The 202345-nt window shown below is 34.9% G+C and overlaps 9 protein-coding genes and 1 pseudogene across 21 annotated transcripts in view; 6 read left to right on the top strand and 4 right to left on the bottom strand.

Moving 5' to 3' along the window:
• The window catches only part of LOC125674359 (ralBP1-associated Eps domain-containing protein 1-like), a 36955-nt gene extending 12803 nt beyond the window's left edge, over window positions 1–24152 (bottom strand). Inside the window, exons 1-13 of one of the 3 annotated variants that reach the window (XM_048911491.2) lie at window positions 23835–24152; window positions 21380–21503; window positions 14604–14648; window positions 13301–13343; window positions 9903–10074; window positions 7354–7717; window positions 6143–6322; window positions 5984–6047; window positions 5568–5713; window positions 4580–4779; window positions 4240–4315; window positions 2729–2929; window positions 1593–1733 (exon numbers count right to left, since the gene is read on the bottom strand). In XM_048911491.2, coding sequence (XP_048767448.2) covers window positions 1593–1733; window positions 2729–2929; window positions 4240–4315; window positions 4580–4779; window positions 5568–5713; window positions 5984–6047; window positions 6143–6322; window positions 7354–7717; window positions 9903–10074; window positions 13301–13343; window positions 14604–14648; window positions 21380–21503; window positions 23835–23984 — 1906 coding nt within the window. In that variant the 5' untranslated portion in view covers window positions 23985–24152. The remainder of the gene's footprint in view (window positions 1–1592; window positions 1734–2728; window positions 2930–4239; window positions 4316–4579; window positions 4780–5567; window positions 5714–5983; window positions 6048–6142; window positions 6323–7353; window positions 7718–9902; window positions 10075–13300; window positions 13344–14603; window positions 14649–21379; window positions 21504–23834) is intronic. The other 2 variants (XM_048911490.2, XM_048911492.2) reach the window with 2 other exon arrangements.
• Window positions 24153–27143: 2991 nt separating this feature from the next.
• Window positions 27144–45898, top strand: LOC125674384 (chromatin assembly factor 1 p55 subunit). 2 transcript variants are annotated; one of them, XM_056157787.1, is made up of 15 exons: window positions 27144–27256; window positions 29402–29549; window positions 31088–32958; window positions 35460–35633; window positions 36191–36245; window positions 36331–36391; window positions 36483–36575; window positions 36756–36823; window positions 37032–37158; window positions 37945–38022; window positions 39794–39870; window positions 40785–40842; window positions 42260–42370; window positions 43807–43833; window positions 45606–45898. In XM_056157787.1, the coding sequence occupies exons 4-15, from the start codon at window positions 35546–35548 to the stop codon at window positions 45672–45674; spliced, it is 912 nt and encodes a 303-aa protein (XP_056013762.1). In that variant the 5' UTR covers window positions 27144–27256; window positions 29402–29549; window positions 31088–32958; window positions 35460–35545; the 3' UTR covers window positions 45675–45898. The 2 variants fall into 2 exon arrangements, with proteins under 2 accessions (XP_056013762.1, XP_056013763.1); XM_056157788.1 differs by lacking the exon at window positions 43807–43833.
• Window positions 27241–34049, top strand: LOC130053562 (histone-binding protein RBBP4-like). Its single transcript, XM_056160903.1, has 5 exons — window positions 27241–27256; window positions 29402–29549; window positions 32864–32958; window positions 33654–33776; window positions 33982–34049. Exons 1-5 carry the CDS (start codon window positions 27241–27243, stop codon window positions 34047–34049), a joined length of 450 nt encoding a protein of 149 aa, XP_056016878.1.
• Window positions 45899–53209: 7311 nt separating the features above from the next.
• Window positions 53210–78166, top strand: LOC125676484 (uncharacterized). 2 transcript variants are annotated; one of them, XM_056157789.1, is made up of 8 exons: window positions 53210–53733; window positions 54062–54315; window positions 54559–54705; window positions 55748–55971; window positions 56245–56454; window positions 56638–56812; window positions 59604–59749; window positions 62067–63881. In XM_056157789.1, the coding sequence occupies exons 1-8, from the start codon at window positions 53406–53408 to the stop codon at window positions 62377–62379; spliced, it is 1797 nt and encodes a 598-aa protein (XP_056013764.1). In that variant the 5' UTR covers window positions 53210–53405; the 3' UTR covers window positions 62380–63881. The 2 variants fall into 2 exon arrangements, with proteins under 2 accessions (XP_056013764.1, XP_056013765.1); XM_056157790.1 differs by lacking the exon at window positions 62067–63881 and adding an exon at window positions 77212–78166 and having other exon boundaries at window positions 53232–53733.
• A 610-nt stretch (window positions 78167–78776) lies between these two features.
• Window positions 78777–87538, top strand: LOC125675774 (uncharacterized). Of its 2 annotated transcripts, XR_008800907.1 has the most exons (9): window positions 78777–79041; window positions 81676–81929; window positions 82216–82362; window positions 82473–82696; window positions 82978–83259; window positions 83450–83624; window positions 84653–84798; window positions 85149–85239; window positions 85570–85614. XR_008800907.1 is itself a non-coding variant. In XM_048913572.2 (8 exons), the coding sequence occupies exons 1-8, from the start codon at window positions 78804–78806 to the stop codon at window positions 85856–85858; spliced, it is 1755 nt and encodes a 584-aa protein (XP_048769529.2). In that variant the 5' UTR covers window positions 78777–78803; the 3' UTR covers window positions 85859–87538. The 2 variants fall into 2 exon arrangements, 1 of the variants encoding a protein (XP_048769529.2); XM_048913572.2 differs by lacking the exon at window positions 85149–85239 and having other exon boundaries at window positions 85570–87538.
• A 12524-nt stretch (window positions 87539–100062) lies between these two features.
• On the top strand, window positions 100063–106960 carry LOC125675775 (uncharacterized). Its single transcript, XM_048913575.2, has 8 exons — window positions 100063–101222; window positions 101546–101799; window positions 102060–102206; window positions 102322–102545; window positions 102798–103007; window positions 103198–103372; window positions 104427–104572; window positions 105528–106960. The coding sequence occupies exons 1-8, from the start codon at window positions 100955–100957 to the stop codon at window positions 105829–105831; spliced, it is 1728 nt and encodes a 575-aa protein (XP_048769532.1). The 5' UTR covers window positions 100063–100954; the 3' UTR covers window positions 105832–106960.
• A 3157-nt stretch (window positions 106961–110117) lies between these two features.
• Window positions 110118–118845, bottom strand: LOC125675777 (uncharacterized). Of its 4 annotated transcripts, XM_048913577.2 has the most exons (8): window positions 118337–118845; window positions 117782–117829; window positions 116377–116453; window positions 115107–115161; window positions 113617–113797; window positions 113217–113323; window positions 112848–112955; window positions 110118–110603 (listed from the first exon to the last, which is right to left on the bottom strand). In XM_048913577.2, the coding sequence occupies exons 1-8, from the start codon at window positions 118505–118507 to the stop codon at window positions 110565–110567; spliced, it is 786 nt and encodes a 261-aa protein (XP_048769534.1). In that variant the 5' UTR covers window positions 118508–118845; the 3' UTR covers window positions 110118–110564. The 4 variants fall into 4 exon arrangements, with proteins under 4 accessions (XP_048769534.1, XP_056013766.1, XP_048769535.1 ...); XM_056157791.1 differs by having other exon boundaries at window positions 110118–112955; window positions 118337–118821; XM_048913578.2 differs by lacking the exon at window positions 117782–117829 and having other exon boundaries at window positions 118337–118667.
• Window positions 118818–151767, top strand: LOC125675776 (acetyl-CoA acetyltransferase, mitochondrial-like). Its single transcript, XM_048913576.2, has 13 exons — window positions 118818–118970; window positions 122874–122930; window positions 124237–124354; window positions 124639–124734; window positions 125313–125413; window positions 125540–125632; window positions 125741–125791; window positions 125954–126107; window positions 127090–127179; window positions 129589–129702; window positions 129877–129941; window positions 139934–140091; window positions 150626–151767. The coding sequence occupies exons 1-13, from the start codon at window positions 118938–118940 to the stop codon at window positions 150744–150746; spliced, it is 1251 nt and encodes a 416-aa protein (XP_048769533.1). The 5' UTR covers window positions 118818–118937; the 3' UTR covers window positions 150747–151767.
• LOC125675773 (uncharacterized) lies at window positions 142613–145245 on the bottom strand (annotated as a pseudogene).
• Window positions 151768–152185: 418 nt separating the features above from the next.
• LOC125675771 (uncharacterized) lies at window positions 152186–201474 on the bottom strand. 5 transcript variants are annotated; one of them, XM_048913566.2, is made up of 13 exons: window positions 200950–201287; window positions 182651–182814; window positions 180264–180409; window positions 173316–173414; window positions 165127–165225; window positions 164179–164277; window positions 163711–163809; window positions 163442–163540; window positions 161934–162032; window positions 161549–161626; window positions 157068–157208; window positions 156730–156870; window positions 152186–156346 (listed from the first exon to the last, which is right to left on the bottom strand). In XM_048913566.2, the coding sequence occupies exons 3-13, from the start codon at window positions 180405–180407 to the stop codon at window positions 153272–153274; spliced, it is 4173 nt and encodes a 1390-aa protein (XP_048769523.2). In that variant the 5' UTR covers window positions 180408–180409; window positions 182651–182814; window positions 200950–201287; the 3' UTR covers window positions 152186–153271. The 5 variants fall into 5 exon arrangements, with proteins under 5 accessions (XP_048769523.2, XP_048769526.2, XP_048769522.2 ...); XM_048913569.2 differs by lacking the exon at window positions 200950–201287 and adding an exon at window positions 189535–189830; XM_048913565.2 differs by lacking the exon at window positions 182651–182814 and having other exon boundaries at window positions 200950–201474.
• Window positions 201475–202345: the final 871 nt, after the last annotated feature.

The following is a 202345-nucleotide window of genomic DNA, read 5'->3' on the forward strand; positions in this document are numbered from 1 at the left end:
AGCACTTACTGTTCAAAAGTTATTAGCAAGGTAAAAGTTTCCGACAGAATTACAGACAGAACAAAAACAATATGCCCCCTGATCTTCAATTTCGGGGGCATAAAAATCTGAAGACAAAGAGAAAGAAAAGAAAGACAAAATACTAGCATGTTTCCTTAAACATTTATGAAAAAGCTTTTGATGGAACTAGAGCTGTATCCCAAAGTAAAACTATAATACTAAAATACTAGAATCCTGTGATATGAAATTATTGTTAATAGCCTTGAGAAATTTCTAAAGCAAGGTTTTATACGAAATATTTACACCGTACCAGGTGTATACAAGATGCTTTATAGTTGGTGAATTAAAAGGTCAAGGTCATCACTATGTAACAACTAAAGGTCAAGGTAATTACTATGTAAACGCTTAAGGTTAAGGTCATTCATCATGGTCAAATTCACCACAGTTAATTATGGCAATGCTTAGGGGTGTTGTTTCATGAACTCTCCATCTATTGTATGTTACTATTTTTTTTCTTTTTTTTTTTAATTCCTAACCTTAAAAAAAAAAGATTCATAACCTGACAAACTTTCTAGGCATTACCAGGTGTTTTTCATTGTAATTTAGAACTAACAATGCAATAAATAAGTCATTGCATTGTCAGCATCTCTGTATTCGGAGATGACACATCATATAGACTTATAGACCGATCTCTAATTACTAGAAATAAGTCTGTTTGTTTTATGTACATATACATAAACGCACTCTTATGTATGAAATAATCACGGACTGCCCACTTACCCCAGGGTAATATTACACTGCCTGTGATCTGAAAGACTCATACAGTAAGTGTAATTATATTTCAGAGAGGCTGTTGTAAATAATCCATATAAAATACAGGCTAAACACAGGAAATCATCATTAAAGACCTCAGGAAATGAATTATCTATATCCTCTGATATAAGCACATTCACAATCTGTGTTGTTGGGGTTTTTAACGATGAATCCTCTAGGCCAGGGATACCAGTCAATCTTTATCGATATATATACAAACACCCTAAAATCACAATTTTCCTTATTCAGAAAAAAAATATTTTCCTTGTTTGCTGAGGATGAAATATTTTCATGTGAATTTCATGTCACATTCTGTCATATCTGGAAACCTGGCACGTCTATACATCTTTATATGGGAGCAAAATCTATAAATATTTTATTTTCTAGCTAGATAGGAAAATGTCCTTTTTAGGAAAAAATTCATTCTTAAAAGTATCATTTCTCTGGATCAAGCAGGAATAAATTTTTTGCACAAATGACTTTCTGCTGTAATCCTACTTGTAAACAAAATTTAAAGTTTCTCCCAATTAGCTTATTTGTACCAGAAAAGCTGAGAATAAGGCGAATTTGTGATTATCAGATATATAGATTTAATTCTTTGTTTGTGAAAACCAATCAATGCATTTTATAAAATCTACCCTACATACTGAATAGGGAAAACATTTTTATGACTTTTTTTCCCCTCCCATTTCTACTTCTATGTGTTCCAAATATTGTAGCAAACAAAGCAAAAATTGTATTGTCCTGAAAAATAAATGCAGTTAATCTGTCTTAAATACCTTTGCTGGCATCCATGGACATGCTCCTACCCTGGGGCCGTGGCGGGGGTACCGGTGGCTCCTGTTCAGCGCCTCCTTCTGTGTTCTCACCGTGACTAGAGGTGGGGGCGGGGAGCAACAGACCGGTAATATTACCTGGAACTAACAGACAGAAACCAAAAGTGTAAATTGAACACAAATTCCCATAAATGAAATACATACAACACACTAAAACGATACTTACAGGACCTCGTAACTGTTGAAATGACCAACAAATTATTGTAAGGTCAACGAGTAGTGTAAGTTCACCGTGATTCAAGGGCCTCAGGCACCATGGATTGTATATGAACATTTGAAAACTTTTTCATATTTTACTAACAAAATTGAATCTATACTATATGAAGTTGCTTGCATTCTTATCTTATGAAATGAATCCCAACCAGAATTTGAAAAATCTATTCTACATGTATCCATTCAGAAATTTGGACCACTATTCTGGCCCCACTTTGACCAGCAGGGCCATTGTATGTAAAATTCTGAATGTACAATATGAATGGTTGTTTAACTTTGCAAATAAATTTCACAGAGTGTAACCGATCTAATTTTTAAAATATTCCTTAACTTTGTAGAAAAAAATCCTGATTCTTCCAATGAGATCACAATTTGAACAAACTAAAATCTCCTTATCCACTTGAAAGGGGGGGAGCATGATCTGACATTTGAGGAAAAAAACCTGTCTTTTCATTACCCAAAGATGCTACGTGACTGGTATGGTTAAAAATGTTTTTTTTAGACAGGCAGACTTTGATTTGAAAAGCTTAAAAGCTTACTTTTGTCTTTCAACACAGATGGGTTAAAACCCTTATCAATTACACAATCTGTTTTTAAGATGTAAACATATTCTTGTTTTCAATTCTAGTTCAGAAGAAGAGGTACATGAACAGCATATATATAATTTTAATTTCATACTATTGTCAAAAATATCATTCACTATAGTATTCAGAACATTTTAATCATATGAATATATAAAATTGATTTCATAGCTAATTATAGGATGCCAAAAGGAAATGCATGCATCAGTAGCATGCATGAATGCAGTATAACATTGGTGTTGTGATCTCCTTGAACCCAATGGTCATCATTTTGACCTCCTATACCTGGACCCAAACTTTTGGGTGGAACTGGTCGAGGTCGGCTGGATACAGGGGGAGGAACCGCCTGCGTACTCCCTGTAATAATCTCATCATCCCCAGTTAGGAGATCAATTTCATTCTGAGAGGAACTCAGATGGGATTCGGTATTTGCTCGGGTTTTTTTCATGCTGGATTCTGATTGGTCTATATGTGGCGGAGCAGGTTCTGTAAACATACAATGTTTTACATACAACAACCAAGGAGTCATGCAACAAACTGAGAATAAACCAGGAAAACAAAATCACCATGGAAACTACTAAGGATGCAGATCTCAACAGGATATGAAGTTTTTTATGAATAAACCTGGAATGGTTCATCATAGCAGGCAATTTTATCTACAGTACTTTAAGGAGAAATAACACCATGTCACAATAGTTCGAAAGAAAGTTTGTAACAAATGTATAAATATAAAATATCAATTCATATTCCTTCAGAAAATTGTTATCCATGTGGATTAAAGTTTCAGACTGCCAATCAGTGGAACAGGGGTTATAGATAAAATTTGAAAGTTTTTAATGAAGGAGGTAAATTTTAAGAAATTTCACCCCCATAAGAATTTTATGCATTTCTGATACTTTACATTCATTACAATTTTTCTCAAAGTGATATTTCTCCTTAAAAGCATTCCCCGATACCATTCTGTCCATGAATCTTCTACAGTAAGGATAATAGGTAAAAGCCTAGGGGTATGCAACTAGCATCCATCCACTAATGCATGCTTAATGATAAAGAAAGGAATGAAGACATGCAGCATTTTCATACTTAATCATGCTAAACATGCTGCTTGCAGAAGTATCGAGTATTAAAAAAAAATACTTAATTTTCAGATTTTTACAAAAGCTCATTTTAAAATGCAGTTAGTGGCAATTTATGGATATTTTTATCTACAAAGAGATGACAATAACAATTACAGAAGAATATAATTTTTAATCTACATCACATATTGAAATATTGTAAATGAATTTTACATGGATATTCATAATTAATTCTATTGGTCAAACATGAGGGTTATGACTACCAGGAACAGCTCAATTTTCCTCTTTTGGAGGGGATGGGCAACGATTCTCTGTGACATAACTCAGCATGGTGTCTACTTCTCAATGCTATCTCTACCCTATGATCTACGTATCACACATACATAACAGCAGATGTATTGATACATGTTCACCTCTACAAAGGAAACCTCCACTTCTACAGAACTTTATCCTTAAAAGATTTTCTAAAAGCATTCTAGCTTGCAGTACCCACTAAAAACCTTTTCTATACCAATAGATAGCGTACCAAAAGCCAACTTCAAATCTGGCATGCGTTTATTTCTACTATACCTTCTTTGCCTAAAAAAATTGAAAATCAAGAAACTAAATTAAAAGAAAACAAATCAAAGTTTTGAACTGTACTGTACATGCTTTAGTTATTGTTCATAAGTCGCCTAACATAGACTGATTTGAGTGGCTGATGCAGAGAAAGTCACCTACCTGAGTATGCTCGACTTCTCTCATGATGCTGTATTTCTGGTGAGACTCTCATGGGAATGGGATGTGCGATTTTATCCTGACAGAAAAAGTTAAAAACATTAATACCTTACTGTTCAACTTTAACTATGCATCCAACTAAAAAAATCTTTTAAAAATACTCTTGTTTTCTAAAATGATGACCCATTTTACAAACAGCATAATAATAAAGAAAATCCTTTAAAAATTATGTTAACAATCTTTAAATTTAATTCCAACTATACAGATTGCCTACAATTTTTTTTTTTATCATTATTCGAATAAAATACATGTATGAACTTAGAACTAAAGCAAAAATACTTACAGACTCGGACACTGGTACCGAGGCAAAGTTCAATGGTTTAACACTTGGGGATGCAACATCACTAGCAGCATCTGATGAAGCATCTTGTACGATGGGCTCCCATGTCTCCGCCAGAGATTGAGGGTGAGAGGGGGGTGTGTCAGGGGGTGTGGCTCTCTTCAAAGTACCCCCTGTAGGGTGATCAACAGCAAAGGGTTCTTCTGCAAGACATAATATTATCATAAGCTGCTATAACGTATTAGTATGTACAATGATGCATCATTACAATGCATACAACTCATATGCAATCAACAAAATAAAAAGACATTCATTTAATAGCTACTGCAATTCCTTATCAGCAGGTTAATCATTCACTAGCCATTTATGGCTAAAAAGCCAGAAAGTGTATCACCAATGGGATGGTACCCTCACTAATGTATTCTGATTTTTTGCATTGCACCTCATCTAATTAAATAAAGTAATATAAAGATGAACTACCCCCAATACAAAATGTAACTTAAAAGATTTGTGTCTTTCATCATTTGTACAAAAGTCACGATGATATAAAGATATAAGCACAAAAAATCAAACACATTTCTGAGATACTTTGCACAATTTTGTTTTGATTGAAATGTTGGCAAAAATGATTGCAAAAAAAGCAGTATTAGTAGTCAAGGTTTTGGCTTGATGACCAAAAATTTTAAATTATCACAAAACAAATCTGGACTCGTATATTTCTGAGTACAATCCAGGGCTCCATTTTACAAGAGGTCTTGTGACTAAGATCAGTATTTTCCATTAGGTCAATGATGTGTCCATTCACGATCAAACTTTGTGAAAAATACAGATGTATGTACTGATTTTCATAAATTTTTTAAAATGCTGTGCATTTGATTTTGCAAAAAGTGCAGCATTCAATAAATTACAAAAATTCTACAGTATTTTGTAAAATTGTTCAAATCAAATCACTCTTTCTGATCAAAGACAGTGCGTTGGCAGATGTACTCACCATTAGTAAATGAAGTATATGGCATCAGAGAAAATGGCAGTCTGTCGGGTATTTCTATTTCGTGTCTCCGAAGGACCACTAAATGCATAGCAATACAGAACTCCTCCAGAGACAACTCACCATCCCTATTCAGGTCAGACAACTGCCTAAAAAAAAAATCACCTAAAATTCATATCATCTAGTGACATCCTGTTAGCTCTGTTTCAAGTGAAACAACACCAACACATAACCTACACACAATATAACTACAATTAAACTCTAAAATTCTAATTAGCAAAATTCAGATTTCTATACATAAAATGTATCCGGAGAACGTTCCTGTCAATAGTTGAATAAAAATATCCATGAATCTTCAATCTGGCCTGTATTGTCTCAGCAGCAAGAATGCCACGCTTCATGTGTATATCTGTACTTACCATATTTTGGATAGCTCATGAACCTGTAACTTAGACTTCTCAAAAAATTCCTTCGCTACCGCTCCTGTCAGGGAAATATAATGTTCAGCGTAAGTTGTATTGTATCGAATCAACTTGATCGTGATATAACAATTCTGGCACTTTTTTTTTTTTTTTTACCTGTAATAGTTTTGCTCAGATCTGGTTGCATGGTCTTAAATTGTGTGATGTAATACTCTTTCTGGTCATCATTGATGCTCCATATGTCATCCACACTCTCTGGATCAGAACTTATGGATGATGAATCAAATCCAGGTGGTTCCAGATTATAGGGCTTTCTGGATTCTGGTGCTAACAGACCTACAAGCAGACAGCAAAGTTTACTGTACATGCTTCATTATAGCTGCAATAATGTTGCCCTCTTAGATTTGGAGGGGGGGGAGGGGGGGGGACGGGGGACATCACAATAAGGTAAATATCAGAGAGTGCTACATTATTGCAGCTAGCTTCATGATGGCGAAGTCTTAAACTATAAACGTGTTTGCCTAATAGTGGAATTATTGGAAAATCAGCATTGCATGTTGTAATTTTTTGTGTTGATATTCGTCTAGACTCAACATGGATTTGCAGACTGGTGTCTTGCATATAAGTATAAACTTGTAGTTTTTGTTGTGTAACCTCATGCATAAAAAGAGGGTAAACAGTAATGTTTCTTAATCTTAAAATGTTTGTGTTCAAATCCACATATTATGCTACCCAACAGAAAATTTGAATTCAAAATTAAGGAAAGTAAGAATGTTGATACTCTCATGTAGTTACAAGTTAGACACTCACATACAAATCAAGGCTTCTTTAATATCTGTATTACTACACAAGAATCCAAGATAGTGCTTCATTCAAGACAAAGAGCACCTAATGATCCAACTCTGAGCATGGCCTTAGTCTTTGAACTGGCATGAAGGAACATCCCCCCCCCCCTCCTCCTCTAAATAAGACCTTAGTCCTTGACCTGAAAGGAGTTCATCACAACTGTCACTCCCTGGATTTGATTGAGTAATGGTTTCAACCTTCACCCTGACCAAATATCATGTTTGTTATTTTGTTTTCTAGTAGTCAAAAAGTGAAGTCCAGCGTTCAAAGCTGTGGACAGAATAAGTTGGACAAAAACTAATATGCACTTTGATCTTCAACCTCCAAGGAAGAAAAGGACAGTTGAAAAACAAGTGAAAGAAAAGTTTTCAATCATTGATCAGCAGTATCATCAGGTAAGAAAGGAAGATGAGGAGATGAGAACAGATTTTGTAATAGATCCTTTTCTCCATGAAGAGAGAAAAAACTACTGGTAAGTCATGAAAAAAAAATTTGCACACAGGACCAGACAGTTAATATACCTGCATGTTCATCATCCTCAAATAAAGCCCAACCCTCCACAGGATCGTGTGTGGAGTTGGCATTAATTCTGTGGTGGTGATGCCCCGTGTGGATATTGGTGGGGGCAGTCCCTGTTATCACGGTGGGTACACCAGTCTGAAAGGAGTTCATTGCAGCTGGTGCTCCCTGGATTTGATTGGGTAATGGCTTTGCCACTGGGGATACCACATGTCCATGCACACTATTCTGATTGGTTGAGGGAATGCTGTTAGCTGATTGGATGTTGTTCGTGATTGGTGGAGATGATGGTGGGGATTGGGGTGGAGATGTGAATTGTCTGGGGGATGTGGTGTTATTTGGAGATTCCTCTCTGTTCAATACAGCCTGAAAAAGAAGAAATGAAAACTGTACTAACATCAGTAGCTAAAGTTGTTGAATAAAGTAAGACAATTTACCACACAATTGCTAATGACAGGCATGGAGAGGCTTTGTTTTTCTTCATTCCATAGATCAAAAACAACAATGGTAATGTTCTATTAAGGTATTCAATGTACATGTATAATGAAAGGAGACCAAACAACTTTGAATGATTTGTTTATTGTTAAATAATGATGAAAATGAAAAAGTTCAAATTCAAATGACTGGTGAATGATTAGAAGTCAATCTTTTCGCATTTGAAACTTTTAGGAAGAGTTATCTGCCCTTAAAAAAAAAAATTAAAACAAAATAATTTTCTAAAAATATCTGTAGTAAATGACAAATCTTATTTCATACTTTTATAAAATAATTTATAAAAAAAGTTGTGTGCAACTTTTTACCAGGAGATTTGTCTGAAAATACAGCAACTTTTTAAAAGATTTTGATAAAACTGTCTCCTCCTATAGAATTCAACGTAAAATCTGATGTGAAATCAATCAAGCGGTAAATAATGTTTTTTAATTCCTATGGTGGGTTATCTTTATTTAATAAACCCTTCAAATAATACTATGATTATAATAAGAGGCCTATGGTCCACATTGCTCACTTCAGTCACCTTGGCCCATATTAAAAGATTTTCCTATTTATTCACATGTAAAATATGCCAGAAAGCTTTCATGTAAATGTAAACTTTTCTGACCCAGTGGTTCTTGAGAAGATTTTTAAAGATTTTTCACTATATATTTGTATGTAAAACTTTCATCCCCTATTGTGGTCCCACCCTACCCTTTGGGGGACGTGATGTTTACAAACATGAATCGTGCCGGCACTATGTCAGGAAGCTTTTATGTAAATGTAAACTTCTCTGGCCCAATGATTCTTGAGATGAAGATTTTCAAAGATTTTTCCTATATATTTCTATGTAAAACTTTGATCCCCTATTGTGGCCCCACCCTACCCCTGGGGGCAATGATTTTTTAAAAACTTGAATTTGTACTATGTCAGGAAGCTGTCATATACATAATATGTAAATATAAACTTTCCTGGCCCAGTGGTTCTTGAGAAGAAGATTTTTAAATATTTCCACTATATATTTGTATGTAAAAATTTGATCCCCTAGAGTGCCACCCTACCCCCGGGGCCATGGTTTGAACAAACTTGAATATGCACTATGTCAAAAAGCTTTCATGTAAATATAAACTGTTCTAGTCTAGTAGTTCTTGAGAAGATTTTTAAAGATTTTCCCTATATATTTGTATGTAAAACTTTGATTCCCATTGTGGCCCCATCCTACCCCCGGGGGCCATGATTTTAACAAACTTGAATCTGCACTATATCAAGAAGCTTTCGTCTAAATCTGTACTTTCCTGGCCCAGTGGTTCTTGAGAAGAAGATTTTAAAGATTTTCCCCTACATATTTGCATATAAATCTTTTATCCCCTATGGTATCCCCATCCTACCCTCGGGGACCATGGTTTTAACAAACTTGATTCTGACTATGTCAGGAAGTTTTCATATGAATTTCAGCACTTCTAGCCCAGTGGTTCTTGGGAACAAGATTTTTAAATGACTTCACCCTATTTTGGCATTTTTGTGATTATCTCCCCTTTGAAGGGGCAAGGCCCCTCATTTGAACAATCTTGAATTCCCTTCAACCAAGGATGCTCTGTGCCAAGTTTGGTTGAAATTGGCCAAGTGGTTCTGGGGAAGATGAAAATGTGAAAAGTTTATGCTGCTGCCGACGACAACAATGACATCAACTATGGACAATGGACAAATTTCGATCAGAAAAGTTCACTTGAACTTTCAGCTCAGATGAGCTAAAAATTACACCATCCATTTACTAGATATGAATTATGATTTTTATACATTGAATACATTACTACACTGATAATTGTTACACACACACACTACACTTACATACAGGTAGCATATTTGGACAAGTTGAAGATAAATATAGTAAAACTTGTCCAGTACAAACATAGATACAAAAACAGAGGCTATGGCAGTTATGAGGGAAAATAGTGTACATGTATTTCATAATAATTAAAAATATAATACTTCAAAATTCATAAATTCGCTGACATTTTACTTCAACACCTTTATCAGGATAGCATTACAGGATTTCGTCTGGGTCAATGTTTTGGAATACCTGTTGAGTGGTTACTGCCTGGGGTACTGCGTTAGGATTGGGCGCCCCTGAGTCCCGGTCCACCACACCTCTGAACTGCCCTGACTGGGATCGAGTGTGGGATTTTTTGGAAGCAGGAGGAGGTGGTAATTGTCCCACTGTTGGTTGGTTTGAAGCTGACTGCTGTGTGGCCCTGGGGAAAAAAAATCAAAATTCATATTGATTATAAAGAACGAAGTTCACTAACCATATAATTTGGCCCTATTTTTTACCATAAAGTAATGAAATACTACAGAAATTATTGATGCTTATCTAAGAAATAAAGTATGCATTAGGGTAACCTCCATGATTCAGATATAACACTGAAGCATTAGCCGAGGCTTTCATATTGCAATCGTCATTTCAAGACTTAGGAGGTTAACCTAAAACATCCATGAAAACAGGAACTTAATTTCTATTCTACTACGGTTCAGAAATATACAGTTGAACGTTTCCCTATACAGGAACAAAGTAGGCTACATCACAGCGTGAAGCTTCCAAAATGGAATACATACGTTTTGTTGATAAAAAATGATGAGATTGTGGGGTCTACTATGAAAGATATTTCAAGTACATGTATTTGGTTTGATGTTGACAGTGTATATCAATGCAATGTAATTATCTGACCTGATCTGAATACACATTCCAATGAAACTACACATAAGTGGAACAGGATCAAATTGTCTGTGCATTGCCATGTTTGCATACATGTGTATCAATCTTGGAATGCATACAATTGATTTTTTGTTGACGGATAAATATACATTAGTCGTTTTCAAATTTGTTTGTAACATATCAATTTTGATGATAATGAAATAAAATTATCAGTTACAGATTTTATCGTTGCATTAGCAAAAAGCGAAGTGTAAAAATAATAAGTAGGGTTGCGGAAAAGCTATAAGATAGATCTACATTTAAAAGCTGTTTTAAGACAATACCAATGTCTAATCAGGGTGAAGACATGAAACCAATATAGCCTCAATAAGTATTACATTCTAAATAAAAAATGGCCATTTATTGCACCTAGTCCTTGATTACTTCACATATGAACTGTACAAAGGAAAATTTTGTCCCATGCTATATGTGCATTGAAAAATACTTTCACACAGGTTGAAATTCACTTAAAGCCACTTTTCACTACTTTATAGTAAAACATGAATACTAACACATAATTCAAGTTTGACCATTTTAGAATGAAGGCAAACTGAACAAATATGAAACTGGGACAAAAAGTTCCCCTTATGCAGTTAGCAATTCACAGAATCAATTAATTTGGTTCTTCTTTGGGTTTAGAATGAACTCAGAATTACTTAAGGAAACAAAATTCCAGCATATTTTATGTTAATAATTAATCTCCAGCATTCATCCACCTTACAGTCTCAGTAATGATAAGTTAAACATCAAATCATTCATCACATTTAAAACCTGATATCCTAAAACAATTTACTTTGTGGATTCTTAAATTGCTACTTGCCTTAAAACTTAATGAAAGCCTTAATTTGTGATACAAAATGTGACAAAACTTGCTATTAATAGTGTTCCCAGCCCTGTTTTCTCATTACACCACACCACTGATAAATGGTTATTACACTAAAAATAATGATTTCCTATTTCAGCAACATCATTACATGGAAATTCTTATCAACATCTATCACTAAACACAACACCCATAATTAAATGTCTTCATTTCAGAAAAAATAAGGATGTCCTTGGGTTCACAAATTTCCTCGTGTGTTCGCAAATGAATTTCTTACACCTTCATACTACACTTAATGATAATTACTTGTTTTAAATTGAATTCTGTTGATTTCTAACTTAATTGCAGAATCTGATATACTTTAAGACAAAGAGGCCCACAAGCCTTATTGGTCACCCGAGTATAAGTTAACAGTATCATTAGTCTCATGAAATCTATAATAATTTTGCTGTTTTGCATATCTAAGCTAAATTCTAATGTTCAGCATCAGTATAAAACAACTTGTGTTCTTAAAACACAAATGCTCCCAAAAATGCCTATACTGATAAAGACTTTACATAATAAATTATTTTAACACTATATGACTATTTTGGATTCAACCTGGAGCAGAAAGAACCTTGGGGTTGCAAAATTCGCAATTTTGGCACATATCTATCTGCTTTCCTTTGTTTCAATTTAATATCAATAGCATTATAGCTTCAATTTAGTATCAATAGCATTAAAGAAAATGTTATTGAAATGTTTTACACATAAACACTATGTACCAAGTTTGGTCCTGCCCTGGATTCAGAACCTCTACCTGATGATCATGAAAACTACAATTTCTGTAGAGACCTCCCTGCTTTATATGACTAAGCATTTATTTTATTTTTTAACAGATGTATAGTTGTAAGGAAGATTTTTTAAAAATTTGTCAATTTTTGCCCTGCCCCTAAGGCACCTGGGGTGCAGTAGTCTTGAAATTTACAATATCTCCCTTGCCCTAAAGATGCTTCTTACTAAATTTGTAAAGAATGCATTGGAATGGTATTCATCAAGAAGCTAAAAATGTTCAATTGTTAACACAACGACCGATGCAGACCAATAGCAATAGGGCACCTGAGTGACTCGTGTGACCTAAATATTCACTTGGGGTCCCAGACACCGAGTGTTTATAGGGGTAGACAGCAAAAACATACACCAAACTGGATGATTTGTAAATCATCCGGTTTGATCTAGCAATACATGCATCACCACGATCAAGCTCTACAAACAAAGATAAAATATTGTCTCATTCTTCATTAATATATCCCGAGAAGCATTTACCTTCTATTTCTTATTCAACCATTTCTACAATTCATTTTTTTTTCCTACAAAAAATTCATCTTGTAATACCCCTGGAAAGAGTGATGTGATTAAGATTTTCAGACTGTCTGTGTCCAGGCTAGGTACAGATTTCACTACACTGACTTACCCGTCTGTATTGAGACAGGGTACAGATTTCACTACGCTGACTTACCCGTCTGTATTAAGACTGGGTACAGATTTCACTACGCTGTCTTACCTGTCTGTATTGAGACAGGGTACAGATTTCACTACGCTGACTTACCTGTCTGTATTGAGACAGGGTACAGATTTCACTACGCTGACTTACCTGTCTGTATTGAGACAGGGTACAGATTTCACTACGCTGACTTACCTGTCTGTATTGAGACAGAGTACAGATTTCACTACGCTGACTTACCTGTCTGCATTAAGACAGGGTACAGATTTCACTATGCTGACTTACCTGTCTGCATTAAGACTGGGTACAGATTTCACTACGCTGACTTACCTGTCTGTATTGAGACAGGGTACAGATTTCACTACGCTGACTTACCTGTCTGTATTGAGACAGGGTACAGATTTCACTATGCTGACTTACCTGTCTGCGTCTTGAGTGGGTAATGTAGTGTGTAATCTCTTCTCTGAAAACAAAAATACATACAGTCATCTACTCCTGTGTTACTATCTCTACAGGTGAATCAACTGCATCTGTGAATGAACATTACAAAAAAAGAAAGAAAAGAGTTCCCTACTGTAACAGAAAAAGAAGAGAATTCCGGTGATTACATAATAGTGAATATCTTTCATACAACCTGCATATGTTAATTGAAAAGGTGCATTGCATAATCACTCATATGACCAAAACCAGGAAGAATGTTTGGATATATATGGCTTGGAAGTTTAATGTTTACCCTCTGTTTATGGATTGAGCCATTCATTACAATGAAATTGTGTAATCCTGATTAATGCATGTTAGATTTACAATTCAGTATCTGGAGTCCTCTGGTACTTGGTGTGCTTGTAAATAGATTATGGCCTGCCATTGACTCCCGACTTTTAACCACGTAAATAAGATAGTATCAAGTGAGGGAAGTTATTTTTATGCAGTATCTAGTACAAGTGTTCCATGGCCGTCCTAAGTACATTTTACATCTTCCGAAGTACAGTAACATCTTCCGCAGTACATGTACATCTATAACACTTTCATTCCTCTCAATTTCATTGTTTTTCCGCAATGAACATTCTTAAAAAGGAAATAACTGATCCGTTCTGACGATCAAGAGAGGCATTTATGACAGGTACAGACAACAGTAAACATTGAATAATCAAGCCTCATCTCATTATTGATTATTGACATTATTGATTAGCTCCACAGGAAATATTTTTTTTTTTTTTTTTTGCCATTCAGAAGGATTAAATCAAATGCAATTGAATTAAATAGCAAATGTTTCTTTCACTGTTCTACAAATTTTCATCATTATTATAAATCATCATATGAAGATAAATTGTAGTTTTGCTTACTATAGCAATTTTCAAATAGATTTACCCTGATACACTACATTGGCTTCAAGTATCATTTAAACTGGATACTAAAAACTTAAGTACATATTTAATGAGTCAAAACTTATCAATCTGTTGTCATAAGACACACCAAGTCAAGTTTTTCTTCACGTTCATTTGAGCTTAACTTAAATTGTTTTAGACTTTATTTCTGCTTATATGTATTGAACAGGGCAGTTCATCTGCTCTAAATTGGTCATGAAACACATATAAATTCATACACTGTCAATTAAACTTCTTGGCTGTAGGAATCAATAATGGCTACATCAATACAGTTCAAAGATCAAGTACTGCGTGCTCTTGCTCTGAGCAATCTGCAGCTTCTCTGATGAAAAATTTACCTTGGTCAGCAGTTCTTGTAAATTTTGGCAATGGCATGTCTGTTCCTGAAAGAACGAAATAAACATGTGAAAGAGATAAATCAAAAATATGATTGTAAAATATTGTACACAGACGGTAGAGTCATCAAAATTTATTTAATTTCATTTTCAGAGATCATTACCATCAAGCAAGCAAGAAACTTTTATGCTGGAACATGTGGAAGAATTTATTTTGTAAAGAGTTTTGCAACACTGGTACACAGTTCATACTTGTATAAATTTACAAAACTTCACAGGATTCAGCCATACGACTATATGTGTAAAAACTATTTTGCAGTCACATTTGGGTAATTAAATCTACATGGTAATTTCACTATCCCTCTTTTCTCTCTCATGGAACATTTAATGATGGAGGGAGAGTGACGTAAATCACGATCCAGTAATCTTTAACATGGAAGAGCCAGCTAGACAATCATGTTAAATTTCCAAAAAAAATTAAGGAGAGCTTCTGTAAAACAGAAGTTCTGAGAAGAAGAAAAATAACATCCCTGCTTTCAAAATTGTTATAACTACCTTTTATCACGGATATTAAAATTCAGTCTCCATTGACACAGACTGAGTGAGAATGTAGAGTTGGTTAGTTACAGTTCTGTCACAATAAACTTCACACTAGTAGAAATACTGTACACTAATGATAACGGTTGGCTACAGGTAGTTTACAGTCTTCATCAGAAAAAAACCCATCATTATTTCAAATTACCAAAGCAAATGTCAGTTGTATGCTAAATATGGGTTTGCAGTTCTGATAAAACATTAATCTCGTTCAACCAGTCGTCATTCAACCCGATGCTTGGCTGTTTCCGTAAACCCCAACAAGCATGAGTCTGGTCAAGTTTCAGTTGCAATGTCAGAAAAAGGCTTATCAAAATTCTGGTATTGAATCTGATTGGCAAAGAACACATTCCAAAATGACTAAAGTTTGAAGCAAAAAAATTAATCAGATATACCTTTCAAACTCAAATATTTGCAAGTCAAATGGTAGACAGGAAATATATTTTGCGGTGCTGCCAACAGGATGGAAAGACTATTCTGTACATGATTTTCCAAATTCATTATGGGAGTATGACCATTTGCTTTTGAAGACCTTCATATTTAAACCAAATGAAACTAAACTACGCCCTCTAGTGGTATCGTGAGTCTTAACCAGATTGTCTCTAATTGGAGTTTTCGGAAACCATTGAGTGTCTGGTTAAACGAGACTAATAGAACTGTTTATCAGCACAATGAACAAGGGTAATGAGACCCCATGAAATATACCATGAGGCTTCAACTCTGCATCAGCTCTTGGAAACATTTGAGATAAGTTGATTTATCTATATATTGACAGATATTTTATTGTACCAGAAATATAACAGAAAATCAATCGCTTTATGTGCCAAGACTGGGTTACACAAATCATCAACATGAACAGGACCATAACATCACAATGCTAAGACTGCTTTACGTCTATATCTAAGGAAGATAAAAAAGCCATCTCACACTGCCTCGTAGTCAAATAGATGTTTGTTACAAACTTTACAAAAAAAGTCAAAAGAAACATGTCCCTCCACACAATAGGCGCTGTTACAGTCAGCATGATAAACTTACAATAATCACAGAATTCTGTTTAACTCTGCAGAGAGGAACTACATGAAGAAACCATCCATTGTTTTCTATACACAGCTTCTAATCTGCAACTGATTACTCTTTCACAATTTCACCTTGAGAATCAATCTTATTCGGTCATGAATTTACATACATGTGATTACACTTTCAAAATAAGATTAAAGCTTTACTAAATAAAACACAATTACAGACATATATAGTATTATTATGCAATGTTTATTGGGCATCATCACATGACAAAAGACAAATGATAAAGCTTAACACACTACCTGTCTGATTCTGAAATCCCCCTCTACAAATGATCAGTATAATGTATAGGGACAGAGCCCTACCTTCAAGCAGTAAATTAATAATCGCCTGTGCAGTACATGTATCACAATGACAAACTTCTGTTCCTTTCTGCAGTGTTCTCACTTTGTGTTTGCCTGTTCTTTATATAGAGGTGTACACTTTTAATTATGCAGAGCCAGAGTTTTTCTTCATCATGGCATGCTTCTGACATCATTTATTGTCAGTACTGAGATCAATAGACAGTCTTAAAGTAATCTGTGACATTCTCTCTATAAAGGCAGCTAAGTATGAAAGCAGCATACAAAATTTCACACTCCATGCAAACTACAAATAGACTATGTGTATTTCAGAATAAAGAGAGTGGACCATCAAAAGGATCAGTGATGAAGTCCAAACCATCACAAAATGTTGAAAGTTACCCATTAGTATACAGAACTGATGAAGGATCCATACAATTTGATCTGACATCCCATCCTTTGTACAACAAGGTCCACTATAAGATGTTACTTTTAATTAGAAATGTACTAAGAAAAATCTGCTCTCTCTCTCTTTCTTCGGTAACATCACAAAGAGTTAAAACTATGATAGTTCACAACCCCTTTTGCAGCCCACTTAGATAAAATGACACTTTAAAAATTCAATGTACCCAAGAACCCTCACCTGCAGAACCCAAAGATGTGGACCAGTTGCCCTAGTTAGTAACCACTGTTACCAGCCTAATGCCTCCTTGGCATGAAAGAAATCTGAGAAATTGTTTTTGTTGTTTTAAAAAAAAACCTACCAAGATAACATTTAATTACATCTACCCACGAAACATTCCACATACCACACAAACTTTCACAAGAAAAGATTGCTGTCCAGCTTTTAATTGAACCAACACCATGTTATTGGGATCTGATTATTGATCAAGCAAATGGACAGAACTCCACTGAAAGCAAAGGGATGAGAGATCAAAGGCACCTTTATGTGTGGGGAGCTTTGCCTGGTGTCCCTGTTACACTTTACATCTGATTGATGAAGACAAATTAAAAAAAAAAATGTTTTTCATGTCATCACCCAAACTGTATCTCTAGTTTTTTTCTTCAGATTTCTTCCATATAGACCCTAGTAATGTCAGGGGCAATAACTGTACATGTTGAATTAAAATGAATAATTGTGTACTTGATTTAATTACTATATCATAATTAATACATTATAAAAAGTAAGCTGATCCCAATTGGGAAAGAGGGACGTATCTGAAATTACATCAATGTACAGCAAAATCATTAATTTTCGTTTGGGGATCATTTTCACTGTTTTCTTGGTTTAGCCATACCCACAAATTTAAATCTCAAAACAACAGAAAATTGAAGTACAACTAAAAATAACCTACTATCCAACATTCAAACCACAAAATCAAGCCCTCAAAACTTTACAACAGCAAAATCTAGTCCCCAAAACTCTCCAATCACAAAATCTACTCCTCAAAACTCTACAACAACAAAATCTAGTCCCCAAAACTCTCCAACAACAAAATCTAGTCCCCAAAACTCTCCAATCACAAAATCTACTCCTCAAAACTCTACAACAACAAAATCTAGTCCCCAAAACTCTCCAACAACAAAATCTAGTCCCCAAAACTCTCCAATCACAAAATTAAGTCCCCAAAATTCTCCAATCACAAAATCTACTCCTCAAAACTCTACAACAACAAAATCTAGTCCCCAAAACTCTCCAACAACAAAATCTAGTCCCCGAACTCTCCAACAATAAAATTAAGTCCTCATAAACAAGATATTTTTTAAACCACAAAAAATTTACCCCACAAAAGTTAAAGATTCTAATCATCTGTATAACCTGCTGGACCAGGCGGGGTTTACATTACACCTGGATAAATTCTGTATAACCTGCTGGACCAGGCGGGGTTTATAGTACTCCTGGATAAATTTGCGGCATCTTCTAATCTTAAATGTAAATATACCTCCACCCTGCAATTCCACTGGAACCAACCCTACACCCCATAGAAAAAATGATCCACTCCTAGCCAAACCAATGTATCTCAAATATACATATTTACATATCAAAGAGATAGTTGTTGTGCTGGCTGAGTCAATATTTACTATGATTGCCAACACATACACATTAAGGACCCTCTTAACAGATGTTTCAACAAACCCTTACATATTGAAAATAAAGAGCATATGCTTGTACAAGTTTGTACACAAAAAACTTCTTATAAGCAACATATGCTTGTAAACATTAAAACTATGTTGGTACATAAAAACCCTCTCTAGCTGGTTGAAATAAGCCAATGTTCCACTTGCTTTGTTATTGTATATCCCTGTTCACGGGACACCTTGGCTTTGTTTAGATGTAACACAGTACCATCGGAGGCATAAAGAATCATCTTACACCAGCGTCAGCTTAACCTTGTCCAAATATTATTGCTGTAGTTCTAATTTTTGTGGTACATAGTGCTCCTCTACATGGAGCATGGTGAACTTGGTATCTAACGACAACATTTACTTACTGATGAGTAAAGGGATCTATCAAGGCTTTGTAATTATTTATTTTTTTCGGTCATAATTCAAGTCAAGCCTTTGTGCATTACATACAAATGTAATGAATCTTCATCCTCACAAATTTTGTACATTTGTAATGCAGGACAGCTAAACCAATGTAATAGTATACCTTGTGTATTTATACTGTGATCTCAACAGAAACCAACTTCCCCTGTCAAAGTCATAAGGACTGAACTGTCGTACCTATATCCCTGTATTTAGACTGCCCTGTTTAAATGAGTAATCCAAAAACACAATCATTCCTAAGATAACCTTACGTTCAATGTGTAATTTCCACAACACTTTGCTATAAAACTTACTTTAAAAAGTCATTTCTCATAATTCAGTGTTGATAGGGCCAAAAATGATTTTTTTTATGGTTACCTGAAAACTCACAGACCCATTCATTTTGCTGCCAACCCAAACTCTTTCTGAAAAAATGCTTTTCTATCTAATTAGGAAAAAACTTTCACTTTAAATCAAATTTACCCAGTTGGTTATGCCAAAATTAAACAAGATTCAAATTTAATTCTTCATGTTGTAAGAAACTTTGTTAAAAGTAATGAAGCTAAATGAATATACTTCACGTCACCTCAGTCAGACTATTCGCCTTCATACAGTTTATTTGATGGCTATTTTATGTGAGGAATAGATATATGTGGGAATTCATTAAATTCCCCCATCTGGTAGCCCAGTATAACAGTTTATAGCCAATAAATTGCCACGTCAATTGAAACAAACCTTAAAAAAAAACGTTTGATTTGCAATTCATCATATCAATACATTAAAAAATTAGGTCAACATCTGCTTGCTTGAAATTCTTAAAGTTAATGGGCTATAACCTTACATAACATCAACTGAATGAAACTTAACCTTGATTTGTTATTGTTAAATACAATGTACTACAAACCAAATATATAAAATGCATGTACCTACCAGCATTATAGTAAAAACGAGTTAGAAACATAAAGTCTAGAAAATTTTCAAAGTTGATAAATCTGCTGGAAATAAGTGAACTGGAAAATGGACCATAAATCTGTTGTCAGTAAATCAATCAAAGTGAATTTTAAAATCATCTGTATCTTGTGACAAGCAGTCTATGCGAAAGACATCGGACCGTCGGACCTGACCGATGTGCAGTGCCTCAGGTCCGATGTGGCATTTGGAATGTCCGATGTCTCAGTATTCGGTTTTAAGCTTTATTATTTTGACGCCGAGTCAATTAAATGTTTGTTATAAGTAAAAAATATCACACAAATCTAAATACGTAAATGAATGTGATTAAACCGCATGGACCGTCTAAAGTATTATGCGGGAGGGATCCCTGGTATAGTATTACTAGTATGATAAATAAGATTTCCTTGGTTTTGCATTTTCACGTGTTTCTCTTTTTTACATTAGGTTTTTCGGTCTGACAAAATTTGGTTCGGTCCGGTGTGTTCATTGATTACACAGGACCGAATGTCCTGTGTGGTCCAAAAAACTTTCGCATAGACTGGACAAGTGGATGGAAGAACAACACAATATGCCCTCACTATTTCAAAAGAGAAACAAGATGTGTTTGTGAAACACTGATGCCCCTTATGACAGCAAAATAATTCTGACATCCAAAAAAGGTCTTGTCACATGGAATACACATGTGAAATATGAAAGCCCTTTCACTAACCATTCAAAAGTTATGGCCAATGTTAAAGTTTTTCAAAAGTAGGTCAATTTCCAAAGTTAGGGTTATGAGGTCTAAAAGTTTGATACCGAAAGAACGGTACTGTCACAAGGAATACACACGTTGTGAAATATGAAAGCCCTAGCACTAATCATTCGAAAGTAAACTCCAAGGTCAAGATCAAAAGTTTTCCTACCTAAAGAAAGGTCATGTAACAAGGAACACACATGTGAAACATGAAAGCCCTATCCCTATCCATGCAGAAGTTATGGCCAAGGTTAAAGTTTTTGCAGACAAGCTGACTAACAGACAGACATGGACAGACCGAAAACTATATGCCCCTAAATGTCTGATTACAGGACCATAAAAAGAATGCCTACGGGAACAACCCCCAAAACCATGTTTTTGCAGCATGTTACAGGAAACATTTTTTGTCCCACCTTTAAACTAAGAGTATTTTCTAAGTTTCGAGTTTTCAGATTGTTTGAGTGGTGTAGAAGTTGTTTTATGTCTATATGTAGACTGTCTAGTTTTAGTGGGTAGTAATTTGTACCCACCTACATTTAGACTGTCCAGTTTGAGAGGGTAACTACATTAGACTGTCCAGTATGGGTTGGTATTAATTGATTTGTGCTTACCTGTATTTAGACTGTCCAGTTTGGCCGGATATCCATTCTGGACAGCAGCTATAAGTTTCAGGGCGATATAAAACTGACTACGGCCAAAATGTCCAAGTCTCTTGGCACCACAAAGCTCTGATATCTGTCAAAATTAGATGACATGCGTAATGAATTCGAAACTTAAAAAATAGAAATAATGAAAAGTTTCTACTTTCTATAAGTAATATCAAACCAAATCAATGACAACTAAAATACAATACTATATGCAAATTAATTTACCTACAAGGACAGAAAAAGATACTTCTGAAAATTTTGCAATGCTCCTCATCAATATAATGCAGGCCAGACTTTGACTGTGCCATGACAAACAATTCACAATTTATTACAGTTTATCTTATTTACTGACGAGATTTCAGGGAACATCATGGATTTTGTGTCTTTCTGGTCTGCTGCATCAACATACTGCGTGTGCACCAAGAACACTTTTCATATTTTATTTTCAAGTATTTCTCACTTTCCCAAAATTTGCATTACAAATGTTACTTAAAAACTTAATATAACACCTTGACCCTTATCTTTAAATTCACATCCATGACTGAAAATAGGACAATGTGACATTGAAATAAACATTAATGGCTTGTTGTTCACAGCTTCATTTAACATGTAAACATTTCTATACGCAGATGATCTTTTAGCCTGAAATATGACACCAGGTCATTTCCTCTAATACAGCAGTGGATACCATGCCAAATACAGCATGCATTATAAATACATGAGTTAATCAATGTAACTGAGTAGGTGTAAATGCTACAGTACAACATTTCTATATTTTCAGATTTAGTTTTAACAGAAATAGATTCTGAACCTGTTGGAGAGTAATAGCCTGCATTTTTAAAAACCAAATCCACAAATGTGGCAACATTCACATTAGTCAACTGACCTTGACCTTAAACTGTCACACAGCTTGACCTTGATCTTTCAAATCACTACCTTCAATCTTAGGGGCACAAAAATGAAACCTAAAAGACACAAGTTTCATGTTTCCACAAAAACTTCAGACAGAAGGAGCTATTTTCCAACAATTTTGACATTAACCATTATGATGAGGGTTTTAAAAATAGATATTACTTTGATAGTTTCCCTTAATATAGATATATATGTACAATGACAGGGTAGAATAATCATCAATTGAAACTATGATCATGTGAACACAAGAATTGTTCAGAAAATCATAAATTGTGATGATCAGCACAAAACCTAATAAGCGAATCTTCTACTTTCAAGCATTATTTCAAACCCCATCAATAATTAAATACATGTACTGAAATTTTCTGGATAACACATCACTTGAAATAAAATTGGAAGTGCAGAACTCCATGAACACAATGCACACAAAGCATTTCATGATAAGTTTTATGCTTTGTTGGAGATATTTGACAAAAAAGTCTTTATTTCAGAAATCACTGCATGTTAATCAAATGCCCAGTTTTCTGCACTTGTGACTCTTTTTTGTTACATCCAATACAATAAGCTTCACCCAGTACAGTTTCCATGGGCCAGAAATCATTAATATCACATGAAAATTTGGCATAAATTCTTGATATGGAGTATAGTTCAGATTTACATCAATCAGTCAGTTTTATTCTTTGATAGCACATTTTGGCATGTGCCATAAATGCCCATCATGCACCAATACATTGTTGTTGTGAACTATACCACTGACACAATGAGATAGCCTGCATGTATATTTCCAAACTGACAATTCCTACTTAACAATTTACAAGTCATTAGAATCCAGCGACAGTTATTGTACTGTAACAGACTAACAGTATTAAAGTATTCAGTGAAGGACAATAGCTGCATAGTCTGTAAATATTAATTATGTGAACCTACAAGAACCAAATCTGACAGGTACTACTTGAATGAATCAACTTCTTATGAAAAATTCAACATAAAAAATAAGCTCCTAAGATTTCGCAAGTTTCCAAATTTTCAACTTGCAAATCAGAAACATGAACCCTCATACTAACAGCTCTACATGTTCTAGTTCAGAGATTCTCCACAGATCCCTGGGGTCCTGTCCCCGTTCTCCATTGCAATTAATGGTAAAATATAATATAGAAAATTGATAGGTTGGTGTTAGAATTTCACTGATCAATTAAAACATTTTCATAAGCAAGAAACACCATGAGTCATTTAAACACTTTTGTTTACATAAATATCATAAGTCAGCATTATTTATAATAATAAACATGCATAATGCTCAGCCTAACATGGCATACCTAGTCACATTGGTCTTCTTTACATTTTTAAAAATGTATTCAAGTTACATGTAGTTAAATAACATGGCTGAGCGCTCTTGCAAGTTGTTTATAAATAAATTTCGAAAAGCATGTTTACAATCACAATTTCTTTTAAGGACCCCACTGCTGTTTAAGGATGCAGAATTTACTGCAGACCCTGTAAGTCGTACCTGCAGGAGCACTTCCGGACCGAGTCCTGAGTACATAAACAAGTCAGAGGCTCTGCTGCTGCTTATTCTTCCATTTCCATCCGCATCACACGATTGGAAACACTCTCCGTAAAATGCTTGTTCTTGATGCGTTAGTTTCAGTTGTTCCATGCCAAATTGAGAATTTTAGTGAATTATCTCTTTAGAAAAATGCCCCCTGTCCTAAACTGTCTCCGCTTTATGAAAGTTTACTGCAGTATGAAATGTTCATTATAAATTGCACGATTGTAAACTTCCCATAATCCGCCATCTTGAAAAAAAAATACATTAATTTTTCCGTGATGCACCAATATATGTAATATTAAATCCGATTATTATTTTTATTAATTTCTAACTAACCATTCCATTCGATATATTATAAATATATGCTAAAATTAGTAAACAGCATCTTTCTACAGGTGAAATTTATTTCATGCTGAGCATCACGATGATTATGAACATCCGAATTACGAACCCGATCAGAAAAAGTGGGCGGGGCTCGCGAATAAATTGGACCTTTCACTGTGCCCTGATATTCGATTTGTTGCCAAATAAAGAAGCAAAGTGGGGGGCTTGATTTTAACAAAACTGATATACATGTCACTTGTTAGTTTTTGCTACTGTCTTATTTTAGTCTTATTCTCTCTCTCTCTCTCTCTCTCTCTCTCTCTCTCTCTCTCTCTCTCTCTCTCTCTCTCTGTATATATATTTTATCTTTGCAGCGATATTACCACTTTCCATCCAGCTATATCATAAATCATATGATGAATATAGAAACTTTGAAGTTTTAAATTCAGGTGTATTTTGATCATATCTTATTTTGCGTTTTAGGTGGTTGTTGAGACACACATGTCCTTGCAATTTCAAGTTTTATATGTCATGTTAATTATTGTATTCTGATATAGAAAATTTATTCTGAAGCGTTTATACCTCCATAACTACCCAGAATGAGATATAAGATAAGTTTTATCCCCAATCATGGGCCGTCATGGAGGCCCGACAGAATTGATATGACAGTGCAAACAAAAAATGACAATGGTTTATAACAAAAATAATAACAATATAGATTAAAATGAATTGTGCTAAAGCATACCCACCGAACATAAAGCATTTTTATCAATGTTACATTTCTGGATTATCAGATTAGGATTAGAAGAAGCCCCGGGTAGGTAGAGCACCTCGCCATTATCACTTGACATAATGCACAGTTTTCATGATTATTTAAATTGCAAAACTGTTTATTGGTTCCTTTAGTAAAGGATTTTTATTTATTTATTTGTTCATTTATTAATCCATTTATGTGTTAAAATGTGGATAGTCTGTCAAAAAATGAATTTCATTTTTAGCAACATTTGAATCACACTTGACATACAGTCGTTTGTTTTTTCAAAACCAAGGGATCTAACAGTAGCAATTTTCAGTCTAGGTGCATTATATTGGTAATGCTTCTTCAACGAAAGTTTCTGACAAGCATGCGCGGATCTAGAGGGGGGGGGGGGGTCCGGACACCCCCCCCCCCCACCCCCCACCCCCCACCCCCCATGGAATTTGCAAAGATAAAAAAAAAATTACAATAGATCTATAACGATTTATAAGAAAAATGAGTTATATCACGGGTTCGATTTTGTGAAAAGGTTCGACCCCCCCTGGAAAAAAAATTCTGGATCCGCGCTTGAACAAGTATCAAAACTACGTATACTGTTCAGAAACAAAAGTAATCAACTTTACAAAGGTATCCAACCTTCCGAATGGAGCTCTAGTGAGTTCTTTCATCTGAAGAAGTTCTAGTAAGTTCTCTCGTCTATAGCTATTTCTTCCAGATGAGGCTATGGTGAGTTCTTTCACCTGTAGCTAATTCGTCAAAAGAACAACTTTACCCAGACAATAATTTTATTAATCAGACATATTCATCAGAGCCTATAAATATCAAATATAAGAAAGTAGGTCTAATGTAATTGTAATGGAGACCGTTACGGACGTTCCCCAAACGTCCCTATATTCAAAAAGTGGTGGCATTGTGCTTCAGCACAACCAATCATCTTATATTCTAAGACTTTGTAGTATGTCGATATCATTCTATTCTTCATAAGAGATTTACCGGTTATTTTAATATTAGCTAATCAAAATCGAACGCACACGTTTGCGCGTGTATGCAAGTAATTTTGACTATGGCGAAGTAGAGAGTCCAAAAATATATATGCCACATAAATTTCAAAACATTTCAATGAAATATCAAAATGTGCCTGATGAAAGAAGTTAAAAATTATAATGATTACCTTTATCATACATTGAGGTAACAAAAAAAAAAATATTGCAGACTTCCTTATGAAGTGCAATTAACTTTGCGTTTCGAAATTATTCCTTTTGTATCCAGATATACGAGGCCTAGGTGTTCGGGGCATTACCAGATTAAAGCTATCGTTCTGCTCCAGGTCTCTAACCTACATACCTAAATGAGAATCCAGTGGCGGATGAAGAGGGGAGTTTCGGGGGTTGGACTCTCCCCCCCCCCTTTCGTGAGAAAATTTTCAAGGTAATGCATTTTGACGGTGGACCCCCCCCCCCCTCTTCTGAAAACCAAAATTAATGCTAGAACACCCCCCCCCCCCTTCAAAATTTCCTGGACTCGCTCTTTAATCGTGGATTTGCACCTGCTCACTGCACACTATAATTAGTGAAGGCTCAGGGTCGGGAAAACATCATCGTGAGATACCCACGACTGATCTTGTCTTCTACTCATGAATGATTGCCATATATGCATCGGTCCCCGACGAGGGAAACACCTTTGGTATATAATGTAAATGACCTCAATATGAAAAAGGAGCTTCGAATAAACTCATATGTGTGAACTGGATTGGATTACTGTCATGGCGGACGGATTTAGACATTGTATTACAAATTATATTGAGAAAATTTCTAACCTTTACAAACGCATTGTGATCGGCACATTCTATGTACACACATATATATTAGTACAATCCACATAAATGCATTGTAAATCGTATGTTTCAGGCAAATACGTGTACTTGTAGAACGTGCTGGATGGGTATGATGATTAGAAATGTAACTTCTTCATGATTGAAATTATTAGGTATTGTCTGGAAAGAAAATTAAACTTTCTTAGAAAGAATACCAATTGCTGCAATATGTGGACGACACAGTCATTCTGAATTTCTTCTACAATACACTTGCATTTTCATTACATACAATTTATTTGATCATTACCTTTTCAAATTGTTCTTTTATTTCCCGAATAAGTGAATCAATAAAATCAATTTCAATCGAGGTCGGAATTCATGAAATGAGAATCAAACTGGTTCGCAGTAAATGATTTGGCGCGAGTTGTGCGCATGTAAATTGGGAGAACAAAAAGAAAGAAGCCACAAAGATGACAGATAAAGACGGTAAATGCTTATTTTGATGTGTAATATATATATTTATAACAGAAAATGTCGTTAATTGACCAACATATTCCGAATCAACGATATACATGTGACTTTAGTACTGAACCGGCGTACATTTTAGTGGCGTTTCCTTGATTGTTGTGATATTAACCCGGGGTATGCAGTATTGTCATGGATGGCGTTCTTCTGAATGATGTATTGCTAAAGTATACTCAGTCTCACACCATCAGTTAATTTAATGTGGAGCAATGAGAAGTCATTACTGATGTAAACGTAGGATAGAGTAATTTCGGAATGGAACAAAGACTGCTGGAATTTATGATTGAGCTCCTTTTATTTCTTGCGCCTGTTATTAATTAGGAGATGGCGTAACTGTTTGGTTACATGTTGTTTTATGTCATCCTAATGAGTTTATTCATTCTCATAGGGATTGATTGATTGATTAAATATTGATTAACGTCCCTCTCAAGAATATTTCACTCGTATAAAGAAGTCACCATTGCCGATAAAGGGCTGCAAAATTTAGGCCGCAGTGATGTTGGTGGGATAGCTTTTTTCAAACCAGCATACACCAAATTCGCTGGTTGGCCCTTGATAACCTGGCGTGACACTTCATTTATTTGTATTTGGCCCATTGGCGTACACTTAATCAGGTTGGGAACACTTCCCCAATAGCGAGATATTCTCAAATCCTTTATAGGCCTGTTCAATGAAAAGGAAGTGAAAACCCTGATCATGTTGAGTGCGTGTCGCACTTATTCAGCGTTGCACAGGATTTGCCATTATTTTCAATAAAGACGCCAAAACACCTGTTTATGGTAATGTTTATTTCTCGCTAAAGAAGGATAATCGCGTTTTAGCGAGAATATCTCACTATAGGGGAAGTGTTCCCAACCTGTTAATATGGACAATTGGTATCGGGAGAATTCTTACCCAGAAATTTGGCATACACCTAGTAAGCCGGTTTCAGAAGACTAGAGTTTCTCACTGCTTTTTTGAAAAATAGGGGTTTACACAAGTAAATGTGATTTTTGGTAGGTAAAAATGTCAAAAGATAATGATGCTTAAAAAATGAGAATGATTGGATTATAGCTTTCTTTATTGTGTTAAAGCAGAGTCTACATTTATTTGTATATGTCTATCATATAAGTAAGCAAAGGTCGCAAAGTGACAAACTCGCTCCAATGATTACACTCTTGAGTCACGTGATTTGCTCTTCATCAGCTTAAAAATTATGAATATTACCTGTAATGCTTCTTGAAAAATGTTGCCGTCACTGCGGTATGCTTCATGGACCTCATAAATAAAATAGATGAATAGTTTGGAAAGTACCAAACATTTTTTAATTCCAGAGAAGCTTTCTCATACTTACGTACGTTTTGTTGTTGATAATTGTTTGGTTTGAAAGAAGTAAAATTGCAGTTGATATAACATCACAATGCACAATCAACTGCGACATATTTCCCGCGTTAAATGAATAGGTGGATTAAATACCTAATGACGTGTTGCAAGTTCTGGATCTTCGCTCGCCTCAGGTTCGATGTAATGTTGAAATCAGAAATCAAATCCAGGACTTCCCAGTTGTGAAGCGGACACTCTGACCACTAGACTCCCACCTAGATGTAGTTGTTTTTGGACTGTTGACTACTTAAAAAAAAGTTTTGTACTGTAAACTTTGTAGGAATTTTCCACAGCAGTTTGAGAAGGGTCTTGGGGCCCTTTGGATTGGGAATTTGATGACATTTGACCAAAAATTGGGATATGGATAATGTTGGCTGAGTAATGATTTTCAAGCAATACAACATACATAATAATCAAATGAGCCATTCTAAGAAAATTTCATTACTTTCAAAATTCAACCGTTTAAAAATTTTTATCAATATTTTGTAGATTTCCTTTATGCTAGTCAAACTTTTATTGATAGTATTTTGAGTTGTGACTTGTGGCAGATTCCATACTTTCATTTCATAAATTTCTTTATACCAGGGGTAAAATAGAGGTAATTTTTCTACTTGAGAATGAAATGTTGGCCTTACATTGGGCAGTGGAAAATTCCAGTCATGCGATAAGAATCATGATGCTTTTATTTTGTTGTGAGTGTGGACAGTATTATGATAGTAAAATTGCTTCTGTTTGAACATTTAGAAGGATTTGATGATGCCGTTGAAGAAAGAGTTATCAACGAGGAATACAAAATATGGAAGAAAAACACACCATTTCTGTACGATTTGGTTATGACCCATGCCCTGGAATGGCCAAGCTTGACAGCACAGTGGCTCCCTGATGTCACAAGGTAGGCAGAGGACAACAGTCACGCCCTGTCTCAAATGAAAGCTTTCGCTGAAGTTTGGACACATTGGGGATGTTCAATTTCAAAGTGATAGCCACCTGGGGTTATAGATTCTGAAATCTATTAGTCCATGTTAAACAGCAAGGATCCAGTTTTAATAAAAATATGAAATGAATGCCAAGAAGCAAGGTCCAAGTCATTCAATACTTATAGATGAAATTTCAAATTATTATTTGGTTTTCTTATTCATAAATGCAATCAAAATTGGCATTATTGGTTTTGATATATTAGTGTACAATTTCAGCATTGAGCTATCCAGAGCACTGTTCTGCTTCATGCTGTAGCCCCATTCTTAATAGGGTAACTTTTACCAATTTTCTTTAACACGGGTTTAAAATTCTTCAAGCCCGAAGTCTGGGACTAGCAAATTCTCTATTCAGACTGGGCAATTAGAAACGTCGGAAGTCCAAGGGACTTGTCTATTGTATGAATAATTGATGAATAAAAATGACTGCGTTTCAGAATAAAATATCTTAACAAGTTAAAGTTCATAACTATATTTTGTGTTTTCTTGCATGCGACCTGTCAAGATAGATTGCCAAATATGCCAATTAGAATAAAAAGATTGAAAATTCGAATACTGGTGTTTTTTTAGCCATTTGATGATATGATATAAACACAATAACCAACCTGGACTTGGGTTTTCTCTGTGGGACTTGGCAAAAATTGGTCCCTAAAGTCCCGGACTTGGGCTTGTGAAAAAAAGATTCATCTCCTGTAACAGCGAAAGTGCTAGAGGCATATGACTATTAATATTACATGTAGTTCATAAGCCCCCACCCCCCAAAAAAAACCCAAACAAAATTGTGGTTCCTAGTACATGCATTTCAGAAATAGGGTACTGGTAGGTTGGTCAGAATTTTGTAATGGACAAATTATTAAAAAGGTATATAACTCCAATGGATATTTAAAGATAAATGGAAAGCAATCACGAATAAGGATATATTGTGTAAATGTTATTCAACACTGATATACTATTACTGTCCATACTTTTTGATGTCTTAGATATATCCTAGTGTCATTAATGGCTTTGGGGGTAACCAAGGGCAGATAATTCAATTATAAGTAGATCCGGATCTTAAAAAGTTATGATTAGTATATTTCGATCCTTAACTTTAATTAATTACGATAAGTAGATCCCAATCCTGAAATAAAAAATTAAAAAATAGGGTAGATCAAAAAACCAGAATAACAAAAGTATTGTTTTGCCGAATGTTTGGAGGTAAATTGTAGTGGAACCAATTTATAGACTGAAGCAACATCCCTATTGGGCATACACAAAAAGTTTAATGGTTATTTTTAATCTTCTTTATATTGTATCGTAATTTAAGGATATTGTTTTGCTTAGCATCTGGATGTTTGTAGAGAAAACTTGTGATATCATTGAATGAATAATTAGATTCAGATTCGTTTGTTTTCCTTATTTGCATGGCATGTAGGATACTGTATAAATCCTTTTCTTTGTTTCTGATATTATATAGACCTGAAGGCAAGGATTACTCCCTACACAGACTGATCCTGGGAACACACACGTGAGTGTCCGCTCTTTAATGTTGGGGTGAAACAATATACAGCGAAACCTGTCTAATCCAACCTGCACTGGGATATTTTTGTTGTGGTTGTAACACACTGTGTCGGAATAAACAGTATAAAAACACTGAAAATATGGGATTGAGACTGTAAGTAAGGGTTGGAATGCACGATGAAAAGTGTTGCAGTGTCGGATTAGGCAGTTTTCACTGTATTACCCTTATTGTTTGATGAAAAGTGTTGCAGTGTTGGATTAGGCAGTTTTCACCGTATTACCCTTATTGTATGATGAAAATTGTCATACAAGGGCTACAATGTTATTTTTGATTTGAAGTACATGATATATTGACATTTAGTAACACTGGAAAAGTAGACATTTTCACCAAATTCTATGATGTTTTATTGCTAATATATTTGCTAAGTAAGCAACTTATGATTTGTTAATCATGTCGACAAACTGGCTCAGCACTTGCTTGTATTTATCAGGAATCTGACTGATTAATTCCCATTTTACACTAAACCAGGACTATGGGCAATTATTATTAATTATACGACACTCCTTATGAAGCAACACTTAGAGAGAAAAAATGTTTACTCAAAAAGCATTTTTTAAAAACCTTGTGAATTTTATCATAATATGTGTCAGGATTTAATGCATTAATTTTTATTGAATCCCCGACTGTTTAGTAATGACTTGATATGTAAAGACATTTAAACATTGCACACTACTTAATTTGCTTTTCCGTTATATAATGCATGATGATTTTTCATAGCTTATGAAGATATTTCTTTTAAAACTTGTTTTAGAAGAAGTGCAATCTAATTAAAAGTAGATCCTTTGATCCGCTCACATACTGTAGTTTGCTATACAAGGACCTAACAACATCCCGTTCAGGTTAAGTCCGAGCGATCTTCATGTTTACCAGAAAGTGACCCTTAATGTGATATTGTTAGATGTCGGTGTAGTGAATATGTGAGCTGATCTAACATTAAATTGGATTGGATTTCATCTAATTCAAACATTTTTAGAAGTACATTTGTATTCAGCATTTTTTTTCCTTATATAACTGGTACCGATAAACGGTACCATTCCCAATGCCAAAAACCATTAATTTTCCCCAATTTTGAGACTAAAAATTCCCAATTTACTACTTCTTGTTTTGTAGAACTCTTTTTTCTTTTCTTTTAGTTGAAATCATTTGCCGATACATTGGTAGAAAATTCCCAATTTGTTCGATTTAGACGCCATACCCCCCCAATTGAATGGGTACCGGTACCAGTACCAATGGGTAGAAAAAAATCGCTGGTATTAATGAGAGAAATGAGTAGTCAAGATGTATTATGAGTACTTATAATTCCAGTATATTTATAAATGGTTTGTTTAAGATTTACCAATGTATTTGCAGGTTTTTATGTCTGTGTCTATAAAGAATTTTCTGTTTATCCCCATAAAGGACAAGGTATACTTTTAATGTCATTAATTTGATTTTAATGGAACAGTGAAAATGCATATTTAAGAAAATTTAAAAAGTTTCTTTACATTAGAGGGTGGAATTAATTGATTATATTTAAGACTTTTAGCTATCTGTATGCAATTACATATTTTGATACAATTTTAAACTTGTAAAGTCGCATGAAAAGAAAACTTTTGGATCAGTGAATTGACAAATGGAGAAGTATTTGTGGGAGGGTGAGTTAGGGAAGTACCTTGGCCTTTAACTTTTCAGGTCAGAAGAGCAGAACCACCTGCTGATTGCCAGTGTACAACTTCCCAATGATAACGCACAATTTGATGCTTCACATTATGACAGTGAGAAAGGAGGTAGGCTGTCACACAGCATGTATTGATTCAAAATGCAAAGACATCAACATTTAGTTCTCTATATATAGAGAGAGATAAAGATGTACTTGTTATCATAGATGATGAAATGTTTGTTGTTTCTTGAGGCAGCTGGGTCGGCAATCGGCGACATTATTCCTATTTTTATGAAATAACAGAAATGCCATATGTAATCATGAGCGAGTAGACTTAGTTTGATACCTTTGCTGAATGCAAAGAAATTACTCGTCCCATTCATCCTGGACAAGTTAAAATTGGTTTGAGACGAGTGAATTCCATAATGCACTTGTCCCTGGTGATGAGAACATCTAAAATAATTAAAAGCACATGTCCTTGTGCTTGTACAATCTTTTTTATTTTAATAAAGTAAGAAAATATGGGATGAATAAAACTATTTTAGGGATGAATTGTCTCTCATGGGATGAGTAGATGTGAAAAAAGTTCTCATCCTGTCAATCTCGGACAAGTGCATTAAAAATAATTGTTAATTTCCATTTCAACTAGGGGGAAAATATTGATACCCAGCCTCCTTAAGCTCTAAAAAGGGTTTGTTTTTTCTGGAAAACAAGAACTAAATGTTGAAGTCTTGCAAACTGAATTAACAACCACAAGCATGGACACTGGTACAGAGCATGTCTATGTAGAGGGTGTAGGCTAGATCTTAATGTCTTCCGCAGTTTACATTTTCCTAAATAATGACTCTAGGGCGGACGAAGTGAACAATATGCTAATAGCCAGCATTCAGCTTCCCAAAGATAATTCCACTTTTGACACATCAGCCTACAATAGTGAAACAGGAGGTAAGCACTGTCTGGGGTGATTAATGTACCGTGGACATTGGAAGTAGTTCAGTAATGGACATTGGAAGTAGGTCGATTATCATCAAAACATTCTCTTGCAGACTGGATACTATATACTTTGCTTCAGTCATATTCCGATGACAATGCTAAGACTAGTTCTTAGATTTTTGTATTTGGTATTCAGTGTTTGTCTCCCCATTTTTAGCACAGAGATGTTTGGCACACGATATCAGAGATTTCGTCGATGGCAGAGAATCTGAAGGTCTTCTGTAGTCCTGTAGATTTCTGATAGTATACCCTCACATCCTAAAAATCATCTGCAGAAATTAATAAGTGGAGTTATAGTGTCTTAATGACTACAATGTTTCATGCTAAAATGGGATTTCTTATGTTACAAACAATCACCTCCGACGACTTGTTGCTGTTCCATTTACTAGTGTTCCACCTCAGACGACTTGTTGCTGTTCCATTTACTAGTGTTTCAATTTGGAGGTTACTGCTCATATACTTTGTTTATTTGAGCTGTACCAAACAGAGTTCTTGAAAAGTATTGGTTTTATCGGTTTTGCTGACCAAAAAAAGTCCGATATGAATTGTTTGCTTATCAATCCAATTGCCCGACAAAAATTTGTAGCAGTTAAATTAATTCCAGAACCAAAAAATCGGGTTTTCACTCTGCAATGGTTTTGACACTAAAAGTAAAACATGTTGACATTGTGGTCGACAAAGTAAAATATGCCGATGAAACACAAAAATGTTTTCACTAGTTCGTGAAAAAAGTGGATTCAACCTTAAAACTGAAGATGTATTTGATTTCTGATTTTCTCTCAGTACATAAATTATTCCAAAAACATTCACCATTCATTAATTCATTTGGGCAGAATAAACCTTGAAGTTACTAGTATGATCCATTTTCTGTGTTATAGATGCGAACAAACACATTAGTTCTGAAATCTGTATTTTATATATGTGACAAATTAATTGTAATTCATGATAATAGTAAATGGAGTTAACCCATAGATTCAACAAATCAACAGGCATAAGTATTTTACTTGAAAAGGTAAAACAAAGTGAATTTCAAAGGAAAATTCAATGGAATTGAATTTAACTAAATTTCTGTTCATTGTTTAATTTTATGTAATAAGTTATTAATAATTCCACAAAATTGTTAGGGCCAATGAAACATTGTACGGGCCCATGAAACATTGTACGGGCTGACAAGATTACCATTGTTATCAGTCCATATGTCTGATAGAGAAAAAAAGTTTTCAAGAACTCTGACCAAAAATTATTTTGGTTTTTTGTATTCGTTTGTATTTAGGTAATGTACAAAAAAATTACAAAAGTATTTGCTTACTATTTTGCATCTTGTTCATTTCGTTATATTGCAAGTTTGTAGTCAGTTCTGATAATTATGGTTGCAAAAGTCAAGTTGCACTCTGAGATGTAAATCGTTTACTTTGGAAAATGCAAATAGAATTCTGATCAGCTAAAAAATTTGCATGTCTATTATGTATACCTGTGAGTCTAATAGATTGATAACATTATACCCACCCCTACCACCCCAAAAAAATTATTTAGAAATGTAGTATTCTGTATTCTCAAATCAATAATCATTCAACCAACATGCAGTTTTAGAAGAATGCATTTTCAAAAAAATAACACTTCATTGTACAATTTCAGAGTTTGGAGGATTCGGATCTGTCAGTGGTAAAATAGAGATTGAAATAAAGATTAACCATGAAGGGGAGGTAAACAGGGCACGATACATGCCTCAGAATCCCTGCATCATAGCCACCAAAACCCCGTCAAGTGATGTCCTGGTGTTTGACTACACAAAACATCCCTCCAAACCAGGTAAGCCTTATCCCCTCACCATTGCGAGAGGGGATATAGTAACAGGTCCATTCGTGTGTGGGTGTGGTAAAGCTGAGATTTTAGACACTTTATTGGCCACGTTTTTTTGCTCGAATGATTTAATACTTCACATGTGGCTTTGTTATCAAGAGAGGAAGAACCATATAGATTTGGAGGTCCAAAGGTCAAACATTTTTTCAAATCATGAAAATGTGCTTCTATTACTGAAGATCACATTTATTTTATGAGGCCTTATTTTCGTGTGGATACAATAATGCGTTTATTCACAAGATATAACTTGCAAATCAGTATTTATATCTTAATTCTTCTATATATATGCAAGAGTTTATTGATGAGAACTATTCATGAATGGCTAGTCTCACAAAATTACATGTAAAATAAAATGGGCTTACAGAATACACTCTATAAATGTCATCAAAAAATTTTCCTGTGAGATTGTTTTGGATCATATGAGGATAATAGACAAAAGAATGATGTTTAAATTTTCATATGTTGAGATAGATGTAAAAGAAATCTAAGTATTAATTCATTTTCAGACCCAAATGGGGAGTGTAATCCTGAATTACGACTCAAAGGTCATCAGAAAGAAGGGTAAGAAAGAGATGAGAGAAAATAAAATTGTACAAAATTTCTCCACGAAAAGACAAGTTTGATAAGTTTGTTCCATGTTTAACAGATATGGGTTATCCTGGAATCCCAACCTGAATGGACACCTCCTCAGTGCTTCAGATGATCATGTGAGTTGCTGACTTTTAAATTTTGATCAATTTTCATGCAGTACATGTAAGTGTTGGTAAATGAATAAATTGATTTCTTTGTTTTTACCAGACGATATGTTTGTGGGACATTAATCAGAATCCTAAAGAAAACCGAGTGGTGGAGGCCCACACCATCTTCACTGGTCACACGTCAGTAGTGGAAGTAAGAATTTCAATTGCTACTCTGTCAATGCAGTTAATTACAATATCAAGTATAGATAGGCTCAGATAATCAAATGTAAAATGCCTATTTGTTTGTTATATCATTTGTTTTAATGTGTAGTACAAAAGTGTGCTCATCACTGACTTCTCTCCTGTTTATGAATTTGTTATGCCTTCGTAGGACGTGGCCTGGCATTTACTCCACGAGAGCCTGTTTGGATCAGTGGCTGATGATCAAAAGTTGATGATGTGAGTAAAAGGAGAGACTTGTCTTAAACACAATACACTATTCTTTTTAATCCAAAGACTGCCATTGGATTGTATATGTAAAATATTGTTAGAGAATATGGCATTAAAATCTGTGGTATTTTGAATATTCCCTAGTTAAGATTGAAACCTTGAATTTTGTTACATGACCATCACTGAGAGAAATGAATTCTATCTGATCTTTTTACAGCTGGGACACAAGGTCAAACAACACAACTAAGGCCAGTCATATAGTAGATGCCCACACAGCAGAGGTCAACTGTCTATCATTCAACCCCTACAGTGAATTTATCCTGGCAACAGGCTCAGCTGACAAGGTAAAATATCCCCAACAGTGAATTTATCATGGCAACAGGCTCAGCTGACAAGGTAATATATCCCCTACAGTATTCTTGGAACAGGTTCAGCTCACAAGATATGATCAGTGAATTTTTCTTTGCAACAGACTCAGTTGACAAAGTTATCATTTACATTCTATTCAACTAGTCATTAGATTAGCTAACAAAGGCAAGCATGGATCTAGAGGGGTACCAGGAGTCTATAAACCAATAGCAACACCCATCTATTGATCAGAAATTTTTATACAGTTACAGTTGTTAAAGATGAAATGTTAAACCCCTAGTATAGGTTAAAAAAAAAATCCCTTCCCTTTGAAAAAAGTTGATGAGTGGATTTTTGGATCAGCACCTGAAAAACTGACCTCTAAAGTGAATACATTTTGGCAATAGCCTCAGCTGACAAAGTAAGTCCATCATTGAACTCCTACAATAAAATCCATCCTGGCATCAGGCTTAAAATAGAAGGAAAGTCGACAAATCATGATAAAGGGATCGAAGCAGGTAAGATTGTCAAATCCTTCAAATGTTTCATTCAATGTATGTCTAGGTCCAACACATTACAGAGAGTGTAAGATATGCTGGTGTCATAGCAATTATTAAAGGGAAACGACTGTTCTGCCATTTGAAGTGTACACAGTACGTGTATCACTATCCTGTTTGAAAATTAAAAGCAGTGTTTGTAGGGTTACTTATTGATAGAATTTAACCATTGTGTAGTAACTGATTTGTTATGAAATGAACTTTGATTATATTGTTATGTTGCAGACTGTTGCATTGTGGGATCTGAGGAATCTTAAACTCAAACTTCACTCATTTGAATCACACAAAGATGAAATTTTCCAGGTAATTATTTATATTTACAGTGATATGCCTGGTTTGATCAGAAAGTATTTGCACATGTAGAGGTTTCATTTATTGGGAATATGGTCTTGCAGAACATGTACAACTGTATTTCTCCAAAATTATTAAATTCACCCAAACATTTTGAGAATTTTTTTTCTTCAAATTTGCTTTAAGGATAATGGTAATGAGTACATTTACCAAGTTAAATTTGCTCATTAAGGATTAAGGCAAAATTGGGAGAGATAAAATGGGCAAAATTTTCCCAGTGTAAAGTACATTCACATACGGGGGGCTACACAACATGGCCTGTTGTAAAATAGCATTTCTGCCATTGCTTACCTGTCATTCCTATCTGTCTCGTATCTAATCTCACTTGATGCGAGATTTCACATCGCATGATCAAAATTAGATTGATGAATGTTTTCTTTTTGAATACTGGAGCAAATTAATTAGTTTCTTGGACTTCTTGGCATCAAATCTAATTTTTGGCCGGGTTGCACGAAGTGCAAATCCGGTCTATAGTATGGTGAAGTGCGGGCGGGCGGGCGGTTGGGGAAATTTTGTGAAATCAACTCCTCCTACAGTTTTTTATGTACAACCTTGAAACTTTGCAGAAAGTAAGTATATATATTGAAGTTATGCACTAGCTTTTTTGAAGTCTGACCTTTGTCGAATATGGGCGCTACAGCAAAAAGTTGTTACTAAAAATAGAGTTCAACTTGAAAAAGGTAAATGAGATTATCTTTTGTGGTTAAATTTAGTTGCACTACCTCTGAGGAAAAATTCAATTATATATGAATGTCAAATTTTCTGGGCATGAGTTGTAAATTTGCAATATAAATAGAGAAATTCTGTTTCTTTATCATATAATCATACACACTGTACAATTCAAGCACCTGAAGTTATTGTTCATTTTAGTTATTATTACTTAATATTACATATATCAGCAGTGCTCCAAGTTGCAAGTAAAACGGTCGCATTTGCGACCAGAAAATAAATTTTGCGACTAGAGATGATAATTATGTCGCATTTTCGCGAGTGAAGAAAATTTGGGCAACCAGTAAAATTTTAGAATCGGGATCGGAAGTCTGAATAAATATTTTTAGTCTCGGTCAAAACAATCAAGATGGCGGGAAAACAAGGTTTAGAGCACTTTGGATTTATCAATAGTAAAAAACAGAAGCCTCAGCCTTGTACATGTAACAAAAGAAATTCAAGAATCACACGGGGAAAGTTCTGCATCAAAAGATGGCGTAGCAATGTCTAAAGAGAAATGCAAAAGTAAAGGAAGAACCCCAGTCCTGAAATGGCGGAGGAAATTTTCGTGATGGCAAAATGTTTTGCAGAATTTGTGAGGCCAATAAGCCAGCAACGTCCACAATTTCTAGACATCCATTGTCCTATTTCACCACGACCAAGTGTACATCTTTCAAACGTGGAAATGTGACTTCACGGTAACAGTAAGAGACGTGTCGTTGTCCGTGACTGCATTATTAGCAGTAAGTCGAGCGGGGCAACTGATAACTACCACCAAATAAATCCCTACCCAAATTATTTACTCTAAATATTGCAACCCGGCCAATTGAGTCTTTGACCCATTTTTTTTTTTTTCTTTTTTTCTTTTTTTCTTTTTCAAAGTACCCAATACAATAATCAAATATGCAAAGATGTGAAATACTTTATAAAAACAAAAAGATGTTTGTCTTCTACACACGTATCATTCATGTTTTTGAGGACATTTAAAGCTGATTTTTATTAATTTGTAATTTAGGTTCAATGGTCTCCTCACAATGAGACAATTCTGGCCTCGAGTGGAACTGACAGAAGACTGCACGTGTGGGATCTCAGGTATGTTATTGGATAGACAGGTATGTTGTTGTGTCGCCTGCGTTACGCAGTGGCGACATATATTGTGTCGCCTGCGTTACGCAGTGGCGACATATAGGGATCACTATCCGTCGTCCGGCGGCGGCGTCGTCACAAAAAATTTCTGTCACAGTTTTCTCAAGAACCACATGGGGCAACTTCCTGATATTTGGCACAGAGCATCACTGTGGCCAACTGTATTGTGTAAGACATTTTCGAATCTGTCGCTTATCAACTTCCTGTTTGCCGGGACTTAGAATTTTTTACAGCAAAAAAATTTCTGTCACAGTTTTCTCAAGAACCACATGGGGTAACTCCCTGATATTTGGCACAGAGCATCAGTGTGGCCAACTGTATTGTGTAAGACATTTTCGAATCTGTCGCTTATCAACTTCCTGTTTAGTGACAAAAACCATTTCAATAATTTACTTTTTCAACATTATACGTGATATATTACATATAGAATGAACTAGCAGGCGACACATGTCTTCCGGGGAAGACTTAATACTGCGTTTAAATAAAGTGATTTAAGTGTAAACAAAAAAATGAAAACAAATTTTGACTGCTGAAAGGGAAAAAACCCGTTAAATCCAAGTCAGTATTTGGGTATGTGACCACTGATGGGTTGAAGTAAATGTAGATATAGGTAAGGGAGATATATGTAACACTCAGGTGAGTAGTTGATGGGTCTCTTGTGACAGAACTGCATGTATTTGGTCTATGTCTTTGATGTCTATGTATTCTATGTCCATGGAATTTTACACCCATCAAAGTTCAATAACAAAGTATCTAAGCAACACAGCATTGATACAGTGCAATTTTCATTAAAATGTACATCATTTTTTGCCGTAAAATTGGAGAAGAACAATCATAAAAATGTACATCATCTTTTGCAGTAAAATTGGAGAAGAACAATCAGCGGAAGATGCAGAGGATGGACCCCCAGAACTTTTGGTAATAGTTACAGTTTTGTGTACAAATTATGCTCAAGAGTTGGTCAGTATTTTTAACCTGAATGGTTTAAGACCTTAAGAACTCTTATGATGGTTCATCATCTGTCTGGTGTCAGAAAATTTCTTCTACTGCAACAATTGTCAGATTTCAGAGAAGCTGAGCACACGTGAAGACTACTTAGAGATATGCAAATCTCATTATCATTTTTTAATGTCGCCACTGTTACTAAAAATCATTAATCCTGCAAATTGTATTGGTACACTACTTATGTTTTGTCCAATTTCAATGAAAGTTTGCAAACATGAAGACTACATAGTGAAACCTTATTCTCTATGTAGAATTTTAATTTCACCTCATAATATGGCCTTTGTTAATGAAGTCATTTCACAGTGCAGCAATGTTTTTATGATCAGATTTTTTTTTCCTGTATGACCCGATGTTCATGTATTATTTTTGTACATAATTACTTTAAAACAGATTAATTACTTTATAACGTTATTAACTTTCCCTTAATTACATGCTTGAAAACATCTGCATGTAAAAGAAAACAGTGTGAATATTAATTAGAAAGTAAATATAGTGGCTACATATATAAATCATCCCATAATAGACGTCTATAAATAGACCCACGCGCGTCAGGGGAATCCCAACATGATGTATTAATTCATACGCAACTGTCTAGTTTTAAGGCTGAAAGAGCGTAAAACAACGAATTACTAAGAGATATGTGATATTTTTATATCTATTAAACTTATGGTACGGCACTGTTATAACAAAATACACAGCTTTACACAGATAAAACCAGCGATGATCTGAAAGTTTGAACTGGTCACGTGACTGTCACTTGAAATGGCAGAGTGACGCGGTTATTTGTAAACATCGATTTAAAATCAAATTATTTGGATTAAAACAGGTGAAATAATTTATGATATGTTGTACAGTCTCATAACTACATATGTGTGATGATTTAATAGCGTTTTTACGAGATGGAAAAAAATATTGTAATTCGGACCATACAGCTTTAAGTAGCACCACTCAGGGCTCCTTATATAACAAGGCTTTTATTGTAGTGTAGCTTTCTGAGGTATTCTGGTTGTGCTTTTTACAATCCAGACCCTGCTTATTTAAAAGAAATACTATGTATAAGAAAACATAATGATATTAATCATTTCTAATCTTGACTTTTTAAGCCTGAAATTTTAAGGACACTTGATTGGGCAAAAGATCTGAATATTAGGGGAAAATTGGTAAATTTTTAGATTGGAGATGGGTTAGGTAACTGAACCCCAAAACAAACCAGGAAAACTTTATTCAGACTTTATAGACACTTTATAGACTTAAAGCAGACACAGAAATGCTAAAATAGAATCATAGGAAGTTTATTTACTTGCGTCAGTTAATGATTTGTCTTTGTCAGTTCATTCATGGAGGACACACAGCCAAGATTTCGGACTTCTCTTGGAACCCTAATGAACCATGGGTAATTTGCTCCGTGTCTGAGGACAACATAATGCAAGTTTGGCAGATGGTAAGTACTAGTTATGAATGTGTAGAAATTCATATGTATGTTTTACAATCTATGTCTATTCTAAGGTGCTGTGACTCATAAGTCACTGTCAAGCTTGTAATATATTCTCTGCAGAGTTCTTGAAAAGTTTTTGATTTGTCAGACAATTGGGCCCATAGCACCTAGAATTGTATGTGACCTACATTTTTAGTCATCTGAGTCACAATGACCCCTCACCTGAGTTGCTCCATACCCTTCACCTGAGTCAATTTGTAGTCTTCACCCGAGTCACTCTGTAGCCTTCACCCGAGTCACTCCATAGCGTTCACCCAAGTCACAGAACCTCCAGAAATGATTCAATCTATAAAAATGTTTGGTTGTTTTTTTTTTACTCCGCAAAATCTTGCAAACAATGGTGTATGTGACTATGATGTGGAAGGAGGCATTAACCAAATTTGTAAAATTCATGGCCCTTAGATCAGAAGTTCTTTTGTTAAGGTAGTACTCTTCATTGTCATAATGGCTGACTTCCTAAAAAACATGAATGAAAAAATCGATATCAGCAATATTTGTCTTTTCCTTTTCCATTTAAATACCTAGCCGAGTAGCTCAGTAGGTTTGAATACCGACTGCTGAAATGTACATGTAGGTCGCAGGTTCGAGTCCAGCAGGGGTTTTAAATTTTTTTCAAATTACCTTCTACAAAAACTCTCTTTTTTGAAAAATAAAGTAAATTTGAAAATTTTCAACTTCAAAATATTGTTGTACATATCCTCCACTTTTCATCTACATCAGATTTCTCTGGTGTAGCATACCTCCTTAAGAGGAGAGGGGGAGGGGCTTATTTACAAAAGTGTGATGTGCATTATTTCTTCAAAGATCTTCTTGACTCCTGAACATTAAACAACTGTTTAATGTAGAGAAAAGCTTCTAACAATTTGTAAATTTTATGGCACCTGGGCCAGGGGTTCTGGTAAAAGGCAGAGTTTTATGTTGTATTTAATGAAAATGAATTTTTTTATTATAAGTCCTAACTCCTTGACATCAAACATAGTAGATTGTAATTATGAAAAGAGAAGTGTCTTCTAAATTTGTGAAATTAATTGTCCCTGGGTGAGTGATTCTGGTGTTAGGACAAGACTCTATAGTAGTGTTGTGAAGATCCATTATTTCTTTAAGAATCTACTTCTTTACTTCTGGACACGGAATAACCATACCTAGTTTATAGTACTGCTGGAAAGAAAAGCTGCTCATGAAGTTAGCTCCTCTGTTAAGCTTCCCTAGGAAAATCTCAGCGTTGTATATAAATGTCCGTATTTGCACCATATGACGTCGCAATGAAAAAGTATGCCACGTACAAGTTCTTACAGTTGTATCGCAGGGGAAATGTAATATTTTATTATTTACACAGACGCTTTTTTCATAGATTTTGCAAGCTATGCTATATAATAATACAGGGTCTCCATATTTTGCGGGAAAGAGAAGTAGGTCACCACTTCAGTTCCTCTATGTTCATGTTATTTTAGCCTCTAACAAACACAATGTTTACAGGAAAACCCCTTCTTGTGCTTCCTACACACTACCTTACCTCACCCCCTCTATAACATTGACAGTGACCCTCGAATTAAATTGTTAATTGCCAATAACTCATTTTCCAGGCTCTAAACAACTCAAAACTTTCAGTGTTACATGCTTTCTCATTATTGGCTGTTAGCAGTGATTTTTTAAAGACCCATTTTAGGTCCGAATATCGGTCCTTTCCCCTCCCATAAATTACCAATTTTTTCCCAATTTAACTTACTTTTCCCAATAATAAAAACTGGCGAAAAAACATGTTTGTTAAAAGATAAGTTCAATGTATGACATGACAAAGATGCATCAATTCTAGATGATTTAGAAAGAATAGTCGAAAATTTTAAGAGCTTAAAGAAAAGAAAGTTAAAGATGTAAATTAATAGAAGAATGACATCAATGAGTGTTTGATTTCTTGTTTGATTTGATATATTTAGCATGTTTATGATAATGACTAGGTTTTCCCAATCTGACCAAAATCTTTCCCAAATCAAAAGCCACAGGATCCTTTTGAAAAATTACTGATTACTATTCTTGGGCTTTTGTCTTAAAAGTTGAGGTACATACTATTTCATTTTAATATAATCATGTCATTAATATTGGAATTACTCTAAAATTATCAAAATGTGGACATATTATTATATTGTATAGCAAAATCCATGTAAAAAAAGGTCGGCAAATAAAAGTTTTCAAAAAAAGACCGCCAGTGTTTTTTCGAATTTTATCTGGAGTTTTCATGTAATGCTACCAAGATTCCAGAGAATACCAAAGGCAACGAGAGTATGTGTAACACATTGCGGTCACCAAACCGAGAGTATGGAGTCGTTTAGACCCCGGATTTTGAATATGGGCAATGAAGCATTTGATTCAAGGGTCAATGTCAATCTGTCTTTTCATGCATCAGCACTTTGTGGGAAACATAGAAAAAGAATACTAATAAGAAAAAGATAATCAAACCTGGTTCACAAATTTCCTATTATCTACTACTGTCGGAGCATTAATTTTTTCTCTCATTTTGTTCCCTTTCTTAATAATTGTTAATTAAGATTTTAATATTTGTTTATTAAGATTTGTTTACTATTGTGTTACTAAATATAACATTGGATGGGTGTATTTTGCAGTTGCTGTTGTTAATCATGTGATATTTAATAGACCATCAAATCCCTGGGCCTCCTCAATCTACCAATGATGTTTCATTTCATTTCATTTTTATAAAACTACTTTTAACTTCAACATGTACTTTAACTTTTGTGCTATTTATAGTAATGCTTGATACAAATGTTTTGTGCTATCTATAGTCACGCTTGGTATAAATGAGGTGAAATAGTAATTGGTTAATTGAATCATATGATTTTATTGTGCATACTTTAATAGTGCTGCTCAAATTACCATATGACAGTCTTAAATTTGAATTGGTGACAATGAAATCAGAAACATCACATTAAAATTTCATATATGTTTATTTTGAAACTGTTTCAGTTAGTTAACCATGTGGACAAAGCACGTTTAACAACTGAAAGATCAGCACATTTACTAATACTAAAAGATCTTTTTGAAAAAAAAATTCAAGAACTAAAAGATCTCGGGTCAACAATAGTTACTGCATCGGTTTAGTTTAATCTTACAGTGAATGATGATAATCAGCAATGTGATGAAACAGTGACAAGTTTATGATGTTTTGCAGGCTGAGAATATTTATAATGATGAAGAACCAGACACACCTGCAGCCGAACTTGAATCCGGAACTTCATAGAGCCTTAACCAAAGGGCAGTGAGAAAAAGACAGAAATCAAAGCATTAATATTGCTGTTTTTATCTTCATGATGCCTTGAGATATTGAGACTGAATATTTTTTTTATCAGTGACTCTTTAATATAATTTAAGTGAACTTTATATGTCATAGGATATTATTACTAATTGGCCTTTGTGGAAGTTCATGTAGAAATTTGTATATAGTAAACCATGTCATCGTGTGAAGTGAATGCGTTGGTTTTTTTGTTTTTTTTTCATGTACAGAAAATAACCATTCTTTGTATAGCGAAGGAATCAGTGTCCTTCTGTTTATCTGACAATCTGTTCTTCAACACATGTAAATCAGTATCTCTAATAGTTTCTAACACTTACTATGTAAGTGGACAAAGATCAAAAAGTGTTACCATCTGAATTTGAGGTCAAGGTCAATATTCAATACTTAAAGCTAACATGATATCATTAAAGTACACCATATTTCATCTTATTCATTTTTATGCCCCACCATGAATATGGCCAGGGCATATAGTGCTTGTCATGTCCGTCTTCTGTCCTTCCACCACACTTTGCATTTACCTCAGTTTCAAAGAAACTATTCAAGATATTTCCATCAAACCTTACATGATGGTACATATGGGTATCTTCTATTCAACTTCATCATTTTTTTTTTTTTTTTTACTTTTCCTGTGACCTTGACCTCACTTTTCCATATTTGATATTTAGCTGTTTCAAAGCAACTATTGACAATATTTTTATGAAAACTCTTACACTGATACACATTAATGGTAGCAATTCAACTGTGGCATTATCTTATGACCTTGACCTTTCTTGTGACCTAGACCTCACTATTTCGTATGTTGGTGTTTAGCTCAATTTCAAAGCAACTATGGACAATATTTATATGAAAACTCTTGCACTGATACATTAGTGGTAGCTATTCAACTCTGGTGTTATTTTATGACCTTGACCTCACTATTACCTATTTTGGTGGTTAGCTCAGTTTCAAAGCAATTAATGAAGAATTTTTTGTCCCATTTTGAATATGGCCAGGTCATATAGTAGAGGAGCAGATGTACAAGTCTAATTTTAATTAGATTGGTGTTTGTCATGATGGTTTATGATATCCATGTATATAAATGAGGATCAACATTTCATGGGAATATAATATATTTTTTTGTCTTGTTAGAAGTAATTTTGAATGATAACCTTTCTATTGATAGCTAGGCAACATATAACCAATGCTAAATTGCTATTTATCTTTATAGCTAATTTATTAAAAATTTTGGTAAATATGAAAATTTTCAGAGTGAAATGAATGGGTGATACTTGAGTAAGATAGTTTAAAGACATTTTGAAAAAAGGTGACTTTTTGTTAGAACACTTCACTTTTCCATAGAAACACTGCATTAGATTGATAAGGGAGAGTGTTGGATAGGTTTTCATTTTCATGTGCAAATCCTTGATTTGCTCAATTTTCGAAAAAATGAAACATTTTGGATTTGATCTAAAGTGGCAGAAAATGATATTTTTCTAGGTAGGGTGGGGTGTTTTCCTCCCCTTTTGACCAGTTTTCCTCTGATTTCTGAGGAATTCAGTCACATCCCTGCATGTGGGATATGACTTGAAAACAACTGAGATTTAACTGTATTAAAGCTTTTAGAGTTAATAACAATAGACAAGAGTACTTCAAAGGTTCTCTTTATATTGTATACATTTGTGGTATGACTAATTCATTTAAAATAATTGAGATGGTGAAATCATACTTCATGAGAGGTGTTTTAACAAGCCATTAGATAAAAATTTAATGTAATGAGCTACTTTAAACCCTGATACTAACACAACAAAGTGTATTCCCTATTGTGAAAGCACTACATTTTTCTTCTAATTCATGATAAGGTGAATGGAAAAGTGTGCAGCAATTTTCCTTGTCCATTAAAAAGCTATAAAGTTTTTTACATGAAGATATTTCCCCTTCAATCCCACTTTATGGTCATCCTTAATCTGCATAATTTTCTTTAAAGAAAAAAGTATTCCGTATTTTGAATTTTTCCACAAAATGAAAAAATTCAACCTATTTCCCATTGTGAATGGGGCAAGAATATCTACCCATTAGAAGGTACTGATAATTCCTGAGTTTTATAGCTCACTTATGTGAGCTTTTCTGATCGCCTTTTGTTCGTCGTCTGTCCCTCTGTAAACTTTTCATAATTTGAACTTCTCCAGAACCACTGGGCCAGAAAAGTTCAAATTTACATGGAAGCTTTCTGACATTGTGCAGATTCAAGTTTGTTAAATTCTTCTTCTCATGAACCACTAGTCCAGACAAGTTCAAATTTACATGGCAGCTTTCTGAAATAGTGCAGATTTATTTATGTAAAAATCATGGCCTACTGGGGTCACAATAGGGGATAAAAATTTTACATGCAAATATAATGTGGGGAAATTTTTAAATATGGGCCGAGGTGACTCATGGGTCTCTGATTTTCATATTTCATTATAAATGTCACATCAGGCGAGGCATTCATGTCCTATGGACATATTTCTAGTTCAGATAGCCTGTATGCTTCTCAGATGCTATTGTATTTTTCTTCTTATTCTTCTTCAACCAAATTTTGTCCAGGCCCTAACTAGAGAACCCTTTGACTTTAAGACTTCAAACTTGGAACATAAGGAGATAGTATGAAGGAGGGGGTGCCCCCCCCCCCCCCCCCCAAACTTTTGACCTTGACCCACTTATAAAGTCAAGGTCAATCTTTTACGTCAACATTTAGTCCAGGCCAATAGCTGAGAACCCTTTGACATTACGATTTAAAACTTGGAACGTGGCAATAGGACATAAATACAAGGTGCACTGCACCAAAATTTTTGACCTTGACTCCTTTTTTCATTCAAGGTCAAATTAAGAAAAACATGAATAGACCATAACTTTAGAACCCTTTGACATTAAGACTTCAAACTTAGAATATGAGGAAAGGGGGAATTCCACCAAAATTTTTGACCTTGACCCATTTATAAAGTCAAGGTCAATTTTTTATGTCAAAATATAGTCCAGGCCAAAAGCTGATTTGACAACCGTTTGACATTAAAACTTTAAACTTGGAATATGGAGAGGTTATATGGAAGAGGGGTGCACACCACAAACATTTTTGACCTTCATCCAGTAGGGTGGGTTTATTTAAAAACCGAGAGAACCACTGGGTCAGAAAAGGTGAAATTTACATAAAAGCTTCCTGACAGTGGAGATTCAAGTTTATAAAAATCATGATTCCTGGGGTTAGAGTGTGTCCACAATAGGAGAATGAAGTTTTACATGCAAATGTATAGGGAGCCAAACTTGGCACAAAGCATCCTTAGATGAAATCTTTAATAGGAAAGGTTATACCCATCTACAAGGGCATATGATAATTAATGAATTTGTAGTCAAGTTTAATAATTTAGTGTGATTCTTAATGAATTTTATATCATTACGTTTGAAAAAAGAATTCTGAACCAAGCTGCTTGTATAATGATAGTTTTGCTCAGTCCTGCTAAGGTGAGTGATGTGGCACATGGGCCTTTTGTTTGAAGAAAAAACGTGGGTTTTTTTATGTTGGTTTTTTTTTTTTTTTTTTTTTTTTACAATGAAGACACTTGGTGATCGTCTTAAACATATTTAGTAAGATATTTAAAGAAAAACTAACATATAATGAAAAATCGGCCAATATCGGACATCGTGGGACATGTGTCCCGCACTACACTTTTGGTTTGAACATTTTATTGCATATATATGTATTAATATACAACAGGTTTGAACACAAGTTCTTACAACTTACGAGGTTCTCACTTTAGATTAATTGATAACAATTGTCATAAAACATATGTATAGACAAAATAAATGCATGTATATATTGCATGAAATGAATTACTTGCTATCATGAGAATCTGCTTGAATTCAGTATAAATTTGTGAACTATGGAGCGCCAAATTAACATAAACTCAAATAATTGAAGATATCTTCAATTATTTGAAGATATCATCAATTCAATTATTGCTCTCTTTAATTGAATTAATGCGCGCATTACAATTATTGCTCTCATCAAATGAATTAATGCGCGCTTCAATTCAATTATTGCTCTCATCAATTGAATTAATGAGAGCAATAATTGATTTAATTCGCGCATTAATTCAATTATTGCTCTCTTCAATTCAATTGATGCGCGCATTAATTGAATTAATGAGAGCAATAATAGATTTGATGCGCGCATTCATTCTATTGCTCACTTCAATACGGAAGTTCCGAGTTCCCCAAGAGTTTTTTCCCTTTGTCGAACTCTTCCGTAAATTATGACGTAAAGTATGATGAGAGTGGGTACAGTTGCTAATTACTATCGTTGTATTATTTCTTAAAAGATGATATCCAGAGTTTCTGAGACCATCCTATCTCAGGGAAAAGGCAACTTTAGTGAGTTTATGAGTATTGGATAACAAAATGGCTCAAACAAATATTGTTAATTGCCATCTTTCTTTGATAAAAGCGTCACGGAGGAAACGAATAATGATTCAATAGCCAATTTGATGATCTTATTCAAACAAATTATGCTTGATATGGCCAGAATATGCATACCAGTGATTGATATAAACAAAAGTTACGCTTTTATTACATTAATCGTACGTAATCGTTATGTACAATGCCAGTCTACGATAGTATACATTGTGTACCCACCATACGTCATAAAATGCGAAAGAGTTCGACAAAGGGAAATAACTTTTGGGTAACTCGGAACTTGCGTATTCAATTGATGAGAGCATCAATTTTGTAGAAATATTTCTCGCAATAATTAATTTAGAGCTCGGTATAAATAATTTGATGATCTCTTTAATTCAATTGAAGATATCTTTAAATCATTTACAATGCTTTTGTATAAGGAATTAATGCGCGCATCAATTCTTTTAAAGAGAGCAACAATTCAATTAAAGATATCATTAATTCAATTGTGGTTATGTTGAATTGAAGATATCTTTAATTATATAGTTGCTCTCTCTAAAAGAGTTATTGCTCTCTTCAAATATATTAAAGATATCATTAATTCAATTGAAGAGAACAATAATTGAATTAATGCGCGCATTAAACCAATTATTGCTCTCATCAAATGAATCAATGCCCGCATCAATTCAATTATTGCTCTCATTAATTGATTTAATGTGCGCATTATATCAATTATTGCTCTCTTCAATTGAATTGTTGATATCATTAATTCATTTGAAGAGATCATTAATTCAATTAAAGCGCGCATAAATTCAGCTGAAGAATTAATGCTATCATCAATTCAATCAATGCGCGCAATAATTCAAAATTGAAGATATCATTGATTATTTGAAGAGATCTTTAATTCAATTGTTGCGCGCATCAAATGAATTGATGATATCTTCAAATAATTGAAGATATCTTCAATTATTTGAGTTTATGTTAATTTGGCGCTCCATAGTGAACAGCACTAAAAATCTTGCTGTTAATTTCATACCCCAATTTGTTACTGCCCAAAAGTAAAATCCGTGTATCAATAATAGATAATTCTTGTATTTGAAAAAGTTCGTTAAACATAACATTTCTTACTACTGAAAATCTTTTACAAACAAAGAAAAAATTGATGTGCATCTTCTCTCATGTAGTTAGGAGAATCGACAATGTTTTTTCTGTGTAAATCATAGTTTAGCAAACGGTTATGTCTTAATTCAGTATGAATTATATTTACTATTCTTTTGCCAAAAAGAAAATGTCTAGGCGCCATTGAAATATTTATATTAGAAATGTTTCGACGGAACTGACAGATAGAGGTTGTTTTCTTTGCTTCGTTTGCTAATAATTAAAGAGCTAGTTGCATTTGCGAATGGCATCTAGAAAAAAAAGATTTATTATATATTTTTTACATCGCTTTCGAGTGTTAACCTTACGTAAGAGATATAGCTGTGGAGATAATCAGTGTGGTTTTTTTTTTTACAAGGAAAGGGGGAAAATATCGTTATGTAGTCGTTATATGGATAACGACCATGTCTTATTTTTTACGTAAATAAACGTGTTGCGATGGCCATACAGCTAGCACCTAACTAGAGATTCGGGGGCTAAAATATTTGTTTCGAATCCCGGTTGGATTCATTGCATTTCCCTCTTCCTATTCCAAAGTCTAACGCATTGGCGGATTTATAGCCCCCCCCCCCCCCCCCCCCTTGTCAAAAACTGTATCAAATTGAAGATTTTACATTTCATAAATGTTTGTATGTTTATTCTTAAAGATAAATCAAATATTTCTTGTTATCTATTGATTTGATCATGTATAAATATAGCAAGAATAATCCATATTTGTAATCTAAAAAGCGTCAATTTAGTTATTTACGTAGGCCCCATCTTCGCAAGCCATGCAAATGTCCGATTCGCTTACTCTCATCTCCGGGAGATAAGAATAAGCGAATCGGACACTTGGCTTGCGAAGATTATACAGTATAGCCCCCATATTATCATAACAAATCCAGGGTTAGCTCAGACATTTTGTTATATGCAAATGTCTTGTCAAATATTTTAATTAATTAAGTGCTTAAAACACACATCAAAAAAAAAAAAAAAAAAAAAAATTAACGAATTTTTATTGTGTAAATCTGGCGGGGTGTCTATAGGTAGCAAAGTGCTTATCGTATAGATCTCGTGTTCATGAGTATTTTTAATTTTAGCCTAGTTGAAATGCCTTGCTGAAATCGTGGTGTAACCAAATTGCGGAGGAATAGGGATCTCTAAAAAATATTCATTTTCATCACAAAAGTTTTCAGATTGTTTTGATATCAAATTAATGATCATGAGTGTTGAAATAGGAAAAATGTAATATTGAAACTGAACTCGACCTCAAAATAATAAATCAATCATTTGCACACATAGGCGGCAAGCGGTAAATGTAGTTCGGCCGAAAGTCCCGGATAACGATTTTTGCATGATTGATAGAATGACATCAAACTTATTGTGATAACTGTTTGTGACCTATTAAACAAGAATCATATAACTTTTTCTGGGAATTCTGTAAAGAAGATACTGAACCAGAGTTTTCCGATACCAAAAAGCGGTAAATTTAGTACGTTTTATAAATGCCGAAGCTGATCTTGTGATCTACCGAAAGTCCGCGTTTTTGCATTATAGACAATATTGAATCAGACTCAGTTCTGTTATATTCTGTGTTGTGGAAATAATGATAGAAACATAAAATGTAGTCTTAATCAATATTTTTTGCATGAATAGTATTACTTAAAACCCAGTATTCACAAAGAGGCTGTGGAAATCGGCCAGTGTCGTCGACCGTGTTTGGGTTCCGACATTTATAAAACGCACTAGATTTACCGCTTTGGCAGGTGAAAACTCTGGTTTGCTACTTTTGTAGAAGAATTCTCAGAAAAAGTTTGTTTTTATGTACCTAGGTTACAGACAGTAACCTCTGCAAATTATGTGTTATTACATGCAGCATTAAGAGAGCCATCTCGAAAAAAAATCGCTATCCGGGACTTTCGGGTTTCAGCCGTACTACATTTACCGACCTCACCGGAAGTTTACGAATGTTGCTAACATGTTGTGACATACTATGTAAATAAAAGGTGCACGAACATTAGACGCTCATGAAGAAGGAAACACGACGCTGAACGAAGGACACCTAGCGAAATAATTTAGGGCCACCGTTGTGTTCCATTGTAGTTATAAAAAAAAAAAAACGAAGGGAAAAAAATGCTGCCACGAGGAAGGGGGCCCCGGGTGCGTCGTCGTGGTCGTGGAGGCCAACGCAGGGGTGGAGGACAACGCCGGGGTGTAGGACAACGCAGGGGTGGAGGATATCGCAGGGGTTTAGGACGATTTCGGAGGAGAGGAAATTGGATCCCGAAACCCGTTACAAAGAAGGAGGGACCAGTAGAAGTGAGTTTGGAGACAAACCCCCAGGGTTACTTCACGGGGAATGTTACTGTTGAGCAGCATCACAACGGACAAAATGAAAATCGAGAGAGATATGCAGCGACGATGGCAGTGTTGCAGGAAAATGGGGTGGAAATTGCACAAAGTAAGTGTAGATCTGTGTCATCAGAAGTTTAACGTTCTAGTTCATGAAATTATAACTTTAGGTGTTTTACAAGGCATAACAAATAAATTAATCTTACATGTATATGATGTATATATGCACAGGTTAAAAAGAAAAACAGATGAACTCTTTTATTTATCTATACTTGTTGATTTCACCAAACAATCATACACTTGACCTTAATACGATGTTGAATTAATTACACCAATGGAAAAAATACAAAGAAATATTAATCTCCCATCCGAGAAACAGAAAATATTTCTATTTATAACAGTTTTAAAAAGGTAATTAATGTTGATTTTATTTTCAGATGCTCGCATTCGAGCGCTGACAGCAGCCTGGGCGAGAAAAGATTTCCAATTGGCAGAATCCTTCCTGGAAAACCGAAACAACTTTGGTCTGAACGAGGTTCTGAAAGCACAGCAGCTTCTAGATGCTGGGCGTCAGGCAAGGGTGCTGGAAAAGAAGATGAAAATGCTGCAGGTGTCCAAAAACAAAGTCAAAGCCAAAACCATAGGAAAACTCAAGTCTGACATAGATAACTTGAACAAGATGAAATCAGCTGTAAGTACCATTATGATAGGTTTTATTTACACTTCCAATTCATGTGAATCTCCTTGAGCTTAATTTCCTCCTGGTTTAGAACGTATAATATAGAAAACCATGCAGTTTGGGCAAAACATTGTCACACTAAGGATGATCATGGTTAACCTACACATTTTAATCTACCATAAGAAAGGTGTTATCTAGAGATAAATATACAAGTTGGATTATGTAAGTATAATGTGTATGTGTCTTCTCTTACAGTATGGCTCTGCTAGTGGTGCTATTTGCAAGCACATCCGAAGATGGCTGCAACGTTTCACCTCAAAAGAATTGGAGTTTTATGCCATCCATTTTCCTAAAGACCCATGGAAGAAACTAGCAGATATCTGCCACTTTCACCCAAAGAAGGCAAGACAACTTTTTTATCTCCACGCAACTAGGTTAAGGGCTTCCATAGTGAAATGCATAATAATCATGGGGTGAAATTGCACCTCAAATTCACAGGTATCATTACACTTGTTACGGTTAAACACCGAAACAATCCTACCCATATAGTAACTGTGACTGAGTTACCGTAAATTCCCCTCATGGTAATTTCCCATGACGTCAGTTGAATATCATGTAACACTTTATTTTTGGAAAACAGCAAGAGGCCCTGCTTGTGAACAAAAGTTCAGGTTCATGCGTGTAACCAGCTGAATTTTTATTGATATACTCAGAAAAAAATAAAAATTCTTAACATGAAAAGTGTTGGGAGCAAATGCATACTCAAACTAAACATGCTATGATTTAACAATATATCAACAGTCCTCAGCGAATTACCGGGGTTGTCCACATTCTTATATATATCATACCGTTAATAAACAAGACAGAAATTGCTCTCCGCACTTTTCAAACGCATAAATATACATGTATCTTGATTATATATCAGAAAATTCATATTGCTTTTTATAGCAGATGAACCTGAACTTTGCCACTGTTTCTGTAGTATGAGATTATTTATGTACATCAGGGAATTTTTAAACGCATCAGTCATTCAGATTAGGGGCGATTTCAAGGTCACAATATACTATGAATATCACCTTCGTGCATACTATATATTAAAAAGGGAGAATGATTTGATATCATAAAGGAATAATATATATAATCATTTGACAAGATATGTTTTCATGTATAGCTTATCACTTGGTAACAGTATTAAATAACAACAAAATATTATGACACTTTCCCCGCGATACAACTATCAGAACATGTACGCTGTGACGTACTTTTTCATTGTGACGTCATATGGTGCAAAGTGCACAGAGGTACATTTATAACAGCACTGTGATTTTTCTCGGATAGCCTTAACTGAGCTGCGCATGTAACAGGTTTTGTTAAAGTTACTGTAAAAATAATTGTATCAACAATTCTGCCGACTTTTTCATTGCTTTGATTTGCTTCTCATTAGGACTTCCCGTCCTTGGAGTGGTTTTTGCCTTACTGCTATGGACAAGGCCCGCCTCCTGACACCACCGTGGGCCGCATGGTGACATTAACCGCTGATAATGTTAACGAAATGTTGGCGGATTTGTCCATTCCATACCTGTCTGTGAAGGCACACAATGACAAACTGACCAATGCTTCCAAGGGCCTCATTGCAGAGCGGGAGGATAAACTAGACACAATCCTCTGGTAAGTCCCTGGGAACAGAATTGTACAGTGTTTTGTCATTATTTGTCTTGCAATGACAACAAAGATGTAGCGTCTAGTTTTAGCACAGTATTGCTCCCCAATGATCTCTTTACTGTACAAATTTTCTAAATAAGATGCAATTTGTATATAATTGTAGTTAAATTACCACATGCAAATTATTGCATAACCAACACCTAATACTAAATTTTAGAAATATTTTTCCAACATAAGTGCTTATTTAACTTCTGATGATATGATTACATTGCACTTTAGGTGGTATGAGGAACTGACATGCTTGGAAGTTGATGATGCAATACAAAGGCGGCTGGAGAACGGTGACCCTGTGACCTTGCCAATCGGGAAACTCTTGGAGAGGCTGCTAGTCTTCAAGCAGCTGTTTGACCAGAGTTCTGAGAGAAAACGAAAGGCAAAGTTTTATGGTGACCTTCTGAAGATAGCTGAAGATCGTCTGAAACAGATCAAGTAAGCCATCAATAACTTTACAGTGTGTAGAATCTCTTGCAGCAAGGAAAATGTAGTAATATACAGTTTTGTAATCTTTACATAAAACCGATTGTTATTTGTTATAAAAACTTGCTTTACATGTAATGTGTAATAACATTAGAGTTTCTTTTATCTGATTGATGTATGTCGATTTGTTTCCAGACTTCCTCTGGAGTCCCCAGTCCTAGTGATGGGCGATGCTTCCTCATCCATGTCCGTGGCGGTAAAGACTAGTACCATCATCGCGGGAATTCTGACCGCTGTAACCTCCGCCAAACTCTCCTTCTTTAACATCAAATACAAGGAGCCAGAAAAAGTCCCTACCAATGTAGAAGAGGTGAGTTGTTGTAAGGTAGCTCACTACACTAAAGCTTATAGGCTTTATGACACTATGTTACAAGATGGCGATTCAAATGTTTTGTGAAATTATTTGTATCGATCGATTTGTTTGTTTATCATCGTAGCTCAGTGGTTAAAGCTTTGGGTTGGTGAACCGTAGATCTCGAGTTCAAATCTGCCAGAGGTTTTTCTTCATATGTGTTGAAATAATTTTTTTAAAAATCATGTTTTTATCCAAATTTGCATATTTTCTGCCTTTTTGGCAGATATACTTATTTATTATATACCTAATAATTAGTCTATTATAAAATATGCGTAAAATCTAGAGAATGTTAGTGTTCAATATCCTGAGAATTTATTGAACGCTAATTTTGCATTGCGTAAATTGTATGCGCCCGAAACATTCCGAGTATGAGCGTTCAATATTGACGTTACCGTAACGACGTAAACAAGCCAAAATGGCAGACGATGGTCCTCTGAATCTGACAGAACCGGTATTTGATATTTACTTAAGCAAAATGTTTTACTGTACATGAATTATGATGTCCCCATTCACAAAATCAGTTTGCTTCATGCATTAATGACGGGTTAAATATTGAACAGTTAAGAAATGCATGCTGATATTGCACACCTTCACCTTAGATGCCAATATTGACGAATTCTCATCTATTTTGGAGTATTTTGAGTGAAAAGGGATATAATTTAACAACTAAATACTTTAGCTATATAATAAAAGGGTTATTGAACTTATATAGGTGAATATTGGCACTCGTTGGCTGTCAAAATGCACTCGCAAGCTCGTGCATTTTTACAGCCAACTCGTGCCAATATAAGTTCAATAACCCTATATTATTATACCTCAGTATGAGAATTCTATGCAACGTGCAATCTGATTGGTCTAGACAGTCACGTGCCAGGGATGATAAAACTTCATATCTCCCTCTCAAACATCATATCTCCCTATCATATTTACCTCTTGGGAAGCCTCGTGCATTTCCCGTAAATTTAACGTCAAGGTAGACGAAGTGTATTGTGACGTCACAATAAGGCCGAGTCAATCTACTTTCATAGTTTGTAAGGCATAAAATATATTCGGGTCTCTAATACCCAGTTAAATTGCCTGGTTTTGGTTGATACAAAAACAAGCAAGTAAATCAGCATTCAAGGAGAATGGAAATTAAAAAAAACCAACTGGTTATCATACCACTGTATTTCGTTGTTTGTACCTTCTACCGGAATACGTTGACAGCGCAGTGTTACCGTTAGGGCGATCTCAGCTACATACATGTACAATATATAGATGAGCGGACTCCAATTTCAAATGCACTTTTGTAATCTTGCTTTGTTTCGGTATAGTAAACGATTTATTGCATGAATGTTCGGGAGATATGATGATTGCCCTCGGGGAATATGATTTTTCTTGGGTGAATAAATCTTCATATCCCCCTCATTATCATGCAATAAATGTATATCATCATATCTTTTATGATTAAATCAATTCATACTGATTTGAGAAACTATTTCAGGGTGTAGTGAGCCACCTTTAAGGTTACAAACTGACCCACTTTTTATTGTATCAAACATTCACAAATAGCAAGTCTTTTTTTTTTTTTTTTTTTTACCTGTGTTTGATTTGCCTTTAAATTTCTTTTGAATTTAAAAATAGAGATAAAAATTAAAATATCACATCTTTGAATTTCCTTCGGGTTATTTTTAACTTTTTGAAGTACATGTAATTGGCACCTTCATGTGATGTCATAAGATTTTGCAAAATCAATGATTTATTTAGATTTATACATGACAAGAACATAAATTTTGTTGGAGTCTTTTCTGTTAGTTATTGTAAAAAGGTCTTATTAAACATAGAATATTTCAAATGTCTAAGTTATATATGTAAAACTTATATGGTACCAATTTTGATGCACCAGATGCACATTTCGACAAATAATGTCTCTTCAGTGATGCTCAACCCAAATTTTTGAAATCCGAAATAACAATAAACTTGTAAGAGCTATTTTAGGGGAAAACAGTGCCAAAAAGTGGAATAAAATTCGTCTAAGGATAAGAGCTATGCATGAAGGAGATAATCCTTAATTTTGAAATGAATTTCTAAAATTTATGAATAATCAGTGTTTCAAAATATTGAATCCAAGGGCATTAACTCTGTTTTCATTGATTTCTTTATTAAGTTCATTATGCGATAGATTTTCTTTATTTTTCACAGACATTTTGTATATTTTTGTAAAGAAATAATTTCATGAAATTGTTATGAATACTATTATATTGTTATAACCAGTTTTTATGAAAGTTTGATGATGCTATGTAATGGAAAATGCAATTTTCTGATGATGATATATTGATTCTGTTTAGGTATGTCTCACATCTTAAAAAGTGTGATGACCTCTATATTTTATTTGATAATATATTAGTTTAAACTCTAATAAATGGAAATAAATACACTTTCTATATTTTTATTAGATGATAATGTGAGTATGGAGTTACCTTAAGCAATATCTTTTCATCACTTATTCCATTTCAAATTCCCAATTTTCATTTCTACATTAGATAAAGATGAGTCCTAGTAGAATAGTACACTGTTGTTACAAATGTAAAACTATGAAGTAGCAAAAATAAAATGCTAGAAATAATAATGTTTTATACAGAAATTTAATTCAGATATCAGGTCAGATGTGTTAGCCTTGTAAAATTGATTCTCTATAATCATTAATTTAACAATAGAAATCATTATTATATGTATAAGAGATTCTTAACATCATTTTACACTACAGGTACTGGAGCTAGCTTTGACTACTCCAGCTGACGGGTCTACAGCAAATGCTGCCAGCTTGTATCCATACTACAAGAGGAAAGAAGTCATGAAGACACTCTTCATGGTTACTGATGAAGAAGAGAATTGGGACTACAAAGGCTACAGGTGATTAAATAAATCATTTATTACTGTCAGAGCAAGTGGCAATGAAAATAAATCATTTATTACTGTCAGAGCAAGTGACAATGAAAATACATCATTTATTACTGTCAGAGCAAGTGGCAATGAAAATACATCATTTATTACTGTCAGAGCAAGTGACAATGAAAATACATCATTTATTACTGTCAGAGCAAGTGACAATGAAAATACATCATTTATTACTGTCAGAGCAAGTGACAATGAAAATACATCATTTATTACTGTCAGAGCAAGTGGCAATGAAAATACATCATTTATTACTGTCAGAGCAAGTGACAATGAAAATAAATCATTTATTACTGTCAGAGCAAGTGGCAATGAAAATACATCATTTATTACTGTCAGAGCAAGTGACAATGAAAATACATCATTTATTACTGTCAGAGCAAGTGACAATGAAAATACATCATTTATTACTGTCAGAGCAAGTGACAATGAAAATACATCATTTATTACTGTCAGAGCAAGTGGCAATGAAAATACATCATTTATTACTGTCAGAGCAAGTGACAATGAAAATAAATCATTTATTACTGTCAGAGCAAGTGGCAATGAAAATACATCATTTATTACTGTCAGAGCAAGTGGCAATGAAAATACATCATTTATTACTGTCAGAGCAAGTGGCAATGAAAATACATCATTTATTACTGTCAGAGCAAGTGGCAATGAAAATACATCATTTATTACTGTCAGAGCAAGTGGCAATGAAAATACATCATTTATTACTGTCAGAGCAAGTGGCAATGAAAATACATCATTTATTACTGTCAGAGCAAGTGACAATGAAAATACATCATTTATTACTGTCAGAGCAAGTGGCAATGAAAATAAATCATTTATTACTGTCAGAGCAAGTGGCAATGAAAATAAATCATTTATTACTGTCAGAGCAAGTGGCAATGAAAATAAATCATTTATTACTGTCAGAGCAAGTGGCAATGAAAATACATCATTTATTACTGTCAGAGCAAGTGGCAATGAAAATACATCATTTATTACTGTCAGAGCAAGTGGCAATGAAAATACATCATTTATTACTGTCAGAGCAAGTGGCAATGAAAATACATCATTTATTACTGTCAGAGCAAGTGGCAATGAAAATACATCATTTATTACTGTCAGAGCAAGTGGCAATGAAAATAAATCATTTATTACTGTCAGAGCAAGTGGCAATGAAAATAAATCATTTATTACTGTCAGAGCAAGTGACAATGAAAATACATCATTTATTACTGTCAGAGCAAGTGACAATGAAAATAAATCATTTATTACTGTCAGAGCAAGTGGCAATGAAAATAAATCATTTATTACTGTCAGAGCAAGTGGCAATGAAAATAAATCATTTATTACTGTCAGAGCAAGTGGCAATGAAAATAAATCATTTATTACTGTCAGAGCAAGTGGCAATGAAAATAAATCATTTATTACTGTCAGAGCAAGTGGCAATGAAAATAAATCATTTATTACTGTCAGAGCAAGTGGCAATGAAAATAAATCATTTATTACTGTCAGAGCAAGTGGCATTTTAAAAACCACCTATCTAGCTCAAAACTTCAATTGTTGATATATATGTTAATATTTAAATTTCCATTCAATTATTTTTGCCTTTGAAATCTTGAAAATTGCAATGATAACCATTTCCTCATGAATGCAATGCAGTTGTGAACAATTCCACTTGACATATAAATCTTGATAAAATAGTGTGTCTACTTTAACTGCTTGTAATTCAGACAGAAATTAAAGCAAAATGTATTAAATATCAGAAATAAATTTAAGTTTTTTGAAAATGCATTAGGGTATAAACTGCAACACATCATACCAACATACTTTTTATGACAAACGCGCTTCATGAAGTTTACCAGCGTGAAAGTGTCACAGTTCATACCTTTATGTATTTTCAAAAATTGGTAGTATTGTCAGTGGCGTAGCTACCCAGTAGCACTGTATGCACGTGCTTACAAATATTTTCGTTAAATTTTTATTACATATTACGAAAAATTTCCTCAGCTTCTGACCCCTTGCTTAGAAATATTTGAAACCTAGCTACGCCACTGTATGTTCACTTAATGTGATATAAATAGATATTAATATGTTGATATCAACAACATTGTAGTAATCAATGCCTAACAATGATGAAATATATCCTTTGATATTTACATTTCCAATGTTATTACCTTTGATACATGTATCTACCCCCCACCCCCCACCCCCCACCCACTCAGGTACACAGCTTCAATAGATGACCATACTTTCATGTTCCTCAATATTGTATCATCAGATTCAAGGAGTTGTACAAGAGATACTGTAAGAAGGTGTACCCAGCCAAACTGGTGTTTGTGTCGTTTTTGGACAACCAGCATTCTAAAGGTCAGATGGTCACAGAGTTTCAAGAGGATGGAATTGATGTCATGCAGTTTGTGTTCCATCAATCCCAACCAGATCTGACAAAACTGGACAAGCTGTTTGGTTTGCTGTCAGCAGAGACACAGTCATTTGAGGATCAGATTAAGACAACACAGGAGGCGGTTAAGACAGAGGGCGTGAGCAAGGTGTTCAAAGAGCTGAAGGTCAACCAAGGAGAGCAGGGCTAAATGGACTGTCTCACTCAAGTGCAATAACTGTAAATGTGGTTTCTGTGATATGTTTAACTGTTGTGTTATGATTGGGGTGAGGTTTTTACATTAGTATACATGAGATATCTCCCGGATCAGCCGGGAAGTTCCCTGAATCAAGCATCCTAAACATTTCTCCCGTGGCACGGAAGTTGATAAAATCCCGGGTTCTCATCAAGACAAAAATCAAAAATTCCATTTCCTAGAGAATCCAGTCCTCAGATGACTCTGATTGGCAGGATTTATGACACACAATAATGATAGCTGATCAGTGGCATGTGTTTGTGCTGTTCATCAATCTAAATCATTGTTAAGATTGTAAGCGACTTGGTATTTTTGCTTTCTCTTTCTCAGGGCCGTTCATGTTAACTTAAAGTCAGATATACAAAACCCTCTAGTTACTACTTATGATAACTGACCACATATTTTATTAATTAATTATTTAAGGTCCTGAATAATGGACAGATACTTGATGAATCTTTCAAATGAATCTGTAGATTTAGAACAATGAATCACAAATGTATATTGAAATCAGATGATGGCAAAGTATATTGTGGGATAATAGAATTTGTTCTTTTGTGCAATTATGAACTAATTCATTGTTTATTTAAATGTTAAGATACTACAATGGTAGAAAAATGTTTTGTAGTATATACAAATTCATTGAAGTAATAATTTTCATTAACCTGTGTATGTATTATTAATTTGAACATACATGTATCTTTATAACATGCTTGCATTTCTATATCATTTTTATATGTAAAGTTTGTGAGAGGAAATTGGTTGGGAGATTACTTGCAGTTATAATTAATTTGATTTCTTAACCATCATAAGTGTGATAAATTGACTGTATACTCTTCTGATATACATATGAATACATATTTCAAATCAAAAATAAAAGATACATAGATTATCCTACAATCTTATCAAAATTGGGTGTTGGATTCACTCTCATATATATATGGATCTAACATCTGAGTATAATTAAGTTCATTATCATAATGTGCAGAAACGACTGTCTTGTAGGTCCATCTTTCATATAAAAAGTAAATACTGGGGTTGAAGTTGCTTGTTTTATTGCTGTGTACGTCAAAAGAAAAAATAATGGGGATAAAATGACCCCCAGTCTGCAGCATTTTGGAGGTCTGTTTTTGGATCCTTTTTTATCACATAACTATGCCTTTCATGTTTAACTGTGCATAATACTTTATATTTGAAATATTTTTTTGATATTTTATTTTATCCGACATGTTGTTATTTATTTATAATGTATTATAGATATCTTTGTATTGCATCAGTTAAATATTGTGATAACTGTGTGATTTTTTTTTTCTATTGTGCAGTATGAATATGTGTAGTTGTAAGTTGACTGTGTTAAATGGTTTTTATTTTTTTTATTTTTAGATTTTTGTCACATATAAAAATATGACTTTAATTAGGAATATTTTGCTGGATTAAAATGAAAGCAAATTTGATAAACATCATGTGTTTGAAATTTTGTACAACAGAATATATTTATGTCTCCCCTCTTTCAGGGGGAGACATATATTGTTTTTGTACTTTCTGTCCGTCTGTCTGTCTGTCACAAAATCTTGTGAACGCTTCTCCTCCTATATGGCTTATCTGATAAGACTTGAAACTTTGTACAATGCTTCACTGCCATTTGTAGATGTGCATATTATCAGGACAGGAGGATCCAATTATTTTCCTAAAAGTTATAGTGGATCTATGAGGGGTGGAGGATGTAAAATAGCTTGTGAACACTTCTCCTTTTATTTGGCTTATCTGATAGATTTGAAACTTTGTACAATGCTTCATTGCCATTTGTAGATATGCATATTGGTGGGACAGGAGGATCCAATTATTTTCCTAAAAGTTATAGTGAATCTCATAGGGGTGGAGGATGTAAAATAGTTTGTGAACACTTCCATGTGGCTTATGGGAGTTCTTAATATCTATGTTCCTGCTCATGCTTTCTTTTCCATACCATGCAGTACATTGAGGGGAGGGGGTTTCATATGGAGCACCCCCAATTTGGGGAGCTGTGGAGACATTTGTTTTTCATAAAAACAATATCTTGTATATGTAAGCCGTATGATATATGATTGTGGGCTGCAGTGTTTTTATGTGAAACACACTTTGAATCATGGGAAATGTTCATGAATGTTGGGATTCTTTTTAGTTCACCTAAGCCTTGAGCTTTTCTAATCAAAATTTGTCAGTTCTCTGTCGTCATCGGCGTCAGTGTTGTAAACTTTTCATATTTTCATCTTCTTCTGCAGAACCACTGGGCCAATTTCAACTAAACTTGGCACAAAGCATCCTTGGATGAAGGGGATTCAAGTTTGTTCAATTGAAGGGCCATATCCCCTTCAAAAGGGAGATTATCGTAAAAATAGGGTGGGGTCATTTTAAAAATCTTTTTCTCAAGAACCACTGGGCCAGAAGAGCTGGAATTTACAAGAAAGTTTCCTGACATAGTGCAAATTCAAGTTTGTTAAAACCATGACTCCCAGGGGTAGGTTGGGGCCACAATCGGGGATCAAATTTTGCATGCGAATATATAGGTAAAATCTTCTCATGAACCACTGGGTCAGGAAAGTACAAATTTACATGAAAGCTTCCTGATATAGTGCAGATTCAAGTTTGTTAAAATCATGACCCCTGGATGTAGGATGGAGCCACAATGGAGATCAAATTTTTACATGCGAATATATAGGGAAAATCTTTAAATATGGGCCAAGGTGACTCAGGTGAGCAATGTGGTGCATGGGCCTCATGTTTAAGTCTCACTGATATAAATACACATTGATGTAAAATCATAAAGGAAAGTTAAGACTGGAAAGTGAAAGTTAAAGTTATGTACCTCGAGATTTCCCCTGAATATTTACACTGGTAGACGGTAATTCTCCGTACAGTAAAACACGCGGATAGCGAAATGCTGGGGATGGACAATTTTGATTTGTTATAAACCTAATCAGTTATATCCAACACGATTACAATGTTTTACGACTATACAGGGAATGAAAATCACCTCATATAGCCTATCTTTTAGAGATTCAATTTAAATTCCAACAAAATTTTGTTAAGTGCAGTAGTGTCACTTGTGTTTCTTAAATGAGGAATTGTTTCGCCTTCCTGCAATCTAAATATGAGGACGTAGGTGGGTTTAAGCACAGGGGCTAAGCCCGTTTTGGACCCGAACTCTGTGCTATAGTAGTAGTTTATTTATTTATAGTGACATGTGTATATTCACAAACATTATGTTAACAGACAATGTAAAAATAAATCAAACACCCGGCCCATCGAGCCTATATGCCACTTTAAACACAAAACTTAAATTCAGTACATAAAGAAAAGGGGAAAAAAGAAGCACAGCGTTAAGAAATAAAGGAAAAACAAACATGAAAACATACATAGTAATAATACCATATTTATATAGCACCCTTTTCATACACTATGTACGCTCAAAGGTGCTTACATACATGTTGTAAGTAAATACCTACAGTACATCAATGTATTGTATGAGATAATGGGAAAAGTATAAAACCATATGTATGTAGACGTTGATACATATACACATAATTTACATTCTTAATTTTTGAAAATAACTGACCGTCTACGAATTAATGAAGAATACAAATACTTTGCAACCTGGCGAGGATAACTTGAAATTAGCATGCGTAATACATCCATATCTGACCTAAATAACATTTGGTTAAATCCAGTATTTTCAAAGTTTTGATCGATAATCGTAGTACAGAGGACAATGCAATAGAAAATAAATTTCGTCTTCTACACTATTTTCGGAACAAAGGGTACAAATTCGTTCTTCAACAGATTCTCCATGATATCTACCAGTCTCTATTCGTAATGGTAAAATTCTATATCTAAATTGCGCCAAAACTGAACGTAAATCTTTAAGCATATCCAGAACTACATAATTTTCCCTACCAAAAGTCGTTTTGAAAGATACATAAGTATACGCAATTTGGGAATATTGAAAATTTCATTGCCCCAAAGGTTTGAATAATAAAAGTGTATTTTTGATTGAACCATATTTATATCTATCATTAGCTTTGACTCAAAATAATAGTCTAACTCTAAATTATGAAATATTTCTTTCAAATCACTACACCAATTGTTTCTCCAGGTTTTCTACATCTATTGTCATCAAATTCAAATATATTTCTTGTAATACGCTCATTGTCAAAGGACAATACTCTATTCTATTATCGGATAACATTTATCCAACGTCTATATTGACTTGGTATCCATCCAGTGTCCCCGTAAACAGCCAATGTAGGTGCAAAACGATGTACCCCAATAAAATACCGAATAGCTCTGTTTTGAATATTATCTATTGATTGCAATTTTTTGAAACCCTAGACACTAGATGCATAGTCCAAGATAGGTATTACACAGGAGTAAAATAGTTTCTCATAAGCCCTAAACCCAAAGTCTTTATTAGTATGAATTGTGGATATAATTTTCCCAAGAGCACGCCCCCCTGCTTTAGCAAGATTCTCTGCTTTTTGCACGAAATTACCTGTATAAGTAAACATTATTCCCAGATATTTATTATCATCAACTGTTTCTAACTTATTCAATCCTATAGTGAATTCAAAATCGGTTGCTCTGGATCGACTATTATTGCGAAAATGTATACATTTAGATTTGTTGGTATTTATAAGTACTCTCCAACGTCTACACCAGCTATGTAGTTTGTTTAACAAACTTTGCTAATCTTCTGGAGACTTGGCTATTGAAGCAGTGCCATCTGCATATAATAAGATAGACAGCTTACGATTAACAATGTCTAGTCCCAAATCAAGATCGTTAATATCCTGTACCAAATCGTTAATAAAAATTGAAAATAGGGTAGGGGATAAGTTATCTCCCTGTTTGACACCAGTTTTACAGCTAAACCACTTTGTAAGTTTTCCATTAACTCGTACACACGATTCTGAGCTTTGATAAATATTTTTTATCGAGTTATACAGTTTACCATCAATGTTATGTAACAAAAGTTTATATAGCATCATTTCTCTATCGACAAAATCGAAACACTTTTTAAGATTAATAAATGCAACATAAAGATTTTGATTGTTTTGAACTAAACTACTCAAAGTGAATAAATGATCTTCATATGATCTTTCCTTTCTAAAACTGTTTTGTTCATCTGCTAAAGTATCGTTATTCTCTAAATAACTCGCAATTCTTTTATTCAAAAGGGAACTGTAAATTTTGCTGATACGTGACAGCAGACCCACACCACGGTAATTCATTGGAAGACGTTTGTCTGATGAAAAATCCTTAAGAATAGGACAAATTATTGCTTTACGCCAAACCGAGGGAATAGGGTTTGTGTCAAAAATGTGTCGGAAAAGATGACGTAACGTGTCGATGACTATTGGATATTTCAAAACACTGTAAGGAATTTCGTCGAACCCACATGCAGACTTAGATTTTGCACGCATCACTGTATCAGATATTTCCTGAAGAGATATGTCAAGATTTATTTCTTTGTTACACTGGTAAAACTGTTCTGTCCTGGAAAGATGGAGAGCTGATTTTGAAAATTTATACAATGAAATTGGAAGTAGCGAATTTGATAACAACCACTATAGTCATTCGAAATCTGATAAATATATTAGAGAAAGCTATATGGAAGAACTTTAAGGTATTTGTCTATAGGTACACATATATAATCTACTACAGATTTACCCTTCCTTGAGATACATGTAAAGTTATATTTATGGTATCACAGAGTTTGGGCCCAAAACGGGCTTAGCCCCTGTGGGTTTAAGGTATGTTTTGAAATCCAGGATTTGATCATTTAATTATGTCAAATCTTTTTCCTTTGTATACCGCCGTGTCCAAGAAATGAACACTTTGCTTGGAAATTACGTATAAGATAAGTTTATTCCAATTTTGGGCCCAGAGGGCATAACAGCAAGACAGCTTATAAAGAAGGAAATTTCAAAAATGAAAGTTTACAACATTAACTACAGGTTACATATGGACTGCAAACTACATGTGGATGTAGCATGTTGGGGAAAAGAGTACATACATATATGAATTGCGAATCAGGTGTATACACTTAAGAAATGAACATCACTTTTGAGCTGTTCATGGTCAGTATTAATCAAATAAACTAGTTCATAATCCGTTCATAGTCAATGTGAACGGATTGTGTCGCGCGCTGAAATTGGTTGGTTCATAGAGGAAAATTCGATTTGTAATATAAATATAAGTAAATGGACAATATCAGTATTATATCAACATATGAATAATAAACTATAATTGATTTTTGCAGTTTTAAAGCATCACTTCTTTTTCTGAAAGTTTTAACTAACTATTCACTCAATTCGACAATTACTGGTTTGTCTTCATTAATCATCAACCAAGTAAATTTGTCCTTATTTGTTTAAAAATAGATTTAAAAAATTGATGAGCTTATATATACCATTAAAAAACATATATCTCTCTTCAACATAGAATGGACAATCAGTGAGGAAATGAAATTCATCTTCTACACAATTAAGGTTACATAATTCACATATTCTTTGTTTCTTTCTAAAGAAATCTTCTGGCCAGAATTGGTTTTTATAAATTCATATCTTCCTCTTTTTATTCGAAGGTCATGTGAACTAATTGAAATCTACATAGTTTTTCTTTCCTTATACGAAAAATATGTTGTGAGTTTTCCTGATTTCTGACCCTCTTCATGTCTTTGTGACCAGTAAAGCAAAAATTGTTTCCGTACCTGATTCTTCATTTGTTTTTTGAAAAATGAGAACCAAAATGCCCATTCCCCCCCCCCCCCCCCCCCTAAAATAACTAATGTTTTTGTACCAACAATTTATATTATATGAATTCAGATGGATATTCTCTGTATAAGCACTGTATATAACTGGGATGATTCTGGGCAATTCTCAAGTTAGTCCTGGGCCCATATTTACTAAAGTTCGTAGACGTAAACGTAGCGTAAATCTAGACGTAGCGTACGTTTACGTGTGGGACAGTATTCACTAACAGTCGTAGACGTAGATTTACTAAAATTCTCTACTAGTACACGTAAGCTGATCGTAACTATAAGAATAAACAAAGCAAATGGCGACTTGTCATTTTTATCGATAATTTCTCGCGTAAAGACCTTACAAACCCTCTAGATGCATATAAGCTGGTTAGTAATACACAAATTAATTGTATTTATTCAGATTATCGTTTTCTTTGAGATCATCTGCAATTTGTGGTTATAAGCAAATATTGGTAGTCCAAATAACTATTTGTTACATTGTAACTTACACAACAGGGAAATGAGCCTCTAAATAAATATTTCTTTAAAAAAAAAAGATATGCATTTCATTCCAAGAATACAATTTTGTGTAATTTGTTTCAGAGAGCAATTGTGATGCCTACTAGTGTAGTCATGTGTAGACTTTCAATCTTTCAGAGTGTCATTTCCTTTAACTATAATCCTACAGGAGTCAAACCTTCATTGATAATGCATATATATGAATCTTTCTACCATTCATGATTTGTATGTAATTGACCTTTATATGTGATCAGCTAGGTAAAAGTCTTTGCAGTGTATATTACCAAACTCCAAGGATGATGCCTTCAACATACATATTATTTTGTTGAAGTCCACCCCCCCCCCTCCAATTTACAAAAATCTCACTGATAAAAGTTCATTCTGAAGGCTTCTCACATTAAACCGACATATGTACTAATGCTCCTCTTTACAAATTTTAACCCACCAGACAACTTTGTTGACAAATATTTAAGATTTATTTATTATGTCATCTTTTTAATATCAAGATGTTAAAATCATTCTAGAAATGGAAGTAATACATGTACATGTCAATATCAATAACAACATGAAAATTCATCTAAAAAGTTATCTATTAACAAATATAATTACATGTACATAATTGTATGCATAACAATGCATATACATGTACTTAATTTCTTAAACATGTATTGTAACAAATTCTATTTTGCTGAATATCAAACTTTTTTTATTTTACTGTCAATTTTTAAATGTCCATATGATATAAATGAATAAATAAATATATAAGATGACATAAATGTAGCAGATGGACCATCAGCATGGATTGATCAGTGGGTAGAGTACCAGACTACGGGTCATGGGTTAGATTCTCAATCCTGCCATATATTTTTGAATCATTCCTCTGCTCGTCCTTTTACACAATCAAGGCAATGGAAGATGAACATTTCTCGGTTTCGCAAAAGATTTTTCAGGCCATTACAGCAATGTACCCATAGACCTAGAACAATAATAGTATTACATTGATTTAAATAAACAACTGTCATTACACTGTAATCAAATTTCATAAGGCTTGAAAAATACATGCAACATAATTGTTAGTTAAATAAATTGTAAAATTGTGATAATACTGATTTTATTTACATTATATTTATCTACCGTACACCATATCTGGGAAGATATCATTAAGTATCACCTACAATTTCTAATTTTAATGATTTATAACCCAAGAGCCCATATTAAGAAAAAGATTTCAAATGACCCCAAGGTCAACTTTAGTATTTTTTCATTAACCATTCTCCTTGTAATGAAATTGGCTTCTTTCCAAACCAGAAAAAAAAACAACTTTTTAACCAAGAATGGTAAGTTTCAGTTAAGGTCATTCACGTTTATAAATAAAAGATAATTTTTTGTGATATTTCAGGTACAATTCACTTGCATTCTATTTTCTTTCTACAAAATTCTCAGGTTTAATTAGTCTAGAGTTAACATATTTTGACAGTTCCTGGTTGTGGCAAGTAAAAATGTAAAATCAGCTGATATGTACTGCAGTAAGGTATATGAATGGGATTTTACTGTAGCAAAGAAGGTGAGAAAAATCTTTAGCAAAATTGAGTATTGAACCTGGTACCTTTGCACTAAGCTACTCAGGCTGACATATAATACATGGTAGTACAACATTATAAATTTAAAGGGGCATATTTGCTGTGAAAGTGATGGCAACCATTTTTATCTCTCAAAATCTCACAATGGCAAAGGAATATGTATTACTGACTAATAAAAATATTTCTTTAGTAAAATAAAAAAAACAAACAACAGGAACCTAACAAGAGGCCCACAGGCCTTATCGGTCACCTGAATACTAGTGGAAAAGTATCATTACTTCCATGGACTATGAAATCTAGAAAAAATTTCCTGTTCTAAATATCTAAGCTAATTATATTCTAATGTTCAGCAACAGTATAAAACAAGATGTGTTCTTAAAACTTCACATCCCTCAAAGTGAATACACTGATGAAAGGCTTTAAATAGGTGTATTCACATGAAAACATCAAAAGATATGACTAATTTGGACTCATCATAAAGTCATAACCCTGGGTTGTGAAATTCACCATTTTTTGTACATCCTTTTCTGCATTTATATTTTATACAGTATCAGCAAACTTACACATAAATACTATATACTAAGTTTGGCCCCACCCTGGGGTCAAAACCCTTACTCTGGGGGAAATCAAATTTACAATTTTGGTAAAAGACTACCTGCTCTATCCATTTAGTTTCAATTTAGTATCAATAGCATTTTGGTGAAAGTCAGATTATGACAGACTAATGAAAAATCATATTTCCCTTTTATGTCCATACTTGTATTTCATATTAGTGGAGTTAATAAATTATGACCCTAAATTACATGTAATCTATAAATACTGGTGCTGGTGCACAAAACATGCTCTGAGCAGGTTCCCCTTTTTTGCTTTGATTTTCCCTCATTTGGGCTAATCCGCACCACCCCCACACCATCACAGTACCAAACATGGGGATTTAGACACTGTGCACAATCAAGAACCCTATCTGCCCTTCTCAAAAATCTACCTCTCATATGGGGCCATCCACCTTCCCTCACAGCTACAGACCTTTTGCTAGACCCTGCATGTTTTCACCGGAATTTCTTCAGCAACTGACCACGTGTCTTAGTATCGTATTTGCACCCATCTATATGCTAGGAATCATGGTGACACCTACATGTTGTATATCAACATTTTAACTAAGCACTCAGCTACATTTGACATGCATCCTAAAATTATTGTATACATTTTTACACATGTAATATCACTTCAAATACGGGGTAATTCCATTTTTTGAAAAAGTTGACCGGGCCTATAGTGCGAAACTGTCCCCTGCTACCTTAGTCATGGTCACACATATTAGATACCTTTTGATCAGTCGTCCCTTGCGAGATTTTTTCACTCGTATGAGTCGTCAACAAATACCAGTAAAGGACTTTAAACGACACTAGTGCCGGGCACTTGACAAAGGAACAGTCACTACATATCATAGGTTTGACGCCAGATGCGGAGCTAGGAACGAGAACCGAACCATTACCTCATGATTACCTTTTGGATGATGCCCTAAGAAATGTTAAGGCATTAAGTGCTTTTCATAATAAATTTTTTTAATTTAAGCTAAAGGACAGTCACACTGACTGACTCCGAGTCTCATTGAATTAAATGAACTTTCTGCTTAAAAATAATTATACATTACACTATATGTGAATTTTACTATATGAATTTTTTTTTTTGGAAAATAAATAGTTATATTAGTTTGCAGAGGTAAATTGACATCACCGCATAATAACAATTTTGTATCAATATTAACCAAGTCAAGCATGAAAAGGCGATTAAAAAGATCATTTCTAGCCCTGGAGTATTTTTTACAAGCAAAAAAGAGATGGTATACATCTTCATTAATATGTCCACATGTACAAAACGGAGAATTTGTAATATTTAATTTATAAAGATCATAATTAAGTATACAGTTGTATCTTAGCTTTGTATGAATAATGTTGATATATCGTTTTCCAAAAGAGTAATATGATGGTGGTCTTGTAATGTCTGTTATATTTTTGCGGAATGAATTGATTGAGATGGCTTCTCTTGCTTCTACATTTAATAAATTCCACTGTTTTACAGAGTCAGGTACAAATGATTTTTTTAATAACTCTAATCTACATTTTGGAATGTAAAACTTATCATTGTTTCTAGTATTATAAAGGGATATATTTTCATGTTTATGTGGAATAATTTCATTTAAATAATCAGGGGCGCTACCATTGCAAATTTTAAACATGGTAGTCATTTTTGCAATATAACGTCTACTTTCTAAAGTTTGCCAGCCTGTTTCTAAATAAAGGGATTCTCTAGATGCAAAAATTGGAAGACCAGTAACAATTCTAGCTGCACGTAATTGTACTTTTTCAAGCTTATCAGTATCGATCGTGAACAGAACAGCCATCCCAAACAATTGAAGCATATTCAAGAGTAGGTCTAATAAAAGCTATATACAATTTTGACAGATGTTTTCTGCCAATTTTGAACTTAAGCCTTTTTAAAAGCCCTAATTTTTAAAAAGATTTATCAACTATGGAATCAATGTATAAAGACCAACTGAGGTTATGTGACAATAATAAGCCCAGATGACGATGGACTGGAACACACTCCAATCTATCACCTTGGGGAAAAAAATTCGGTAAAATAGAGTTATCTTTTTTCTAAAAATAAACAGCTTTAGTCTTGGATGGATTGAATTTGAGTAGCCACTTATTTGACCATTGTTCTAGTATATGTAAATCATAATTAAGCTTGTATTCAATTTCTAGCATATTATATGAGGACTGCTGGAGTGAGTTGTCATCAGCAAATAATCTACACATTGATAGCATATTTACAGCAACATCATTAACATAAATCAAAAATAGTAAAGGTCCTAAAACAGAACCTTGGGGTACACCAGCAAATATATCAAGTTGTGATGATAAAAGGTCCTTATACATTACATTTTGTGATCTGTGACATAAGTAGCTTCTGAACCAATGTAAAAGACTACCAGATATACCATAAGTTTGTAATTTGAAAATATGACCATTATGCCATACTCTATCAAATGCTTTTGATAGGTCACAAAATATCATACAACATGATTTCCCTTCATCACTACTTTGAACAATACTACGATAAGTTTCTAACAATTGATAAACTGTAGAATGACCTGGTAAAAATCCAGCTTGATATCGATAAAATAGATCATTACTATGAAAATAATTATATACATGTTTGAAAATAATTCTCTCCAAAATTTTACTAACGAATGATAATAGCGAGACAGGTTTATAATTAGATACTATTGACGGGTCTTCCTTCTTAAAAAGAGGAATGACGTGAGCAATTTTCCAAAAAGATGGGGAAATATTTTCTGACAATGATCTGTTGAATAGCATAGTAAGTGGTTTGATAATGGTAGTTTTTGTTGATTTCAACATTTTATGGCTAATGCTATCTGGGCCAACGGCTTTATTAACTGGGAGTATTGTAATAATATCCGATACTTCTTGTTCTTCAATAATAATGCTATTTAAGGAACCATTACATAAGCTATACATGTTTGGTAGTGTTTCATTGGTGTCATCAATATTGGTAGTTGATGAAAAATATGCATTCAATGCTTCTATTTTATCAGAATCAGAATATACTAACTTGTTATCGCCGTTGTTATCATTAATTTGTATTGGAGGTATTTCATTCGATGATTTAATATTAAACGAGTCTTTCATCAGCTTCCAATATAACTTATTATTGTCTTTACTAGAATCGTCTAAGTAGGTTTCTATATTGTCATAATAATTTGTTATCGCGTGTTTTTTCATATTGTTAACCGAATTCCAAACTTTTCTATAAGCGGACCAGTCGGAGTCATTTTTTGATTTTAATGCTTTATTGCGAAGTCGATCTCTAATTCTGATTGTCTTCCGTATCATAGAATCAAACCATGGTTTATCTCGCGGACGAACTGTTATAATTTGTTCAGGTATACATTGATGAACACAAGAAAGAAATTCGGATGTAAAATTTTTGGTTGCCAAATCTAAAGTATCTGCTCCGTTGATAATATTTGCCAAGTTACAATTTTCAATTAAATAATTGAGTTTTATAAAGTCAGCATTTTTATTAATGCATACTTTACGCGTGTATAATGCACGATTGTACTTTATATTCGAAAAGAGGGAGATGTATGTGGCACTATGATCACTGATCGTTGGTTCGATTTTTAATATACCCGATTCACACGATTGAATCTCTGTAGAGGTCAATATTGGGTCAAGCAGTGCCAGGTTCCGTGTAGCGACAGTTATATTATTTACTAGACCATGAGTTGAAATAATTTCACGAATATTGTGTGATAATGGAGCATTAAGAAAATCTACATTTAAATCGCCTACTAGGATTATTTTGTCAGAATATTCGCTAACTGTGTCTAAACTCCACGAAAGTTTGGACCAAAAACTCTTTTCGGAACGGGGAGGCCTATAAATACAGCAAAGATGATAAACACAGGTATTGTTATCTACCTCAATCCATATACACTCAAGATCGGCAGGCTCAAAGTCTGGGCGTCTTGTAGCGCGTATTTGATTTGACAAATATATCATAACACCGCCTCCAAAACAATTTCTATCTTTACGAATTATTTTATTAAAGCCGTCAAGAAGTAATTTATCTAAGAAGTAAAATATCTAGATGGGTTTCAGAAAAACATAAAATATCAAAGTCATGAACAAAAGAATTTAAATGACCTAGTTTGTGTCTAATACTTCGGATATTCAGATGTAATATGTCAAGGACATTTTCAGCAGTAGGACCCGGGTTTAACTCTATATCGCCGCAAGCTAACAAAACAAATATGAAAAACTGAAGATAAAAATTGATAAACACAGATCTAAGCTTAATGAATGTCAAACAACTAGTGAGTAGTTTTAAAATGTGTTTGAGGAAATGCATAAAACATGAAAACGGTAACACAATAAAACGTTGTCTTTTGTAAGTACCTCTACCTGATAAATAGAAAAGACCGATTGCAGCTCGGAATTGTTCAATGGAGTTACCCATTATCTAAGTTGTGGTATATGTAATTTGAAAATATGTAGCTGCAATCATAGAAAATGTTTCCTGTTGAGGGTTTAAATATTAGGACATGTATTTCTGAAGACCTAGAATATACAAATATGGTTGCATGACAAACTGCACATAAGGTTTGATTGTAAGTAAACAAAATGGTATGGAAGAAAAAAGAGAAAAAACACAAATACATACAAGGCAACAATTCACATGAGTACAATACTACCTTGGTAGTAATACAAGACATTTCAAAATAAATGAGTTCATGCAAATAACAGCAAAACAATGGCAAATAAAGCATACAAAACATGTAGGGTAGGAAAATAGGAGGGGTGAATTGCAGGGGAAAAAAAGGACAAAATAATTGAAATTTGAGTCCATATGAATTTTAAGGTAAAGTTTTAACTGGAAAACTTGTGAGTATGAAAGTATTTGTTTTCGGTATAGTAATATTATCAGTGTAGTAATATTATAAACATAAAATAGCTAAATAATTGGTATTACATTTCAAAATACTGTACGTAGTCGTATTTACTTCTTGGACATAATATATACATCATATATAGGTACACTCAGAGTCAGCTCTCAGTTGGCGCCGGGGTATGACCAAACGGACATAGGTCACTCTCTTGTCTGATGATGTGAGTTTTCTGTCTGTGATCTCTAATACGAATTTTACCGTTGGAAGACCACGCCTGCAGAATCACTTGTTCACGACAGAGCTGACGGAACAGGAATAATATTTTGTCTCTACGTTTCGTCAGGTCTTCATTGATTGACACATGTTTTAATTTTTGTCTCCGGATTTCGTTTTAGACTCTTATGGCTTTTCACTAATCTAAATTTCAGGTCTGCTGAACGTAGCCTTGCGATGATCTGTCTAGGTGTGTGTGTCCTATGGCGGTTGGTGGGTGCCCCTACCCGATGCGAATTAACAATATCATCACGGTTGATTGAAATCCCGGCTTTAGTGGTCACATCCAAGATCAAATCAGTTGTATTCTCTCCAGCTGTCTCAGGCATCCCAGAGAATCTTACTAGTGGTCTTCTACCATATTGTTCAAGTTCATCAAGTTGAAGATGAAGATCATTGTTCATGGATTCCAGTTTGTTGGTTTTGGCATTCAGAGGTTCTACTGCTTTTGTCACTTTTTGTTTCACTAGTGCAGATAACTCATCTTGAATGGATAATTTTACGGCAGCAGCAATTCTAACAATATCATCTTCACCAATGACGAGTTGATGAGTGATTTGTGGGTTGTTAACCGTTGGTAATGGGGGGAAATCAGACGGGTCACGTTGAGACACTGGGGTAGAAGTAGTCATTCTGGGGAATTCAGGCTCAGACTCGTCCCTCTGTTTTTTAGGAGTTCTCGCGACATCCGAGAATGACTTGGATAAGTCACTAAGATTCCTTTTGTTTTCTGCTTTTTCGGTCATTTTGATCACACAAATCAAGGTCACAATGTCACAAATATACAGTATGTCTATATAAGTACCCAGTTACATTCAGCACATATAGGCCTAACACAAACTATTTGAGTATTTCAATCAGAGTTTAAATCAATGCTTGATTCGACAACGACAACGACATCAGCAGGGTGAGCAGAAATCATATCAACAATGGTTCGTCAAAGTTTTTTGAAATTACTCACATTTAAATTAAGTGGCGGCCGACACTTAATCTAACTGGAGGTTGCCACTTAATTTAACTGGCGGCCGCCACTTGATTTATATGACGGCCGCCATTTAATTTATATGACGTCCGCCACTTATTAAACTCCTCTCTCTTTCTCGCTCTCTCAAAATGAAAGGGGTGCAATCCCTGTAATCTTTCTCTCCAATGCTTAGTAATTTATATGTGATTTACAATTAAGAGCAAGTGTTGTGGTAATGATCGAATGGTAAAAATATAATAATGAATGAACTGATGTACGAAGTTTGGGCAAAAGAGACATCGTAGGTTCCTTTTCTGCTTGCCAATTTTTTCCCACGACTGTCCCTACACTTTGAAACACGATGCTACGTGTTTGCGTACTATTCTAAATCTTTCCAAAATGATCACTCAGCAATATGGATTAAATTGTTTTTGAAATTGGCAGCCGATATGTGTAAATTAAGTGGCGGCCGAATCCTGTTAATTTTGCATCTGTTTGTATGTTTCATGTAATGCTTCATTTAATAAATATAGTTTAAACCAAGGGGCGGTCGCCAGTTAAATGAATTTTAATTCTATACCCTAGCACCTATCGGCTTCCGTAAAGATCTTACCGGAAGTTTACGAATGTTGCTAACATGTTGCGACATACTATGTAAATAAAAGGTGCACGAACATTAGACGCTCAGGAAGAAGGAAACATGGTGCTGAACGAAGGACACCTGGCGAAGTAATCTAGGCCACCGTTGTGTTCCAAGATAGATTAAAAAAAAACGAAGAAAAAATGCCGCAAGGGAGGGGGCGTGGTCGTGGAGGCCATCCCCGGGGGAGAGGAAATCGGACCCCGAAACGCGTCACGGAGAAGGAGGAACCAGTAGAAGTGAGTTTGGAGACCAACCCCCAGGGTTACTTCACGGGGAGTGTTACTGTTGAGCAGCATCACAACGGACAAAATGAAAATCGAGAGAGATACGCAGCAACGATGGCAGTGTTGCAGGAAAATGGGGTGGAAATTGCACAAAGTAAGTGTAGATCTGTGTCATCAGAAGTTTAACGTTGTAGTTCATCAAATCATAAACGTTTTTTTTTTACATGGTATGACGAATTAATTAATCTTAATATATGTATATATATGAATAGGTTAATGTAACAGGGTTTCTGTCGAATTAAACAACAAAGTCCTGTATGGGTTCTTAGATGTCGATCACCTCCATTTTATTGCCAGAATCTAAGCTTTAGATATATATGTATGTATGACACTCTGAAACATATCAAACAAATAATTATATTTACAATCATATACATCAAAGTATTACTTATTTACACAAATTACTTCTTTGAAATATATGTTACCATGATATTATAAAAGCTTAAAAACACTGATACCATATATTTATGATATTTCTATAATGACTATACAGACATTATTCATTATAATCATAGAATATAGCATGAACACCATCATACCATTCTATGGGAATAAGTGATGTGGCAATAATCCCTCATTTAACAAAAATGTCCATGGAGATTGACTGTAAATTATGAAGTTTACATAAATAAATTTGCATCATAAAAATATCAAGCATGTAGCCTATTTAAAAATATACCAAATCTGTGAAACACATAAATTTAACTTATTTCAAGCTAACTGATTTATGCCTCACAAAATATCATTCTCACTGTGCAAGTGCTATGGAATTAAATCTACCAAATTATTAAGTTTACTGCAAATTAGAAATAATATTAAAGTTAGAAAATAAGCTTACCTTGTTAAAGAAATGATCAGTCAACAGTCAACAGTCAAATATCTGTCATATATTTTCACCAACTTCTCTATAAACCAACTAGACAAAGAATGACTGAACACCACCAAGAACTTTTGGAGGGAAAAAGAACTGACCAATAAAACACCAGCTAACAACACTAAAACCAATAGGAACTTCGAACACTTTCAACCCTATTTACAAAAGTTTAATTATAATGACCTAAGGCAAAATTCAATAAATCAGAACAGGTTCTGTCTGTTCTATTTGGATGAGCATAAAACACATCTCAATGTAGTGGTTATTCAGATAATGTTTAATTTGAAATCTATATACAAATTTGTGTAGATTTATTAATTTAAATCAATTAATAAACACTATTACAGTTAAGGTAGTACTCTACATCGTCATAATGGCTGACTTCCTTTAAAAACATGGATGAAAAAATCGATATCAGCAATATTTGACTTTTCCTTTTCCAGTTAGATACCTAGCCGAGTAGCTCAGTAGGTTGGAATACCGACTGCTGACCTGTAGGTCGCAGGTTCGAGTCCAGCAGGGGTTTTAAATTTTTTTTCAGATTACCTTCTACTAAAACTGTATTTTTTGACAAAATAAAGTAAATTTGAAATTTTTCAACTTCAAAATATTTTTGTACATATCCTCCACTTTTCATCTACATCAAATTTCTCTGGTGTAGCACACCTCCTTAACAAGAAAAAAAGAAACGAAATGTTTATACCAGTTTATATTTATTTGTTGATTTCACCAAACAATCATACACTGTTAGGCCAATTCAACTTAATTGATAGATTATCATCCTCGCCCGCCCCTCAAAAATCAGCTCGCCAGGATTTGTAAAAAACTTGCGATTGCCGGAAAATTTTCATGTCCGACTCCGTTATTTACACTTCTTGTTTACATTTCCGATATAGCAACGTTTAAAACCGCGTAAAGAAAATGGATATATGGTTTTCTTAATTTCTCATGTTCTTACGGGCGTAAATGAAAGGGAGGGATTAATGTTCTTTTTATCTTGAAGAAGTTTGGTATCTTTCTGTGTTCGAAATTAAAGCTTAACCTGGAATTTGTCTGAAATAAGCATAGATCAAAACAAGTTTGTCATTAATATTTTTCTCAGAAAACAAAAATTAAAAAATAAAATCCTCCCACCCGCCCCATACCTTTTAGTGACCCTGGATGATAATCTACTAATTAAGATGAATTGGCCTTAGATTGACTTATATATCATTGCATTAATCAAACCAATGAAAAAAAGAGAGAATTATTAATCTGCCATCTGAGAAACCAAATATTTTTAGGCTATTAAAGTAAATATAATATTTATTACAGTGTATGTACATATAACATGGGTCCCACGGACTTAACTGCTCTGCCTGTTGTCAGTCTCAGTCGGGTAGGTCCTGCTGTACCATTCTCTTCCACAGAGTTATATATATATATATATATATAAGGGAGAGAAAGGACCGATGACTCTGTGGAAGAGAATGCTGCTGTACGTTAAGTATATACCATAACCGCGGGAAATCTCGTGCTGCTGGAAGTCGCTCCACTGCATTCGGGGAATAAACAAGTCGTACTGGGGAAGACTCCCCCTCCCCCCCTATGTATCAAAAATGCAATCAAGGAATGTCTAAATTGATTCAGTAACATGGGTCCCACGGACTTAATTGGTCTGCCTGCTGTCGGTCTCGGCTTCGGGTAGGTCCTGCTAAACATCTGGCATATACCATAACTGCGGGAAATCTCCTCGTGCTGCCGGAAGTCGCTCCTCTGAATAAACAACTGGTACTGGGGAAGACTCCCCAGATACTACACTATTTATAAAAGTTTTACGAAGGTAATTAATGTAGATTCAAATTTTGTTTTCAGATGCTCGCATTCGAGCGCTGGCGGCAGCCTGGGCAAGGAAAGATTTCCAGTTGGCAGAATCCTTCCTGGAAAACCAAGACAACTTTGGTCTGAATGAGGTTCTGAAAGCACTACAGCTTCTAGATGCCGGGCGTCAGGCCAGGGTGCTGGAAAAGAAGATGAAAATGCTGCAGGTGTCCAAAAACAAAGTCAAAGCCAAAACCATAGGGAAACTCAAGTCTGACATAGATAACTTGAACAAGATGAAATCAGCTGTAAGTACCATTATGATGAGGTTTTATTTACATTTCCAATTCATGTGAATCTCCTAGATCCAGTTAAAGTTAAATTTGATCCTCCTGATTTAGAACGTAAAATAAAGAACACCAGTTTGGGCAATTGATGATTTTAATTCAATTGCTATATAAATTTCACATTGTCACACTAAGGATGATCATGGTTAACATACACATTTTAATCTACCATAAGAAAGGTGTTATCTAGAGATAAATATACAAGTTGGATTATGTAAGTATAATGTGTATGTGTCTTCTCTTACAGTATGGCTCTGCTAGTGGTGCTATTTGCAAGCACATCCGAAGATGGGTGCAGCGTTTCACCTCAAAGGAACTGGAGTTTTATGCCATCCATTTTCCTAAAGACCCATGGAAGAAACTAGCCGATATCTGCCACTTTCACCCACAGAAGGCAAGGCAACTTTTTTACTTACACGTAACAGGTTTTGTTAAAGTTACTGTAAAAATAATTGTATCAACAATTCTGCCGACTTTTTCATTGCTTTGTTTGCTTCTCATTAGGACTTCCCATCCTTGGAGTGGTTTTTGCCTTACTGCTATGGACAAGGCCCGCCTCCTGACACCACCGTGGGCCGCATGGTGACATTAACCGCTGATAATGTCAACGAAATGTTGGTGGATTTGTCCATTCCATACCTGTCTGTGAAGGCACACAAGGACAAACTGACCAATGCTTCCAAGGGCCTCATTGCAGAGCGGGAGGATAAACTAGACACAATCCTCTGGTAAGTCCCTGGGAACAGAATTATACAGTGTTTTGTCATTATTTGTCATGCAATCACAACAAAGATGTAGCATCTAGTTTTAGAAGAATGTTGCTCTCGTATGATCTCTTTACCGTACAAATTTTCTAAATAAGATGCAATTTGTATGTAATTGTAACTAGTTAAATTACCACATGCAAGCAAGTGATTGCATAACCAACACGTAATACCAAATTTTAGAAATATTTTTCCAACATAAGTGTTTATTTAACTTCTAATGATATGATTACACTGCACTTCAGGTGGTATGAGGAATTGGCATGCTTGGAGGTTGATGATGTAATACAAAGGCGGCTGGAGAATGGTGACCCTGTGACCTTGCCAATCGGGAAACTCTTGGAGAGACTGCTAGTCTTCAAACAACTGTTTGACCGGAGTTCTGACGGAGAATTGCCAATCTGGAAGCTCTTGAAGAGGCTGCTAGTCTTCAAGCAGCTGTTTGACTGGAGTTCTGACGGAGAACGAAAGGCCAAGTTTTATGGTGACCTTCTGAAGATAGCTGAAGATCGTCTGAAACAGATCAAGTAAGCCATCAATAACTTTACAGTGTGTAGAATCTCTTGCAGCAAGGAAAATGTAGTAATGTACATTTTACATTTTTGTATACTTTACATAAAACTGATTGTTATTTGTTATAAAAACTTGCTTTACATGTAATGTGTAATAACATTAGAGTTCCTTTTATCTGATTGAGGTATGTCGATTTGTTTCCAGACTTCCTTTGGAGTCCCCAGTCCTAGTGATGGGCGATGCTTCCTCATCCATGTCCGTGGCGGTAAAGACTAGTACCATCATCGCGGGAATTCTGACCGCTGTAACCTCCGCCAAACTCTCCTTCTTTAACACCACATACAAGGAGCCAAAAAAAGTCCCTACAAATGTTGAAGAGGTGAGTTGTTTTAAGGTTACAAACTGACCCACTTTTTATGGTATCATATTCTTTTGGTTTTTTATCTGTGTTTGATTTGCTTTCAAATTTCATTTTTAAATTTAACACTAGAGATTAAAATTCAAATATCACAGCTTTGAATTTCCTTCATGTTATTTTCAACTTTTTGAGCAATATCTTTTCATCTTATAGACCTATTCCATTCCAATTCACAATTTTCATTATTTGACTTTCTCTGTAATACCATTTGTTACTACATATACTACTATATTTATATTACAAATCGCATTTTCCTCTATGAACCAACCAATTTCAGCTGGCGACACAGTCCGTTCGTATTGACTATGACGGATTATGAACTAGTTTAAAGCACGCGACTGAGAGAGCGTAATGATTAGGAAAAATACAACATGTGTTACAAAGATCTCACAAAGTCACACCCTGGATTAAGATTGTGAATTTACGTGGATTATCATCCCAATCTTGTGGTCTCCTAGCTCCAAAATACAGTGCATGGTGCAATGTTGATAAAAGGCAGGGTAAAGTGTGACGTCATGTCTATGTTTTGACGTACGTCACAATATAACTGTGACATAGGTGGATCTTAGGAGTTCGTTTTATGCAACAATATAGTCTACAAGCAATGTAAACAAATGGTGATTTAGTTAATGAATATGAATATAAGAAATGAACAGCACTTTTGAGCTGTTCATGGTCAATATGAACGGATTTGGATTTGAGGCAAATTCTCTCTCATTCACAGAATTTGCCTCAAATCCAAATCCGTTCATATTGACCATGAACAGCTCAAAAATGCTGTTCATTTCTTAAATGAATTATTATTTCTACAAAAGGTCAAATGCTAGAAATAATAATGCATACAGAAATTTGATTCAAATGTAATATGTCTGCTGTGACTACACTATAGATGTTAACCTTTGTAAAATTGATTCTCTATAATCATTAATTTAACAATAGAAATCATTATTATATGTGTAAGAGATTCTTAACATCATTTTACACTACAGGTACTGGAGCTAGCTTTGACTACTCGAGCTAACGGGTCTACAGCAAATGCTGCCAGCTTGTATCCATACTACGAGAGAAAAGAAGTCATGAAGACACTCTTCATGGTCACTGATGAAGAAGAGAATACAAACTTCCAAAACTTCAGGTGATTAAATGAATCATTTATTACTGTCAGATTAAGTGGCATTAAAACCACCTATCTAGCCTAATTTTTATTTAAACTTCTAAATTAAATTCCCAAATTGTTGATATATTTTTTTTTTATACAGTTTTTGCCTTTGATGTTTAAAATTGTAATGATAACCATTTCCTCATGAATGCAATGCATTTGTGAACAATTTCACATATAAATCTTGATAAATATAGTGTGTCTACTTTAACTGCTTGGAATTCAGACAGAAATTAAAGTAAAATGTTAATTTCATGTTTTGAAAATACGCAAAACTGCAGTGCTTCACATTGACATACTTCTCATGACAAACATGTTTCATGAAGGATGCAGGTGTGAAGTGTCGCAGTTCATACCTTGATGTACTTTCAAAAATTGATAGCCATTTCCTCATAATGTGCTGCAGTTGTTAACAGTGTATGTATGAATCTTGATCAATATATAGTATGTCTATTTTAATGACTTGAATTCTGACAGAAATGAAAGTAGAATGTTATTACATGTATATAAGAAATGAATTTCATTTTTGAAAATACATAAAGTCTGTTCCAAAGAAAAATGTCTATAAACAATTTAATAGCTACTGGCAAATTGTGGGTCAAAGTAACCATGTGTTGTAAGTGATAATATTTACATGTATTATATGGACAGTAATACTTATATTACCTTGGTCAACCCCTCCCCCCGATAGGTACACAGCTTCAATAGATGACCATACTTTCATGTTCCTCAATATTGTATTTTCAGATTCAAGGAGTTGTATAAGAAGTACTGTGAGGAGGTGTACCCAGCCAAACTGGTATTTGTGTCGTTTTTGTACAACCAGCACTCGAAAGGTCAAATGGTCACCAAGTTTCAAGAGGATGGAATTGATGTCATACAGTTTGTGTTCCATCGATCCCAACCAGATCTGACAAAACTGGACAAGCTGTTTGGTTTGCTGTCAGCAGAGACACAGTCATTTGAGGATCAGATTAAGACAACAGAGGAGGCAATTAAGGCAGAGGGCGTGGGCAAGGTGTTCAAAGAGCTATGATGAATCGTTCAAATGAATCTGTAGATTCAGAGCAATGAATCACAAATGCATATATTGAAATCAGATGATGGCAAAATATACTGTGGGATAATAGAGTTTGTTCTTTTGCGCAATTATGAAGTAATTCATTATTTATTTAAATGTAAAGATAACTGAAATGGTAGAAAAATTGCTAGCTGCTATTTAAAACCCCAAACCCAAAACTCTCAAATTTGATAAATTTAAAAAATGTAGAAATATTTTGTAGTATATACAAATTCATTGAAGTAATAATTTTCATTAACCTGTATATTTATTATTGATTTGAACATACATGTAAGTTTATAACATGCTTGCATTTCTGGGTACCTGTAAGGTGCGAAACGAAACGAAATCTACCGAAACGAAACGAAATCTAACGAAACGAAACCTACCGAAACGAAACAGATTGTATAACCGAACTCTTTTAATTATACAAAGTTTTAAAAGTTGGAAGGGGGTGAGTAAGCACAAAGTACATATCCGAAGTTGATTAAATACCATGTGCAATTAGTTTCGGATCCATAAATTTCAGAACGGAGGGTTGTAATTTCAGAGGTATGGGGAAACACACTAAACGAGGGGTGGGGTCGCCGGCGTTGGATCCGCATTTGGGTATAGATACATTATTTGAAGAACCTGGTGTCTGAGAAAGTTGAAAGCAGGAAGAACTCTTAACCCCTTATTTTATCTCTAACTGCTGAGGTACGAGTGCTTTCAATAATGGAAAAATATTCAATAGTATACCATATTATATGAATGCAATTCGGTAAGATATATATACATATATTATTAAAAATTATTATTGATACACTGTATGTAGTTTTTTTTTATCACATGACTATGCCTTTCATGTTTAACTGTGCATAATACTTTATATTTGAATTATTTTTTTGATATTTTATTTTATCCGACATTATGTTATTTATGTATATTGTATTATAGATATTTTTGTATTGCATCAGTTAAATTGTGTGATTTTTATGCCCCCGAGATCGAAGATCGGGGGGCATATTGTTTTTGTCCTGTCTGTCATTCTGTCTGAAACTTTAACCTTGCTAATAACTTTTGAATAATAAATGATAGAGCTTTGATATTTCACATGAGTATTCCTTGTGACAAGACCTTTTCGTGGGTACCAACATTTTTGACCCCGTGACCTTGACCTTGGAGTTTGACCTACTTTTTGAAAACTTTAACCTTGCTAATAACTTTTGAACAGTAAGAGATAGAGCTTTGATATTTCACATGAGTATTCCTTGTTGCAAGACCTTTCTGTTGGTATTGAACCTTTTGACCTTGACATTTGGCCTACTTTTAATTTTTTTTTTTTACATTGATCATAACTTCTAAATGGTAAATATTAGAGTTTTCATATTGTACATGAGCATTTCTTTTGACAAGATCTTTCTACTGGTACCAAGATATTTGCCCTTGTGACCTTGGCTATCTTCGGAATTGGCCATTATCGGGGGCATTCGTGTTTCACAAACACACCTTGTTTTTTCTATTGTGCAATATGAATATGTGTAGTTGTAAGTTGACTGTGTTAAATGGGTTTTTTGTTTGTTTTTGTTTTTTTTAGATTTTTGTCACATATAAAAATATGACTTTAATTAGGAATATTTTGCTGGATTAAAATGAAAGCAAATTTGATAAACATCATGTGTTTGAAATTTTGTACAACAGAATATATTTATGTCGCCCCTCTTTCAGGGTAAGACATTGTTTTTGTACTTTCTGTCCATCCGTCTGTCTGTCTGTCACAAAATCTTGTGAACACTTCTCCTCCTATATGGCTTATCTGATAAGACTTGAAACTTTGTACAATGCTTCATTGCCATTTGTAGATGTGCATATTGTCAGGACAGGAGGATCCAATTATTTTCCTAAAAGTTATAGTGGATCTAAGAGGGGTGGAGGATGTAAAATAGCTTGTGAACACTTCTATTTGGCTTATCTGATAGATTTGAAACTTTGTACAATGCTTCATTGCCATTTGTAGATATGCATATTGGTGGGACAGGAGGATCCAATTATTTTCCTAAAAGTTATAGTGGATCTTATAGGGGTGGAGGATGTAAAATAGCTTGTGAACACTTCCATGTGGCTTATGGGAGTTCATAATGTCTATGTTCCTGCTCATGCTTTCTTTTCCATACCATGCAGTACATTGAGGGGAGGGGGTTTCATATGGAGCATCCCCAATTTGGGGAGACATTTGTTTTTCATAAAAACAATCTCTAGTATATGTAAGCCCTATGATATATGATTGTGGGCTGCAGTGTTTTCGTTTGAAATTTCACACTTTGAATCATGGGGTTTCATGTTGGGGTTCTTTTTCACTCGCCTAAGCCTTGAGCTTTTCTGATTGAAATTTGTCTGTTTTCTGTCGTCACCGGCGTCAGTGTTGTAAACTTTTCATATTTTCATCTTCTTCTGCAGAACCACTGGGCCAATTTCAACTAAACTTGGCACAAAGCATTCTTGGATGAAGGGGATTCAAGTTTGTTCAATTGAAGGGCCATGCCCCATTCAAAAGGGAGATTATCGCAAAAATAGGGTGGGGTCATTTAATAATCTTTTTCTTAAGAACCACTGGGCCAGAAGAGCTGGAATTTACATGAAAGTTTCCTGACATAGTGCAGAATCAAGTTTGTTAAAACCATGACTCCCAGGGGTAGGTTGGGGCCACAATCGGGGATCAAATTTTGCATGCAAATATATAGGTAAAATCTTTTCAAAAACCACTGGGTCAGGAAAGTACAAATTTACATGAAAGCTTCCTGATATAGTGCAGATTCAAGTTTGTTAAAATCATGACCCCTGAATGTAGGATGGGGCCACAATGGAGATCAAATTTTTACATGCGAATATATAGGGAAAATCTTTAAATATGGGCCAAGGTTACTCAGGTGAGCAATGTGGTGCATGGGCCTCAGGTTTAAGTTTCACTGATAAAAATGCACATTGGTGTAAATTTATAAAGGAAACTTAGGAGACTGGAAAGTGAGAGTTAAAGTTATGTACCTGGGGATTTCCCCTGAATATTTACACTGGATTTGACAACACTGGTAGACGGTAATCCCCCGTACAGTAAAACACGCGGATAGCGAAATGCTGGGGATAGACGATTTTGATTTGTTATAAACCTTATTTATGGCAAGCTCTTTTACTGTTTATTCGAAAAATAAGATATATCTCTTTAAATTAAAGAGATATCTCTTATTTTAAAGAGATATCTTTTTAAAATGAGAGATATCTCTTAATCTTAAGAGATATCTCTCTACATAAGAGATATCTCTTTCACTTAGAGAGATATCTCTTTCACTTAGAGAGATATCTCTTTCACTTTAAGATATATCTCTTTCACTTACAGAGATATCTCTTTCACTTACAGAGATATCTCTATTACTCTTGAGAGATATCTCTTTTACTCTGAGAGATATCTCCTTTACTTAAAGATATATCTCTCTAAGAATTCCTAGAGATATATCTCTCAAAGTATAAGAGATATCTCTTTAATCGTTGAAAAAGAGATATCTCTTTCCAATATTTTTATTAGTTTGAATACTTAAGTAATTCTCCCTAAAACGGAAGCCCGCCAAAGCAAATCTTACCATGATGACTGGGGTGTTGCTAAAACGCGGAACGGAAAATGGAACGGAAAACTGAAAATATATTATGCAATAATGTTATGAGGAGGTCAACATTTTACAAAATCAAAAGGCTTATTTTGAACAAGGAATGCAGAAATTATAGAGAGAACAGGAAGTCATCCTCAGAATCCACCATTTCATATTGATGAAAACAACATTGTAAAAGATAAAATATTTTTTTGAACAATTTCCCCCAAACATAGCCTTTTTAAATCGAACGTGCTTTTAATCGAACTACATATGTTTAAGATAACTGAATTTGAATTTGAATTTAGTTCTACACCTGGTACAATATATATTTATGTATCACATCAAATTTTAAAGCGAACGAGTCCGGTGAAGAAAAACGTTTTGCCTCATTTGGGATGAATCTATGTGAAAGTTCGTACATTTACTGATATCCTGCGGATTAGTGTTGAAACTGAAGAGATACAGCAGGAAAGAAAGATTGAAACGAAACCAATGTTAACTAGGGTGAAGTTTACGACCAATAGTAAGAGGGGTTAACAGATTTATTTCATAATATATGAAATAACTAAAAAGCTAACACAAAATTTATGCTTGAATAGAATTAAAAGTCATCTCATTATTAATCCAAATGTTAAGCTATACAAGTATTTAGTTTAAAACTTAACTGCCAGAAGTCCTCCCTATTTAGGATTGGAGTGCTACGGTTACTAAGTCTCCTGTTAGTTAAAAAATGATAAATCAAACAAAAGATGTTTAACTTGTTGACTAAATAAGATCATGAATTATTATTGTTTTATACATATCACACTCCTTGTTGTAAGTACACACATACACGGTATTATGTGTAAATACGTGTACATGTGCGTTAATGACGTTTTGCTACCGGGGGGGGGGGGGGGGGTATAAAGCACGTGTGTTCTTTTCATTCTCTACCCATAGGTGTCACTGCTCGCTAACACATCTGTCATTGCCGAAATTTCGAAATTCTTGTAAAATGCCTTGTAAATTCTTATACTAACGTTTAATTAAATTCGATTAATCAATTTATGATGCAAAATTTGAAGATAAAGTTGTTTTATCGCTTGTAAACAATTCCCAAATTGTTGATTTTAATCAAAATGAATCAAACCACCCCCCCCCCTCGATTTTTACCGTTATCTTATCTACATTAATCATTCTAATTCTTAAATTCCGTTCTGTTTCGTTTTTAGCAACACCCTGATGGCTGGAATCCCGTGGGAAGATTTTGCCTTTTACCGCATGTGAAATGTATACATGTACAGGTAACAAAAAACAAAGACAATAAATTGATGAAATATGCGAGCTAGACTAGATTTCGCCTCTCAGCAACTTGACAATGTTACCCCAACCACCTCTTCAACCTTTCCCGCCATTTGTACACTAGAAGTATTTTGCTTGGTTAAAAAATAGGGTTACATCATTTCACTGACAATGCAACAGGGAGAAGTCATTATGATCACCGGGGGGAAACTCTAAAGAGATATCTCTTTAGATTAAAGAGATATCTCTGAAAATTTAAAGAGATATCTCTCTAACTTAAAGAAATATCTCTTTTTACATCGATAGAGGGATATCTCTTTACGCTAGAGAGATATCTCTTTCTCTCTGAGAGATATCTCTCTAGCTTTGAGAGATATCTCTCAGAGAGAAAGAGATATCTCCCAAGCGTAAAGAGATATCTCATTTGTGTAAAGAGATATCTCTTTAAACAAAAGAGATAGCTCTTTTGGTTAAAGAGATATCTCCCTAGCTTAAAAAGATATATCTCTAACTTACAGAGATATCTCTTTAACCAATAAAGATATCTCTCTTATTTAAAGAGATATCTTATTTTACGAATAAATAGTAAAAGGGCTTGCCATACTAATTAGTTATATCCAACACGATTACAATGTTTTAAGACTATAGGGAGTGAAAATCACCTCGCTGTACATAAGCGTGAATTCATTATAGGCATGTTTGTTCTATCGCGCTTTAAATAGCGTAATTGAGTTGATTAGATAATTAAGGCTCTATGCCCCCCCCCCCCCCCCAGACGCTGAGGACATTTTTCGTAATATGTAATAAAAATTTAACGAAAATATTTGTAAGAACGTGCATACAGTGCTACAGTGTAGCTACACCACTGTATAACCTATCTTTTAGAGATTCAATTTAAATTCAAACTAAATTTTGTTAAGTGCAGTAGTACCACTTGTGTTTCTTAAATGAGGAATTGTTTCGCCTTCCTGCAATCCAAATATGAGGACGTATTGGTGGTTTAAGCACAGGGGCTAAGCCCGTTTTGGACACCAACTCTGCTATATGTATGGTATCACAGAGTTTGGACCCAAAAGGGGCTTAGCCCCTATGGGTTTAAGGTATGTTTTAAAATCCAGGATTTGATCATTTATGTCGAATCTTTTTCCTTTATACATTGCCGTATCCACAAATGAACACTTTGCTTGGAAATTACGTATACGTCTATATGCATATGGATTTTAGTAATGGATGGTGAGCATTGGCTTTAGAAAAAAGATCATGGATCTCATTCTCATTTCCATGAAAAATAATAAATCCATCGTCGCGATAGCGACCATGGTAGGTAATTTTTGTTTTTCCTGGACATTTGTTGAAATTTCGTTGGTGATTTGGTGTAAGCGATTATCGTGTACAGAGGGAGAACACCTGGAGCCCGATATCACGTCCGATGATTAGTTTGAATTCTAATATATTATTTTCTAGATTTAATGATCCGAGTAAATAGCTCAGGTCTACAATGGACGGGGGTTATAAAGCGTAAACTGCACCAAGTTACATTGTATCATATAACATAGGTCAAAATTAGCTTACTTCCTTAATTAAATGTGCAGTTTTAATACGTTACATGTACATGAAATACCTGAAATTCCATTTTCCTACATATATTTGTTGTAAAGATTTCATATCCATTCTAGCGGTAATTCGAGTCTTAAATAATTTGATACTTATTGATTTTTAAATAATTTGATACTTATTGATTTTTAAATAATTTGATACTTATTGATTTGATATAATTGTCACTCTCCCCCTCCCCCAGTTTTCTGCGATTTTTCAATAAAAAAAAAAAATATTTGCGTCCAAAATTTAATTTTCCTTTGACTATAATTTTGCAGTATAATACGTTATGTGTACAAATGAATACCTTCATTTTAAGTGGTATTTAGCTTTGTAGGAACTAGTTTAAGGGTTGCTTTAAATTTTGATAGATCGATTATGCTCAATATGGTAGGCTCGGTTTCGAGTGGTCCGTTACATTTTATAAGTACCTGTAAAATATGATAATGTTGGTTTCTCACCTTCATCAATGTGCTTTTGCCCATATGCGGATCCAACGCCGACTCCCCCCCCCCCCCCCCCCCCATCTCATTTAGTGTGTCCCCAGACCTCCGACCTGTGAGACTGTAACCCTCCGTTCTGAAATTTCTGAATCCGAAACTAATAACACATGGTATAATTTCATTAACTTTGGATATGTACCCTGTGCTTACCCCCCCCCCCCTCCCCCGTTCGGACGTTTAAAATTTTGTATCAGTCGACCCGAAAGCCTACATCAAAGGGGAGACGAATTTCATTTAGATGTGGTAACTTTCACATAGGTCTGAGATTACCAATTTTAATTACTATAATTATAAGTGTTCGGTTATACGATCTGTTTCGTTTCATTTCGGTAAGTTTCGTGTCGTTTCGTTAGATCTCGTTTCGATTTCGTTTTACATTTTACAGGTACCCTACATTTTATCCCTGTTATATTTGATGCCGAAGAAAAATACCTGTCAGTGAAAAAATATCCCCCATGGCCGGGTTGATGTCTTCACGGTGCAAACATTTAAGGAAGGGAGAATGTGGCTGTCAGACGCGATCTCGGGTACCAGATATCTCAGCACCTAGCTCTCTAGAGATTTATGGGGTCCGCGTTCGAATCCCATTCTGGTACGTTTCATATTTCTCCCACCTAACCCATTGGCGATCTTAGAGCCATGGCCCTTGTTCACCACCCCCAAAGGGTAGAATTGTTCTGCAAAAGTAATACATACATGTGCATTTCAAAAAGATAAACAACTCAATTATTTGTTGTTATTTAATTATTTTATGACGTATAAAGTATAGAATAGATTAGATTTATTGAAACCAATTTAGGGTCCTTGAGGGCATACAAGTAAACAGCAACATAAAAAAGAAAAGAGTCAAAGTTGATAGTGCTCAGTAATATGTGGACATAAATAAAGGAAAGAAAAAAGAAACTATTGACTACAGAAGATTGTAGCCACAGGGTTTTGACACAATCTAAGTAAACTGGTATACATGTATATACTATATATATATATATATATATATATATATATATATATATATATATATATATCTTTATATATATATATATATATATATATATATATATATATATATATATATATATAATCCAAATAGAAAGAGTTGATATCACACAGTCAAAATAATTCAATAAAAAAGCAGGAAAATATACAGTTCCAAAATATATTTAAATCACTACCGCTTTCTGGATTTTAACATCCATCCTCAGGTGAATACAAATTAATAATTATTATATATTTTGGAACTGTATATTTTCCTGCTTATATATATATATATATATATATATATATATATATATATATATATATATCAGTTTGCTTAGATTGTGTCAAAACCCTGTGATTATAGTAGTCGGGGATTATCTGTTATACAATAAATGCTTATGTGACATGCAGTTGATAAACGTACAAAAATAAATAAAAAGAACCTGTAACATTTACACTTACAAGTACTTGAGTATTAATAATAATAATAATGATAACTAGACACGATCTCGTTGCGAGCAACGAGTAGGTCTTCCGTCCGATTTGTTGATGCACTCGGAGTTAAAAAAAAAAAAAAAAGACAAATGAGTCCCAATTTAGTTTCCGACACTTTAGATATAATCAATTTTTCATATCATAAGCTTCTGAAGCAAAGTTGCGGTGAAATTCGTTTGAAATTCGACTCTCCAGGCGAGCCATAAGGCCCGCGGGCCTATTTCTTGATGTCATTTGTTAGCCCTCTATAGACTCAACAACTTTAGTTCTATATGTCTTTACAAAATATTTACCTGTAAAAAGTTATTGAGATCGACCGATATCGAGAAAAAATCGACTCTACAGGCGAGCCATTAGGACCATAGGCCTATTTCTTGATATCAATCGATAGATCTCGATAAACTGAACAACTTTTGTTCAATATGTCCTTACAAAATATTTACCAGTTACAAGTTTTTGAAATCGACTGATATCGACAAAAATCGACTCTACAGGCGAGCCATGAGGCCCACAGACCCATTTTTTGATATTGATCGATAGGTTATGACACATTGAACAACTTTTGTTCAATAATGCTTTTCAAAAAATATGTCGTTTTAAAGATATGAGGCGTCAAATATTTACGATTTTGGCCCTTCAAATCTCTAATTACGTAACATATGACCTACTTTTTGATTTGATAAGATCAAGCTCGTTGAGATGAACATTTCCGCTTCTACAACTTATTATAAAATATTAATAGTTTCTGAGATATTCTCAAAAACATTTGGACCCTTCTGAACCCCTAATTTAAAGGGCCAGCCCGTTTTGCTTGATATCGTAAGAAAGGCCTTGTCATTTTAAACATTTTTTGCTCAACAAGTATTTAGAAATTCTTTACCGTTCTCGAGTTATCTCAACAAGAAATATTTAGGGGCCAAACTGTAGCTCCCTAACGGGGCCACATAGGGAAAAAACGAAATGTACATATTGTTTAGATTATCATTCTGAACAACTTTTGTTCAATAATGCTTTTCAAAATATTTGTCGTTTTCAAGATATGAGGCGTCAATTATTTATGATTTTGGCCCTTAAAATCCCTTATTACGTAACATATGACCTACTTTTTGATTTGATGAGAACAAGCTCGTTTAGATGAACATTTCCACTTCAATGACTTATTACAAAATATTAATAGTTTCTGAGATATTCTCATAAACCTTTGGACCCTTCTGGACCCCTAATTTAAAGGGTCAGCCCCTTTTGCTTGATATCGTAAGAAAGGTCATGACATTTCAAACATTTTTTGTTCAACAAGTATTTAGAAATTCTTTACCGTTCTCGAGTTATTTCTAGAAGTAATTTTTAGGGGCCAAACTGTAGCTCCCTAACGGGGCCACATAGGGTAAAAACGAAATATGCATATTGTTCAGATCATCATTCTGAACAACTTTTGTTCTTTATTGCTTTTCAAAATATTTGTCGTTTTCGAGATACAAGGGGTAAAAATTTTATGGTTTTGGCCCTTAAAATCCCTTATTACGTAACATATGACCTAAATTTTTATATGAATAGATTTGGATTGTTGAGATGAACATTTTTTGTTCTTTGACTTATACCAAAATATTAACGATTTTTGAGATATTTGATCTAGACTTTGAGCCCTTCTAGATCCCTAATTTAAGGGTCTAGCCCCTAAATCTTGATATTTTCGAAAAGATCTCGTAAATGTGCACAACTTTTGTTCTACATGTCTTAACAAAATATTTGCAAGAAAAAAGATGTTGGAGATCAAAGGTCAAAAATCGCCGAAATCGGCGAAAAATTTTGGCATCCATTTTTTCAGGTCCAGGCGAGCTTTTAGGCAAATCGCCTCCGGTAAAATCGAATCCCCCACAAATCTTCTAAAATGTTTACTCTATCTTGTGTAGAAATTTCAAGACTCTAGCTTCAAAACTAACGGAGGAGATGTGTGGACAACAATGCCCTTCAAAAAGTCACTAAAAGAGAGATAACTCCTGACCGGAAGTGACGTCAAGCACGAAATTTTGCAAGCAAAGTCTCGTCACCAAAAGACATCCTTCCTGAAAATTTCGTGAAAATCGATCGAGAAATGGCTGAGAAAAACGCGTGTACTACCAAGGAAAATAATAATAATAATGAAGAAGAAGAACGCGAACAATAATAGTAAGGTCTTCCGCAGGAGACGGAATAGCTGCAGAACTGTAGCTCTCTGAAAAAATATTTTGACATAACAGAGAGCTACAGAGCCACCCCTTATAAAAACCTTCGATTTACGGCGCACAAAAAGCTGCGCACGGTTGAGGCCTTATATCGTTGTATTCTTGAGTTGCTGTCTCATAAATAATATCAAAAAATTCATAACACATTTCCCTACTATACTTGTGTCTAAACATACCTTCAAATATTCATCAAAGCCCCATACGACCTGAAACAGTCCTAGCTTCAAATGATTTCGTTTGTTGACGTAGCCATGTTAGGTAGCCGGTCAATTCGTACCCTGTTGTTGTTGGTATATATTCATAAAATTCTTTATATATTATGTATTCACTCTTCATTTATTATAAATACGAATAATTTATAGAAATTAAAAAAAATGAAGTTTTTCTAAAGGTAAAATAAGCTCTTGATTCATGAAAATGCTACTAAAGTCCTTAACACTCGTGTGGCACGGATGGAGACCGGACCAGACTAATGAAAGCCGCATTGCCGTGAGTTTAGATATTTGAATAATTATTATTTAAGGGCACTGGGATGATATATTATTTAAAATATTTAGCTAAAATGTTTGTGGGGATATTAGTTCACATCTAGACCTTATTGTGCTAGTATGGAAATTAACCAGGATTCGAATTGACTGGCTACCTAACATGGCTACGTCAACAAACGAAATCATTTGAAGCTGGGACTGTTTCAGGTCGTATGGGGCTTTAATGAATATTTGAAGGTATGTTTAGACACAAGTATAGTAGGGAAATATGTTAAGAATTTTTTGATATTAAATTTATGAGACAGCAACTCAAGAATACAACGATATAAGGCCTCAACCGTGCGCAGCTTTTTGTGCGCCGTAAATCGAAGGTTTTTATAAGGGGTGGCTCTGTAGCTTTCTGTTATGTCAAAATATTTTTTCAGAGAGCTACAGTTCTGCAGCTAGAGACGGAAGACCTTAATAATGAAGAAGAAGAACGCGAACAATAATAGTAAGGTCTTCCTCAGGAGACGGAAGACCTTAATAATAGCCTTTATTTATCCAGGATAACACAAATTAGCATATAGCTATTTTCCATTATGGTCCTGCATTAAAACATATACACAAACATAAAATTAACATCTAAAATTAGTATCTAAACATGAATACGATATAAAAGGAAAAGGGGAAAAATATAGCATAAGACACCTAATTAGTGATAAAATTATTACCTAAATATGAATACATGACATAAAAGGAAAGAAGAAAAATAGCACAAGACACACGCACACACAGTGCCATATCACAACTACATTTGGCACACCTGAACAAACAGAGGAAAGCACGATGTTTAAGTGCTACTTCTATGAAAATATTCCATCAAATACATAGCTTGAAGAGTATTAACATTATTACTCTTTTACATTTGTTTGGATCTATTTCTTGTTTTAAAAATATTGATTAAAAATTTGCCTAGAGCTTGATAAGCAACATATTATTCTCACGAGACATAATCCATAGACATTTTTCTTTATAAGTTAAACTATAGAAATTTTTGTAATTTTTAGTAATATCCTCAAAAATTCCTATAAGGGAATTCAATCAGTGAATGAAATTCATCTTTCACGCAATTCATGTCGCACGTTCTACAAATTCTTTCATTCCTTTCAAGGGGTGTTTACTGTCCTTTCGTGTTTGTATTATTTTTTTTATATCTGCCACTTTCAATTCTACGATTATGTTAGCTTATTCTAAATTTACATATAATTTTTCTTTGTTCAAGACTGATAAATATTTTTGATCTTCAAAACTGCTTTTTATGTAGAACTATTTTGTAAGTTTACCCGACATACAATCCTCTTCTCCTTTCATAAACCAGTATTGTAGAAAATCCTCTCTCGAAAACCAACTATTTATATTACAACAGTACAAGATCATGCTTTCTTTAAATAGTCCCGTGGGGATCCGGTTTAGAATAGGTGCTTGTCGTAAGAGGGACTAAATGGGGCGGTCCTTCGGATGAGACCGCAAAAACAGAGATCCCGTGTCTATGGAGCGCCAAATTAACATAAACTCAAATAATTGAAGATATCTTCAATTGTTTGAAGATATCATCAATTCAATTATTGCTCTCTTTAATTGAATTAATGCGCGCATTAAATCAATTATTGCTCTCATCAAATGAATTAATGAGAGCAATAATTGATTTAATGCGCGCATTAATTCAATTATTGCTCTCTTCAATTCAATTGATGCGCGCATTAATTCAATTAATGAGAGCAATGATAGATTTGATGCGCGCATTAATTCAATTATTGCTCTCTTCAATTCATTTGATGAGAGCATTAATTTAGTAGAAATATTGCTCGCAATAATTAATTTAGAGCTCGGTATAAATAATTTGATGACCTCTTTAATTCAATTGAAGATATCTTCAAATCATTTACAATGCCTTTGTATAAGGAATCAATTCTTTTAAAGAGAGCAACAATTCAATTAAAGATATCATTAATTCAATTGTGGATATGTTGAATTGAAGATATCTTTAATTATATAGTTGCTCTCTCTAAAAGAATTATTGCTCTCTTCAAATGAATTAAAGATATCATTAATTCAATTGAAGAGAGCAATAATTGAATTAATGCGTGCATTAAATCAATTATTGCTCTCATCAAATGAATTAATGCGCGCATCAATTCAATTATTGCTCTCGTCAATTGATTTAATGCGCGCATTATATCAATTATTGATCTCTTCAATTGAATTGTAGCGCGCATCAATTCAATTGTTGATATCATTAATTCATTTGAAGAGATCATTAATTCAATTAAAGCGCGCATCAAATCAGCTGAAGAATTAATGCTCTCATCAATTCAATTAATGCGCGCAATAATTCAGAATTGAATATATCATTAATTATTTGAAGAGATCTTTAATTCAATTGTTGCGCGCATCAAATGAATTGATGATATCTTCAAATAATTGAAGATATCTTCAATTATTTGAGTTTATGTTAATTTGGCGCTCCATACGTGTCACAGTAGGTGTGGCACGATAAAGATCCCCCCTGCTCAAAGGCCGTAAGCACCAGACATAGGCCTAAATTTTGCAGCCCTACTCCGGTAATGGTGACGTCTCCATATGAGTGAGATATTCTCGAGAAGGACGTTAAACAATATACAATCAATCAAAATATCTTTATATATATGCATTGTATAATACAGAGTTCTTAGGCATGGTCTCAAGTATATGCCAGTAAGAAAAAGTTGCTATAATAAAATATTGGATGTCTATACCCATCTCTCACAAAACTGCCATATTGGCACTGTGCTTTTCTTCCCTGATCCAGTGATAAATTTTAAAAATTTCAAACGAAGATTTTCGATCTCCCAATCTTTAAATGCAAATTCATATATATAGGCATTATCTTTGCCTTGCATTGATGCTGACAGTAAACCCCATATTTCTGACCCATAAGTAACTATTGGTTTGATGGTATGATCAAGTTTTAATGCATGGGTGGATCTATTAAATATTTTTCATTGTATCAGTATTTTAAATGATGACTTAAAGCGTTGAACACAAATGAGACTTTGTCTTTTAGAGAAAACAAGATTTGGAAAGCATTATAGCTTATTATACCCAACTATAGCTAGAACAACCCATGAAGATAACCCAAAAAGCCCCAAAACCCCGGAGCTCCCAGCTCCCTTTTAATAATCAATAATTGGTAAATTTGATTTGAAAAATCAAGGCGAAAAAATCATGTGAGCGATTTAGGTCAAATATACGTTTTGTTTTGTTTAGCCTAGTTAAAAAAGAAAAGAAAAAAACCGCGGTATATCCCCCCCTCCCCAAAAAAACACCCTAGCCCCAACAGCCACCGATTAATGAATCTCGAGTGTGTAATCAGGTGGGGTTGTATTCATGAGTTATTTTGGTAGAAACGCAATATCTATATATTTCTATCAATGCCTTGCTGAAATCGTGGTGCAACACCATGATGTAACGTCTATGAAACGAAAATCGCGGAGGGATATCTCTATTAATCTTAATAAAAAAGAGTTTTCAGATTGTTTTAGTGTATTTAAAATTAATAAGTGTATTTTGTTTAAATTTGAAAATATGATATTTAAACTGGACTCGACCTCAATACAATAAATCAATCATTTGCATGCATAATTATTTTATCGCGCAAAGATACAGTTGTTCGACCTCACCGGAAGTTTACGAATGTTGCTAACATGTTGTGACATACTTATGTAAATAAAAGTTGCACGAACATTAGACGCTCATGAAGAAGGAAACACGACGCTGAACGAAGGACACCTAGCGAAGTAATCTAGGCCACCGTTGTGTTCCAAGATAGATTAATACTTTAAAAAAAAAAAAAAACGAAGAAAAAATGCCGCGAGGGAGGGGGCGTGGTCGTGGTCGTGGCCGTGGAGGCCATCGCAGGGGTGGAGGACGATCCCAGGGGAGAGGAAATCGGACCCCGAAACCCGTCACGGAGAAGGAGGGACCAGTAGAAGTGAGTTTGGAGACAAACCCCCAAGGTTATTTCACGGGGAATGTTACTGTTGAGCAGCATCACAACGGACAAAATGAAAATCGAGAGAGATACGCAGCGACGATGGCAGTGTTGCAGGAAAATGGGGTGGAAATTGCACAAAGTAAGTGTAGATCTGTGTCATCAGAAGTTTAACGTTGTAGTTCATCAATTCATAAACGTTTTTACATGGTATAGCGAATAAATTGATCTTAATATATGTGTATAATATGCATAGGTGAAAAAGAAACGAAATGTTTATATTTATTTGTTGAATTCCCAAACAATTATACACTATACACTGTTAGCACTGTTAGATTGACCTAAATATTGCATTAAACCAACGATAAAAGAAATATTTTAAAATCTCCCATCTGAGAAACCAAATATCTTTACTTGTAAAGGTTTTAAGAAGGTAATCAATATAGAATTAAATTTTATTTTCAGATGCTCGCATTCGAGCACTGGCGGCAGCCTGGGCGAGGAAAGATTTCCAATTGGCAGAATCCTTCCTGGAAAACCGAGACAACTTTGGTCTGAACGAGGTTCTGAAAGCACTACAGCTTCTAGATGCTGGGCGTCAGGCAAGGGTGCTGGAAAAGAAGATGAAAATGCTGCAGGTGTCCAAAAACAAAGTCAAAGCCAAAACCATAGGGAAACTCAAGTCTGACATAGATAACTTGAACAAGATGAAATCAGCTGTAAGTACCATTATGATGAGGTTTTATTCACACTTCCAATTCATGTGAATCTCCTAGATCCATTTAAAGTTAAATTCGATCCTCCTGATTTAGAACGTAAAATACAGGGCAGCAGTTTAATAATTTGGCAAAACATTGTCACACTAAGGATGATCATGGTTAACCTACAAATTTTAATCTACTATAAGAAAGGTGTTATCTAGAGATAAATATACAAGTTGGATTATGTAAGTATAATGTGTATGTGTCTTCTCTTACAGTATGGCTCTGCTAGTGGTGCTGTTTGCAAGCACATCCGAAGATGGGTGCAACGTTTCACCGCAAAGGAGCTGGAGTTTTATGCCATCCATTTTCCTAAAGACCCATGGAAGAAACTAGCAGATATCTGCCACTTTCACCCCCAGAAGGCAAGGCAACTTTTTTATCTCCATGTAACACGTTTTGTTAATTAAAGTTAAGTGTAAAACTAATTGTATCAACAATTCTGCTGACCTTTTCATTGCTTTGTTTTCTTCTCATTAGGACTTCCCATCCTTGGAGTGGTTTTTGCCTTACTGCTATGGACAAGGCCCGCCTCCTGACACCACCGTGGGCCGCATGATGACATTAACCGCTGATAATGTCAACGAAATGTTGGTGGATTTGTCCATTCCATACCTGTCTGTGAAGGCACACAAGGACAAACTGACCAATGCTTCCAAGGGCCTCATTGCAGAGCGGGAAGATAAACTAGACACAATCCTCTGGTAAGTCCCTGGGAACAGAATTATACAGTGTTTTGTCATTATTTGTCATGCAATCACAACAAAGATGCAGCATCTAGTTTTAGCAGAATGTTGCTCTAAATTTTCTAAATAAGATGCAATTTGTATGTAATTGTAGTTAAATTACTACATGCAAATTATTGTATAACCAACACAAAATACTAAATTTTAGAAATATTTTTCCAACATAAGTGTTTATTTAACTCCTAATGATATGATTACATTGCACTTCAGGTGGTATGAGGAACTGACATGCTTGGAGGTTGATGATGTAATACAAAGGCGGCTGGAGAACGGTGACCCTGTGACCTTGCCAATCGGGAAACTCTTGGAGAGGCTGCTAGTCTTTAAGCAGCTGTTCGACCAGAGTTCTGACGGAGAACGAAAGGCCAAGTTTTATGGTGACCTTCTGAAGATAGCTGAAGATCGTCTGAAACAGATCAAGTAAGCCATCAATAACTTTACAGGGTGTAGAATCTCTTGCAGCAAGGAAAATGTAGTAATGTACATTTTACATTTTTGTATACTTTACATAAAACTGATTGTTATTGGTTATAAAAACTTGCTTTACATGTAATGTGTAATAACATTAGAGTTCCTTTTATCTGATCGAGTTATGTCGATTTGTTTCCAGACTTCCTCTGGAGTCCCCAGTCCTAGTGATGGGCGATGCTTCCTCATCCATGTCCGTGGCGGTAAAGACTAGCACCATCATCGCGGGAATTCTGACCGCTATAACCTCCGCCAAACTCTCCTTCTTTAACAACACATACAAGGAGCCAGAAAAAGTCCCTACCAATGTAGAAGAGGTGAGTTGTTGTAAGGTAGCTCACTACACTAAAGCTTATAGGCTTTATGATACTATGAATTTCCTTCAGGTTATTTCTAACAAGAGCATAAATTTTGTTGGAGTCTTTTCTGTTAGTTATTGTAAAAAGGTCTTGTTAAACATAGAATATTTCAAATGTCTAAGTTATATATGTAAAACTTATACGGTACCAATTTTGATGCACCAGATGCACATTTCAACAAATAATGTCTCTTCATTGATGCTCAACCCAAATTTTTGAAATTCCGAAATAACAATAAACTTGTAAGAGCTATTTTATGGAAAAACAGAGAGCCAAAAAGTGGAAAAAAATTCGTCTAAGGATAAGAGCTATGCAAGAGGGAGATAATCCTTAATTTTGAAATGAATTTCTAAAATTTATGAATAATCAGTGTTTCAAAATATTGAATCCAAGGGCATTAACTCTGTTTTCATTGATTTCTTTATTAAGTTCATTATGCAATAGATTTTCTTTATTTTTCACAGACATTTTGTATATTTTTGTAAAGAAATAATTTCATGAAATTGTTATGAATACTATCATATTGTTATAACCAGTTTTTATGAAATTTTGATGATGCTATATAAATGTAATGGAAAATGCATTTTCTGATGGTGATATATGATTCTGTTTAGGTATGTCTCACATCTTAAAAAGTGTGATGACCTCTATATTTTATTTGATAATATATTAGTTTAAACTCTAATAAATGGAAATAAATACACTTTCTATATTTTTATTAGATGATAATGTGAGTATGGAATTACCTTAAGCAATATTTTTTCATCACATATTCCATTTCAAATTCCCAATTTTCATTTCTACATTAGATAAAGATGAGTCCTAGTAGAATAGTACACTGTTGTTACACATGTAACACTATGAAGTAGCAAAAATAAAATGCTAGAAATAATAATGTTTTATACAGAAATTTAATTCAAATATCAGGTCAGATGTGTTAGCCTTGTAAAATTGATTCTCTATAATCATTATTGTATGTGTAAGAGATTCTTAACATTATTTTACACTACAGGTACTGGAGCTAGCTTTGACTACTCCAGCTAATGGGTGTACAGCAAATGCTGCCAGCTTGTATCCATACTACGAGAGAAAAGAAGTCATGAAGACACTCTTCATGGTCACTGATGAAGAAGAGAATACAAACTTCCAAAACTTCAGGTGATTAAATGAATCATTTATTACTGTCAGAGCAAGTGGCATTAAAACCACCTATCTAGCTCAATTTTTATTTAAACTTCTAAATTAAAATTTTTTTTTTTTTTTTTTTTTTTTTTTTTTTTTTTTTTTTTTTTTTTACATTTTTGTCTTTGATATGTTTAAAATTGCAATGATAACCATATCCTCATGAATGCAGTGCAGTTGTGAACAATTCCACTTGACATATAAATCTTGATAAATATAGTGTGTCTACTTTAACCGCTTGGAATTCAGACAGAAATGAAAGTAAAATGTTAATTTCATGTTTTGAAAATACGCAAAACTGCAGTGCTTCACATTGACATCCTTCTCATGACAAACGTGTTTCATGAAGGATGCAGGTGTGAAGTGTCGCAGTTCATACCTTGATGTACTTTCAAAAATTGATAGTATGCTCACTGTGATATGAATGGATAGATATGTTGATATCAACAACATGAATTAGGAAATACGTTCTATGATTTTTACATTTCCTATGTTTTTATCTTTGATATCTCTACAAATTAAAATGATAGCCATTTCCTCATAATGTGCTGCAGTTGTTAACAATGTATGTATGAATCTTGATAAATATATACATTGTAGTACATGTATGTCTATTTTAATGACTTGAATTCTGACAGAAATGAAAGTAGAATGTAAATACATGTCTATAAGAAATGAATTTCATTTTTGAAAATACATAAAGTCTGTTCCAAAGAAAAATATCTATGAAAAATTTAATAGCTACTGGCAAAATGTGGGTCAAAGTAACCATGTATTGTAAGTGATGATATTTACATGTATTACCGTATATAGACAGTAATACTTATATTACCTTGGTCACCCCCCCCCCCCCCCCCCCCCCCCCCCCGGATCAGGTACACAGCTTCAATAGATGACCATACTTTCATGTTCCTCAATATTGTATTATCAGATTCAAGGAGTTGTACAAGAAGTACTGTGAGGAGGTGTACCCAGCTAAACTGGTGTTTGTGTCGTTTTTGTACAACCAGCATTCTAAAGGTCAGATGGTCTCAGAGTTTCAAGAGGATGGAATTGATGTCATGCAGTTTGTGTTCCATCGATCCCAACCAGATCTGACAAAACTGGACAAGCTGTTTGGTTTGCTGTCAGCAGAGACACAGTCATTTGAGGATCAGATTAAGACAACAGAGGAGGCGGTTAAGACAGAGGGCGTGAGCAAGGTGTTCAAAGAGCTGAAGGTCAACCAAGGCTAAATGGACTGTCTCACTCAAGTGCAATAACTGTAAATGTGGTTTCTGTGATATGTTTAACTGTTGTGTTATGATTGGGGTGAGGTTTTTACATTAGTATACATGAGATATCTCCCGGATCAGCCGGGAAGTTCCCTGAATCAAGCATCCTAAACATTTCTCCTGTGGAAGTCGATAAAATCCCGGGTTCTCATCAAGACCAAAATCAAAAAATTCCATTTCTTAGAGAATCCAGTCCTTGGATGACTCCGATTGGCAGGATTTATGACACACAATAATGATCAGTGGCATGTGTTTGTACTGTGCATTAATCTAAATTGTTAAGATTGTCAAAGATCAGTATGTTTACCTTCTGTTTCTCAGGGCCTTTCATGTTAACTTGAATTATAGATGTATACAACGTCCCCTAGATACTACTTTTTAGACCCTGATTACGGACACCATATTTATTTTGATTAATTATTTAAGGTCCTGACTAATGGACTTATACATTGTACTTAACGAATCTTTCAAATGAATCTGTAGATTTAGAACAATGAATCACAAATACATATTGAAATCAGTTGATAGCAAAATATATTGCAGGATAATAGAATTTATTCTTTTGTGCAATTATGAACTAATTCATTATTTAAATGTAAATTAAGATACGACAATAGTAGAAAAATTGCTAAAATATTATGTCTATATGCAAATTCATTAAAATGATAATCAAGAGAGTCAGTTCTCCAGAGTTATTGCTAAATACCTCAACAACAGAAATACTGTTGATAAAATCTGTTCAGGAAATGACCCCTACCCCAGTCTGCAGCATTTTGGAGGTCTGTCGTTGGATCCTTCTTTTTTCACATGACTATGCCTTGGATGTTTAACTGTGCATAATACTTTAATTTTGAAGATTTCTGTGATATTTTATTTCTCTGTTAAAGATGACATTATATATGTTATTTATGTTTACTAGTGTAAATAGTTAAATTGTGCTAACTGTTCGATTTTTATCAATTGTGCAATATGAGTCTGTGTAGTTGTAAGTTGACTGTTAAATGCTTTTAGATTTTTGTTTTTATCACAGATGTATGAATATGGTAATTGATAGACTTTTTTTTATTAAAATGAATGCAAATTTGATAAACATCTTGTGTTTGAAATTTTGTACAACAGAATATATCATATGTAAGCCCTATGATATGTGATCTTAATTGGCTGCAGTGATTTCATTTAAAATTTCACACTTTTAATCATGGGAAATGTTTATGAATGTTGGGATTCTTTTTTGAGTTTCACCGAGATAAAGTACAAATTTACATGAAAGGTTTCCGACATAATGCAGAATCAAGTTTGTTAAAATCATGACCCCTGGGTGTAGGATGGGGCGACAATAGGGGATCAAAATTTTACATCCAAATATATAGCGAAAAACTTCTTTTCAAGAACCATTGGGCCAGGAAAGTACAAATTTACATGAAAGCTTCCTGCCTGACATGTGTATATTCAAGTTTGTTAAAATCATGGCCCCAGGGGTAGGGTGGAGATCAATTTTTTTTTTACATGCGAACATATAGGGACAATCTTTAAATATGGGCCAAGGTGACTCAGGTGAGCAATGTGGTGCATGGGCCTCTTGTTTGAGTTTCACAGAGATAAATACACATTGATGTAAAACCATAAAGGAAACTTGATGTACAACCATAAAGTTATGTACCTGGAGATTTCCCCTGAATATTTACACTGGATATGATAACACTGGTAGACGGTAATCCCCCGTACAGTAAAACGCGCGGATAGCGAAATGCTGGGGATAGACAATTTAGATTTGTTATAAACCTAATTAGTTATATCCAACACGATTACATTGTTTTAAATCTACAGGGAATGAAAATCACCTCAGTGTAAGCGTGAATTCATTCTAAGCATGTCTGCTCTATCCATGTTTTACTGTAACTCTGAACTAAAAAGCAGATTAAAAAACATCCCTCTTCAATGTTTGACAAGGGTATGTAATATTGAAATTGTTTATTATACATTTAGACTTGAGGGTGCAAGTTAGGTAACTCACATAAAAGCTAGGAGATTCTAGAGAAAGCGAGTGGTATGTTACATGAAAACTAAATGAATGAGGCAAAATAAAGGAATACAGCGTTATTTTCACCATTCTACAAGTGCAGACAATTTCGCCACAATCTAAACTCGCCTAGTCACAAGTCTGTTGAAAGAGAGATAAGAGAAAGCAGTTTTGCCCAGTTTTAATTTTGCCCACCGATGAGGGCGAAAATAAAACGGAGCGAATATTTCCCTGTGTAGTGTACTATTACTGTGGTGAAACCTAAAAGACTCAGATGGGAACTATATGTAAAACCTTGATGACTCCGGTGACAGTTGTGATTAAGATAAAAGCTATATGAATTTGTTGTAAGCTATGTGACTTAAGTATGAGATGGGAAATTTTGGTGAGATCTACATGCCCCAGGGGAGACCTTTGTGGTTTATTTCTGAGCTTACAGAACTCGATCGAGAGAGAGCTCTGTCACTCAAGTCACAACTGGGTAACTTGGGTGTGATTTAAGTGACGTAGGGCTGAGCTAGTTGACTTAAGTCAAAGCTAGGTATCTTAAGGCATTCAGAATAGTAGTAAAAGGGTCTCTTTGTTATTCCTCCTGTAGACGGGACATATCATGGTACAGCGATACTTGTATGTCCGTCCGTTTTGGGGTTTTTCTTTTTTTCTTTTCATTTCTCCGTCACATATCAAGCTGAAACTTGCTATGTAGCTTCTTTGTGGGTCACTCTTGGACTAGATCATGTAGCAATTTAGAACCATTCCAACTTCTAGAGCTCCCCTTTAATTCAAAATTATTATTATATGAAGGGTTCGGAGCACATAATATGTCTGTCGAACTCCTCCCACAATTTTCAAGTGAGGACATTCTTATTTTACAGAGCCTATAGGTAGAACGAACAATTTTTATTGGACTTGTAATAGGATGTTCACATGCTTGTATGATGAGGATCCATTCGCTTGTTATCAGTGTTGTTACACAGGCTGTTGATGGCACCACTTGGGATTTCGTAGATGTAATACATATTACAGATTTCTCATAATGCCTCAATCAGGTACGATATCCCTAGTAATACAGGTGTGCTTAATACAGGGAGACATAACTAGTACAAGGATTATGCAGGTCACCTCAGTGAAAACACATCAAAGGTCACCTATAATAGCAATCTCAGTGAGATTCGTCGAGGCTAGATATTTGGATTGATGCTTCTTTTGAAGAGACGTCAGTACAAATATCCAACCTCGACGAATCTTGCTGAGATGACTATAATAGTTGTTCATGGTCGGGTTATAGCCAGGATTTTTACATATGCAAATAAGCTTCAATTCTATAATCATGTAGTAGTTAGGGCAATATGGACCGTGGATATGGGCTTGGGTATCTCAGTGGTTAGAGCACCTGACTAGTAATGCAGGGGTCACAGGTTCGATTCCAGGTCCAGCTCAAAACTTTCTCCTTTGAAATCCTATATACATGTACTACAATAATATTGAATTAATGAAATGAATGTTGTGCATATTTACACGAAACCTACACTGAGTAAACTACAGTGTATTCCAAAAATCACACCATCATTCCACACATTTTTTCACACAGAAAGAACCAACACCAACACCAACACCTAGAAGGGTACCACCACACATAAGAGCTGTTATAAGACTGCACAGGTCACTTTATATGACCACACAGACATAAACTCAGTGCTCACTGTATGAAGGACACACCTTCTCAATGGTTCATGTTGAGCTGGTCCACCACTATAGAACATTTTTAAACATAGTGACCTTGCCTATATATAGTTACTTTTGTATACAGGTTATGGTGCACAATTAGGAACAAAGTAAATGACACAAATTTAGACACGCTTGTTTGTTCCTCCTCATTTTTTTTTAACAAAGTTGACACAACCAGAGAAAACCCTGTGGATCTTTGAGGATTGCAATCGTTTGTACAGACAAAGTAGTCATTTGGTATGGAAATCAAGTATATTGAATTCAGAGAAAGTAGTAATTTCCTTGCCCTCAATTTATTGCTTTTGGTTTCCTCTTTGTCTCTCTGTCTGTCTACAATGTTAACTTTTACACTGTACAAGGTAAAACTAAAAGGTCAAGGACAAAGGACAATGGTGTGCAGCTTTGTAATGATCAAACTAATTCATCAAGGTGAAGGTCAAATTTGCTATAACTGAATGTGGTCATGCTTGTGGGCATTGAGTTTCACAAACACATTATGTTTATTTCGTAGAAAAATGTATTGCACAATTTTAATAACATTTTCTCCTGTCAAAATTTGAGAGTTAGGTAAACATACTGACCTCTCTTTTCTCATTAATAAGAACCTTTCTGAAATTGGTCCATGACAATAAATGATTGCATTTACATGTACTACTAAAAAAATCAAAATACACAATAGTCCTTATATAAACAGAGTTTCAGTAATGAGGTGAAAAAAAAAATGTAATGATGAATAGAAAAGAATGTTATTGCTTTGCAATCTAAATTATAAATGTACAAATATATGGACACTGATAACAATTTAAGTGTTTCCTCATGTTATGAACTAGAACATCAAACTCTAGATCACAGTGTAACTGAAACATTCGATGTTCACCGTCTGTTAACCCGGAGAGAACTGGAATGTGGTGATAGTCTGCCAACTCCACTTCTGATGTTTCTTAGCTCAATCAAAAAGTGTTGCACCATCATCAATATCTGCTCCCTGTTGAAATAGAATTCCAGTCAATCATCAACCTGACTTGAAGTAGAATCTTGATTGCTTCAGAACCCCACTCTCCATAAATAGTTATTGTTTAGTGCACAGATTACAACTAACATTATCTCTCTCTCTCTTTCTTATAACTTTGATAGCACTTAATATTTACATTCTGAGGGGATCTTGTCTTCACATTTCTCAGTTAATCTTGATTGTCTACAACAGTCTCTCTGATTGTCTACAACATTCTCTTCTCTGATTGTCTACAACATTCTCTCTGATTGTCTACAACAGTCTCTCTGATTGTCTACAACAGTCTCTCTGATTGTCTACAACATTCTCTCTGATTGTCTACAACAGTCTCTCTGATTGTCTACAACATTCTCTCTGATTGTCTACAACATTCTCTCTGATTGTCTACAACAGTCTCTCTGATTGTCTACAACAGTCTCTCTGATTGTCTACAACAGTCCTCTGATTGTCTACAACAGTCTCTCTGATTGTCTACAACATTCTCTCTGATTGTCTACAACATTCTCTCTGATTGTCTACAACATTCTCTCTGATTGTCTACAACAGTCTCTCTGATTGTCTACAACAGTCTCTCTTGGGTGACCTTGATTGTTTACAACATTCTGTTTTGGGTGACCTTGATTGTTTACAACATTCTGTCTTGGGTGATTTTGATTGTCTACAACATTCTCTCTGATTGTCTACAACATTCTCTGATTGTCTACAACATTCTCTCTGATTGTCTACAACATTCTCTCTGATTGTCTACAACAGTCTCTCTTGGGTGACCTTGATTGTCTACAACACTCTCTCTGATTGTCTACAACATTCTCTCTGATTGTCTACAACAGTCTCACTTGGGTGACCTTGATTGTCTACAACAGTCTCTCTTGGGTGATTTTGATTGTCTACAACACTCGGTCTTGAGTGATTTTGTCTACAACATTCTGTCTTGAGTGATTTTGTCTATAACATTCTCTCTTGGGTGATCATGATTGTCTACAACATTCATTCAGTCAAGAGATTTTGATCATTTAAGGCATTCATTTTCATCTTCATTGTCTCATTTCACAGGCGATCTTTATTTTCTAAGGCATTCATTTTCACAGGAGATCTTGATTGTCTAAGGAATTCATTATCACAGGGGATCTTGATTTTCTAAGGCATTTATTTTCACTGGATCTTGATTGTCTAAGGCATTCATTTTCACAGGAGATCTTGATTTTCTATTAGGCATTCATTAGCATAGGTGATCCTGATTTTCTAAGGCATTCATTTTCAATGGATTTTGATTTTCTAAGGCATTCATTTTCACTGAATCTTGATCGTCTAAGGCATTCATTTTCACAGGGGCGTGTTACTTTTCCGCAAATTTTGAAAAATGTTTTTTTTACTTCTCCGCAAAAAATGTTGTTACATTTCCGCAAATGAAATATACAGCTATTATCGTACCCCACCATTACGTTTCCGCAATTTACCTGTGGTGATAAGTTCAACTATGTGATTATAAGATCTTGTGTGTCTTCAGAACCTAAAACAAGTTTTCCACAATTTTGGGGAACAACTCCAGATATTGGGGAAAAGTGCACCACAAATGGGACAGTCTTCTCATACCCATTTCAATTCTCAATTCTATTCCCCATACCCAAATATATTTGTTTTCACGAACAAAGAAAAACTAAGTCACTTGACTTTTTGTGTACAGAATATATGAAAAATATATGAAACACGAGGTTTACCCGAATTGATTTTTTAAGGACTGTCGGGTACAAATGTGGTCCCCGAACAGACATGCAATATGTTCTGGCATCAAATGTATACATATACAGTTAAGAACATCGTAGTGCTACTGCTTAGAATTAAGAACGAATGCAAGTATTTTATGCAGTGCTGTGTGTTTGTATTGTCAGAATTTTAAAATAGATATGCCATAGAACTGCTATGTTTCTACATGTAATCCAGGTAAGAATGCTTTGTATTTACCTGTAATCCAGGTAAGATGTTTGAGGAATCATAATGCCATATTTTTTGTGGAATAGTAAAAAAAAATTTGCGGAATCGTAACTTTTTTTTCGAGTAAACGTAATATCAATTTGTGGAAACTTGGTGAACCGTTTCACAGGTACTCTTGATTGCCTAAGGCCTTCATTTTCTCAGGTGACATCGATTGCACCTGACAATCATACCTGAGTGATACAATGCATTCAAGTTAGCATGTAATTCAATATGAACTTTTACCTTTATCATTTTTTCTTGATCTGCTTCCATGATCCACAAATTATCTGGACAGACCCTAAATCGGTGTTCTGGTAGTTTTAATTCATGAGTCTCATATGCCAAACACATCTGTAAAGGAGATATACATACATCTCTAAATAAAAGATCTAGTAATGAATTATTTTACTAAACACTAGCTAAGTTTAATGGGTACAGCCCCCATCCCTTCAAAATAAGAATATTTTCTCTGTGGCACCAGACCAGTTTATCTCCTGTTTTGTCAGATGGATCATGTTCTAGGTTACAAGGGGCCCAGGTTCAAATCTGGGTCAGTACCATCACATTTCCTCTCTCATACCACTACACCCCCTTATATCATCAAACACAAACCTGTTGAGCACATTGCTTGAAATCCATCATTCCAACAGCAGTTCCCAGGCCTGGACATAGCACACTGCGTATCTGGCTGTCAGGGTTTCTGGCATTGTGTTTCTGTACTGGTATTTCATACAAAAGTCAGTTAAATATTAGGACACATATAAACTTATAATAAAATGATACCTACTGTTGAACATTAAATAAAATCATTTTAACAACCAAACAATATATACCTTTCTCTTGTTTTACTCTAAAATTTTTACATCTATTGTTTTGTGGAACATGTATCAGGCTCGCTGTACAGTAATTGTATCATCAATATCTCATCGATAATTCCTTCTCATCTTTATACGTGTAAGTATAGATTGAATGACTATGCATAAATTCTCCAATTATCTCAGAGTATATTTACCTGCTAATACGACAGCCCTGAATGCCAGGTAAGCATTGACAGTGTTTTCCACACTCTGGGGTACCCTCATGGTAGGGGCAGATACCAGGTACTTAATGGGGGCCCCCTCATTGCACCCCTTCAGGTCCTCTTCCTTGGGAGGATTTTCCTCCTCGTAAGCTGGGATAATTACAGCTTGTCCCTGCAAATGATGACAAGAAGAAATCAAAAGAGAATATTTATTACAATATTGTGTATGTGGAAAATTACCTGTTGTTAATTACACAAAGTGATGGGATAGTCCTTACCTTTTGTGGTGTCCATATATTTCAGTACAAAAGTGCAATAAAAATAAATTTGTATGTAACTAGTGTAAGTGAATTATCAATAATTACTAAATTAATGTGTTTCATTGTTACATATAATTGTGTATGTTTCTGTGGTTAAGGTTACCTCCATACTCACATTATTATCTGAGAAAAGTATAGAAAGTGTAATAATTTCCATTTATTAGAGTTAAAACTAGTAAATTATCAAATGAAATATATAAGTAATCACACTCTTTAAGATGCGAGACGTACATAAACAGAATCTTATATCAATGTCAGAAAATGGCAATTTTCCTTAAACAACATCATAAAAATTTCACTAACAATCATCATAATGATATGATAGTATTCATAACAATTTCATGAAACTGTTTCTTTACAAAAATATGCAAAATATCTGTGAAAAATAAAGGATATCTATCGCATAATAGACCAAAGAAAACAGAGTTATTGCCCTTGGATGCAATATTTTGAAACATATCATTCATATATAACTTACACATTTGAAATATTCTATGTTTAACAAGATTTCTACAATAACTATCAGAAAAGACTCCAACAAAATTAATGTTCATATCATGCATAAATTTAGATAAATCATTGATTTTGCAAAATCTTATGACGGCACATGAGGGTGGAATTACTAAAAGTGTGACAGACTATGTGTGTATGTTTACAATTAACCACTGGACTTCATTCAAATACTTGTTTAACCATTTCATGTTACTAACTTTCCCAGGATACACACTCTTGGTGCTGCCCTTGAAGGCATAAGATGTATATTTCAGTATAGTGGATTATCTATATTCCCAATACTGGGAGATATATGTATTGGTATTTGGTATTTATTAAATTCTATGTAATTGTTATATTCATTATCATATTTAATTGCATTTCTAATGATTCATTTTATTTCAGGTTTTCATGTAATACAGTAAATAAATAATCTGTAACTCTATGACTGATGTTCATAAACTGGTTACATGCATAATATTATATGCATATTCGGGGAAATAATTATGTAAAAGGTGTTTTCTCATCTATTTAATGCAAATATCATATATTATGACCATAAATACATTTGATGGTCAATTTTGTATATACATGCAAGATAAATGAATGGATAATTAAGTTTTAAAATTTGAACTAAAGCCTTCCTTAGAGCTCACTTTTTAAACTCACCACCAAAATTTCTCCATCAAGTTCTTCACGAATTACTTTTTGTAAGCGATTCTGCCTGAAAAGTATAATTGTAAAATCACCATGTCTGTTATCTATTACATTTTTGTTAGTGATACAGTACAGGGGTCATTATTTAGAATGCCAATTTTCATCAATTTCATAGTAACGGGTGCAAGCACGAAGAATATGTTCAACAAAGTAAGTACAGTTTTACAATATTGCTCAGGATGAAAAACATACAATAGCTTACTATGAAATTAAGTATTATTAATGAGTTTTTGAAAATTTAAATCCATGAAACTTATTGCTCATGAATATTACTTGTGCACATTTGGAAACAACTTTATGAACCACTGATGCAGTGTACATGTTTTCTGTGCAAATAAATTAATGATAAATCATTTATATTTAACAATTGATATATATATATATATATATATATATATATATATATATATATATATATATATAAAGCACAGAAATAATAGCTATGAAGTCTTAAATGAACATAACTGCCCTAAGTGAAGAAATAATTAATATAAAGCACAGAAAATTTCACTTTATGTGGATACCCACTTCCGCCCCTACCCGGGGTTGAACTCACGACCTGCGGAACCAAATCTCCTAGCAGCATGTAACCAGCGCGCTAGACCGCTCGACCATCTAGGCAAGTCAAAAAACTTGCTTTCGATGACGATGGAATTCTCGCCACGCTGTCACACGCTACACGGTCATTGAGAATGGAAATGGGATACAGTTATTTAACGTACATTTAAGAGGATCATACATGATACACTCTGCATTCGAATTTAAATTTATATATATATATATATATATATATATATATATATATATATATATATATATATATATATATATATTATTACTACAGTAACTTGATCTGAAGAGTAGGAACATGTTGTGTTGACAGGCGCGGATCATCAGATCACACGAGATGCGAAGCGTCGAGTTTGATCTGATGGTCCGTGCCTGTCAACGAGACGTGATCCAACTCTTTGGATCAAGTTACTGTAGTAATGATACATTTATTATATACCCTCTTACACATTTTAAATCCACATTTTAAAGATACTAAATGTAATCCAAACCATCAAAAATACAGACATTCAGTGAAATTATATTTAAATTTGTGTAAAACCAGATCACACTCTGAAATCCACAGTATCAAAAAATGAAACATTGATGGGTATATAATAAAGTCTACATATATGTATGTTTCTACAAAAATAAAGATCTGTGAAAGGCTTACATTTGCCAACCAAAGTGTCTGGAGTACACCATATCAATTCCTCCATCCATACAACCGAAGCTGTTGGCAGGGGACACCTGGAAATGGACAAATGAGCATTACATGAATCAATGAAATACAGTCAACCCTCGTTATCTCAAACTCGATGGGACCGAGAAATATCTATGGTATGCGAGATACAGAAGTTCAACTGTAAAATAAGGTGCAATACAACAGACACTGTGGCGACTAAATGATTGAATGTCCAAAGTGAACTTTAGTAGAAATGAATTGAGGTGGTCTAAAGTCTGGTGAAATAGTGTAGAACTGGATGGCTCAGTGGAAGAAACCTGTATAGAGGTCTTGGGTTCAATACTGGTCATTCCTCTTCCTGCTTCAATAGCTTACATCCAACAAAATAATCCACAAGGTGAGTAGACAACTCAGTCTTTGCATGTGATATTTTGACACGTTTAAGGTAGCTCTCTACATCAAGGCTTATACTCTTTATGACACCATGTCACAAGATGGCGATTTAAATGTTTTGTGAAATTATCTGTATTGAACAGATTGTTTGCCTACCATCATAGCTCAGTGGTGATCTGATAAACCACAGATCCCGAGTTCAAATTGGTCTGAATGGCTTTGTGGGGAAGACCACAATTTTTGAGTTCATGTCCAAAAGACACATGACTTCCACCTCTAATGCCAGACATTTGTGAAGGAACAATCACAACCTATGTTAAACATCTTACTAGGTTTCACCGTTTGATGTCACACTCAATCTGATTAAAATCAGATCTCCTAGTGTAGTGATCTAAGTGAGAGGATCATAGGATCTGATTTTAATCAGATTGATGTCACACTGGGATTGAGAATTGAACCAAGAACCTCTCAAACTGTGAAGTGAACACCCTGCCCACTAGGCTACCATGACTGGTATTGTAAAGATACCCATTCCCTGTAATCTCAGTCTGATTAAAATCAGACCCCATACTCATTATCATACCAACAATATGAGTATAGGGTCTGATTTTAATCAGACTGCCTGTAATCTGTGTCAGTTTTAGATGGAAATGACTCTCAAGTAAACTGGACAGTTAAATGGACCATTTTGTAATGTTAGAGAGTCTTCACTCTGATTTTTAGAGAAGGTAACTTGTCCATGTCCATAACTCCCTCCTTCATGTACGACGAGAAACCCCACATGATTGGGACATTTTTTCTTTTATCGAGCGTCCCCTAATTACTAAGATTTCACCAAGTTTGAGAAAAATTCATTGACAAATAATTTTCCCATGCCACTGATCAATCTGCCTATCATGAATAAATCTGAGGTAATTTTTTCCACTCACATTTTTTCCACAGTACAACAGGCTGGAAACATATTCATCATATAACATTAGTCTTAAAAGTATAGACTTACTATAGCGTCAGCAGCTGGAGCATAATTAAATATGTCACCATGGGATATCTGTAACCAACAGAAATATTTAATATTGTAATTAAAGAAATGTCTGTGATGCAAACCCTTGAATAAAGCTTTAAAAAATAATATGTAATTCTGTTTAGTTTGTCATAGGAAAAAATATCAACAAGGTACGTAGAGTCTACCTAATCTCAGCGAGATTCGTTGAGGCTGGATATTTGGACTGACACCTCTCCCAAAAGAGGTGTCAGTTCAAATATCCTGTCTTGACGAATCTCGCTGAGATTAGATTCTACCTTTAATTATATAACATATATGCAAAAAATCAATTTGAATTTGATTGCCCATGCTTTGACTAGACATTGATCTTTGTAGTTTGCACCAGTATTCAATTCTTACACCAAATTGATCTACACATCGGCGGATACCCACGGCTGATCCCGCCTTCTACTCAAAGGAGATCAGCCATGCCATGGGTATCCGACGATGAAATCTACATAGTGTTGCATGAAATTGTGTCCTTGTCAATTTCACATCCCGAAATCAACTCACTTGGACATTTTTATATGAGCTTGGAAATCTTGATTTCCATGCACTGACCATTCCTCGCCCTATGTCTCTCAGTTTGTAGACAACCTGACTTGTTTGAGGAACAGCTTCTACTTGAACCACTTCGTCTTCTTGGGACTGTAATTCCGAAGGAGCTTGTGCCTGTTTACTCATTTTAAGACTCCAATTGAGAGTTCATATAAAAGATCAGCAGAGAACTTTGTACAACTTGGATATCTTTTAAAAATAGTTATGATATCACGATTAACTCTAATAATGATGACATTTCTTCGCACCTGACCGGTTTTGTTTACAGAGTGTAAAAAGGGGCAAGTCAATTCGAGTGCAAACTGATTCGATGTTGTAATGATGCAAAAACCTGAAAAGTTAGAGTGTCTAGGGTAACTTCCCAACAGACAATTTCTTTCGCCTTCAAAAGTTTCCCGATTCCTTAGTGCATGATGTTCATTGACAAATATAGTTTCTTTATATTAGGCTATTTTTCAAAAGTGAAAGTAGCCTTTTCCGAAGCGTGTGGCCGTGACACCGGAAAAGCCCGAGAAAAACGAAAACAGAGGTGAAAAGAACGACGAGTAGAACGACGATGAGTTTCAGAGGACTTTGGAAGAACCCACAAGTGATTATTTAAATTATTTTCATTCTTAAAGTTTGGTAATCATATTCCAGATGTATATAACGATATATACTGAATTATGCGCTCTTGCTACTAAAGTTGCATCTCTTGCCCCCTATTATTGGAGGTGTGTTGAGTTTATCCAATCAGAGACAGCTATCAATATTCACGATATTATTTTCATGTCTCTTAAAATGCAGTAGCCCATTAGCATTCAAATAGTCATAGAAGTTTATTTGTAGACCGTACTGCTATTGTATATTTCAAGGTCATACAGTTGCAAATAAAAATTTTAATAATGAAATGTTTATTCGGTGAGAAGCGAAAGCACTACATCTGTTCTACCTGGACACCCATTTTAGTTTTTAGCATTTTTTTTGGTGGTAAAATTATATTTATGCAGTGTGTATACAATAATATTCTCTCACAGTCTAGACTTAAGCTTTCAAATGCTTGTAATTTATTAGTCTTAGAAGTTATTTGAGTTTAAAAATAACTGTGCCCATTATTCACCTAGGAAAAAATGTTACACTGTAACCTCCCCAGGCCACTCTATACATTACAGGCAGACTGAGTAGTAGCTCTGGAATGACTAGTTATAGTGATTCCATCATATCAGTTCTAGAATACTGGTCTGACAGATGATTCTAGAATACTGGTCTGACAGATGATTCTAGAATACTGGTCTGCTGATTCTAGAATACTGGTCTGACAGATGATTCTAGAATACTGGTCTGACAGATGATTCTAGAATACTGGTCTGATGATTCTAGAATATTGGTCTGACAGATGATTCTAGAATATTGGTCTGACAGATGATTCTAGAATACTGGTCTGATGATTCTAGAATACTGGTCTGATGATTCTAGAATACTGGTCTGACAGATGATTCTAGAATGCTGATCTGACAGATGATTCTAGAATACTGGTCTGATGATTCTAGAATACTGGTCTGACAGATGATTCTAGAATACTGGTCTGACAGTTGATTCTAGAATACTGGTCTGACTTATGATTCTAGAATACTGGTCTGACAGATGGTTCTAGTATGCTGGTTTAACAGATGATTCTAGAATACTGGTTTGACAGATGATTCTAGAATACTGGTCTGACTGATTATTCTAGAATACTGGTCTGACAGATGATTCTAGAATACTGGTCTGACAGATGATTCTAGAATACTGGTCTGACAGATGATTCTAGAATACTGGTCTGACAGATGATTCTAGAATATTGGTCTGACAGATGATTCTAGAATACTGATCTGACAGATGATTCTAGAATACTAGTCTGACAGATGATTCTAGAACACTGGTCTGACAGATGATTCTAAAATACTAGTCTGACAGATGATTCTAGAATACTGGTCTGACTTATGGTTCTAGAATACTGGTCTGACAGATGGTTCTAGAATACTGGGCTAACTGATGATTCTAGAGTGTTGGGCTGACAGATGATTCTAGCATACTGGTTTCACTGATAATTTTAGAGTGCTGGGCTGGGTTGTAATCCTTTCAGTTCTTGAGTGCTGGGCTCAGGCTAGTGATCTTAGTGATCCCTTGATTTTAATGTTCTTGGCTGACTTGGTGATCCCTTGATTTTAATGTTCTTGGCTGACTTAGTGATCCCTTTAATTTCAATGTTCTTTGCTGACTTAGTGATCCCCTTGATTTTAATGTTCTTGGATGACTTAGTGATCCCTTGATTTTAATGTTCTTGGCTGACTTAGTGATCCCTTTTGATTCTACAGTACTGGGCTAACTAGAGTTCCCGTCAATTCTAGAGTGCGAGAATGGCTTGTGATCCCATCCATTCCACTATACTTGGCTGACTAAACTGTTTGCATAGATTCTAAGGTACTGGGCTGAGTAGTAGTCCCATAGATTTTAGAGTGCTATTTTGTCAATTTTAAAGTACTGGGCAAACATTGATCCCCCTCAATTGATGATTTTACAGTAATGCAGTAGTGGAATTCTGCTGGAACACCGTTTTATCCAGAATTTGCACACTGTAGTTTTGTGATTTCGAAGTTTTGATAGCCCAAGTGGGAGTTGATATTTCCATTGCAGACAATATATAAGTATCTGTAGTACGAGTTCTTAAACACGATGTAATGTGCTGCGGACAACTGTCACACCGATACAATAAAGAAATAGACACGAGGGCATTGATGGAGGGTCGATGACCATTGTCCCAATAATTTTGCAGAGAGAGAGAAGAAGGTGGAGGGATAAATGTGATGGTGATCTGTGTGAACTCATTAGAGCAGTAAATGCAATGGTGATCTGTTATTAGAGGAGCGGCATAGTTTAAACTCTACTGTTCATTTCTGAATGTTTTTGAAGTGCTTCACCACTATCAACACTTGGATGATAGTGCTTAAATGGAAATGTATCAAGTTGATCTGTGCTATTTTGAATAAAGTCGAGATAACAAAAGTTCATACAATTGTTTTTATTGCAGTTAATAAAAGATTGTTAACTTTTGGAAAACAATGCTGTTTGTTATCACTGTTTTACGTTACAATTCATTGTAACATTGTATTAATATTGTATGTAGTTGAGGGTAACATTGAAAATTTTCACCCAGAGAAAACCGTTGTTAACCGAGGCGTAGCCTCAACTACATTCAATATTTGTTTTATTATAATGAATGTTATATAATTTAACAACAAAGCAGAAAGACTTATGTCTGTTGACATTTGATCAATCACTGTCATGCGATATTTCGAACATCGATGCGGGTATTCGTGTTTATTACAATCGCTCAAATGACGTTGTCTAACAATCTGTATGCGCATAAATTTGACGCATGTGATAATTTTTTATAATATCACCCATTGTCAAGTACTGTTACCCATTGCTAGATACTATCACCATGGAGCGCATGGTCTCTGTTCTCAGAGGGTAACAATATGTTTTTTTCAAATGTTTCTCGACCAGTCAGATTCAAGTATTTTACATGGAAGTATAATAATGCATAAATGTTATGTGTTCTGTTTTATTCTGTTCTATACTTTTGTAAACTTTCAGAAAATATTTATTATAGGTAAATACATGTAACACCAAAACTACATACAAGATGTAATATTGCATGTTGCTAATTTACAAGAAACATGCTGAGATTACTTTGCTATGTAAGGGTTTATGTTAATAGGCCTTTTGTTTAAAAGAAATCTTTGTCATTCTTGGACATCCAATAAACAAACTGTGTAAGTAATGATAATGAAGAGAGAAGACTAAAATTGTGAAATTAATGACCCCTTAGTCAGGCTTCTGGTAGTAGGATGGGAATCGATGGCTTTTATAGTAAAGATGCATAAATTTATTTTATTAAAAAAACCTCTTCTCGGCTTCTGTACATCAAACAAACAAACTAAGTAGATAGTACTAATGGACAGAGAAGCCTCCCCTCCATCCTTCTTCATGGCCTCAGGGCTAGGGGGTTCTGATACTAGGATAAGGCTCATATGCATCATTGTGCTTTTTAAAAAATTTTATTCTTGGTTCTTGAACATTGAATAACCAAAGTGAATAGATAGAGATAATGTAAGAAAAGCTTCTGAAATTGAGAAATTATGGTGTCTGGGTCATGGAGTTTGGTACTGGGATGGGGCTCTTTGGTTCTTTGATATAGAGAAAGTACTAGTTGACTACTTTAGTCTTCAGACACCAGACAATGAAACACTAGACTATAGTGCTTGTTGTGATAATTAGGGAGGTCTCTAATAAATTTATGAAACTCGTATTTCTTAAGATCATTACAGACATTGTAACATTAAAGTAGCTGCAGCACTGTAGCTCTCTGATCTGTCTTGATATGTTCTCAGTTCTACAGCTATATTTCCCAATGTGGTTCATATATGTTTCTAAAATTGTCTACATTTCTCTTTTTTCTGAACTCTAGGTTAGCAAGAGCGTAGGTGGCTTGTGTAGACATTTCAGCAAAGTCAGTGGTCTTCATGTAAGTATAACACCTGAGTTCCTATACAGATGTAGAGTCACGGATTGTGTATATACATGTATCAATAATCCACTCAATATATCTAGCGGCTAAATATTTAGGACAGCAACTTTTAAAGAACTATATATGATAAGTATTCTATTTACCTGCAGCAAAACTGATAGTTGTGCTTTTGTTTGAAAGTTAAGTACATGTACAATGTTTTCTGCAAGAATCCTGCTGCAGCTCATTTGTTATTCACATTTAGTTCAGAATGACCTAGATTTGGAATTGTGATGCCATAAAGATGACATTTTCCTGCTAAATTTTAGGTATCTTGATGAAAAATGGCAGTTTTTGCATAGTTTTTTCTCTCTCTCAGAAATCGTGCAAAGCCTTAGACATGCTTTACACATGTATAATATGACATATGCCTGGTAACTATATTTCCAATAAAGCAAAAGTGATTGAAAAATCTTGTTTGTCCAAAACTGTGGTTTATGTTATTTGGAAAAAAACTTTTTAAGACAAGACTGTAAATGTCAGAGACAATGTAAAACTGTATCGGACTGTAAATGTCAGAGACAAACAATGTAAAACTGTATCAGACTGTAAATATCAGAGACAATGTAAAACTGTATCAGACTGTAAATATCAGAGACAATGTAAAACTGTATCAAACTGTAAATGTCAGAGACAATCAATGTTAAACTGTGTCAGACTGTAAATATCAGAGACAATGTAAAACTGTATTAGACTGTAAATGTCAGAGACAATGTAAAACTGTATTGGACTGTAGTAAATGTCAGAGACAATCAACGTAAAACTGTATCAGACTGTAAATGTCAGAGACAATGTAAAACTATCAGACTGTAAATGTCAGAGACAATGTAAAACTATCAGACTGTAAATGTCAGAGACAATGTAAAACTGTATCAGACTGTAAATGTCAGAGACAATGTAAAACTGTATCAGACTGTAAATGTCAGAGACAATGTAAAACTATCAGACTGTAAATGTCAGAGACAATGTAAAACTATCAGACTGTAAATGTCAGAGACAATGTAAAACTGTATCAGACAAGATCTCTATTATGAAATAAGATGAGATTTAGTCTTTGTATTAGAATTTTATTAATTCTATTAGAATTTCACTCAAAATTTGGAGTGCATAGACTAACAGGGCCAAGAATGGCTGTTATCACATATAGTCCTTTGTTTTATTTTTCACTTATCACTAATTATGATATTTGATTTATTAGTTTTTTTAATCACTGCCGGATTAGAACATCATTGTGTGTGTGTGATACTGGACTTTCATATTACAGGATGTGGTCATTGTTAGTGCTGTGAGGACACCCATCGGTTCATTTCAGAGCACCTTATCACAGTTAAAGGCTCCTCAACTGGGGGCCATTGCGATAAAGGAGGCAGTCAATAGAGCAGGTATAAATCCTAATCTGTAGATCAGTCTGATTAAAACCAGCCCCCTCCCCCTCTTTCTCCTATCATTGTCCTGAAGGGGGGGGGGCTGGTTTTAATCAGACTGATCTGTAGATGAACCTAAATTTAGAATTGAATTGATGTCCAAATCTCATCTCCAAAAGTAAAAATTCATTTATGACGCTAGATGAGTCCAGAAATGGTAAAGATTTGTAAATACTTGTATCATGGAATAAGGATTCAGATATGCAATATTCTATATTGTACTTGATATGTTTTTTCTTTAGGTATACAAAAAGAGGATGTGGATGAGGTGTATATGGGAAATGTTTGCACAGCTATGGAGGGACAGGCCCCCTGCAGACAGGCCACACTAGGGGCAGGTGAGTAATGTGCAGGCTAGTGTGTATTGGTGTTAGGGCAAGGTAATTGGTAAGACAAGTATGTAACGGATGTTAGGAGAATGCGGTGTCATGGTGAGTAAAGAGGTCTAAAGGAAAGTGTGTTATGGGTGTTAGGAGAATTTTGTGATGGTGAGTAAATGGTTTGAAAGACAAGTGTGTAACGAACGTTGGGAGAATGTGGTAATGGTGAGTAAATTGTTCTAAAGACTAGTGTATGGTGGATGTTAGGAGAATTTGGTGATGATTCCCGGATAGATGAGTGACAAGTGATGAGAGAATGTGGTGTCAGACTGAGATGACTTAGGAGTGTTGGGAGAATATTCATTGTCACAGTTTGCAGTCAAAGGGATAATTTCATTCCTTTTAGTGCCCTTGTTTATAATCATATTGATTTTAAAATTTCTCTTCTTTAAAAATCAAAGTCAACAATGTTCATATTGACGTAGCTTTTAAACTGAAGAAATAATTCCAGAGTTTTTTTTATAGTAAGCGAAATAGGGAATGATTGTTTCTTCTGCTTAACCCCTTGATGATGGGAATTGATTGTTATCACACAGGTCTTCCATTGTCCACTCCAACTACATCTGTCAACAAAGTCTGTGCATCAGGGATGAAAGCTGTCATGTTAGCAGCCCAGAATCTCATGTGTGGTCAACAGGTGAATCTTCTCTCTCTCTGTCTGTCTGTCCATCTCTCTCTCTCTCAAATCTTTTATTTTTATTACTTGAGTGTATGTTGCACAAGAGATGAATCACTAGGTAAACATCTGGTTATGTTTTTGTAGGATGTTATGGTGGCGGGGGGCATGGAGAGCATGTCCAATGTCCCCTACTACATGGCTAGAGGGGCCACACCCTACGGCAAAGTAGAACTCAAGGTAAGATACGGGGTCAACGAAAAATGTAGCATCATCCACATCATTTATAGTCAAGTTTAAGTGGTATTCTGATATTTTGGATCACGTTGTACTTTGTTTCATTAACAGGATGGTATAGTTCTGGACGGGTTGACAGATGCTTATGATCATTGTCATATGGTAAGAATCTCAGATTTGAAATACAATTTCATTAGAACTTTGGTACCTCATTGTCAGAGCAAACCTCACTATAGAATTGTAATCTGCAATAGCTCAAACAGTTTTCTGTTCGTATTTCTCAGTTGGTGTCTGTTTTTGAGATGATCCATTTGATTTTTTAAGGGTAATTGTGCTGAGAATACAGCCATGAAGTATAGTATCTCAAGACAGGAACAAGATGAATATGCCATCCGTAGCTACAAGTTAAGCCAGGCTGCAGCTGAGAAGGGGGTGTTCCAGAAGGAAATCACACCAGTGGAGGTACCCCAGAAGAAAGGCAAGAAAGACGGAGATACATTTACATGATAGTTCTACAAACTTGTCCCTAGAATATTGTGTGCTTTAATTGATTACAAACAAGGATAAGATCCTTGAAGAAGGTATCAGTATTCAGAATGTGGAAAAATTACTTGTAATCCTGGAGCATAATGGATCAATCGTAACTACTCTGCTATTTTTGTAACTGCAAATGAACCTCGTATGTGGATCGACACCAACAGAGTCAGTTGCCATGTTTACACAAATGCAACTATGATGTCACAGTGTTACGTTACAATATGAAACGTGAGCTTTCAAATGCATCTAAGATATCACACATATCTAAGGTATTGTACCACTATCAATTTCCACTTATATGTTTATGTATTAGAGTGAATAAGATGTTAATGATACCAAAGCTGAATCTGTAGTAAAAATTTAAATAACACTTTACACAGGCATTCAGTTCTAGCCCTTTAACTTCATTCACATGTGCGCTTCTGGCAAAGAAATGCATTGATTTGATGCAATCTTTGCACCGATCTACATCTGAGTCTTCTTACCGGTTACAGAAAAGGACGAGCACGTGATCCATTTGATAATGGATATTACTAGTGGTGTATCTTAAAAGTTGGGTAACCATTCTGAACTTCAAAATCATATTTCAATGTTGTGTCCTGACCTGGATTTTTTTTTTTAGAAAATATACTTAAGTCAAAGCTTGGACTTAAGTTTGAGGTTAAAATTTTGACTGCTCAAATTAAAGAAAACTTCAAACTTAAGTTTGAATTTTTTTTTGAGAAGTCCAAACTAGAACACAGCTGACACATACTTGTAGGGAGTACTTTAACTGGCATCTGTTTGGGTGGAAAGCACCTGCTGGTGACATGTGTGTACATATTAAGTTAATAATATCAATGTTAACTGAATGCATTCATTCTGTCTTTAATGGAATTTATAAATTCTGTTTGTCTTAATCATTTTCACTTTCGCCATTGCAGGTGATCCGAAAGTTGTAACTGAAGATGAAGAGTACAAGAAAGTCAACTTTGACAAATTTGCATCTTTGAGAGCAGTATTTCAGAAAGATGGTGAGTTGACAATTTTGATAGATAATCTGGTAATCACAGAAGCAGATTTACATCTTTAGGGTGTCCTGAATTAATTATATGTTTAACATCACCCTTATGCGTAGGTTTCACAGTCACTTATATTGCTTGGGGGCCTAACTACCAGATAAGGGTCTAGTAATTAGGCCCCCAAGCGATATAAGTGCCTGTGGTAGGTTTCGGTGAAATTACCATTTGTCGAAAACAAACAAATCCTATTAAGATTATGAATTACAATTCAGTTTTTTCTTTTGGCAACAAAACACATGCTATTTGTGCAGCATACATTTGATCAGTTGAAATTCTATCTGGGAATTCAAAGAATTTTGCTTCAGAATATCTAAACGTCAAAGTCTCAATATTATGTATACATTGTTTTCAATTTCTCTAAACACCAGTACATGAATTTTAATTGATAAATGATTTGTTTTTTTTTTTACTTTTGTTTGTTTATATTTTTCTTCCTTCCTTAGTAGGTTTTGAATTTTAGACTTGATGTTAAACAGAATTAATTTCAGATGGCCTTATTGATCATTTCACAAAGACTACAATCAATGCACATCACGCCACTTTTACCTGTTATTCAATATTTATACCCCCGCAAACAAAGTTTAGGCAGGTACTGTAAATTCCTAACTATATGTGAGAAATTTGTCATTATGTAATTTCGCGTCACTCGTGAAATAAAATCATTCGCCTTTATTTCTATATTGCTAAAATACATGTAAAAACTCAATAGAGCACTCACAAATTTATGCTCTTGTGATTTCATGTACATGAGTCATTTTGGGATATTTTATAAAAGTACTTGTGTAAAATAAGTAATTTACAGTATATTAGACAGACTTGATTAAAACTCTGTGTATGGTATATGAATAATGTAGTTGTGCGCCAGCTGTATTGATTGAGATATTTTAACATTCAAGGAAGTTATATGGTTTTTTTTTCCATTTTGAGGGGGTGTTGCCATCTTCATAGAGTACATCTTAAAAACCAGTGAACATATTTGGTTCAGACTTTGTGTATATATTGTGTATATAATGTGTATATAATATAATGAAGTTATGTACCTGTTATTTTTATGGAGATTCTTTAACATAAAAAGAAATTACGGATATTTTCATTTTACAGGTGTTTTTCAACTCTATTGGCTTAGTTATTATACCCCCCGCAACAAGTTGTGGGGGGGTATACTGGAATCGGGTTGTCCGTCTATCTGTCCGTCCGTCCGTCTGTCCGTCTGTAGACGCAATGGTTTCCGGGCTCTAAAGCATTATCCTTTCCACCTACCATCACCATATCATATATATGGACTACCCATGGGATGAAGATGTTCCCTATCGATTTTGGGGTCAAAAGGTCAAAGGTCAAGTGCACTGGACATCGAAGTAGCAATATGGTTTCCGGGCTCTAAAGTGTTATCCTTTCCACCTACCGTCACCATATCATACATATGGACTACCCATGGGATGAAGATGTTCCCTATCGATTTTGGGGTCAAAAGGTCAAAGGTCAAGCGCACTGGACATCGAAGTAGCAATATGGTTTCCAGGCTCTAAAGCGTTATCCTTTCCACCTACAGTCACCATATCATACATATGGACTACCCATGGGATGAAGATGTTCCCTATCGATTTTGGGGTCAAAAGGTCAAAGGTCACGCACACTGGACATCGAAGTAGCAATATGGTTCGGTTTGTCATGCCATTTGTTTTTTACACTCAGAAAAGAGGTAGTTTATACCTATTACCAACACCCTTTGGGAGATTGGGGTAAGCGGGGGGTATTCTTAGTGAGCATTGCTCACAGTACCTCTTGTTTTCTTTTAGAGTTTGCAATGATCTATTCTTTCACAGATACTACTGCATTAGTTTAGGAGAGGGTATAATGGAATCATCAGTCCATTTGTCTGTCTGTCTGCCTATCTGTCTGTGGATGTCATTTTGTTGATAAGATATGTGTCATTTACTGACTCATGTATGTTGAACAGTTATCCATGAAATACTACTGCAGAATATATAGTTTTGCATTTACATTAATTGCTCTCAAGAAAACAAGAGTTATTCGTGTTCGAAAGTTCAACTGTTTTCCACCATGATCCGTTGTGTGCTGTGGGGGGTAAAAGTCCTGTAAGGACAGTTCTAGTTTTTCCAAACAGATGCTGTGTTCAATCTGTATATAAAGTTCCTCATCAATTTCAAAATGCTTTTTGTGAAATATATCAGTACATGTACACGTGTTCCTAATTTTTGGCACTAGTTGATATGTTCAATGTAGATCAGTTTTACTGGATGCAGTCTTTCAACATTGATGCAAGTTAGCTTTTCAAAGAATTGGTGTAAAACAAACTTTTAAAGACAGAATTGATGTACTATTTCACTTTATGGACAGGCACGGTTACTGCCGCTAATGCCAGTACACTAAACGATGGAGCAGGTGCCCTGGTGTTGATGACTGCTGCAGCGGCCAACAGGCTGGGGGTCACTCCTCTGGCCAGGATTCTGGGTATGTGGACATCAAAGGAACTGGCATAATTTGGTAGAAGAAATCCTTTTGTGATCTGAAGTTACTTTATTTTATAATACACGATCAAAGGTTGAATTAAAGGTAAAGTTTGCTGTGATTTACTGCTTCCTGCAACCAACTTTTATGACTATTATGTACATGGTTTTCCTGCAGGATTTGCGGATGCAGCCAGACACCCTATTGACTTTCCAACTGCCCCAGCACTGGCCATTCCTAAGGTGTGTATAATCTATTAAAAAATTTCATTTTTAGATCATCTGAGCTGAAAGCTCAAGTGATCTTTTCTGATCACCCAGCATCCATCTGTCTGTAAACTTTTCACATTTTTGACTTCTTCTCCAGAACCACTGAAACAATTTCAACCAAACTTGGCACAAAGCATCCTTGGATGAAGGCTTTCAAATTGAAAGGCCCTGGCTCCTTGAAAGGGGAGATAATTGCAAAAGTGCGAAAATAGGATGGGGTCATTTAAAAATCTTCTGAAGAACAAACTAGCCAGTAAAGTTCAAATTGGCACTTCCTTACATAGTGCAGAATTTATCACAATAAATACGTTACCTTTATAAATTTGGATATTCACCTGCTTGCAGTCTTGTATCGGAAAAAAACCATGTAATAAAAAAGCACCCTTTGTGACCCGCCACCTCTGACATGCTCAGAAACCAACATCCGGTAACATCTTTTCTTTTCCGCCGTTGTGGAGTGCAGTCACGTTTTTCTCGAGGAGGAAAAGAATTTTTTCTACTTGCTATTTTTGGCTAAGTATTGCATGGTATTTGTTGATATTACTTTATTACATTATTAAGCATTATGGCGAATGAAGGTGAAAATGTTAAATTACCTTTTATTGCTGTAGAGGGAGAGTATTGGGACTCTGTTGACTCTAGAAGTTTTGGTCCCATGGAATCTGACCCTTTTCTTTCTTATGGGAATGTCATGGATTCTCCAGGAATTCCTTCTACCCCGGTTACTTCGGTAGGTCAAATTAGAGCTACATCTACTATTACGCGACCTCCTGGTAGTCCGGTGGCTAGTTCTCGCCCTGAGAGTTTTCCTTCGGGTAATCGTAGGGAGACGTTTTATCGGTCTAGGTGGCCAGCTAGATTTCCTCATCCCATGTATTCTGTGCCACTTTATCCCTACTCGACTCAACCTGTGTGGACAGGGCAAGGTTTTGTTAGTAAACCAAACTTAATGGAGTCCTCCAATAAGGACGAAATTAAATGTTTGGTTTCATCTATTCAGAAACTGGAGGCTTCTATTTCTTCAAAATTTGTGACAGTGGAACGTAGACTAGATTTGATTGAAAAAAGCAAATCAGCTACGTCCCCCACTGTTCCTGGGGCTGCTCTTGTCACCCCTCGGCCCGCTTTTGATAATAAAGCGGACGAGGAGGTTGACTCATTATCTTTGGCTCCAAGTAGTCAAGAGGCATCTTTTCTGAGCGATAATTGCCTATCTCCGGTTCCTTCAGTCGATGAAGTTGGGCTTTCTCAGGAGCAACTTCCGGTAGAGAATCTCACTCTGAAAGACAAAGTGTACGCAATTCGTAGAGAATTGTCAGGTCACGATTCTTTAGTTTCTCCTCCCAGGAGTTCTCACATACCTTCTGATTTTCAGTCCTGCTCTGGTCTTGTGAGAGATTCTTCTAAGTCGTATGCTTCTTTTCCCGAGTCTAGTCATTTTAAATCTGCATTGGCTTCCATTAATTCTCATCTTGTCGACGATCAGATGTCCTCCAATAAGGCCTCTAATTTAGTTAGACAAAATCTGGCTTTTAGTACATCTTCTTTCCCTGGTAAGGTTAGAATGAAGTATTTTGATATTCATGATGTTTCCTTGGGAAAATCTCAACCTGTTTTTGATAAGACTTTTTCCAATCTTCTTGGTGCTAAGTCTTCTGAGGGGGTCAAGTTATCTCAGACTTCTTATTCTAGGTCGGAGAACAATCTTCGGGGTGTTGCCGCAGCTTTACAATATGCGGAGCATTTTCTTGCTGCTGCAGGTGCCTCTCTTAAAGATAAGGGCGAAGAATTTGATGATGTTCGTTCTTTTCTTCTCCAAGTAGATAGATGTCTTTGCACTTCTCAGCTCTTGAATCTTGGCACTATTGCCAATTTTTCTTTAGCTAGGAGACAAGAGATTCTTCAAAAATCTAACGTCTCTGAGTTTCTTAAAGACAACCTACTTTTTTCTCCTCTTCATAAAGAGCAGTTATTTGGCATCTCTTTACGCAAATTACAAGAGGAATTACACAAAGAACCTCCTACTGTTAAAGTAGATGTACAACTCAACAATGGTAGTTCTAGGCGTGTTTCTTGTTCTTCTAAATCAGACTCTTCTAGAAGTAAGTCTCAAGGTGCTACTAAATCTGGCTCTTCTCTGCAAGGTTCAAATAATCTTAAGAGAAGTAATGAGCATCGTTCTTTCCCATCGGCTTCGGGATCTAATAATAAAAAACCCAAAGTAGCCAAGGGTAAGAAATCTCAGTTTTGATGCCTCCCCCCCTCCTGTAGCACAATCCACTCTTTCCGAGGAAGTAGGTGTTCCCTTTCCTCATCTTCCTGTGGGAGGACGCCTCTCTCTTTTTCTTCCTCATTGGTCCCGTCTCATTTCGGACAAATGGGTTCTTTCTGTGCTACGGAGGGGTTTAGAGCTTCAATTTCGAGAACAGCCTCCTCTCTCTGCGGTTCCTCTGGAATTTTCTATGACCAGAGACCCGTGGAAAAATCTGTTGTTACAAGAGGAAGTGTCTCTACTTCTCCAAAAGAATGTATTGGAAGAAGTAAGTCCACCTCTAGGTTGGGGGTTCTACTCTCGTCTCTTTCTTGTACCCAAAAATAATGGACAAATGAGACCTGTGTTGGACCTCTCTTTTCTGAATCAGTATCTGGTGATTCCACATTTCAAAATGGAGACCAACAGGTCGATCAGAACCTCTCTCCATACAGGGATGTGGACGTCTTCTTTAGATCTGACGGATGCTTATTTTCATGTCCCTATAGCTCCGGCTTATCGGAAGTTTCTTCGTCTGGTCTGGGAGGGCAAGGTATATGCTTTCAGGGCAATGCCTTTTGGCCTATCTACTGCTCCACTAGTGTTCACAAAAATTTTTCAAACAGTGGTTGCGTATCTACACTCCCAGTCCATTTTCATCCATACATATCTAGACGATTCTCTGATCAAGAATTTTTCTTTCAACCTTCTTCATCAACATACTCATCGAGTTATTCATCTTCTGTTGAAGCTGGGTTTCCTTATTTCTTGGGAAAAATCAGAGATAGTTCCCAGTCAGAGTTTCATTTTCCTAGGGGAACAATTTCGAACAGATCTTGGGATAGTTCTTCCTCCAGAGGAGAAATTTCTCAAGCTTCAGTATCTGTTGGATCAACTACTTTCAGCCAAACAGGCTTCAGCTCGCCAGTTTCTACAACTGATAGGTTTTCTGATTTCTCTGATGGACATAGTACCTTTAGGTCGTCTTCATATTCGCCCCATTCAGTGGTATCTTCTGGAATTTTGGGTACCAGCCTCACAACAGTGGGAAGCTGTTATTCCCATTCTTCCCAGATTGTATCCTCATCTTCTGTGGTGGTCAGTGAGAGAGAATGTTATGATAGGTTGCTCGCTAGACCCCCCAGTTCCTTCTATGACCCTGTTTACAGATGCTTCTCTGACAGGCTGGGGAGCTACCCTGGAGGGCAGAGAGGCATCAGGTATATGGTCCGGTCTCCAGTTGACAGAACACATCAATTTACTGGAGATGCGGGCTGTTCTTCTGGCATTGAAACAATTTTCCCAATTTGTTCAGGGTCAATCTCTGATGATAGCCACAGACAATACAACAGTAGTGGCTTATCTGCAGAATCAGGGCGGCACACATTCTCAGTCTCTTTACCTTCTGTGCAAAGAAATTCTGTTGTTTTGCCGTTCCCTGGGAATTCGCTTGTCAGTCAGGCATGTTCCTGGCAATCTGAATCTAGTAGCGGATGCTCTCTCAAGGTCACTGCATCCAGTGAATACAGAATGGGAGTTACATCCAGCAGTCTTTCAGGAGATCTGTCTCAAGTGGGATCGTCCTCATATAGACCTCTTTGCTACGCATCTGAATTGCAAACTGCCAACGTTTGTGTCTCCGATTCCAGACAACAAAGCTTTAGCAGTGGATGCAATGTCTTTCGATTGGAAGGGGATGTTTTCTTACATGTTTCCTCCTTTTCGCCTCCTTCCCAAGATTTTACACAAAATCAGGGTAGAAATTTGCAAGACCATTCTTATTGCTCCAGCATGGCCAAAACAATCTTGGTTTCCAGATCTTCTTCAACTGTGTTGTGCGAGACCAATTCTGCTTCCTCTCAGGAAAGATCTTTTGTCTCAATTCAAAGGCAGGAAAGTTCATCAGAATCTTTCCAACCTCCATCTACACGCATGGTTACTGTCAGGGAATCTCTCAGACAGGATGGCTTTTCTGACAGAGCAGCCAAACGTATCTCTAGTTCAGTCAGAAAATCTACAGGAGCAATTTATGACTCTAAGTGGAACATCTTCTGTTCTTGGTGTCGTTCAAAGGAAATTGATCCTCTCGCAGTTACTGTCCAACAGTTAGCTGAGTTTTTAGTTTATCTGTTTGAAGACAAAGGTTTCTCTCCCTCTACTATTAAGGGCTATCGTTCAGCTTTATCCAGAACTATAGCTTTGTCAGGAGGTCCTGATTTTGGGAAGAATGAGTTCTTGTCCCTCATGGTCAAGAATTTTTGTTTGGAACGACCTAGACAACGTAGGCTGGTTCCATCCTGGAATTTAGCTTTGGTTCTTAGGACTTTACAATTTCCTCCTTTCGAACCTTTATTTTTAGCTTCCTTTAAGTTTTTGACCTTGAAGTGCTGTTTTTTATTAGCTTTAGCTTCTGGTCGTAGAAGGAGTGAGATTCATGCTTTCTCCATTGCAGATTCTTGTCTCAGATTTTCTGCAGATAATTCTTCAGTTACTCTGTTGACAGATCCATCTTTCTTAGCCAAGAATCAGTTATCAGACAAAGGTTCTGGACCTATTGTTATTCCTGCTCTACCTAAATCATTAGGTAATCAGGATTTATGTCCAGTGCGTACACTTCAGAAATATATTTCTGTTTCGTCAACGCTCAGACCTTCTGGTTCTACTAGACTTTTCATTCCTATTAAGAAAGGTCTAAAGGATATTTCGGCTAAGACTATTTCTACTTGGCTTTGTCATACTGTTAAGATGGCTTACCAATCTTCATCTCCAGAAGCCTTGTCTCGTGTTCAAGTTCAGGCACATGAAATTAGAGCATTGTCTTGCTCCTGGGCTATTTTCAATTCCTCCTCTATGTCGGAAATCATGTCAGCTGGTTATTGGAGGTCTGATAGTACCTTTTATAACCATTACCTTAGATCTATGCCCCTTCATAGTGACAGTTTGTTCTCGCTTGGACCTCTAGTTTCAGCTCAAAAAGTGGTTTTTCCTCCTAGTTGCCAATCTCAGGGGGATTCAGCTCTACTTTGAATTCTGCTTATCTAAATTTATAAAGGTAACGTATTTATTGTGATAAATTCTAAATTTTTAGTATTAAAATTTGTATTTGTTAAATAAATACTTACCTTTATAAATCAGAGGTCCCAACCCACCTCCCCTTCATCCCCCTTCTAATTTTTTGTTTTATGTCAAAGAATAGATGATACCGGATGTTGGTTTCTGAGCATGTCAGAGGTGGCGGGTCACAAAGGGTGCTTTTTTATTACATGGTTTTTTTCCGATACAAGACTGCAAGCAGGTGAATATCCAAATTTATAAAGGTAAGTATTTATTTAACAAATACAAATTTTAATACTAAAAATTTAGATTCAGGTTTGTTAAAATCATGCCCCCCCCCCCCCCTCCTCCCTGGGGTAGGGTAGGACCACAGTTGGGGATCAAAGTTTTACATGGAAATGTATAGTGAAAATCTTTAAAAATCTTCTTCTCAAGAACCACTGGACCAGAAAAGATGAAATTTACACAAAAGCTTCCTGATGTATAATGCAGATTGAAGTTTGTTAAAACCATGGGCCCTGGGAGTAGTGTGGGGCCACAATAGGGGATCAAACTCTTACATGTGAATATACAGGGAAATTCTTTAAAAATCTTCTTCTCAAGAATCACTGGGCTAGAAAAGTTCAAATTTACATAAAAGCTTCCTTACATAGAGTAGATCCAAGCTGGGGGCTAGGGTGGGGTCACAGTAGGGGATCAAAGTGTTACATGATGATATATAGGAGAAATATTTAAAAATGTCTCTTGATCTATTTAAACTAGAGCTTTCATATTTCGTTTATACATTCTTAAGTTTATAGAAAGGCCTTTCATGTTATGCTATGGTGTGTGATCTTGTGACCTTGAGCTGGAAGTTTGAATTACTTTTAATAAAAATATGACCTATTCAATATCTTCTGAAATATTTAAGATAGATCTTTCATATCTTGTATATCTTTCTTATGGCAAGACCTTTCATTTGATATCATGATCTATGACCTTGAACTTGGATTTTGACCTACTTTTAAAAAAACATAACCTATTCAATATATCCGAAACTATTTTAGGTGGGATTTTCATATTTTGTCTATAGATTCATTATGGCAATACCTTTTTATGCTTTAGTGTTTGATTTTTTTTACCTTGACCTGGAAGTTTGACCTACTTTTAATAAAAATCTGACCTATTCAATATCTCCTAAACTATAAGAGAGAGAGCTTTCACATTTTGAATATAGATTTCTTATGGCAAGGTCTTTCATTTGATATCATGATATTGTAACCTTGGTCTCATCCAGAACAGCAAGGTCATGCAGGTCATATTGGTGTTGAGGTATCTCATTGTTATGTGAATTCATTTTCAGTTACGTTGTGATCCTTTAGCAGTGATTCATATATACCCCCCATGACTATAACAATGAGTCCCAAGCTAAAATCATTGAGTCTAAAGTTTGTATTCTTTCAAACAATTGTCATTTCTATCAAAACCTTCTAACCTTTCTAACTTTTTAAAGGCCGGGAGTAACCTAGAAAAATTTACACCCCTACAGCAATTAAGCATATATGGCAAGAGGGCAGGGCTTAGCAGTGTTATCAGAATAAGCAGCAGTCTGATGTTTGACTCTACACGTGCTCTGTAGCAGATGATATTTTGAACAGGGAGACTGGCATGATTTATCAAAATAAACTAAAGTTTTCCCGCATTTTTCTACCACTCTGCTTAATCTGTGAGGCACTGAAAGGATATGTTTTTACTTTAACAAAACTTCACCCTAGGAACTACAAAATGAATTCATCATTGTTTTATCCATGTCTTTTAAAACATGTAGTTTTTTTGATAATATACACAAATATTGGTATATTTGATATACTAATACTTATGATTTTCCTCTTGGTACCTTTCAATTATGAGAAGAATTTGGTATATTTGATATACTAATACTTATGATTTTCCTCTTGGTACCTTTCAATTATGAGAAGAATTTGGGGGAAATTGTAGCTGTGCAATGGAGGACATGTGCATTGAAGGATTATTAAGAAACACTTTGTCCATTATGATATTTGGAGACCTACTATCTGTGATTGTCTCTTTTGACATTGTAATGTCCACACGTAAGAGTCCAGATTGAGAGTAATTTTAGAGTGATGGTTGAACAATTGGACATATTTGTCATCATTGATGAGAGACAATGGGAGTTACACAACTGGCCTAGGAGATTGTTGCTTAATCAAACAAACACCATGCTTGAAATTTTTCGAGAAAAGGTACCAGCAATCCAGCAAAACTCTGAAACAGCGATCAGACTGAACAGTCCTAATGAGTTAATTTTTATAAAGTTAACCAATTTTTTTTAAAGGAATGTGATTATATATAATTAAAAAATAAAATCTGGATTTACCAATGATATATGAGTAAGTACTTTTTTTCCACGTTGTACAGTGATTTGATTACATGTTTCCTTTGGTGCAATCCCTCTTTATCTAGAACTAGACAAGCATGCTCGTGCAATATGTGAGTCAACATCCGGTGTAAACAATAACAAAAAATAATCACACCCACAAACTGCCAATCTCTAATTTGAAATACAAATTTAACCCTGCTTCAGATTTTTGAGGCCAAAATTAAAACTTCATGAGAATTTATATCTAAAATAGATATGGCCAATATATGCACAGTTATGAGGGGAACAAGCATACCCATTTCAAAATTTCAGTACAACAGCTTAATCTTTATTTTTGCAAAATAAGTGCTGCAATCTGAATGTGACCAGAAAATTCATATATTCCACCATTTTCACCGATTGGCTGCTTTTATACCCAACTGCTGGCCTTTAACCTCTACTGGATCGACATTTGACTTTGAGGACTTGATGTTTGTTTTCCCCTTTGCTTACTGTCAACATTAATATTTGTGTCACTTTGTAAAAATGTACTTAACTTTCCCTGATTATGTTAATAAAAAGATTTTCAGAGGCATCAGTAACAGTCAAGGGTTTAATAACAGTCTACTCAACATATAATGTCCAGGGCTCGAAATTAGCATATGCCCGTCAGTCCATGACTGGTTAAAAGTCTGGCGGACTGATTGACATTTGTTTTAGCCAGTCCGGTGGGACTGGTCAATTTTCTAAAACGTCATTTGGAAAACATACTTATGGAAACACTCATTTGGCATTCCTCTGTAGATATCAACTGAGCCCGATTAGTAAATATAAATCTCACATTTAATAAGTGTTACAATATTGTCCGAGACATATCTGACAAGTTAAATTCCATTACTTTATTTTAATAACATTAATGAAATGTTTGATTATTTCTGGAAAACTCTGGTGGACTGGTAAATTTTTCTGCAGACAGGTTGAAATTATACCATATTTGTCCGGCTGGACTGTTGACATAAAAAGTTAAGTTTCCAGCACCGATGTCATACATCACTGTGTTTCAGTGGTTAATTCAGTGCAAGTTGATCATTGTCAACATTACAGCTTACAATTTTTGTCATTCGGAATATCTCGGATGGTTTGTACGTTATGGGGTTCAGATTTTTGACTAATTACTGGCAAAATTAAAAACACTATACATTTATTTCAAAATTTGTTGCATCTATTAGGATGCACATTTATTGAAATCATGTGTCCTGGGCAAATCTAACACGTAATTTACTGCTTGGGATTGATAAAAAATCTTTTAAAATTCACAACAGCTGAACAACGGCAGGGCAAAGGTGACTCAGGTTAGCAATGTAGCCCATGGGTCTCTTGTTTGAAATACATGAAGACATTAATTTTGACATATCAGGTCGGCATACTTCATGTAAGGTTCATTCCCTCAGGTATTTACAAAAGTAAAATTTATTTTATATATTTACATTTTACTTTCATTTCTGTTGAAATTCCCAGCCATTCAAATAGATGCACTATATTTATCAACATTCATACACATAACTGCAATGCATTCATGAGGAAATGGCTATCATTACAATCTGTAAGGCAAAATCTTTGGACATGTAAATATCACACTATGTAGATTCCTAAGTTGTCAGTGGTGTAGCTTCCATTGAGGCAACCGAGGCAGCTGCCTCGGTAAAAAAACCACCTTTTACGTTGTTAAAATGTTGATAGCTTCTAGGGGGCACAGCCCCCCAGACCCCCTGCCTCGGTAATATTCGAACCCAAGCTACGCCTATGGTTGTGTAGTTAAGGGTCGTAATTCTCTCATGATAAAGTTAGAGAGATAGTGGAAGGTCTGGGCCAGTCCATTCATGAACATTTGTGTAACTCTGACTTTATTGCAGGACAATGCAATGATTTACGGCGTCTTAATTTGAAAGAATTTTTAATGAGATTTAAAAGTGAATTTCTAATAAAACTTTCTAGTATTTTACAATGGGAAGATGAATATTTTTGGGAATTTTTGACTGTTACTGGATATAAACATATTTTGCTTAGATGTAGCTTTCTGAAGAAGAGACATTATTGGTATATGTATATACTGCTGGTAGTGTGTCTGGCTGAAATGATTACTCTCTCAATAAAACTCTCCCAAACAGAGAGTCTGATAATTTGTTTTAGTGAAATATTCCATGTACATGTAGATTATTATCTGTGTTTGTGTTGGTGATGACATGTAGATTTTATGATTTTTAGGTGTTGGTGATGACATGTAGATTTTATGATTGTTAGGTGTTGGAGATGACTGGGGTGAAGAAGGAAGATGTAGATATGTGGGAGATTAATGAGGCATTCAGTGTGGTGGTGCTGGCTAATGTCAAAGATCTGGACATAGACATGAACAAGGTCAACATTCACGGGGGAGCGGTCAGCATCGGTCATCCTATTGGGTAAGTTAATCCTAGGAAGGTGACTTCTTCATATATTTATTCCATGTGCAGAAAAAGTCCTGCTGTAAATTTAAGATTTTTGCTTTGGGGTGGATCTGTAGCTGTCTGGTGTATCAAAAAAATTTCCTCGGGAGCTACAGTTTTGGGGCTATCTTGGATTCTCATATTTAATATTTAGATGCAGCATCCCTGATTCCAAAAATGTGATTGAAGAGAAAATTTTAAATAATTGTTGATATTAGGCAAAATAAAATCAAAATTATGGTTCTTAAACTCGTGCGCCTCCATTTGAGGTTGCAGCATTGCAGATTTTATTGAATTTTCAACAAAATAAAAAGTTGGTGATGTGCTTACATATCTAGAAAAAAAATCCACATTCAGTTTGAATTTCCCGCTAATTTGCATTTGGAATTCTCTTGCATCTTACAGCGAATTACAAAAGACCGGTTGAGTTTTCAATTGCCTGCTGGATTGATCAACAGACTTTACAATTTGGTCAGCAAAGTATCACATTTGCTCTGAATTTAGGTCACAAAGTTACTCAGGTATGACAAAGAATTGACAACTTTTTTTTCTCAGTGTGAGTGACAACCCCAAAAATAAGATAATTTAACACTTCAGTTTTACTGATTATTTCAGGAAAAAGAATTTCTCTAATTGTATAAGTTAATAATTTCTTTGTTAAAATATCTCTCCATCTTATTTTTTTTCATGGTTATAAGCTGAATAGGTGTTGTAAAATTCCCAAAGGTAGATGTGCATTAACCAACCCTAAAAACTATAAATAGAATAAAAAGTTAGCTATAATAATAAGAATTCTATTGGTCAGAAACAGTAACAATAGAAGAGTTTTCTGGAAGTTTTCTTTGTGTGATATGAATGGAATGACCTCAAATATAGATTGACAAACAGATGAATGGTACATGTACATGTGGACACTGAGATATCTAATGAAATATTTTAAAAAGTGAAATTGATAAGAGTTTAGTAAAGTTCAATTTAATCCATAAAAAAAAATTGTATTTGAGAGAGAGAGAGAGAGAGAGAGAGAGAGAGAGAGAGAGAATGCACCCTTTTCTTTACTTAAAGTAATCAAAAGTATTTTTGAAAGAAAAATATAATCAAATTTGATTTTATTCCAAATTTATTGATTTAAAAACACTTGAAATAATGTTTCAAATGAGAGAGAGAGAGAGAGAGAGAGAGAGAGAGAGAGAGCACCTTTAATTAAACATGTTAAAGTAATCAAATGTATATCTGAGAGAGAAATATATTCAATTTGATTTAATTGATGTTCACTTTGAAAAAAAATAATCCTAGGGAAATAGCTTCAAAAGACACTGAAATCAACTCAGATTTACCTGTAAAAGCAATCTACGCTTGAGTAACTTTGTGACCTAAATTCAGACCAAATGTGATTTTTGGCTGACCAAATTGTAAAGTCTATTGATCAATCCAGCAGGCAACTGAAAACTCAACTGGTCTTTTGTAATTCGCTGTAATGAATTATAAAGGAATAATTTACAGTCAATGAAACATTTGTATATACAAGTATCTGTTGCTAATGTTTTCGAAGCTTTTTTTCTTAAAACCCTGTGGATTGATCGAATGTGTTAAAAGTCTGTAGAGTTGATAAATATTCAATACGGAGCAACCGTCATACTGCCGTGGACTATAGTAGAAGGATATTCAGATGAATAAACATTTCTTAATCTCTTCGTGATCGTAAAATTGAAGAAATTCGATTTAATAGGAAGTTGGGCATTCTCAGAAAAACTATGAAATGCAAAAAGACAAGTAGCTTATTACAGTTCATGTGTATTTCCTCCAGTCTGTTGTCACTGGGACACAAAATACAGACACAGGCAATATCTTATGTGTTCTGAATGTGTAGCATTAAAACTACAGCCTCCTTTGAAAAGGAACAATGTGCAGAACAGCTTACAGAGGTAAAAACAATAGCAGTGAAAAAAAATGAAATGAACAATTGGCTTCAGATGATGGTTTTTGAACAAATAAATTACTGTGTTTATGTTTCAGTTTTCGAATTTTTATGTTTAAAGTTTCTTTTCCGTAAACTTTGGGATTAAAAAAAACCGCCCCCCTCATGAGAACCACAGAATTAATTTGGCCTTAGATTTTTTTTTAAAGAATTTTTATTAACCTATTTTGAGTTTCCATGTTAACCATATCTAATGAATTTCATCATAATGGAGATGGTATCTCTGCTTCCGAATATGAGTGAAAAGAAAATTTCAAAAATTTTGAACTGTTTTAATTTTTATTATAACCACGTCTAATCAATTGGTCAATACTAAGAATTGGTATCTTTGTTTCCAAAAAATTGATTGAAGGAAAAATTTCAAAGATTGGATGAATTTAAAATTTTTCAAAAACTGCTTGAATTTATATTATCAGCACATCTAGTTGATTTGATAAATTGACCAACAAATATGACTTCCCCGTATGAAAGGAATCCTTTCACAGGACATTAAACAAAATACAACAAAATACAGTGTACTACATTTCAAACGAAAAACAAGTACTAACATGTGTTTATTTCTATCTATAATTTCAAAGTTTTGTACAAACAAGTGTTTTATGAAGGGGAGATATATTTAGTGCAAAAAACTGTCCTTCCTAGCTACTGTGTTGTGACCTAAGCTTAGTGTGCCCATGGGAGTGTTAGTCCATTCTAGGACAGCAACATATGAAATGCAAAACAAAAAACCCACCAAAAACCAACATGACTTTGAATTGACCTGAATATGAAATAAAAAAACTACAACACCTGAAAATAAAGTACATATTTTTAAGTTTATGCATGTAAAATATCACATTTCAATGTGTCCAACAAATATGAGAACAACCCATCCTTAATTCACTGATGAAGTGTTGTTCACAATTATTAAAGTAACATGAACTATTATTTAGGTTTATGATAATGTCCTTATCCAAGTTCATGTATTCTCATCAGTGTAGCACTTTGTATTTTATTGAATGGATATTGTCTGAGTGATTGTTGGTAGGAGTGTAGAGCAGCCTGGAGGTTCCCTGAGATCTGTTGACAGATACCCAGGATCTGCCATGATATGTCTCTTAATTCCACATGTACATACAGCCCCTGATCATGGTGAACTAGGACCTGTAGATCATTAAGAGCTGTTTGTGCTCTGATTGTGTCAATATGTCTGTAACACAGGAACTCCATCATGTGTAACACAACTAGGGGTGGGATGAACAATACATTTTCAAGGTTCTGTAAGGAAACCATCTGCTCTGTCATTAATTCATTGATATAAATGATTCTGTTGTTTAACATGATATTCCAAGCCACAGCATGTCTTAACTTTGTAGACCAGGACTGTCCCCCTACAGCCTCGGTATACCTCTGTGTCTACAGTCACATCAAACATCACATATGGCTGAGCTAAGTTGACCTTTGTAATCTCTATCACAGACAAAGCTTCTGTGTATCTGAGTGTCTTGTAATAATACATTGCAAGGTACAACCTGTCAGAAATACACCCAAACTTGGCTGCGAGTTTCAACATGTGACAGAACATTCTGTCAGCAATATACATCAGCTTGTTTTCAGTGGTGTTACTGTACATGTTTTGTAATTTAAAAGCAGCATCGTGAAGGATGGAGGCTGTAAGTACCTGTAACATGACAACTTGATACTGTGTCAGGGGTGAGAATATCAACTGTTCTATTGTGTTTAAGTATTTCATACTGATCAGGTAGAGGTCTAATGACGATATTGAATTTCTTACATACATCTCACTGAACATTTCTTTATCAAACTCGGTCTCAGATATCAGAGTGTGTTCATCAGTACAAATACTGAGTCTGGGGTTATATAGGACATTTGTAATATAGGACCTGAGGGAGGGACTGTGTAGCAGGGATGCTAAACCTTTTTCATAAAAACCAAACAGTCTAAGGAATAATCTGTTTTGTGCTTCACCATGAATATTACTGAGAAACATGTTGTTTTCTGGAATGAAAAGGTTAGGACAGACTCCCTCATACACCCATTTAAGGATGAGTTTAAAGCAGTACCAGAAACATTTCAGGAGATTCTGTGGACACCAGTTAGGTATTGTGTTTTGTTGAATCATCCAGAAAACTGCTGTCTTCATGTGATAGGAACACAGTAATTTCTCATTTTCACCTAATCCATTGTTAATGACTTCTTTTAAGAACAATTTCAGCAAACCATAAGTTAAGAATTGACAGTGGTTCATTGAGTACACAAGTGTTTGTTCTGCCAGAGAAAATGAAATTCTCCATTCATTGCTTTCATGATTTCCTAATTTGTGTCCTATTGCTACAAAGTGACATCCACTTCTGACTATGTCCCTAACAACCTGTGGCTGGGGCCATGTGTGACATCTGTCTATCCATGAGGAGGCAGACGGAGGCCAAATGTCACAAGCAAAACACTGGGCAGTGTCATATTCTAGTGTCCCTATAACTCCACTGCCACATGGACCATGTACTGTAGAGTTAGGTATTATATCAGAACATGTGATCTCTCTGTATTTAGAACTAGATATATAACGTCCACCATTCATTGTGACTAATGCTGAGATAACTCTGTTGTCTGCTCTTGGTGACAGTAATTGAAGTAAAGTAAATCCGGGTGGACTTTCAGAAGAGACAGAGAGAATCAGGGATTGTCTGTGTTCATTGTAAAACTGGGTCTGAGATAAGTCCCAGATCACTGGTTGCTTGTTAAACCAATACATAAAATCCAAATCAGATCCCTTCATTCTGAATCCTTCTCTGTAACTTCCACTCATCATCACTGTGTTCGCGTTACTTGTTCTTACTTTATTTGTCACCATATCCTGAATGTCTATCACATCTCTCCGCATTGCCACCTGTTGTGAGGTCCCCACTGTATGACACGGTCCCACAAACATGGACTCTGACATATGCTGTATACCTGTTTCACTGACAAAATAGAGATTATTGATAGAAACTTTTATGCTAGCTGAAATAGATAAATTAATTAGAATGAGTTAATTAGAATTCATGGTTGATTTTATTTCACTTGTTACTTACATTTGGGGTGTTATACTGGGGGAATCCATTGCTAAGTAGTGATGTGGGTATTTACAGGTGTGGAATTTCCACTTAATCTACTTTCATTTTGTTTCATTGTGCTGTGTGAACTTCAGGAGAAGGGGGATGGTTTAAACAGACTGTTAGACATGTGTATTTCTAATTTATAATTATGTCTTTCATTCTACAGTGTAAACAGACTGTTAAACGTGTGTTTATCTAATTTGTTATTATGTCTTTCATTCTACATGGGATTTATTTTGTGTTAGTTTAACATTGTTTATGATTTTCTACATGAGCTGTGAAATGCACGTTTCAATTAACACTTAAAAACCCATGTATCAACACATAAAATTACAGGAATAAATGTTTGTATTCTTGGGGACATGAAAACATTGGAAGCATGTAGTAATTTCTATATTTCTGTTTCTTTAAATATACCCCCCCCCCCTCCTCGCAAATGAATTTTAGGGGGGTACAAACTGGAGTCACCCTGTTCGTCTGTTGTCTGTCCATTAGCTTTTCACATTTTAATCTTCTCCAGAACCACTAAGCCAATTTCAATCAAATTTGGTACAAAATATCCCTATATGAAGGGGATTAAAGTTTGTTCAATTGAAGTGCAAAGGGGATATAATCAAGAAAAGGCAATAATAAGGTGGGGTCATTTTAAATTTTCTTAAGAACCACTGGAGCAGAAAATTTGAAATTTACATGAAAGATCCCTGACAGAGTAGATTCAAGTTTGTTAAAATCATGATCCTTAGGGGTAGGGTGGGGTCACAATAGGGGATCAAATATTTACATGTCAGTACATGTATATAGGGAAATATTTTAGAATCTTCTCCTCAAGAACAACAGTACTGTGAATGGTCATTTTAATATGCAAGCATCCCTTAGGTTGTACAGATTCAAGTTTGTTCAAATTGTGGCCCTCTAAAGTAAGGTGGGGCCGCAATAGGGGACCAAAGTTTTATATGGGAATATTGAAAAAATCTTCTCAATAACAGAAGAATCATGGTTACTCACACTAATATTCAAACATCCCCATTTAGTACAAATTAACCTACCTACCTATCCTCTTCGTGCACATAAGGCTGATACCAGATCCCTCCATTTGTTTCTATCTATAGCCATCTTTTCTATTTCCTTCCAGGTTTTTCCCATCTTCTTTATATCACTTTCTATAGTCCTTCTCCATGTCTCTCTAGGTCTTCCTCTGCTTCTCTTTCCTTCTGCTGGAGTCCATTTAAGTGCTGTTTTTGTGATGGATTCGTTTCCTTTTCTGATGACATGACCAAGCCATCTAAACTGTCTTTGTTTAATCATTGTGATTAGATCTTTCTGCCCTGTTCTTTTATATAGATCTTTGTTTGATATTTTCCTGGGCCATTAGATCTTGCATATTTTCCTTGGACATTTTGTGTGGAATCTGGACACCCTTTGATTATCTTTTTGCGTTAGTCTCCAACATTCTGCACCATACAGCAAGACTGATAGGACATTGCTCTGGTATAGTCTGATCTTTGTCTTTTCGCTGATGTTACTAGTCCTCCATATTTTATTAAGTTGGTGAAATGAAGCTTTTGCCTTTTGTAATCTGCTGGTGATGTCTTTTTCTGTTGCGTTGTTTTTGCTAATTGTGCTTCCAAGGTATGTAAACTCATTTACTTCTTCCAAGTTCTCATTTTCTAATTTTATTTGTGGTGGTGCAGGAACAAACTGCATGGTCTTTGTTTTCTTCTTGTTTATTTTAAGGCCGATCTTGTTAGCATTTATATTCAGTTCGTTTGTTTTATTTTGAAGATGGTTAGCAGTAGATGATATTAATGCGATGTTGTCGGCAAAATCTATGTCTTCTAGCATAGATGTCAGTGTCCATCTTATTCCTCTGCGTTTGTTCCCAACAGTTCTTCTCATAACCCAATCGATTGCAATTAAGAAAAGCATAGGTGACATTATGCATCCCTGGCGTACTCCACTTGTTATGTTAAACCAGTTTGTCAGTATGTTGTGATGTATGACACTGCATGAAAAGTTGTAAAAACTTTTGATGATGTTAATTAATTTTTCTGGGCATCCATACGTTTTGAGTATCTTCCAAAGGCTCTCTCTGTGTATGCTGTCAAAAGCCTTTTCAAAGTCAATGCAATTTATGTGTACTTTGCTGTTCCACTCAATACACTGTTCTATGATATTTCTTAATGTAAATATATGGTCGATACAGCCTACACCTGGTCGAAATCCAGCCTGTTCATTCCTGATGATATCATTTATGGCATCACTGAGTCTCATATAGATGATTTTGCAGAATATTTTGCTTGGCACAGACAACAGGGTAACATCACGCCAGTTTGTACATTCTGTTTTATCCCCTTTCTTTGGAAGCTTTACAATAACACCCCTTAACCAGTCCGCAGGTAGTACTTTGTTGGCCCATATCTTATTAAAAAGTTTGTAAAGTTTATCAGCTATTGGTTTTGGATCTGCTTTTAGCATTTCTGCACTGATGTTGTCGATACCTGATGCCTTGTTGTTCTTCAGACTTTTTATTGCTTTTAATATTTCATCTTTGGTTGGTGGTTCAAGATTTGCTTGGAATGTTTCGAATGTTTCTAATGTGTCACCAATAGCTTCGTCTATGTCTGGGAAGGCTGAGGGCATTGGTCTATTGAGAACCTCGCTAAAGTGTTCTGCCCATCTCTCTAGTTGTTTTTCATCTAAGGTTATCTTATTTCCATTTTTATCTTTTATGATGGAGCTTCCGCTGTTATATTTCCCAGACAATTCTCTTGTGATTTTGAAAAATTCTCCTTGTTGACCTTTTTTTGCTGACTCTTCTGCCTCGCTTGCTTTTGCTTCAAAATATTCCATTTTATCTTTCCTTAACTTTCTTTTGGTCTCTTTATTGCATTCAGAGTATTCTTTACTGTATTTAGCTGTTATTCGTTCTGATCTTGCATTCTGCTTTTTCTGTTTAAGAAGTCTTCTCTTGTCAATCAGCTTCCATGTATCCAATCTTTGATCTTGTCTCTGTACCAAGCACATCTGCACTGGTCCGTATGATACTGTCTCGAAATGCATTCCAGTTGTTTTCCAAACCTTCTCCTATATCTCCAAGTGCCTGAAATCTATTTCTCAGTGTCAAAGAGAACTTTTTCTGTATACCTGGATCTCTCAGTCTTGTTGTATGGTACTTTATTCTTGTTGTCTCTGATCTTTTCACAGCTTTTCTCAGGTGGATTCTGATTTTTGCTAACAATAAGTGATGGTCACTGCCTACATCTTCACCCCGTCAAACGATGACATTTTCTAATGAGTGCCTCCATTTTCCGTTTATTATTATGTGGTACAAATTAAAGTTTCTTCAAATCATGATCCCCTTAGGTAGAGTGGGACCATAATAGGGGATCAAAGTTTTACATAAGAATATGTTGGGAAAGATCGTTCAAAATCTTCTGATGAAGAATCCTGTGGGGATCCAGGTTAGAATAGGTCCTTAGTATCCTTTACTTGTCATAAGAGGTCACTAAATGGGGCGGTCCTTCGGATGAGACCACAAAAACCGAGGTCCCGTGTCACAACAGGTGTGGCATAATAACAATCACTCCCTGCTCAAAGGCCATAAGCGCCGAGCATAGGCCAAAATTTTGCATCCACGTCGCGTCTCCATATGAGTGAAATATTCTCAAGGGGGACGTTAAACAATGTACAATCAATCAGTCAATCAATCTGTTGAAGAACAGCAGGGCCGTGAATAGTCATATTGATATGCAAGCATCATCAGGTAGTGTAAACTTAAGTTGGTTCAACTGAGGGACCCTGGGAGGTAGAGTGAGGATACAATAGAAGATGAAAAATACAGGAACTTTTCAAGATTAACAGGGACACACTAAATGATATCAAAATGCAAACATTACTAAATTGTGTGGATTCACCTATTTATATGCGCCTGTGACTAAAGGGGGGGGGGGGCATATTGTTCTTGTCTGTCTGTATGGGTGGCAGAAAAGGAAAAAATACCATATATAAGACAAAGTAAACACTTAAGGATATGCGGGACGATGATCACGTGATGATTGCAAATTTATTATAAATTTAGAACCGGACGCAGCGTACTTAAAGCTTCCCGAGAAAAATCACAATGCACTACCGACACACTATATGACGTCACAATAAAAAAGTACGTCACGACGTTGTACCGCGGGGAAAATGTCATCATATTTTGTCGTAATTTGCTACTGCTGTCAATTGTAATTCTGTTGATTGAATTCTTGTCAAATGATAATTTTTATTTCTATTTCATATTGATTACAAGTCTCATATACATTATGTATATTATATATATAGTATGCGCCACAGTAATTTTGATAGTATAGCCTGTAAGTAACGGAAATCGCTCCTACATGTACATGCAATTCGAATCTAGACATTTACAAAAGGAAAGTCAACCGTACGTAAACAATGACTCGGTGCAAGTGTAAGATGATGATCGTTTGTTGATATTTACTATAGTAGTGTGAAACTAGAACTGGACACACATTTCTCCGAATCTTGCTTGGGGAACGTACAAACTTTTCAGGTGATTTTATAATCGATCATTGTTTGCGAAAAATACCCCATCCCCACCCCCACCCCACCCCATATGCCGAAGATCGATACTATTGGTTAAATATTAACGTCCATGCTAGGAATGTTTAATTTTCCCAAGCATTTTCATGTAAATCTAAGTACGCTTTATCTCTCAAACTATTTTATATTACAAATTATTTTTACTAACTTTACAAAACACTGCTGCGAAAATGGTTACTAATGTAATAAATATGATACAGATCGAAAAGTATGCGAGAAGCGGACGTGTGAAGGAAGACGACTTGTAGAGCTAGACGTTTTGTCCAAAGCCATGTATAATATATACAAGTATATTTAAAAAAGATTGAAATTTTAATTTGTTTTGATTAACTCAATTTGTGTTCCATGATCATGAAAATTATAAATATTTCAATAGGTTCAAAACAAATATAGTTTCTAACAATGTATTCCAAAACAGGCACAGGCTTCGCGTCTCGTGTGATCTGATGATCCGCACCTGTCAACTCGACGTGATCCGACTCTTCGGATCAAGTTACTGTAGTAATAATATATATTTCTGTATTGTAGGATATTGATATCATGATTTCTGTATTGTAGGATATTGATATCATGATTTCTGCATGATAAGATATTGATATCATGATGTTCTGTATTGTAGGATATTGATATGATGCTTTGTATTGTAGGATATTGATATCATGATTTCTGTATTGTAGGATGTTGATATCATGATTTCTGTATTGTAGAATATTGATGTCATGATGTTCTGTATTGTAGGATATTGATATCATGAGTTCTGTATTGTAGGATATTGATATCATGATTTCTGCATGATAAGATATTGATATCATGATGTTGTGTATTATAGGATGTCAGGAGCCCGTATCACTGGTCACATGGTTCACAATCTGAAGCCTGGTCAGAAGGGTATGGCAGGTATCTGTAATGGAGGGGGCGGGGCTTCAGCCATCCTTATAGAGCGACTGTAGATTGACAGATGGGAGGCAAATGCTGGTGACTGTGATATCCAGAGCAGCTTCTGAAATCATGTCAAAATGTGTAACAACTGTATGGGATTACTACTCCCTTAATGTCAGGCAATGTATGTGTAGTAACACCATTGGATCACTTTTGTTTAGTGTCTTACAGTATTGTAATATTGAACCATTTGTTATAGCATGTGGCTGTAATAAAACGCTCACTCAAATTATCTTCCCCTGGTCTCTGACTAGAATATCAGTTATTTTACATAATATTGCACCATTACATCCAGAGTTTAAGTTTCTGTGATTGAATGTAATGCATATACATATTACATTGTACATGTAATTCAGCACACTAATGTAAAATTTGTGATTCTATCATAGCCTTTTTGTTCATTGTTCACGGAAACAGTATCCGGATACTAATCAGAAAATAGACATTATATCACGAGGGTGTTATTACAATTAATTCAGACTGACCTTACACACTTGTATATTTTTAAATAGTTTGTGTACTGAAAATTTTGATAGACATGCAGGGGATGCATCTATAAACTTTTTTTCTGCACTGCAACTTCATGACAGTATACTGAATGGTGAGCAAAATAGAGATGATAAACATTGATTATCAATTTATTTTTAGAATCTTGATATTACATTGTTGTTTGGTATCTAGATCACAGTACATTATCTACGTACTAAAGTACTCTATTGTAAAGCTTGTGGAAATGAAGTCAGTTGACTTTGCAGTTCAAATTGACCACTGTTTTGCATTCATATTTATGACAGATATTTTGTTCTCAAGTCAGAAACCCACCGTCTTTATTTATAAAGCTATCGGTATTGTGGTTCAGAAAAGTGAAGCTTTGAGTCACTATCAACTTCTACAAATGGTTGCACTGTTTGGGAATTGAAGATTTTTCCTAGCTGTATATAATGTTTTCCCTATGCAGAGTTACATGTCTTGTACTGTAAATTTAACTCATATTTGTGACTGTACTAATAAAAGGAGTAATGGATGACTTGATCAACGATATTTTTTTTTATTGTTGAATTGAGATGTTTAAAATATAGAAGTATTCCAATGTTCAGTACCAGGGAAACCTATACACAAAAAGTTGTATAGGAAGGCATGACCTTCAGCATTAAAATAAAAGTATTTCAAATATTGAGAATTTGGGAGGGATGAACATTCATGTTACTCTATTCCTTTTGCCTCGGGCTAATGGAAGATACAATGTGTACCTAATGCAGTACAACCTATATAAAATAATTAAATTCCTGATCATCACAGGTGCACAATGTTTCAATTTTTTTTTTAATAGAATAATTTTTGCAATGTCAAGCACCTGTGCAAATTGTTTCTGTTATTACCTGCATGCGTTTCAAACTGGAAGGAGGAGTTGTCTACCTTGTCAGACACCAAGTAATGAATAAACACCTGATATATTAACACTTTTTATTCCACCATGTAAGTGGTTTCTTCATTTCTCTGAGAGAATGGAATGTCCTGTATATGAAAGACATTAAAATACATAATAACAATTTCAATAAAATGGAGATCCTTAAAAATTACAATGGCTAGCTGAATGGGAAGATTTTCTGCATTTCTTGAATATACATGTACATATAAAAAACAAAGGGTTTAATAGTTCTTAAAAGAATGTGAAGAGAGTCCAGTATCTAGATAAAAATCTGAAATGTTTATGTGTCTCATTCTTTCTAATTTTATAAATCTATTATAAAACATACTTGAGTCTTGATTAAAAATTTTGATTGAAAAGTGTTTAATAAATTCAGAAAAACATATTACGTTTAATAAAAGTGGAAGTAGTCGACATCTTATAACAAGTGAATGTGGCATTTGCAACTATTTACACATACTGTACACAAATTGTATGAACACATTTAAAATTTAAATAGACAACTTTTTCTCATAAATAAGCACCAACAATACATTAAATGTACCTGAAATGCTGGCATAATATGATATACAAATAAGTACATTTATCTACAAGAATGCCATTATAAATTATGCAATTGTATTTATAACATTTGCTGCCATAACTCAAAACAACTTTACAAATTTGTTTTCTTCGAAAGAGTCCAAGTTGTTGATATCGCAAATCACTTCCTCTAATATAAATAGGAAGATTACGGTAATTGTTGTACATTTGGTTAGCCTGGGCTGCATTCAAAATCGTAGCAGCTAGGTATGGTGCCTGATTTGTGCCATTTTACAATTTGTTGTCATTTTGTTATTTTGAGGCAAAGAGACAATAATGATATTTATCAACGTTTCGTCCTGAAATAACGGGGGGAAAGACAAAATGATAATATTAGCTACTTTTCGTCTCAAAATTAAAGAAAACCCGCATTGTAAAATGGCACAAATCAGCCACCATACCTAGCCGCTATGATCTTGAACACAACCCTGGTAGTTGGTTTTTATCACACATCACTTCCTCTAATATAACTAGGAAGATTACGGTAATTGTTGTACGTTTGGTTAGCCTGGTAGTTGGTTTATATCACACATCACTTCCTCTAATATAACTAGGAAGATTACGGTAACTGTTGTATGTTTGGTTAGCCTGGTAGTTGTGATACTGGGGATTAGGGGGTGTATACTGACGATTCATATGGGGATTATAACCCTTTGGGTTGTAATTTTGGTCCCGAGGTCCCTCATTATGTGGTCCATCTTGCAGCCTCAGAGCGGCCTCTTTCAGTTTCATTTGATACCATCCCTCGACGTGTGCCTGCAGGTTTTGTCCATGGTTTACAGCTCGTGCCACGTCTTGGATCTGTTCGTAGTCGCTTTGTGTAGCAGCCGGATGAGGAGAGTGGTTGTTACTGGACACTGAGAGACTGTGATCATGGTCAGTACTAAAGGAGGAGGACGGAGTACCGCTGTTGCTTGGGACATTGCCATTGTTCGTCCTGGTGCCAAAGATTTTACTGCTGTATCCAGAATCAGGGTTACTGCTGGAGTCCTCCTTCGTGTAGGCGTTGGGGTAATTAGACACAGCCTTTGGACTGTTAGCACTATTGTGAATTGCAGGTGAAGCATTCAACATTGTCCTTCGAGTGGAGATGAATCCACCTTCATCATCACTGTCGGCTGCTTTGTCCACTAAATTGGATTCCGATTTGCTGAGTGAGTTCTGGCCTTGTGTGACAGTGTTCACATTATACGTGCTGTGGTAGGGCACACCAGATTTTCCCATTGGCGAACTGTTACCATAGCGATAGGAAGAGACATCCCTTACAGAGGCGTAGGGATTCTCTCTGATGTTGCCATGGGTTCTGTAAGGTCCACCTTTCCTATCAAAGTCTACAGCACTGCGTCTTCCCTCATGTGGGCCTTTCATTGTCACATACACACTCTCTGTCTGAGCACCCTTGACTGGAACAGGCTGATTTCCATATCTTAAGAGAGGGGAATTCCTAGCTTCACTTGAATATTGATTCATGGATAGATTGGGGTATGGCCTTGACATTGGCCGTTGTTGACTTTGTATTTGTCCGTTTGGAGGCATCTGATGAGGAATGAGGGACTTATCACTTTTGTGAATATTGTTAGGATTTGCGAAAGGGATGGGAGATGGGTGAATTTTCTTTAGGTCATGAGCGGATGTAATGTTACTGTCCAAGAGACCCTCAGATGACCTGGTCCTTTGTCTTATGACAGGTTTTTCAGACATTGACACATATAAATCATCCTTGGGTGTCTCTTTTCCTGAACTGGATCTGTTAATCTCGCTTGGTTTTGGAGTTTCTGTTTTCACAGCAGCAAAGTAACTGTATGTTTGTTGACTATCCAGCTCATCATGAGGAGTGTGAGATCGATTAGGTAAAGAAGCATATGGACTTCCAAGTTCAGCACTGGAATTTGTTCTTGGTGTGGGCTTTGGAGGAGCATTATTGGAAGAGGTATTTGGCACAGAGGTGGAAGGAAGAGGTCGATCATCAGATTTAGAGTTATCATAGCCAAATGTTGTGAAAGTTGGTTTTGGAGGTATGTAGGGACGATCAGACCGACCGGAGCTGGGCCTGGAGGAATCCTGGGGGCCCTGACCAGCTCCGAGGGAGGACACACTAGAGTTTAGATTTCCTCCTGAGTTTGTATTTGAGGGCCCCCTTTCTGGGAAACTCTGTCGAGATTCTGTGTTTCTGATAAATCCATTTGAGACTGTTCCTTTCTCTTGAACACTCTGTCTGGGTAATTCACCACGTCTGAAAACCTCAGCTGGTGAGGATCTCAGTGTGGTACCAGTACTGTCTGTTTGACTCCGAGGAAGTGGTTTATTCACTTGATCTGGGTTCACTGGTGTGCCATGAGTAAGTGGACTTGGTTCACGTTTTTGCATATTTCGATACTGTTCATGATGCCAAGTTTGTGACTGGGGGATACGTTTTGGGACAGCCCCCTGACTTGAGTATTGATGAGGACTAGTGTACACTGCATCTGATACAGTCTGATGATGAACAGTTCCTTGCCCAGGACGAGGACTACTCATGTGATCAGGTCTAGACCGATGCTCATATTTTGGATTTTGTGGACTTCTAGATTGTCCCACTGAATGAGGAAAATCTCGAAAACTTCCATATACAGGATCTCCTCTGTTCTGAACACTGGGGGATGTTCCCCGGGGGTGAGGATGAGGAGAGTAATTTCTGGAAGGGGGACGAACCTCACTCTGTCTTGTTGGCACAGAACTTTGAGATACATGTATATGAGGTCCAACAGTTGGAATTGATGTGTCTGTAAATTTGGCTGACACTTGTGGTAAATCCCTTGGTGAATTCTGAGAATGTGGTAAATCCCTTAGTAGATTCTGAGAATGTGGTAAATCCCTTAGTAGATTCTGAGAATGTGGTAAATCCCTTGGTGGATTCTGAGAATGTGGTAAATCCCTTGGTGGATTCTGAGAATGTATCTCAGCACTAGTCCTCACATTTACATTGTCTTGATCACTGAATGTAACAGTCCGTGGCCCTAACATATCATGACTAGATCCTTTAACACGGTAAGCATTAGTCCGACTGTATGATGGTGTTTGCCAAGCACGAATTTGTTGCATTGCTTGTTGTCGAGATTCATAGAATGCTTTCTTACGAAATCCTTTTCCACTGTGGTTGTCAGACTGGGACAAAGTCTCATCAGACCTTGAGCGAAATAACCGTCCATTTTCGGTCTGATGAATCTCTGAGAACAAGTTATTGCTTGGTAAAGCTGTGTCGTCATGGTGATGATCTAAACAGTGTCCGTAAGAACCAAGTTTGACTTCAAGCCATTCCTGTACATCCATCTTCAGGTTATCATGGTGACTCTGCTCCATGAATGCCCTTTCTCCTTCCAATCCACGGCGAATTCTCTCCTGACACAGTGCCTCCTCCTCCATGAGCCTTTGACTGGTTCTATGGTCTAGTTCCCTGACCTGTTGCGACGTTCGATGGTCTAGCTGATCTAAGCGGTTATTGAGTGCACGATTGGAAGCCTCGATGTGGTCATAAATGTGTTCTTGATTTGTATGCACTTGGTGTTCAAGTTTCTTCAGTGTTGGCATGCACTGACATATTGGTGTGTAACCAATAGGACCCTGTGAAGGAAAAAATAGAGATACTTTGCAGTCTGCTGTCAAGTAATGATAGCCTTTAATTGCAAACAGCTTGTACTTTTAAAAATGTAAGATGATTTAGACTTCTGTACAAGCTTTTCTTAAACTGGAAAATACTGTTAATTTACTTGGAAATTTCTTTTTCATGGTATGGACAAATTTTTAAAACCCTTCAGGAAGAAGGAAAACTGAACTACCACAAAAAACCAAAAACTCCTCAACCAATAAATAAAGTTCCCACAAACATCTGACCCCTAAAAAAGGGATCATATTACAGTAGAAATTGTCACACTGTTGTTGACTGGATATGCATCTTTAAAAGATGATAATATACATGATGATCCAATCTGAGAAAATGAGTTTACCTGTTTGATGTTTCCAGCCAAGTCCCTGTAATACTGAAGTCCGGGCTTTGGGACATACTGACTGAAAAAGCCCTGAACAGAGGGATCTGACTTTCCTGTGTTTGGGGTCTGCTGGGAGTCAGTTTTATCTTTTTCTTTGTCCTACAGTCATAGAAAGATTGCAATGTCATTTAAACGGTCGGCTTCACTTACTAACACTGATACTGGGCAGACTCATAATGAAATAAAACCCAGTATTCTAATCTTTTGTTAGCCAAAATAACACAATGTAATATTTTCCTAATAAAAATTGCTGTCTGCAATTTGAAGATTTTGCAAAACATAACATTTCTACAAACTTTTTTCTTTTTCTTGAAGAAGTCAAAGAATTTTTTCTCCTGTTTGACAGGTTTGGCTGGGACCTCCTCTTCCGGTACAACCACGGGTCCCTCCATATCAACTGGGTATTCCTTGAAATTCACCGTCTTTGGTGTCTTTGGCTGAAATGGGGAAAAATTAAAATCAATCAATCTCTCTGTATATATCAAATGCATCGAAGAATATTTTTGTAAATTATGTGTAAAAATAAAGTAATGCAGTTCTAATGCTGTGGAGTTTGAATTTCTAACTCTATGCAATTCAAATTTTGACCTCAAATTGGAACAGAGACTCCTAAATTGGTCAATATGAAGACCTGATCAGGTGAATACTCTAATTTGAGATAATAATCTTCCATCTTACTGAGAGACTGCTACTCAGAGAAAAATCCAGAATGTTCTGATATTCATGATAACTATCATCAGGCATGACTTGCACACTGTCATCATGGAGAAGCTGTTGTCTCTCACCGGGCAGAAGTTGCATGAAGTCGTTGTTTGGAATACTGAGCTTCATTTGAGATTCCATAACGGCAGAGTCATGCACAAGACAAATTAACATCTTGTCCTCAAATTCGGGACATAAATGTTGCAGCAAAATTTTCTTAAATCCCTTGACCATTAATTTTTTTTTTTAATTTTCAGATCTTTCAAAGACTTGAAGCACTCAAAAGCTCAAGATTTAAACAATCTTTGATATCTTGTAGAAATGAAGCAAATTTAATCCATGAATGTTCACTTTGGTACAAGACTGTTCCCTTGGAAGCCCTGGGGTTGATCTGCCTAAGACATTAAGCTATACGCAATATAATAGGCTGACTGTCACAGAACAACCACCACAATGACAGGTCTGTGCACTTTCAATCACCTATCCCAAGATGTATAATTATTGCTGATCACCACTACTCCAGAAAAAATGGAACAAAAACACAATTCTGTAGTCCACGTGCAGTTAGGTAAGGCCTATAATTAGCTACCCACAGCCCGAACACTTATAATTAGAGTATACAACTGGAATAATCATCATAGACCACAGGTTCCCTACGTATAAAACCAAATCCTGTTCTTGGTCGTGAGGTGGCAGCAGAATTAGACAGCTGCGATCAGCATGTCTTGGGGACATGATCAGACATTTTTACAAACCTATAGAGATCAAAGTGTGAGGGATGATCTAACACCTCTGATTGAAGGAACATGACCTTAAAGCACCCCTAGGTTATAATGACATGTGTAAACTGCCTGGTGACAGACAGGAGAAAGACCCACAGAAGTATTATGGCTCATCACAATGTCTGAGCAACAGCCTAGTTACCAGGTACAAAAGACCATTTCCGAACTTCAAAGAAGCTCACAGAAAAACATGTGTACCATAAAACCCAGCATCAAATGTAGCACACTACAAATGTATTACACTTCTAACACTTGTTGTCATTGAATTGAGCCAGTGCCACCAGATCATGCTGATGAATTTCTATCTGACACTTACTACAAAATCACTTATATTCTGAATATAGAATCAATAGGAAAAATAGATACATAAAGATGCTGATAGTGAGGTTAATGCATGGAAATATGATGATCAAAATGTCATACAAAATTTCCCTGCTGAGAAGTGCAATATATGCATATACATGTATAAAGTAGTTGATGGTAAATCTGAAAACTGATCCTTTTTAATGCATTTCTAATAAGGCTATAATATACACCACGCACTGAAATACTGGCTCTGAGCTAGCCATATAATGTGTTATTTAGGTTTGTATTTCATGTAATTAAAAGCATTGATGTTTTGATGGTGGTCGAAATAAGTAAACTTCTCGTAAATCTTCTAATTACAGCATTTACACCTGAAGCTTTCATGTTTATTTCATTCAACATCAGCTGATTTTTAGAAACTTGGTGAGTGAAAAATAATATGTAAAAAATAAATGCATTGATTTATTACATTTTCGGAAGCCCCCTGCAAGATGAAACACTACAGATCAAAAAAGATTTTGTGGTAAGGCAATGATCCACGTATGTGTGTGTGTCATTGCTGTTTACACCAGTGAACTCAAACGTTAAATTGAGAAAACCTTTGAGTAAAAAACTTTCAAGGAACATTACAGGATGGAGCTATGAAGATCTACTTTTACACAGACCTCTGTATTTATCACACATAAATGTGTCTCAAGGGATTTAATTCTAATTTATAACCATACACTAAAGGCATAAAAAAATTTAATTTATGAAAAAAAAATACATATATGTGCGTAAGGGCAAGATCTTCCATTTAAAACTGTAGAAAGATTTATGGCCAATAAAAGCTTTGGATTTAGTTTCATTAGTTAAATTTCAGCTGTCTGACAATCTAAAAGCAATAAGGTTTCAATATACTGTAACTCATTATAGGATACAAAATACCTTGACAAAAATTTGAAAATAAAAGAATCATTAAAAAATAATTCATGCACTTCTCACTTAAAGTTCCTTCTGTGGCAAAGAAAACAAATATAGCTGGTGTTTAGTGCTGGTTTCCATGGTGTTAAGATGAGATTGAGTCACGGCCTCCCTTTGGATGGGTAGAGCACTCTAACCCAGGCTAACCCCAAGCTAAAGCTGGTGCCCATTCACAGCTAAATATTTACATTCATTGATTCTTTTCTCTTATATTTCTTTTGAAATTGACATTGCTTTCATCATAGACAATGAATGCATGTTTGTTGCAAACTAGTTTGATCCGGTATTTTAGTACCACCTGTCTGTGTAATCATTACCAAATAAGGAGCATCATCAAGGTCAAAGGGTGCATTGGCTATTCCGTTTAACATAATGAATGGGTCAACCATATGATATCTTAGTACTTAAACCTAGTTTATACTTTTAAAAAATACAAAAAAATTTGAATATAAACAATAAAATGTCTTTATTTGTTGTTTTATCGGGTGATGAAGATAGCAATCATTGCAGAAAAAATCTACATAACCCGCAATTTTTCTGCAATACATGCTAGTAACCATCATATGATGAAACAACAAAGAAAACATTTCATTGTTTAAAATGAACTCAAGATATTGAGAATCAAGTTTCTGATCAGAGGACTTCATGTGATTTATACTGATGATATTAACCCTTCCATCATTTTAGATATCAGAAAGCTTAATCACGAAAAATTGGTCATTAAAAGGTGAGACAGCAGGTTCACGGCCACTTGCACATATTTACTTATTTCTGCTGTCAGATTTTATTTCTGACGATGACATCAGGGGCCACTGTCTGGTGACTGTGGGGTCAGTGTTTATTTGTAGATAATAATGGACAATAATAAATACAGATCACTCCGATAAATCATCGACAGTCAGTAAACCTATCACTGCCACAATTCCCTGCACACACAAAAGCCAAATGACACACTTATTATGACCAAGCTTTGATTTACTTCATATTTCCTGAATTAAAGACCATGAAGTGGACATTTTTTTCTACACACTTCTTGGCACTGTGAAGACTGTATGTGCAGTCAGGCATCAAATGGTGGAGACTCTGATTACCCTATTACCATAACAACGTATATTTTTAAAATTCAGGCGTTTTATTGCATTCTGTGATTTATGTGGGTTTTCTTTTGAAATTACATCCATATATTAAAAACAAACTGCATGACTGTGTCGTATAAGGACTGTGTCGTATAATGAATGTGAATGCACATCTTTCATTAAATTTCATAATTTTTTTTATCTTATTTATTCAATAACACTTATTTCCCTTTTCTCAGTTTTTTTCCAGATCCCTGCCTAAATGTTCTAAATTCGCATTTCTCTAAATTTCAGATCCCTGCCTAAATTGTTCTAAATTTGAATTTTTCTAAATTTCAGATTACTGCCTAAATACAAATTTCTCTAAAGTTTAGACTATGTATTGCCTAGATAATCTAAATATGAATTTCTAATTTTGGATCACTGCCTAAAAACTTTTAAATTTGAATAAGCAATATTTTTGCTTTTTAGCCCTCATTCTGAATGGTCAAATTCAAACAGTGCTAATCCAAATGAACATGTTACCCTATTCAAAATAATAGTAAATGGTTTGGTGTGAATTTAAAACCAGGCAAAATTGTTTTGTTTTTTTCAATGTGCTTGGGCAGCAATAACATTAAAATATCCCATCGTACAGTACATCACATCTCAAGTTAGAAAGCCAGTCATTTCTGTTCTCTAACATTAAGACAGGAATATTGTGATAAAGCCTTAATACAGTGATCAGTGCAGACACTGGGAGATCATTATTTGTCACAGAAATTCCACGTCCACTGATTTAAAGAGTTTTCCTGAGGCAATAGTTCAACAATATACTAGCATAAAACTTCATTAAGCATAACTGATCCATGGAAAACAGCAAAACAGTCCCAGTAAAATACAGAGGATCCATTGAACCACACCCCCAACCACGAGAGATTTTGACGAAGCTCATACAGATTTACATACCCGAGAAAAGGAGGAGATAATTAGGATGATTTCTGGATGCTGTTTTCTCTCGGCCACGTCCATTGCCGTCTCAACTTGCTGCAATCAGGAAATAAATTCATACAATCACAATTGCCGTATGAAAATATCTCAATACATGATCACAACAGCCATTAAATATCACTATTTCCAGACACAAGTCATGAATGATTTTATCTGACTTCACTTTGTTTTGATTTATATCATACATTGCTATTATATTTTCATCAAAGCAAAGAAAAAAATGTTAGCTAATTAATAGGTGATGATTGTAATTTTACATTTGTATCAAATAAATCAAAGAATGAATCTCTGATGATAATTTTCTTCAATGATGACAATCATCAGAACCAGAATTCTGAACTACCTTATTTTTCACACTGATGTCTACCCCCGCATCCACCAGCAGTTTTGCGATCTTCCGTCGTTTGAGGGCTGAAGCGATATGAAGCGCTGTGTCTCCATTCTACAAAATATGATGGTATTCGATGAACTACTTTATTTCAAGAAACGTGGAATACAAAATCATTATTTCTACTGAAAATGAATCAAGCCAAAATACGTAAAATAAAATATCTTAGTTCAAATTTACACATGCAAGAAAACTACAGGTGAAGTACAAAACAAAATATTATACAAGAAATATTACCATAACTATGTGATCCCAATTTCAATTTCTCTTGCAACGAAACTAGAGATTTGGGGACTCTTTAATAGAATACGAATGAGTTTATTATTCGTTTCTTAATTGAGTCCACTACTGCTTTGACATATGTTGGGATTGTCAGCCGGCTCATTTACAGTATTGTAATGTAAATCTTAATGTCTGTAGTTACATCATCAGAGAATATAGCTGATCACCTCGGTTTGATTTATTACAGTGTGGGACAATAGCATTTTCTGCTTTATCACTGCACCAATCTAGTGTTTCTAACAATGTCTGTGATAGGTGTAACACTTCAATCCTGGGACTGATCAAACTCTGATGATGCAATCATTCTAGGGATGTCTATCAGGACTTCCAGGGTCTTTCTGCATATAATCTATCTCACATATAAAAGAAAAATGTCCCCCGAAACAATCGGTGACCAATATTTTCTGGAGGACTTTTGTCTCAAAGTTAGACAATATGTGATGACCGAACACGCCCCCCTCTATTATGAGCGTTGTGACCCAGGAGACAATTTGCTGCATGTTTAAGTAATTCGATGCCAACAAGATTCTGTGTCATCAATGGGAAAACTGATAATGTTTAGTGGGGCTGGGGTGTAGTAGCGTGGATAGGATCATCTTTCTCATGTGTGAAATGAAAACTCACAACAGACGTGCTGACTTGTTTGTAAGAACCAGCTTTCTCCATGTTTTCTGGTGTTTATTTAATCATCAGTACATATATAAGTCAAGTCAAACCCATGTATGTGTATATCATGTATCATATAAATACCACTGTCGACTAACTGGCACAATAATGGAGTGTAAATGGATCGTAAGATGATGATTAATGTCGCTGCCATTTTTAGAGGTCCTAATAGTGTCTCATGAATTTTTTTTCCATGTATGAATTTGCTTTTTCAAAATTGCAATCCAAAAAAAAATCAATTCTTTGGAATTAAAACATGCAGAAACTGACCAATATCTTTGGAATGAGTTATCAATTGTTAACTTATCTACCAACAGAGACAACTAAACATTTTTCTAACTGAATATTAATTCCAACATTACAACGTTGTATGTTGTTAGGCAAAATAAAGTCACTATAATCCATAACTATGGAAATTCTAAACACCAGAAACAAAAACAAGAAAATCAGTTTTTCCAAAAATTAGTCCTAAAAAGCAAAATGATTTCTACTGAAATAAAGGCACATATATTGACCTTGTTTTGTTCATTGAGACTGCAGCGGGCGCTGATGAGGATTCTTGTCACACCTGCGTGACCGTACCTCGCGGCGGTGTGGAGGGCCGTGTCTCCATACTAAAACAGAAAAATAACTATTTACATCCAAAAATTAATCCGGTCTCACATAAAAATCATCAGCAAGTTTTCCACACTCAAAACAATTAAAAACAAGTCCATTTATGAAGAAAATTCCATTTAAAGTAACCTTGACCTATAATCAACTTAAACTGTCAAGGTTAACTTACATTGTTTTTGAGGTCTGAGTTACAGCCAGCCAGGAGGAGGATCCTAGTGCTTTGGTTGTGTCCGTTCTGTGCTGACAAATGGAGGGCAGTAAAACCAGCCTGTAAAAGATCCAGGGTGTGAAGTGCAGCACTAGGAGGAGTTTGTCACTTAATACATTACAAGGTGTGAAGTCCAGCACTAGGAGTGTCACTTAATACATTACAAGCACTCCAAAACAATCAATAGCAAAACAAAAGCACGAAACACCGTCTAAAGTTAATTACTTTATTGGCTTTTAGGTGAGATCATTATTTTGATGGAAAAATTGATCATGCAGATATGATGGGGGCAAAATAGATGTGTTTTCCCTGCAGTTATGCCATTGTGAAGTCAGGTCCTTATTACTAAAATTACTGATGCTTTTTTGCTCTTTTGATTGTAGTGTATGTTATTTTGTGCTGCACGCTATCGACACGGCAGACTACTACCTTGTTAGTGATGATGATGTTACAGTCATGCTTGATGAGAACGTCTAGAGTTCGACTGAAGCCGTGCCAGGCAGCCTCATGTATGGCAGCATTCCCATTCTATTTAAAATAAGATATATTGTAGTCAGTTAAATTAAATAGTAGACAATTAATACAGACCCATGCACTGAAATAGTTCTATTGTTAGATGAAAGCTTAGTATGTATCTTAAATGTATTGAAATACTTTGAATTTTTTCAACATTAGTATTCACTCAGTAAGTATATTCGAGTATTAATTAAAAAGTATTCAAGTATTTTTATTCTTTTTTTTAAAGTAATAACAGTTTTCCGCTCTGTTATTATATAAATATTGCATGTAGTTGAGGGTAACATTGAAAATTTGCACCCCGACAAAACCATTGTCAACCGACGCTGAATCTGATTGGTCAAGAAGCACTAGGAAAAACATATTGTTACCCTCAAAGAATAGAAATAACACCCTCCGGGGTGCTAATATCAAGCAATGAGAAACAATACTTCACAAAATTAAAAATTATCTCATGTGCACAGATTGTGCGCATGTGGTTCACGGTAGATAAAATGCTTGACGACATAGATGGTAAAACGGTAGTTTACGACTGAAATCAACATTAGCAAACAGTAATAGTCGTAAATAACAAAGGAGTAGAGAGATATTCCCATTCTTAATGCAATATTTCGCTTGATGTCAACATCCTATTGCATTTCAACACTGAAGATTTTCACCTCTTGAAAATCATTGTCAACCTCAGCTGCACCTCCTCTGTTGACAATGGGTTTCTAGGATGAAAATTTTCAATGTTACCCTCATCTACATGCAATATTTATATATTTTCACCTACATGTGCCACATTTCTCAAAGAGTTCGTCCCTCCATGGTTATCTAACAATGGTTTCAAGCTGATTTTAACAAAGTAATTTACTTTACCTCATCCTGAATGTCAATGCTGCAGTGTTGGTTAATCAGGAGCTCAATGACCTCTGTGTGACCTTGGGAGGAGGCTCTGTGGAGGGCAGTGTATCTGACCTGGAAAAGAAAAGATAAAATAGTAAGCCTAAAGGGCCATGGACACGATTTTTCATCACTTGAATTAACTTTTTTTTGTTATAGAAATGAAGACCTTTTATGAATAAATGGATTAGAAATATTTCCACACAGAATAAAACCCAGCTCCTAAAATCGTGTTTGTAAACACCATGCTTGTTTATATCCAGAGTGAGACAAATGTGCATACATTTCATAGAATTGTGAACAAATGCTTGTCATCAGCCAATATACCATGTGTGTACATTCAATGTTTCAACATAAGTTAATGATAAATCAATACAGGGTGTGTGTACAAAGAAAAACGAAGTGAAAGTTTTCATTGTAAAGACTTTTTTCATGGAAGCCAGCTGTTAACTTTGGTGTCATGCTGACAGATGAAGCATGTAAACATAAACAGGACTTGTACTTAATTTTTTTGAAAATGAAAAGTTTAGATGCCTCAAATATATCTTTGGATAATTTTTTTTTTTTAAAATTTGGGTGTGTTGCTATGTTTTAAATGTATCAAGTACATATACTTCTATATCATTAATTAGAAATCCCAGTAAATCTTTTTTTTTTTTTTTTTAAACCAAAATCGTGTCCATGCATGCCCCTTTAAGACTATAACTTATCGAAAATACCTTCAGTTATTAATAACCGTGATTGTGCAACTGAACATCAGCTCGATTTAATTTCTATCAAACAGTCTGTTACTATATTAAGGAGGAAATTTGACAAATATTGATCAGATTTGGAATAAAGAGTCCAGAGACCACAAACCTCTTCCAAGGCTTCTCAACTGTAACTGTCTACCCAACATCTAAACAGCTCCCCTCAGAAATATATCAACTGTAACTGTCTACCCAACATCTAAACAGCTCCCCTCAGTAATATATCAACTGTAACTGTCTACCCAACATTTAAACAGCTCCCCTCAGAAATATCTCAACTGTAACTGTCTACCCAACATCTAAACAGCTCCCCTTAAAAATATCTCAGCTGTAACTGTCTACCCAACATCTAAACAGCTCCCCTCAGTAATATCTCAACTGTAACTGTCTACCCAACATCTAAACAACTCTCCTCAGTAATATCTCAACTGTAACTGTCTTAACCCAACATCTAAACAGCTCCCCTCAGAAATATATCAACTGTAACTGTCTTAACCCAACATCTAAACAGCTCCCCTCAGTAATATCTCAACTGTAACTGTCTTAACCCAACATCTAAACAGCTCCAATCAGTAATATATCAACTGTAACTGTCTACCCAACATCTAAACAGCCCCCCTCAGTAATATCTCAACTGTAACTGTCTACCCAACATCAAAACAGCTCCCCTCAGTAATATCTCAACTGTAACTGTCTACCCAACATCTAAACAGCTCCCCTCAGTAATATCTCAACTGTAACTGTCTACCCAACATCTAAACAGCTCCCCTCAGTAATATATCAACTGTAACTGTCTTAACCCAACATCTAAACAGCTCCCCTCAGAAATATCTCAACTGTAACTGTCTACCCAACATCTAAACAGCTCCCCTCAGTAATATATCAACTGTAACTGTCTTAACCCAACATCTAAACAGCTCCCCTCAGTAATATCTCAACTGTAACTGTCTACCCAACATCTAAACAACTCTCCTCAGTAATATATCAACTGTAACTGTCTTAACCCAACATCTAAATAGCTCCCCTCAGTAATATATCAACTGTAACTGTCTACCCAACATCTAAACAGCTCCCCTCAGTAATATATCAACTGTAACTGTCTACCCAACATCTAAACAGCTCCCCTCAGAAATATCTCAACTGTAACTGTCTATCCAACATTTAAACAGCTCCCCTTAAAAATATCTCAACTGTAACTGTTTACCCAACATCTAAACAACTCTCCTCAGTAATATATCAACTGTAACTGTCTACCCAACATTTAAACAGCTCCCCTCAGTAATATATCAACTGTAACTGTCTACCCAACATTTAAACAGCTCCCCTCAGAAATATCTCAACTGTAACTGTCTACCCAACATCTAAACAGCTCCCCTTAAAAATATCTCAGCTGTAACTGTCTACCCAACATCTAAACAGCTCCCCTCAGTAATATCTCAACTGTAACTGTCTACCCAACATCTAAACAACTCTCCTCAGTAATATCTCAACTGTAACTGTCTTAACCCAACATCTAAACAGCTCCCCTCAGAAATATATCAACTGTAACTGTCTTAACCCAACATCTAAACAGCTCCAATCAGTAATATATCAACTGTAACTGTCTACCCAACATCTAAACAGCCCCCCTCAGTAATATCTCAACTGTAACTGTCTACCCAACATCAAAACAGCTCCCCTCAGTAACATCTCAACTGTAACTGTCTACCCAACATCTAAACAGCTCCCCTCAGTAATATCTCAACTGTAACTGTCTACCCAACATCAAAACAGCTCCCCTCAGTAACATCTCAACTGTAACTGTCTACCCAACATCTAAACAGCTCCCCTCAGTAATATCTCAACTGTAACTGTCTACCCAACATCTAAACAGCTCCCCTCAGTAATATATCAACTGTAACTGTCTTAACCCAACATCTAAACAGCTCCCCTCAGAAATATCTCAACTGTAACTGTCTACCCAACATCTAAACAGCTCCCCTCAGTAATATATCAACTGTAACTGTCTTAACCCAACATCTAAACAGCTCCCCTCAGTAATATCTCAACTGTAACTGTCTACCCAACATCTAAACAACTCTCCTCAGTAATATATCAACTGTAACTGTCTTAACCCAACATCTAAATAGCTCCCCTCAGTAATATATCAACTGTAACTGTCTACCCAACATCTAAACAGCTCCCCTCAGTAATATATCAACTGTAACTGTCTACCCAACATCTAAACAGCTCCCCTCAGAAATATCTCAACTGTAACTGTCTATCCAACATTTAAACAGCTCCCCTTAAAAATATCTCAACTGTAACTGTTTACCCAACATCTAAACAACTCTCCTCAGTAATATATCAACTGTAACTGTCTACCCAACATTTAAACAGCTCCCCTCAGTAATATATCAACTGTAACTGTCTACCCAACATTTAAACAGCTCCCCTCAGAAATATCTCAACTGTAACTGTCTACCCAACATCTAAACAGCTCCCCTTAAAAATATCTCAGCTGTAACTGTCTACCCAACATCTAAACAGCTCCCCTCAGTAATATCTCAACTGTAACTGTCTACCCAACATCTAAACAACTCTCCTCAGTAATATCTCAACTGTAACTGTCTTAACCCAACATCTAAACAGCTCCCCTCAGAAATATATCAACTGTAACTGTCTTAACCCAACATCTAAACAGCTCCAATCAGTAATATATCAACTGTAACTGTCTACCCAACATCTAAACAGCCCCCCTCAGTAATATCTCAACTGTAACTGTCTACCCAACATCAAAACAGCTCCCCTCAGTAACATCTCAACTGTAACTGTCTACCCAACATCTAAACAGCTCCCCTCAGTAATATCTCAACTGTAACTGTCTACCCAACATCTAAACAGCTCCCCTCAGTAATATATCAACTGTAACTGTCTTAACCCAACATCTAAACAGCTCCCCTCAGAAATATCTCAACTGTAACTGTCTACCCAACATCTAAACAGCTCCCCTCAGTAATATATCAACTGTAACTGTCTTAACCCAACATCTAAACAGCTCCCCTCAGTAATATCTCAACTGTAACTGTCTACCCAACATCTAAACAACTCTCCTCAGTAATATATCAACTGTAACTGTCTTAACCCAACATCTAAATAGCTCCCCTCAGTAATATATCAACTGTAACTGTCTACCCAACATCTAAACAGCTCCCCTCAGTAATATATCAACTGTAACTGTCTACCCAACATCTAAACAGCTCCCCTCAGAAATATCTCAACTGTAACTGTCTATCCAACATTTAAACAGCTCCCCTTAAAAATATCTCAACTGTAACTGTTTACCCAACATCTAAACAACTCTCCTCAGTAATATATCAACTGTAACTGTCTACCCAACATTTAAACAGCTCCCCTTAAAAATATCTCAACTGTAACTGTCTACCCAACATCTAAACAACTCTCCTCAGAAATAAAACCGATCTTATTTCTCAACTGTAACTGGTCTCATTCATATATATCTATACCCAACATTTAAACAGCTCTCCTCAGTAATAAAATCTATCCTAATTTGTGAAAAACTGAATAAAAACAACTCCATTTTTTTTTTTCAAAATTCAGTTTTTATGTAATCCAGTCCAATAATATCGAAAGCATACACTAAAACACATGATACACAAGTATACAGGTCACCCAAACAGTACCTGTACTGTATCACATCATCATTCACTTTGATCCAAAGCTAATGGTTTCATTACATTGCAGAAAACTGACTTGTTGAAACCACCACTATTCAAGGGGAATAACTCCATGTAGAATTCACAAATTGTTGGATACCCAACTATGGGGATTCTTATTTTGGCTTGTTTGTTGAACTGAAAGTAGATAAATTATGCAAAATGTCCCATGCAGAGTAATCTGAATTTTGCAGGCTTCTTTTTCCCTATATCTCTGTTTGCCAATTGTGCAGCTGTTGAGGGATTGAGGAGAAATATTGACAAACACTGACTCATTGGCAAAGTTCTGCCAAAGTCCTGATAGCATTGAACATTTATATTTGTACCTCCAATATAAACACAGGTCTAGACAATCAGTAATTCTTAAAGAAACAGCCCTCACTTGATACACCTGTGCAATGTCTTTTACCAAAACATATTTAAGGTTCACTTTTAAAATAATTTGACCTTCTATGCCAATTGCACACTTAATGTTTCTCCAATTTTTCTGATATCAATACAGTGATAAAATTTAAATCCCAATCAGATTTTGCATCAAGAGAGTAGAAAGTTTACCTCCTCACCGAATATCTTTAAAATATCAAAATTGTTAAACATCACATCGAGGACATTCACCCTCGACAAAACAATTTCCAATCATATACGGTACAAACAGCCTACAGGACATCTTCCTCTCTTTATTTTAGCAAATAACTGTCAAATTGTCAAATTTTCACCGAGAAATACTAAAAGTATTTCTAGAAATCAAATGAATTGAGGGGAGACACGCAAAGAAAATCATTGAATTCTGGTCAATAACAAATGTTTTAAACCTGCCATTAAAAGTTTGTTTCCTTCAATTTAATATACATATCTAGACTTTTCACTCTGGGTTGTCCCAATAGATTGATACTGATTATTCATACATTAATTATTGTAGGTACATCATTTTCACATCAAGACATGGCTTGAAGATGTCAATGTAGATAACATAGGGCACAGCATCATTTTATTTAATAGGAAGATCATTGTTAGAATTCCCAGACTGAATTTATGTCATTTATGGCAGATGGTGGCGTGAAGTCACCGTGAACAATGTAAGCATAAATTTTATTGTGCAGCGAAAGGAGGGCTAGATAATCCCATTATGTAATTTTCAAGAACCCCATGCAAGAATTAAAATTTTATGACTTCCCCAGCGAAAAGAGAATCTGGGACCTTTGCCAGATTCCTCACTTGCCGACTTGCACCTACAGAAAAAAGAATCCCGTTTTGAACTAAATATTGTGGCTCTCGGAGAGACAAGTATTATGATGTCGCGAGGACGTTCCGATGCTTGTATATTGCTTACAAGGAAATTTTTACCTCCATTTTATTTTTGCCTATTTTATCCCCAGTTACCCAAAATGGGCAAGTACAAGAGGACAACTTTGGGTGAATTTAGAAATGGGTTAAACACCTAAAGGCCAAAATAAAACAGGGCAAAATTTCCCCTCTCTGCATACAAAGAAGTGTTTTTTAATAAAAACACTTTTATTATTTTAATAAAAAGACTTTTACTATATATTTGTATGTACCACTCTGTACGGGGGACAGTCGTATATTAATGACCTTGTACTATATATATTAAAGATTACCATTATAGGATATCATAGGCTATATATAAAAGATTACCATTATAGGATATATCATAATCTATATCATAAGTAAACATATGATTCCTGTGCCACTTTGAGCACTAACCGTGGTCCCACTCGACTCAAGGGCCATGGCTCAATTTCCAAGATGTCAGCTCTTCTGTGATGGAGGTACGGTCAGTATTCTACTGAATGCTTGGGTGGGTAAAGAGTGTATGCAATTGTTTTGTAAATGATGAATAAAGTGTGAATTTTGTTTACATCAGCTGGTGGTATTACCTTAAGCCGACCATATAAAAAAATTGTTTGAATTAGGCTATATATGTAATTTCTCTTCGACATGATCAACACTTTTAACAAGGAAACATGATGAATTTCAATTATACTTTAAACTATTTTTTTCCTTCTCAAATATTCATAAACTGACTAAATTTGTGTTTTGCTGCAGTTTCACTAGTTGCATAAGTAGCGGGTAATCATCATTTATAGGGTAATATATCCATGCAGCGATAAGCATTTGTACCAGTGGCATGGGTACGAAAATGTATTTTGTGTCTCACGGCACTCTCGCCATACATAAAAAGTTCAACAAAGGGAAACAACTATTGGGTAACTTTGAAATTGCGAATCGATTTAATCCAATTATATAAACTTAAATTAACATTTTGAGTTTTTAGTTAATTTGAGATTATAAAATATGTTGAATTTCTTACAGACTCTCTATAGACTCTGATTTGTTGCCTGTTTTTTTAGTTGAGAATTTTCCCTTTGATCAGAGATGTATAATGCAGTCTATACCCTTTTCTCCTTTTTTTTTAACCTTCCACTTTATATGGCAATTAACAAGGGATGTAATTAAAGTCTTAACTAAAAAAAATAGTTTTATTGAATTAGAAGATCATCATTCTATAGTTCTCTGCAGTACTAAATGTGAATGAAAAAAAAATAAGAAGGTGATTACGGAAAATTTATGAAGTTACACCTAGTAAATCAAACTGTAATTAGGAATCACTTCTGCATCGCCAAAAGGCTATGGAAAAGCTTTTAATTCACTGCAATAACGATCATACAAAATTATCCCTAAAAAGCTGGAGAGCCTACGAGTTTTTTAAAATTACCTGTTAATGTTATGATTTATGGAAAAATCAAGGATCGTTAGAGACCCTGATGTGTGAGATATTAGAATCAATATATATACAGGCACTTCATTTCCACAACAATGGGAAAAATAATTATCCTAATCTTACTGACTCTATTTTACTTCACACGTACTGTATATACACGGTTTCCATTCCTAAAGGTAGGATGTGGTTCATGATCAAAGTCCTCTAGGAAACATTACCATTAACTTTCACAATATTCACTTAGTCAGATGGTAAAATATAGTGAATACATACTGTATATCACCTGCCCTACATGTAATTTACTGGCAAGTTGTAAGTTTCATAAAAGTTTGAAAATGAGCATACAAGTAAGTTTTTATTTATGATGTCCCCAACATCTGTTTCCTAGCCACTGGTGTCTTGACAAACTTTGCTGCACAAAACTAATCAGCACTTAGTCTACATATTTAAAAACAGGACTGCAAGTGCAATAACAGCAATTTCTGGTCCAGGAATTAAACATTCTACTATGAATTAACTGCAATTCAAAACTTTCCATTTTAACATATCCCAAAACAAAAACTATTTCTTTTCCTCATAACTAATACCAAGGATTGATGTCATTAAGTTGGTAATTTTTTTTTACAAAAAATTCCCACTTTCATTGAAAAGTGTCAAAAATATCATGTTTTCATGGAGTTTTCAAAATTAAAATCAAGAATCGCATGCATTGACTAACACTTATAAAAAATACTTCTGCAACATAGATATATGACAGAAAATAACTTGCATCTTAATTTGATTGTGGTCAACACATCTGTCATCCCAATACAACCCAAACTGTTTGGAAAGATAATTTGCAAAAACACTACAGGGCAGGGACAATACTGTATAGTTGCCCTATTTCAGAGAACACAAACATGTGAAGGAAACCTGATGACCTCAAACTTATCATGACCTCATAGTCAGTAAACTACATACTTGATCTTGATCATCTGGATGGCAGCCATGTTGTATCAATAAACGACAGATATCGAGGTGACCATTCTGTGCAGCAAAATGCAGTGGTGTTCGCCCTTCCTGAAAAGAACAATTAAAATTCATAAAAACTATTACAAACGATGTATTCAGAAGTTTTATTTGACACAAATAATTGAGATACATACTATGCACCCATAGCATATTGAAACAGCTGACTTTTGAGCACCTTTGGACCGTGTAAAGACCGATATCTAGTTGTGTAATCATCACCGTGTACACACTGATATCTAGTCGTGTAATCATCACCGTGTACAGACCGATATCTAGTCGTGTAATCATCACCGTGTACAGACCGATATCTAGTCGTGTAATCATCACCGTGTACAGACTGATATCTAGTTGTGTAATCATCACCGTGTACAGACCGATATCTAGTGTAATCATCACCGTGTACAGACCGATATCTAGTCGTGTCTAGTCGTGTAATCATCACCGTGTACAGACTGATATCTAGTTGTGTAATCATCACCGTGTACAGACCGATATCTAGTCGTGTAATCATCACCATGTACAGACCGATATCTAGTCGTGTAATCATCACGTGTACAGACCGATATCTAGTCGTGTAATCATCACCATGTACACACCGATATCTAGTTGTGTAATCATCACCGTGTACACACCGATATCTATTTGTGTAATCATCACCGTGTACACACCGATATCTAGTCGTGTAATCATCACCGTGTACAGACCGATATCTAGTCGTGTAATCATCACCGTGTACAGACCGACACGAATGTTAGATGGGAGTTCCCCCTATTACCTTTATTTCATTTATAATTACATCCTCTTAGACATTCATAAAACTTTTTTGAAAGCTTGTGAGGTCTACCTTTTTAGCAAAGTTTAACGACAAAGTGTTAATGATATGTAAATCTCACGTCATCATTTTTCATCCTTCTGGTGCAAACCTTGTGTCTCAGAAATTTGGTTATCGGGTCAATCTCATGAGTTAATATTGAAATAAGATGAAAAATAATTCATAAGATTAAAAAACAGCAAAGGAATTCAGATTTGCATGTACTAGTGACAAAGGTTGTATTTTTGGACCATTCTGAAGTTTATGCAGAAGGATTAAAATGTCAACATAGATCACAAATTTTTACGAGCAAGGAACTCCAAAATGTGATATATTCATCATTTATCAGTCATTTACATGCAAGTTACAGGCCATCTGTAACCGCCTTCCATCCACTCTCTACCGACAGTTTTCTTAAATATTGTCATTAAAGAAAAAAGATCTTATCAAAACTTCTTTATTAGAAATCATAAAATGCTTCATTAAATATTTTCATTACAGATTTGAGGGTTTTTAAAAATGCCTCATAAACAACTAGAACTTTGGAGAAAATATATTTCGAATGAATGTTTTCTGAGATGATCGACTTAATTTGGCTGTAAGTAATGAGGAGTATAGATATGTATATGGTTAATAAGGTCTAAGCAATATGAAAGTCATCACTGAAAATATATCAAATGAATTTCTCTTTTCTTCTGGTGTAAATTTTTTTTTTTGCACAAGCATTGTTGGACCTCTTTATAATCATAAACCACATATCAACCAACATTGAAATCCAGAATTATACAAAGAAAAATATAATCAAATGTAAAAATGTTAATAGATATTGCTAAATATATCCCTGAATCTAAAATGATACCTTTAACATTTTGAATCTAGCATATCTAATACTTTAAGTTCTGGCATACGAGACCCACAGTGAAAGTCTTTATGTTCCATGTATTCGAGGAAAATACAAAACCTTACAGAGGACACTATAAAAGGTCACTCTCAAGACTAGATTTCTGACATTAAAATGATGCATGTAATTCATCAGGTGAAAGGGAAGGAGAGGGGGTTTGCAACAGGTGCTTTACCCTTTAGATTTTCCCCAAACTGCGAGACTTGCATAATATTGGACAAAAATTTCATAGATGCATATAGATAGATTAGCATTTACATCTCAATATTTGTATCCACACAATGAAATATTTCCCGTTTTTCATCTGTTGTAAGAAGCCAAAATTCACACCCTAAGTGACTCCCGTCTTTTCCCAATCATGCAATTTGGGAATTCCTCAATGGTGTGTTGATCCAGAAACCGGTATATGTATTATTCAAAAACAGATCGAGTCTAATAATGTTCTCAATTTCAAATGTTTCAAATCTATAATAACTGTTTATTGTTAAAGTAAATGTAATCAACCATTATGAAACGATAAAGATCTTAAAATAAATGGAAGTTCAAAGCAATTTTCTTGTAACCATAGAAGAAAATTTTGACATAAATAGTCAGGCATAATTTTTTTTATGAAGAATACACACCCCAAGTCCTTTCATTGAGATAAAGCATTTCTTTGTATGAAGAAAAGCGATGAACCTTTATTTGGAAAAGCCATTTTTTTCTTGGTGTTTTAATGCAGCCTAATGAAGCATATTCCATACAAAGGCATTCTTCAGAGCAATTTACACTTATAAATGTTCTTTAGAAGTGGAAAGAACTTGTTAAGTTTATATGAGCAGGCGAAGTTTAATTATGCTAGGTATTATCTGTCTGGTGAAGCCTGTCAGTGGTAATTCGTGACCTCCTTCTGTCTGTATCGTGGAAAATTACAGAAAATCAGAATGTCCCCTCTCTCACAGAAATATTAATAATGCATCATAGGTTTAAGCCACAATTTGCGATGACCTATATCTGTTAATCTACTCTATTATGCTATTAGCATATTTTTTCTAAGGCTGGGAGATTGGGGCTTTGTACCCAAGTTTTCCAGTTTTATACCTTCTTTTATACGACCTGCCACAGCCAAAAGAATCAATATTTAACTAAACAGCTAGCCATTTATAAAATATTCCCCACCTGAAAACGATATTCAAATCTTAATGCTGGTGTCAATTATCTGTGTACTTTAGCATGCTAGTGGCCAAGATGTAGAGCTAATAGGGAAGCTTTGAAAACTTATGAAATCTCCTCTGCACTAAATCAGGTGTAATAATATTTATTCTTAACATCTTTATAAGTGTAAATCCTATATCCACCAGAATCAAGAAAATTCTTCTTGGAAACGGTTAAATGGTAACCCAAGAGGTAATCGACAAATATTTCATGTGTCATTAGAAACTAAAGCTAATATGCTTCAATTCATAAAATTCTTTGCAAGAGGCCGGTGGTCTTTAATGTTCACTTGGCGATTGTTACAATTCAGATGGACAAGAATTTCATATTCTGCAGATAATTTTTTTCTGTTGGTCTAATTACTGGGTTACTGCAATATGTAATTGTTATATATTCACATATCAAGACACCTGACAGTATCAGGACATATTTTATATCATAACAGAAAAATACCATCATGTGCCTTAATTTGATATCTGTATAAATCAAAATGAAAAGGTGATTTAAATCATTCATGGTTGATTGATAAGTAAATTTAATGTCTATTGATACACTGAAAAGTATCCGTTTCCACTCCACGACAGAATAAAAATCTTGTCTATATTTAAAGACTAGAGCAGTAAATAAAGACTGTGAATTCATGTCAACAAGAAGATTTAGTTAAACTAGAGCCTTCATGTGATCATGTCCAGCTGGGCACGTTTTAACTGATCTTACCAATAACCTTGACCTTAGGCAAATGATCATGGTTTAAGGTCAAGACACACCATCTTGTTGTAAGCATGCAGCCTTTAGACCACATGCTTATGAGCTTTCAATTTTTCTCCATAACTTTCTTACAAAAGTCACCTTGGCTTTGATCAGAAGACCTTGATCAAGGGTTATGGTATGTCATCTTGTTGAGCATTCGTTGATCTAAATATAATCTTCTAATGACTCTCCATAAAAAAGTTCCCAGACATGAAGTAGGACATAAGGTTATACAGACGGATAGGGTAAACAAATAACTGGACAGACAGATGGATAGAATAAACAGAAAAATATACAGACAGATGAATAGAATAAACAGAAAAATACATAGACAGATGAATAGAATAAACAGAAAAATATACAGACAGATGGATAGTAACAAATAGGATAGACAGATGGAGAGTAAACAGATAATTGGATAGACAGATGGATAGAGTAACAGATAATTGGATACACAGATGGACATGACTCCTATATTTCAGCCATATGTGGGTGGGTATCAAAACTAGATTAAAAGTCACTTTGTAACTTGTGAATGTTATTTTATTATTCTCTAATTTTAGCATGATGTCACAAAGATTATCATGTTTCAGTTTGGTCTAAATCTTTAATACATGTACTACTAACTTTATGACATTTTGAAAACCATAACCCTTTATTCTAGGGTACTATCTCCTTAATTTAATGTCACTGACTGGGGTAAATTGGAATTATCCCATGAGCTTCTGAGATAAGAGCCCTATTTCTATAAACTTTATGCTTCCAAAAAAATTTAAGCACATCATGACCAACCTTGCTATCCGGTGGCCATATCATTGACTCACTGTAGTAATGGAAAGGAAGCATGCACATTTATGTACATTTTCATCCTGGTATTAGTTTTGTGATTTCACATCTCAAAAAAAAATTAAATGCCCCCAAAGCAGACTTATCATACAATGTTTATGGTCTGTTTTTGATGAAGCATTCAATTATCAATAATGTCTTATTTATAATCACTGAAATCCTTTTAGAAATAAATGTCAATTAAGATTTGATAAATTTCGTTGATACATCAAAAATAAACATAAATTGAACAAAATCAAAATGTACATTATGAACCGAAGATATTTATGAAATATGTTATATTGGCTGCAAAGGCATGAATTGTTTTTATAATTCTTGATCCAACTATAAGAAGAAGTATCTTTCATTATAGTATGTCTGTATCTTTCAACCTGTATGGAAAATGATCATGTCTTCAATCTCTGATAACGACGTCGAATTCATATCTCTCACACGCATGAAAATGTGATCAGGATACATCTAAATACCTCCAGTCTCGGATATCTCGCTGCAATCTTATTTTGACACTTGAAAAATCTGACAAAATAGCGGTGAAATATTGTTTTAGAACACACTAAATGTTGACAAATATCTCTAACTTTGAACTTTGACTTCATCTACCCAGAAAATTAGCTACACTTAAGCACCTGGGCTGAACTTTGGTCCCATTGGATTGATTCTCACAGGAACGGGGTCTCGAGACAAATTTTTCTATGCAATCATAATCCTTGATTTCTGAAGGATTTATGCAATGACATTTTCTTGTGGATATAAATATATATCATCATGAATTGAAATACAGGCAGTTTGTTTAATCAGTGACGTTGCATATATCTCTTGACTTGATATCGAAATAATCAATATCTCAAAAAGATTCAATTAACAACAGAGAATACAGTTAAAGTTTACATACTGAGCTGTACTGAGGCTATATAACAACCTGCAAGGTGTGATCATGATATTGCACATTTCTGATGAGTGTTTACTAAAATGTAAAATAGAAATGGAAAAGTATGAAAAGAAAAACCCTGAATAAAAAATAATGAACAATGCAAATTAATGACTTTGTAATTATAAAAGAGTAAGAAAGAAAGGTGCATTTAACAGCCTATCATTCAAATCCTTATCCAAAAAATTGCATCACATTTAAGATACCCTATCATGATCCTGACCTATGACCTTCTGACCAAGAATTCAATCATCTACCTGCTTACCCCGTAGCAAGTATCGGTTATTGTGCTCTACAATATGTCTGTAACATTGTTTCAGTTGCATCCAAATAAAGACACGTATACAAACACATGCACACATACAAACACATGCACACATACAAACACATGCACACATACAAACAAATGCACACATACAAACAAATGCACACATACAAACACACAAACACATACAAACACATGCATGTACATGACAGTCATAACATCATCCCTTGTAATCATACATAGTTTTCTCAACTTAGACATATGGGAGGGTGTCTGATTTGGTTTGGATTTAATTAATAAAGAAATAAATCAAAGATAAACTGTAAATGCTATCTTAAGGAAGTATATACTACAATGTCATAATGGCCGACTTCCTTTTGAAATATGAATTAAAATATATATATCAGCAATATTTGTCTATTCCTTTCATATTTAATAGAGTAGCCCAGTAGGTTAGCACATGGGTTCGAGTCCAGTAGGGGTTTTAATTTTTTTTTCCAGATTACTTTCTACTAAAACTACATTTTTTAACTGAAATAATTTTTAAAGTTTTCAGTTTCAAAATATTGTTGTACATATCCTCTACATCATATTGGTGTAGTATTCCTCCTTAAAACATAGTACATGCACATCACAAATCACAAGAGAGAAACATTATATATTCACTTTGTATGGTCTGTGTTTATTTTCTACAGACACACACCCCTCCCTTTAACCGGTGATACGTACTGCACATTTATACAGGTTTAAAAGGAGGAATCTTAGTGCAAGAAAAGTAAATATTGGTTCACAGTTAATGAAACTCCTACATGAAAAACATCAGAGAGAATTTTTGAAATTGAATGACACTGCAAACTGCAAAGCTATATATAACGACTAAGGGTTCCGATTTCTCTTGATGATCAATGCAATTTCTCAACACCATGCAATTCACAATTTTCATTATTCAAGTTAACAAAATTCATATAATTAAGAAATCGGGAAGTGGTACAATCTCTACAAAGTCCAACTGTTTTTCCAAATGCACTTATTCTGATTGTGCAATTGAATTTTTTTTTTTTTACAAAAATACTAGTGTAAAAAAAATTTGAGATTCTTTAGAAATTCAGACTTTCAAAGATCTATTCAATAGCTTTTGTATTCAAATTTGAAATGAAGTATAATGCAAACACATGCAGTGTGACAATCCACAGGTGTTGTACCTTGTCTGGTTGTAAGGGGGTCCTTAATCCCAGAAGGTCCCGGACCATGTCCATCTCTCCCTTGGCAGCCGCTAACCTCAGCTTATCCATTTTGGTGACAGTTGGCATGGCAACTGGATGAGGTGGACCCAACATTGTGGTCATTTCTGCAAATGGAAACAAAATTTAGTTGTACATTTTTCATCTCAAAAATTCTGACTTAATGGAAGAATATGGTTGTATATTGTTTAACGTCCATCTCAAGAATTTTTCACTCATATAGAGATGTCACCATTGCCTGTGAAAGGCTGCAAAATTTAGGCCTATGCTTATGACCTTTGAGCAGGGAGGGATCTTTATCATGTCACACTTGCTGTGACACGTACAGGGCCTTAATTTTTGCAGTCTCATCCGAAGGACCTCCCCCACATAGTCGCCTCTTATGACAAGCAAGGGGTACTGAGGATCTATTCTAATCTGGACCCCCACAGGATCTCCAAGCACTATACCTTTAACAGGGATTATGTCTGTCTCAGCCTGACTTTAATATTCAATTATATCTCACCGCTTATTTGAGTAAACAGAATACCAAAGTTTTCAATTTTATCATTCAAGTGACAAAATCACAAATAAGAGACATCTTTCTACAATTTATCAATTACAGCATTCCTTCACTAAGAGCATAAAGTCATTTCATACATGACTGAAAGTCAGTGCCTGTCATTAGTGTACCCTCTGTGACTTCATAGTATGGGGGTACCTGGGACTAAATTGTCCCACTGGGTCGAACTTTAAGGTGGCTGCACCTGATGGAGTCTTAAGGTGGCTGCACTTGATCAAGTTAGAACAGTAATGTCAAATCTCCTAATACATCTGAACCAAAATCACCCCCATCTCATCTATTTCAAAATCTCACACTTGACTTGTAAGAGCCAACTTAAAATTTGAAAATTCGCATTTGGACGAAATGGATAGAGGTAAATCCGTTAAAAGAGATTTTTCCATTAAATATAAATAAATAATCTGACACTGACACGGCAGCAATAAAGGTCGTGAAATTATGGCATTTACCAAACTGCACAGGAGAGAATAACGAAGATGTACACTTATTTGCACAAAACTGATTGAAATGTACTTTACACATTGTATTCCCAAATTAAATTCTTACATCACATCACATCCCGACAGGTACGCAGTTATACAAAATGCACCAGTCCAAATACATGTACCGCTCAGTGGTAGAATTACACATCTTGAATAATTAATGTTTACTCAAGTTTTTATGTCATCGTAAATCTACTCCAATGTTCGTTATTTCCAGTGATAATAGATGCATAAAAGAGAAAATTGACAACTTTCAGTTTGGAAAACTTCCATGCGCATGTACTGCAAGGTATGCCTGTATTTGACACTCATTAATGCAAATGAATAGGTTTTCATGAAGTTTTTAGTTAACATTAAAATTCCATGTAAATTAAGCATCAGGATCGTATCAAAACACTTATTTATAATCCAGAAACATGCACTTAATTACTTAGTTCCCAAAGCAATCAGTAGTTTTGTGTGTGCCAGGGGGGCTGTTTGCATGAAGCTATGCAACTCTCTGAAGCACCCTTGAATTTCATAAAATTTAAATGGTGAGTGAAAGGAGATAAATTGCATTTACAGGCCTGCCCAAAAGCTTGGAAAGAACCTTTCAATATATATGGTACTGTCTTACAAATATAGTAAAACTTTCTAGTGGATTAATCACCAGTTTGTTTAGCATGGCTATGTGTATCAGATAAAGACATATTATAGCATATTGAATGAGGATTTACAGATTAAATTTTGACAATACACTGTAGAAACTGGATCAATTTAACCAGAATATAAATAATCCCTTTGTTTAGAATGTTGGAATGTCAACACATCTGCTTCGTGCTATCAATTTTTTTTTATATTACTGGCCTTACATGAAATTATCTTAAACACTCAATCAATTTAAAGCCCAGCTTCGAGGTTCCAGTACAAGGGAATGGAACCTCATTATGACCAATCACAGAGACACCCAAACAAGCACCTGCCATATATACAATTCACAATTGTGAATTCTCATCAACTTATAACTTCTATATGTCACAGATAGTTTAAATTTGAATCAAGAATATTCCATTTACTTTTATTTCATTTAAATCTACAATTTCATTCTAACACTGTGAATGCACTCAGTATTCCCAACTAGAAATATACTATTACATCTCAGTCCTCTCCATTTTGAAACTATAATGAACACACTCAGAATCTTCCACCTGAAAAATTATTCAAAATAAGAGGATTTTTTTTTTAAAATCATATAATTATAAAAAAAAAAAAAAAAAGATTCACAAGCTGTTTCAAATCCTGAAACCTTGATAATTTACACATACATGTAACATAAAATCCCATCAGAAACTTGTATCAGATATCGGGTGCCACCACACTGTCCTCCTCAGTACTAATCGTCACATCACCTGTCCTAGCTGTTACAGGAATTACATCAGAATCTATCCCAGGCATTGATTAATCCTCTACTCCCTCCAAGGTAAGCATACTAATAAGATAATTAAATTAATGTACAATGAAAAACTCATTACAATTCCTGTCACTTCTCAGGTACACACGGACACACCTATTTTTAGAATCTTGTGAATGCAGTTGTGAGAATAGAGTCAGGTAAGCTCCAGCAACAGGAGGGAGTTATGGCCCTTTGCAACAGATTTTATACTTATATTCCTGTCAATCAGCATCAAAATTTTTAAAAATCTCATTGAACTGGAAAAAAGTAAGTGACTAATAAGCAATAGTCATAACTCTAATTGTAACCAAGCATAATACACTGTAGAAATTGAACCCAGGTAATCTCCTATACCTGAAGCAGTAGAGTTATGCCCCCTCCACTGTAGCCAGTTTTCACCATACATGAAATTAAAGCCTCCTACATTACTCCTACACACATTCAATGCATCCAATCATTCTATTCCTATGTAGCACCAACAAATGAATAACCATTAACCGTAGGATTAGCTTGTTGGTGTTAAAATCTCGCTTCATTATATGCCTATAGGCATACCATCAATTGGTCATAACAATAAATTCACCTTATTCCTTTAGCTTAATAGAATAGCTGACTGGTACTGTACAAATACTGTGAATAAGGAGGCTGTGATATATGTGGAGTTAGATAGGAATTATCATCCCAATTACCAGGCCCTATCTGAAAATACCTCCACTGCTTTCATATCTGCTTACAGAGACTAAATACAGTAAAGAATTCACTCTTGATTGCTTTATCTGCTTATGTGGGCCAAGTTTAAGTTTGGTGGGGGAACTCTGTATAAGGTAATAGTTGTATAGATTCCTGAAGTTTTTGGCAAACACTGATTGGTGATATTAAAAAAAAAAAGTTTCTACATGTGTGTGTGTGTGTGTTTGTGTAAGTAGTGAGATGTAGAATTTCATACTTACCAAATTGCCATTATCTTTCTGTCTGCAACCAGACTTGGATTACAACTAACAATAATTTCTATCATATCAAATAAGACTGCCAGTGGGACAATGACTTTAGATGCAATGAACTGAGATTTTTTTTACTGTAGTTATGAAAGATTTGCTCAGAAGACAACACTCTCCTGCACAATATTGTAAATCACTATTTGCGAGAAAATTATATTTGCATAACTTCCAAGTTGCATAAACATATAAGTAAGTTTCTCGCATATACACATAGTGAAGGACAAATTGAAACGTCTCATTGATAACTCTAACCTGGGAAGATGGCAATAAGGTCTTGTAAAATGTAAATAATTTACAGTATAAAATGAAAAAGTTAATCTTCTGTAGTTTTCTTGTTGTTTCACCACAAACACATACATATAGTATTTAGAAGTCACCTAAATTGTCTTCTTTCTGTAATCAACATATTCTATATTAATTAAGTTTCATTACTCTATCTCAAATGATATAACTTAAGTACATGCACCAGTACTAATCTGGGATGATGGTCCAAGGTCAACATTTCCTTGCCAAGAGTCGATCATACACCAAAAGTCACTACCTAGTACAAAGTAATTAGTACATGTGTGTGACTATAGTACCTTTTGAGTTGGGGGTCATTCTTACATCGATCATATAAATACCATAATTTTTCATAGAAGTGCGATGTTTCTTGTTTGATTACAGTATTCAAAGTTGATAAAAAAAATAATAAACTGTTTACTTAGTGACCCTGACCTTTGTGCAATTCTCAGTTAAAAAGTTTACCTAGAAATATTTATTACCTTCTATTAACTATATCAACTTTCATTGCAAAGTTCAAATCCAAGGACTAAAAAATAAAAATAGAAATAAAAAATTGTGTGTCAATGACCTTGACCTCTGACCATTGGGGTCATCCTTAGGTTATGGGGACTGGCTTCATTACCACACTCCAAATATTATCAAAGAAACCATAAATACACACAGAACAAAACTTTCATGTCCATTAAACCATCTATCCTTCATAAATTTGTAAGCAGACATTTTTGCATGTATTTAATTCCAGACGGCCCAATTTAGATTGGCCTCAAATTAAAAAACACATCTACGAAATTCATTTCACCACAACAGTAAAATGCTTTTCCCTCAGGGTTTTGTAGAATCTTTGTACTCATGCAAAAACAGTAGATTAAATGCTGGAGTTTACACAACAAAATCTCAATTTGTATCTCCCACAATGACATTTCTTGCATTAAAGACCCAACACAAAATCTCTCCAAACATATTTCATTACTTCTCATTACTTCTATCAAAACATATTAACAGGTATATTCAAACTGCTGGACAATCGTTCACATTGATCTAGCTCAGCTTTCAGCAATGACAAAAGATTCACACTTAAGAACACACACTAAATCCGACCCTTTTAAGATCAGACCTAACAAGCTACATCAACAACACTACGTGGTTTGTTAGGAATATCTATTAATTAGGAGCAAATTTATGTCGGCAATCCCGCTGGTATATACTTATCTTATATAAAACTCTTACTGGGCTGAAAAGATTCCGTATTTAATGGTAGATTCAAGTTCTTTTCACTCCAGAAAAATATTTTCTAGATACCCTGCCTGCCACCCACTGGGGGTCAAATAAGCCAAAATGTATAGAGGATTAAATGAGTTTACAAACATACTCATGCAAGACTTGTCACTCTTACAAGAGGTGACATATGGAGCTGTGTCTAGATTATTGTCAGAGAGTCTGAGAAATGATAGAAGAAATTTAAAACAAGGAACAAAAACTCCAAAAGGTTTTCAGTATCTCCATAACAAAGTGATTTGGTACCCCAGAGTAATAACGTACGTAGCAATGCAGGATTTCATTTATTTTTTTTCGGTTAGTAAACATTGGGTATTGAGATAGAATGACATGGAATATCAAGGAGCGGAGAGAAAATTGAAAGGAAATTTGTGCATAAAGCAAACAGTGGCCTGCACATTTGAACCAACATGTCTGCTATAAAAAATGGAATGTCTTTTTATAGTCATACCAAACAACATTTATTTCTCACTTAGTCAACAAACCTGCTTTCAAACAAATCTACAAATACCCTCATAAAACTGCAAAGTGTACAGCAATACCCACTTAACAAGGGCAGATAGGCATGAAATTGCAAATGCGCAGTCTGTTGACACATAAAGTGTTATGTTGCAAATATGTGCGATCCTAAACAATCTAATACAAAGGTAGTTTGGACTATCACATATTTCCTGTTATGAGAATGTTATATGATATTGCAGCTGCATTGTATCCTTTAATGCTTTGTTCTATACACACACCATACCGATCATCTAATCCAACTCTTATCACAAACATGATGGCAACAGCAGGGCCACGAGGAACATCATTTCAGCATTGCCTTCTGTCCACACGTTTTAGAAATAACTCTTATCTCATCCCCTCCCACCAATTGGTTGTAAAATAAAAACTAAGCTTGTAGAGGGAGGTAGTGAAGTTCTAGCAAATTCACAAGACCCAGCTAGGGCATACTTTTTCAAAATTCTGACAACATGGTAATGTAATCATTTCCATTCCAGTACACTAATTTTAATAACTCCGAAATTTTGCTTTTCCAATAACAACATATGTATTATGTAGGTGAGTGATAACCATTACAAAACCAAGGAGTTTGTTGGAAATATTTACAATAACCTAAGTAACTAGTTTTAATGGCAAGGATCTGAAATCAATTAGTTGCACTCTGGGACACGAAACCACAACTTATAACTGTTCATGGAAGATGGTTTTCTGTCTGCACCATAAAAACTATATTGACTTTTCCATGGAATTGTAAGTTCACAGTTGACATGTTTAGTAACCTTAAGGTTGACTTGTTTAGTAAGCTCATGGCTGACTCATTTAGTAAGCTTATGGTTGACTTGTTTATTGAGCTCGAGCTAGCATGGTTGACTTGTTTAGTGAGCTCATGGTTGACTTGTTTATTGAGCTAGAGCTAGCATGGTTGACTTGTTTAGTAAGCTTATGGTTGACTTGTTTATTGAGCTAGAGCTAGCATGGTTGACTTGTTCAGTAAGCTCATGGTTGACTTGTTTAGTGAGCTCATGGTTGACTTGTTTAGTAAATTCATAGTTGATTTATTTTGATGTGTTCTTCAGAACTTCTTATCATAATATCTAGCACAATAAATCTGCCACAATCAATGCATTGCCTAGCAACCTCTGTATTATATAATTGAGTGTCAAAGTCATGATAAATATATACTGTGATGTAAGATAAACATGATACATGATTGCGTGTTCAAAATCTTTAGTCATTGTTACACATGGAATTAGAGAGAGAGAAAATATACAAAACACTACGATCCAGTTCTCACAATCTGACAATATTTCTAAAACCTTTTATTTTGTATACATGGACAGTACACATTTCTCAACTTAAATTTTTTTGTGAGGTTTAGTAGCTATGTAAAAAATTCTGCAGAGGTTTCTTATGCAGGACATTCAGTGCCTATAGGTTTACAGTGACATGAACTTGTCACTTCATTTCAAAACATATCAAATGTGTTTTGTTTCTAGAGATAAACAATGAATACATATATCTACAAACAAAACAAACCCTTGCATGACTAACAATTTTCTGGTAGTTTAATATCCATGAAAACAAAAACTAGGTCAAATGAGAAAAGATATGATCAAGAAATGTTAAAGTTTAACTCCCTGAAAACCCCCTCAATTATTTGTGCAAAAATACTATCCGTTTTATCAGTTCTTCACGATTTGAACTGGAATAACCCATGCTTTGATCTATGAAAACAAGGTTGGGTTAGTAAAGACTAAAGCTAGCAGCACATATTGAATTTCACCTCCATAAAAGATTGTAATTTACCTTTCGCTTAATATTGAAAACTGTAATGAATACTCTCAATCATTCTTTTGCACAGTCTATAAAGATATTATAAAATTAAATATTGATTTTACTCCTGTGAAAATGTATTGATTGCAATACCAAACAGTTCGTATTTAAAAACTGAAATAAAGGCTTAATCCCGGAGCCTTTTTAGGTTTCAATTTGATAGGAGAATGCGTATTAATAATGCAAATATTGCATGAAAAGAAATGAAAACTGAAAACCACCTGCAGCCAAAACTGAAACGAAACGCTTCGATGCTGAAAAGTTGGTCTGGGTGCATTCTGGTACAGAGCTCATGGTTTTCTTCATAAAATCGGTGGCCCAAAGAGCAAACAACTCTTTTAGCACCACTAAAGATTAAAATATAGCTTAAAATTGACAGAAAAACACCAAAAAAAAAAAAAATAATGAAAACACCCTATCAGATCAAAAATTTTCTTCTCAAGCTGAGTACCACTCCTATGAAGAACCACATACTATGAAGTTACATACAACATCAACACCACGAATTTCACGAAAAAAAAAAAAAAGAAACCCCAAAAAAACCCTGTTCCGCTGGGCATGCAATTCAATTGGTCTGTATGCTCTTCTCTGCTCAACTTTAATTATCAGACATTCTTTTCGTTTTTAAATCAGACCAGGTCTTTCGCCCGATAAGACACCCTGCATGTCTTTTATGGAGGATATTTACTACTTCCTCACTTCACACACACCCCTACCCTGTATATATCCTGTATAATGCTGATCCTTAGATACATAGAGAGTATTTACCAGGCATCAGATAAGGAGGGCCGATGGAGACAATGTGAATTAATGTCGAAATATTGGCCATAAATCAGTACAGTGGAGGACCTTATTTACCAACAATGACAATCTGGGATCAGGAACAGTTCTAAATATTGAGTCACAATATACCACCTGTATCGTCTTAAGGATTAGGCAGGCAGGTTGTATACCCTGAATGAATGCCCCTATATGTGTATTTGGTTCCTCATTCTTTGTTTATGATAATCAATCCTTTCCTATTCATTTCCCTGCAAATTTGTCCAACCTTCTCCCCCTCGTCATTTGAATCAGATATACATACATGTAGCGAATTTTTCAATGTGATGCAACACTTATCTTATTCTGAAGATTCCAGGGTTTTATCTAGTTTGTAAAAATTACTACCCATTTCATATCCAAGGGGAATTTTCGAGGATGCAAACATGAGCTCCCTGGAGGAATGTTGGGAGCAATCCTTCTCAGAGTACAATGTATAAATTTAATAATTGGTCACTGATTCTGATGATAATAGAAAATGATAGTAATTTAAAATATGTATAAATAGACTTCACACTTGTCGCCAGATTATGAGTGCGTTCAAGACCGCCTTTCTTTGCACGAGTACAAATTCCTGCAGCTATTCCAAACACATTCATCGTGAAAACGGACGGGTTCAAGGTGCAAGAACTCACACCACCTCTGTAGGTAGTGTGGCAGAAGAACAAGAACACATTTGGGCGCACATATTCTCATCACTTGCGACTCTAAGAACAACAGGAATGGAGGTCTCGAACACACACTATATGATGCCCATTGCTTATCACAATAATAAGTTATTCTTTTCTGCTACATACACAGTCATCAAATCTGTGACTTTTCTATCTCTTTCACTAAGAGGACCTCCCCAACTTCAAGTAAAAATCAATCTAGATCCAACTCTGTATATGTCAACGCAGTTATGATTTACCAAAATAGTTTTTGTAGTTTATAATATGAATTATCTACTTTTATGAATATGTATTTTGAAGTTTTGTTATGAATTATCAAGCAATTCTTTAAAACTGCTATAGATTGCTAAATTTTAACTGTTTTGCTGGCTTACCTTGAGATGAACTATTGTAATCACTCCATGAATACTAAAGGACCACAAAGCACACAACACTATGATGGCTAATCCATTCCTTGCTGAATACTGCACAAAAGCTCAAGCATCAAATACCGAGCATCCCTTCATGTCACCAGAGAACGGGTCTATAGAGGTGACACTTATCCTTTTGAACTCATCGGTAAATGTTATATCCACAGCACAAAATCTCCAAAATTTATTTATGTTGCATAAAATGAATCTTAACACATCACTATTTACACTGGTACAGTCAGTCCTCAAGCATGTCAAACTACCGTGAAATTACCTGTAATAACAGCTCAACATCCCTCGTCTCACCATCTGTTGATCTGATGAGGGACCGAGTTATTGTCGACAAGAGTCGATAACTGTTGACACAGAAGTAAAATCACACTGAAGTCCCACAAAACACTGGTAAGAAGCTTGTTTAACAAGTTCACAAGCGAGGACACCATTCATACAAAACCCTCCTTCCTACAATCTGATAGTATTAGAAAACTCCCTGCTCAACAATCCCTCTTGTTTTTGTCATGTTCAGTGATCAATGACAGATTTTTATCAAGAAGATACCCTGTCTGATGACACTTGGTTTTACAGGTATTTAAACTCAATACCTTCAAAATTTTTGCACAGATAAATTTTAAATTTCCATTATTTCACCATGAACCCTTGAACTATTTAAAAAATCATCTGAAAATTGAAGCCCCTATGATATGAGATTAACAAGACCGATATGATGTGATTAAATTCATGATTTATGCATCGGTTACTAATCAATCCTCCAGTATTCAACAGGCTTTTAACAGACAAGACATCCACACCAGTATATGATGTCAGACCTATGTAGCTATCAATAGAACACACCCTCTTTAATAATTGGCACTAAGTCGTGACAGTGATTATAAGGATGTGAACGTGTTAAATTTATCCCTAAAATGCATTAATATAAACTTGAAATGTTTAAAATCAATAAAACCGTACTTTACGTAAATGCAATATGCATGATAAATACAACATACTTAAGAAGCGAAGACGTAAGTTCGAACCTTTAAGACCAACCACAAAATCAGCGTTTGATAAATGCTCCCTGTTGTGATTTCCACTGTGACACAAATGCTAATTGATTTTCTACCTCTTTCAAGCTTTTGAATAACAGAGACAAGGTATATAATCAATAAAAGTCAAAAAGGAAAATTTACGAATCAGTTTAGGTGTATGAGCTGCTCTTTTATAGTGCTTGTGACCACCGAGAAAAAAAAGCACATCACAACAAGACGGTGAAAGTAAGATATATCTAATGTTGCTGGTTTTTTTGGACTTGATATAAAACAACTCTCTTTGATATCTGTTTGTGATTATCAGCTTGTAACCCGAGTCTTACGTTGTTCAGTCATTGATGACGGGCTTCATTGATGTAATAAAATCTCAATGTCAGAATTTGTACATCAAGTTATTGAACACACCAATCACACAAATTAATAATCTATTCATCAACATTAAAACCTTCACTGCTTGACGTATCACAATCCATGATGCCAAAATCCCAAAAAACTCTTGTGTCACATTTTGAAAATCATACTAGAGTGTTTGTGGTACACAACTTACAAGGACCTTAAGTACAATACATTTTCAGAAATTCAAACTTATTCTACCTCTGAAAGAAACTCTGATACAATGCACCTACAGAAACTTAGTTCTGATCATGAGTGATAATACATTGGATATACAAGTTGAATGCATTTTGTTTTCCATGTATGAACAGTGTTGAAGACGAATACTAATCTATATAAATTTGTCATGTATGTGCAGAATAGTGCAGAAAATTTATTTTAAAAATATCATTAAAAGAGGCTGTCAATGTTCAAATTAATACCATTGTTTAATACAGAAAACTATAAAGATATGAGTAAGATTGGAAAGTATATTTTCAGCAGTGTGTAACCGGGAAATACGTACGTTTAATATAATTAATGTTTTACTACAATTTGTCACGTACTATTAATTATGTACAATGTACGTACGTACAATATGTTTTCCTGTAAATATACCACTTCTCCGAGTGTATATGGCATCATCACACGAATACTGATAATTAGCTGTAACTGAATTTCTCAGCGACATCAGATGACCACAGAAACCAGTACATTACGGCACCAGTCTATCATTACATTAAATGTGTATTGGACAAACGTGGTCCATTTAAAGTCAGGAAAACAGACCTAATGACTGGGAACGGTCCACACACAATCAAACCGATTAAACCAAATCAAAATCAGAAAGTGTCAACAAGCTACAAAGTTCAAATCCTATATTGAATCGTAAATTAGATTAACTGATAATGGCCTCTAGGGACTAAAGATCCAGCAGAATACAATGGAATCGTCCTGTATAAAGACAGTACATTCTAACCTTACACCTGTTGATTTCAGGTGTATAATTAAGTCTGCACCCTATAATGTCAGTTTGGGTGGATGTGTTTACACCACCAAGATTCCAGGGGGTCTCTCTGATGAATTTTTCAGTGATCTACAACTTAAACTTGACATTTCCTGATAAGTTCTCACACCATTCAAGATGTCTGCTCAGAGCAACATATTAGTGCATGATATACTAAAACTCTCGATTCATACATACACACAAATGTACGCTGTATGCATTTACAGTGAAAACATGATTTTTGGTGAGGCAGAAGGGGTCTAATTTATGGGGTTTTTTTTCCATGGTATAGGCATGCCCACAGAATTTGAATCCTCCATGAACAGACAAATGAGAACAGAGCACATAGAATGCAAAATCTTCAAATCTGACCCCACCGAAATATGTGACTTAACGTTTTCACTCATTGACACTAAAGCTGTAAACTAATAATTATGCTTCTAGTTATGAGGAATTGTAACCATGGCCATACACTATGGCACAACACATTGTACATAGCTTTATTGAGTCTCATGTTAAGAAACATGATGTGTCAGGCCATCTGACAAATAAGCAGTGGTCACGCAGACTCATGCTCCATTATACATCAAGTGAATCCTCTTAGATCCCCAGGTCCTACACTGCATGAAGCTGTACATAATGTACTTATCTAGCATCCAATATCAATGTCCGACATAGACTTTGTAAAAACTCAAACATAATATTGGACATGTCTAAATATTACATTAAAACACATCAGAACAAGATGGTAAAAATAACATATATGTATATTGTATTATTGTTAGGCCATTCTTGGTAGACTGATTTGACTACGGATAACTCCGTTTACCTGATCAAGACATTGGGCTCACGGTGGGTGTGACCGGTGCTTGTTCCTCCTATAGGCACCTGATCCCAACCTCTGGTATATCCAGGGGTTCGTGTATGCCCAATTAACTCTCTATTTTGTATTGCTTATAAGAGATATGAGATTGATCACTGTTCGTTTTCTTCACCTTTCATGTATACTGATAATTAGATGTAAGGCTTAAAGTAATAAAGAAATGAACTGAATTTCTCAGCATCTAAATATTACAATAAAATTTATTTTGCAACTTGTGTACCCACATTCCCTTGGGGATGTTAATTGAGTGCCATCATGTGTTAATTAGTACACTTCCATGATCAATTCTGGCAAATGAAGGCTTCAAAAAATAAAAATAAAAAATAATGTAACAGGTTAGCTAAATAATAATAATAATTTTAAAAAATAAGAATTTCTTTATTTGAACCACATGGGAAGATAAAGAGAAAGGCTTCAGAATAGATACTCATGTGTACCAAGTCTTTCAACACTTGCTACTGAATTTCGAATTTGATACTTGTCACCAAAGTTTATACTGGTAAACACAATACCCTTGAAGTTTTCCCTCAGTGAAAATCAAGTCAATCAAAGAAAGCTACAGGGGGACTATCCCAAAACTTTAGTCTAATTCTGCACTTTCCTACAACAGTCTTGGGTTTGTTTCCTGAAGTGCTTAGCTATGTAAACATCATCATGTGGCCTGTGCCCCAGTGCTACAAAATCAATTTCTAGAGATTTTTAATATCATACAAATACAAATTTTCAACATCGATCCTTTTTACAAACGACAGGTTTTTTTTCCAACTTAGTACAAAGAAAAGATTTAAAATTCACTATCAATTTCATGTTCTGAGAGTGTTGTGTAGAACTGACATCGTGTAGGACTCTACTCATTATGAGTATCCATTGTACAAATAAATAATGTTTATACAATCATATGCTAAATGTGTTCAGGTGTTTTAGAAACTGTAAGTAGTAGAAAATTGAATCAGACTAAAAAAGTAAACATTTTAAGTAGGTTTGTAAATTGAAAGCTGAATCATTGTTGAAAGATATATCACCAAGCTACAAGCACGGAAATCAAATCCATAAATGGGACATCGAAAAATAAACACAGGAAATAGTGTTAATCTTTGACTTTCAATTTCTTGAAAATAGTATGATCTTAATTAAATATTGCTAGCATACTGTATGGCACCATGTCGAATTCCTGACAAATTCATATGTATTTGCTATCTTTATAAAACAATTAATGGCATGTTATTCAAAAGAATTCTGATTGGCTTGAAGAAAATTAACCAAGGACAATTACCTGCCATAAAATATTGGGTTGGTGCTTGAATCAAAGTTTTACTGGGTAGTGGACAATATGAAGATATACAGAGATTTATGGTTATTACATGAATGAAGATTGACCTTCTCCCCTAAATTTTGCATGACACAACTGTATAGAGACCTCAGTATTAGACTGGTATATTTTACATCAGGTTTGTTCATCACTTACACTAGACACAATATGTACTTCCCTATCAATATTTCAGAGAGTACATCAAACCCTGTAGACACGCCTCCACAAATACAGTTTGAATTACTGTTAGGTTATATATACACCTTAACATATACCTTCTATAATTATCATATAGTTTATAGTCAAAAAAATATAATCTTAAATTCTAATCATGTCAATCTACTTACCTAACTACATTCAATTTAACGAATTTTCAATTACGTATTCCATAAACAAATCCACAAATAGAACTTTCAACAACAGCCACACGCAATACTCCACTTGCACCTCGAGTAATACGGAACATTGATATGTTAATGTCGCTTTAGTCCTGGGTGTATTTACACACCCGTCGTGGAAGATTGTGCGACATTTAAAATACAAACAGGAGACATGAGATCATTCCATTCAGAATAGATAAACAGTGAAAATGCACACTCACAGAAAGGGACGGGGAATATCAAAGCTTTAGCAGGGGTTCCTACCCAGAAACACTTTGTCAAATGTATTCAAATGTAACACAATATACCTTGTGTTGGATATAACAAAAGCAGAAAGGGAAAGCTGGATTGAACTTAAAGAAACATCTGGACTACAATATTTCTTTCCCTGATCAACTTATTATTAAACATCTGTACCTCATTATATCTTTTCCTAAATGTCTCAAATTTTTTTAATACAATGGCAGTGAAGCCATTACTTACAGACTTAGTCAAAATCGTTTTGTGTCTTCTGTCAAACATAGCACATCTATATGACAAACGTGTGGTCACAACTGCTGACCGCCATAAAGATCAACATATCTAAACTTCTTAAGCAATGTCCGCATTATTTATGGACATGGAATTTTTCTGATGTCAGAGGTTATCAAGATCAATTGAATTTCACAGACATTTAAAATATTAAGATAGGCATGATGTTGAGCTATTTTTTTTTTTTTTTTTAAAAACAATTTCCAAATATCTAACATATCTCAAAAGCCACACAGGTGCACAGTATGAAGACAATTAAATCTAATAAATCTACTACTTATTGGGGTTGTTTCTGTGCAGAAGAAAGGGTTTTAAAATTAAAATTAATATCATAAATGCACTAGACCCACTGAAACTCGGACAAGTTACTGAACAACAACACATAATGCTGGAATCCTCTAAGAATTTCCAAGCTTTATGACAAACTTTCCATTGGACCCAAGACATTTCAAAGTAAATTTTCCAAGTACAGTATTATGGAAAGGATTAAGCGGACTTTGAAATACTTTTTATCAAATAAACGAAACATTTATCACAATGACAAAGGATTGTGGTAAAATGAGGGTTCAAAAGGAGAAATTTAATGTATTATTACAGGCATAAAAGAATTTGACATTTTAACATATAAAAATATTTATCATTGATGTACTATATCAGGGTCCATACTGATTGAATTCTTTGTGACTTGTTCTGGCAATTAATTAACTGCTTTTGAAGCTTTAGACATTGCATAACATTTAATTGAAGTCGTATTCAAAAACACAGGACTCTCTGACATAATACATGTATCATATTGATCTATTGTACTTTGCTATATGACCTAGTCAGAATTTGGACAGTGCAATAAAAGCTAATGCAGAGTGTGGTTGTAAATTGCTAACACCAAAATACATCATAACACATATTAATTTTAGGATCTTTAAATGCTCCAGAATCTTTAAATGCTTTTTAAAAAATGAAGTCACTACTTTTTTTAAATATTATAATTAGTAGGGGTGAAACGATGCATCGCGATGCGGTCGAATCGCGATGTAGTGGTCTCGATTCGATGTTCGATTTATTCGGGGTCTGTTTCGGTTTGATACAGTTTTAAAATCATAGCACACATTGCTCTTGATAACACGGTTTCTGATTAGCCAATGGAATTGAAAATTGCCCAATCGACATACGAGTAAACTTTGCTGTATCAAAATGGATGCAGTCGAGTTGAAAAATGCACCCCCATGTTTAAATCCTGGGTATGGCGACATTTCAGCTTTAGGACAAGTGAAAAGAGTGTTGCTTTATGTTAAACGCTTTTATATTATGTAGAATCTATTTGTAGAGAGCAATAAATACAACGAAACATAAGAAAATCTTAGCATTATAAAGAATTTGGTACATGCTATTGTATCGAATCGAAAATCATCGAATCGAGACTAAAGTATCGAAAATTGAATCGAATCGAGAAGGTACTGAATCGTTTCACCCCTAATAATTAGTTGGGTTTTATCTTCTTTTACAACTTGTGATGAAACTTTCAATAATATGCTGATTCTCCACTTGACCTTGATGTCACAATGGTGAATACAGGGTATAAATTCTATTGGTTTAATAATTAGGTTAATCCTCCTGTTGTGTAAAATTTAATATACGTACACACTGTCAAAATGATGGCGGAAGCATTAGTATGATAATTTCGTTATAAATCTTCCCTTATCCTGACATCAAAATCGTACATCAAATTTAAAGAAATATCTGAAATTTTGATCGAATTTGTATTTGATTGCCTTAACAAAGTTTCTTATCTTAATAGACAGTTACCTGACTTGTCTATGGTAAAAAAATATAATAAAATTTGAATTTGAAAAGAAAGCGACTTTTCTTAACACCACAGGGTTTCAGTTCAAACACATTAGTGTTTTTCTGAACAGATAAAGGAGACACCCACAACAGCTGATGCGTGTTGGAATAGAATGGCTCTCCACAAAAAAAGACTTGTTCTCCTACAAGGATGGAGGCCAGACAAGGTGACTGATATTCATTTATCATAAATTTGCCACACAAGATGGCCATTTAAAAAAAAATCATATGTATGATATGCATGTAATAAAAACTAAACTTCATGAGCACATGAATTACTATGGTATTCTTGAGTCAATCTCGAGTCATTTTTAAGCAACCTTATCATTTTTTTTTTCTGTATGTGAATCAAAATTTTAACGGAAACAAGCTAAAAAATTTTATAGAATAGTGTTATGATTTGCATGTACTATGCTGAAATAGTATTCAGGGTTTGACTGGATTGCACGAGCTGGAAAAGCAGGCACTGTGGATCTGTCTACTATTTGAGCATAGTTACACACAAATCATAACACTATTGTTATTGTTATGCTGACTGTACATTTTTTTTGCAAAATGTAGCTTAATAATTACGTTTATATGGAGCAAAGGGTGATCACTGCGAATGCACTTCCAATGTTGAGTGATGTGGATATTTCAAATGCGGTATTGATTACCGGTATTAGTTTGTTATTCTACTAGAGAATAACCATGAAAAATGGATGATAACTTATCATTTTTGCGTTAATCAAATATCTGGAAACGTTTTCTTTATAACAGTTATATTTTATAGTTTATATATCTATAATTTACACACAAATAGAGATCGAAGAGTGCAGTGGAATAATGGATACTGTGTTTGCAAGCAAGCTGCCCCGGGTTTGTAACCGCAAATGAGCACGTTAATTTTTTAAAACAAATACATTTAAAAATCATAATGATATGTGACAAGTTTGAAGAAGACAGAAGTAAAGTTAAAGAGAAATTGTGATAGTGCATATTTATAAGTAACCGTTCACCATGTAAAAATAGTAGAGCATTGCATATATAGGGACAGGCTTACAGGAAGCATAAGATAATACATGTATTGGTGTTTACAAGGTCCATACAATGATTTATCACTACACAAGAAAGGCAGAATAGAATTCACCAAGCTGAAAGGATATTTGGGAAAATATGTATTTCCTATTCATGTCATATGTGACATGTTCACTCAAAAAGTCTTTTCACCCTTAGCCATAATACATATATATATCATAAATTTTCCGCAAATACATAGGAACTACAAATGATAGAAAGAAATGACATGATAATTTTAAAGATGGATGCTGTTAAAATAATTGCCACTGTCTACATAGCCATCAAATTTGTCTCGCACCTCTTCTCTGAACAATGGCCTATTGATGCTGTCGTCCTATCTCCCCATTCTGCCTTTGTTCAGACTTTTGTTGGGGGATATCATTTCATCCTGCTGTAGACCCTGAGCTACAGATACAGTCACTAGATCCAGTCTACAGAGATATAAACCCACCAGTACAAAATAACCTGTCAAATCTCCTCACCACAAAATGTGCCCCACCAATTCATTGTGCCTTCCAGAAATTTACAGCACATCAGGCAGAAACAACTACCCCGAACTTCAGCGAATTGTCAAGTTACTTTGTGACAAATTACATGCTATTATACAATTTCCATGTCTGTTGACGCAGTAAGACTATGTGCAAAGAATTCAAGGTACATGGGAGCTTAATCAATAATACTGTCTTGCAGTGAAATAAAGTTTAAAACGTAACAAATATATAAAAACTTGCACACCTCCCAAAATCGTTATCTTGAAAATTTCAATTCTTGGAACTTCAAAAACCTGTTTTTGTGTAGGAGAGATTATTGTAATTTGTATTAGTACAAGTAAGGGAACTGAAATATGTAAATAGCTGGAAAAAGGGAAACATTGTAAAAAAATCACGAACACTGGTTCACACCACAGTGTGTAACCCGTAGGAGTGCAGACAACTCCCCTCAAATTCCAAAAATGGTGGGCAAATGCATGTTGAGAATTACATAATAACACTGCTATATCGTAAATCCCGTTCATCATATTTCGCTGCAGGGTAATACAAAATTCTTAAATTACCCATTTGATGTGATCTTTTTTTCTTTATATTCAAATAAAATTTTGATCCCATTTTCACACATCTCCGCCACTGTTGGCCTGGCAGTGATAAGCCGCCGGTCTGAAGAGGATTGGAACCAATGTTTTGATGATCTTATGTTACAAGTTTAATCAAGAGCAAAACACTTCACGGATTCTTTGTGGATATTCATTGAACAATTCAGTGGTCGTAAGAAGTAGCGTCAATATTGATGGCAGCAATAGACCAATGTTTAATCTGATATTTTAACACAGATCTACATTAACACAGTCTAGGGGGTGCTGAATTTCTCCTTTTATTGACCACAGTACTGTACCACAGTGTAGTAGGTTCAATAAAGTCCATATGAAACGAAGCAAATGAAATTGAACATTAAGGTATTCTGTATTGATGAAATCACCAAAGTGCATTTTATTTCACTGTGCTTTGCATTTTGACATCACTGGTTAAATTGAAATAAAGTGAATATGAAATTCTGGAGCGAATCAAGGAATTATTAAACTGCTAAAAATGAAAGAATATAAGTATCCATGAGTTTTGATCCCTCCCCAAAATAAAATAACTTTTCCAAAGATTGACAGATAATGCACCTTTCATGATACATTGGTGGTCCAATAAGGGAAATATACTGATATATGTAATTTGTCTAGTCCATGAACTTTTATAATGTTAAAACTTTCTTATTCGTAGCATAATGCCCAACTCACTTTGTCCAATCTCATTAATTTTAGACATGACTCACTTCCAAATAGGATTTAATCGACAGTGCTCTTGCATAACAACAATATATTTTTCCATCGAAGTATAATTTCACAAGAATTTTAACAACCATGAATATTGTAAAGGGGATGGCTCGCATTAGGCTAGTCCAAGGCCGATCACTGAAAATACATTCATCCAATGTTCTAAAAAAAAAAGTTGATATTTAATTCTATTTCACCAAAAAAGATAAATATCCCATACAGGACTGAAATCACAACCAAAGAAAAGCCTTAGTGATTACAGAACTATCAGAATATTTAAATCTCAATATGTTTCATGACCTCATCCTTACATTCTTCCCGTTCTTTAAGAATAATCCAGAAACTGTCAAGGTGTATCACATTTCAGCAAGTTTGGAGCCTATGTTGGGGGCAGCAGTTTATATCTGTTACAATTCTCTGAAAACTCCATCATCTAAATATCTATGACACCTCAAAAAGGTTTACCTATATATTTTTTTTAACAACTCATTTATGCAATACAGGCCTTCAGCTTCCCAGTAGTCAAATCTTAATTATTTATAAAAGAGAACATTTTGCCAATTCTATTCAACAGTGTTGTCATAAATAATTCATGGCAAAAAGTACACAAATATATCTAAAATAAACAGCTTAGCTGGAAAATAACAAGAGTGTACAGCTTTTCTAAATATATAGTTTAGTTCAATATTAGTGTTCCTTTAAATAATACATCATTAACCTTGTCAAAGAAATCAAAAATGCTGGTTTTAAACAGCTATCATGTATTTATTCATGATCAAAGAAGATATGGGCCTATAATCTGTTAATATCGCCCCCTTAAGGACAACCCAGTATAGACTGTACAAATCAAACTTCAAATCAATGACTTTATAACTCTAGTGTATACGTATGTCCTCAGGTACTGTGCATTATATGGAATTGCTTGTTGAATTAAAAATGGACATCTACTTTGAAAAAGTAGACAGTTTAGATATACTTCCACTCACAAGCTAGATTTAACAATTTTTAAAGTAAAAAAAAAAAGGAAATGAAATTAAAATTCAAATCTGTAATTTGTGTGAGAATCAAAATTATGCCACCTCTCCATTTCTCCTTATATTAATTTAGTTTTACTTTGTCTCGTAATGGTACTTACCGATACTCTCCATAATGGAAAACCAGGACTTCCCAACAATAAATGTTAATCTTCTAAGAAAATTTAGATATAATATTAATCCAGTGAAAAAGAAGACGTAGATCCTTCACTTGGATAAAATTCTCCGAGACTGAATTCTGATGCAGTGTATTCCCGTTCTGAACGTGTCATCAGGACTGTATATTCTCACAGCCCGTCTCCAGTAACACACACCTATACACTAAAATCTGCCATCGTAAAATTTAAAAACCTCTTTAACATTCCGTTACTGATATCGTCAACAGTGAGAGGAAGATTAAATGGGGTATTTCAATCCGACTCGCATCTCTACCACCCCTGCTAATCAATCCCCATTAAACTGGTCTCCCTACCTCCAACACAATACAAATGATATATAAATTAGTGGGTGACACACCCCTTGCTGAGGGTATCAGACCCTGATCTAGCAGATTCCTCCCACTGAGACAACAGCCATAGAACAGTGTCACCATGGACCATGCTGAGTGCCCCCAGGGAGTAGTTTAAAAGTCTATTACATGAAAAGCTAAATACATCTCATGTACTTCGATTGTAAATAATCACTTTTGTTGACAGACTTACTGAAGACCCTGACTTAAACAAACACGGTCATGTACATGTGACTCGTTTTTATAAATATTGTAAAATGTCCAATGGCTGTAAATGGTGGGGAAGGAAAAATAGGGGTATTGAAAATTATATAACTTTTTGGGGTCATTTATAGGGGTGTGACTGATAGGTGATTCAAGCAATCACTTCTCTTAATGGAATTCACACATCATGCTCATAAAGAAGATTATATCAGCTTTCAGTTGAATCCAATTTATTACTAAAGCAATCTCAGGTCTCAAATCTTCAAAGGATTAAAAAAAAAAATGGATATTATAACTAAGCATTATGGGCATAACTGCTCGTTTGTTTTAAAGTCAAGAATCATGATAAATAATATACACAGTCTTTGGTGTCTTATGAAATATGTTATATTAGTTCAAAGGTTTGTTTAAATTGCTTTTGAAGAAAGCTTAACCTGATAATGATTAAACAGTGAGGATAATTTAAATATGGTGCACTTAAAAGGAAAAAAATGCCTCTTATAATGGCTTCATTCCAAGTGACACACTGCTTTTTCAAAAGATGAAAACATAGCTGAGAAAAGACATTAATGAATGGGCAAAGAAGTAGCAAAAATTTGTTCAGAAAAGTTGACAGATAAAACATACCAGTTATCTCCCTTATAGAGCAGTAGGTCATATCTCCAGTAGAGTTATTCTTCTTGCAGCAATCAATAACCCACTCTGTACTGTATCTAGGTCATTTTTCTAGAAATACACAGAAAAATAAAATGGTGTCAGTAATTCTCTAATCAACTCCCTACCCA

The sequence above is a fragment of the Ostrea edulis genome, chromosome 3, assembly GCF_947568905.1.
Source record: "Ostrea edulis chromosome 3, xbOstEdul1.1, whole genome shotgun sequence".
Taxonomy (NCBI): Eukaryota; Metazoa; Mollusca; class Bivalvia; order Ostreida; family Ostreidae; genus Ostrea; species Ostrea edulis.

What these genes read in the sequence shown, in the direction of transcription:
- LOC125676484 (XM_056157789.1), top strand. Translation starts at nt 53,406, where the DNA reads ATGCTGCCACGAGGAAGGGGGCCCCGGGTGCGTCGTCGTGGTCGTGGA. An exon ending in TGGGGTGGAAATTGCACAAA is followed by an intron (nt 53,734 to 54,061) that starts GTAAGTGTAGAT and finishes TTTTATTTTCAG; the next exon opens with ATGCTCGCATTCGAGCGCTG. An exon ending in TGAACAAGATGAAATCAGCT is followed by an intron (nt 54,316 to 54,558) that starts GTAAGTACCATT and finishes CTTCTCTTACAG; the next exon opens with TATGGCTCTGCTAGTGGTGC.
- LOC125674384 (XM_056157787.1), top strand. Translation starts at nt 35,546, where the DNA reads ATGCCTCAGAATCCCTGCATCATAGCCACCAAAACCCCGTCAAGTGAT. An exon ending in AAAGGTCATCAGAAAGAAGG is followed by an intron (nt 36,246 to 36,330) that starts GTAAGAAAGAGA and finishes CATGTTTAACAG; the next exon opens with ATATGGGTTATCCTGGAATC. An exon ending in GTCACACGTCAGTAGTGGAA is followed by an intron (nt 36,576 to 36,755) that starts GTAAGAATTTCA and finishes ATGCCTTCGTAG; the next exon opens with GACGTGGCCTGGCATTTACT.
- LOC125675771 (XM_048913565.2), bottom strand. An exon ending in ACATCAGTGTGAAAAATAAG is followed by an intron (nt 161,627 to 161,933) that starts GTAGTTCAGAAT and finishes TCCTGATTGCAG; the next exon opens with CAAGTTGAGACGGCAATGGA. An exon ending in TCTTCAAGAAAAAGAAAAAA is followed by an intron (nt 156,871 to 157,067) that starts GTTTGTAGAAAT and finishes CTATGACTGTAG; the next exon opens with GACAAAGAAAAAGATAAAAC.
- LOC125675777 (XM_056157791.1), bottom strand. Translation starts at nt 118,507, where the DNA reads ATGAGTAAACAGGCACAAGCTCCTTCGGAATTACAGTCCCAAGAAGAC. An exon ending in CTCCAGCTGCTGACGCTATA is followed by an intron (nt 116,454 to 117,781) that starts GTAAGTCTATAC and finishes GTCCATTTCCAG; the next exon opens with GTGTCCCCTGCCAACAGCTT. An exon ending in TCAAGCAATGTGCTCAACAG is followed by an intron (nt 112,956 to 113,216) that starts GTTTGTGTTTGA and finishes TCTCCTTTACAG; the next exon opens with ATGTGTTTGGCATATGAGAC.
- LOC125675774 (XM_048913572.2), top strand. Translation starts at nt 78,804, where the DNA reads ATGCCGCAAGGGAGGGGGCGTGGTCGTGGAGGCCATCCCCGGGGGAGA. An exon ending in GCCACTTTCACCCACAGAAG is followed by an intron (nt 82,363 to 82,472) that starts GCAAGGCAACTT and finishes GCTTCTCATTAG; the next exon opens with GACTTCCCATCCTTGGAGTG. An exon ending in GATCGTCTGAAACAGATCAA is followed by an intron (nt 83,260 to 83,449) that starts GTAAGCCATCAA and finishes ATTTGTTTCCAG; the next exon opens with ACTTCCTTTGGAGTCCCCAG.
- LOC125675775 (XM_048913575.2), top strand. Translation starts at nt 100,955, where the DNA reads ATGCCGCGAGGGAGGGGGCGTGGTCGTGGTCGTGGCCGTGGAGGCCAT. An exon ending in GATCGTCTGAAACAGATCAA is followed by an intron (nt 103,008 to 103,197) that starts GTAAGCCATCAA and finishes ATTTGTTTCCAG; the next exon opens with ACTTCCTCTGGAGTCCCCAG. An exon ending in TCCCTACCAATGTAGAAGAG is followed by an intron (nt 103,373 to 104,426) that starts GTGAGTTGTTGT and finishes TTTACACTACAG; the next exon opens with GTACTGGAGCTAGCTTTGAC.
- LOC125675776 (XM_048913576.2), top strand. Translation starts at nt 118,938, where the DNA reads ATGAGTTTCAGAGGACTTTGGAAGAACCCACAA. An exon ending in GCAAAGTCAGTGGTCTTCAT is followed by an intron (nt 122,931 to 124,236) that starts GTAAGTATAACA and finishes TTCATATTACAG; the next exon opens with GATGTGGTCATTGTTAGTGC. An exon ending in ACGGCAAAGTAGAACTCAAG is followed by an intron (nt 125,633 to 125,740) that starts GTAAGATACGGG and finishes TTTCATTAACAG; the next exon opens with GATGGTATAGTTCTGGACGG.
- LOC130053562 (XM_056160903.1), top strand. An exon ending in TGGCTCCCTGATGTCACAAG is followed by an intron (nt 29,550 to 32,863) that starts GTAGGCAGAGGA and finishes TTAACTTTTCAG; the next exon opens with GTCAGAAGAGCAGAACCACC. An exon ending in CTACAATAGTGAAACAGGAG is followed by an intron (nt 33,777 to 33,981) that starts GTAAGCACTGTC and finishes CCCCATTTTTAG; the next exon opens with CACAGAGATGTTTGGCACAC.